This window comes from Zalophus californianus, chromosome 17, assembly GCF_009762305.2.
Source record: "Zalophus californianus isolate mZalCal1 chromosome 17, mZalCal1.pri.v2, whole genome shotgun sequence".
Lineage (NCBI taxonomy): Eukaryota > Metazoa > Chordata > Mammalia > Carnivora > Otariidae > Zalophus > Zalophus californianus.
Window position 1 is genome coordinate 7,349,862 of NC_045611.1, and position 288,358 is coordinate 7,638,219.

The 288,358-nt window shown below is 42.4% G+C and overlaps 2 protein-coding genes and 1 pseudogene across 2 annotated transcripts; 1 reads left to right on the plus strand and 2 right to left on the minus strand.

The window, feature by feature from the left end:
• The first annotated feature begins 53,774 nt into the window (after positions 1 to 53,774).
• Positions 53,775 to 207,759, plus strand: CDYL2 (chromodomain Y like 2). Its single transcript, XM_027618671.2, has 7 exons — positions 53,775 to 54,076; positions 158,217 to 158,805; positions 180,066 to 180,283; positions 187,671 to 187,843; positions 194,093 to 194,303; positions 198,831 to 198,974; positions 201,634 to 207,759. The coding sequence occupies exons 1-7, from the start codon at positions 54,053 to 54,055 to the stop codon at positions 201,790 to 201,792; spliced, it is 1,518 nt and encodes a 505-aa protein (XP_027474472.1). The 5' UTR covers positions 53,775 to 54,052; the 3' UTR covers positions 201,793 to 207,759.
• LOC113936227 lies at positions 92,197 to 92,786 on the minus strand (annotated as a pseudogene).
• Positions 207,760 to 245,262: 37,503 nt separating the features above from the next.
• DYNLRB2 (dynein light chain roadblock-type 2) lies at positions 245,263 to 254,396 on the minus strand. The gene is made up of 4 exons (XM_027618993.2): positions 254,312 to 254,396; positions 252,024 to 252,099; positions 246,380 to 246,547; positions 245,263 to 245,510 (listed from the first exon to the last, which is right to left on the minus strand). Exons 1-4 carry the CDS (start codon positions 254,312 to 254,314, stop codon positions 245,467 to 245,469), a joined length of 291 nt encoding a protein of 96 aa, XP_027474794.1. The 5' UTR covers positions 254,315 to 254,396; the 3' UTR covers positions 245,263 to 245,466.
• Between the last annotated feature and the right edge of the window lie 33,962 nt (positions 254,397 to 288,358).

Sequence of the window (288,358 nt, forward strand, 5' to 3'; positions counted from 1 at the left end):
TGCCGGCATTGGGCATTGTCAGTGTTTCAGATTTTGGCCATTCTAATAGGTATGTAGTGGTATTTCATTGTTGTTTTAATTTGCATTTTCCTGATGACATATGATGAGGAGCATATTTTCATGTGCTTATTTACCATCTGTATATATTCTTTGGTGAGATGTCTGTTAAGCATTTTGGCCTATTTTTAAATTGGGTTGTTTATTTTCTGGCTAGAATTTAACCTAGCTATGGAGGAAAGAGAAGCTTCCCTGAGAAAGCCATAAGCCAAAAGAAGAAACTTGAATGATGAATCAGAGTTGCATAGGTCAAGAGATAAAAAGTGGGAAGGAAGGAGAAATATATAGACAAAAGGAAAGAACTCCAATACAAGGAGTTAAGAAACAGGTGCCTCATTTAAAGAAGACTGGAGGATAATCAAGTAAAGAGAAGAATGATGCCTAAAGTATACAGGATCTAGAATTGTCTAAGATTATTTGAGATTTGAGATATTTTCCTAAAAAAAGAACCGAATTTAAAAGTTTTAAATAGCTCTAAGTGGTTGGTAGGTAGGTAACATGAAAGATTTCTCTGGTTGCATAATAGTGAATGGATTTAGGTGTGGGACACAAGATTGGTTGCTAGGAATCCAGATTTGAGGCTATTATAAGAGCCTAGTTAAGAGATAATTGTGCCTTCAAGAAGGGTGGGAGTGGTGGAGGTGGAGAGAGATATATAGACATGAAAAATTCTCAACATGTTGAATCAACAGGACTAGGTGTTTGAGTGTATATAAGAGAGAGAGAGAAGAGTAACAGATCACTTTGAGATTTCTAGCATGAGAAGCAGAATAGATTATGGTGCCAGTTTACTGAGTTAGGGAATAATGGCACTGGAACATGACTGGGAGTGGAAGGGAGAGAAATTGTGAAGGCAGGCTGGGCCATATTCAGGAGATAAAATATGTGGATCTGGAGCTCGTGGGAAAAGAGATGTGAAGATATGGATTTGGGAGTTGTTGTCATTTCCATGGTAATGGAAGCTGTGTAGATGGCATCAAGAAGAAAGACTGAGCCTAGAAGATTGCCCAACTTTAAGGATGGATAAAAGGTGGAACACGAAAAGGAGAATGAGTACAAATATTTCAAATGGTGGGGAAGGAAACTAGGAAAGTTTGACACCTTTGAAACCAAGGAAAGGGCTATTTCTCAAAAAGAGTAGACAGTCAATGTTGCAGGCAAGTCAAACAATATGAGAGCTGAAAAGTGTCCTTTGGATTCAGTTACAAGAAAGCATCAGTTTTTCTTGGTGAGAAGCAATTTCCAGGTGATGAATTGGAACAGGTGGAAGTCAAAATGAGTTGGTTGAGGACTATGTTGGAGGTAAAGAAAAGAAGGTCATAAGAATAGACTGCTCTTTCAGGAAGTTTGACTATTACCCTGATTTCTGGGTTGCCTAATCCAAAGGCCACTTTCCAGTTCTTTATTTTTCCTTGAAAACTTGGCCATTATGTGTCTTGGGAAGGATGTTTATTTGTCATTTTTGTCTGAAATATAGTTGGTTATCTCATTCTCAAAAGTTAAAAATGCTTAGTTTGTACAAATTTTCTCTTAACCATGCTTTTGAATATTGCTTCAATATACTTGCTCTTTCTCTGCCCAAACATCCCCTCTTTAATGGACTCCTTGTAATCTATCCAGTTTATCTGCCAACTTTGCTAATATTTTCATTTTCATTCAATATTGCTTTAATGATTGATCTTTTAAAATGCTGTGTTTCTCCAATTTATCTTCTGCATCATTTAATCAAGCTTTGGTAACACTAAGTCCTTTTTATATTTCATACAACTGTTTTTTTAAATCACAGTCTTTTAAATTGGTTGTCAGTTTATGTCAGATGGTTATTTCATAGAAAATGTATCACTTCTATCTTACCAAAATAAGAGGTGGATCTTCTTTGAACTCTTATTTCATGAAGTTTAGTATAAGATCATTTATCCAGGAGTCCAAGCATAAGAGTATATGATGGATAAAGGGCTGGTATCCAAGATCAATAAAGAACTTCTCAAACTCAACACCCAAGAAACAAATAAATCAAAAAATGGGCAGGGACAAAGGCAAGATGGCGGAGGAGTAGGAGACCTAGGTTTCGTCTGGTCTCAGGAATTCAGCTGAATAGGGATCAAACCATTCTGAACACCTACGAACTCAACAGGAGATCAAAGAGGAGAGTAGCAACAACTATCTGAACAGAGAAGCGACCACGTACTGGAAGGTAGGACGTGCGGAGAAGTGAATCCTAGGCGATATTCGGGAGGATAGACGGCGGGGGAGGGGCCTCCGCCGGCCGCTTCTGGCAAGTGCTAGAGCCGCGGAGCACAAAATCGGACCTTTTAGAAGTCAGCTCTGCTGAGGGACGTCGCTCCAGTGGCTAAGCGGGGGTGGAACCCTCGCGGGACAGTGGGGTCTCAGGACCCTCGGGGTCACAGAAAGACCAGGGGAGCCTGAGTGCGCCAGAGCTCCCAGGTATTGGAGCGGGGAAGCCGGCTGCAGAGACGGAGCTGAGGCGCGGGCTCTCAGCTCGGGGTTGCCATAAACCGTCATCCGCGGCCCAGTCGGTCCACTGCTCCTGCAGCAGGGACCCAACGGGCGGCAGATCCGGGGAGACTCCCCTTCCTTCCCAGGGAGGAGCGGCGTGGGAACGCACCGCAGGGATCTGCTGGGTTTGGAGACTCCACACGGGGTCGGGTGCCAGAGATACAAACGCTCGGTCACAGGCCGGGTGAGCACGGAGTGCGGCCGGAGACCAGGGACAAGGGAGTGACTGCTTTTCTCTGGGGGCGCACTGAGGAGCGGGGCCCTGAGTTCTCAGCTCCTCCGGGTGGAGATTGGGAGGCCACCATTTTTGCCCTGGTCCTCCAAGGCTGTACGGAGAGCTTGCAGGGAACAAAAGCTCCTGAGATCAAACCTGAGCAGCTTGCTTAGCCCGGACTGACAAGGGCGGGGCAATTCAGCCTCCGGCAAAGACATTTGGAAACCACAGCAACAGGCCCCTCCCCCAGAAGATCAGCACGAACAGTCAGCAAGCCAAGACCAAGTTTACCAATCAAGGAGAACGGGAGAACTCCAGCGCTAGGGGAATAGTGCACATAGAATTCATGGCTTTTTTTTTTACCATGATTCATTAGTTCATCAAAGTTAATTTTTGTTAACTGTTTTTTTTTTCTTTTTCTTTTTCCCTTTTTCAACCAACATCTTATCAATCTCTTTTTAAAAAAAAAAACTTTTTATTTTTCATTTTTAGAGTCATATTTTATCCCTTCATAGTAGTTACCCTTATTTTTGGCATATATATATAAGTTGTTCTCTCTTTAAAATTTTGAGATACAGTTTCTTCTAACAGATAAAAATATACCCTAAATCACTAGTGTATGGTTCTGTTCTAGTCTCCTACCTGATCACATTCTCTCCCTTTTTTCTTTTTTTTTTTTAAATCTTCTTTCTTTTTTCAAACAACTTCTTATCTTATCAAGTCCTTTTATAAAATCTTTTATAATTTTCATCTTTACAGTCATCTTCTATCCCTTCATTGTATCAACCTTTATTTTGTGCATATATGTCTTTCTTCCTTTAAAATTTTAGGAGGCACTTTTTTCTAACAGACCAAAATACGCCCAAAATCTAGTGTGTGGCACTGATCTATGCACTAGCCTGATCATATTTGATCACATTCTGCTTTTTATGTATTGTTCTGTTTTTGTTTTTATCTTTTTTTTTTTTGTCTCTTTCTTTTTTCTTTCTTTCCCTTTCTTTTCCCCTGGTTTCAGGTCTTTCCTGATTTGTATAGAGTATATTGGCTGGGGACATTGTAAACCTGTTAGCATTTTGTTCTCTCATTCATCTATTCTCCTCTGGACAAAATGACAAGACGAAAAACATCACCTCAACAAAAAGAACAAGAGGTAGTACCGTAAGCCAGGGACCTACTCAATGTGGACATTAGTACGATGTCTGACCTAGAGTTCAGAATCATGACTTTAAAGATACTAGCTGGGCTTGAAAAAAGCATGGAAGTTATTAGAGAAACGCTTTCTGGAGAAATAAAAGAACTAAAATCTAACCAAGTTGAAATCAAAAAGGCTATTAATGAGGTGCAATCAAAAATGGGGGCACTAACTGCTAGGATAAATGAGGCAGAAGAGAGAATCAGTGATATAGAAGATCAAATGATGGAAAATAAGGAGGCTGAGAAAAAGAGGGAGAAACAACTACAGGATCACGAGGGCAGAATTCGAGAGATAAGTGATTCGATAAGACGAAACAACATTAGAATAATTGGGATCCCAGAAGAAGAAGAAAGAGAGAGAGGGGCAGAAGGTATATTGGAGCAAATAATAGCAGAGAACTTCCCTAATGTGAGGAAGGAAACAGGCATCAAAATCCAGGAGGCACAGAGAACCCCTCTCAAAATCAATAAAAATAGGTCAACACCCCGACATCTAATAGTAAAACTTAGGAGTCTCAGAGACAAAGAGAAAATCCTGAAAGCAGCTCTGGAGAAGAGATCTGTAACCTACAATGGTAAAAATATTAGATTGGCAACAGACCTATCCACAGAGACCTGGCAGGCCAGAAAGGACTGGCAAGATATCTTCAGAGCACTAAACGAGAAAAATATGCAGCCAAGAATACTATATCCAGCTAGGCTGTCATTGAAAATAGAAGGAAAGATAAAAAGCTTCCAGAACAAACAAAAACTAAAGGAATTTGCAAACACGAAAGCAGCACTCCAAGAAATATTGAAAGGGGTCCTCTAAGCAAAGAGAGAGCCTAAAAGCAGCAAAGATCAGAAAGGAACACAGACAACATACAGTAACAGTCACCTTACAGGCAATACAATGGCACTAAATTCATACCTTTCAATAGTTACCCTGAATATAAATGGGCTCAATGCCCCAATCAAAAGACACAGGCTATCAGATTCGATTAAAAAACAAGACCCATCGATATGCTGTCTGCAAGAGACTCATTTTAGACCCAAAGACACCCCCAGATTGAAAGTGAGGGGGTGGAAAACCATTTACCATGCTAATGGACACCAAAAGAAAGCTGGGGTGGCAATCCTTATATCAGACAAACTAGATTTTAAAACAAAGACTGTAATAAGAGATGAGGAAGGACACTATATCCTACTTAAAGGGTCTATCCAACAAGAAGATCTAACAATTGTAAATATCTATGCCCCGAACATGGGAGCAGCCAATTATATAAGGCAATTAATAACAAAAGCAAAGAAACACATTGACAACAATACAATAATAGTAGGGGACTTTAACACCCCCCTGACTGAAATGGACAGATCATCTAAGCAAAAGATCAACAAGGAAATAAAGACTTTAAATGACACACTGGACCAAATGGACTTCACAGACATATTCAGAACATTCCATCCCAAAGCAACGGAATACACATTCTTCTCTAGTGCCCATGGAACATTCTCCAGAACTGATCACATCCTAGGTCACAAATCAGGTCTCAACCGGTACCAAAAGATTGGGATCATTCCCTGCGTATTTTCAGACCACAATGCTTTGAAACTAGAACTCAATCACAAGAGGAAAGTCAGAAAGAACTCAAAGACATGGAGGCTAAAGAGCATCCTACTAAAGAATGAATGGGTCAACCAGGAAATTAAAGAAGAATTAAAAAAATTCATGGAAACCAATGAAAATGAAAACACAACTGTCCAAAATCTTTGGGATATAGCAAAGGCAGTCCTGAGAGGAAAGTATATAGCAATACAAGCCTTTCTCAAGAAACAAGAAAGGTCTCAAATACACAATCTAACCCTACACCTAAAGGAGCTGGAGAAAGAACAGCAAATAAAGCCTAAACCCAGCAGGAGAAGGAGAAGAGAAATAATAAAGATCAGAGCAGAAATCAATGAAATAGAAACCAAAAGAACAGTAGAACAGATCAACGAAACTAGGAGCTGATTCTTTGAAAGAATTAACAAGATTGATAAACCCCTGGCCAGACTGATCAAAAAGAAAAGAGAAAGGACCCAAATCAACAAAATCATGAATGAAAGAGGAGAGATCACAACCAACACCAAAGAAATACAAACAATTATAAGAACATATTATGAGCAACTCTATGCCAGCAAATTAGATAACCTGGAAGAAATGGGTGCATTCCTAGAGATGTATCAACTACCAAAACTGAACCAGGAAGAAATAGAAAACCTGAACAGACCTATAACCACTAAGGAAATTGAAGCAGTCATCAAAAATCTCCCAAGAAACAAAAGCCCAGGGCCAGATGGCTTCCCAGGGGAATTCTATCAGACATTTAAAGAAGAATTAATACCTATTCTCCTGAAACTGTTCCAAAAAATAGAAATGGAAGGAAAACTTCCAAATTCATTTTATGAGGCCACCATTACCTCGATCCCAAAACCAGACAAAGACCCCATCAAAAAGGAGAATTACAGATCAATATCCTTGATGAACATGGATGCAAAAATACTCACCAAAATACTAGCCAATAGGATCCAACAGTACATTAAAAGGATTATTCACCACGACCAAGTGGGATTTATCCCTGGGCTGCAAGGCTGGTTCAACATCTGCAAATCAATCAACGTGATACAATACATTAACAAAAGAAAGAGCAAGAATCATATGATCCTCTCAATAGATGCAGAAAAAGCATTTGACAAAGTACAGCATCCTTTCTTGATCAAAACTCTTCAGAGTATAGGGATAGAGGGTACATACCTCAATATCATAAAAGCCATCTATGAAAAACCTACAGCAAATATCATTCTCAATGGGGAAAAGCTGAGAGCTTTTCCCCTAAGGTCAGGAACGCGGCAGGGATGTCCACTCTCACCACTGCTATTCAACATAGTATTAGAAGTCCTAGCCACAGCAATCAGACAACAAAAAGAAATCAAAGGCATCCAAATCGGCAAAGAGGAAGTCAAACTTTCACTCTTTGCAGATGATATGATACTTTATGTGGAAGACCCAAAAGACTCCACCCGAAAACTGCTAGAACTCATACAGGAATTCAGTCAAGTAGCAGGCTATAAAATCAATGCACAGAAATCAGTGGCATTCCTATACACCAACAACAAGACAGAAGAGAGACAAATCAAGGAGTCGATCCCATTCACGATTGCACCCAAAACCATAAGATACCTAGGAATAAATTTAACCAAAGAGGCAAAGGATCTGTACTCAGAAAACTATAAAATACTCAGGAAAGAAATTGAAGAAGACACAAAGAAATGGAAAAACGTTCCATGCTCATGGATTGGGAGAACCAACATTGTGAAGATGTCAATGCTACCTAGAGCAATCTACACATTCAATGCAATCCCCATCAAAATACCATCCACTTTTTTCAAAGAAATGGAACAAATAATCCTAAAATTTGTATGGAACCAGAAGAGACCCCGAATAGCCAGAGGAATCTTGAAAAAGAAAAGCAAAGCTGGCGGCATCACAATTCCGGACTTCCAGCTCTATTACAAAGCTGTCATCATCAAGACAGTATGGTACTGGCACAATAACAGACACATTGATCAATGGAACAGAATCGAGAGCCCAGAAATGGACCCTCAACTCTATGGTCAACTTATCTTTGACAAAGCAGGAAAGAATGTCCAGTGGAAAAAAGACAGTCTCTTCAACAAATGGTGTTGGGAAAATTGGACAGCCACATGCAGAAGAATGAAACTGGACCATTTCCTTACACCACACACAAAAATAGACTCCAAATGGTTGAAAGACCTAAACGTGAGACAGGAGTCCATCCAAATCCTAAAGGAGAACACAGGTAGCAACCTCTTCGACCTCAGCCGCAGCAACTTCTTCCTAGAGACATCACCAAAGGCACAGGAAGCCAGGGCAAAAATGAACTATTGGGATTTCATCAAGATAAAAAGCTTTTGCACAGCCAAAGAAACAGTCCACAAAACCAAAAGACAACCGACAGAATGGGAGAAAATATTTGCAAATGACATATCAGATAAAGGGCTAGGATCCAAAATCTATAAAGAACTTATCAAACTCAACACCCAAAGAACAAATAATCCAATCAAGAAATGGGCAGAAGACATGAACAGACATTTTTCTCAAGAAGACATCCAAATGGCCAACAGGTACATGAAAAAGTGCTCAACATCGCTCGGCATCAGGGAAATCCAAATCAAAACCTCAATGAGATACCACCTCACACCCGTCAGAATGGCTAAAATTAACAAGTCAGGGAACGACAGATGTTGGCGGGGATGTGGAGAAAGGGGAACCCTCCTACACTGTTGGTGGGAATGCAAGCTGGTGCAACCCCTCTGGAAAACAGTATGGAGGTTCCTCAAACAGTTGAAATTAGAGCTACCATTCGATCCAGCAATTGCACTACTGGGTATTTACCCCAAAGATACAAATGTAGGGACCCGAAGGGGTACGTGCACCCCGATGTTTATAGCAGCAATGTCCACAATAGCCAAACTGTGGAAAGAGCCAAGATGTCCATCGACAGATGAATGGATAAAGAAGAGGTGGTATATATACACAATGGAATATTATGCAGCCATCAAAAGGAATGCGATCTTGCCATTTGCAAAGACGTGGATGGAACTGGAGGGTATTATGCTGAGTGAAATAAGTCAATCAGAGAAAGACATGTATCGTATGACCTCAGTGATATGGGGAATTCTTAATCTCAGGAACAAACTGAGGGTTGCTGGAGTGGTCGGGGGTGGGAGGGATGGGGTGGCTGAGTGATAGACATTGGGGAAGATATGTGCTATGGTGAGTGCTGTGAATTGTGTAAGACTGTTGAATCACAGATCTGTACTTCTGAAACAAATAACGCAACATATTTTAAGAAAAAAGAAAAAGAAGAAGATAGCAGGAGAGGAAGAATGAAGGGGAGTAAGTCAGAGGGGGAGACGAACCAGGAGAGATGATGGAATCTGAAAAACAAACTGAGGTTTCTAGAGGGGAGGAGGGTAGGGGGATGGGTTAGCCTGGTGATGGGTATTGAGGAGGGCACATTCTGCATGGAGCACTGGGTGTTATGAACAAACAATGAATCATGGAACACTACACCAAAACAAATTATGTAATATATGGTGATTAACATAACAATAAAAAAATAAAAAAAACGGGCAGAAGATATGAAAAGACACTTCTCTGAAGAAGACGTACAAATGGCTAAGAGACACATGAAAAAATGTTCATCATCATTAGCCATCAGGGAAATTCAAATCAAAACGACATTGAGATACCCCCTTACACCAGTTAGAATGGCAAAAATGGACAGGGAAAGAAACAACAAATGTTGGAGAGGTTGTGGAGAAAGGGGAACCCTCTTACACTGTTGGTGGGAATGCAAGTTGGTACAGCCTCTTTGGAAAACAGTGTGGAGGTTCCTCAAAAATTTAAAAATAGAGCTACCCTCTGACCCAGCAATTGCACTCCTGGGTATTTACCCCAAAGACACAGATGTAGTGAAAAGAAGGGCCATATGCACCCCAATGTTCATAGCAGCAATGTCCGCAATAGCCAAACTGTGGAAAGAGCCGAGATGCCCTTCAACAGAGGAATGGATAAAGAAGATGTGGTCCATATATACAATGGAATATTACTCAGCCATCAGAAAGGATGAATACCCAACTTTTACATCAACATGGATGGGACTGGAGGAGATTATGCTAAGTGAAATAAGTCAAGCAGAGAAAGTCAATTATCATATGGTTTCACTTATTTGTAGAACGTAAGGAATAGTATGGAGGACATTAGGAGAAGGAAGGGAAAAATCGGGGGGGGGGAATTGGAGGGAGAGATGAACCATAAGGGACTATGGACTCTGAGAAACAAACAGGGTTTTAGAGGGGAGGGGGACTGGTTAGCCCGGTGATGGGTATTAAGGAGGGCACATACTGCATGGAGCACTGGGTGTTATATGAAGACGGTGGATCGTGGATCACCACATCAAAAACTAATGATGTATTGTATGGTGACTAACATAACATAATAAAATTAAAAAAAGTATATGATGGAATTATTATATGTTTGCTATTTCCTTGTATTTTTAAAAGTAAAACCATTGTCTGCTTTTAAAGATCATTTATTATAGGGGTGCCTGGGTGGCTCAGTCGTTAAGGTCTGCCTTCGGCTCAGGTCATGATCCAAGGGTCCTGGGATTGAGCCCCGCATCAGGCTCCCTGCTCCATAGGAGGCCTGCTTCTCCCTCTCCCACTCCCCCTGCTTGTGTTCCCTCTCTTGCTGTCTCTCTCTCTCTGTCAAATAAATTAATAAAATCTTTAAAAAAATCACTTATTATAATAACTGAAGAATGATTTCCTGATGATGGTGAGCTCCACTGAGCTGGGTCTGTGATGGTAAGAGTGGTATTGGATGGATGAAGAATACCTTTATCTGATGCTGTTTTATACTGTGAAAAGCTCATAAATTTCATGGGACCAGTGTCATTTATTACTGAGCAGGAGATGGCTCACATGTAGAGGCTGAAAGAGAAACCCGAAAAAGAAAAGCAGATGAAGGAAAAGCAGATGATGGATCTTTTCATCAATGCTGTACCACAATTCCATTCTTCAGCTTCTGTGCTGCTGTGACATCAAATCCTGCTGATAAGGGACTCTTGTACGTCCCTCTCTTCAGATCAACAAGGATTTCCTGGAAAATAAAAACTTCATTAAAAGAAGGAATTTATCATTTTTACATATGTGTCATTTTTTAAGGAAATGAGTGCAAAGCTAATTCTGTGTATGACAATTGATCAGTAAAATGTATTTGCTGTGTTTCCATTTTTAGATATTTAGATCTATGTTATTTTTTCCATCTGCATGGTGCAGAAGTTTATCTAGATATTTTTCATGGGTGCAAAATGGTGACTTGTGTTTAACACATTCTTCAGTTACTTTACATGAAACATTTATATTAGATAACACTCTTCTAGGATACATGTATCTTTAAAACTAATCTATTTTTTTCTATTCCATAAGTCTCACATAATATTCTAAAATGCCTTTTAAAAAAATCATTGTGCTTGCTTGAAGCTAAGATATCTAAATCTGGAAATATCACTTTATTCTGTAACAGGTTAGATCATGGACATGATGGCCAAATGATCTTCCTTTGTAAAACTATTTTACAGAAAAATCTTCTTTGAACCTTGCTTGAACTTGACTCCTTTCTCTTGGACTTCAGAATATTTTATGATCCCTCTTGACTTCTATCATCTCCAGGTGGCCTGTGCTAATTTTGATGTGGCAAGGGACAGGAAGAGCAATTGATTGGTGCTATAATAGATGGCATCACCAGTCAACATTCAGAAATTTTCAGACAAGTAATTTAATCATCTTATTACCCATTTTTTTTTTTCACACAGCACAGCTTTTAAGCAAGAGAGGTGAGTCAACATAGCTGGTTTCATGCTTGCAATGTTGCATGCATAAAGATGGAGAAGGATGGCAGGATGATTCCATACTAAGGTGCTCTCAAGCATATAGGCTCAATATATCTGTTTTACTTATCCAGAAAGGAGCTTATTATCTGTCAGCTGCAAACACGCCTCTCCAACTACATCACACTTCTTTCCACCTCTCTCTATCATTTACATTTATATTCTTCATCAGGTGCACAGGCTCAGTGTTTCTCAGAGGCATGATATTTTTTTTAAACAGATGCATGTTTAATTCTGATTCAGTAATTCTTGTTCAGTTATTACAACATTACATGCTATGTAATCACATGCATTTATCACCACGTACAGGACCTCATACCATGACCACTCCCTAGATGTGATATTTAACCAGACACAGATGTCTTCGTTTTTAATGTACTGCTTTTCAGTCTTGATTCTTATGACCCACCAGACTCTACATTGATTTCTATTTTCTGTCTGTTCCTTGAATGTATGGTAACATTTCAATATCCAGCATTGAAGAATAATTAGTATTGTTCTCAATCCTCTCAATCTTAAAGGATATGGATGTTGGTTGGTACTCTCGCCTGTACCTGAGGTTGACAGTGGTTTTTGTGTAGTGTGTCCTGTTACCGGTGCATAGTATAAGTTTAATAAAATTTCCCAAATATCCAAACAATCTAGGCGAGATTAAAGACCTTTCTAAAAAGTAGAGTTGTGTTTTAGGAAAAGGAAGAACTGTGAGACAAATGGTTTTTGAAAACTGATTGTGAGATTATTGAGACCCTAGATCAAAGAAGGTGGAAGGAAATATCAGAAGAGAGAATTTTCCTCCTTTGCTTGTTTAATTGCCAAATACAGACATGGCCATGGCTATTTTTGCTGCTGTCAAAGATGGTGGAATGACTAGATTCATTATTTTGCGGACATTGTAGAATGTGTTTTATGTGCTAGTTCCTGTATACAGCAGGAGTGACCCCCACATGCACACTGCCCAGGGGAATTTTACTGCCTGGTGAGGGAGTGGGGAATGGGGCAAAGAATAGACATGCCAACAAGTGATTATGGCACAGAATAGTAAGAGCTGTCGTCTAGGTTTTTATAAAATGCTATGGGATATGCAAATGTTCCTGTAGCATTATTCATGATAGCCAAAAAGTGGAAATAACCTAAATGTCCATCAACTGATGAATGGAACAAAATGGAGATTATTTGGCAATGAAAAACAACTAAGTACTAATCCATGCTACAACATGGATGAACCTTGAAAACATTATGCTAAGTAAAAGAAGTCAGACACAAAGGACCACATATTGTATGACTCCATTTATGTGAAATGTTTAGTTGGTAAATTTAGAGAGGCAGAAAGCAAATTAGTGATTGCCTCGTGCTGAGGTGGGGAAGGATGGAGGAATGATGGCTAAGGGGAGCAGGTTTCTTTTTTTAAAAATATTTTATTTATTTATTTGTCAGAGAGAGTAGAGAGTGAGCACAACAGGGGAAGTAGAAGGCAGAGGGAGAAGCAGGCTCCCTGCTGAGCAAGGAGCCCAATGTGGGGCTCAATCCCAGGACCCTGGGATCGTGACCTGAGCCGAAGGCAGACGCTTAACCAACTGAGCCACCCAGGTGTCCCTCTTTAATCCTCATTTTATTTATTTATTTATTTATTTATTTATTTATTTATTTATTTATTTATTTATTGTTATGTTAGTCACCATACAGTAGTACATCATTAGTTTTTGATGTAGTGTTCCATGATTCATTGTTTGCATATAACACCCAGTGCTCCATGCAATACTTGTAATCTTCGTCTTCTATTTTACCCATTTCCCTACCTCCCCTCTGGTAGCCATCAGTTTGTTCTCTAAAGTTAAGAGTCTGTTTCTTGGTTTGCGTCTTTCTCACATTTTTTTTTTCCTTTGCTCATTTGTTCTGCTTCTTAAATTCCACATATGAGTGAAATCATATGGTATTTATCTTTCCCTGACTGACTTATTTCACTTAGCATAATACTCTAGCTCCATCCATGTCGTTGCATCTTGCAAGATTTCATTCTTTTTTATGGATGAATAATATTCCATTGTATATATACAACATCTTCTTTATCCATTCATCTACTGATGGACACTTGGGCTGCTTCTTTATCTTGGCTATTGTAAATAATGTTGCAATAAACATAGAGGCATATATATCTTTTATTACACACTTTAAAATTATTGGCTTTTGTTCTTGGAATTCATATTATTGATTATACTGTGTCTCCTAGACCCAGCTCCACATCTCACGTTTTCTTTCATTTGCCCACCTCTTTGCTTGCTCTGTGCAGTCAGAGTTTTTTCCATGTGTTTTCCAGTCACCAGTTCATATCAATTCGATGACTAACCTCTTTTCAGTTCGTCCACTGAGTTGTTCAGTGATAGGGCTGCCAGATAAAATACAGAACAGCTAGTCAATTTGATTTCAGAATGAATACTTTTTTAATATAGCATAGGAAGAATATACTAAAATTATTTACTGTTTATGTGAAATTCTGATTTATTGGAACCTCCTGAAGTTTTTCTTGTATATGCCAAATCTAGAAACCCTATTCAGTGGAGAAGTCATTTTTTTCTGAGGTCTAGGCATTCTTTTTGTATGCTGCATTTGAATCTCCTAACTCCCCTTGTTATTTGTCTAGGTTGCCCTCTTTTGTTTCTAGAAGCTTCATTTCACTGGCCAAATGTTTTGTTTGCTCAAATTAGTCTTCCCTTCTCTAGCTGCTGAGTTTCCTTTAATGCATTATTTTAAAAACAGTCATAGATCTGCTTGTTACAGCTCTCCAAATAGAGGCTGATCTCCAACTGTGGGAAGATAAAGGGATTTCTACTGCAGTGTGGGGATGCTATGTGTGCCAGAAGATGGGCAGTAGTCCCTTGCTGGGGGCCTGGGAAGGAGTATCTCAGTGTCTAGGTTTTTGTACTCTTCTAGCTTCAAAGATACAGAGGATTAAGCCTACCTGTTCAGTATCCCTATGGACTTTTAGGGGCCATGGATACCAGATATAGTCATATAGGATTGATGCTGTCTCTCACCTCAAGAGTCATTGTATCCCCACGGACCATACTCTTTCTGGGATCTGTCATTTATAATACCTGCCTCAGGGTTCTCAGATGCTGGCCTCATGGCTCTTGCTCTGCTCAGAATAAGGGAACCCTACAGAACCTTTGCCCACTGGAACCCATTCCCTCCCCCCTAAGTCTGTACACACAAGAAACTGACCATCTCAAGAGAGGAACCAGATGGGAGTGGAAAGGGTAGATGGGTGCTGAATGCATCAAAAGACTTAAAAGATGCAAATTGCTACAGAAAATAACTCTTAGACTGGGCGTGGGTAAAAGACCAATAATTTTTTTTAAATATTAAAATTTAAAAGGATTCCGTTCTTAGAATGCGTCACAATTGTCCTTAACTTTTCAGTCCATTTTAAAGAAACCCAGACTGAAAATCAGAGAGGAGGCATAGGGGTGTGGTTTTGCAGGAAATATAACAGAGGACTCATCCTGTGCTGTCTAGTACAGCCACACCTGTAGCTGGAGCCACCGGTGGCTAGTGACGACTGCATTGGAACAGGTAGAAAGCATTTCTGTGATCTCAGAGAGTTCTGGTTTTGCACACTGGTGTATCCGTAGTACCTAGAACATAACAGGACATCTATAAATATTAGCCCAATGGAGGATTAAATCAACAAAAAGTTAAGAGCCTGATATCACAGGTGTGCATCAAATGGGTTTTATTCCTTCAAGGAAGGAGAGATTGTCCCCCAGAGACAAGAGCATATTTCATTCACGTTTATGCATTTGATCCCAAAAATGTCACCAGATTTTACAACTCATTTACAGTGGTGTTTGGGAAAGACTACAGACTCATAAATAACCGGCCAGCTAAGGCTAAAGAAGAAAACAGTCGAAGAATCTGTTACTTGTTTTAAAAACTCATTTCATGATGCATTTCTTTTTTTTATCAAAGAGGAGTGAATCTCAATATCTATAAATCTTTAAGGTAAGTATCCCCCTTCAAAATGAGGACAAGCTCTTAAACCTCTCTGTTAACCAATCTCTTCATGAAATTTTGTGATATATTGGGAATAGCATGTGCCAATTTAAGTGGGATGCACAGGGAAGGAAGAGCACCGTGGAAAGAAAAAACAAACCTCAATTTTATTTTATCTCAAATAGTAACCAATAATTACACAAGAAATATTAAGGATCTTCAAAAATATAAGCAGTCTTTTACGTTTCCATTGACAGCTTAAATGTGTCCCCTAGCAATCAGAAAAAGGTATAAAGTTGATTTTGAAGGACTTGAAATAAAAAGGCAAAGAGCAAAGCATATGCCAAGATAGGCAGCTGTGAATAACACCTTATCCCGGGACTCTCGATGCCTTTGTGAAGTAAATATCAATAAGGAAACTTCTTCTTACATAAATAAACTGAAGGAAATATCTTGATTTGTATAGAACTGATGGGATTTCAAAACAGGAAAAACCCCAAAGCAGATGCAATTAGAACACAAATACTTTTTCCCAAGGCAACATTTATTCTCTAGAAATAAGTGAGCAGTCTCTTTGTTGACCTTTCCCCTTGTTCTGAAAGCTTTAATGGTGACTTGGGTGCCATTTTTTTTTCATCCTGTTCTTGAGTAAATGTGCCCTGAATGTCAGTCCCTAAATAAAACTATATTCTTTACAAATTCTCCATCTCAAGAATGAAATATGCATCTAAATTACAATAAGAAATGGGTATGACAGCTTTGCATTCTAATTTGTGGAGATAAAGGAATCTTTATAATACCAACTATAGGTTTCCTCTATAAAACCCTTGTAATTCCTCTATTATATACTGTCTCCTTTCCAGAATCTTAGGGCATCTGAACGACTCAAAGCTATGTAAATGGAACATATTAGTTGTTGGAAACAAGAGTGGCTCCTTGCCTTCTTTCCCTTGTCTTCTCACTGTTGGGTTGAGAGTATTTGTAAACTTGGCCACCTTAAAACAGATGTGGAGTGTAAACAATTAGAGTGCAGCAGTTAAGCCTTCCAGCTTTGTGCAGGACCACATTCTCCTGTTGCCACTTTTCTTGACCTTCTTAGCTTTGACTTGTTTTCCTTTGACACGGATGATGGGCAACTTAATCCCTCTTCCTGATGTAGAAGACCCTGTGCGGGAGTGTTGGAGGTGCTTCCAATGGTCATCCTTTTGCGTCCTCAAGTAGAATCACTTTGAGACTGTGATGCAGGGGCAACATTCTTGAGGGGAGGAGTGATTGATTATACAGTGACCCTCGCAATGCAGGTTGCTTTATCTAGGAAGGTTTCCTTCTTCTTCCTCTTTTGTAGTATGGTTAACCATTGTCTTTTGTGTGGCATCGCTGTACAACATGAGATTTCTGCACTAGCACCCAACACTTAGCTGTAGTTAACTGTTTTCCTGATCTCCCCTCTCCTGACACATACTTAGTTGATTTTGAGCTTCCTGAGAATAGTGATAAGAAATATCATTCTTATCACCATCAGCATCTCTAACATTTACAGATTACTATGTGCCAAGGCCTGTGATAAGTGTATTTTATCATTGTCTTGTTTAAATTTTATACTTTTACAGAAGAGTAAACTGAGGCCCAGGAAGGGTAAATGACTTGTGCATGGGGGTAAGTGGTAGAGCCAGGGTTAGAACCCAGATATATCCAATTCTGTGACCTGAGTTCAGCATGATGTTCTGCTTCGTCAAGGCTTGTTCATGCTTGGACCTCCAGTCACTGATAGAGGTCATAGCCCGAAGCAGTTCTTGGCCAATGTTTATTGAATGGATGAATGAATGAGAGTGTGGCAAATTAGAAGAAGCAGCCCAGGCAACAGAATAAACAGAAACAGGGCTGCTCTTGGCCAAGCATGGAAGGAGGCCAATGTTTTCCTTGCCCCCCCCACCCCCTGCCTTAAAGGATGTCTCCTATTCTTCTAGTGGATTACCATAGTCTTTCCATTTTCCTTTCTAGCCAAGCTTATTTTTATAGAGGATGGGATCAATTTTTCGATGTGGTCAAGATCCAGGAGTAATGGCATTATAATGGGATATCAAATTTAAAGGAGACCTGAGAATAAAAACCTAGATTGTGCAGCCCTGTTAGACTCATATAGACTCATGGGGTTTTACGACCTGCAAAGCTACTCAATATAGATGGTAAAGAGCATAGTTTCTCCTAATTGTGCTTCTCTTCAACTGTGTCCTCTTGGTACTACTGGTTTGCTGGTGAATGGGCTGGGTGCAAGCACCCAAATATGAGTGAAAGATGAAAAATTCATCCAATCATGGGGACTTGCTAGCATACTAAAATTGGCTAAATTAATGTTCATCCAGATGCTTTGGCTTTGGCCAGCCAGACAATGCCAATTGCTGTATTTGAAGTATTTAGGAATCTTCATGGAGTCCTCAGGGAGTGCGTCATGGGCAGGTTTGTCTTCTCCCAGCTTCATCACAGGAGACCAAAGATGCAGCCAATATCCCATTCTTCCTGGTTCCTTTTGGAGGTCTGAGGCTGTTGTGAGGTGGTGTTACGTAGCACCCAGGAGCTAAGGGGACCAAATGACAAGTGAAAATCATGTTCAGTAGACAGTGGTTGTCAAGTGAGGGCCATTTGGCCTCAGGGGATATTTGCAATGTTGAAAGATAGTTTTGTTTGTTACAACCAGGGAGAGGTACTACTGGCATCTAGTGGGAAGAGGCCAGGGATGCTCCTAAACATCCTACAATGCCCAAGACAGCCCCTCATAACAAATAATTATCTAGACCCAGTGTCAGTATGGCTAAGGTTGAGAAGCCACACAGTAGGGAAGTCTAAACCAGGAAGCAAAAATCTGCCAGTGATGAAAAGCGATGAGTAAGGAGGCTTAGAGTAAGAAGCAAAGCCAGAAAGTCAGAACCCAGGTAGGTTCTGAAGTATTGGAAATGAGAATCAAAAAGCAGGAGCAAAGTGAGAGAAGGCAAGATGATTGCAATGAGCTATTTTGCAATGGCTGACGTTCCTTGACCTTGTGCAGTGTGGGAGTGGGCTTGCCTGATTTCTAGGCATGGGGTTGGAGCACATGCCCCAGTGTTAGGAGATGAGCAGTGCTCCCAGAATGTGGTTGACCACTGGATGGGCGCTAGCTAGCCTAGTGGTCTGGAAGGATTTACATAAGGCATGAGTCACAACAGTCATTAATTGACCATAAAACTGAGTCTAGGACATCACCATATGTTGACACCACATGGTTTCACCAATTCAAAACATTTGAATGACCTGATTTAATTTTGGGGTGGTTTTTTTTTTTCTTCTTCTTTAAAGCATGATTTCAATGTACCGTAGAGGAAAGTGAATTCATTGATGGTGTTTGTCTTGATATATCTTTTTTTAAAAAAAGATTTTATTTATTTATTTGAGAGAGAGAATGAGAGAGAGAGAGCATGAGGGGGGGGGGGTCAGAGAGAGAAGCAGACTTCCTGCCAAGCAGGGAGCCTGATGTGGGACTCGATCTTGGGACTCCAGGATCATGACCTGAGTCGAAGGCAGTTGCTTAACTAACTGAGCCGCCCAGGTGTCCTGTCTTGATATATCTTGATAGGATCATGATGCAGTATGGCAGAAAGAAAAAAAATTCTATCAGAAAGTTATAGGGGTGCCTGGGTGGCTCAGTCAGTTAAGTGTCTGCCTTCAGCTCCAGTCATGATCTCAGTGTCCTGGAATTGAGCCCCACATCAGGCTCTCTGCTCAGCGGGGAGTCTGCTTCTCCCTCTCACTCTCCCTCTGTACTCTCTCTCTCATATAAATAAATAAAAACTTTTTAAAAATATATACGTGTCAAGTTTCTGCCTTTGGTGGGGAAGAACAGTATGAATATCAGAGGTGAATGGCTCTCTGATGGACTAAAATACTTTGATGGGACTGTGTGGTTCATAAAGATGAACCTCTATCTTGCTCTTTTGCCAAATTCCACGCAAAGCCTAGACTTAAGGGTGAGTAGAAGGAACTTAACTGCTCCCACTAAGGAAGTAAGGATTTTAGTGTTGGTGGGCAACCCAAGAAAGAGGGCTCCAGGGGCCCAGCATGTGAGCGGAGGGTCCCAGTAATATGACGGGAGGCAGCACCTCAGGTAAAATGGTGTCAGGGAGAAACTGCCTGTGGAGGAATAATTATGGGGAACTATGCAAACAAAAATGGTGCAGTTTTCGCTTAGGTGCTGTTGTGAAGAAGTGGTTTTCAAGAAACCACTTCTGTCATCCCTAAAAGCCCCAGTAAAAGTTAGCCACACACAATAGCCTTGGATAGTGTTTGGAGGGAAGAGGAAGGAAGGAAGATTGTTGTCAGAGGAAGGGAGATGACCAGTAGAAATACAAGCCTTACTCCATTTACTCCTCCTCCCCATTCCCTCTTTCTCAGACACAAGAAGAGTCCTAGGACTTCTGTTAGTTATGACATGGTTGCTTGAGCCATGTTATTTGGGTAATGAAAGAAAATGTGCCCTCAGCAAGCCAGAGTACCGGGAACATCTGGTTTACAGAGCTGAGTCAATGACAATTGTCAAGCAGAAATGACGAAGTGAGTCCTGCCTTTTCATGAGTCTCCTTTGGCAACTGTTTCCTGCACAGATACCTAAAAGCTTTCTCATGGCTTTCTCAAGGTCTTTTGGTGACATGTGCAGCCTGAAGCTTTTTCCAGGAGCTGGAGTATAATCCTTTCTTGCCTAATCTGTCTACATGAAATAGAGGAAGGGAGATGTGATAGAACAATTCTCTGAGGTGGGATGCCCTGGGGTTGCATAGGTTGGAGCCCACACTCTCTGCTGGTATTGCTTTCTTCAGAAGATGGATGAATTCCATGTCATCTTCTAGAACCTGTCCCCTGGAGATCTCTTGGTTTTGTTGCATTTCAAGGATCATATCTGCTGTGCCTCCTTGCAGTTCTGGGAGTGCCCAGCTGCCAAACCCAGTGCAAGGGACTGTTTAAGAGGCTGTTTGCCAAAGATGAAGAGTTGGAGATGCCAAGGCATTTACTGCAGTCACTTTTCTTGCCCAGTCTTTGTCATCTTCCATTAGTCAGGAGTGCTAACGAACCGTCACGGAGTGTCCAAATGACAGTGATTCACTTTTCCCCAATCTTACCAACGCTGTTTAAATGTAGCTGTAGAAATCATAATGTTTGTGCATTATTGCTGTGCTCTAGGTCCCATAAACTTCTCTTACTCCTGGGTTTTTGCTCCCTCAGTTAAATCTAACACTTTCATCTCCTCTCTCTCCCTCCCTTCTACTTTCTGTCTTGTCTTTCCACTGGACCTTGCCCCCAGATCCTCACTCATTTCATTCCTCCTTATTGCTCATGTCTTCGTTCAAATGTTACCTCTTTGGAGATACCTTCACCGACTTCCCGGTGTAGAGTATTGCTCCCCCATCTCCCTCCCATTCTCTAGTCATTTTAAAAATAATACTTATCACTATCTTCATTGGCTTGTTTAATCCCTTCTTGGTTATTGCCTTTCTCCTTCTACTGGAATATAAGCTTAGTGAAGACCAAGAGCTCATCTAACACATTCACCCTCTATCCCCCACTATCTCCCACTGTGCCCTATGTGTCATGGGTTCTCAATAACTATCCATTTTGTAAATGAACGAAAGAATGAATGAGTGAAACTACTCTATGTAATGAGTAACTTTATGGTCTTTTCTTAGAGCTCATGCTTTTTAGTGTCCCTGTTGGCTTCCCACCACATTTAGAATGACTGTTTATATTTCCATGCATACAAAGCCCTATTTAATTAGGGGCTAGTCTACTTTTCTGTCTCCTGCCACTCTGCCTTGCTCCAGTTGCAGTTTTATTCCTGTTATTTGAACAGGAAAATTCTTGATGGTCAAGAGCACAGACTCTGGACTTGGCTAAATCTGGGTTTGACCACAGCTCTGTTTGTTGCTAGCCTTGTGGTACTGAGCAAATTCTCTACCTTCTTTAACCCTCATTTCCCTCAACTGTAAAATGGAAGTAATGATTGCCCCTACCTCATAGGTGGTAAGCACATGGGGCCACATACTCGGAGAATTAAGGAAGTCTCTGTGAATGTTAACTCTTATGAACACAGCATGGTTGGGTCAGGATTATGGATTTCAGTTTGCAACTCTTTTTTAGGGAAATAAAAAGTCAGTCATGGGTATGGCTGTGTTCTCTAGTAGGACAAGGGTGGAGCAAGGATGTGAATGGTCAAAGATTGAGCTGTGTGTTGTGTCCATAGCAAAATGGAAGAGCCTTGGAGAGAAGGCATCTGGAGAGGATAAGAAGCAGACCAGGTAGTGGTGTGAGGAGCTGGGAGCAGCCTAGGTAGCTTGAGTGTGGCTGCAGAAGATGAGGTCAGAAATATGGGATGGTGGCAGTCTCAAGGCCCTGGAATGTCATCCAGGACATCCTGCAGTATCATCCCAGGAGCTTGGGATATCATTTGTTCTTAACTATTTAGGGTCATGGATCCCTAGTGGGTTGAATAGTGCCCCCCGCAAATTAATGTTCACTCCAAACTTCTGTGACTTTGTATGGAAATAGAGTCTTTGCGGATGCAATTAAGGTCAGGATCAAGATGAGAACATGCTGGATTGGGGCCCTAAATCCAATGAATGTCTCTATAAGAGACAGAAAAGGACACAGTGATACAGGGAAGAAGGCCTTATGAGGACAGAGGTCTGAATGATGTGACCACCAGCAAAGGAGCACCAGGAGCCCCACTAGGAGTTGGAAAAGACAAGGAGGGATCCTCGCCTAGAGCCTTTGGAGAGAAAGTGGTCCTGTGAACCTCTTGATATTGGACTTCTGGCCTCCAGAACTGTGTGGGAATGAATTTCTATTGTTTTAAGCCACCAAGTTTTAAGTAATTTGTTATGGCCGCTTTAGGAAACTAATCCAATCTCTTAGGGAATTTGATGAAATCTATGGATCCCCTCTCCAGAAAAAGACAGGCATGTATGCACACAGACGTACAATTTTGCTTTCAATTTAATGGATGTTCTGAAGCTCATCCATGGGGCCCAAGGGTAAGCACTCTTCCTCTCGATAATGGGGCATCGTTAAGCCAATTGGGTCTGAATTTCAGAACAGTAATCATGGAAGCCACATAGAGATGAATAGGAACTAAGAGATTTTAAATACTGAGAATTAGTGCAATCACTTCCCCTTTCACACTTTTGCAAAATACTGCATTTTTTGCCTGGAAATATTTAAATACAAAAGAAAATTAATAAGGTTGCTTATCATGTGTCCCAAGGCAGGATTTTTAATAAAACAAAAAGGAACAATGATTTTAATTTCTGCAGTGTGCTTGAAAATGATGGTACTGCTGCAAAGAGGAAAAACATCCAGGAGTAAATACTGTCTTGTCTCGATTCTCTGGAATTAGATGAAGAGTTGAGGGAAAAGTGGGGGTGGGAGTGTTGAATTTTGTGACTTCTGGGGCTAGAGATGAGGCTGCTACTGAAATTTCAATACCTGGGGCAAGGCAGGTGCCTGATGAAGTTGGTGGCCATGACTGAGCAGCTCTGGGTGGAGGCAGGAAGAGCCTTGTTAGCCCTGAGCCATGGAGAAGGGACAGTGCATCGAGTGGGGCTTTCACCTCTTGGGATCCCACCTTCCCTCACAGCTCTGTGGCAGGGGCTACTCTGCCTTTACAAATTGGGGCAAAGGTAAAGATACTGCTTCTTGGAAGATTCCTATATATTTAGGAAATAGCTGTACTGGGATGCTGGAATATATTTTCTAAACATAAGTGGTATATTTTTGCTACCATTGCATGGCCATAGAGAGAGAAAGAGCAATAGGTTCAAATCCAAATTTAGCCTTGTGTGCCTTTGGATAAGTCACATGTGTGAACCTCAGTTTCCCTACTAGAGTGAAAAAAAGTTGTTAGTGTAAAATGGTGGACATTGTAGCTGACTTTTACCCCACCCATACATTTTTTTTTTTTTTTTTTGGCTAAAAGCATCCCAATTTATTCAAGGATAACAGAATCTGTCTCAGCCTGGTGGCCTATGTCCTAGATCTGGAAAAGGAGATGAAAGGGGAAGTTTGCCAAAGAAGGCTAGTCTTCCAAATAAAAAGACAAAGTCTCACAGGAATATAGCCTTTGGCCCTTCTTCATTCTGCTTTGAATGTTTGATGTGATGTCTGGGGCTGCAGCAGCCATCTTATAACCACAAGGATATATGCAGTTTGCTAGCGATGGCAGAGCAGTAAGAGAAAGAGCCCAGGTTCTGACAATATCACTGAGAAGTTGAACCAAAGGCAGCAATCACTAACTTCTAGGATTTTTGTTATGTAGTTAAATAAACTTCTGTTTTCTGTTGCAGACAAATGCAATCCTAACTGTGAATCCTAAATGTGAAACCATATGTACTCATCCCAGTACTTGGTAATAGTGAGAGTCAATGAATGCCAGGACTTTCCCTTACTGCCTTTCTTCTGGTTTGGTTTATGTTTTGCTTTTTCCGTGTTATTTCCCAAGGACCTGTTTCTTTGTTTTGTGCATACCTTCATTACACATTTAATTTTATTCAATAGCATCTTATTTGACCAACTGTCTACCAACCAAACTTACCTTTCTTCAACATAGCTGAGAATCCAGGAAAAGAAAAAAAAAAAAACAATTAGGGGCAGTTGTGCAGAAAATGAGATGCAAAAACCTTCATACTCTACAAGTACTCTGAATCTAAAAGTAGCTAGAACCTAAGCAGAGAACCTCAGTTCTTACCGAGAGCTTATATATTCTTACTTTAGATACATTTTTAATCAGAACTTGGCTAAATGATTGGAAGGATGCTCAAAGCATGGAAGTTATGACAACATAGAAAGGAACTAAAAAACCTATAAAAAGCAAAAATGTGAAGTGAGCATTATAGTAGCTCTGTCATTTAGTGTAGCTGCAGGCACCCTCTACACTTGAAAATTCCTAAGGGGATCCCTATATCACAGTACAGTTGAAAGTTGACATTCCTGATTATCCAGAGACATATAGAAATGGTTAATCTATGCTCCATATATTCTGCCTAAGGCAGGGAAATGTTTTAGCTTCTTTTGAATCATTTCTATGTTTTTAAGCTTTTGGTTGAAAACAGGAAACGTCTCCTGTCTGTAACATTTCACTTCAAATATTTGGATAAACATTTTATCTTGGTTGCCTGGATATCTCTCATGTTTAGAGATTATCATCCTCAATTCTTAACCTATATATCTCTGCTAATACCTGCTATGGAGCTAAACGATTATGGACCTATTGATTTGACTTACCTTTACTTGCACAGGCTATTGGGCATTATAACTTCATTCATTTAATCTTTCTGCTTCTACTTTCAAGAGTTTGTGTCACACTTAGAAGATTCTAAGTGGCAGCAGTGGTTCTGGTTGGGTGGGTGATCTCAGGATCTCAGGAGTCTTTGGAATGCTTTGTCTACAAGGGAAATATGTATATTTTCAGAGTCCTGTGTTAGAAAATGTGAACTGGCTAGGTAATGATCCTCAGGGCTAATGCTGCTTCCCCTCCAACATGGAAGGAGGTAAATGGTTCTTTAGTCTGGACCTCAGCCAGCAGTGCCCTTCAGATAGTGGGGAGGAACACAGACCCTCCTTCACTTCACTATTAGGGAATAAGATGCTAAGAGAACAGAACAAGGTGAAGTGGACACAGATGCAGGACAACATTCTGGTGAGATAGCTGGAGCATCACTCAGCCTGGATAAAGTAGATAGAAATCCCAGCATGGCACATATGGAGCCTCAAACTTGGGAATAAGGTCAGACCAGACCAGAGCAGAACATGTTTCTCCATTTCTCTTGGCCGTCATGCATTCCTTCAGAAGCACAGGCAGTCGGATCAGAGATCCTGTATATATACTTCCTGGTATATAATGTTTCTAATGATGGAGGACAAATGATGCAGTCCTCATGACAGCCTTGGAATCATTCATTCTCAAAACATGCTTTGTCAACTTAAAAAAACAGTAACTGAAACAAACCTCCAGTCTTTTTTTTTTTTTAATTTTTTTATTGTTATGTTAATCACCATATATTACATCATTAGTTTTTGGTGCAGTGTTCCATGATTCATTGTTTGTTCATAACACCCAGTGCTCCATGCAGAACGTGCCCTCCTCAATACCCATCACCAGGCTAACCCATCCGCCTACCCCCCTCCCCTCTAGAACCCTCAGTTTGTTTTTCAGAGTCCATCATCTCTCATGGTTTGTCTCCCCCTCTGACATACTCCCCTTTTCTTCCTCTCCTGTTATCTTCTTCTTTTTCTTTTTTCTTAAAATATGTTGCGTTATTTGTTTCAGAAGTACAGATCTGTGATTCAACAGTCTTGCACAATTCACAGCGCTCACCGTAGCACATACCCTCCCCAATGTCTATCACCCAGCCACCCCATCCCTCCCACCCCCAACCACTCCAGTAACACTCAGTTTGTTCCTGAGATTAAGAATTCCTCATATCAGTGAGGTCATGTGATACATGTCTTTCTCTGATTGACTTATTTCACTCAGCATAACACCCTCCAGTTCCATCCACGTCGTTGCAAATGGCAGGATCTCATTCCTTTTGATGGCTGCATAATATTCCATTGTGTATATATACCACATCTTCTTTATCCATTCATCTGTCGATGGGCATCTTGGCTCTTTCCACAGTTTGGCTATTGTGGACATTGCTGCTATAAACATTGGGGTACACGTACCCCTTCGGGTCCCTACATTTGGATCTTTGGGGTAAATACCCAGTAGTGCAATTGCTGGATCGAATGGTAGCTCTAATTTCAACTGTTTGAGGAACCTCCATACTGTTTTCCAGAGGGGTTGCACCAGCTTGCATTCCCACCAACAGTGTAGGAGGGTTCCCCTTTCTCCACATCCCTGCCAACATCTGTCATTCCCTGACCTGTTAATTTTAGCCATTCTGACGGGTGTGAGGTGGTATCTCATTGAGGTTTTGATTTGGATTTCCCTGATGCCGAGCGATGTTGAGCACTTTTTCATGTACCTGTTGGCCATTTGGATGTCTTCTTTGGAGAAATGTCTGTTCATGTCTTCTGCCCATTTCTTGATTGGATTATTTGTTCTTTGGGTGTTGAGTTTGATAAGTTCTTTATAGATTTTGGATACTAGCCCTTTATCTGATATGTCATTTGCAAATATTTTCTCCATTCTGTCGGTTGTCTTTTGGTTTTGTGGACTGTTTCTTTTGCTGTGCAAAAGCTTTTTATCTTGATGAAATCCCAATAGTTCATTTTTACCCTTGCTTCCCTTGCCTTTGGTGATGTTTCTAGGAAGAAGTTGCTGCGGCTAAGGTCGAAAAGGTTGCTACCTGTGTTCTCCTTTAGGATTTTGATGGACTCCTGTCTCACGTTTAGGTCTTTCAACCATTTGGAGTCTATTTTTGTGTGTGGTGTAAGGAAATGGTCCAGTTTCATTCTTCTGCATGTGGCTGTCCAATTTTCCCAACACCATTTGTTGAAGAGACTGTCTTTTTGCCATTGGACATTCTTTCCTGCTTTGTCAAAGATAAGTTGACCATAGAGTTGAGGGTCCATTTCTGGGCTCTCGATTCTGTTCCATTGATCTATGGGTCTGTTTTTGTGCCAGTACCATACTGTCTTGATGATGACAGCTTTGTAATAGAGCTGGAAGTCCGGAATTGTGATGCTGCCAGCTTTGCTTTTCTTTTTCAGTATTCCTCTGGCTATTCTGGGTCTCTTCTGGTTCCATACAAATTTTAGGATTATTTGTTCCATTTCTTTGAAAAAGGTGGATGGTATTTTGATGGGGATTGCATTGAATGTGTAGATTGCTCTAGGTAGCATTGACATCTTCACAATGTTGATTCTCCCAATCCATGAGCATGGAACGTTTTTCCATTTCTTTGTGTCTTCCTCAATTTCTTTCATGAGTATTTTATAGTTTTCTGAGTACAGATCCTTTGCCTCTTTGGTTAGATTTATTCCTAGGTATCTAATGGTTTTGGGTGCAATTGTAAATGGGATCGACTCCTTGATTTGTCTCTCTTCTGTCTTGTTGTTGGTGTATAGGAATGCCACTGATTTCTGTGCATTGATTTTATATCCTGCTACTTTACTGAATTCCTGTATGAGTTCTAGCAGTTTTGGGGTGGAGTCTTTTGGGTTTTCCACATACAGTATCATATCATCTGCAAAGAGTGAGAGTTTGACTTCCTCTTTGCCGATTTGGATGCCTTTGATTTCTTTTTGTTGTCTGATTGCTGTGGCTAGGACTTCTAATACTATGTTGAATAGCATTGGTGAGAGTGGACATCCCTGCCGCGTTCCTGACCTTAGGGGAAAAGCTCTCAGCCTTTCCCCATTGAGAATGATATTCGCTGTAGGTTTTTCATAGATGGCTTTTATGATATTGAGGTATGTACCCTCTATACCTATACTCTGAAGAGTTTTGATCAAGAAAGGATGTTGTACTTTGTCAAATGCTTTTTCTGCATCTATTGAGAGGATCATATGATTCTTGCTCTTTCTTTTGTTAATGTATTGTATCACGTTGATTGATTTGCGGATGTTGAACCAGCCTTGCAGCCCAGGAATAAATCCCACTTGGTCATGGTGAATAATCCTTTTAATGTACTGTTGGATCCTATTGGCTAGTATTTTGGTGAGAATTTTTGCATCGATGTTCATCAAGGATATTGGTCTGTAATTCTCTTTTTTGATGGGGTCTTTGTCTGGTTTTGGGATCAAGGTAATGCTGGCCTCATAAAATGAGTTTGGAAGTTTCCCTTCCATTTCTATTTTTTGGAACAGTTTCAGGAGAATAGGTATTAATTCTCTTGAAATGTCTGATAGAATTCCCCTGGGAAGCCATCTGGCCCTGGGCTTTTGTTTGTTGGGAGATTTTTGATGACTGTTTCAATTTCTTTAGTGGTTATAGGTCTGTTCAGGTTTTCTATTTCTTCCTGGTTCAATTTTGGTAGTTGATACATCTCTAGGAATGCACCCATTTCTTCCAGGTTATCTAATTTGCTGGCATAGAGTTGCTCATAATATGTTCTTATAATTGTTTGTATTTCTTTGGTGTTGGTTGTGATCTCTCCTCTTTCATTCATGATTTTGTTGATTTGGGTCATTTCTCTTTTCTTTTTGATCAGTCTGGCCAGGGGTTTATCAATCTTGTTAATTCTTTCAAAGAACCAGCTCCTAGTTTCGTTGATCTGTTCTACTGTTCTTTTGGTTTCTAGTTCATTGATTTCTGCTCTGATCTTTATGATTTCTCTTCTCCTGCTGGGTTTAGGCTTTATTTGCTGTTCTTTCTCCAGCTCCTTTAGGTGTAGGGTTAGGTTGTGTATTTGAGACCTTTCTTGTTTCTTGAGAAAGGCTTGTATTGCTATATACTTTCCTCTCAGGACTGCCTTTGCTGTATCCCAAAGATTTTGAACAGTTGTGTTTTCATTTTCATTGGTTTCCATGAATTTTTTTAATTCTTCTTTAATTTCTTGGTTGACCCATTCATTCTTTAGTAGGATGCTCTTTAGCCTCCATGTATTTGAGTTCTTTCCGACTTTCCTCTTGTGGTTGAGTTCTAGTTTCAAAGCATTGTGGTCTGAAAATATGCAGGGAATGATCCCAATCTTTTGGTACCGATTGAGACCTGATTTGTGACCTAGGATGTGATCAATTCTGGAGAATGTTCCATGGGCACTAGAGAAGAATGTGTATTCCTTTGCTTTGGGATGGAATGTTCTGAATATGTCTGTGAAGTCCATTTGGTCCAGTGTGTCATTTAAAGTCTTTATTTCCTTGTTGATCTTTTGCTTAGATGATCTGTCCATTTCAGTCAGGGGGGTGTTAAAGTCCCCCACTATTATTGTATTGTTGTCAATGTGTTTCTTTGCTTTTGTTATTAATTGCCTTATATAATTGGCTGCTCCCATGTTCGGGGCATAGATATTTACAATTGTTAGATCTTCTTGTTGGATAGACCCTTTAAGTAGGATATAGTGTCCTTCCTCATCTCTTATTAGAGTCTTTGTTTTAAAATCTAATTTGTCTGATATAAGGATTGCCACCCCAGCTTTCTTTTGGTGTCCATTAGCATGGTAAATGGTTTTCCACCCCCTCACTTTCAATCTGGGGGTGTCTTTGGGTCTAAAATGAGTCTCTTGCAGACAGCATATTGATGGGTCTTGTTTTTTAATCCAATCTGATAGCCTGCGTCTTTTGATTGGGGCATTTAGCCCATTTACATTCAGGGTAACTATTGAAAGGTATGAATTTAGTGCCATTGTATTACCTGTAAGGTCACTGTTAACGGTCTGTTGTCTGTGTTCGTTTCTGCTCTTTGCTGCTTTTAGGTTCTCTCTTTGCTTAGAGGACCCCTCTCAATATTTCTTGGAGGGCTGGTTTCGTGTTTGCAAATTCCTTTAGTTTTTGTTTGTTCTGGAAGCTTTTTATCTCTCCTTCTATTTTCAATGATAGCCTAGCTGGATATAGTATTCTTGGCTGCATATTTTTCTCATTTAGTGCTCTGAAGATATCTTGCCAGTCCTTTCTGGCCTGCCAGGTCTCTGTGGATAGGTCTGTGGCCAATCTAATGTTTCTACCATTGTAGGTTACATATCTCTTCTCCCGAGCTGCTTTCAGGATTTTCTCTTTGTCTCTGAGACTCGTAAGTTTTACTATTAGATGTCGGGGTGTTGACCTATTATTATTGATTTTGAGAGGGGTTCTCTGTGCCTCCTGGATTTTAATGCCTGTTTCCTTCCTCACATTAGGGAAGTTCTCTGCTATAATTTGCTCCAATATACCTTCTGCCCCTCTCTCTCTCTCTTCTTCTTCTGGGATCCCAATTATTCTAATGTTGTTTCGTCTTATCATATCACTTATCTCTCGAATTCTGCCCTTGTGATCCTGTAGTTGTTTCTCTCTCTTTTTCTCAGCCTCTTTATTTTCCATCATTTGGTCTTCTATATCGCTGATTCTCTCTCCCTCATTTATCCTAGCATTTAGTGCCCCCATTTTTGATTGCACCTCATCAATAGCCTTTTTGATTTCGACTTGGTTAGATTTTAGTTCTTTTATTTCTCCAGAAAGGGTTTCTCTAATAACTTCCACACTTTTTTCAAGCCCAGCTAGTATCTTTAAAGTCATGATTCTGAACTCTAGGTCTGACATCGTACTAATGTCCGTATTGAGTAGGTCCCTGGCTGACGGTACTACCTCTTGTTCTTTTTGCTGAGGTGATTTCTTTCGTCTTGTCATTTTGTCCAGAGGAGAATAGATGAATGAGAGAACAAAATGCTAACAGGTTTACAACGTCCCCAGCAAATATACTGTATACAAATCAGAAAAGACCTGAAACCAGGGGAAAAGAAAGGGAAAGAAAGAAAAAAGAAAGAGAAAAAGAAAAAAAAAAAGAAAAAAAAAGATAAAAACAAAAACAAAACAATACAAAAAAGGCAGAATATGATCAAAATGATCAGGCTAGTGCATAGATCAGTGCCACACACTAGATTTTGGGCGTATTTTGGTCTGTTAGAAAAAAGTGCCTCCTAAAATTTTAAAGGAAGAAAGACATATATGTACAAAATAAGGGTTGATACAATGAAGGGATGGAAGATGACTGTAAAGATGAAAATTATAAAAGATCTTATAAAAGGACTTGGTAAGATAAGTTGTTTGAAAAAAGAAAGAAGATTTAAGAAAAAAAAAAAAGGAAAAAGGGAGAGAATGTGATCAGGCAGGAGACTAGAACAAAGCCATACACTAGTGATTTAGGGTATATTTTGATCTGTTAGAAGAAACTGTACCTCAAAATTTTAAAGAGAGAACAACATATATATATGCCAAAAATAAGGGTAACTACTATGAAGGGATAAAATATGACTCTAAAAATGAAAAATAAAAAATGTTTTGTTTTTTTTTTTAAAAAGGGGTTTATAAGATGTTGGTTGAAAAAGGGAAAAATAAAAATAAAAAAAACAGTCAACAAAAATTAACTTTGATGAAATAATGAATCATGGTAAACAAAACAAAACAAAACAAAAAAAAACCATGAATCTATGTGCAGTATTCCCCTAGCGCTGGAGTTCTCCTATTCTCCTTGATCGATCAACTTGGTCTTGGCTTGCTGGCTGTTTGTGCTGATCTTCTGGGGGAGGGGCCTGTTGCTGTGGTTTCCAAATGTCTTTGCCGGAGGCAGAATTGCCCCGCCCTTGTCGGTCCGGGCTAAGGAAGCTGCTCCGGTTTGCTCTCAGGAGCTTTTGTTCCCTGCAAGCTCTCGGTACAGCTTTGGAGGACCAGGGCAGAAATGGTGGCCTCCCAATCTCCATTCGGAGGAGCTGAGAACTCGGGGCCCCGCTCCTCAGTGTGCCCCCAGAGAAAAGCAGTCACTTCCGTGTCCCCGGTCTCCGGCCGCACTCCGTGCTCACCCGGCCTGTGATCGAGCGTTGCTATCTCTGGCACCCGACCCCGCGCGGAGTCTCCAAACCCAGCAGATCCCTGTAGTGCGTTCCCGCACCGCTCCTCCCTGGGAAGGAAGGGGAGTCTCCCCGGATCTGCTGCTTGTTGGGTCCCTGCTGGGGGAGCCGTGCCCCGACTGCGCCGCAGATCACAGTTTATGGCAACCCCGAGCTGAGAGCCCGCGCCTCGGCTCCGTCTCTGCAGCCGGCTTCCCCGCTCCGATACCTCAGGCACCCCCGGTCTCTCTGTGACCCCAAGGGTCCTGAGACCACACTGTCCCGCGAGGGTTCCACCCCCCGCTTAGCCACTGCAGCGACGTCCCTCCGCCGAGCCAACTTCTAAAAGTTCTGATTTTGTGCTCCGCGGCTCTAGCACTTGCCAGAAGCGGCCGGCGGAGGCCCCTCCCCCTCCGTCTATCCTCCCGAATATCGCCTCGGATTCACTTCTCCGCACGCCCTACCTTCCAGTAAGTGGTCGCTTCTCTGTTCAGAGAGTTGTTGCTACTCTCCTGTTCGATCTCCTGTTGAGTTCGTAGGTGTTCAGAATGGTTTGATCCCTATTCAGCTGGATTCCTGAGACCAGACGAAATCTAGGTCTCCTACTCCTCCGCCATCTTGCTCCGCCTCCCCTCCAGTCTTGTTCATTATAGATATTTGGGCTGAGTGGACCCAAGGTTATGACGTCCAGAGTAGACAAATCAGGTGTACAATACTTCTATGTCAAGGGCTCTGTATTTAGATGTCCATGGATTTATATTCAAGAGCAGTAAGTCACTGGAAATCCATACAAAATTCTCTGTCTAGCTGTACGTGTGCATTTCCAAGGCCAATCAATAACTTTCAATATAGTCTTAGAGCTCTGTGACCTTAATGGGACTGAAGAAACATAGCCCTTTAGGATCCTCTCTTAAAAATGTATTATTTTGGGGCGCCTGGGTGGCTCAGTCGTTAAGATCATGCCTTTGGCTCAGGTCATGATCCCAGGGTCCTGGGATCTGGCCCCGCATCAGGCTCCCTGCTCAGCGGAAAGCCTGCTTCTCCCTCTCCCACTCCCCCTGCTGTGTTCCCTCTCTTGCTTGTGTCTCTCTCTGTCAAATAAATGAATAAAATCTTTAAAAAATGAATTTTTTAAAAATACATAGATACTACCTTGTTGTAGTTTAAAAAATGCATATGACCTGGGTGTTATATGCAAACAATGAATCATGGAACACTACATCAAAAACTAATGATGTAATGTATGGTGATTAACATAATAAAATAGAACAAAATTATTTTAAAAAAATTAAAAATAAAAGTTGCCAACTCTGTAAATAACATTCATTGAATTGTACACTTAAAATAAGTGAATTTTATGGTATCCAAACCATCTCAATAAAACTATTTTAAAAAAATACATATGAACAAAAAGAAAAAATACACCAAAGACTATTTGCCATGTCTCCAGCCTTAGATATTAAAAAATTTTGTATATATATAAATATGCACACACAGCAAAATATACATATGTATATATTACCTATACAATATGTATTAAGAATGAAATAATCAGATATAACCAAATACTTTAACATTGTTTTTTTCTTTTTAAATCATGTATGTCTTTCCTTGTAAATATGTACTTATATAATCATCTGTACTTGCTGCATAATATTCCATTGTATAACTGTATCATAATTTACTTAACCATTTAAAACTTTTAATATTTCCCTATCATAAATGACACTGGGATATATATACATTTTTGCCCATTTGTCCAGTTATTTTTAAGGATAAATTCCAGGAAGTAGATTTTCTGAGTCACTTTTTAAGTCTTCTTAAATTTGCCAAATCGCTTTCCAAAAAAAAAAAAAAAAAAAATTACACTCTTAAAAGAAGTATGGATAGTGGCACTTTCTGTATTCCTTTGTCTACATCAGACATGATCATACTTTTTATCTGTTAATAAGATACTCAAAAAAGAAATCTCAGTATTTATTAGCATTTATTTGGTGATTATTGAGGTTAAATGTATTTTAACAATTTCTATGGTTAGTCTTGTCCTTTCTTTTGAGAATTAACTTTTATTAATGTCCCTGGCCCCTTAGAACATTAATCTTTTTTTTTCCATGAACTTTTTACATATAAACCCTTCGGCATATACGTTGCATATAAAATTTCTCAGTTTGTTGACTGAATATTTTGTAGAAAAGAAATTTTGCCCTTTGACGTAGCCAAAGCTTTTGTTTCATTTAAATGTTGTTCCCCTGCATTATATTTAAATAGATACAAGATTATATAAACATTTATCAATAGCTTACTCTAGAGACTTCATAGGTTCTTTTTTATACGTTGTCTTTCAACGTTTTATACGTTTTCTTTCTTTCTTTCTTTTTTTTTTTAAGATTTACTCGTTTTAGAGGGAGAAAGAGCATGTGGTTGGGGTGGTTGGGGAGGGACAGAGGGAGGGGGAAAATCCCCAGCTGACTCCTCACTGAACGCAGAGCGCAAGGCAGGGCTCCGTATTACGACCCTGAGATCATGATCTGAGCAGAAATGAGGAGTGGGATGCTTAAGCAGCTGAGCCACCCAGGTGCCCCTCCTCTTTCTATTTCTGTTATCACTTAACTTTTCTTGAGCTTGTTCATGGTAATAAACGATCCCCAAATTTCAATGACTTGTAATATTACCTATTTATTTCTCACTCACTTTACATATTGGCTGCAGGCAAGCTTTGGAGCTTTTCCAGGTGTGCCTTTTTAGGGGGCCCACCCTAAAGAAGCAGCTTCTATCTGTTTCTCCTGCCCAAGGGACAAAGGGTGATGGTGGAACCAGTGAATGGCACCATGAACTTGTACGAAGATGTGCCGTGTCTCTTTTGCTGTCATATTTCATTGGCAAAATCAAGCCACATGGCTAAGTCTATGTCAATGGGGCATGGAAGTATAGTCTCATAGGAAGGGCAGTAGACAGTTTAAGAACTAAGTACAATCTATCATATGTATATGTGGAATAGGGTTTTACTTTATATTTTTCCAAGTGCTTATCTAATTGTTTCAGTACAATTTATTAATAATGTTATTTTCCACGATGCTCTGTGATGCTACTTTTATCACATGCTGCTTTCTTACAGATCCTTCTTTTAGTTCTGGACATTGGGTTGGGTTTTATTGATTTATTTTTCTAGTCCTGCTCCTCTGGTAACCATCGGCTTATTCTTCATAGTTAAGAGTCTGTTTCTTGCTTTGTCTCTCTCTTTTTTTCCCTTTGCTTGTTTACTTATTTGTTTTTAGTTGATTCTTTTGATTTTTGAAAACAAATAGTTATATAGAGTATTGTAATTTACATTTTATCTCTTTTTCTGATTGATTGCAGTGGCCAAAAATTCCAAGACAATATTGGATAACAGTGGTCATTTTGGGCATTGTTTTTTTACTCTTGATTTCAGGAGAGGAAATCTTATTGATATTTATGAACTGTTCTTCTCACCCTAATGTAGTAGCATTGTTTAACCAGGCATGCGTTGAATGCTATCAAAGCGTTTTCTTTTTATCCTTCAAGATCTTCACAGGTCTTTTCTGTTTGGATCTATTACCATGGTGAATCAGATTGATGATTTCATAATATTGAACTATCCTTGCACATCTGGAATTAATGCTCATTGGACACAGTGTATTATTCTTTGAATATATGGTTTTATTTAACTTGCTATAATTTTTTTAATGACTTTTGCTTCCATATTTGATATTGTAATTTATCTTCAAATTTCCTTTTTTGGGGGGTATTTTTTCAGATTTTTTCATGGTATCAGAATTATACTAAATTTATGAAATTAATCAGAGGGTCTCCCTCTTTTTCTACGTTTTGGAACAGTTTCAAGAGTATAGGAATTAATCCCTTTCTTAAAAGTACTCACCTGTCTGGTTCTAACAAAAATTGTTTTGACTTCTTACATTGGCATTTGTGTTTCTGACTTTTCTACCTCCTCTTAAGTCAATTTTAACTATTTATAATCTCTAGCACCTTTTCAATTTCATCAAGATTCTAAAATCAACGTAGCATCTAAAGTATCTTGGACCATTTAAAATATTCAGAAGCTATAAATTTAGAACCATTTTGAAAATTCAGTTTACAAGATTCTTAGATGTGAACAGAGCCAGAGCAAAAGCGTCAACTTTATCTGCCACCAACAGATGGCGATAACAGTCACTATATATTGTTAATTTCAATTTAAGAAAAAATGGACTTTGAGTCGTCCCAAACCTGATCACTTTAGAACTGAGGACCTTTTCACCATACTTAGCATTATATAACCGTGCCCTGTGCATTCCCTTCCCTTCCTGCTTCCTTCAATTCTTTATTTTTTTTCTCATTTCTTTCGTTCCCCCCTTCCCCCTTTTTTCTCTCTGTCCCTTCTTTCTCTTGCCTAGTCCTGGAATGTGTTGATCTTTTCAAAGAATCAGAGCTTAGATTTATTCTTCAACTGCCATTTATATCTTTGTTAATTCCTTGTTTTTAAATTTCGTATCTTTTTCCAGTTTTTATAAAATTAAGTGCTTAGTTTATTTTCAGTGTTATTTAATAATGAAAGCATTTAACTCCATAAATTCGCCCCACTGGTAACACCTTGACTGTATTCTAGCAGTTCTATATCACCCGTTGTTGTTGTGATTAACTTCTAAATAATCTGTCATTGCAATTTTGGTATCTTCTTAGACAAAATTAAGTAGGACAGAATTTATTTTACATTCCATGAAGGGGAGACTTCAGTATCTAACTCCTTACAATTATGAAGTTGTATAGGGGAGCAAAACTGTCATAAACGTGAAATGTTCATGGACAAATTAATCACTTATGAAATTGGTCTTATCCTAAAGGTCTCTTCACTAGTGAGACCAGGGTCTTTACCTGTCTAACTGGTTAGATCTCTTTGTCCAGTCACCTCTAGCTGATTTGATTGTAGGATGTTTTCCTGATAAAACAAAGCAAACACATTATTTTTGATTAAAAACAGAGCCTGTAGAATTTTGTAAGAATTTTGGAGAACTGCTGGATTTACCCAAATTTCTTTGACAACTGAGGATGCGGTGGAAGGCAAGAGACAGAAGAGGAAACTCTACAAGGTGATGAATATATAAATAGAAAAGCATTGAATGGACCCTTGGAAGACTGATAAAGTTTTGATCTTTCTTTTCAGAAAAACCACTCTTTATATTGTTCAAACTGAAGGGTGTTATGTCATGAGATCCCAAATTTTGTCAGAACAAATATGTCAAAATCAATATTTTCGTTCTTCAATTTGATTAAATGTGCAATAAAATAAACTTACCTTGGCAATTTTGTTTTATTTTTCAAGATAAAGTTCCACTCCAACTTTTCTTCAGTGCTCGTTGTGAAATTTCGAACTTCCTTTTAAAGGGATTTACTTTAAAAGGATTATTCTCAGGATGAATTATCTTCAGTAATGCCTGTTATTAACATGTATTTTGCATTTTATTTTTATGTGTTCTATATTTATCAATTTTCTAATTGCCAGGAAAATGTACTCTTTCCTCACCCCGTTTTAAAAATTAAACTTACTGATTTTATGATTTAGATTCTTTATACTTTATTTTTTGTCTGATTTATCCTCTGGTAACAATAATGGTGTGTTGACATTTCACAAAATCACAGTATTTATGTTAGTTTTTCTTTATATTTCTGACAGGTTTTTCTTTATATATTTAAAAGAAATATTGTAAGGAACAGAGCAACTCAAAAAAAGTGATATGTATTATTTTAAATATTAGTAGTATTGGGCATTCAATGTTTCACATGCATTCTTTTTTTAAATTCCTGAACAGTTGTGGGAATTGATAAGTACTTGCTGACTATTGCACCATATCTTCTTCATTTGGAATGATGTCCATTACTATGATAAAGTGTCCCCCCCTTTGTCCCATTTAGTTTTCTTGTCTAGATTTCTTTCCCTTCTAGTATTCATTTTACATTTTTACCATGCCTTCTTGTATTCTCTTACTTTAAAAACATGTTATATCATATATATATATATATATATATATATATATATACATATATATATATATTTACACACACACGCACACACACACATTTCATGAAAAACGTGGTTTTTGGCTTAACATGTTTTGGGGGCCTGATTTAAGAGTCTTTACTACTCTTACAAGCATTAATCCCCTTTTCTTTGGTTATTATAATAATGTTACTGTTGAAACCTTAACTCATGTGTTTTGTCTTTTGCACTTCCTTGGTATCTCCTTTATTTTCTGTCTTATGTTGTGTGGATTATATTGACTTTGCTTTCTGTGTTTTAGATGATAATAGATCATGTGACTTCTAGTAGTGGTTATCTTCAGTGTTTCAAATTTATTATCTAATTGCAGGGTCGGGAGCAAAGGAGGATCTTTGGGCTTCCCAACCCTCCAGCTCCCATTTGAGACAAAGTATTTAGTACAATTTACTTCCCCTTTCTTCACAGGTTTTAGTACAAGATATTATTACATTGTGACTTTTACATTCACTTTCAGTTTTAAAACTAGATTTAAAACAGCTACTTAGACTTAACTATGTTGAACTATTTTAGTGTTTATTGCTGGTCTCTTTATGGTTGTTCTATTCCTGAGGCTTTTACTTTATTTTGTATATAATTAGGTAATTTTTTCAACAAAGGTATATTTTCTGAGTTCTTGTTTATATGAGAATGTCATTGTGTTACCTTTACATGTAAATGACTACTTTCTTTGTATACAATGGTTAACATGTTAGATGTCTATTAAATGGTAAGTCTTAAGCTCACCACTGTTTTCTTCTATTTTATCTCCAGATTTTCCTTCTGTTCTAGTTTTTCATTTCTTCAGTTGCACTTTTTAAACATCATCTCTGTTCTCCATTCTCCCTTGGTTATCATATTTTCTCTTTTCATTTTAATCCTTTGTCCTTTTATTTTAGATTCTGAGAAGTATTCTTAAGTTTCCTGTATTGTCTGTATTTTTTTTGTCTGTCCTTTATTGTCTGTAATGTTGATTCTCATTCTGCTACATTTTAAGTTTCTTTCAAATCTTCTGTATCAGTTATCTCCCTTTTTATCTTTTTCCTTTGCCTATTCATCTTGATCTTTTCTTATGACATGCTGATCATTATTTCTAGAACCTATTATTTTTTTGTCCTATTTTTGAGAATCCCAACCAGGTTCTTAAACTTTTCTTCTGGATTTTGGAGTAGTTTATCTTCAGAGGCAGGTTCTTCCCTAGATTCCTCCTTTTAAAATATTTTACTTGGTGATAAAGAAGAGTGAAATCACTGCCTTACGGACATCTGTATGTTCAGAAAAATGTAATATTTCACTCTTCCTTAATGAAGAGAAAAATATTCCTCATCTTAGTGTGTATTTTAAGCTATGTATTAATTGAAATTAATACAATATTTTTCTACAGAAAAAAACTTGGCTTTAATGGCCTCCTCCCTATCCTGCAGAGATAATTTCTAAAAATGCATTTATTGTATTTTGTTACAGAACCATGCTTTAAAAAAACAACAACCTTGCTTTATTTCTTAGGATAGTTTTACATTTACAGAAAAATTATAAAGATAGTACAGAGAGTTTCCATATATTTCTCATGGAGGTCCCCCATTATTAACACCTTACATTAGTATGGTGCATTTATCACAATTAGTGATCAGCACTGATACATTATTATTAACTAAAGGCCATATTTCCTTTACATTACTTTAATTTATACCTAATATTATTTCTCCCATTCCAAGACCCCATCCAGGATACTGCATTACATTTAGTCATTAAGTCTTCTTAGATTCCTCTTGGCTGTGACATTTTTTTTCAGACTTTTCTTATTTTTGATGAGTTTTTGAGGAGTAGTGGTGGAATATTTTGTAGAATGTTCCTCAGGTGGGATTTGTAGACTTGGTTCTTCCCGAGATTCTTTTGAGTAGACTGGCATCATGGGATTTTGACAAGTCACAAGGCTAACATACCATTTTCACCACATCATATCAAGGGTGCATACTGTCAGGATGACTTTTCACTGTTGATCTTTGTCTTGATTACCTGGCTGAGGTTGTGTTTGTCAGGTTTCTCCACTATAAAATTACTCTCCCCTCCTGTTTTTCACACTGTGCTCTTTGGAAGCAACTCACTGTGTGTAGCCCATAGCTAAGGAGTGGGGAGTAATGTTTCACCTCCTTGAGCATGGCATATCTACATAAATTATTTGGAATACTTTTGCAAAGGAAATTTGTCTCTTCTCACCCATTTATTTATACAATAATTCATTTATACCAGTACTGATGCAAGACTATTTATTTTATACTTTGGATATAATCCAATACCACTTCATTTATTTCATTGCTCAGATTGTCCAGCTTCAGCCTTTGGGAACTTTTTCTGTTGGCTGCTTTGACATGCCCTCATTATTATGGGCTTATTTTTTCATTTTGAGCACTTCCTTATTTACTGGTACTATAAGATATTCCAGGCTCATTTTGTATATTTCCTGCCTTAGTCCTAGAATCAGCAATTCCTCTAAAGGGCCCTATTCTTTTATTGGGGAATGGTATTAGAAACCAAGATCTGGGCATTAGGTGTGCTCAATGCTACTGAGGTGTCATTACTTCTAGGCCTTCTCAGCTGACAGAGCAAGGAGATATATGTGTGTATACTAACCTGTATATACATACATCTGTAAATATCTCTTTATGAAGCTACTTGTATCTATATCAAGCTAAACATGAGTTCATAGTGATGTCTCCAACTCCAGCTCATTACTATATGAATCATTCTAGCCTCCCCCTATTGCTGCTTTGTAAACTCCCACTCCAGAACCTTGCTTTACTTTTAAAATAACCTTTTCTTTAAAAAAAGTTCTGGTTCTATAAATATGCCTGTTTATGTGTGTACATATGACATACTCATTGTAGAATATTTAGAAAATTCAACAATGTCTATGGAAGAAAGCCCAAATCTCCTATATTCAATCACTGTTAACAATCCCCCCCAATTTTATGAACAAAACTGTAATCACACTAGATATACTATTTTGTGATCTGTGTTTTCCACTCAACCATGTATAATGAGCTTTTCCTCCATGTCATAACTATTCTTAAAGGTCATGATTTTCATTACCTATAGAATATTAGCCTTTTGGACTTTTACATTTTAATAACTTTTTGGTGTTACAAATAATGGTAATAAATACTCCTAAAGATAAGGAGTCATTAAGTACATACCTGATTTTTATTTAGAATATTTTATGGAAATAAAATTACTGGGCCCGAGGGTATGACCATTTTAAGGAGAATGATAAACAATGAAAAATTTTCTTCCAGAAAAGATAGCAGCAATTTAGCTTCCTGTCGTCATTGTATATGAGCCATTTTCTCTACATCCTTAGCAATACGAGATGTTGGAATAATTTTTAAAAATCATCAATCAATTAATTAAAATGGCATCTTGCTGGTTTTTTTTACATTGATTTTCTTTTATTACCAGTGTGTTTGGATAGTCCTTTCCTAAATTAGTTGCACATTATATTTGTTTGTTTCTCTATTACCTATTAATACCCTTGCCTATTTGTTTTGTTAGGTATTTTTACTTTTTTATTGTTTCAAAATAATATTATAATTTGAAAACAAATGTGTATTCAATATAGAAAACTTTAAAAACAAAGAAAAATACAAAGAAAAAATTACCCATGATCTCATCACTCATTCTGATTTCATTGCTATTATTTTCATTTTAATGTGTCTATTTACACACCAGAAATCAATATTTTACATTTTATATATGGCTAATTAGAAAAATGATACACTGACTCCTTCTTTTGTAGCCTGATTATTCATCACTTAGGGTTATATCATTAATATCTCCTCAACCAACTCACAATGTCCTTTTCTACTTAAAAGCAAAGACCTCTTGGGAATGAGCGTCCATGCATCTATATGTCTTTTCTGCAGTCTTCCTTCATCAAGCAGTCTGACTCCATTCAACAGGTTGATAAACACCCAACTCTGGACCATCTCCTATTTCCATGGCTCTATTCTCCATGCCACACGATTTCTACAGGATTAGTACTCACCCTACTTCCTGGAATTGTGAGCCACTGTGTTCCCTGGCACTGCTGCTGCTGCTGCTGCTCTCTTAGCCTTGGGGCAGGGAATAGGAGGGATGGCTACTTTCTGCTTTATCACTACATTCCAATCATATATACAGGCTTGTCTCTGAATTTTCCATAGCACGACTAAGATATTGCTCTAACATTTCACAAAGACTGGGTAAAGACCTTACAATGAAAGAAGGTAAATTGAACAAAGAGAAAGTTAAAATCAATTAGTGGATTATTCCCTGAGACCACGTATCCAAGTTCCTTCATCTGAGTCCCCAGCTGGCACTACCAGGGCCACTTCCAAGACTGGGTAATTCTGGTAGTGGTTCACCTCATTTGCCTCCATTCTCAAAGGCTTCCGGTAATGCCTTTCTCTTTCTTGGAGCCTCAAGTTCCCTCCCCACTGAAAGTACTCATTTGTCATCTCTAGATGGGTTCCCTGCCATGCTGATTGACAGTTGCAGCAGCCACTCCTCTCAGAAATAGAAATAAACCTAGTGTTCTGCCCACAGTGGTGGGGCTTGTTTTTGGACACCCTCTCTCCCAACATAATCATGATGATTCGTACTTTTTTTGAAGTCAGATTATTAAGTATAAAATTCAAATCTCCTTACAGGCTAGCAGAAAATTGAAAAGATACAGGCATAAAGCTAATCATTGCTGTACAATTTATAACTGCAAAAGGCTGTCCATCAACAGGATGAACAACTATGATACTGACACATCATGAAGCATTATGCAACTATAAAAAGAAGAATTCCAAATAATGCTAAAGAATGATATTCAAGATACAATGCTTAGTGAGAAAAGCAAGGTAGAGAAAAATGTGCGTAGTATACTAACATTTGTCTAGGAAATGAGGATACATGAATGTATGTGCATATTTGATTATATTAAAAATTTAATTATAAACCATGAAGTAAAATTGTTATCTACAAGGGGAGGGAGGGAACAGAGTGGAGAAAAAAATGGTAGAAGCTAGACTTCCCTAAATATACCTTGTTTGTAGATTTAATTTTGGAACCGTGTAAATATTTACATAATTAAAAATTAAGTAAAAATAAAAATATTATCCCTAAAAATTAATATCAAAATAGAGACAAATAAATTTAAATATGTAGTGAGTTGGTGACTTAACCAAGCATGGAGAAGTTATTTGAAGAGGCTATAAACCAAAGTAAGGTGACTGGACATCCCTTGTGGCATATATCCTAAGGGCTAAAAGACCTAGGAAAAATTTCTAGCTTTGTCCATTGAAAAAGCTTGAAAGCAATGACCAATCTATAGCCACAAGCTGGTGTTCACTTTATGGTGTCTTAATGCTATTTCTCAGTAAAAAGAACCAGGAATCGTTGGTGAAATGGTGGATTCCAGGTCTGGTACAAGAAGTGGTTCAGATGTCTGAGCATCTTTTCAAACCAGAAAGCTAGGATGTGTTTAAAGTCTCAAGAACCAACTGGAAGTGGCTCCTCCTGACCAAAACAGGAGCAATTTGAACAATAAGAAGAGGAACAATGGCAACGGGTGAAATATATTAAACGTGTTAAAATTCATGCGTTCATAATGACAGTTAAATAAATACATCATGATCCTTTGGAGATGTTAGAGAACCAACTCATGATTTGGAAAACTGATAAGTGAAAGGAAAGAATGAAACATTTAGCCAGCCTTTCCTGTACAAATGCATCTTAGGACAGCCAAAGTGTTGATCAGGAGAGACTTCCTAGAACTATCCAGCTGATAAATAAAGAAGAAATGATAGATAATCGCCATTTTGCAACCCCAGTGAAATGAATCTAGTCAAGGATCATCAGTGGCTGCTAAAATCACAAAAGGAAAGATAAGCAGACTATGTGCCTTATGGTGGGCATGCACAACACCAGCTATGAAGCACTCTTGCCCCCAGAACAAACTCAAACCAGATCTAGTTACCCACATTTAGAAAATACTGGGGACAGAAGCACATGCTAAGTGACACTGCTAACAAATGATCTAGTTTCTCTAACAACAACAACAAAAAGGCAAGAAAAAAAAAAGGAAGGAGATACCTAAAGGTTAATAAAAATTTAAGAGTCATAGCAAGCAAATGCACATATGGATGTTTAGATCCTGATTTAAACAAACTAATTGTCAAAAAGTATTTATGAGACAACTGGGGAAATTTGTACATCAACTGAATATTTGATGATATCAAGGAATTAGTGTTAATTTAGGTGTGGTGGTGGTATTGTGGTTACATTTAAGAAAACAGTCCTTATCTTTTAGAGATACACATTGACACATTTTCAGAAGAAATTATATGGTTGCTTCAAAATAATCTAGCATGTGGGGTGAGGAAATGGGGTGATAGAGATGGCCTTGGACTGTTTTTTTTTTTTAAAGCTTTGTTTATTTATTTGAGAGAGAGAGAGATAGCATGGGGGGAAGGGGCAGAGGAAGGAAAGAGTGCATCTCAAACAGACTCCCTGCTGAGCGCAGAGCCCAATGGGTGTGGCTCAATCCCATGGCCCTGAAATCATGACCCTAAGATCATGACGTGAGCCCAAACCAAGAGTCAGTTGTTCAACTGATTGACCACCCAAGTGCCCCTTGGACTGTTGTTTTTGTACCTGGATAACAAGTACATGGGGGCTCACATCATTATTTCTCTTTTGCATATATTTGGAATTTTCATGATATAAAAAGGTAAAAAAAAAAAAGAAAAGGAAGAAGGAGAAGAAGAAGAAGGGAAATAGGAGAAGGAGGAGAAATGGGAGGAAAAATCTTCCTGTAGGGTTTTACCAGTACATTTAGTGGTGTTTTCTTCAGAAGCTTGTGGTGAAGAAGGGCATACCCAAGTCCTATGCAGGGGCCTCTGGGCTTCTATTCTGGGATTCTTTGGGGGAACTTTGTGAATGAGAACATGCACACTCACCTCCCAAGATGTAAGAACAATGCAGCCTAAGTCTATTTAGTGAAAAAAAAATTCCATATAATCTTCAAAGATGCAACTTTACCTATAACAAAGATAGGCTTTTGCAGGATTCTGTAGAACTAGAATTCTCAAAGTGTGGTCCAGGCAATCTCAGGGCCCCTGAAACCACTTCAGGAATCCATATGGTCAAAACTATTTTTATAATAATACTAAGATATATTTGCCTTTTTCACTCAGTCTTTCACAGGGTACTGGAGACTTTTCTAGAAGGTACATGATTCTAGATATCTTGATTGCTCTGGCAGCTAACAGAGTGTGAGCTTGTGTGTTATTTTTATGTGGTTGAGTTCCTGTGTTTTAAAATTTTTTCAATGTAACAACTCCAAATTCCTTCTTCTTGCAAAACACCGACACACAGACACACAGACACACACACACACACAGACACACACACACACACACACACAAATTGATATTATTTGCTTCCCAGAATCCACTCACCTCCTACCCCAAGATTTCAAAGTCATAGGACAAATACTTACTTAAGGCTCAAGGCCAAACACTTGGGTTTTCTTTCTCCCCTGATGGTCTCTGCAAAAAGTAACTTTTCCTCAAACACATAGCCCACAGGGAGTCTGGGCTACTTTAGGCCACAGAAGCTCTACCTGCCCCTTCCAGAGCATATCCTTGGGTCATGGCCCTTTCTTTTTGCATCTATAAAATAGCGGACAGTGAATGGTTCTTACCTTCTTGAAATGATGAAATAATACAACATGCATATAATAACTGGGTTCTGCCTACAGTGACTGTAAGGAATGGCCGGTTCACTCCATTATCCGAAATCACTGGAGATCATGATGGCTCAACACATTACTTTTCCCTTCCTTAAGGTCATTCAAAGAATATCTTGGTTGGGTTTCTGGAAGGTCTTTTTTTTTTTTTTTTTGGCTCCCCTTCCTTCATTCCTGAGCCCCTCTCCCAATCTCAATATCTTTAGTCTTTTTCACCCCTCAGTCCTCACCCCAGATTCACCCTCTATTCTAATGTCTTCAAGGTTCTGAACATTGATCCTGTTGCCATGCTGGGACAGCAGCAGTTCCTTACAGTGTAAGGAGGAGAAGCTAGAAAGAGGTGAAGGAAACAGGATGGTCATGTAGCCCACGGTAGTTGCTCATGAGTGGTTAGCCTTTCTTACTGACTGGCCCATTAGAGAGTCCTTACTCCATCAATTTTTGTTCCAATCCATTGACCAACACCTTTGTTTTTATCACCTCCAACCCAGCCCTCCTGTTATCACACCCATCATTCTGTCATTATGATCTCTTCCTTACATATACTCTTAACTCCCTTTCCCCTCTCTCCTTCCATTGAACACACATGGCTAATCCCACTAATTCCAGCCTTGGTTAAACCCAACACCCAACTTGCCCCTGAACAACTGAATGTGACTGGAGAAATCACTACCATGCTTACTGGTCTGATTAACTTACAAATACAAATATCCAGTGGGCCTTCATTACCTCCCAGGATTGCCACTGTATTTTCCCAGTCACTCCACTCTTCTCTCTGACTTGACTTCTCATATTTTCAAATCTGTCCTCAAACATCAAACACTAAAAAACCATACATTTATTGTCTAAATCCGGGTACCCTTGGGAGTAAAAAGGGGTCCTATTAATAGATTTGGGAGACAACAGACTAAAGCAGTGTTGTTCCAGGCAAATCACATTCTCCTATCTGATACTTTCCTTTCTCCTCACTTTCATCTGGCGATTTCATGGCTTATCTCATGGAGAATAGAGAAATAATAGAAATGAGGTCCAAATCTGACAACAACTTCATCTGCAGCTGTGTTCTTGGCCTTCCTTGTTCTTCCAGTGGACGGTGTATTAGTTTCCTGTGGCTTCCATACTAACTTACTATAAACTTGGTGGCTAAAAATGACAAAAATGTGTTCTCTCACAGTTCTGGAGGCTAGAAGTCTGAAATCAAGGTGTTGGCAAGGCCACACTCCCTCTAATGGCTTTGGGGAAGAATTCTTTCTTCCCAGTTTCTGATGGTTGCTGGCAATCCTTGGCATTCCTTAGCTATAGACACATTGCTCCCATCTCTGTTCTCATTGTCACATGGCATTCTTCTGATGTGTCCACCAGTTATTGGATTAGGGACAAACTTTATCCTGTATGATCTCATCTTAACTAACTACATCTACAAGTAAGGTCACATTCGCGGGTTCCAGGGGAACAGGAATTTTAGGGGGACCCTATTCAACCCAGTACAGATGGACTCCCAAATCCAACCCCTCCACTTTGGCTGTCTGCATCCCCTTCCCACTGGCCTTTTCAAAAACTCTGTTCCTGCAGTTCTCTCTTCTCTCTGTTGCATGACCATTTCCTCCTCTTTAGTGTGTCATTCCTATCGTGGCACAGACATGCTGTCATATTATCTATATTAAAAACCCTTCCCACATGCAGGGCTCCCCTCCATCTACTGACCCACTTCTCTGCTCTTTATAGCAAAAGGCCTTGAATGAGTCACCTGTGCTCACCATCTGCACTTCCTCTCTGCCCAAATTCTCTTTAACTCACTTTGGTCTAGGTTTCAACTTCACTGCTCCAATACAACTAGTCCTGTCAGGGTCACCAGAGATTTCCATCTTGCCAAATCCTTCCCAGTGATATTTAATGATCAGTCCTGTCTCTCACTTGGATTTTGGACACAATGCTTTCTTGGTTCCTCCTATTTCAAGCCTCCCATTCTCAGACTCCTTTGCTGGCTCCTCACCTTCTTCTTCCTGACCTCTAAATGCCAAATGTCTCTAGGCCCTCTTCTCTTTCAGGTCTGTGCCCACTCCACCAGTGACCATCACTAGTCCCTTTGCTTGCCATTGGTATGCTGATCACTCCTGCCACATGTCCAGTCCCAGTTCTTTACTCACCTCTTGAATACCCCTCTATCTTTACTTGCATACACGTCTTAAAATTAGCATGTCCTAGAACTGAACCATCGATTTCCCTCCACCCAGCATTTATGCCACCTACAAAATACATCATCCCTCATTCCCCCCGCTCAGTAAATGGAACCTCCCTCCTTCCAGACTCTCAGACCAAAAATTTAGTGTTCTTCTGCTTCTACACATATCTTCCTGTGTTCCCCCAGTCCCAATCACTCCCCTTCATCTTGATGCAGTCCTTCTTAGGCCACAACACTAGGATCTTTTACCTGGATTTCTGTAATGGCGTCCAGCATCCCTCTTGTCCCTCTCCATTCCATTCTCTACCCAGGAGCCAATCCAATCATGTCATTCTCTTGTTTAAAGCTTCCCCACTGACCTTTCATCTCGTATCACTTAGAGTGGAATCCAAATTCTTTGCCTACCTACAAGTCCCAACATATACCTGGACGTTGGTTAGCTCTATGACTTCCTCTTCCTATGCTCCCTCAGCTTCACCAGTTCTATGAAGAACTCATACCAAGTTCTTCAACCTCAGGGCTTTGCCGTTGCTGTTTTCTCCCGCTGACATTCTCTGCCCTCTGATTTGATTTGTTCTCTCATTTTGTTCAGGTTTTAGCTCAAATGTCACTGCCTTAGTGAGGTCTTGCCTACCCACCTTATCTAAACCAATTTCCCCTCCTGGCCCCTAGTATACACCCAACTCACTTTCGCGCTGTCTTTTTACCTAGCTTCATTTTTCTTCATACTTGTTATCAATACCTGATATGATACTATATATGCATTTTGTTTTCTTGTCCCTTTCCTCCACTATACTGTAAACTTCGTGAGGGCAAGGCTTTATTTGTTGTGTTCAGTGAGAATAATACCTAGCATGTTGTACTGAATAAGTATGACTTTACTTCAATTATTATTATTATTACTAAAGCAAAGTATTTTTAAATTAATGCTAAAAATAAAGTTTAATTAATAACAAGAGTTTTTGTATGGCTTGAGAAAAATATTCATTTTGAAGGTTTTATTTGATTTAATGGCTTTCTATAGGAATCCTGAACATTCAAGGATATTAGTGATACATATCAAGTTTGAAGCTGGTTTTAGTAGTTTTAATAGTAATTATAACAAATACCATTATTCAGCCCTTATTACAGTGACAGATGCTTTGTATGGATTATCTTATCTAATTCCTAAAACAACTCTACGGGGTATTTATCACCTCAATTTACAGATGTGGTGTGGTAGTTTAAAATATGTCCACAAATTTTTTGATAGCCCTCCCTTTAAAAGGTGGGAGCTAATTTGCCTCCTCTTGGCGGGGGGGCTAGGCTTAGTGGCTCAGTTCTAAAGAATAGAAGTTGGTTGAAGTGACAATGCTTGGTTTCTAAGATTAGATGGTCAAAGCTGTTGTGACTTCCTCCTTGTTCTTTCTCTTGGATCACCCAACCTAGGTCTTAGTTTTCTCATCTTTGACGCAAAAGGCATGGGCCTGACATCCCCAGTCACACAGTCTGACGTGTTGTAAATTGCCTCTGCATCAAATAGCTTTAGCATGGACCAACACATCAGATTAATTGGGGACTCTATTCTAGAAAGAGCTGAAGCTTTGACAGTTTTGCTCTATTTTTTAAAATTTTTATTGTTATGTTAATCACCACACATTACATCATTAGTTTTTGATGTATTGTTCCATGATTCAATTTTTGCGTATAACACCCAGTGCTCCATGCAGAACGTGCCCTCTTTAATACCCATCACCCAGGCTAACCCATCCTCCCACCCCCCACAGTTTTGCTCTATTTTGGGGGACTAGATGAGAATGGCATGAGGTCACTCAGGCAAACCTATGAAGAGATCTGCATGGCTAGGAGCTGAAGCCTCCTGCCAATCAGCCATGTGTGGGCACCATCTTGGAGGTAGAACCTTCAGACTCAGTGAAACCTTCAAATAACTGCCATCCTAGCCAACATTTTGACTGCAATCCCATAAGAGACTATTAAGTCAGAACCACCCAGCTAAGCTGCTCCTAAATCTCCAACACAGAGATACTATGAGAGAAGAAGTAACTTTTGTTTTAAGCCACTAAGTTTTGGGGATAGTTGATTGTGTGGCCAAAAATAACAAATACATTTGTAAATGGAAGGACGGCATGGTTAAGTCAAGAAGCTCACAGCATATAGCTAGTAGTTATGATGCAAGAATTGGAATCCAGGCATTCTGCTTCTATAGTCTACAGGTTCAACCACTATACTATGTAGGAGGTCAAGCTCATGTCTCAAGTAATTGCCACATTCTAATCCACTGTCAGGATAGTGAATACAATCTGTTCTTGGCTATTAAACTGGCTGGTCTTGCTCCATCACAAAGTCATGTTCTAAGCAGCCACTGCCCTTGCTTCTAAGTCCTCATTCTGCCCCAGGTTTGTTCCACCATATAGTGGATATCTCTCTCACCAGTACGCCTTTTCCCATTCCTTTGGGCTTCTGCTCATTCCCACTTCCAATCATGTAATTCTGGTAAAGCTGCCAAATATTGTACTCTTCTTGCCCCATACGTGGGTATGTGACTTAAGGTGGCCAATCATAGAGGACTCTCAGTGATTGACTACAGTAATTGGGCCACAATAAGAGCATATGATCTACAATCAGCCAAGCAGAGCCTTTCCATGCGATTTGTATTATATTATATATTATATTATATTTTATATGTCCTTTGAGAGCTTGAATCCAGCCAACCCTGAGAGCAATTCCATCCTTTTCTAATCTATGTGAGTCAACAAATTCTTTGTTTTAAATCAGTTTGAGTTGAGTTTTATCACTTGCCCTTAAGTTATGACTAGTACGAAGAGTCTATCCTAGTTTTTGGAATATGATAGGTATCTCCCATTCTCCATAAGCAACAATGGTTCTATGTCATTTGAAGAATCTGGAACAGAACTGTGCATTGGTTGGGTCACCCTTCCCACAGAGGATAAAGAACCTTCCCTTCATCCTTCAGGAAGCATCTGGATTTTCTGGAAGCCAGTGATGGTCTGGAGGCAAGCTCAAAATAGAACAATGTTATGACGGATGGGTAGTTCAGTCACTCAGTTTAAAACCTTAGTCATCTCTGTATCCTTTCTTTCCTTAGTTGCTCACCCCTCCCCCAACTCTCAACACACACACACACACACACACACACACACACACACACACATCCTGTTAGTCATCAAGTCTTGTTGATTTGGATCAAATGCTTTATGGAAGTAAATGGAGTGACCATAATGAACGTTGGTGGCTGGTGGGGTTCTTCCTTGCAAAATCCAGTTTTTCTTTTTCATTTCCACTGCTACCTCTATGGACCCCTGCAATTGGTCTCCCTATCTCTAACCTCAACCCCTGAAGTCCATTTCTCCTATTTCTTCTAGAATTTGTTTTCTAAAGCACACTTTTGATTGATACATGCTCTTGATGATTTAAAAGTCTTCTCCAGTTTTTCACTGCTGACTTGTTACATTGCAAACCATTCAAGACTCTCCATGAACTGATCCACATTTGCTATCCAATGTCCTATGACCTCGATGGATCAGTCTTCTCGTCTTCCAGCACCCCTCCCATTGCAGCACCACCTACCATTTACTCTTACCTCTTTCCCTAAATAAAATACTGTCCTTCCTTTCCATTAAGTCTTCAAGATACATTTCAATTTACCTCCTCCGTAAGATATTCCCTGAGCATGCCAATCCACAGTGAATATCCTCTTCTGTGAACTCTGTTAACAATTTTTGTCTAGACAAGGTTTTTTCAAAGTGTGCTCACACTCCCAAAGAGAATTTGGCCAGTACAAGTCAAGTTTTTGGTGTTTTTATAAAACTACTGATTATATATTCAAATTTGTCTGAGCAGATTATTTCCAAACCAAGTTTCTTTCTTGTCTTCTACTTCCAAATTACATCCTCATGCTATGATGGCGCATTTATTCCCAAGTACAAATTAAGGATCATTAAGATTTGTTTTGTGACCTACAGATTGAATACTGTTTATCATTAATGTTGTTATTTAAAACCATAACCATTGGGAAAATAGTACGAAAAGGGGAGAGGACTGCTATAACAATTTCTTCAGTTTTTAAACCAAATACAGTTTATTTCTACACACTCACCCTTCCCCCCTCATTGTTTTAATATGGGATTTTAACTAGAAATTGGTATAAAATCTGTTGTATTGGCATAGCCTGACAAACATTCATTGTGTACTCACTCTCTGCCAGGAATAGTGATAGATGCTTGTGATACAAAGATAAACAAGCCCCTGTGGGAAGAAGAAGAGTTTTCCAGATGGATTCCATGTGGAAGGACATTCTAGACAGAGGGAACAGCATATGCAAACTCGTGTGTCCTGGAATGAGCCAGACCTGAAAACTCTGTGGTTCAGATTCTAAGCAATTTTTTTTTTATTAAAAAATTTGGTGACTTTTAAACGTTTGACAGCCTCTAGATGAAACCCTTTCTCTTTGTCATACACTCTCCTCCACCATCTCTCTTTCCACAAGGGCAGTTCAGGGTCCTGATTCAGAAACAAATAACCTTTATTGGGTTCCACTGCTATAGGCCACATCATATATATACACATAGATCTCTATTTAATTCTCACTTCATTTTAGGTGTTTATCACCATTCCCAATTTAGAGATGAGTAAAGTGACTTGTCTAAAGTCTCACAAATAGGAAATGAAGGAGGAAGGATGTGAGTTATGTCCACTTCTCATCGGGAGAAAATGACCAACTGGGCATTTTTGGTGATGGGATGAGAAAGACCTTCCTTCCAAGTTCAGAACAGCCTGTCTTTCCAGATTCTGAATTAACCGTTATCACTTATAGAGAGAAGCCTTTAAACAGAAGGGTGAACATTAATCCAGGATCTTGGTAGGGAGAGACTTTAAGGAGTTTGTATTTGAGAGTGCCTCTCCAGTTCTTTGAGCTCTGGAGTTTGGCACGTAGTGGGAACTCCTTTTTGTTAAACGACTGAATCCTGTTCACATGCCTGTGGCTAGTCTCTCTTCTTGGATTCAAAGCCCCTCGAGGGCAGGGTCCGTTATGCCTATCTAGGGACACTGTGTAGTTGGGTAGGCTGTGGAAAATGTTTGAGTAGTGGATGAGCGAATGAATGGGGGACGGAGGGCAGCTGTTGATGGGAGGCCATACCTGGATCTAAAGACTTTCCAGGGTTTAATGGGGTGCCGTGTTGGGGCCTCTGCTTGGGCCACGTCTTTCCTCCTCCCCGGGGCCTCCACGTCTTACAAACCAGACTGGAGGGAGGGGCTATGCAGCCAGGGAGGGGCTGCGCAGCCCCGAGGGGCCAGGTCTCCTAGTACAGCGCCCACTCCCTCCCTGGGTTGGGTGGGGGTAGGGGGTGGAAGAGGCGAGGCCCCGGGCTGGCTGAGCCCAGCTGGGGCCCCTTCCCTGGGACCTGCCACGGCAGCTTTCTACCTGCCTCCCCGGCCGCCCCTTCGCTGCCCCGGGCCGGGTGCGCCCGGCGGGCACCTGGCCCGCCACCCCGGGGGGGCCCCGCCGCCGCCTCCGGAGCCGGCCCGGGGCGGCGGGGCGGGCCCGAGCGCTCCACGGCTCCAGGACCGGTCCCCCGGGGCGCGGCCGGGCAGCCGCCCCCGCCCCCCCTCCCCGGGGGCCGGGCCGGGCTCCCGGGGGGCGGGGACTCGCCCAGTGGCAGCAGCGTCCGGGCCGGCGGCGGGCGCGGGGCGGCTTCCTGCAGGCGGCGCCGGGGCGAGCCGTTGCCCGCTGCAGCCACCGCCGCCGGGTCGCCGGGTCGCGGGGGCCGCAGCGCTCGGGCCTCGTCGGTGCCTCCCGGGCGCGCTGCGCGGCCGTCGCTGCTGCCCGCGCTCGTGCCGCCGCCGCCGCCGCCGCCGCCGCTGCCGGTTACGCCAGCCCCGCCGCCGCCCGCTCTGATTCTGCGCATAGGCAGCCCCCAAGCCTGTCATTCTGCAAAAACACAGTTTACTCAACACACCACACACACACTCACACACACACGCGCACACACACACGCGCACACTGGCCCCCTCGCGCACACGCACGGAGGGCGCGAGCGAGCAGACGCGCACACCCGGCGAGCCAAGTTCCGCAGCCTGGCATGGCTTCTGGGGACCTTTACGAGGTACGGGGACGCGGGGGCGCGGCCGGCCCCGGCCCGCGGGCGGCGGGCAGCGGCGGGCGGCGGGCGGCCGGGACCGGGCCGGGGCCGGGGCCGGGCGCGAGCCGGAGTTGCCGAGCCCGCGGCGGCGGCGGCGGCGGCCGGAGGGCGGCGGGGGCCGGGCGCGCCTCCCGCCCGCCCGCCCTCCCGCGGCGCCCGCGCCCGCTCCCTCTTTCTCTTTCTCTCGCACACACACTCTCTTACTCCATCTACTTTGCGGCCTTGGAGGGGAAGGAGGAAGCCGGGCGGAGCCGGGGCGGGGGAGGTAGCGGTCCCGGGGAGGTGTTTCTCGCCCGACGAGCCGCCTCGAGTGCAGAAAGTACAGGTAAAAGTCGGCGCCGGACGTGCCGGGAACGCGGGGGGCCGCGCGGCGACCGGCGAGGGTGCGGGGCGGGGGGTGCGCGGCCCGGGCTGGGCCGGGGGCGCGGGAGAGGAGGGGGGCGGGCGTGGGAGCGGAGCCCAGCCCCGGCGAGGCGGGGTCCGGGGGGGGGATGGAGGGAGACTGCGAGGAGGGCATTCGGGTTGGGGTTCGGGAGACACCCGCCAAACCGATCCCCGGGGCCACCGGGCCGCCGCCTCCCTCCCCCCACCTGCTGCCCCCGCCACCGGCTCGGAAGCCCTCCAGGCCGGGGCGGGGGGGCGGTCCTTGCGGGTGTCGTGCTCGCTGGGGGCGAAAGGGGGCGCTGCAGAGGGCCCGGTGTGGAAGGGAGGAGAACATGGAAGTCGGAGGTGGGTGGTAACATGTTGCTGGAGGACCTGGGATGTCAGCCCTGCTCCCGACACTCTGCGTCACCCTCAATGGATACCTGTCTCCAGGTCCACCCAGGTCCACCCAGGTAGCGGCCAGCCTCGGAGACTTTGAAAGCGTCTTAAAAGTGGTCAAGGAAGATGTTAGTCTGGCATCTGTGAAACAATGGAGGAATAGCCTTGGCCTCCCGGAGCTAGGTTGTAGCTAACTCTGGACACAACTGTTCCAGCTTTTGGGTTCCCGACAAGTGGACAAAACGAGAAACAAGCCCCACTCCTTGGGACGAATGCCTCCAAAACGGTGTTGGCCCCAAGGTGAGGGTCAGAGTACGGAAGCTAAGAGACCAGCCATCTTCAACCAGAAGGCCCACTGATCCTCCAAGAAACCAGTATCAGCGCTCGGCCTGGACCTGCTCTCCCTAAATAAATAAGTCCGCGAACACTAGTCCTGCTTCTCAAGGCTCCTGACTAAATTGAGATGAGCACCCTGAAGGGGTGGAATTATCCTAATAGGTTAGAAACTGCAGGGGTGATTCACCCACAAGAGACTGTAGGGGTGATTCACCTACCCTGAGGTTTTTCCTGTGGGCCCTCTGGGCGGCTGAAGCTTTTCAGATGATAGATTTGCTGGCTGTGGTGAGAGAAGAATGGAAAACAGGCAAGTTAGCGTCTTGGCGTCCTGTGTGACTGCGGTCTTTCAAATGATGCTGGACTTGGTGAGGCCCAGTCATGGACACTACTAACCAGTGGGCTCAGATAGGACAGATAGGTGTGATCTTAGCACTGCTTGAAAGAATGCTGCAAATTGACCTCAACCCTACTGCCTTCCTCATCCTTATGCTAATAAGGAAGGTGAAGTTCGGTAGAAATCTGATGAAGAACTTTGACAGATCATGGCCAATGTGTCATGCAAGCACTTAGGTCTGTTTCAAGATGGCGGACAATGTCTGAAACCAAAAGTTGAAGCACAGTAAAATGGGAGGTCTGATTGAGCTTTTCCAAGTATAACCAGCACTGTTAGGACATTGGTCAAGAGTAGACATTCTTCAGGGGCAAAACTCATCTCCTGAGCAGTGTGGATTTTTCTGCCCGTTGATACTGAGTCAACCTAGAGCTGCTCACGTTGCCTGGGTGCATTGTGAAGGTATTAAAAGGCTGTATCAGGAGCTGTCAGTATTTCTGCCTTTGAAGTTTGGAACTTATGAACCTTCTGGGGATAATTTCTTTTTTAATGTTCACCTGAAACTATCCTCCTTAACATTGGTAATCTTAGTATGTTAAGGGGAATTTTCACACTGGCCATGGAACTATCTTAGCACCTCAAGAGTTCTTACTAGAGTTCGATAAACAGGACAATAATAATAATTACTTATGTGATAGTAGGTAATTGTACTAGATGTAAAATAGTTTTCCCATAGCTGATTATTTGCATCGTCATTACTAAAAGAGCTAACTTGCATTATGAGACTATAACCAATGTTAACATTTTTATGGGCTGTGTCTACATTATATAACGTATACTGAAGAATTTAATTTGTTGTCCAAATTTAGCTTTAAAAACAATTAAGTGCTGAGAAATGTACATTAGCATATATATTTCTAACTGTAAAATTATGTGTGTAAAAAATAGGATGTTGATTTAAGGACAGATCTTGGAATGTCTAGTATATTGACCTTGAAAGACAAAAAAGAAGAAAACTGATCTTACTCTTAATTATGGTATTACATTGATTAAATATTATATTCAAGTATATAAAGATGGCTTCTTATAACCTCTAACCAAGAAACCATACCTTGAAGTGGGCTAAGAACAATGATATTTGTAATTGGTGTATTTTACCTGTGTGTCTACTGACACTATCCTTGACCCTTTATAGTGAAGATACGATTTGGGTTATAGAGATTCTTCATATTCCCATTGGTGCTTTAGATAACTGTAAAGAGTAAACCTTCCTCAGATAGCTTTTTTTTTTTTTTAAGGAATAGATATGATTTAGAAAATGTCAGAAAGTAAAAACTTTCTGTAATGGCACTCTTCAGTCACAATGAGGAAATACAGAATCAAGCTCCCTTTCCAAAATTTTGGATCTTGATAAGGTGGTTCTTTGTTTCCCCTATAGAAGAGTTCTTATCCTCTTGTGGTGTATTATAGTCATCACTTACAGAAAGGTCATCTTAAATATTGGCTGATCTTAGAGTCAGGCATCTGGATACCAAATGAAATTCTCATTCAGATGCTCTGGTCTACATTCTGCTAGATATAAGTGTCATAAAGTGGCAGTCTGTGAGCAGGTCTGGGCTCTCTGTGTATTTTGCTTTGCCTTCCATGGTAGAGAAGAAGAATGGATTTGAGTATCTTTAGATGGTACTTGTCGTCTCTATTTCGTCCTTGTCTCAATTGCTCCCTATTACCACGTACCCATCCTTACATTACTTACGTGGCTCCCGCAAGCCTTAGCGTTGGCAACCCCAGGAATATAGCCGATCATTCACTAAGATGTTTGGGTATCAGGAAGACATAATCAGAGAATAAGGAGCCCAGTTCTCTTGTCTAGTCCCTCTCTGTGTCCCTAGCTCCTTGCACGTTCAAATACTCATTGACAGAATCAGGGAACAGAAGACCGAATTAAGGGTTTATAAAGTTCGCTGGCTGGCCTTTGTTATCCTTGTATTGAGTGTTTACCTTCTGTACTCTTTTCCTCCCCAGCTTGTGATCACTCAGTGGTGGTAACACCATGTGTCTGGGTGGTTCTCAGTTCTCTCTGGAAGGAAGTGTGGCTGAGTCCCTTTCCAGAGACTCAGACTGTTACTCATTAGAAGGATTGAATGCAACTAAGCTTCAACCATGTGGCTTTCCATGTGACTGTTGGGTGGTGTTTAACACCCCTCTCCCTTGTGATGAGCTGACAATTGTGGAGGAGGTCTCTCTCTCCTTCTTTGGCAAAATTGTTCAAAGAGAATGCTGTATATCTGTAGACAAAGTCAGTCTAAATCTGTCAGCTACAGTCAAAATCTGTAGCTAAGATGGACTTGACAGGGATAGTTCCTTGTGTGTTTGTCAACAGTTTACTTATACACCCCAGAGTTCTTTCTTAAAAGAATGAAATGTGCCATATGTCTTTTTTTGGGGGAGGAATGACAAACATGCATGCATCCATCCATCTCTAATATATATATGTGTGTGTGATTATGTGTATGTTTGTGTGTGTGCGTATGAAAATACTGCCTTCCTTTCATTCCCAATAAGATAAATAACAATAATAATAGGGTAATTTTAGTTTTGTTGAAAGAAGTTTACTTTCGTTAAAAATCGACTCTGCTACAATGATGAACGTGGGCATCCTGCCTTTGTATTCTGCAAAATCCCACTCTAAAAATATGGGAAAATATGGGTTAATGGGAAAAATGGGATTGAGGCAGACTGTTGAAAACTTACGGAATTTTGTAAGAGGGAATTTTGGGCTCATGCCTCCTCTCTGTAGATCGCAGGGGGCATTTGTTTCTAATAGACACCATTTTCATCAAAATTACATCTGGCCTAGGGCATAGGCCTCTTCATTCTTCTTTATTGGGAGAAATGTTTTCATAGCTTCTTCATCTGCAACTTGCAACTTCACCAGGCAGGTTAACCTAGTGGAAAGCATAGTGGTTCTGGAAGCCATAATCTGCTACCACTCGTGTTAAAGGAAGGCACCGGAGTGCATTTTCAGCTTTGTTCCAAGGTCTTCATGTATCATTAAGTCTTTCTGTTTCTTTGTGAGTGTGCATTGCTAGATTGCTTCAGAATATTAACAAGCTAGGAAACAACATAAGAATCAATACAACTTACTTGTTATACTGACATCATTTCCCTATTTGCCAGTTATACCCGAGGTAATTCCTGTCAAACGTGTAGTAGCCGAGTAGACGCTCAGTGATATATCTTCTCTGTACCAGTATTTGAAGAAACAGATATCTTCAAAGAGAATATATTGGTTGAGTTGGATTGATTCCTTGGCACGTAGTAGGCACCTGGTGAGTGTTGAATGGAACTATGATTCTCCTGTCTTTTGAAAGTTATTTTAAATTATCCCCTGTGGGTAGATATCAGCTTATTTTCAGATAGACTTTTATGTCAACTTATTCTTCATTGCGAAGATCATTTCTTCAGGGGCTTAAACTGTCCTTGAAAGGGGTTTATACAGTTCCTTGCAATCTGACCAATTGCTAAGGAATGGTTCAGACATGGTAATTATCTAAGATCTTAAGTATTAGAGACACACATTTAGATTCCAAAGTTACAGGTCTTTCTGTGTCTCTTGGATGGTGAAGAAAGGTATAGATATGGCTGAATTCATAGCACCATCTTTGATTTGTTCATTATATATTACTAGAACCCAAATATATGCCAGTCACTAGGGAAAAGATGAGATTGTATTTTCCATAAGTCCATAGTCTAGTAGAGATATAGTTAAGAAAATATGCAGTTTGGGCACCTGGGTGGCTCAGTTGGTTAAACATCTGCCTTCAGCTCAGGTCATGATCCCAGGGTCCTGGGATCGAGTCCCACATTGGGACTGTGGGACTGCTTCTCCCTCTCCCACAGTGATCTCTCTCACTTTCACTGTCTCTCAAATAAATAAATAAAATCTAAAAAAAAAAAATATGCAGTTTATAGTGCAATGGGAAAAGTGTTAATACAGGGGAAGATGGGGTTCTCTGGGATGATGGGGGGGAATCCAGCCTTGGGGGGAGTGGAAGGCTTCTTAGGAGAGGTGCTGGCCATGGAGGAGTGTAAGAAAATGAGCTGTACCCACCCCTCATCCCCTCAAATTGAGAGAAGGGCAGGAGTTGAGGGATAATAGGCAGGATAAAGGCAGGAGTTGAGGAGTTGATTTTTGTTTTGGTCCATTAGGTGGCTAGTGGAGCCAGTCATGGAGATGGAGAGCCCAGGAAGAAGAATTAATTGAAAGCAGTGGGGTGGTGGAAAGGACAGTGAGTTCAGAGTGTTTGTAGAACATCCGGGTATAGAGGTCCACAGCAGTAGCCATGTGAGCCTGAAGCTCAGAAGGAGCACCTGGCACGGGCGATTGGGAATCATTAGTGTATAGATCATAATTAAAGCTGAAGGACCAGGTGTAAACATGAGGAGGGTCCAGTGATGGAATAATGGAGAAAGCAGACATTTAAAGGATGGAAGAAAAGAAAGAAGTGATATCAGATTTCTAAGGAATAGGAAGACAGAAGGAAAAACAAGAGGCTCTGCTGTTATGGAAGGCGTGGGAAACAGTATTTCAAGAAAGAAGGTGTAGTCTACAGTGTCCTTTGGATTTAATAACCAGGAAGTCATTGGTAACCTTAGGGAGCATCTGTTCCATAGTGTGTTGGTGGGTAAGGGAGGGCCTGATTGCAGTATGATGATGAGCAAGGGGGTGTGGGGAATGTGGATGCAGAGACATCATCTGTGGGCAGCACTTTTAAGAATCTTGGGCGTGATTGTGTAGAGAGAGTGAATGTGATATCCAGGGGCGAAGTGGGAGAATGGATCAGCCATCTCCATTCCCTTGGTTCTGCACATGGCTCTGCTACTTTGGATGACTTGATAACAACTGTCATGTAGACAGCGGGTTGTGGGACTTGCATTTGTGAAGAAGGGATTTTCCGTAAACCCTACAAACCCCTCTCCTGCTGACCTATGACAGTGGGGTCTGGCATCTTCAGTAATTTTAGCTGGAGAAAAAAGTAGAACATATATAATGTGGTGATACAGAACGTCTCTAAAGATCTTGGTCAAGGAAAAGATCTTGCTAAATTGAGGACAAGGAGATAAACTTCTTCATTAAGGGTTTGTCATACCAGCATTTTTCTGGGAGGAGAGGGATGGTGGACAAATCACCATGGGGCTATAGATAAAAGGGCATGAGAGTGTTTTAGGTGTCAACTTAGCTGTTCTGTCAAACGCCAATGTAGGTCTTGTTGTGAGGCTGTTTTGTAGATGTGATTAAAGTCCATAATCAGTTGAATTTAAGGGAGATAGTCTAGATAATCTTGGTGGGCCTGATTCAGTCAGAACTGAGGCTTACCTGAAGAAGAAAAAATTCCACCTGTGGATAGCAGGTGCTGTTGGGAAGAGTTCCAGCTTGCTCTCCCTAATGACCTGCGCTGTGGACTTTGGACTGGCCTAGCCACCCCCCCTTCACCCCCCACATAAGCGAATTCCTTACAGTCTATCTCTTAATGTATATATCCTAGTGGTTCTGCTTCCTTGACTGAATCCTGACCGTTACAGCCAGGTTTCTGGTCCACCCTCTACCACTTGAAAACAGCATGCTCCTAGATGTGTCCTTTAGGTTTTTTGAACCTGGATGGCCTGTGCTGTACAGGGAGATCTCTTCTGTTTTTGAAATCTCTCCCTCTGATTGTGCGATTGTGCCTGTTACTTCTTCAAATAAACCTCACTTAGTAGGGAGTGTCATCATCTTGTTTGTCTGCATGTGTGAAGAGCTTCAGGAACCCTGCCAGGCCTTAGTGTTCTGGCCCACAGGGCTTGCTCCTGAGCATGGCACACACTGCCATGCTAGGAATTTCCCGACCAAGGGGCCACCACCCTATTCTCAGTTTCTTGACCAGGGAGTTTTCCTCTCTGATTTTCATTTCCTTGTCTTCTAGTCCAGTGTTTTAAAAATTACGTTTCAGCGGGCCTTACTAACAAGCCATGGAACTTATACAAAGTCTGGGTTTGAATTTTCTTTAAAAAAATAGTCATTTGTTTAATAATCCATCAATCAAGGATTTATTATTTGTCAATGTTGTGCCTAGAACCATACCAGATGCTGAGGCTGCAGCCACAAATGTCTTCTAAGCTGTTGTTCAGAATGTGACAAAGGCCTAACACCCACATATGGTTATATACCACACTTTTAACACATTGGAGTGTTCAGTACATTAAAAGGAACAGCCAGGTCAACTATTTTTTGTGAGTAGACCTCAGAATAGAGCTTTTCTTGCCATCTCTGGACATATATTTGAACTTCTGGGAAATGCACTGTTTTAGCAACGTTGTAGGTCTGCAATGTTCTTAAAAAAATTCGGACCTGTTTATAGCTCCTCACGTACAATTATATAGGCAAATATGCTTTACAGCACAGTGCACCCCACTTAATTAAAAACTACTCAAGGTTCAGATGATGGTGGTTAGTGAATGTTCTAGACATGGTGTAATAATCATTGTGTGATAACTGACCATCTAATGCTTTGCCTCCTTATATTATGTAAAAGAGAGTGTGGGTGGTTTATTGAGAGTTCTAGGTCATTCTGCCCTTTTTTAATTTGAGAGAAGGAATATCAGTAGTTGTTATGTGTTAGAGGGTCAGCCACAAAACAAACATTTCCTTCGTTTCTTCTTTCAGACTTCAGGATCTGTTAGAATGCAGAATACCCTGAGATTACAATACAAGATCATAAAAACAAAGCAAGCCAAACCTGATACCAATTACAACCACTTTTCTTAGCAAATTAAAGATTGTTTTCTTATTTACAAGCAAACCAAATGCAGAAATAAATTGTTGAGGCTGTAGCAGGAAGACAGCTAACAGTCTTGGACCTCACTGAAAAATTTCATTATTAATCAAAATAGGCATTATTGCTCTCATGAATTAGCTCAGTGCTAAAAAAGTGGCGTAAGTTAAACTTATAAAAGACATCTACACTAAGAAATTATTGCACGTATTTGAGTTTATGTGTTAGGTTTCCCAGAACCATTTTTGATTAGGAAAAGGGTTCCATAGCTAAGTTCCAGCATTTTCTGCAAGGCCCTAAACTCTACGAGGGCAGGACCATGTCTGTATTAGTCATGATGGCATTCCTAACTCGTGACCCTCTACTGGGTACATGGTAGCTTTTCATTAAATATTTGTTGAATGAGTGAGTGAAAATGTTTGAAACCTCTTCTCTTAGGCCACCTTGCCTTTCTCGTGAGTGAGCTTCCTTTACTACTTCCTGTAGGGTTTTACTCTAAGATGATTCCTTCAGATTGTCCTTGACATTCAAGATTCCATTTTGCCTTCCACCAGATCTTGTATAAATTTATTAGGTAATGAAAGTCCCTTAAAGCAAGTTCAAACATTTAAGGCATTGTCCCTCATGATGAGTGATGACTGGATTGAGAGTGACCGTTCTCTGAATCTGGCATGTGACAGAGCCCCTTTCACACCAACACACACAAAACTGTGCTTCACAGCTGCCTCTGCCCCTTGCAGTTCTGCCTCATAGCTCTGCTCTAGCCTTAGTGACTTGGTCTAGTTTGATATACACCATCCATTTTAGGTTGAGCTGCCTGGACCCAAACTCGGAAATGGAGAATTCTTTTTTTTGCTATTTTTTGCTTTTATTTTTATTTATTTATTTATTTATATTTATTTATTATGTTAATCACCATACATTACATCATTAGTTTTTGATGTAGTGTTCCATGAGTCATTGTTTGTGCATAACACCCAGTGCTCCACGCAGAACGTGCCCTCCTCAATACCCATCACCAGGCTAACCCATCCCCCCACCCTCCTCCCCTCTAGAACCCTCAGTTTGTTTTTCAGAGTCCATCGTCTCTCATGGTTCGTCTCCCCCTCCAACTTACTCCCCTTCATTCTTCCCCTCCTGCTATCTTCTTCTTTTTCTTTTTTCTTAACATATGTGACATTATTTGTTTCAGAAGTACAGATCTGTGATTCAACAGTCCTGCACAATTCACAGCGCTCACCATAGCACATACCCTCCCCAATGTCTATCACCCAGCCACCCCATCCCTCCCACCCCCCACCACTCCAGCAACCCTCAGTTTGTTTCCTAGATTAAGAATTCCTCATATCAGTGAGCTCATATGATACATGTCTTTCTCTGACTGACTTATTTCACTCAGCGTAACACCCTCCAGTTCCATCCACGTCGTTGCAAATGGCAAGATCTCATTCCTTTTGATGGCTGCATAATATTCCATTGTGTATATACCACATCTTCTTTATCCATCCATCTGTCGATGGACATCTTGGCTCTTTCCACAGTTTGGCTATTGTGGACATTGCTGCTATAAACATCGGGGTGCACGTACCCCTTCGGATCCCTACATTTGTATCTTTGGGGTAAATACCCAGTAGTGCAATTGCTGGATCGTACGGTAGCTCTATTTTCAACTGCGTGAGGAACCTCCATACTGTTTTCCAGAGTGGCTGCACCAGCTTGCATTCCCACCGACAGTGTAGGAGGGTTCCCCTTTCTCCGCATCCCCGCCAACATCTGTCATTTCCTGACTTCTTAATTTTAGCCATTCTGACTGGTGTGAGGTGGTATCTCATTGAGGTTTTAATTTGGAGGAAATGGAGAGTTCTATCTAGAGGGTATACTGAAGGCTCTCTGGAGAAACATGTGTAAGGAAGTGAGGAAGGCAAGGTGGGACAGATGGAGAAGCTGACCTGCAGTGAGGTCACAACTGAGGTCTCACCTGATGCTATGGAAGGCTCTGGATCTGGGATAGCACTTCAGAAATGTCCTACATTGAGGGCAGGGAACTGGGTCCTCATCTGCCTATATCATCCAGTCACTGCTAGCAGGCTGTCCCACAGTGGGGTGGGGAGAGGTGGGGAGTGTATTCTTGGGCAGGGCAGTTCCCTTCGAGGGCCACATCTTTGAACCTTCTGCGGCAGAGATATTCCCAGAAGCTGAGGGGATGGGCACATAGACCCTGACAAGGGAACCTGAGTGTAGTACATATGATCCACTGCACCATCCATTCTTGCCATTTTGATTGGTGAGCTGATTTCACTGATTGGTGAGTCCTGCTCTGAGTCCTCCAGCATACACATCTGTCACCTTGCTTGTATTTTAGGTTTTTGGTGCCTCGCTTGAAGACATCATTTGTCACTTGCCAGCTCCTTGGGGCAGCCTGGGTCTTGAGTACTGACAGACCGGCCATGTGTTAGGATTGTGCTTGTGACTCCTTTGTTTTTCCATTTGGCATGTAGCACAGCATTGCATGCAGGGAAGTAGTTCACATGCTGTCATTTCTGCTGGGTCTCCATCCCTTACTCTTGAAACATTTTCCTTGACTGATTCTCCCACTCCTGAGTTGCCTCTGTATCCTCACTTTCTGCTGCCTGTTTCTTAAACTTTGGAGATTCTTAGAGTTTTGACCCAAGGTTCTTCTCTCTCATTGTGATGAGTGACTGGATGGATGATTTCCAAGTCTCTGACACTTGCCTGGGTTTTCCCTCTCAACTCCAGGGCTACCCCTCTTACTCCACGCGGACTCTTTACACTCAGAATATCCAAAGTGGAGCTCCTATGTAAATCTCACTTCTTCTCCTTCTGAGTTCCTGGCCTCAGTAGTACCTCTGTCCATCAGTCCCACAGCTAGAAATACGGCCTCCTTTGTGCTGCCCAGACACCATGTATGTTCTGTTGGATCAGCATCCTGCGTATTTCCCAAATCTGACCTTTTCCCTTCATATTCTCTCTCCCCACTTGAATTCAGGAGGCAACTCCCACAACTTGGGTCACTCCAGAACCTCTCAGCTGATACCTGTGCATCTAGTCCAGTTTTTCTCCATACTGTACTCGTGAGGAACTCTCTAAAATACCAGGGTTGCCATATCTCACCTCCTGCTGGTTCTCTGCTTACCGCTGTATGCTGTCCAGAGATTTGCTCTTGGTTCCCGGAATGTTCCACACACTCTCTTTTATTTGTACCTTTCCAAATGACTGGGGCACTCTCTGTTACCAACCCTGCCACCTTTTTGCTTCCTTAAACCCTGCTCATCCTTTCTGTCTCAGTTTAGATATTACTCTTGGCAAACCTTCCCTGGCTCATCAAGGGTTTTCTTTGGGCTCCTGGAGGACCCCATTCTTCCCTCATTATAGTACTCACTTCAGTATGTTGTAATTTATCATCTTATTTTCTAAGTCTCCTACCAGGTTGTAAGTTTTTTTGGGGGGAGGGCAGGTATTCTCTCTGTCTTGTTCCAGCTTTAGCACCCAGCCCAGTGCAGGACGCAAAAAGCAATCTGTAATGAAGGAATGAATATATTCAGAACTTCCATTTACGTAAAAATTGACACTGATCTTGACAGTCTGTTTTGCATGAAGTTTGGACTGTCGGTCTTTCAGTTTTCCTAAGGGCATATAACTCTCAAGTCTTTTTTCTATGTCTTTCATTGATCAGTTGATCAGTGGACTTTGGTTTCTTATAAGCAAAACTCATGGACAGTGTTTGGCTTTGTATTATCAGTAAAGCTAATGCAGTCTTGTAGTCAAAGGATTGCTAAGTCTTGGGGTTGGGGGGAAGTTTTTAAGTCATCTGCTTAGTCTTTCACCAACATCTCCGAGAAGGGATCAAAAGCGAGGACCTCTTTTACTCTATTGAAGGAGAAAACCTAGCTAAAACTGGCTATTTGCCTTCACTAAAATCTGAGTGTATCACACATGAGACAGACAGTATTTTGCTGGACTCTTCCGGAGAGTTGCCTTGAAAATCTTGACGTCATTATTGCTTTCTTATGCAAGGCTTAGTAAGGGAGGCCAGCGAGGCTCAACACAGCCTTGAGTCTTGTTTAATTCTCTTGTTGATGAAGAATGGGGTCAGGACCCACTTCACCAGCTGATACCACAGGCCTTGACATTATGGGAAACACTTGATGTCTAAACTTTTCCTGGAATCCCAAACTTATTTGTGAACTTCTACTGGTTAAAAGGTGAATGGATAAGATTTTAGTGTCTTGATGTTTATGTTGCTGTACTTGCTTGTCCGTGTTGCCACCTAAAACCACATTCACTCTGAAGACTATGGTACACCTGGAGATCTGTGAAACAGACTTTGGTAAGGGTCTTGTAGTTACTAGGAAGAGGAAGAGAACCACACAGTGGCTGCCTTGGGGATGCAAACACATATGGACCTTCTTCAAATGATAGAGCTAATTTTCTCTCTGAATTGATGTGTATTTTGGTACTATGTAGGAAGTCATAGATTGTTTTCTTGCCTCGGTTATCACACATGGAAGAGATGGCAAAGCCTTTGATATCATGAGGCATTTCTGTTTTATTACCCCCGACCCTTCCGCTCTTGTATGACCATGTCTATGATATTATGGTATTTCGGGGAAGCTCGTGTAATCCCATTTGCTTGACGTCATGAATCGGCATGTCTTTTGAAGAAATCTAATCTCTGATCCTGGCTGATGCATAAAGAGGTTATTGAAGTGCACCTTCCTGTGATGCTTGCATAAAATGATCTTAAGAGTAAAAACAGTAATAGTGGCATTCAGTGAGTTTTTACTATATGCCAGACACTGTCTAAATTCTTGGCATTATCTCCTTTAGTACTTCTTATGGGATGGGGTACTAGTTTCATTATCCCCATTAATGATTCAGAAACTGAGACTCACAGCTACCAGATGGTAGAACCAAGATTTAAACTAGGTCTTCTGGGAGGACCACTACTTCTCTCTTGTTAAATTATAAAATGCCCATGGTTTCCCTTCCAAAATCTCTCCTTTTGTTACTTGGGGGCACTGCTGCCCTAGCTTGTCAGGTACTGTGCTTGGCACAGAATCCCAGGCATGGGTAGGTTCTTAATGCATTGAGAACAAAAGGAACCAGAAAATATTCCTGCTTGTTGTGGTTCCATGTTGGTGTTGCTAGATCATTGCTGTACTTAAATGTAGACCTATCTACAACTGACTTCAAAAAAAAACAAAACAAAACAGTTTTAGGATTTTTACCAAGAATTCACAGAAAGCTCTTAAGTTAGAAGTTTGTAGAACAGGAAAATCAGGGTATGTGTTTCTTTTATGCATGCAATTCTTATTTTTCAGTATTAAAAAAAATTGCCAGTCATACTTCTACAACTTTCTTTGGAAGATTTTCAGGTCCTTGGATTATAATAAGTTTGGGTCTGGAGGTTTGAAATCAGCTACAGTAAAGACATATAGTCTTTTTCTCAACTATCTTAACTCCGTTCCTTCTCCTCGTTATATGTTTTTTTAATACATTAAAAAATAAGATTATAAAGCAAATACGTACTCACTGTCAAAAAGTTTTAAAAAATAGAAAAAGCAGGGTGCCTGGGTGGCTCAATTGGTTAAGCGACTGCCTTTGACTCAGGTCATGTTCCCGGAGTCTCGGGATTGAGTCCCGCATCATGCTCCCTGCTCAGCGGGGAGTCTGCTTCTCCCTCTGACCTTATCCCCTCTTGTGTTCTCTCTCTCAAATAAATAAAATAAAATCTTTAAAAAAATAGAAAAAGCAAAAAAGAAAAAATAGCTCACAATTCTTTTATTTAGCAGTCTACTGTTAACATAGATGGATAGCCTTCTGATTTTTTCTACTTACATAAGAAATATCAAAATTCCTTATCATATATCCAATATATGATAACTACAAAATATAAAATTATGGCCATACTCTACAAAGCATTATGCAACTCTTTTAGACAATGTATTTCTTTTATTTAGTAGTATCCTATAACATAATATCAGTATGCTATACCATGTAATTGGTTACCTTGTAGTCTATTAGATTCTACACATGCTTTGTTTTTAAATTTTCAGTATTTTAAGTCAAAATCTTTGTATTTGTTGCTGATACTTCCTTATGATAAATTCCTAGATGGGGAAGTTCAGTGAGTATGCCTTTTATAAAGACTTCTGCTAATACTGCCAGTTGCTCTCCAGAAAGGACGTGCTTGCCATCCAGAAAAGATATTTCCAGCAGTAACTGGGCATGTTTATTTTAGTGGGCTCTTAGCATTACTGGTATTATTGTTAAAAAATGCAATTTGAGAGGTGTTTTTCATTTCTTCTTGATTTATAAAGATTTAAAAACAATTTAATCATTGTCTATAACATACATTAACCAAAAATATTTTTTTTTCTTTCTGGTTAGTTGTTATTTTTGCCTGTTGTGATTTTTTTTTTTTATAAGGAGAGTAACTTAAATGCTCCTACTAGATGAAATATGTATGTATTTAAGATTCCTTCTTGTCTCTATCCTTCCAACTTCCGTCCTTCCTTCTTTACTTCCTCCTTTCCTTCCTTGAAGTAGGGAAAAGGTCTTCCTTGTGCTGAAGCATGTAGCCGTTGATCTGTAGTCCCTTCTGTTTCTTTTATGAGATACTTTTTGTACACTAACTTATTTTGCTGTGTGGCGTGAAGTAGGGATATGGTCAATGCCATGGCTAATCTGTTGTTTGTTTGTTTGTTTGTTTTTTAAAGATTTTATTTCTTTGACAGAGAGAGACACAGAGAGAGAGGGAACACAAGCAGGGGGAGTGGGAGAGGGAGAAGCAGGCTCTCCACTGAGCAGGGAGCCCGATGGCAGGGCTCGATCCCAGGACCCTGGGACCATGACCTGAGCCGAAGGCAGATGCTTAATGACTGAGCCACCCAGGCGCCCCTAATCTGTTGTTTCAACACTATTTATGGGACAATTCATTGTTCTCCCTCTGATTTGAAATGCCAGGTTTATCTTTTATGAAATTATTGCAGATAGTAAGTAAATAGGAATATATTTACAGGCATTCTCTTGCATACAGTTTTAGTTATTGTGCATTTAGAAACCATTTTATTGTTTGGTAATAGGAGTCCACTTTCATTATTCTTTTCTCAAAATGTTTTTGATAATTTCAATTGATAAAGTTCCCAAATAAAATCCAGATGAGCTTCTTCCTTTAATTGCACTAGATTTATGGATCACTTTGGGGAGAGTTGTCATCTTTGTGAGTTTGAGTCTTCTCGTTTAAGAACCAATTTCTCTCCATTTATTAAACCTCTTTTTTTAGCAAAGCTTTCTAGTTTTCTTGATACAGATCCTAAATGTATTATTAGGTAGTTGAAATTGTTGTTGCTTTTGTGAATAGGGTTTTATATATAATTTATTATTGTTTATATATTAGAAGCATAATTTTTTAGGATATTTGTTTTTAACTATTTACCTTCTGAATTCTTATCAATCTAATATATTTCATTCAGTTCTTCCTGGAATTCTGGTCACATAATCCCCAAATTATCTTACCTGTTCTTTTTTTTTTTAAGATTTTATTCATTTATTTGAGAGAGAGAGAGCAAGCATGAGCGAGGTTGGGGGGGAGGAGCAGAGGGAGAGGGAGAAGCAGACTCCCCATTGAGCAGGGAGCCTGACGGCTCCGTCCCGTGATCCCCAGATCACAACCTCAGCCGAAGGCAGATGCTTACCCAACTCAGCCACCCAGGCGCCCCTCTTAACCTGTTCTTTCTGTTAGACAGACCCTTTATGTATTTTTCTACTCTTACTTTGTTAGCCAGAATTTTCAGAAAGCACTATATAATGGTTCAATAGTTAGGATTTGTGTCTTGTTTCTTCCTTCTGATTTAATAAAACTACCCTTTGTTTCACCATTAATTAAGGCAGTGCCTGTTGATAAAAGGTAGATAGTATGTTTGCTGTTAATTAAAGTTCCTATACCTCGTTAACTGTTTTCTTTTTAACAATGAAGGGGTGTTATACTTTATTAGGTGATTTTTTCATGCTTACTGAGGTGATCATATAATCTTTCTATCATAAACTTGCTGTAATTTAGTAATTGCAATTTCTTGAGGCTAACTTTCCGTATTTTGAAAGAAACACCCTTGGTGCCAGTGCTTTTTTAAATTTTAATATTTTGCAAAGTTTGGCCAGTTGCTATGTGTGTTTAGAATTTTAGCATTAATATTCAGAAATGTGGTTGGTCTTTGGTTTCTTTTTGTGTGTGTACCAATTTAGTCAAATTTTAATGTCAGGATAATGCTGGTAAATGCAAGTAATTAATTAACCTTTTATTTTTTCCTCTGTTTTCAAGAATAGTTTATACAACATGCCAATTAAGCTTTCTCTTGAGTGTTTTTTGAAAAAACTAACTTGGTTACGGTATTTTCTGTGTCTGGAATATTTTTGGAGACAATTTTTGATAGTATTTTCCATTGTTGATATTTTTTCATATGTCCTCTTCTTGAGTAATTTTTGGTAATTTATATTTAGTAAGAATACCATTCATTATTGTCTCTATTTTAACATTTATTTGAAGAGGTGTAAATAGCTTTATGTTTTCGAAATATCTCTTTCATATACTTGGTGATGCTCTTCTCTGCCTAAGGTTGTAGCTTCGTGCTTTCCTGCTTTTTCCTGTTTTTGAGGTTACCAGCAGTTTGTCTCTTACATTGAATTTTTTCCATAAAATCAACCCTTAATTAAGCTTTATTTTTCCCATTTTACTATTTTCTGCTTTACATTAGTCAGTTTCTGATTTATCATTATTTATTCCTTCATCTATTTACCTTTTCTACTTTTATTTATGAACTATAATATGCCAACAAAAATGTACATAGTGTATATGTATAATTTAATAATATTAATCATGAGTGTACTAACCACATACTTCTAAAAATAGGATATATTTTCAGCCCTCTTGGTGCTCCTTTCTCAGTGTATGCCCATCCCTCTCTCCCAAGAGGCAACTATTCTGAATTTGTGATTATTTCCTTTATTTTCTGTACAGTTTTACAACAATTTTGCATCCCTAAAATTTACGTGGCTTGAATTTCCCTGGTTTTGAATCTTATAGAATTGGAATCAAATTGTATGAATTCTTGTGTATCTTGCTTTTTGCTCAGTATTACGCTTTTGAGATTTATCCATGTTAGTGTATTTCATTTTTTACTGGAGTATAATGTTTCTCTGTAAGAACTTACGAGTATATATATTTACAGATATAAATGCAGAAATCTATTAAAATACAATACTTAGTATGTAATATACAAATATAAGATAAACAAATGTATGGAATTCTTTTATCTATTCTATTATGGATGGACATTTGGACTTACTTCAGTTTCTTGTTTTATTTTCATGCTTTGCTATTACAAAGAGTGTTGCTGTGAATATTTTTGGTAGCTGTCTCCTGGTGCATCCACACCAGAGATTATCCATGGTAAATACTTTGATGCAGAATTCCTGAGTCCTAGTGTACTCAAATATTCACCTTTACTAGATCATACGAAAATATTTATGTTTTCTTTAGGCTTCATTTGTTTCTAATTTTCTAGCTACTTGAGTTGAATATTTAACTTACTTATTTTCACATTTGATAATCGAAAATAAGAAACGAAAACATTTATAGCTATGAATTTTTTCCAGAGTCCGGTCTTAACTACAGAAGTCTTATGATGTCTTCTAATTGATTTTTTTTTTCCCTAAGTACAATGTATTTTCAGTTGCTATTTGCTCTTTTACCCAAGAGTTATTTAGGAGAGTGTTTTATAATTTCCATATGGTCAAATTAATATTATCCTTTTGATTCTCTTTTTTTGTTTTTAACTTCAAGTTTTTATGCATTATGGTTGGAGGTTAAGATGTATATTTCACTTCTTTTTGCAGTGTTACTGAATTTTTTGTGACTTAATATGAGATCAGTATTTTATTGATATTGGAAAAATGTGTAGTTTTTAGAGAGCACAAAATTTGGGATCGATATTATATAAATAAATATGTATTGATAATTAAGATATATACATAGTAAATAAAGCTGATTAATTATAGCAGGTAAGTTGCTTAGAACCTTATTGATTTTGTCATGAGATGCAGCTTGGAACTCTCAAGGTCTCCTTGCAGATGTATTGGATAGGTTTCCATGTCAATGCATATGGGTAATATTTATTGTGAATACTGATACATTTGAAAAAATTTGACATCATACTTCTGTTTATCATGCTTTTTTGTTTTCTTTTTCTTGGGATTGATTATTTTGTGACATTTCTTTTTTTTAAAAGATTTATTTTTTATTATTTTAGAGAGAAAGAGCAAGTGCAAGTGGGGGGAGGTGCAGAGGGAGAGGACCTCAGGCAAACTCCCATGCTGAGGCCAGAGCCTGTCCCAGGGCTTGATCTCAGGACCTTGAGGTATGATTTGAACTGAAATCAAGAGTTGGTTGCTTAACTGACTGAACTACCCAGGTGCCCCATCTTTTTTTTTTTTTTTAGTGTTCTGGTGGTTATATATATGCCTCTTACCTTTGTAATGATTGTCTTTAAATTCTTAACAAACATATTTGAAACTACTTTTTCTAGTAGTGTCTAGGAGTAAACAATTGTTATAATCTCCCTCGAGCGAGGTAAGCAACTTAGTCACTCTTTGTTATCCTTCTACTCAACCCCTCTACTGTCTTTTAATTTAATTATTTTATTTTAATTTTATATACAGACTGTTGTTACTATTGTGTTATACTGTACCTACTTTCTTAGTATTACATTTTTAACATTTCCTTAAGTATAATAGTTAAATTATCAGCAACTCTTTAGATTTAAATATAAATTTACTTATCTTCTCACTTATTACTCTTTTATATATTTCGAATTTTCTTTTTTCTTGGACTTGTGTTTCATGATGTTGGAGTATTTTCTCAAGTGGCTCTTTCAGATGGGAAGAATGCATGGAAAAGCCTTTTTTTAAATTTATTTGACAGAGAGAGAGAGAGAGAGCATACAAGCAGGGGGAGAGGTGGATGGAGAGGTTGAGAAGTGGGCTCCTCAATGAGCAGGGACCCTGATGTGGGGCTCCATCCCAGGACCATGGGATCATGACCTGAGCCAAAGGCAGATGCCCAACCAACTGAGCCACCCAGGTGCCCCTGGAAAAGTCTTCTGAATCCTTGAACATATTATAATTTTCTATTATAGAAAAGTTTTCTTTCTGTTTAATTAAATCTTCCTCTTTTGAGTACTTGATATAATTTACAACAAATTTCCTTTTTTTAAAAAAAATAGACTTTATTTATTTATTTGAGAGAGAGAGAGAGCAGGAGAGAGAAAGAGAGAGAGTGCGAGCACAAGCAAGGGGAGGGGCAGAGGGAGAAGCAGACTCCCCACTGAGCAGGGAGCCCGACATGGGACTGGATCCCAGGATCCTGGGATCATGACCTGAGCAGACGCTTAACCGACTGAGCCACCCAGGTGCCCCAATTTACAACAAATTTCTTAATGCTAACCCTTTTTATCTTAGAATAAGTTCTACTTGGTGGTGATTTTTTTTGCTTGTTTGTTTAATGTTCTGATAAATCCAGCTGTTGTGCTTCCTATCCTTACTATTGTGGCCTCTGCCAGTATCTTATTAATCTTACCTTTGGCTTTTGTGCTTTGTCCTTTCTGACCTTCCTACTGACCTTGCTTGTATCATGTTTCATCTTATGAACTGTTCAAAATACTCTTCAGTCTTTGCCTGGAATGTTCTCGTCCTACTACACGTGTTAATTTATATTCATTTTTTGACTTTTATTTCAGATGTCTCTTTCTATAGGAAATCTTCCTTCATATCTAAGGCCAGATTAGGTTTTCTTGTATATATTCTAGTATCTTCTCTTTATTTTTTTCATAGGACTTATTATGTTTGGAATTTATTTGCGTGACTGTTGGTTTTTTCTGTCTCCTCGAAAGTTCATGAGGGAAAGAAGTTTGTCTCACTGTTGTATGATCCTGTCACCTAGTCCAGTGAGTGATACATAGGAACATGCATTAAGTATCTGTTGAATTAGTTCTGCTTTGTCTTGGTCTCTTTTGATTTCTTTCTGTTTTCATTTTTTTTGGTCTATTTTATCCATTTATTTAAATATTTATTTATTAATTGCCAAAGTTATAGATATGTGCCTTAGTGTATTATAAGGTGAATACCTGTCTCATTGTCATCAGGTTTTCATCTTATACAATGCTGTCAGCCCCTGGAAGTCCCATGTGCATAAAATTCATTCTTAATATTCTTTTACTTTTTTAAGCTGTATAGTGATTTTCCCTTTTTCATTCCTGAGACTGCTTATATTTATCCCTTTTCTCCTTTTTTTCCTGATTATTCTTGTCAGTGGTTTAATTTTTTTTTTTTAACATTTTGGCTCACTGTTAGCTTTGTGGATTTTTCTACTTTATGTTTTCTATTTTATTTATTTTTGCTTTTATCTTTATTTTCTCCCTTCTACTTTTTCTTTGTTTTTCTTTTTTGTTAAAACAAATTTTTTTTGTTAAAAAAATGCTTAACATGGTTGTTAGTTCATTAAATTTCAGCCTACCTTTCCCCCTAAGTATATCAATTTTATTTAAGGATTAGTGTAGCCATAGCCCATATGTTTTAGTATGTAATATTTTCATATTCATGTTCAAAACATGAAATGTTTTGTTTGAACATAAAATGTTCAAAACATTTTATAATTTCCCTTTTGATTTAGAAGTATATTTCTTAATTTCCAAACATGATGATTTTTTAGTTCTCTTTATTGAGCTTTGGATTAATTGTACTGTTAGAGAACATATTTTGATATTCACACTTTTTTTCTTATTAAGTTTTTTATTTTAATTTCAGTATTGTTAGCATACAATATTACATAAATTTCAGGTGTACAATATAATGATTCAACACTAACATACATACCGGGTGCTCATCACAACCAGTGTACTCCTTGATCTCCATCAGCCATCCCCCCACTAACCTCCCCTCTGGTAACCATCAATTCTTTATAGTTAAGAGTCTGTTTCAGGCGCCTGGGTGGCTCAGTTGGTTAAGTGACTGCCTTCAGCTCAGGTCACGATCCTGGAGTCCCAGGATCGAGTCCTGCATCAGGCTCCCTGCTCAGCAGGGAGTTGGCTTCTCCCTCTGACCCTCCCCCTTCTCATGCTCTCTCTCTCTCAAATAAATAAACAAAATTAAAAAACAAGAGTCTGTTTCTTGGTTTGCCTCTCTCTTTTTCCTTTGTTCATTTGTTTTGTTTCTTAAATTCCACATATAAGTGGAATCATATGATATTTGTCTTTCTCTTATTTTGCTTAGCATTATACTCTCTAGATCCATCCATGTTGTTGCAAATGGCAAGATTTCATTCTTTTTTATGGCTGGGCAATATTCTATTATATATATATATATATATATACACACACACACACACACACACACACACACACACACACACATATATATATACCATATCTTTTCAATCCATCCATCAGTTGATGGACACTCAAGTGGTTTCCATAATTTGGCTATTGTAGGTAATGCTGCTATAAACATTGGAATGCATGTATCCCTTTGAATTAGTAATTTTGTATTCTTTGGGTAAATACCCAGTAGTGTGATTACTGGATCATAAGGTGGTTCTATTTTTAACTTTTTGAGGAACCACTGTACTGTTTTCCAGAGTGGCTGCATCAGTTTGCATTTCCACTAACAGTATACAAGGGTTCTTTTTTTCTCCACATCCCCATCAACACTTGTTTGTTTCTTGTGTTTTGGATTTTAGACATTTTAACAGGTACAAGGTGATATCTTATTGTAGTTTTGATTTGCATTTCCCTGATGGGTGATGTTGAGCATCTTTTCATGTATCTGTTGGCCATTTGTATGTCTTCTTGGGAGAAATGTCTGTTCTTCTGCCCATTTGTAATAGGATTATTTGTGTTTTGGGGTGTTGAGTTGTATAAGTTCTTTATGTTTTGGATACTAACCCTTTATCAGATACGTCATTTGCAAATATCTTCTCCCATTCAGTAGGTTGTCTTTTAGTTTTGTTGATTGTTTCTCATCGAATGATATTGTCATGTTTTAATGTTGACCCTTGCCTTACTCACTTATTTTGTGGCTACTCTTTCTGTTTCGTATGTGTTAAAGCAGTCATATTCTGCAATTTTTGGGGTACAGCATTCTATGTATGTCCTTTGTGTCGAGATTATTAATTGTATTTTCAAATATTTAGCCTTGTTGAATTTTTGGTCTGCTTGTTCTATCAGTTATTGAGAGGAGTGTATGAAAATTTCTATTCTGATTGTGGATATGTCTATTTCTCCTTGTAATTTTATCACATTTGTATTTTGATATGGATTTGTCAATTTTTACAGTATATATTTTGAGTTTATAAAACCAGGTGCATACAGATTTATACTTTTTATATAGTACTAGGAAACTGATCTTTTTACCGTTATAAAGGAATCCCCCTTAACTCTAGCAAAGCTTTCTGTTTTAAAGAATACCTTGTCTGATATTAGTAGAAACACAGCATATTCTTTCAATAATGTTGGCATGGCATTTCTTTATCCATCATTTTACTTGTAGCTTTTCTGTATTCAAATGTTTTAGATGTGTCTTTGTATATGGCATGTAGTTAGTATGAAAAATACCCCAATCAGATAAACTTTATGGGAATATTTAAACCATTTATATTTAATACAATTATGCATATATTTAGGCTTAAAACTACCATTTCCTGGGCTTGTTCTTTGTCCTATTTACATTCCTTTTTATTTTCCTTCTTGTCTTTTTATTGATTAAGAAAATTTTATTATTCCATTTCCCCCCATTATTTTTCCTTTTCTTTAAGTAGTTACTTTAGAGATTACAACATACACATTTGACTTAAATTCTAATGTTAATTGGCAGTTACACTCTCCTCAGATAATGCAGAGGTCTTAGAAATCTTTATGTTCCAATATGTGCTCTTATGTCTTAGATGCTGTTGTGTTCCCAGCCTGACTTGTTTAGGGAGGGCTAAGACCAATCCAAAGAAAGCTTGTGGGCCTTAAGAGAGATTAGTTTAGTTTTTTTGAGAACAAATGGAACAAAAGGAAGTCCTTATACCACTTTCTGGCAGTTCAAAGTCATCTTCATCACAGCTGATGCCTGTCTTCCATCTCCAATCTTGAGGAAGTAAAATCATTCCATGCCTCAGTTTAATTCTGCAAACATTTTTTTTCCAAATACAATTCCAAGAACACAATCAAAGATAAACAGACACAAGGGGAGAGAAGACAACATTTGTGAGAACTGGAAGAAATACCAGACAGTACAAGCAGAATTACAGGGGCTCAAGATGTTGAAATGTCAGACAAAGACTTTAAAATAACTATGCTTAGTATGTTCAAGGAGCTAAAAGAGAACACTGAAAATTTCCACAAAGAAATGGAAACTGAAAAACAGCTTTCTAGAACTAAAAAATACAGTACCCAAAATTAAGTCCTCAGTGGAAGAATTTTAAGACAAATTAGACACAGATGATTAAATAATTAGTGGATTGGAAGGTGACTTTGGAATATAACAAAAACGAAATGGAAAACAATGATTAAAAGACAAAGAAGTTGCAGTGAAAAGGTTTAATATGATTTCAAATGGAATGCTAGAAGGAAGATGAAGAGCAGGGAGGGAGAGAGGAGGGTTGGGCATTCCCCTAAATTGATGAAAAATATCAACTCCATAAATTCAAGTATCCCAATAAGCGCCATGCCATCCAGAAGACAATGGAATGGCATCTTTAATCTGTTAAAAGAAATCACTGCAACCTGATAATTCTCCACTCAATAGAAAAAATCCTGCAAGAATCAATGTGAAATAAAGATTTTTCAGATGAACAAAAATAAGGATAATTTGTTATCAGCTTCTTCCTGAAGGAAATAATAAAGAGTGTTCTTCAGGAAATAATTTCAGATGAAATGTTGGAGATGCCCAGATTCTTAGACTTCCTTCTAAGTATTTTTTATACATTCATTTATTTAGTTATTTGAAAATTTTATTCATTTTTAGTTAAGGTAAAACACACTCATGGCACAAAATTCAAAAGGAGCAAAATTACAAATAGGGAAAGTAGTTTTAAATTATTTTGTTCTTCTGTTTTGTCAAGAATGAAACAATTTAAAAAAAGTTTTAAAGATTTTATTTATTTATTTATTTATTTATTTATTTATTTATTTATTTATTTAGAGAGCATGCGAGCAAGGGAAGGGGCAGAGGGAGAGGGAGAGAGAGAATCTTAAGCAGGCTCCATGCCAGGCAGGCCCCAAGCACGGAGCCTGATGCAGGACTTGATCCCATGACCCTGAGATCATGACCTGAGCCGAAATCAAGAGTCAGATGCTTAGCTGACTGAGCCACCCACGCTCCCCATGAAACAGAATTTGTAGTGGTTGTCTGGTGTGTAAACTTTTAACCAGTTTTTGTTGGAATAACCAAGGGTTTTATATTTGTTTTTATAGATTTTTAAATATTGTGTCTTATTTAAGGAACTCTTATTAGCTTTTATTGATAATTGATAAGAATTAGACATTATTAGATATTTTATCTTTGTGCCTATCATGAATTATTTCATGGCATCTCAGTCTCATTTTTTAATTTGTTTTGATTCATTTTTTGGTCAACATATATACATACATATATTTTCCTCAGGAAGAACATCTGTATGGGTAGCGTACTTTCTGCGTGCTTACAGATCTGAAAATAGAAAATGTGTTTGTCCATCCACGTGAACAATATTTAGTTTGGCTGGTTATGAAGATTTTGTTGCATGTTTGTTTCTTTGAAAACCGTGGTGTGGAGGAGAAGTCTGATGCTAACATGATTGAATAATCAATAACCTTTCTTTCTGATTCTTAAAATACTTGTTCTTTCATCTTTCAAATTAATAAATTTCAGAAGTATATATCTAATATGTTGTTTTCATTAATATAGGTTATTACCTAGTCTTTTGATCTGTAGTGAAGTCCTTCAGAATTATGTCATTGGATATTACTTTCTTCCCTAAATCATACTACAATGATTAATATACAGTAGTTTTCCTGGATATAGTCTCAATATCTTTTTTTTTTTTTTAACATTTTGCTCATCGTTTTTTTTCCTCTTTAATTTTCAGAGAATTTTTTAGCTGGTCTTTTAATTCAATCGTTTGATTTTTTGCAGTGACCATTGCTAACTGGCTCCATTTGTTTTATAAAATTGTTTTCATAAAACCTAGTACTTTATACTATAAGCAATGTAGAAACATCCACTTTATTTAATACTTCTGTAGTTACTTTATTCTCAGACCCTTCTTTCCTTGTCATGGGTATTGTATTTTCAACATCATTGAGAATGCACAATGTATAATGAATTTTCTTAAGAATTTTGTAGAGTCTTAAGAATTTTCTCATTACTGTTGGACTCGGAAATGAGCAACCTGACTCTTCTGTTGTCTTCCTAATTTCATCTATGCAAATTTGTCTGATTTTTTTTTCTGTGTCTTTATCTCTGTTTATTTGTCGAGTGTTAGGAGTTTAGCTGAGATCCTACCAGTAAAAGTAGTGGTCTCTGTTCAGAATTTTCAGGCTGAGATGCAGGGAACGAGGAGAAGTTTATACTTCCTGCAAGAAGGAACTGTAGCCAGAGTGTTTATGTGACCAGAAGCTTCCAATCTCTGCTGAAGGATTCCTTCTTATGTTCATGGTGACAGCTTCATTATCAGCAGGCACCGGGTCCCTTCTCTAACCAGTGAAGCTCTCCTCATTAGCTGCAGCCACAGAGTGACTCTTCTTTTACTTAGCATGCCAAGACCAAGGAAAAAGAATGGCATCTACCTTTTAGAGTAAAAGAATTAGTTGAGACAGTGCTTGTTCAGCTTCTGTACCGTTACTTGCACCTAGTAAATGCTGGCCTCCACCATCACCTCCCTCAGCTCATGCTTGGGCTACTGTTCTAGTCCTATAGCTTTTTGGCCCATCATCTCAATCACATGATGACTTAATACATTACAACTGATTATGCCCGAATACACATGACTTTTGGCACCTGAAACACTTCCATTTCTTCCATTTACTCATGAAGTGTGGAGCCATTGGCTCTGGGCATGACTGAAGTACCTGGGTTAGAGTTGTGGGAGATGATATGGGTGTTGGTGCCTGCTTCATGTTGGCTTTCAAATGTCATGCTGAGAAGTTTGGACTTTATTCATAGGTATTAGGGAGCCCTTGAAGGTTTTTAAGTAGGGGGCTGGTGATTAGAACTATGCTTTTGATGGTACAGGCTTTCTGAGTAATAGAATCACATTAGTAATAACAGCTAGCGTGTATGAATACTTCTATGGCATTTGCTCATCTAAAGTGCTTTATCTGCATCATGTTGTTTAATCTTCAAGCGCCTTTTTTTTTTATAGACATGAAACCTGAGGCACCCAGAGGCCATAAATCTAAGTTACAAAGCTAGTAGATGGAGGAGGCAGGGTTTTGACCTGAGCTGTTGTGCTGCCTCTCAAGCAGGAGCCCTAGAGGTGTGGACAGCAGTTTGGGCAGGCGAGAGATGCTTGCAGCATTGATATCAGGGTTGGTAACAAGAGCAGGGAGCAGAGGGCCGACCAGTGACATTCCACAGGCAATATGGTACCATTCGGTGACAACTTTAACTGTAGCTCCTTTCCTGCATTTTAAGAAAGCTCGAGATCTACCAGTGCCTGACATAGAGTAGGTATTCAGTAAATAATTGGTAGATTGAATTCTTTGGCACCAGTCAGCATCTCCCTCTGGTGTCCTGTGACTGCATAGATATGAGCTTTTACAGAGTGAATGAGAGTAGCTTTGGCCACTTCCACTCATGCCTCATCTACCATGTTCATTATTTGGAAAGTCTTTGGGGATGTCTTGGTCAAGAAAGAAATGATTAGAAATGAAATTATTTTCCATGAGGTGTTCAGATCTTAGGACCTTCTGATGGTTTTTCATTTAGATGTTTCATTTTCTATAAATGCGGTTGAATAGTGGCATCTGAGCGCATTGGAACCCCTATGCCAACCCCATGCCAGAATAAAGGGCCAGAGGTTTTCCCTGTTGCATTAAATACCTGTTAAAAGTAACAAATGAAGCTCCCCTTCCCTGAGAAATGCAGCATGGAATATTTAGTTTCTCCAAAGTAGAATATGCTCAGAGAGTTCTTTGAAAAGTGCTATGCAAAAAAGTACTTGGGGGTGTTTCTCAATATAGTTTGGCAATTGGGGAATGTAGTTGTTATAAAGTCGAGTGAAAGTTATTTCATTTTGAAGGCTAATTGTCTTCTATTTCTCTGCCTTTTGGGAGAGTGTAAGAGGTAGTGTGGTAGGCGGGGATGTAGGGGTTCTGGGGCCACATGGGTAGGTTCAGAACTCAGCCCTGCCACTAAGTAGCAGTGTAACCACTGGAAAATTTTCTAAACCACTTTGTGCCATAGTTTACTCATCTGCAAAATAGGAGTAATAATAGGCTTCATAGGGTGGTCGTAAGGTGTTGAGTGAGCTCATATATATATTAAAAAAAAAAACAGTGCCCCCTTAGTGTATACTAAGCACTTAGTACATTTCACTGTGATTTACACCTGCAAAGACTGCATGACTGTTACTTCTTCCTTTTTTCCCCACTGAGGTTTTAAACATGGATCTCTGTTTTGTGGTGGTGCTGTTTATACTTCTGTTTGGAGAGGCAGTTTTGCCTTGTGTTCTAGAGCTCAGAATCTGTGGTCAGATATATGATACACACAGAGTCAGCTCCATGAATTACTGGTTGTGTCATCTTCGACAATTTCTGCACCTCTTTGAACCCCAATTTTCCCATATGTATAACAGCTTAAATAAGAGGAGTACCTACCTTGGTGGGTTGTGTTAAGATTGGGTTATTTATTAAAGCTTTGATACTTATTACTTTATTTTTTTTCTAGAAAGCTTATACCAGTTTTAATTTTCATTACCAATTAGAGAATGCTGTTTTCATTAAACAGTAGCCAACACTATTACTATTAAAAAGCCATCAGTAAATTTATAGTTGAAAAATGGAATTTCACTTCATATTCATTCTTCTTTGATAGTAGAGGTTATACTTTCCCCTCTGTGTTTTGTTGGCTATTTGCATGTCCTCCTTTGCAAATTTCCTCTCCTTGTCTTTTGCCAGCAACAGTTGTATTAGGAGATGATTCACATAATGTACAATTCACTCCTTTAAAATATGCTATTTAATGGTTTTTAGCATATTTACAGAGTTGTGCAACCATCACCCCTCCAAAAAACCCTGCATCTGTTCGTTGTCACTGTCTATATGACCCCCGTCCCCCAACCTTCAGCAGTGGTTTTACCAACTACTATGGATCTGCCTATTCTGGACATTTCCTATTAATGGAATCATGCACTCTGTGGTCCTTATGCCTGGCTTTTTTAATTTAGCAGTGTTTTCAAGGTTTATGTTGCATAATTATCAGTCCTTCATTCCTTTTGGTTGCTGATTAATGTTCCACTGCATGTGGACACATCATTTGGCTTATCCATTCACCTGGTGGTAGACATCTGGATGGTTTCCACTTTTTGCCCATCATCCATGTGTACACATCTTTATGTGGAGGTAGATTTTCATTTCCCTTGGATATTAGTGGGTCATATGGTAAGTCTATGTTTAGCTTTTTCAGGAACTGCCAGACTGTTTTCCCCAGCATCCCTATTATTTTTTCTTCAAGTTATTACTTAAATTCCATTTAGTTAACATATAACATAATATTAGTTTCAGGTGTGCCATATAGTGATTCAGCCAAGTGTACTCCTTAGCCCCGTCCCCTATTTCCCCATTCCATGCTACCCGTCCCTCCTCCGGGAACCATCAGTTTGTTTTCTAGAGTTAAGAGTCTGTTTCTTGGTTTGCCTCTCTCTCTCTTTTCTTCACGTTGCTCATTTGTTTTGTTTCTTAAATTCCACATATGAGTGAAATCATATGGTGTTTGTCTTTCTCTGATTAATTTTGCTTAGCATAATATTCTCTAGCTCTATCCATGTCATTGCAAATGGTAAGATTTCATTCTTTTTGAGGGTTGAGTAATATTCCATTGTGTGTGTATGTATGTAGTTATATATCTCTATATAGATATCCATTATCATTTATCAGTCGATGGACACTCATGCTGTTTCCATAATTTGGCTATTGTAGATAATGCTGCCCTAAACATCGGGGTGCAGGTATCCCTTTAAATTAGCATTTTTGTGTTTTTTGGGTAAATACTTAGTAGTGTGATTGCTGGGTTGTTGGGTAGTTCTATTTTTAACTTTCTGAAGAACCTCCGTACTGTTTTCCAGAATGGCTGTACCAGTTTGCATTCCCACCAACAGTGCATGAGGGCTCCCCTTTCTCCACATCCTTGACAATGCCTGTTGTTTCTTGTGTTGTTGATTTTAGCCATTCTGACTAAATGTGTGTGAGGTCATATGTCTTTGTAGTTTTGATTTGCATTTCCCCGACCTATTATTTTTTTATTCAGGTAGAAGTGCTTTTCTTATAGGGAGTTTGTTTTGTTCTGTTTGTTTGTTTTTATTGGTTTATTTGTTTTTTTTGTTTTTATGTTCAGGATTTCAGATCTTTGTCAGATTTGTTGAAAACATTTAATCTGTTTTTTAATATATATATATTTTTTATAATTTTTGTGTAGTTAAATTTGCTACTTGTGTCTTTTGTCATTTCTTCCATCACTTTTAAACTTAGAAACCTTCTGCCACCAGGGATTAGATGGATGTTAGATGAATGAGTAGCAGGATGGATATGGGCCAGTCTGTCCAGACTTCACCTGCCCCACCTTGCAGAGAGCTTTTGCACTGAAGACCCTTGACACCAGACCTGTACAAAGGCAGAAAGGCCTATTTATTGGGCTCTATATAAAGATGTACAAGGCAGAGGTGGCAACCCCTGTCCACTCCCCACTCCATTCCCCTACCTCAGTACCAAGCCAGTATCTCCCAGGCCAGGTGCTCTCAGGATGGAAGTGGTTCGGGGAGGACGTTTCCCTTGGGTCCTCTTTCCAGTTGCTTTTTTGTTTTCATGAGAGAAGTCATCAGAGTTAAGTCGGTTCCCAGAGCATTCTTGAAATAACAAGGTGGGTGCTAAGACCACCTCAGTTCTTGGCAGGGCCTCTATTTTCTTTTTTAAAGATTTTTATTTATTTGTTTATTTGACAGAGAAAGAGCGAGAGAGAACATGAGCAGGGGGAGTGGGAGAGGGAGAAGCAGACTCTCCTGCTGAGCAGGGAGTCTGATGTGGGACTTGATCCCAGGACCCTGGGATCATGACCGGAGCTGAAGGCAGACGCTTAACCGACGGAGCCAGCCAGGTGCCCTAGGGCCTCTGTTTTCTTAAGAGTCCCCACCCCCCCATGCTTGTCCCCACCCGCATGTGTCTTTCCACCAAAAATCAGCTGGCATCTGCCCAGCCTTTCCTCTCTGAATCAGCCTGGCTCCTCATCGCCTCACTTCTCAAAACCCCCTTTAGACAGTCCAGGTCTATGTATGATGTTGGTACCGCTACTTTGTTTTACTCAGGGGGAATCAGAATAGTCTGACCATGGCAAAATGAACTCTGCTTTATTGCACATTTAAGCAAAAATGTCCTGTCAGACCCTAAAAGTAGACAGCATTCTTCGGGTTTTTTTGTCTTTAATTCTTGTATTTCCGAAGGGAAACCATGATAACAGTAGTTTGTGCACCGTTCTCTGTTGCCAGACTGACACTGCCTTTTTTGCTCATCCACTACATTGAGATAAAAAACGGGGGAACTTTAAGAATTCATTTATGCAATATTAATTTAGCTTTCCTTGGCCTATAATCAGTATGGAATGAATTCAGGCATATTCTATGAGGAGTGGAATTCATCCCGTTCTGTGTTTCTAACCAGTGGACACAGCTCCGTCTTTTTGCCACGTGTCTTTCTCCACTGACCAAGATGACTCCCTCGGTATGTATCAAAGGCCGCGCGAGCTGGTATCTTACTACAGCACATAAATGTACACCACCGAGTTTTTGATCTCTCCGTGGATCTGTTTTTGTCTCAGCAACATACCCTTTTACTCATTATAAATATTTTAGTATTGATACTGCTTGTCTCTTTTAATTACTCACAGTAAAAGATTTTATTTCCTGTTCTCCCACTGGGATAGGGATTGGAATTGATCCAGTCTTAAAATTTAATTTGGGGAGATTTCGATACATTACTCTCTTCGGTCTTCCTCTCTGGAATAAGACACCTAGCTCCATTGTTCCAAATCTCTTTTTATATCCCGCAGAAAAATTTTGCAGTTGTCTTTATATAGGTCATGTATATTTCTTAAGGCCGTTCTTAGGTATTATATAGCTTTTGAGGCTGCCCCATAAAGAATGTTTAAAATCATGTTTTATAATAGCTGTTGCTGGAATGTATGACAGCAAGTGATTTTTATTCATTCATCTTACACCTACCCACTTTATTAGATGCTTATTTTTATCAAATGCCTATATTTCATGTTATTCTTTCTTTCTTTTTAAAATTTTAAATAGATTTTTTAAACTTTAAATTTTAAATTTTTAAATTTTAAATAGATTTTGTCTATTTAGAGAGCGGGAGCCCATGAGTGGGGGGAGGGGCAGAGGGGGAGAGAGAATCTCAAGCTGCTGAGCACAGAGCCTGATGCGGGGCTCGATCTCACAACTCTCAGATCATGACCTGAGCCACCAAAATTGGATGCTCAACTGACTGAGCCACCCAGGCTCCCCCACATTATTGTTTTTCAAATCATATTAGATCATACCATATTTAAATCCTTTTTTTTTTTGGTCTCGTCCTTTTCAATATTTGTAACTCTCATTTCTCCACCGCTTTTCCTGGCTACCCTGTTCTCTTTTCAATACCCCTCTCTCTTACCTTATAGCCCCTTCCCTATTTTGTCTTTTCCCCAGTTCTGAACAGTCCTTGGTGGAAATGTATATTTCCATTAAAAAAAAATTATCATCTCCCAGTGGAGTGTAAGCTCCTTCACGGTAGGGTTTTTGGTTCATCTTCACCATTGTATCTCTTAAGACACAGTACCCAGTAAATACCTGTTGAATGAATGAATGAACCTTTAAGGTGGCTTGGTGTTCCCTTGTCTCTTACCCTTTGTTTTGCCTTTTCTGACCAGAAGGTCCTGTTCTCTGTTGGATGTGGTAGAAGCAAACCAGGTTTTGAGTAGCTACAGTTGGTTCTCACTGCTTCTTTCAGTGCTTGCTTGTTCTAGCAGTTATGTTCTTGATGAAGTCGCCCTGGTGCTGAACTATTCCCTTAGAGGAAGCAGAGGGTTTTGTTCTTTCCAGCCTCTGTTCACATTTCTGTCAACCTATCGATATATATCCTTGTTTTGTGTGTGTTTCCGTTCAAAGACCCCTTATTTAATACACACTGTTGATTCATTACGAACACTGAACTCACCACAGCCAGCAGCACCATAACTCAGGCCTGAAGGAAGCTCATCTAACACATGTGTCTTCTTCATAGGGACCATCCCAGCCTTGTCACGCTTACAGACACCAGACAGCACTTCAGCACTGTTCTTGGGGCTATTTTAAACAGCAAAATCAGCCAAAAGCACAAAAATGCAAAATGTGACACGAATAGACCCCCACAGAGAACACCTGTCTACAGTATGAGCTGAAACAAAAAGGCAGAGCATCACCTTGTCCCATCTCAGCTGGGAACGTGCTAGTAGGATGAGTCCCATTTTGCGAATTTGCAAATGGGGAATCTGCAAATAATGAGGATGGAGCGTAGTTTCATCTGGTATGATTGGAGCATCTTTTCCCCAGTGGTGGAGCGGCCTTCCTTGCATGGCCTTTCTGTCTGAAATGACTTGATTCTGACAGCTTGGCAGCCCTGGGTTCCCTCTGGGTCTCAGCGTTGTGCACCGTTCTGTTCTGCTCCCCACCCCCCCGCTCCGTTGGTTCATGTCCCTTTGCAGCCAAACTCACCTCACATTCTCTCTCAGATACTTGCTTTTTTCTCTTTCCTGGGATTGTCCCCCACCTCCATGGTCAGAATTTCTTCCGGGGGGGTGGGCTCTTGTGGAGTTCATTTGAACCATCTTTTTTCTTAGCATCCCTGGATAATAGACATAGCCTTTGAATCTCAACATGTTTTGAGTTGACTTTTCTGAGTTCTGGTTCTCACATGAAGGTGCACAGCTAAACCTCCTGCAGGGTTTTATGAACTTCCGTTGTCCTGGCGTCACCCCAAACCTCCTGAGTCAACAGTGGCAAAGGGTGTGGCCCGTGTATAGACTTGTTGAGAAAGTTCCACGGGTGACTCTGGAGCGAAGCTTGAGAGGCAATTCTCTTGAGAGCTGGGATGAAGACGACAATAATTAGAAACCATACAGAACCACGACCACCAGCATTTATAATGATACCTTCAGTAGGTGTCAAGCAATATATGTGTCTCAGTCTTACAACTGTTTGCCACGGATACCCTAACCCAGATTTACAGATGAGGATACAGATGTTCACAGTGCCTTAGTACCTTTTCCAAAGTCACTTAGCTTCTAGGCAAAGGATTGGAACCCAGATGGCTACTCAACTGCCAGTGGTTCAACCTGAGCTTCCACTGGCCAGAATGCCCTGGAGGGCTTGTTTAAAGCACATTACTGGCCCTACCACCTGAGCGTCTGATTCATTAGGTCTGGAGTGGGGCCTGAGAGTTTGCATTTCTAATAGGCTCCTTGGCTTAAGTCCCTTACCGTCTTTCCTTTTGCTGGAGTGAGTTTGTAGCTTTTCATTAATGGGCAACTCCGTTCTAAAGTTGACATGGTGTGGTCCACAGGGTCTGAAGTTGACACAGAGTATGGTTCCTGTTGGCCCAGTTAACTCACATTGTCACCCTTGTGCATTAAATCCACAGAAGCACTTGTCCTCAGTGATTCTTTTAACCTTTGAGAGAGAACTTGTTATCAGGGTGAGTCCAACCCTAAGTTTCTATGATTTTGAGAATATAGCCCTGGATAACTGGTCACCACTGAATCTTCTTGCTCTCATTTCATTTCCTCCTACATTCTAGATGAACTGCCCAGTGTTGTAGTTAGTGATCTATTCAGCTTATAAGATTTCTGTCCTCCTGCCAATAATAGAAGTCTAGGTGAGATGATGCAAGGAATACAACCATTATGGAACTTTTTTACATTTTTTTAAAGATTTTATTTATTTATTTGAAAGAGAGAGACACAGCAAGAGGGGGAACGCAAGCAGGGGGAGTGGGAGAGGGAGAAGCAGGCTTCCCGTGGAGCAGGGAGCCTGATGCAGGGCTCGATCCCAATCATGACCTGAGCCGAAGGCAGACGCTTAATGACTGAGCCACCCAGGCACCCCTACATTTTTTTTTTTTTTTTAGCATACCAGAGACAGTGCACGTTCTCAGAAATATAGCAGGATGCTTCCTTAGGGGTAATTTCTATTGACATTAAGTTCTTGCCTAGCTTAGGTGTGCCTTGCCTGTACAGTAGGTGGATGCATTCCCAAGTTGGATGATATTGTAATTGCATGAGGGCAACCTGCTTTTTTCTGGGGGGCAACCTGCTATTTTTAAAGGAGTCCTATAGCAAACCATCCTTGTAAAGTGCATGGTGACACCCAATTTAAAAATCTAGGTTTTCACCTTTTCCTTAAAATGAAATATGCCTTGCAGGTTGGAGCACTGACCTGCGAACATAGTCTTTGTGTTTCTGCAGTTAATTTACCTGAAGACAGTAATTTCTAGGAATTCCAGTAACTCTAGTAATTTCAAAATTGTCTGAGTCAATTCGCATAGAATTTAGGACAGGACCTCAAAGGAAAAAAAGTACACTTCAAGATTTTTCCACATATTTCAGGGAATCGTAGAATTCCCCTGATAGTTTCCTGGTCTTAGGGAAACTTTTGCAAGTATGGTTACACTTGAAGTGGTTTGGGCAATCCCCGGACTTGTTAGTATTATAGGTTTGTGTGTTTATTTTTCTCAGCGCAGTTCCTTCAACACAACTGCATCTTTGTAGTTATGTGTTTGCTTCTAGGTACTGTCTCGTGCCCCTGAGTGTGGTCTGCTTTGTTACCTTCAAGCAGCAAACACTATCCGCAACCAAAAAGAATAATTTGATTGCTGGGCTCATAGCCATCAGCACAAAAGTACTCCAATATTTATAGTGATTATGATTTATTATTTTTTCCTGGCCATTCTTTCAGCACGTTGCTTTAAAATGAGATAGTATTCAATTGGCATATGGGTCACAACCCTTATCAGTAGTTAAAATAATTCAGTTACCCCAGGGTACACATGTGAGGCTGGTTCATGTTGAAGGGCTTGCTAAAAAACCACACTGCTTAGGACTAAACTTTGTTGTGTATTTAACAATTGTCAATACCTATTACATAATTATGTCTTACTGTATTACATAATACCTTTATTTTTATGTTTGAAACTTTTTTTGTTGACACTAGCCCAGTTATCTTCCTATCGATTTATGGAATCAATTTTCAAGTAAAAAAAATTAAAATCTTGGAAGCTGGGGATCAGAATGGTACTTTATTTATTAAACTTGGGATGAATTGGCTTATTTATAATAGATCAGTTGGCTTATCCCAGGACTCATTTATACCCCTCAGTGATTTTTGTTTGTTTGCTTTCTTCATGTGAATTTTACATATTTCTGGTTATACTTTTTTGTATGTATTCTGATTTGTTTTTGTTGTTACTGAGAAATACATCTTTCTCTATTATATTTCTTATTTACTAATTTTATAGGGTAAATTATTGTTTCTTGAATATTTATTTTATAACATGCTCTTTTCCACTTTTTTTTAAGATTTATTTATTTATTTTAGAGAGAGAGAGAGTGCATGAGCAGGAGGGGCAGAGAGAGAGAGGGAGAGAGAATCTCAAGCAGACTCCACACTGAGCGCAGAGCCTGATGTGGGGTTCGATCTCATGACCCTGAGATCATGACCTGAGCTGAAACCAAGAGTCAGACACTTAACCGACTGCGCCATCCAGGCGCCCCTGTTTTCAACTTTCTTATTAGTTATTATGGTTTTCTTTTTTTTGTATATTTTTAAAGTTCAATTTTATCTTAAGCAAATCACTGTCAATTTCTCTGTCCTTCCCATTAATGGAAGCTCTAATTTCTTTTACTTGCTTTGTTTACCAGTGTTGAATACTTCTAGGTTTCTTTACCAGGATGAATTACTAGTTGTGATAGGCACCTTACCTGGGATTTTAATGAGAATGCCTGTATTGTAGCATCTGAAGTTCGATGTTGGCTGGTGGTTTAAGACTAAGAATGTTCTTCTGGTTCTACTTTCCTATTTTTTTAAAAATAGGTAACAACTTATCAGATGCCTTTTAAAAATTGTTGAGATCATGCGATTCTTTTTCACTAATTAATGTGATGATTCTGTTAGTTTATTAATTTTTTTTTTCTGGGACAAATCCTTGCTGATAGAGTTGTATTTTCTTTACTAGCCTGGTGAATTTTGGAAAATATTTTATTTAGAATTGTTTTTTATATATCTTTAAATAACACCAGGCTGTAGTGTGTGTGTGTGTGTGTGTGAGAGAGAGAGAGAGAGAGAGAGAGCTTTTTCTGTCAAGGTCACTAAAGGTCATAAAATGAGAGGGGAACCATTCCTTTTTTTACTGCATCTGGAATATTTTATAAAGCTTCAGAGATATTTTTTAGCAACCGTTTCGTATTCGTCTAAAGCTTTTGGTTATTTTGATGTTCTTAAATTCTTATTAAGTCAATTGTGTTCATTTGTATTTATTCAGAAAATTCTCTATTTCATTGAGAATTTTCAAATTTCCTAAGTTTTAAATAATTTCCCCTCATTTTTGAATCCCTGCCACATTTTCCTTTCTCATTCTTTATTGTTTCTGTGTTTTCTCATTTTCTTTAATTATACTAGATAGAGGTTTGTCTATTGGTTGTAGTTTTTATTTCTAGTAGTGCTTTTCAGAGAACCAGCTCTTGAATTCTACTGCTGATTTTTAATGAAGTCATTCCTGCTTTTAACCTTATTAATGCCTTGATTCTGGTTTTCTTAGGTTTTCTTTTATTCTCTATCTTCTTGCATTGGATTATTGGCACATTACACTTTCATATTCAATAATAAAACCATTTAATAATTCCTTATGATTACAGCTTTGGCCATATCTCTATTCTGGAGTATTCTATATGGTCTGATCATTACGGCTGTTTTCTGACTAATTTGTGATTTCATTTCTTTCCCCGTTGACCCAATAATCATTTAAGAGAGTCTTTCCTAAATGGCCGAGGGTTTTGTTTATGTTTGTAATTTTTTTTACAACCTCCTAATGAATATTTTGCATTTTTTTATATCTAAAATTATTCTTTTAGGATAGGTTTCCAGAAGCAGGATTAACAGGTCAGAGGGAAGAGTATTTCTGGGTCTTTGATGGATTTCCCCAAGCCAGGAAGGTCAAAGACACATCTAAGGCAGCCCTGATTCCAGCCTGGCCTGAGGCCAGGAATACTGGGCTTCCCAGGGGTGGTTGTGGTCCAGGCCCTGGCTGACTTACAGGCACTTCCCCAACCCCCCAGCCCCCTCCCCCCAAGTCTGGCAAGGTGAAGGGGACCCCCCAGAGCTGGGTCCTATCAGCCTCTCCGAACAAAAAAATGTCTCCAGCAGCATCCACTGGGGGCTGGTGGCAGGGGTGGAGCCTTCTCCCTGGACATCCACCTGTTCCCTCTCCCACCTTGTCCAAGTGTGTGGCCCCCAGAGCAGGACAGAGCCCTGGAGAACAGGTCTGGCTGGGAAGATGGGTAAGGGAGAGATGGGGAAGCTGGTCACTTTGGCATCTCCAAGGCTGACACTTGAGGCTTCACCTTGAAGTACTGGTGGAATCGGATCACTGCGTACCTGAGGAAATCGAAGTTGATGGTGGAGAACTGGTTCTGGATGAGGGCCCAGAGTGCCCAGAAGAAGTGAGATGCCAGGGCAAACTTGTTGACTTGCACATAGAGCCTCTCTACCTCCCTAGGGGTCACGGCCATGCCCTTCTGTGCCTGCAGGTAATAGCGCAGCCACTGAAGCTGTACCCCAGCCAGGGTACCAGCAGTAATCCACCTCGTTCACACCCAGTGTGTGGAGCTGGGGGCTCTGCTTTCCGTGGGCTGGAGGAAAGCACAGAGGCAGACTGTTTGTAGGGCGAGGCATGGTCTTGGGTGTGACAGGGACCCCTGCAAACTCATTGAAATGGTTGCCAATGTCAAAGGGTTGGTAGTTGTAGCCAGCGTACTCATAGTCAATGAACCTTACATGACCTTTGGTGCTGTCGTATTCTTTATTGGCCGTGTCGGCTGTCAAAGACATCTATGCTTCTTCTTGGTTGTAGGTATTAAGAGTCATTCCCCACAGCTGTCAGGTCTCTGTAGACAGTGACGTGCCGAGTGTGTGCTCTGCTTCCCCACTGTTTTCTTCTCTTTCCGGCATGGACTCTGGGGTGAGGGGTCAGGAAGTCCTTCCTATTCATCCTGACTTACACCAAGATGCCCAGACTCCTTGGTAGAGTAAGGGGTAAGAATTCACAGTTTTCTCCACTCTGCAAATGCGAGCAGCCTCCCAGCCTCCCTGCCTCCCTGCTGACACATGGAAGTTGCCGACACTTGCTGAGCAACCGGGAAATGTACAGCATTTTGCATGCTTTGCCATCTTAAAATACCTCTATGCATGAACTAGCATGTGGGTGAGGAACCAAAGACTCTGAGGAGGGGAAGTGAGAGCTGATGCCTGAAGTTGGTTGGAGCCCCTTACCAGCCTCAGCTCCTTCCACTCACTGAAAGGGTGGGTTGTGTAGGTGGGCCATTGCCCAAGTTCAGGAGTGCAATTCTGAGGATACTTCTGGGAAGTCACGTGGCATCTCACCCACCTAGCAGTGTCCCCCTTCCCATCTGAGACCCTGCTTTTCCCTGCTGCAAAAGGATCCCCTGTTAGCCCATTGCTTCCCTAGTTCTTTAATATTTGGGAAGAAAGAGAGCCAAACCCCGTCATGCTCCCAAATGAACTTTAAAAAACTGTAACACAGTAATATATTGAGCTCATACTCTTTGCCGGGTTCCTCCGTGAATTCCCCTGCCAAGTCCTCCCAGATAGAGGGCTGTTGCTACCTCCATTGTGCAGATAAGGGAAGTAAGGCTTAGAATGGCCAAGTGACTTGTCTAGAGTCACACCACTGACAAGCTGTGGAGCCTTGTGGACTGACTCTGGACTGTCCTCCATGGTATTACTCCTGGCCACATGAAGCCACACTTTATGGATCATGATAGATGTGACAGTTCTCAGATTCTGGCATATTTTCCAAACTATATAAAGATTCTCTGCAAAAAAACCTCTTCTCTAATGGCAATGCCCCCTAACTTCTGATATTGGGGAGGACTTGACTCTTGGCTTAATCTCCATTTGTCCTGAATCCCAAACTCTTGTCCAGGTAGCCCTCAGAAAGCCATATAGTCTAAATATTTCACCTTGGGCTTTGACCCTGTGTTGGTTGACCTCAGGTAGACCTGTGATATATTCACCTCCTTGCTAATGCATCACAGATGGGCAATGATTGATTATAGCTTATGTCTAACCAAATAGCTCAGTTCCCTTTTCCATGCATGGTGGTGGCACTTGAGTGTGTGTTGGAGACTAGGATTGTGCCAAACCTGTAAAATGGGGCTAAAAATTGAAGTTTGCCTCAGAGGATTTTGGTGGGGATTAAATAAGATCGTGCGTAAGGCATGCTTACATCATCACTATCCCACGGTAACCCACACTCCTGGGGTCTCCTTCATCTGTTCTTCCTAGAAACCTAGGTATTTACCCTGGCTTTTGACAAAATGGAGTCTATATTTTGGAAACAAATCCTTTGTCAGGAATGTGTATTTTTCATATCTTCTCATCGTCTGTGGATTACCTTGTTATTCTCTTGTGTCTTTTGATAAGCAGAAGTTATTCATTTTAAATAAAGTCCAGTTTATCAGTCTCCTTTTTGTTGCTCTTTCATGCTTTTTGGGTCCAGTTTAAGATGATCATGAAGATAGTCTCCTGTGTTAGCTTCTAGAAGAGTCACATTGTTTTACCTATTGTGTTTAGATAGGTGGGGGATCTGGAATTGATTTTTTTGTATATGATGTGAGGTAGGGGTCAATATTCTTTTTTTTTTTTTAATGTTGGGAATCCACTATTTATTGAAAAGGCCATTCTTTCCCTATTGCAGTGCTCCCTTTATAATAAATTGATTGGCCATATATGTGTGGTTCTGTCTCTTTGACTTATTAAAGGCTAATATAAATGAGGCCTTAGAAAACATTGACTTGGGGCGCCTGGGTGGTTCAGTCCGTTAAATGTCTGCCTTTGGCTCAGGTCATGATCGCAGGGTCCTGGGATCGAGCCCCACCTCCAGCTCGCTGCTCAATGGGAGCCTGTTTCTCCCTCTCCTCCCTGCTTGTGCTCACTCTTGCTATCTCTGTCACTATCTGTCTTTCTCTCTCAAATAAATAAAATCTTAAAAAAAAAACATTGACTTGATTTATACCATGTCTTGTTTTGTTAATCTTCTCTCATTTTAATTCTGTTTTTGATACCACAAGCCATGTTTTCTACCATGAATATTCACTTATATTTACTCACATATTTATTCTTTCTGTTGATTTCCACTCTTTCTTGCATTTCCAAATTTCAGTATGGGAGAAATTTTCTTCTTCCTAAAGAGTTCTTTTTTCTCGTTCTGTTGGTGACAGTAGTGTGCTCCTGAGGAACTGATTGGGTGCATCTCTTTCTGACTCTCCATTCAGTGATACCACATTGGTAGCTTAAACTCAGCTGTGGTGGCAATACATAGATCCAAGAAATCAGCAACTACAAATCAGAGCTTTTTTTTTTTTTAAGCCAGTTTTTAAATATTTACTAGCCCATCACTGCTTGGTGGCACATTCTCTCAGTTGTTGTGCATCTCAAAGTATCTTTATTTTACTTCACTTTAGAAGGATATTTCCATAGAATAAAACATTCTAAATGGCATTTATTTTCTCTCAGCTCTTCTGTTGTTTTTATTGAGACCTCAGCTGTTGGTTTTATTGTTGCTTTTTTTTTTTTTGCAGATAATATGGCTTTTTTTCTCATCTGACTGCTTTTGAGAATTTCTCTTTGTCTTTGGTTTTCTGAAGTTTTTTTTAAGATTTTTATTTTATTTATTTATTATTATTATTTTTAAAGATTTTATTTATTTGAGAGAGAGCATGAGCAGGGGGAGGGGCAAAGGGAGTGGGAGAAACAGACTCCCCACTGAGCAGGGAGCCTCATGGGCTCAATCCCAGGACACTGGGATCATGACCTGAGCTGAAGGCAGACACTTAACTGACTGAGCCCCCCAGGCACCCTAAATTCATTTTTAAAGATTTTATTTGCTTATTTATTTAGAAAGAGGGCATGCACCAGTGGGGGGAGGGGCAGAGGGAGAAGGAGAGAGAGAATCCCAAGCAGATTCCATGTGGAGTGCAGGCTCAATCCCACCACCCTGCTGAACTGAAATTAAGAATTGGATGCTCAACCAAATGAGCCAGCCAGGCGTCCCTAAAATTTTATTTTTTTAAGTAATCTCTACACCCAGTGAAGGGCTGGAATTTACAACCCTGAGATCAAGAGTTGCATGCTCTACCTACTGAGCCAGCCAGGTGCTCCTGGTTTTCTGAAGTTTAACTGTGGTGTTTCTAGGTATATTTTTTCTTTTTATACATTCTGCTTTGGATCTTTGTGACTTGATGTTCTCTTTATTTTTAGAAGATTCTTGGTAATTATCTTTTCACATAATGCTTCTACACTATTCTTTCTCTTTTCCTCTTCTTGGATTCTTGTCACACCTATTTAGACTTAGCCTACTTTTTAAAAAAATTTCTTTCTGTTTTTGTTCTCCATTTCTACCTGAGTATCATCATCTAATCTGTCACTTTACTGATTCTGTGTTTTATATGCTATTAAACTCATGTATTGAATTCTTGATTTCGGCTATTCTGTTTTTCAGTTTTAGATGATTTTAGTTAAATTCTCTCTATGGTTATCTTTGTCTCAGTTATTTTGAAGGCTGTGTTTGATAACGCAACTATTTCTATTGCCCATGTGTCTAATGTTTAATTTGACTCTTGGTCCTGTTCTTGTGTGCCTGGTAATTTTTGATCGAATGCTGGACATTCATGTGTTGGATGATGTGCCCTTCTTGCAAAGAAGATCCACCCAGCCTGTCTCCTTAGAGGATTTATCTGTGTTCCACTAGGCAGAGGCAGATCATCTTATTGTGATCAGACACTGAGGCTGGTTTGCAGACTTTGTGAGGCTGGGTTACTTCTGAGAACCTTGTGTGCTTATTTTTGCCTTGTTCAATCCTGACCTCAAAAAATCATTTCCCAGAACCACAAATGTCCTCAAAATTAAGTTCAGATAGTCTCTGAGTCACTTTAGTCTTTCACCCTTTTGTGATAAGAATCATCATATTCTTTGAAGAGAAAGCTTGTGCAGAGTGCAAGCATACCTTTCTCTGTCTGCCTTCTCTCCCAGCTTTTGGACCTCAAGTCTTGGTTGGACCCGTAATCCCTTGCTAGATGCTAGCCCCAGTATTCGTCTTCCCAGCCCTGAAAGACTGTATAAAGCTCTCCTTAGCTTCCTTGTACTTCTTTGCTTTCTGTCTGTATTTCTGCCAACCCTTTCAGCATCTAACCCACACCATTTAAGTGCTGGTGAATAACCCGAGGGGAGGACCAGGATGCAGAAGGTCAGGCACACCTCCATGAATTCCTTTCTCTGGGATTTTGGTGCTTTAGATCCTGGCTGCCTAGGCAGTTCTTGAGTGTCTCAGAACAGGTAATATATCTTAGCAGCTTTCCTAGTTGTTCTTGGCAGGAATATTGGTTTCCTAAAAGTTGCTCAGTCTTGGCTGGAATAGAAGTCTGAAGTTTCTTGTTTTTGTTTTTCCTGATTATTGGTGTTCATTTTGGAATCAGAGTTATGCCAGCTACAGAATAGACTGGGAGATTCCCATATTTTTCTATAATCTAAAGTCTGTTGATTAGTTTTTACATTATCCTTTGAAAGTTTGAAGAACTTATTAATGAAACCATTTGGGCGTGGCACATCCTCCCCCCACCCCCTGCTTGTTCGTTGGCAGCTTTTCCTAATTTCTTTCCTGGTTATTAGTTTTGTCAGGTCTTCTGATAACTGATTTTTTGGGTATTGTTTTAATACAATCATTAATTTCTTCTGCATTTTCCAGTTTATTGGCGGCAGAGGAAATATAATAGTTTAAGATCTCTGTTTTATAGCCTTTTTCTCATATGTTTCAGGTTTTGTGTGCTGTCTCTCTCTCTTTCTCACTCTGGTTTGGTTTGCTGGAGGTTTGTCTTTTTTTTTAAACCATTCCTTTTATAAAGAACCAATTATTAGTTTTTTCTGACCCAATCTGCCCTTTCTATTTTTTATTTTTCTTAATTATTTTGTGCTTAAAAATTAATCCCTTTCTCTTTCTTTGATTAGGATCATTTTGTTGGGTTTTTTTTCAGCTTTTTATACTAAGTACTTAACATATTTTAATTCTTTCATTTTGAAAGTTTTATATAAGGTTAATTTTTTTTTTTTTTTACTCTGAGCTCAGGTTTGGCTCAATCCTATACATTTTGATATGTGTTGGAGCTGTTAATCATTATTTTACAGTATCCCATGATTTATTTGGCTTACCTTCCTTAGCCAAGACTTAACTCTTGATTGGACACTTTTTAGGTTTTGTTTATTTTTTAGCGGTTGATTTTGCTTTTTATTGTTTTGCAGACAGAAAAATAGCTGGTCAGTTTCTGGGTTTTGATTTTTATTGAGCATTTCTGGTGGATGAATACTTGCTCAATTTTTTTGTAAATGTTCCAGGGACATTTAAAAAAGACTGTATTTTGTTTTTATTATTGTGAAAAACCTAAGACTACTATAGGAAAATCACCAATTGCTTTATATATTTTCAGTAATTTATTTAGATTTTAAGCAATCACTTAATTGATTACTTACACTAAATATGACACTGCTAGGCACTCAGTAGAGTTTTAATTTTTTAAATCATAAAATAAAATGTGATTACTGGAGAAAATTTGGAAAATGAAAGTATAAGTAATAAACATGGGTGACCCCTAATCATTATCTTAACATTTTGGTCATTTCTTTGAAACTAGTTTGTTATGTATATTTTATTTAGACACAAAATAGAACCACATTGTACATACAGTTTTTTTAAGATTTTATTTATTAATTCTACAGAGAGAGAGAAATAGATCAGGAACATAAGTGGGGGGAGAGGGAGAGGGAGAAACAGGCTTCCCGCCAAGCAGGGAGCTTGATTGCAGGACCCTGGTATCATGACCTGAGCTGAAGGCAGACGCTTAACGCCACCCAGGTGCCCCTGTACATACAGTTTTATATCCACTTTGTATTTCAAGCCTTACTCTTATATCTTGATTATATTTTTCTATTTTAAATGTTCTTTATGGCAGTATTCAAGCATGTACGGAAAGATATACAATTAGCTTCATTTTTTTTTAATATAGCATTATATTAGTTTCAGGTGTACATCATATTTCAACAATTCTATACATTACACAGTGCTCATCATGATTAATGTATTCTCTTTTTAACATCAACAGAATTTTAATAATTCTCTCTATATAATGATTACGTATATATAAATATAGTGGTTTAGGCCCAAATATCCCTTACTGGAAATGGGTGTTTTTTTGTTTTGTTTTTAAGTTTTTATTTTAATATCAGTTAGTTAATACACAGTGTTATATTAGTTTTAGACATATAATACAGTGATTCAAGAACGAAAAGTGTACTGTTAATCCCTTTTATGACCTCCATTCCTCACCCATTCCCCTCTGGCAACCACCAGCTTGTTCTCTGTATTTAAGAGTCTGGTTTTTGTTTGTCTCTTTTTTGTTTATTTGTTTTTTATGTTTTTCTCTTTTATTTTAGAGAGAGAGAGAAAGAGTGAGAGAGAGTGTGAGAGGGCAGGGCAGATGGGGGCAGAGGGAGAGAGAGAGAATCCCATGTAGGCTCCAAACCCAATGCAGGGCTCAGTCTCACAACTCTGAGATCACTACCTGGGCCAAAATCAAGAGAGGGATGATCACCAACTGAGCCACTCAGGCACCCCTGTTTTTTTAAGATTCCACATATGAGTGAGATCATATGGTATTTGTTTTTCCCTGTCTGAGTTATTTCTTTCTTTTTTTTTTTTAATGTTGGCCTTTTATTTTTTATTTTTTTTAAAGATTTTTATTTATTTATTGAGAGAGAGAGAATGGTAGAGAGAGAGCATGAGAGGGAAGAAGGTCAGAGGGAGAAGCAGACCCCCTGCTGAGCAGGGAGCCCGATGCTGGACTCGATCCCGGGACTCCAGGATCATGACCTGAGCCGAAGGCAGTCGCTTAACCGACTGAGCCACCCAGGTGCCCCTGTCTGAGTTATTTCACTTAGCATTATAACCTCTAGGTTGCATATTGTTGCAAATGGAGAGATTTCATTCTTTTTTTATGGCTGAGTAATATTCTGTGTGTGTGTGTGTGTGTGTGTGTGTGTATGTGTGTGTGTAACCACATCTTTTTTTTTAAAAGATTTTATTTATTTATTTGAGAGAGAGAATGAGATAGAGAGAGCATGAGAGGGGGAGGGTCTGAGGGAGAAGCAGACTCCCTGCTCAGCAGGGAGCCCGACGCGGGACTCGATCCCGGGACTCCAGGATCATGACCTGAGCCGAAGGCAGTCGTTTAACCAACTGAGCCGCCCAGATCTACTGATGAATGGCTATTATAATAATGCTGCAATAAACATAGGGGTGCATATATCTTTTTGAATTATTGTTTTCATTTTCTTTGGGTAAATACCCAGTAGTGGAATTACTGGATCATATGGTAATTCTATTTTTACATTTTTAAGGAATCTCCATACTGTTTTCCATAGTGGCTTTGCCAGTTTGCATATCCCACCAACCGTGCACAGGGGAATCCTTTTTCTCCACATCCTTGCCAACAGTTGTTACTTCCTGTCTTTTTTTTCTCCCGTACCTCCTCTCTTGTCTCTTTTTATTTTTTAAGTAGGCTCAATGCCCAGCACAGAGCCCAGTACAGGGCTTGAACTCAAGACCCTGAGATTGATACCTGAGCTGAGGCCAAACCTCTGACCAGATGTTTAACTCACTGAGCCACCCAGGTATCCTTGTCTTTTGATTTTTGCCATTCTGACAGGTGTAAAGTGACATCTCACTGTGGTTTTGATGTGTATTTCCCAGATGGTCAGTGATGTTGAGCATCTTTTCACGTGTCTGTTGGCCATCTGTATGTCTTCTTTAGAAAAATGTATTTTCCACTTAGTTTCCTTCTTTGACATTCCCCTCTGCTGGATTTCTTTGTGCAGGTGAGCTGACTTGGAGCCTGTGGCCATACTGGATCCCTTAGAGCTCTCAGCATAGAGCTGGAAGTCAAGAGAGTTAGAGGGCACAGTTCAAGTTTAGGGCTCCCAAGTTAAGTTGGGAATAGGAGAGGAGGAGTTGTTTTTGGTAGTAGTGTGGTATTGGGTCTGATGATGGTTCGGGAGTGCCAATAATAATTTACTGTGCTGTTTTGCTGATATTTATTTTTCACAGTGTTCCTCCGTGGTGTGTTTTGTTAACTCAGTCTTCCATTTGCACAAACCCAGGCTCTGAGGATTAAGCAGACTAGCTCAGGATCTCCCAGCTGAATTTTAAATGGCAGAGCAGGATACAAACCTGTGATCTTCCCTTTATTTACCCTGCTGTTTTCTGAGACTCACCTACCGGCACGACTCGGCTCCATGGTTGGTCTTGTGTGCTCTGCTTTTGAAGGGCTCTTACCCTAGTGGGGAAGACGAACAAGCATAGAACAGGATTCAGGGTCCAGGAATCTCACCCAAGAATTCAGGAAAGGCTTCTTGGTGCCCCTGTCTGATCAGAATCTTCAAATGCCACTAAGGACCTGCTAGGGAGACAGAGGTGGGGAAGGGTGCTCTGTTCAGAGGGAAAGGCAGAAGCCAGATAAACAGGCACGCATGCAGGACACAGAAAGGAGATGTGGCAGGGGTGTATGAGGCCGTGAGGCCAAGAAACTAGGGTGCATGTTCGGTGGTTCTAGAGGAATCTGTAAGGACAGCTTTTGGCCGTGGCCATGCCTCTTCTGGGTGTCCTGTGCTTCTCTGGCCTCAGAAGTTAGGAGGGAAACAAAGTGCATTCTTGATTCCAGAAGGGGCTCTGGATGGCAAGCTCCTGTCTTGTGTCCACCAGCTATCTCTGCCATGGCCACTCCTGACAGCGTGGGTAACAGTGGCTGCTAACCTTTACCGAACACTTACTGGGTCCCAGGTCCTGTGCCTAGTGCTCTGGATACAGTATTTTTTAAAGTCTTTTCCTGAGCCCTGTGATGCCGGTTCCTTTAATGATGAGGAGGCTAAGGCTCAGAGAGGGTAGGGACGTACCTGTGGCCCCATAAGCTAAGACATTGCCAAGCTGGGACTGGAACGCAGACACCTCTGACCCCAGATGCTATGCTCTTGGCCTGGCGTCCAGGCTGGTAACGCAGATGAGGAAACTGGTATGTGCTGGACCTTTTCCCGTTTTTCTGGAAACACGTGGCCTTTCTGGCTACCTTTTGTTTTACTTGTATTTTTTTGACGCTTTTGAATACAAAGAGATATTTCCATGCCCTAAGAAAATCGACGGCACACGTATGGTGGTGAACGGCGACTGGCCCTGAGCTTTGGGGACACGGCGGGAATAGTGGGAATTGTGGGAAGCAAATCCAGGAGGGGTAATCAGTTTTTTAAAATCCAGCCAGTAGTTGGAATGTAGACCCAAGGCTGCCAATTCTCCCCTTGTCTTAATCTTTTTTTTTTTTAAAGAAACTGGGAATCTGGATTTTAAGTAAAGTCTACCAGTTTTTAAGTCAGCTCAGTTTTTAAATGACCCTGAGCCAACAATAATAGGGGTGGGAGGAGAGCACAGTCTCCTAGTGAGTGGCCTTTATGCTGTGCTGTTCTGCCCGAGGCCCTCCTGCAACCTTATGGGCTCCCTCCCACCCCGGGAAGGGGCCTTGCTGACCTACATCATATAGTTCTTTCCTGGCATGGCTGGTGGCCAAGCGAAGATCCTGCCCGGGCTGTCTGAGCCAGGAATTGTTCTCAGTGTGTCCTGGGCACTTGACTTCCTGTGCCTTACATTCTTGGGGTTACTTTCCTTGTCCTCAACACCCGATTCAGAATGGGCAGAAGATTCCAGAACACTTGAGAGGATGCAAGGAAAATTGCTCAGAATCTGCACTTTAAAAATCTGGCTGCAAGAAGAAAATAAGAGGTGACTACTGGGGTCAGGGACAAATGGAACATTTCGAGCACATTTAAAGAAGCCCTTTTCTTCCCCGTGGCACAATTCACTCCTGGATTCATAGCGCTGGGGATTAGCGAGTCACGTTTTCCCCGGTCAGCGGGGTAGGATAATTTTGTGTCAGTTTATTATACACTCAGCCCATGCTTCTGCTCAGCTTCCCACCATGTGCAGATCTTAATGCGGATGGGAGGATGATCGCCCTTACTTTCACCCTGGCATGGGACCCGGTAAAGAGGCGCCTCGTCCCAGAGCCAAGGGGCAAAGGAAGGTCTTGAGAACAGGAGTAGTCTTGTTCCCTTCCCTTTCCATGCCACTCTTCAAATTCCAAGGGATCGGGTGTGGGTCATGCTGAGTCGGCTCAGCGGTGGGCTTGGTGATGGATGGTAGGAAGTGGTGGCCTACCAGCCACAGGGCTGTTTCTGCGGGGGGTGGCAACGTGCTACCTGCTCTGAGTAAACCGGTGGTGTCGCCGGTCCTCTGGGGCAAGGGCGGCAGCATGAAGGGAAGGTGAGCATAGAAACCTTTTCAAGTGAAGAAGGACACCTCGGTGTTTGGTGTGAAAGCTGTAGTCATGGGTAGAGTCGATCTCAAATTCCCCACAGGCATCAGGGAGTGATGTTACAGTTGTGCCGTTTTGTTGCTGAACGCCGAATCTAGGGGCCACATCACCTCCTGTTACACGCTGCTGACTTGTGCACTGTCATTCTTTTTGTAGTCACAGTCACACTGGTAATGCTGGTGAACATGATGGGTGCCTATAGTAACAGACGTCGTCTGAAGTGTTTTACAGGTATTAGCTCGCCTTATCTTCATACCAGCCCTGATTGGTGGCTGCTCTTATCATCTTCCTCGGCTGAGAAGTTTAAAGCCCAGAGAGGTGAGGCGGCTTTCCCAAGGTCACACAGCTAGTAAGTGTTTGAGCTGGGATTATGTAGCCCAGGTGCTCTTGATTCCACTCTGCTGACTACAATTTGCCTTGGAGGTTTTGAGTATTTGTCGACAAGGTTTCATTTGTCTCTCCTGGTTTCAGGGTCACAAATGTCATAGGGAGTGGACATCTGACTTTCCAGATGCTCAGTTCGTGGAAAAGAGGTTGCTCGGTGTCATGCACAGACCCTGGGATTTGGAATCAGAGGGTTTTTAGTTAAAAATCCCACACCCCTGGGGCACCTGGGTGACTTAGTTGGTTAAACGTTGGGCTCTTGATTTCAGCTCAGCTCGTGATCTCAAGGTCATGAGATCAGATCCAGCGTTGGGCTCCATGCTCAGTGCAGAGTCTGCTTGAGATTCTCTGCTTCTCCTTCTGCCCCTCCCCCTGCTCACACACACACACACACACACACACACACACACACACACTCTCTCTCTCTCTCTCTCTCTCTCTCTCTCTCTAAATAAAACAGATATTAAAAAAACAATCCCACACCCCTACATTCTACCTGCAGGACCCCCAGGCAGGTTGCTGGAACATCTTATATTGATTGTCTTGTTTAATGGGGGCAGGATGCTAACAATGCCTGGCTCTTGATGGTGCTTGTGCAGGTGAGGGAGACCAGTGTTGTAGAAGCACCTCATTAGCTGGGGGGACTCTAGCAATGGTGCATGTCTGTCACTCATCCCTAGGTCATGGATTTTGCATGTTTGTGGCACCAGAAGGGCCCCGGGGTGCCTGTCTGTAGAGCTTTCCCAAGGGGAGAGGAGACAGGTGGCTCAGGGCTGCAGGTCTCTTCTGCTTGTACAACTGATAATTGGGGGGGGGTGGTCCAAGATTGTCACCTTTCTGGTCATGAATAAGTGTGCTGCCTCTTGTCACAGGGACAGAGTTACTGCCTTGCTACCCTGTCAGCTGGGAAGAGAGCCTGTCAGAGCTCACTTACCTAGAAAGTCCTTTTGCTGTGTAGACACATGTGGTCAGAATCTTCGTCTGGGCGAGGCCCCCACGTGGCCTTTTCTCTGTGGGTCTTGGTGAGCTGGTGTGACAACTATTGCTTAAGCAGTTTGCTTAACCTCCCAGAGACTCAGTTTCTTCACCTGTAAGTTGGGGACAGTGACATTTTCTTGGAAGATTGTTGAAAGGATGAAATAAAATGACGGATGGGAATTACCTAGCATGGAGTGCTCCCGCATGTCGATTTCATTTTCCTTTCCAGAGGTCAGGACTTCTGAGTCAAGACTTGTTGCCTTCTGAGGTCAGGACTCCAGAGTCAGGCTTCTTGCAGGAAGGAGATCTTCATGGTGTCTGCTGTGAAGCGGGTGTTAAAGGATTCAATGTGTGAAATGGAAGAATCCCCAGCAGCTTTCTGGAGCTCTTCTATGGCTTCTAGAGTTGCCTTGGGAATGTGGGGGAAATCAAGGCAGGAAAGGAAAAGCATGGGGACCTGGGTAGCTTCTTCCACATGTGCTCGTCCCTTCCCAGAGTGAGTTCCTAGGGACACATGCCTTTTCTGCATCTCTAGACCTAGAATGACACTGATTTGATTTGATTTGGCTTGCATCTCTTGCTGCTTTCATCATGTGGCTTTGATGAGTTGCTTTAACTCCTCTGTGCCTCGGTTTCTTTATTTTCTTTCTTTATTTTTTTAAAAGATTTTATTTATTTATTTGACAGAGAGAGACACAGCGAGCGAGGGAACACAAGCAGGGGGAGTGGAAGAGGGAGAAGCAGGCTTCCCGCTGAGCAGAGAGCCCGATGTGGGGCCCGATCCCAGGACCCCGGGATCATGACCTGCGCCGAAGGCAGACGGCTAATGACTGAGCCACCCAGGCGCCCTGGTTTCTCTATTTTTTAAATGGGAATGATGATACCTAACTCCCAGGGGTTTGCAAGTATTAAATGAGTGAATAAATGTGTCAGTGGGTGTCAAGTTTCCCTATGACACCGTCAAAGAGTAGAACGTTCCCTTTCCACTTATGAGTATCAGCAGAGTAAGCAGGAGCAGTATAATCCCACCACCACCTAACCACTGTGATTTCTCGAGCACTTAGAAGGTGCCACTTCTGTGTTAGGGCACTTTATTTTTCTTTCGGTTTCCTGGTCACCAGGATGTTGCCTTTAGTTGTTAGATGTTTTTATCCCTAATCGTATTTGAAGGGGTTACATGTTTTAAAAAATGAATATAAAAAATTAAAGTAATATAATGTTTATCATAGAAAACAATCTTACTTGGATGAAGATAACAAATAACGAACGGAGAGCTCACAATGCCCTGTGGTTTTGGGGGTTAATGCCAGTCCCTCCTCACCTGGGAAGTAGATGAGATCCATTTCCTACACCAGGATGTAGGGAGCATCTCTCCTGACTTGTTCTGAATTCTCTTATCTTGTCCTTATTTTTATCTTCTCCTTGGCAGATCTTCTGTATCCCGTAACTCCAGTCCACGGTGGCACGCTGACTCCTTCTCTCCGAGCTACTGTATCAATGCAGACAGTTATCAGGCTTGTTGTCTGTTGGTGTTTGAGACCTAGACTTTAAAGGTTTCACACTTTGTGACTTCTTTTGAACTCTACTTTAGGAAACAAAGAGGTTTTGAGAACTTTGGAAAGAGAACACCTTCTGGTTTGAGGGCTACCCCATGATGTCTGTGTTCACCATTTCTTCCTGGGAGCAGAAGCCTTGGGTTTTGCTGTTTAATTTTTTCCCACCTGTTTTGGTAAGGGCTAAATGGCACCTGAAAATTTGCCGGCCATGAAGTTAATGTTTAATGCATGTGAGTGGAAAGAAATATGAGGACGGATTCCCAAATGAATGTTTTGTGAATTGAGCCATCAGTCCTCCCACCCATTCCCCCATCCACCCTCCCATCATCCATCCATCTGTTCACCCATCCATCCATCTGTCCATCCATCCTCCAACCCGTCCATCCTCCAACCCATCCATCCTCCAGCACATCCATCCATCCATCCATCCATCCACCCACCCATCTATCCATCATCTGTAAACCTATCCACCCGTCTGTATCCATCATGTGTCCATCCATCCGTCCAGCCATTAATTCTGTTACGTGTATATGCCAGGGTGTATGTAATCAATCCCTTGTTGTTGGATATTAGGTAGTGTTAAAACTTTGCTGTTGGTATTGAAGCTTCTCTCTTGGCATCTTCCTATTAAGAGTCCAGGCCTAGGCAGTTCCCCCCTCCCCTCCCCTCCACCCAGCTATGAATTCTGGCTCCACCACATATTAGTTGTGGGACCTTGGATGATTTTCTTGATTTTTCTGTGCATTAGTGTGCTCATCTGTAGAAATGGGGATCATATCAGGATCTAAGTATTAGTTTTTAAAGGATTAAATTACAGAGTCAATTGAAAGTATAGAATTGTGCCTAATATGTAAGTGCACATGGTGCCCATGACATGTGATGATGATGTTGAAACTTTGCACATAGTTCTGGTTATTTCCTTAGGCTATTTTCTAAAAGTGGAACCACTGATCAAAAGATGTGACTATTTCAAAAGGTTTTTCATGGGCATTGCCAAATTGCCCTTCAGGAATGTTGTAAATTAGTCCAGCATTTACAACTCCCCAGCAGTATATTTACCTGAACATTTGCCAACACTAGGCAATTATTTTAACTTTTGCCAATTTTGTGAAAAATGTCCATTCATTGTTTTATTTTTCAAACTTTTATTACTGGTGAGTTTAAGTGTCTTTTATTTGTTTCCCTGTCATTTCATGTTTCTTTTTTACCTCCTACACTTCTTTTCCTTATCTTTTTCATTGATGTGTTCATCTATTTCTTACCAAATCATAAGATTCATTTCAATATTGAAAATGTTTATCTACCATTTATGAGTCTTTCCCTCATAATGTTTTTTTCAAATTTAGATTATGACATTCTTTGATATACAGAAATTTAAAATATTTATGTAAAAAAGCTTTAAAATTTTCCTGTAAGCTTAGAAAGAACTCTAACCCTAAATCACATGTTAATTTATTTATTTTACATTGAATTCTTGAATTAAGCTGTATTCATGTTGATTTTTGATACGATGTAGGCACCTCACAATTTTCTTTTATACAGTTAACCAGTTATTCAAACCCACTTTCTTTACTGAATCCAGAATCTAACATGCCATTTTTATTAATATACAAAGTTATACACACACACACACACACACACACACACACACACACACACACACACACAGATCTGTTTCTGGGCTTTTTATACAATTTCATCTTTGTGCTTATACCAGTTACTACTTTATTGTAGTTTTATGTTTGAATAAATGGTAGTACAAGTCCTGAATTTATTTTTCTCTTTGTTTTTATTTTTTAAGATTTTATTTATTTGAGAGAGAGGGAAAGAGCCCAAGTGGGAGGAGGGGCAGAGGGAGAGAGAGAAGCAGACTTCCCACTGAGCGGGGAGCCTGACGTGGGGCTCAATCCCAGGACCTTGGGATCATGACCTGAGCCGAAGGCAGGCACTTAACCGACTGAGCCACCCAGGTGCCCCATATTTTTGTCTATGTTTAAAAAACTTCTGGGATATTCCTGCTTTTTATTTACTTAAAATTGTTTACTTAAAAATCCAGATGAGATTTTGATTGAAATTGCTTTAAATTTAAAGTTAATTTTGAGAAAATTAACATGTTTATAGTAATAGAAGTGTTTCCATTTGGTAAAATTATTTCTTTAATGTATCACAGTTGTTTTGTGGATTTCTTCATTTAATCCTGCACATTTTGTTTGTTAAATTTATTTCTAGACATTTTATATTTTTGTTGCTGCCGTAAATAGGACAATTTTCCTATTGTATTTTTTAACCAGTTGTTGCTGAATGTTGATTAGATCTTTATTTTGAAACCAGACATCTTTCTGAATTTTCTTAGTCATTTTAAATTCTTTCAATTACTTCTCTTGAGCTATTTATTTATTTATTTAGATGAATGATCATTTATTCAAATAATATTTTTTTAGACTCTTTCCTATAGATTACATCCATATTTTTGTTTCCTGCCTTATTGCATTGGCTAGAAGTTCTAAAACAATATTTAAAATAATGGTTTTGGACATCAGGGCTGCATTTTTAATGGTGGAATTCTATGCATTATAGAACTTGAAATGGTGGGTAGCATAGTTGTACCTCTGGGTTAGGCCTTCCAACTACTTTGCAGATTTGTATGTCTATGCTTACGTCTGGCGGTTTCTGTATTTCCTCCACCCCTCCCCCAACCTCTGTTGCTTTGGAAGTAAATAAAGAATGAGAATATATCTGTAGGATCTTGGGCCTTTAAATGATGGGGGCTGCAGTAGGGGACAAGCAGTAGATTTTAGGCATCTTGGTTTTTGCTGCATCTTCTGGGATATGCTACTTCCACATGCTGCATCAGGTTTAACGAGGGACACTAAAAGGACAAACATCCTGTGGGTGTTAACCCTACATAATTTAGTCTCTCTTTTTTTTTTTCTGAGTTAGAGACCTATAAGCAGCTCTCCTGTCTTCTGTAATTTCTCCTTAGCCCCCTGTCCTACCTCCTGCACTAACCCCCTGCACAGCCACACTGGGGAAAACCCAACATACAAGGGGAACTGTGAGATTAACCCAAAGTCTGATGTTCCCACACATCAGTGTGATTCATCTTTACTCTTGGCCCACTTGGGCTGTTCCATTGGGCATTTCTGGGGAATTGGGCTGTAAGGCCTGTGCGTGGATGGGAGGTCCCAGGTGTGAAGCTTCTGTTCTGGGGAGTTCCCTCGGCTGGCAGGGAGTGAGTCTGTCTGTCTGAAAGCAGAGCTCCCATGACTCACGCTTGATCCCACACCCCCAAGCTCTGAGCTGGCACATCGTGCTCCGTGGGCCGGTGCTGGGTGGCGGAGCGGATGGTGGAGCGGCAGGAAGCCAGAGCACTTCTGGAAGGCAGTGCCCAGGTCTGTCCTGGGACTGTTGGCGCGCAGTTGCTCCATGTGTCTGCACTGCTGAGGCTTTAGCCCCGGGCCTGTGAGTCCTTCCCCAAATTTCTCCCTCCTTCCCACAGCATTCCTTTCTCCAGCTCTTCTATCTTAAGTGTTTCTATCTTCTATTTTAAGTAATTTTTTTGTTGCATTAAAATACACATAACATAAAATTTGGTGTCTTAACCATTTGTAAGCATGCAGTTCTGTGGAAGGAGGTATATTCGCGTGGTTGGGCGACCATTCCTGCTGTCCATCTCCAGAGCTCTTCGTCTTGCAAAACTGAGTTGGGTTCTCCTTAAACACTGACTTCCCCTCCCCTCAGCCCCTGGCAACCACATTCTACTTTCTCGCTCTATGGATTTGACTGCTTGAAGCACCTCTTAGGAGCGGACTCATACAGAATTCGTCTTTTTGTGACTGGCCTGCTTCGCTCAGTGTAATGTCCTCCGGGTTCATCCACGTTGCAGCATATGACAGGATTGCCTTCCTTGTTAGGCCTGAATAATATTCCATTGTGTGTATGTACAGCTCATTTTGTTTTCTACTCTTCCCTCGATGGGCACTTGAGTTGTCACCACCTCTTGCCTATTATGAACGACCCCCCTCTGTTGCAGCGGATAGCGATAGTGGGCAGAGCATTGAGTGCTTTTTACAAAGTTATCCCTCTGATTTTCCACAGTCATTTTATTTCATTTATTCCTTGTTTTTAGAGAAAGAGAGAGAAAGAGTGTGTGTGTACATGAGAGCAGGTGGGAGGGGCAGAGGGAGAGGGAGAGAGAAAATCCCAAGCAGGGTTCGATCCCATGACCCTGAGATCATGACCTGAGCCAGAATCAGGAGTCAGTTGATCAACTGAGTGAGCCACCCAGGCGCCTCTTCCACCATCGTTTTAAATTTGCCACTGTCATCATCTTCATTTTATAGATGAAGAAACTGAGGCTTGGAGGAGTTTTTGTCCAGAGTTACTTTATTTTAAAAACAGCATTCCTGAGCTAAAATTCACCCACTTAAAGGGTGACGGGTCAGTAGTTTTTAGTGTGTTCACACATGTGTGCCACCATGAGCACGTCAACTTTGGGACATTTTTATCACCTCACAAGGCAACCCATACCCATCGGCAGCCCTCCTCTCCCTTCCCCTCTCCTCTCCAGCCCTTGGCAACCACAAATCTACTTTTGGTCTCTGTAGATTTGCCTATTCCGGACCTTTCTTATAGGTGAGATCATACACTGTGTGGCCTTTTGTGACTGGCTTCTTTTACCTGGCATCGTGTTTTCAGGGTTCATTCAGTTGTAGCATGTATTTATTCCTTCTCGGGACCCAGAGGTACTTTCTAAACCCGGAGTCCCATCCTTCAACCACAGTGCTGTCCTGCCTTCCCTTCACTCGTAGACAAAGTCATGTTTGCTGGCTGTATCTTCCCAGCTCTTCCTCGGATCACGGCGCAGGGATCCAGCTTTGTACTTCTGTTGCCCACTGCTTTTGTGGCACCTAGTAAGCGCTTAGTAAATTAAAAATTAGTGAGTGAAAAATAAGTGTTTCACTTGTCGAATGCTGTGTGAACCTTTTTTTTTTTTTTTTTTTTTTTTAGGTGTTGAACCATTTTGTAAACTAAACACATGTAAGGGGGCATTCGCATTAGTATTCCTGTGCATGGCAGTTATGTGCCATGCTTTGCCATTCGAAATGAGAACAGACAGATGAGAAAATGTTCATTAAAAGCTCTGAAACACTGTGGATCATAAATGTATTGACGGCAAGGATGTGTGACTGTTTGCGATTAGATTCAGGAGCAGACAAATGCCTGCAAGAAGTTTTGTATTCGTTGCCCCTGGGCCTGTGGCCAGTGTGACAGCTGGGTGTCCCATGGTTTCAAGGTCACTGGCCTACACCCTAAAGGCTGGTGACTTAGGGCAAGCTGGGCAGGTGACCCTTAGTCCAGAGGCCTGAGCTGACCGAGGTTGGGAGTGGTTGTTGAGCTGCTCAAGGCCTCTGAGCTAGTAAGTGCAGCCCTGGGGCCTGTGTGCTTCCAGAGTCCCTTCTGTGGCCTTTGTCGTGGCCCTGCCCTGTTGGAGACTGGTGAGGGACAGATATCTTGTCCAAAAGTAGGAGCTGTCTGAAGCTCCCTGACTGACTTAGGTTTCTTTTGGAGACGCTGTGCTAATGGAAGGTGTGGGCTGAAAGCAGTACTGTGGCTTGCAGAGCACTCTCTAGGGAGTCCAGCTATTATTTCTGTAAGGTCCCTTGGGAAAAAATTGTCTGTGAGCAAAACTTCCAGGGTGCTCTTCTCGACGAAATCCTCAGAGCTGTAGTTGGAATCTGGAGCAGTCCTCTGGGGGGGGTACATGCTGTCTCTGAGAATTCCCTTCTCATGCCCAGCCAGGCCACTGGAGCCTCATAACATCAGGCATGGTGATGATGGGGATCACTCCCATTCAGGGAGTGCCAATGTTGCACCAACCATGGAGCAAAGTGCTTCTAGGAATTATGTCATTTATTTCTGACAATGAGATGGTCATTACTAATCCTATTTTACAGATGAGGAAACTGAGGCACAAAGTGGGGGGGAAGCTTGCTAAAGTTTGTATGGATGTGTTGGGACTGCATTTCATTTTGTACTGCTCTATGCAGCACTGTTTTGTCTCAGATATGTTTATGATCTATGTACAGACCCATTATAATACGGAGGAGTACAGCTAATGTAAATTTTCTTCATGGCTTACTGGCAAGTTCAGTAGCTTGGGCACCATTTGTCTTCTTGGCTGTTGGGTTCTAGCATGTCGCTTGCTTTTGAGTTACATCACAGTCCATTTACTTCATTGGGGCCTGTCTTTCTGCTGTCATTTCATGCTCTTTTGAAGAGTTCCTAAGACTTGATGGTGGAGAGAAGATGAGCAAGTGGCATGGCTAGAAGAACCAACCAAGTACCAGGAAAGAGGATTGAGCTGGGCGAGCAGTGCAGTTTGTGCTGACTTGAGGCAGGTGCACCTTTGTAGGATGGGTGAGGGAGACAGTATGAAGCTCAGTGCTCAGTGATATCTGGGCAGTCTTTGACTGGAGGGGCCTCAGCAATATCACCTTAGGCTGGGGTGTCTGATGATTGTTGAAAGTTGGAACATACTGTCATGGGAGATCCATCATGACCTCCTGTGCCTTAAGTTAAAGAAATGGTAGTGACAGTTTACAAAATTGGGGACCAGCTCTTGTGGGAATGTGCACATGCAGGGTGTCATCCAATGCTTCCATTTCCTGGGATACATCCTGAAACTTAAGGGAGTATGCCTATATCCCCAAGACTCAATAGAGTGTCTTTTACATAGTAGGTGCAAATGCAGTAAGCCTTGTTGAATGAATGAGTCCAAATCCCTTGCCGCTAATTGCCAGATAGATTGACCTCCTGTGAGAAGAGCTTTCTCTTATCTCCTTTCTCAAACCTACTTCCCTTTGCTGAGTTTTTGTCCAGTTGCTTTTTACCTGGACATCTTTTCTGCCCAGCTATTTCAGGAGCACAGTGTGTCTGATTTCCAGCTCTGCCGTCACCCTTGTGCACCCCGAGCACTCCCTTGTCCCCATGGCCCAGGTAAAATGCCCCTCAAAAACTCCACAATACTGACACACAGGTGGTCATGAGCCCAACGTTCTACTCCATGTAGCCTGGCTACCATGGTTGTAACTTGAAAGCTTTATTTTTCCCCAGGAGATTCAACAAGACTTATACATTGGCCAGATAAAGTCTCCACATAACACTACCAAAATACCAAACTTTGGGTGATGGCAATTTTAATATAGTCTATGAGAAGATAACCACTGTGAAATGTCCATCCAGGTGATAAAATGAAGTATGGCAGTTTGGTATCATTAGGTCCATTGAATATAGCTTTTTTTCTTTTTTTTTTTTTTGGCATATACTAATTTATCTGTTACCTCTACCTGGCAATAAATAGTTAGCAAAGCCAGTTTCTCATTCGGAATAATTCTGGGAGACGTAGTATGTCTTGCCACCAGGAAGGGACTTAATCCCATTGGTGAGCTATTGCAGAGTTTTAAGAGGAGGATAAGACCCTAAGTTTGTATTTTAGAAAGCTCAGCCTGCTTCTAAGCAGAGACAAGATTGGAGGAAGAAGACGGAGGGTAGAAGATCAGTTAGGAGCCGCCACATTAGTTCTGCATGATGATGACAACAATCATTGTGTACGTGACCCGCTAGGAGAGCATCTCAAGCCCTCGACAATCTCAGTGCTGCATTACTTATCTTCAGAGCACCCAGGGTAGTTTCTTTTTTGGCAAAAATTGCTTCGCTTGAGTTTATTGACACTGCACTGGGGAAGAGGCACATCCAAGATGCTCCACTTCCTCTTGCTCAGACGGGCATTTCTCCATCTTGGCGTAGCGGCAATACACCTCAGGGGGACAGGGGTTTAGAAACTGCCATGCCATACTGGATATCAAGAGAGGCCATAATTGCCTTCCAGGAAGCTTCCATAAACCTGTCCAGGGGGCCTTGGAAAATGTCCAGAATTTTAAAAATTTCTGAAACGTTGGAATAGGCTAGGACATCATGTAGCTGAGGTGGCTTTGTGAAACTATTCCAAGTGCTTTCAACAGATACAGAAATTGGTTTCATCCCTCACCACTCTGCAACCAAGCCTGCAGTATGGCCTCCCTACGGGCTTCAGGGTGTCTTAAAATATGTATAGCCGAGATTCTGGAATAATGTTAGGAACTTTTTTTTTTTTGACAGCTGATTTTATGAATCCATTTCCTCAGTTTCCTCCTGACTTCATACTCCTTCTGGTAAACTGTCTTGGTCCTGTCCACCAGGGCCACCAGGGTATGAGGGTTGGTGGAATTAGTTGTGGGAAGAATATCACCCTAAAGATATGTCAGCTTTTTGCTACAACCTTTACCCTTTCCTGCTGGTGTCTTTGGGTCTCTTTTGGTCAATGGACTTTTCATGTCTTTTGATAGACTGAGTAGATTATGACAACTTGAGGCAGGCAACAAAATTAAAAAGTGTGTGTGTGTGTGTGTGTGTTTTCTCCATTCCTTGGTATTCCCAACCTGACTCTTGTTTAAGGAGGATTGTCACCAATCCAAAGAACCTTAAGAGAGGTTAGTTTACTTTTTTGAGAACAAATGGAACAGAAGGAAGTCCTTATACCACCGTCTGGCAATTCAAAGTCATCTTCATCACAGCTGATTGCCCGTGTTCTTAGACTTCTTCTATATACTTTGTGTGTATGCATTTACTTAGGTATTTAAAGATCTTATTCATTTTTATGATAAGTAAAAAGCATGCTTATGATATCAAATTCAAAAGGAGCAAAATGGCGAATAGGGAAAGCAGTTTTCCTCAAACATCTCCCAGGTAAGACTGGGATGAGTTACGAGCTTCCTATAAGGAATTCTGTGCACATTTAAGTATGTTTAGAGAGGAGACTTGATTGGGCAGATTGGTGTTTTGCTCTGTATTGCAGCCGATGGAGAGCAGAAGGCTCTTGCCAAGACCATGATTAGAAGGGCCTCCAGAGTTAAGTGTAGCTACTCATGTAGGGAACATACCCTATTTCACTGAATCTAAAATGCTGTCAATGATAAGATATGCCACGAAGACAGACCCAATAGGCAGCCAAATATGATGCTCCCTCAGTTGTAATATATATTCTGATTTTGGAGAATGTTGAAATGTGAAAAAAGGGGCCTCAGCATCAGTGAATATAGTGCTCTATGTCCTTGTCATCTAGTCCCATCCCTACCCTGTCATCATTATGGAGGTCATCAACAGAAATGATGATTCCAGTGACTTACATTATGTCCCTTTATTTTGGAGAGAAAGTGGCTCTGAGCACAGAGCCTCGCACTGTCGTAGGCACAAAAAGAAGAAAGAAAAGGTCTCACCTCCAGTCTGGACTGCATTCCCTTAAGGTCTGTCTAGTGCACAGCTGTCCCCTGGAGCCCCTTCACTATCAGCATGGGGAGTTCCTGCCTTTTCAACTGTGCTGCATCTTTAATGTAGTCTCGTTCTTCATTTACATACATCCTGATGGTGGAGCACAATCTCAAGTAGATTCTTTTTTTTTTTATTTTTATTATGTTAATCACCATACATTACATCATTAGTTTTTGATGTAGTGTTCCATGATTCATTGTTTGCATATAACACCCAGTGCTCCACGCAGAACATGCCCTCTTTAATACCCATCACCAGGCTAACCCCTTCCCCCACCCCCTCCCCTCTAGAACCCTCAGTTTGTTTTTCAGAGTCCATCGTCTCTCATGGTTCGTCTCCCCGATTCTTAAGAAAGGTTGATGGGAAGTTAAGTTTTTTGAGATTGTACATTTCTAAAAATGACTTTATTCTGCTCCTCCACTTGGTTGCTGATTTGGCTAAGTATAGAATTCTAGAATCCTAAATTCTTTAGGATTTTGAAGGTACTGCTCTCCTGCTTGCAGTATTCAGTGTTGCCCTTTGAGAAAGCAGCAGCCGTTCTGATTCCTGGGTCTTTGGATATAAGACTTCCTTTTTCCTTTCTGACAGATTTTAGAATCTTAACTTTGAAATCCAGGTCTAAATTTCAATAGGGATGTGTTTTTGGTTAGACCATTTTTGGTTATTGTATGAGATACCTGGTGGGGCTCTGTGAATCTAGAAGCTCATATTATTTGTTGTGGGAATTTTCCAGAATTTTTTTTAAGTCAGTTTCTTCCCTTTTAAATTTCTCTTGTTTTCACCTCCTAAAACCGTTATTCAGATGTTGGAGTTAGGTTTTTTTTCGGTTAACTCTCCTGTGTTCCTTCTGATTGTCTTATTGTCTTATATTCTGTGTCTCCTCATCTTCATCTTCCAACCCTTCTGTTTCTGTCCGCCTGTTTTTATTTTTCAAGAACTTTATTTTTTGAGTCTTTGAACATTCCATTTTAATAGAATCCTGTTCTTATTTTGCATACGAGTGATCTTATATTTTCTTATTTCTTGGAGGGTATTTATCTAACAGCTTTACAGAGATGCAACTGACACAATCAATCATACATATTTAAAGTTTAAAATTTAATGTTTTGACATATGTAGACCTATGAAACCATCACTTCAGTCAATCTAATGAACATATCCATTACTTCCAGATGTTTCTGCTTGCCTTGCTGTAATCCCTCCTACCCCTCCCACTGCTTCCCCCCCACCCCAGTCAACTACTGATCTATTTTCTGTTAGTTTGCATTTCCATAGTTTTATATAAATAGAATCAGGCAGTGTGTGCTCTCTTTCATCTGGATTCTCTCACTCAGTATAATTGTTTTGAGATTTGTCCATGTTCTTGTGTGTATCAATAGTTAGTTCATTTTTTATTTCTAAGTGATATCCCATTGTGTAGATACACTGCAGTTTATCCACTCACGTAGTATTGGGCATGGGGGCTGATTCCAGTTTTTGGCTATTACAAATAAAACCACTGTGAACATTCATGTACAGATCTTTATAAGAATGTATGCTTTTGCCATGTACAAAAGACTCACAGTTAATATAATCCTCAAAGGGGAAAAGCTGAGAGCTTTTCCTCTACGGTCAGGAACAGGACAGAGATGTCCACTCTCACCATTGTTATTTAACATAGTACTGGAAGTCCTAGCCTCAGCAATTGGACAACAAAAAGAAATAAAAGGCATCCAAATAGGCAAGGAAGAAGTCAGACTTCAACTATTTGCAGACAACATGATGCTATATGTAGAAAATGGAAAGACTCCACCACAAACTAGAACTGACACACGAATTAAGTTGCAGGATACAAAATCAACGTACAGAAATCTGTTGCATTTCTGTACATCAGTGATGAAGCAGCAGAAAGAGAAATCAAGGAATCAATCTCGTTTACAACTGCATCAAAAACTATAAGATACTTTAGGAATAAACCTAACTAAAGAGGTAAAAAGATCTGTACTCTGAAAATTACAGAAGCCTTACGAAAGAAATTGAAGATGACATAAAAAAAATGGAAAAACATTCCATGCCCATGGATTGGAAGAACAAATATTGTTAAAATGTCTATACACCCAAAGCAGTCTACACATTTAATGCAATCCCTATCAAAATACCACCTGCATTTTTGACAGAGCTAGAACAAACAGTCCTAAAATTTGTGTGGAGCCAGAAAAGACCCCGAATAACCAAAGCCATTTTGAAAAAGAAAAGCAGAGCTGGAGACATCACAATTCTGGACTTCAAGCTGTATTACCAAGCTGTAGTCATCAAGACAGTATGGTACTGGCACAAAAACAAGACACATAGATCAATGGAACAGAATAGAAGACCCAGAAATGGACCCACAACTATATAGTCAACTAACCTTCAACAGCAGGAAAAAAAAAAGTCTCTTCAACAAATAGTGTTGGGAAAACTGAACAGCAACATTCAGAAGAATGAAACTGTACCACTTTCTTACACCAGACACAAAAATAAATTCAAAATGGATGAAAGACCTAAATGTGAGACAGGAAGCCATCAAAATCTTAGAGGAGGATACGGGCAGCAACCTCTTTGATATCAACTGTAGCAACTTCTTTATAGACATGTCTCTGGAGGCAAGGGAAACAAAAGCAAACATGAATTATTGGGCTGTCAACAAGATAAAAAGCTTCTGCACAGCAAAGGAAATAGTCAACAAAAAGGCAACCTTCGGAATGGGAGAAGGTATTGGCAAATGACAAATCTGATAAATCTGATAAAGGGTTAGTATCCAAAACAGATAAGGAATAAGTTCAGATAAGTTCCTTATCTGAACATCCAAAACCCAAATAATCCGATTAAAAGTGGGCAGAAGACATGAATAGACAGTTTTTCAAAGAAGACATACAGATGGCCAACAGACAATGAAAAGATGCTCAACATAACTTATCGTCAGGGAAATATAAATCAAAACTACAATGAAATGTCACCTAACACCTGTCAGAATGGCTAAAATTAACTCAGAAAACAACGGATTTTGGCAAGGATGGGGAGAAAGGGGAACCCTCTTACACTGTTGGTGGGCAAGCAAACTGGTGCAGCCACTGTGGAAAAAACTATGGAGGTTCCTCAAAAAGTTAAAAATAGAACTGCCCTATGCCCTATGACCCAGCAGCTGTACTATTAGGTATTTACCCAAAAGATACAAAAATACTAAATCAAACGGATACATGCACTCAGATGTTTATAGCAGCATTATCAACAATAGCCAGATTATGAAAAGAGCCCAAATGTCCAGTGACTGATGAATGGATAAAGAAGTTGTGATACACACACACACACACACACACACACACACACACACACACACACACACACACACACACACAAATGGAATATTACTCAGCCATCAAAAAGAATGAAATCTTTGGCATTTGCAACGACATGGATTGAGCTAGAGTGTATTATGCTAAGTGAAGTAAGTCAGAGAAAGACAAATACTGCATGATTTCACTCATATGTGGAATTTAAGAAACAAAACAGATGGAAATAGGGGAAGGGAAGAAAAAAGAGGGAAGCAAACCATAAGAAACTCTTAAGTATAGAGGACAACCTGAATATTGATGGGGAGGAAGTGGGTGGGGAATGGGTTAAATGGGTGATGGGAGGGCACTTGTGATGAGCACTGGGTGTTACATGTAAGTGATTCATCATTTACATCACTAAATTCTCCTGAAACTAATATTACACTAAATGTTAACTAACTAGAATTTAATAAACATTTTAAAATAAAATAAATACATAGGAGTGGAATGCAGGAATCATACAGTAGATGTGTGTTTTAAATTTTTAAGAAACTGCCAAACTTTTTCAAAGTGGTTGTATCATTTTACATTCTTCTCAGAAGTATAGGAGAGTTCTATTTTCTCTACATGTAACATTTGGTATGACCAGTATTAATAATTTTAGCCATTTTTATAGATGTATAGTGGCGTCTCACTATGATTTTAATTTGCATTTCCTTAATGACTAATGATGTTGAGAATCTTTTCATGTGCTTATTTGACATCCTTATGCCACCTTTGGTGAAGTGCTCTGCTCAAATCTTTTGCTCATTTAAGAAAAATGTTTTATTATTATTATTATTGAGTTTTATGAGTTCTTTATTCTGGATACAAATCTTTTATCAAATACATATTTGAAATATTTTCTTTTGGTCATGGTTTGCCTTTTCATTCTCTTAATGGTTTCTTTCAAACAGCAGAAGTTTTAACTTTGTTGAAGTACAGTTTTTCAATTATTTTCTTTTATGCGTTGTGCTTTTGCTGTCATATCTAAGAAATCTTTGTGTAACCCAATATCACAAAGATATTCTCCTATATTTTCTTTTTGAAGTTTCGTATTTTTAGGTTTTATATTTACATCTATGATCCATTTTGAATTAATTTCTGTATAAGGTGTGAGGTATGGATTAAAGTTCTTTTTTGCATATGGATATTCAATTGTTTCAGCACCATTTGTTGAAAAGACTATATTTTCTCTACTCAGTGGCTTCTGCTCCTTTGTCAACTATCAGTTGTCTATATATGTGTTTAGGTTGACCTCAGGGATCCTATTCTGTCCCACTGGTCTGTTTATCTTTACACCAATATCACACTGTTTTGAATATGGTATCTTTATAATAAGTCTGGAAATTAGATAGTGTTAGCAACTCAACTTTGTTCTTTTTCAAAGTTGTTTTGGTGACTGAGGTTCTTTTCCATATAAATTTTAAAGTCAGCTTTTTATTTTTACAAAAAAGCCTATTGGAATTTTTATTGGAATTGTGTTGATAGAATAGACCAGTGGAGAATTGACATCAGGGCATATTGAGTTTTTGACCTATGAATATGATGTTCTTATTTATTTATTTAGGTCTTTTAAAACATTTCTTGACAGTGTTCTGTAGTTTTCAATCTATAAGTCTTTCACATCTTTTTATTGTTTTGTTAATGTGAATTTTTTTGAATGTTAAACCAATCTTGCATTCTGGGGATGAAATTCCACCTGATTATGTTGTATAATCTTTTTTTATGTATTGTTGGATTGTATTTCCAAAAATTATAGAGGTTTTGAATTTATGTGTATGATAGATACTGGTTTGTAGTTAGTTTCCTTTTCTTGTAATATCTTTATGTGGTTTTGGTGGCAAGTTAATGTTGCCTTGATAGAATGAGTTGAGAAGTATTATCTTCTCTTAGGTTATCTGGAAGAATTTGTGTTGGATTGATATTATTATTATTATTATTATTATTACTAGCAGTGGTAGTAGTAGTAGCAGTAAATGTTTGGTAGAAGTGGAGTTTTCTTGTGAAAAGATTTTAAACTATAAACTTATTTCAGTAGATATAGGGCTATTCAGGTTATCTACTTCTTCTTGAATTCAAGAGAATTGTCTTTGTATCCCTCCAGGAATTTGTTCATTTCATGTAACTTGTCAAATTTATTGGAATAAAGCTAAAAAGATAATATTTCCTGATGTTTGTTTGAATATTTGTGAAATCTATAGTGATTTCACCTCCCTCTTCTCTGTTATTATTAATCTGTATCTTCTCCCTTTTTCCCTCATCAGTCTTGGTAGAGGCTTATCAATTTTATTGATTTTTCTCATTGAATTAGCTTTTGGTTTCATTGATTTTTCTCTCATTTTTCTGCTTTCCATTTTTTAATTTTGCTCTAATATTACTTATTTCCTTTCTTTTGCTTCTTTGGGTTTAATTTGTTTCTCTCTCTCTCTCTCTAGTTTATAAAGGTAGAATCTGAGTTAATAGATTAGAGGCCTTACTTCTTTAGTAATACAGGGTCTTGTGGCATACCATAAATTTGATATGTTGTGTTTTCATTTTCATTCAGTTTAAAATACTTTCTAATTTCCTTTTGATTTTTTCTTTGACCTATGGATTACTTAGAAGTATTTTCCTTAATTTCAAAATAGAGATTTCCCAGAGATCCTTCTGTTATTAATTTCTAATTTAATTCCACTTTGGTCAGAGAACAGACTGTGTATAACTTCACTTCTCTTAATTTTATTGAGACTTGTTTTATAGCCCAGCCTATGGGCTATACTGATAGATATTTTCTATGCATTTGGCAAGAATGTTAATATTACTGTCATTGGGCATAATGTTCTAGTCAACGGGTCAGTAGTAGTGGTGGATTGCTAACTAGGTCAAGTTGGTTGATAGTACTGTTCAGGTTTTTCTGTATTGTGCTTTTATATATGTGCTGATTTTTTGTGTACTTGTTTTATTGAATTTTTGAGAGAGGCATATTTAAGCCTTTGATAGTAATTGTGGATCTGTCTTCTTCCGTTTCTATCAGTTTTTGCTTTTTGTATTTTGAAGCTCTATTATTAGGTGCATAGATGTTAAGTTTATGTCCTCTTGATGAATTGACCCTTTCAACATTAGGAAATGACTTTCCTTTTCCCTGGTGATATACCTTGCTGTGTAATCTAGTTTGACATTAAAGTGGCCAGTCCAGCTTTCTTTTGAATGTTAACATGACGTATCTTTTCCCATCCTTTTACATTTAACCAATTTGTGTCTCTATATTTCAAGTATGTTTTATGTAGCCATTATTTTGGCTTTTACTTTTTAAATCCAATTTGGCAATCCCTTTTAATTGGGGTGCTTAGGCCATTTTAATATAATGTTGTTATTGATATGTCTAGGCTTAATTCTGTCGTCATAATGTTTGTTTTCTATTTGTCCTATCTGTACATTGTTCCTTTCCCCCACTTTTCTACCTTCTTCTGTAGTAATTGAATAACTAAAAAAATTTTAAATCTCCTTTGTTGGAGTATCAGCTGTATATCTTTGTTTTGTCATTTAAGTGGCTGCTTTACAAAACATAATTTGTTTTTGTTTATCTTGAGATATCTTTACCCTCCTTTCATTATTGAAAGTTATCTTTGCTAGATATGGGATGCTTAGTTGACAGTTTTTCTTTCAATACTTTGAATATGTTGCTCCACTGCCCTCTGGTTTCATTGTTTCCGATCAGAATTCAGTTATTAATCTTCTTATAGTTCCTTTGTATGTGATGAGTCAGTTTTCTCTTACTGCTTTAAAGATTTTCTCCTTATTTTTGGCTTTCATCATTGAACCGTGGTATGTCTACATGTGATATCATTGTGTTTATTCTACTTAGGGTTTGTTGAACTTCTTGGGCTGGTAGATTATTGTTTCTCATCAAATTTGAGATGGATTCAGACATTATTTCTTTTAATATTTTCTCTTCCCCTTTCTCTTCTTTCCTTCTGGTATTTCCATTATGTATATTGGTGTGCTTAATGGTGTTCCACATTTCTCTAAGGTTCAGTTCATTTTTCTTCATTCTTTTTTCTTTTCAGACTGAATAATGTCTACTGATTTATCTTTAAGTTTGCTGATTCTTTCTTCTACTAACTCAAATCTGCTATTGAGCCTTGCTAATAATATGTTCATTTTGGTTATTGTACTTAACTCCAAGATTTCTATGTGGTTCTTTCTTTAAAAACATAATTTCTGTCTCTTTATTGATATTTTCTATTTGGTATGTCAGAGTCAACATACTTTCCTTTAATTCTTTAAGCATGGTTTCCTTTGGTTCTCTGAACATATTTATAACAGCTGTTTTGAAGTCTTTGTCTTGTATATCCAACACCTGGGACCCCTCAAAGACAGTTTCTATTGCCTGCTTCCCCCCCCCCCCCGCCTTGTATTCATTACACCTTCATGGTTTTTTGCATGTCTCATAATTTTTGGTTGAAAACTGGACATTTTAGATAATATATTGTGGCAAACCTGGATACTGATTTTCCTAATTCAGCCCCCACTAGGGCTTGTTGTTGTTTATGTTTGGCCATTTATTTATGTGTTTATTAGCTCGGCTGAACTAATTCTGTAAAGTCTATTTTCCTTGCAGTGTGCAGCTTCTGATGTCTCTGCTCAGCTTTTCCCTCTTATTTTTATCTTTTAGCCTGGTTCCTTGATGATTCCTCCTGGGTTAATATAAGATACTTAATGGCCAAAAGTGGTGCTTATGTGCTTTCAACCACTCTTTAACACTGGATTTTTGTGTGGCTTAGAGACTACTTACACTATTTAGAGGGTTTATGATTTTGCTCTATGCTGGGGACTGGTATCTGGGGTGTTCCCTCTCTGGTCACTTCTGAAAGGGTACAGCTTGGGCATATGCATGGTCTTCCATACCACCAGGGATGAGTGGGTTTTAAACCTAGCTTCCTAGGGGTATTGTAGTTTATTGTTCAATCAATGTTTGATCAGAGGTTATACTTAATACCCCTTGAATCAGTAAGGCTCCTGCCCCTTGCTAATGGGTCCATGTGGGAAATGCTTTCAAGTTTAATCTATATCCAGCTCTGAATGCTGCTGAATGGGTATAGCCTAACACATGTGCCCAGGCTTCTGGATTTCCAGTGATGAGTATGATCCTGGAAGGTCCCTTCTTGATTTTCCCTTTCCCTGCTTCTTTCTTTTAAACTTAGGACTTGTCTGTCATTTTGTTTGTTGTTACTAGTTTCATGGAGCTATTTGTTCCCTCTTAATTGCTTGCCATGAAAGTTTCCATTGTTTTCCACAATGTCCCTAGGCATGATCTTCTCCATGCTGTGTTTCAAATAATGTCAGTTTCCCCAGGCCAGTCCTGATGGCCTCTCTCCAGTTGGGCAGAACCTCTATACCACTGCACCAAGGCTGGGGCTAGGGACTGAAGCTCATGTCTCCTGGAATGATACTTACTCTCTATGCATGGACTGGAGAAAGAATGATAGCCCCTGATCTTTTCATTTGTCACAACTGAGGATCTGGTATTGGTAGATAACTATTATTAAACTTTACCTTTCATTTGGACTTCATTGGATTTTCTCTAACATCCTTTTTTCTTCTTTTGTTCCCAAATCAAGGGGTTTGGGGCTGGTCAGGGAAAAAGATATGACAGTGAAGGTGGCAGCAGCATACACAAGCTTTATTTGGGTGATGCTTTGACAGTTTTGCATGTGACTGGACACCATGAGACTGTCCAGAGGCTATGGTACACAGGGGTCACTACTCAGAAGGGGGAGGGCAGAGAACTCCCGGAGAAAGGGCAGGTGACATGGCTCTGTGTTGAGGTGGTATTGTTCCCAGCCCAATGGAGAGTCTCTGGGTCAGAGAGCTCCAAAGGGCAATAGGATCCTGTAGTCTTTATAGTTACAGTTTATCTTACCTATCACTAGCAAATAATGGGCACAGTTTTATAGAGTATGCAAAACAAGCAGACTGTACATGGCTAAAAACTGCTCATTTGGGCTATACTTAAAACAATTAGATGTGTAAAATTTTGAGTTTTGCACTAGCAAGCTTCACAACCTGCTTTGAAGAAGTAAACAACCTAGAGGTCAGTTGACAGAGGCCATCTCTGGCTCATTTGTGGAACCTAGGATCCCATCCAGGATAGCACATTACATTTAGTTGGCATGTCTTCTTGGCCTCCTCTAATCTATGAGTTTCTCAGATTCTCCTCATTTCTGGTGTCCTTGACAGTTTTGAGGAATACCAGGCAGGTATTTTGCAGAATGTCCTTCAATTTGGGTTTGTCTGAGGTTTTCCTCATGATGATATTGGGTTATGAGTTTTTACAGGGAAGACCCCAGAGGGAAAGTGCCCTTCTCATCACATCATATCAAGGGTGCATGTTGTCAACATGACTTGTCATTATTAGTGTTGACCTTGATCACTTAGCTGAGGTTGTGTCTGTCTGGTTTCTCCACTGTGATGGTTCTCTTTTCATATGAAGCTCAAACCACACTCAAGGACAGGGAGCTAAGCATCCCCTTCTTGAGGGGCAAAAAGCTACATAAATTATTTGGAATTCTTCTCTATGGGAGATTTGTCTCTTTTCCCTAATTTATCTAATTTTTTAATCACTAATTTATATGATTAGACACATGGTTATTTTATAATTTGGGTTATGAGCCACCAATACATTATTTGTTTTGTTTGCCCAAGTTGTTCCAGTTTTGGCTACTGGATGCTCTTTCAGGTCGGCTCCTTTGTCTTTTTGATATGCTTCCACCCCACCTGCCTGCCCCCCATCCCTAATTTTGTGGTCACTTTTTTAACTTTTTGGCACTATAACGTGCTCCAGGTTCATTTTGTATATACCCTGCCTCAACTCTAGAATCAACCATTTCTCTAAGGAGTCCTTGTTCCTTTTATTGGAGAGTATCTGAACTGGGATCTGAACCCTAGGCACTATTAATCTGCTTTTTCATTTTGCTTAAGTTAAAAGTAGTTTCATTTTTTTAAGATGCTTCAGCTTGTCTTCATTCAGTAAATATGTATTAAATGCCAAGCTCTGTACTTGGGGTTGTGTTTTTAGTTATTTAAAAGTTGCTCTAAATAGAGTTTTACTTTTTTACATATAGTAATTAGAAATTCATTCATAGTTTAATGTAAAGGATTATAATTAAATTAGAGATAGGGTTGTACAGTTATTGTTTGTTGTACTAAAATCAATCTCTTTATTTTACACACTCTTTCATTTCATTGTGAATTTTAAAAGAAAATTATTATTGGGAGCAAACATATGGATGAATATTGATTAGAGCCACTAAATGCTCATCAAATAATTTTTCAGTGTTCACGTGGAAAATATCAAATATACACAAAAATAGAATATTATATTGAACTTCTAAGGACTATTAGCCAGCCTCCATAATTTGAACTCATGGCCAGTCTTAATTCATCTGAACTTGGTATTTTTTGGTGAATTAGCAAATCATTTTCGAACTTGAAGTAGATGTCACTGCTTTTTTTTGTGACTCAGACACACATAATGGAAGAAGCTTAAATATGTGCTAAGGGACCTTCCCAGTTGCCCTTTTTAAGAGCCAATCAGTGACTAATTGTCATCTGAAAGATTGATGTTCCAGCACATTGGAAGCTTGTGGATGGAATGACACCAAGAATGTTTGGGGCAAGTGAGAACTTGAAAAAAATGGGGGTTCACTTACCTGGACCATAGAACTCTGATCTTCATGCCTCTTGAATAGCGGGGCATGTGCTTGTCACAGAAACATCCTGCTCACATGGGGCTGGTAGGCTTTTAGGAGAAGAATATGCCAAGTATTTTCCAATTCTGCCTAGGTTCAGGTTTCTTAGTTTGGTCAAACACACCCATTCCTATAATTTCTTGTGCACTGCTGGAACTTCAGATATAGTTTAGGGTACAGTGACTGAGTATAGAGTTCCTAAATGCAAAAATGAGAATTTGACATTTGTGACTGGAGATTTGTAGAGAGTAGGATGAGATTTGTTGACTCAGTCATTCAATAAGTGTTTCTTAGGCATCTACTGTGGGCCAGGGGTTATGCTGGGGACACAGTGGTGAACAGGACACACTTAGACTTTTCTACAAGGGGCATGCTGTCTAGGACTGAAAGGGGACAGTCATCAGAAATCATCCATCACCAGTTACAATCGTGGTAAGTGTTGTAAGGGATATAAAAGAGAGCTAAAAATACAGGGTCCCTGATACAAGGTGTCAGGGAAGGTATTATGAGGAAGTGACATTAAAGTAGGAACAAAAGGATGAATAGGAGTTGGTGAGACATGTGCAAGTGTGTGTGTATGGGAATTGAGAATATTCAAGCCCCCTATATCCCTGACATAGTAAGTTAATGTATTTACCTAACTTATTGAAGCCCAATTCAACCTGTATCCAAAGGGAGAATGCACACCCATAAAGCCTCTACAGTGGCCAAGAGCTGAACATGTCCAGAGAACTGCTAGAACAGCACAGCTGGGGTTGTGGGGCAGAGTGGGGCAGGCAGGCGGGATCCAGACTATGACTAATGCTATGGGCTGTGATAAGAAACCTGGGTTTAATTCCTAAGGCAGTGGGAAACCACCCAGGTGTTTTAGGACAGGGCCTTTCAGAGTTGGCCATTGTGTGCCAAAGGCAGTGGGAGGGGTCAAGGCTGGAAGCAGGAAGCCCATGTGGGAGGCTGCAGCAAAGGTCTAGGTGAGAGGTTTTGTGACTTGGTGATGCAGAGAAGTGGGCATATTTGAGATCTAATTCATAGAGGGTTTTTTTAGTGTAGTAGCTTTCAGACTTTTTGACTGTGACCTACAAAAGCAATTTGTACCATGAGCTCAGTGCACAGATGTGTATGTGTGCATATGTATGTGAAACAAAAGCGTCATAAAACAATGCTCTTTACTCTATGCAGGGCACACATATGTTTCATGCCCTGTGTGTGTCATGTGTTTGAGGTGGACAGAAGGTCTTATGGGATTTTATGAACCTTACTAATGAATCAGGATCTTCGTCTTAAATGAAGAGGGATGTCTCCAGAGGTTTAAGACAGATATGTTCTCTGAGAGAAGGAACCCTAATAGCGTGGATAAAAGAGCCCTGTGACAGAAACACTAAGACATAGGAATTTCTCTGAGTCCCCTCATCCTCCTTTTCTTTGTTTCTGGCAGGGGTCAGCATACGTGTTATGTAAAAGACCAGAGAGTAAATATTTTTAACTTTACAGGCTAGTCATTCTTTGTCTGCTTCTTAGATCTGCCCTCGTGATGACAAAGTACTTACATATAGACAATATGTAAAAAAAAAATTGGCGTAACTGTGTTATGAATAAAACTTTATTTACAAAAACAAGCAGTCGGCCAGATTTGTAGGCTGTAGTTTGCCGATGCCTGCACTGAGGAACAGAGGGGGAATAACTTGTAGGATCAAGTAGAAAAGAGGAGGACTTGTGTAGATAAAATCAGGGTGCCCGTGGAGGAGGGCTGTTTGTCCCACCTGGTCCTCTGAGGAGATCACAGCATCTGGAGGGCAGTGGCTCCTCCCAAGAGAGCCCTAGTGGGGTCAGGGTGCATTCTGACATTTGAGGTTAGCATTTGGTGAGCCTGGGGTTCAGGAGCAGTTGGACTTAAGGTCCTTACTTAGAGACATCCCATCTCCCACCCTCAGATTCAGCCACAAACAGGATACAAACTGTAAATTGGATGTTTGGCTCAGTTTCTGAGGGCCGTGAGGCCAAAGCTGGGCTTGATACCAGGCCAGGGATTAATTAATACAACCCTTCTGGGCAAAGCTCCCTGTTGTTGGGACCGTGCACCAGGAATGTAGCCTTGTGCAGGGAGAAGCAGCTCCTAAGAGCAGACAGCTTGAGGTGGCTCGAGGCTGCTCTTCTCCTGTCCAGGAATTCCCAGACCTACGCTGTGCACCTAAATGCACCCAGAGGCAAACAATAAGCCTGAGCAGGTGCTGGAAACAAGTACCATGACACATGGGGCTGTAGAGGGTAGGTATACAGCCCTCCTACTGACCTTGGTAGGGGAGAGGCCTTTGCCCTGCAGCAGGAGGGGGTCATGGCAGTCTGAGCCCCTCAGTGCCTTTACCCTCTCCCTCTGCTGTGCTTGTAGAAACCCTACTGACCTTCCAAGGGCCAAGTCCAAATTGCTCCTCTCTATGGAAACTGACTCTTCTGGTCACAAATAAATTTTCCTCTGGTGGATTTCCTCAGCCCTTAGTATGCTGGAAAGCTCTGGGTGGCCTGGATGATGATGACTAGGGGAGCAGTCTGCTTGCTGGAGTGGATCATAAATTCTTGGAGTGCCTGGTCTGTGTCCCATCTATCCTTGTATTCTGTCTCCTAGCCCTGTATGTAGAAGGAACATGATATGTTAGAGAGCCAGTATCATGTTTTGGAAAGGGCATAGATTTTGGGGGGGGGCATGGGGGAGGATCTGCCAGTGACTTCCTCTATATCCTTGAGGAAGCAATTGGACTTCTTTGAATTTCAGTTTCCTAATATGCAAAATGAGCCTAATAAAACCAGTATTAGGTATGTTCTGAGGATGACAGACACTTTGATGTATGAAGCCTGCATACACATTCTATTGTTGACAGCTATGCTGTTGTTGACCCGATGCAGTTTCTCAGCAAAAGGAGCTGGAGTGTTTGGGAGATCTGGCTGAGTTCCTTGGGTAAACCCTGAGCGTCCAGCACTACTTTTGCTTTCACTGATTCTGAGACACCATCGATCAGAAGGTGCTCCATTATTTTACGTACCTCTAAACGTTAGAATCACTTGGGGAGCTTTCACATCTTGATGCCCAGGCCATACCCCAAACCAGTTACCTCAGTGCTTTGGGGTTTGGGCATTGGTTTTCACTCATTCCTCCATTTAGTCCTTCATGTCTTTCCTTATTTGTTTATATTTTATTGGTATTTTTAAAAACTCCCCAGGTGATGCCAATGTGCAGCCAAGAACCTCTGCACTAAAAAAGAATACTGCTGTCCACCGTATGAGGACTCAGTGCTTCCTTATCACCGGGCACTTTGGTTTTGATTTGTTTAGAGAGCTCTTTTAGAAGTTCCCTCAGCTCTTGAGGCGTTCTCATCCACCTGTTCCTCAAGGAGGGTCTCTATGGGGACATTGGCACAGCTGGTAGATGCCAGAACTGGGCAATGACTGGAATCTCTCCCATGCCTTTCCTGGTGCCTGGTCCCCAAGGGTCCAGTGGGCTGGGGGCGGGGATTGCTGCTGGACTTGGGTTCTGTGTGAGGTAGAAAGGTGGACAGAGCCAGTTCTTCCAAGAGTGCCAATGGGGGGACTTCCCTGCGGGGCAGCCTTTCTCTGTTCAGGCCTGCTCATGACTCAAGAAAGAGCTCAGGCTTCAGAGTCAGCTATGGGTTTGAATCCAGCCTCCAGGATGTGATTTTAGGCAGACCTCTTAATCTTCCTGAGCCTCAGTTTGCTCACCTGTCTTAGGGGAGCAAGAGCAGTGGTTGAGCCAGAGGATTGCTGTGAGGAGTCCCTGAGTTCCTGCACGTGAAGCCTTTCCCAGGACCCTGCCCACGGGGACGGCCAGCGAACAGGAGTGATTGCTTTCCTAGGGGGCTCTTGTCCCGTGGGCGCTGTTCTCATCGTGTTCGATTGTACTCCTTGCTTTGGCACGGCACTGGGGACACTGAAGGGGATGCCTCTAAGTGCCTGGAAGCAGGTGGCGTTTTTCTGGGGTCTCAGCGGAAATGTGTGTACTATGTTTAGAGTCTCTTCAGTGTGAGCACATCATTTTCTCTCTGTAGCCACTTCCTTATGACGATACGATGTGGGTTCTCTCCTGTTATTTTCAGTCTGTTCTCTTATTTAAGATATGTTACCCCAGTGGTGACTCTAAAGAAAGCCTTTAAGCAACCACACATGCTCAATTTCTGAAGTGGTTGGGTTCTCAGGGTCTAATTTTAAACCAGAAACAGTATTGCAGGTACTGCAAGCCCCACCGAAATGGTCACTCACTGATGCGTGCGTAGCTGCAGCCAACACTCATTTGTACGTCGGATCAGGAGGAAAATGCATCTTGGGTCCCTGGTTGAAATGCTAGGGACAGGTATTCCAGGCAACAGCTAGTCTTTCAGAAGCCACACTGAGGGCACGAGCGGATAGTTCCTGGCACAGTGCCCTCAATGTTGAAAGACTGTCAGCAGAGCCCCGCATTCCTTGCTCTTTAGAAGAGCACGCACTCATCGCCAGAGTATTTCCTGTTGGGATCAAATGAAAATGACAACAAGGTTCGTTGGAGGTGTTTCTGTGTGGAGGATGTTTTTGCTTCGCCTGGTCATTGGGCCCTGAGTGGTGACTGTTCACCAACACAGCAGGAATTAGCATCAAATCCTCACAGGCAAGCCTGGTCCCTGTTTTTTGTCTCTTTGCTTCATGGGTTTCCTGGCATTTAGGGTTCTGGAGATGTCCACGGTCTCTGGGATCCAGCATGGATCAGGGGTCCACGGGGAGGGAAGTGGTAAGGGGAAGTAGAGGTGTGCTCCCTGAAACAGCTGAGTGGGCTCATCTCCTTAGTCTGCAGGCATATCTGGTCTAGTTCGAGGGCCCCAAGAAGCCCGAATTTCCTCTCTTCCCACTCTCCTTCCTGACCTGCCTGTTTCTGCGTAAATGTTGTTTTGCTCTGTAATTAAAGACTGGTAGCTTTAGAATATTGAGGCATGGGAGAAGGGAACACTGTTGGGAAACAATCCAGCACAGGGAATGTTGATGATGCTTTTGAAGCCCCCCTGAATTAATGGGACTTGAGATGCAGAAATGCCAGAGGAGGGTCGGGGTGGGAAAGAAGGTGAGCAAGGCAGACCTCGGTTTCCCCTTGGACTGATTCTGTTGTCATAATCTCTGCCCAGACAGACACAAGCTATGAGCAAGGTGCTTCCTGTCCTCCATGGCTGCACAGTGTGAAGCTTGTTGGGGACGTCCTCCTTGTTTCCTGTCACTGGGTCTAGCCTCCTAGGAGAGACGGAGGTTCAGAATTTGGATCCCAGGTGACCTTGTTTTCTGCCAGGCAGCTTGGGGTACAGATCACTTGTTTGTCTCAATTTTAAGCTGCCACTGGCTGGTCCCCATGTTGGAAAAGCAGGAACTGTCCCCAGAGTTAAAAACAACGCAGTGATTCTCAAAATTTAGTGCATGGCAGTGACTAGTGAGTGGTCTTGTTAAAATGAAGACTCATAGACCCTATTCCTAGATGATGATGCATAAAATTAAAATGATTATCATGATGATCTTGGCTTGTGTTGAATCCGTTATGTGCTGAGTACAATCATTTCATACAGCAGCCCATGAGCCAGTCCTGTTCCTGGTCCCATTTATAGATGACTTGTTGAAGGCCAACACAGGCACCCACTCCTAGCCTTCTTCAGCAGGTCTGGGACAGGACCTGGGAATCTGCATATTTACAGTCACCCCCAGTGGGTCCCCAGACTCTGGCTTGAGAGACATTACCCTGAACTTCAAGCTCACGGGGTTGCAAGGACTGTGTCTGTCTAGCCTGGCCAATTCTACTCCAGCCTGCCTTGCCTCAGAGTATACGTCAGCTCTGTTTATGATGGTCAGGTGATACGCATCTTTTTTTTTTTTTATTAAGATTTTATTTATTTTTTAGAGATCGAGCGAGGGAGAAACAGCATGAGAGGGGAGAGAGTCAGAGGGAGAAGCAGGCTCCCCACTGAGCTGGGAGCCCGATGTGGGACTCGATCCCAGGACTCTGGGATCATACCTGAGCCGAAGGCAGTTGCTTAACCAACTGAGCCACCCAGGTGCCCTGTCATCCTGCTTTTTATCCATCCACCTGTTCATCCATGCATCCACCCCCTCTTGCACACATCCACCTAGCACTTAATAAGTGCTTACTTTGTGCCAGACACCGCATGGGACATTACAAGCAGGAGGAGGTAGAGAAGACAGAGCTCAGAAGGGCTTAGGCCATATCCTCCAGACCACACCCGCACTGTCTTAGAGAGATATTCTTGTTCAAGTAGGTGGGGCTGCCGGAGGCCATGGAGAGGCACTTGTGTGCCGCTACATGCTTTATGAATGAAGCCACGTCCTGGACTCGGTGTCGTTGTCTTCCAATATCTGTGTGGCCTCCTCCTCCCGGCCCTGTCTTGGTAATGGCAGAAAGTTCACCTTTGCTACCAAGGATGTCAGGGCCCTTTTAGGCTGGACATTATTGAGCTGGCGATACCCAATGGGTATCAAATTGATGAGCCAGCTGAGCATCCTACATAAAATCAGAACGGGGGGGCGGAATAGATGTATGTGTCCGGTGGCAATTGCATTTTCTTTTAGCCACTCATTTTCTTCTCCTCTCAGAGCTGTGCCCTGCAGGTCAGGGCTCCTTTACCATATGCACCTTTCAGGGTGGGGACATTAAGATTTTCCTTCCCAAGCACCCTGCTCAGGCCTACAGAGTCCTTGCCTCCTTCTGGCTACCTGCCTTCCCCCACGTGGAGGGAAGTGCCCGTGACCCCGTGTTGCTGCCCAGGATGGGATCCTGCCTGCAAGTGATCAATTTCTTGCTGCTGTGGCCAGGCAACTGGGAGGCATGAGGGGCTAGCTGATGTGTAGAGAAGTCAGCAACCAGCCTCCTCATAATGCTGACGAATGAATCAGAGAGAAGTATGAGGGCAAATGAAGGGCACCAGGCAGCAATAATTTGCACCAGCAATTTCACGCACAGACTCCAGGTGACCAGGTGGTTGTTTTTGAGGGACTTTTTAGACATTGCTTTAAAACAGACACAAACTTAATCGCATTCAGTTGAATCACAACAATCAGCGGTTGGATTTTTCTTTCTTTCTTTTTTTTTTTTTTTTTTAAGTGAGGAGAACATTTCTTAACACTCTCTCCCTTTGGCCTCCCAATCTCACCATCTCCCGCACATAGGGGTGAAGCTGGTTGGCCTAATCCAGTGTTGGTTGGATAATGGATAATTCAGAATCCTGTTGGGGTCTCTGTCCCTCAGTGCTGTTCAAGTGTGTTCACCATGGGCACTGTGTTCTTCTGGGGGACATCAGACATGGGGTAGAGTTTGGGAGTAGAAGCAGTACCGAGTGTCTCTTGAAAAATGGAACTTCAGATGTAATGAGTATTTATTAAGCCCCTCTTAGGACCCGGTGTGTTGCTTCTAAAAACATCTGTTCCACAGAACAACCATGTGAGAGATACTGTTACACCTGCATTTCTGAGGAGGAAAGGGAAGCTCAGAGAGGTAAAGTAATTTGCTCAGGGCACACAGCACGTATCTTAACATTAAACCCCATAGCTGTTAGGATCCAAAGCTTGAGGGCTCTGTTCTACAGTACATCCCAGGTGTTTAGAGGAGGAGAGAGCTTTTTGACATGGGCAGGCTGACTCATGAAATGTTAATAAACACAGGACTTTCTGTTAGGCATTCAAAGCAATCCCATCTTTTGCCCTTCTCAGGTGTGCACACTGGCTTGTCTGCCCACCCCCGGCCCCCACGTGCTGTCAACGTCTGGTTCCCTGCATGAGACATTGGGCTGATAAAGAGATTTTGACACCGATGGTTCAAGATACGGGCTTCATGTTTTTCCAGTGGGTGATTCCTCCTGTGCTAACCACGAAAATGCCCCACTTCCTGTTGGCCGTCTGTTTTGTCCAGAAAGTTGTCTTCTTGGTAATAGCCCTGCTTGACTCAAACCCTCCCACCCGTTTCTCTCCCATTAACACAGTCAACGTGCAAGCGTTGTGCAATTTGCCCAGGCTTTGAACAAAACCCTTACTTTCTGTTGGTGTGTTTTGCCCTGTGTGTCTGCATGTTGCAAAAGGACTATTGTTTCCATATTTACAGCAAACAGCAGGGCTGCAAATTGGTTTTAGTGACATACTGAAGATAACCAGCTGTAGTTCAGGATTCAGATTTGTACTGTTATAAAAATATGTATTCGTGAAACTAAAATTTCAAATCACTTCCTTCACATCTTGAAATAAATAGTGCGTTGGGTATGTGATATGCAGCGAAGAACTATTTCTGATTTTTAGCAAAACTGAAAATTAGCATATTCAAAACGCTTCTTGGTGACTTAGCTTTCTAAAAATTTAAAACACAGCTCTGCTCGCGTGCGTGTGTGTGCGCGCACATGTGAGCAAAATCATTGTCTTCCCAGTCTTTGTTTTCATACTATTAATCAGTTTACATACTTCTTTTCCCTCTTCGCTTAACAAACAGTATGTTATGATCATTTACTGTTTGGTTGCGTTGCTTTTGTAGTAACAGTGTTTGGTGGCTTTATGCACACATGCACACACACCTACACACACATACACACACACACCAGTGTCACAATGAACATCTTAATGCACACATCTCGTTTCCTTTTTCCTGTTGAATTATTGAATTATGACTGTAATCCTCATTGAATTATATTGTATGTGTCAAAAGATACGGGATTCCTTGGTCAAAAGACATGGGCATCACTTGGTAAATATTGCCAGATGATTGCTGGAAGGGTTGTACCAATTTATAATGCCATGTATTTCCTTTGGAAATTAAATCAACCGTGGAAGAACATTCTTCCACGTACAGTAAATTGTGCTGTCCTGTGACTAAAAGTGGGGTTTAGGGCACAGAACTCAAAACTTTTGTCGGTGACACAGTAAAAAAAGAAGGGGGGCGCACAGTTTTGCATGTGTGAACTGCAGAAGGTGGGTGTGGGAAGGCCAGCAGCTCGTGAGTGACAGTGAGGAGGGGCGAGGAGAGTTGTCTGACCTGCTGACCGAGTGGACAGCACACACAGGGAGCTGTGTGAGTGTGCATTTGGCGCACCCTCGGGGGCTCTGGTCAGCTGGCTGAGGGTTTCTACATTGCCCTAGTGTTTCTCGTGGACGAAAATCTGCACAAGCACACGCAGGATTCACATTATGCTCAAATTGTCCCCTCATATGAATTGCGTTGGAACAAATTTGTGTTTTCAAAACGAGTTATAGCAGAACTCACTGTACCTTTTCTATTTGTTTTTCCTCTTGTTTGGCGACTTACGCTGCTCTTCAATTTGCAAACAGGAGCTGTGTTGCCAGAAGAGCATTTTTATCTTTAGATTTAACACTCAGAATGTAGGAAGGAAATTGCCTCATTTTGCTTTATAATAAATAAAGATTGCACCAATTTTACTTTATAATAAAGAGTCCATCATTACCTGATGCGTGTCTGGTCTGCCTTTGTACTTTGGGACGGAGAACAATTTAAACTACAAAATGAGCTTCTAGTACTTTCCATTTATAAGTTAAAAAACAGCATGCCCTTTATTTATTTATTTATTTATTTATTTATTTATTTATTCATTCATTCATTCATTCATTCAGTTTTCAAGGGAAAACTGTGTGACTATCAGCTCATATTTATCATTTGCCTCTTGGGTACAGTGATGACCTTTACTGTCAAGGGGCAGTTTGAGTTTTCTCCTGGATGGAAATCCTCTCTGAGTCTCATCCTCAAAATGGGTTGGTGTTGTCACCCTTAGGGCAGAGTGGTGAGGCTGTCCCCTGATAAGGATGTGACTTCCTCAGTTCCTCTTGGGCGAGTGAGAGTTTCCTTTTATGTGTCTGTCCCATTCTGGTTTTTTCATTGACCCAACATTCTCCTCAGCCTTCCCACGGGGTACAGAGGAGGGAAGGCCACTGTCTTTGCCTCAGCATTGAGGATATGGTCGTCTGAGCCCTTCTGCTGCAAGAGGCACCATCTCTCTTGCTTTCTGGGTAACTGTAAGGTCATGTAGCCTTCCTCAGGGCCCTGACACTTTTCTGGGGAGAAAAACTCATGGTCCAAGAGACATCAACAATCTTTTGCTGGAATGTTCCCAGTGAAAGGTGAGGAAACAATGTGCCTTTTATTATAACCCCCTTCAAGTACCAATACCTGACCTGTGCCAGGGTTCCCATAAACTGTATTGCCCTCACCGTATGGGGCTATGTCTGTGGAGTGCTGGACTTGGTCATTCTGTTACAAGCAAGGATTTTTTTTTTTTTTTTGTACAAACATGAATTCTGTTAAAAAATTAGGAAAGGATTATGACTTCAGTGTTGGGTCTGGACATCAGAATGATGCCAGTACAATGTTTGGAGTTTGGAGAAGCTAACCCGAGGAGGCCTCTTTGAGCTGCTTCCCTACTAGGGACATTTAAAATCACAGAACTCGAGAGGGTAGCCCTGACTGTCTAGAGTGTTCTACTGAAAAAATAATTTACTGAGTGCTTTTGTGTACTACATCCTGTGCCGAGCATCTTGGGTGGGTCACGGTGATTGGGGTGGGGACTGTGATTGATTAGCAATATCTGGCAGGGGTGAGGGGAGGGTAAGAAAGGAAAGGAGGGAGTTAGTTGGTGAGTATCCAAAGAGCACTGCCTGATGTATTTGGTAGGAAACAAACATTTTGCTCACCTCAGATATTTGAGTTTTTACTAGTCACCTTCATGTCCGATCCCCCCTGACCACATGCACACATCCACCACCTTCTGCAGCTCAAAGGGTCGTCCCATGTGAGCTTTGGGGTTGAGTACAAGGTGCTGTGAGGGGCACACACAGTGCCATGCAGCTAGGAGAGGGGGTGGGGGGGCCCTACCCTTACTTGGCTGCAAGGTTTGACTCCAGTATGTTGGTTCCACAGGGTGAGGTTGCTATCCAAGGGTGGGCAAGGCTACGTGTGGTTCTGGAAACAGAGGTCTGGGACGGGGTGGGAGGTCAGGGAGGCAGGTCTCCAGGGAGCCCGTACCTAGGAGCCAGGCATGGAACAGACTCTGGCCCCCATGTTCCAGTTCTGGAAGAAGGGCTGGTCACTCGTCTCTCTCCTTGAGTCAGAGGATAATGCAGGTAGCCAGAATGGTCCCTAGGGGACCCCACAGGAAGGCTGTATGATCTGAGCACAGGCTGACCAGGAGGCCTGCTGTTGGGCAGCTTGGGTGGGTGGTCATTGACCCGTGGGCGCTGGTCTGCGCCAGTGAACATTAGAGGCAATCCAGGAAACCGTGAGGACTCCAGCAGCTGCGGCCCAATCCTGAATCTGGGAAGGTAACAAGCCTAAGGCTCCCCATGTTCTTTCATTTATCAAACATTTTTTGGCCATCTACTGTGTGACCAGCCTTTGGGTCCAAAGACATAGCCTCTACCAGCAAGGAATTCACAGTGTAGTTGGGGAGATGATAAATTAATTTTTAAAACATAACGCTATATACGTACATTTTCTATGAATAAAATGACCCTTTGTAAATATAAAAGAAAAGAATATAAAGAAGATAGTTAACTTCCTCCCTTTTTGCCCAGGTATGTGTGTTCGTGGGTATTGTATTCTCCATGTTTGAGATAATTCTATAAATAAGGTTTTGTATTCCTGTTCACATTTTCTTCTTTTTGTCGAGGGATGTGTGTGTGATACGCTACATGACCGAGCTAACTCTTCAATAAAATTTTGTATCCTGGTGTATCATTTGTAGACTGGGTGGCTGAAATAAGTTTATCATGTCTCCTGATTCAGTGGGTAGGCTGGGCCATGCCTGTGTTGTGCCCTCTGGGCTTACTCACGTAGCTGGGATGGAGGGTCCCAGGGAGCCACACCCACCCTTCTGGTATGCAGTGACGGCAGGTGCCTGGGCACCTGGTGTCCTCTCATTCTTTAGTAGGCTCAGTCAGCTTCTCCACATAGTGGTCTCAGAGCAGTGAACCACGGAGGCAAAAGGAGAAGCCACAGAATGTCCTCAGGCTTATTTAGCATCTGGAGTTGAATGGAGTTACGTCTACCACGTTCCCATTGGCGAAAGCAAGTCACAAGGTAGTCCAGACTCAAGGGTTGGGAACTGAGCTCCACCCTTGATGGGAAGAGAGGCAAAGTCACATTGCAAAGGGGGCACAGACACAGAAAGATTGATTTCATTGCGAGTGATTCCTGGAACGACCTAGAATTCCCTGCAATTATGAAAAATCATGGTTTTTCATTTCATGTTTCATCACTTTCCCATAATTATCTCTATCTGTAGAGATAATTCTCAGGGCATGCATGTTTCCTTCTAACATGTTCGTTAGAGAGTTAGGTTTTAGTGCATTTCCGTGTAGTGCATTTCCGTGTAATGTAAAACATGCATGATGCTTTGCCAAGTTTTTGGAGTCCTTGAGGAGACCTTGCTAGGTCAAAGCATAGGGATCATTTAAGGCTCTTACTACATACCATAAAATTCCCTTCTGAAAGTTGTCCACTTCACAACAGGACACTAGGAGCGCCCAGCTCACCTTCACCTTGTCAGCATTATGCATTATTAATTTTCAGAGAAATCATTGTTAATTTGATGGCTTAAACACCAGAACCCCGTTCTTGTTTTTGCTTATATTTCTTTGTTCCTTTGAGATAAAATGTTTTTACATATTTAGTAACCATTGGTTTATTATGTCTGTGAATAGTTTCTTCCTGTCCTTTGCTCGTGCATGTACTTCTCTTAATGATATTCCTGGGATCCTCATACGGTGATTGATTAAGCTTTGTCTGACATTTGTCCTGATTTTTTCCATTTTACTGTGTGCCGTTTAATTTTGTTTCTGCTTATATACAATTTTTTTTTCTGAGTGATGTAGGTTATCTTTCAGCTAAAAATCCGATGGCTATTTACCTGTTTGCTTTCTTCCTCCCTCCACCCCCTTGGATTTCATGGTTTTGTGTGTGGTGGTGTGTGTGCGTGAGTTTCAACTTGCTGACTCTTGAAACCACCTGGAATTAATTTTTAAACAAACCCCGCACTCTGATCCCTCTATTGTGAAGATGTGTTTTCCACCCTATCCCTATTTAATTGTTCCAGTGCCACTTACTCAAGAATTCTTCCATTTGGCGCTGATTTTTGATGCTACCATTTTTTTTAATAATTCTGTTTACTAAGGGCTTTCTTCTGGACTTTCTCTCTTGTTCAGCTAATTCTTTTCCCCCTACCCCAATGTGACACTGACAATGATCGCAGCTTTGTATCGTTTTATTATGGAGCTGTGGCATTGCCTCCTCATTACCCTTCTTTCTCAAAACTTCTCAACTATTTTTCTTTAATTCTCCCAGAGGCACTTGAGAATCATTTTGTGCAGTTCTGAAAATGGGACCCATTGGGATTTTGATTGTAACTGCATTATATTTATCGATCAGTTTGTTGCAATCTGACACCTTTAATATTTGAAGATTTTCCAATCCAAACACATTGTGTGTACTGCTCCATTCATCTGAGCCTTTTAAAATATCGCTGCCGGATTTTGTGGCTTTTCTTCTTCTATATCTCAATATTTCTTGTTCAAGTTAGGCTTCGCTATTTTCATCTTTTTGGTTGCTTTTTTGGGAATGTGTTCACGCTTTCCCTCATGTCTTCTCACTGGTCATTTAAGTTGTACGGGAAATGCATTCATTTAAAAAATATTTTTATTGATTTAAATATGGCACCGATGCTTTATAAATAGCTTGCAATTGAGAAAAGATAAACAATACAGAAGAATATTGAATAAAAATGAAAGACCCCCTTAGTGCCTCTTCCATATCCCACCCGCTGCCTGAGAGCCAGACCTTGTTAATAATTAGGCAATAATTACAACAGTGGGTTATTCTAGACCTTTATCATTTGCATGTGCATATTTTGACATAAGTGGGATCCTACTATTAGTCAAAGCATATAGGTCTATTTTAATTTCTTTAACCGTTCTCCTTTGATAGATGGTTACCTATAGTTCACATCTCTTTCTTTTCCCAGAATTGGATACCCAGAATGCAAATTGCTGGGTCGAGGGTTTGTGCAGATTTTTATTCCCAGTGGCTTATTACGACAAAGGTTTATTTCTCATTCCTGCTGCACATGCAGGGAAGGTTGGTGGGGCATTCAGCTCCACCCAGTCCCTCAGGGGCCCGGGCCTATCTTGGTGGCTGAACTGTCCCTTAGCTGCAACCAAAAGCAACTCATGGCTTCCTTGGTTGCTGGCCCGGAAGGGAGGGAGCAGGAAGTGAAATGTTTCTGTTCGGGGAGGTCCCACATTTCTTCTGCTCAGGGTCCCTTGGCCTGAACTAGTGTGACGTGACTATATACTGTGTGTGTGGTGTGTTGGGGGAAGGGAGGGCATTTAAAATTTTTTAAGATGTCTGTTAAATATGCATTTAAAATTTTTTGTATATTTATTAAATGACCCTCCCGAAAGGGGGTACCAGTTTATACTCTGACCAAGGGCACTGGTGGCTTTCTTTTCCCCCACACCCTTCCCAACGTATATTATCAACCTTACTTCTGCCTTTCTCATTGTTTTGTTTTCACTTTTCCTGGTTAGGAATGAGATCGACCCTGCCTTTGAATAAATTGTGTCTGTTTTTAATTCTTTGAATTTTTTATGTTTTTTTCCCATTTTTTATTGGTTTTTCATTGTTTTATTGATTTACAAGGTATTTTATGTTGTGATGAGCACTGGGTTTTATAGGCAACTAATGAATCAAAAACTAATGATGTATATATGTTGGCTAATTGAATATAATAATAAAAAATTAAAAAATAAAAGGTGTTTCTTTTTAACAGTCTAGACACCAACCCTTTGTGCAAATATCAGTATTTCATGATCTGTCATTTGTCTTTTTTTTTAATTGATGATTATCACTCAAAGTCTATAATTTACATCAGGGCCATTCTTGGCATCATACATGCTGTGGGTTTGGACAGAGGTATAATGACATGTGTCCATCATTATAATACAGAGTAGTTTCACTGCCGTAAATATCCTCTGTGTTCCACATATTCATCTCTCTCTCCCCAACCCCATGAGAACCATGGATCATAGACCTACATGTATATCTGTGGATCTCTGTGGGTGTCCTTCACTCTTTCATTCCCATTATAGGTAATTTGTATTTTCATTTTTTAAAAAAAATTGTGCTAAGTCTGGCTAGAAGTTTAACAGTTTTATAATGCTTTCAAAGTACCAGATTTTGATTTCATTGATATTCTGTATAATTTTGTTTTTAATTTCATTTCATTCCTATCTTTATTACTTTCTTCTTTCTGCTACGTTTGGTTTAATTCACTCTTCCTTGTAGGGTTTTTTTTTTTTTTAAGGTGGAAGCTTAGACCTTCCTTCTTTTCTTAGATAAGCATAGAATGCGATAAATTTCCCTCTGACCACTGTTTTACCTGCCTCCTGCAAACTTTGATATGATGCATTCATTTCATTATCATTTAGTTTAAAATATTTTTAAATTTTCCTGGAGACTTCTTTGACCCAATTTAGAAGTGTGTGGTTTAATTTCCAAATATTAAGGGTAAGATTTCCAGATATATTTTTGTTAATATGTAGTTTAATTTTGTTATGGTCAGAGAACACAGTTTTGATGATTTCTATTCTCTTGAACTTTTTATGGTTTGTTTTATGGCCCCAAGTGTGGTAAGTGTTCCATGTGCCCTTACAAGGAATGTGTATTCTGCTCTTTCTATGTAAGATATTTTTTAAATGTCCTTTAGGTCAAATTGGCTCATCATGTTTTTTAGGTATTTTGTATCCTTACTGATTTTATATTTTATTATTCTGTTCATTAGTGAGAGTAATGCTGAAGTCTCCAACCATAATTATGTATTTTGTCTAATTCTCCCTCCAGTTTGGGCAGTTTTTGCTTCATATATTTGTAACTTGGCTAAGTGCATAAACATTTTGGACTGGTATATATTCTTAGAGAACTGACTCTCATTGTTATGTTCCTGTTTTTCTTTAGTAGTATTCTTTGTTCTGAACTCTACTTTGTCTGATATTAATATAACTATTCGAGCTTTCTTTTCATTATTGGCTATGTCTTTATATTGAAAGTAGATGACTTAAAACAACATATACTGGAGTCTTGCTCTTTCATCCAGTTTGACCACATGAGTCTTTTAATTTGATGTTTATGCCATTTACATGAATGTGCTTATTTATGTAATTGTATTACAGTTTTTCATCTTGCTAGCTGTTTTTTATTTGCCCCATCCGTTCCTTGTTTCATTTTTTTCTGCACAATTGTGAGTTAAAAATTTTTTTTAAAGTTTAGCATTTCTCATGATGCTTTTTAATCTTCACAATTATTTATACCTCCTGTTTATTTTTTTTAAAGTAATTGCCCTCAAGCTTACATGATACATCTTTACCCAGTTTACCTACGTGTAACTTACACTGCTTCACATGTCGTTTGAGGATCTTGTGATAATATCTTCCCATTTCCCTCCTTCTTCTTATTGTCATCTAACCCATTACTTTAACATTTGCCATGAACACACAGTACATTGCTGCTCTTTTACTTAAGACACTCATTTAACTTTAGAGCAATTCAAGGTAATGAAAGAATTTTTATTTTTACCTTCATTTATTCCACTCTCAGTGTTATTTCTTTGTGTAGATCCAAGTTTCTGTCTGGTGTCCTATTTCTTCATCTGAAGAACTTCCTTCAACATTCTATGTAGAGTAGGTGTGCTGGTGATGAAGTCCCTTAGTTTCTGTCTGAGAAATCTTTCTTTTTCACTTACGGAAGATATTTTTGCTGGATACCAAGTTGATTAACAATCTTTTTTTTATCACTCCGAAGATACTATTTCTCTGTGTTCTGTCATGCATGGTTTTTGATGAGAAGTCTGATGTATTCTTATTTTCATTTTTTTGCTATGAAATGTGTCCTTTTTTCTCTCTGTATTTTGTTTTCTGCAATTTCAATATCATATGACTTGGTATATTGTATTATATTATGATCTTTTGTGGGGGCAGCATTTACCTGCTCTGTGTTTTCTGAACTCTGGATTAGTGGTTTGGTACTATCATTAATTTTGAACATTTTTGGCTATTCATATTTTAAATATTTCTTCTGCCCATTCCCCCTTTCTTCTCCCCCTAGAATTCCAATGATATGTGTGTTAAGAGTATTTGGTTTCATTCTACAGATCTTATATGTCCTTTTTTCTCCCTACTTTTTAAATTTATGTTTCAATTTGGCTAATTTCTACTGATCTATCTTCAAATTTTTTTATTTTTTCCCTTAGCTATGTTGAGTCTACCAATCATTCTATCAACTGCAATCCTCATCTCTTTTATTATGATCTTGTTTTCTTGCGTTTTTATTTGACTATTGTTTGTAGTTTCTTTAACTCCACTGAATTTTCCCATCTGATCTTGCATTTTTCACCTTCTCCATTAGAGCTGGTGTCCAGGAGCACCTACTCAAGGTATCATTTTCAGTCTCTTTCTGCCAGCATCTGAGATTTTGAGCTAGTTGTTTTTTCTTTTCAGTATCTGCTCTCTGATGAGTTCTAGACAAGTCAGGAACATAGGTTCGTCTGGATCTTTGTTGTGAAGTAGGGAGAAGTGCCTTTTTCCAACTCCACATTTTGATTAGAAACTAGAAGCTAGTCCATAGATTTTTCTTCTGTCATTTTTTTTGTTGCTGATTCAGAGTTTTATTAGAACAAATTAAAAATTATGGACTGTGTGATTTCTGTTCTGTTTTTCTAGTGTATTGAGATTTTCCTTGCAGTATAATATATACTTGTTTTGTGAGTAATTAATGAATATTTGAAGAGAATGTGTAGTTTCATTCTGGAACAAAGTTGATAGTGAATTATTCATATTTTATACGTAATCATTTGCTAAACTTTTTAAGTTCTGGTCAAGTCAAATTTTTTCTACTATCATGTTTTCTAGGCATAGAAGATGTATAATCATATTGTCTACAAATAATGATAATTTTGACCCTTTTGTCATATATTCATGTCTCCTTTTCCTATTTAATATTTTCTTGTGCTGTTCTTTTCACCCAAAATAGCTTAATAATGAAATCATTGTATATATCTTTGTTTTGATCTTGACTTCAGTGGGAGTGCCTATTAGATTTTACTGTTAGCATTGATGCAAACTGCTAATTTAATATAGCTTTTCTTTGTCATATATATTTTTAGTCCTTTTTTTTTTTGCAGGAGAAGATGGTCTGGAATGAATTTAAAATTTGGGTAGTTCAGTTGATGCATCTATTAAGAACATGTCATTTTTCCTTCTTTTACCAATTAATATGAAACTTACCTTAGTGCTTTTAAAATTTAACCATCTGTAACTTAAAGATACTTTATTCTTTAAATATATTATTTCTTTCTGTTTTCTAGTTCCATTTAAGACATTTGTTATTGTTCGGTGGAATTTTTATATAGATTTTTATTGTTATGCTGTCTTTGTCAAGATTTTTCACGAAAGCAACACTAAATTTGTTCAGTGGATTTGGAAGCTTTCCATTTTTTTCTCTATGCACTAAAATAATATCTGTACTATTGGAACTACCTATATCTTAAATATCTGAAAGATTCTTGGGTAGACTAATTTATGTTAGAACCTTTTCTTAGGAAATTGTTTAGTAACTACTCATTTTTTCCTGTAGTTATCATTCTGTTCAGATATTTAATTTTAGTAACTGTTATCTGTTTCTTTCCAATTTCAGCTGCTTCTGAGTCATTTTTGCTAATGCATATATTATTTTATAATATGCATTTCACCCAGTATTCCAAACTTTTCAGCGTGTTAGAATGCATGGTATTGCATGCATTTAATTTACATCTGTTATATTGTTATTGCATTTCTGATTCATTTTATTTGTATTTGCTCTAATTTTTTCCTCAGTGGGATTAATCAGTAATTCTTCTATTTTATTCCCTTGTCTCAAGGTTCAATTGTTGTAATATATGTTTTTAATTGCCTTGTCATTTCCTTGACTGCACATTTTTAAGATACTTTCTTAGCGGTACTATGGGCTTTACCATTAACATCCTAAGTTTCAATATCAGTGTAGCTTCAATATCATAGAAAAACTCTGCTTATATACAGCTCCCTCCCACTGTTTTTATTGTCACTAATTGTATCTTTATATAGTATACCCATTAACATATATATATAATTATTTCTTAATGCATTTATCTTAAGCCATATAGGAAACAAAAAGTTGTAAATGAAAAATACAGTAATACTGTCTTTTATATTTACTTATTGGTTATCTTTTCTGGAGTTTGGTATTTCTTCATATGGCTTCAATTTAATATCTGTTATCTTTTAATTTTAGCCTAAGGGACTCCCATTAGCATATCTTTTAGGGCAAGTCTACTAGTGATATTATTACCTTAGTTTTTGTTTATCTGGAAATATCATTTTTCTTTCATTTTTGGAGGGTAGGTTTTTCAGATGTAAAATTTTTGGTTGACAGTTTTTTCTTTCAGCATTTTAATGTGATTCTACTGCCCTCTGGCCTCCATCGTTCCTGATGAGAAATGAGGAGCTCTTGTATGTGAGGTGTTTCTCACTTGCTGCTTTTAAGATTCTCTCTTTGGATTTGTATTTGAATGATCTGATTATAATGTGTCTCTTGTAGATCTCTTTGAGATGATCCTACTTGGGATTTGTTGAGCTTCTTGAATGTATAGACTTACATATTTCATAAAATTTGGAAATTTTTGGCTCCTATTTCTTCAAATATTCTTTCTGCCCCCTTCTTTTCCTCCTCTCTTTCTAGAACACCCATTGTGTGTGTGTTGTTACCCTTGGTGGAGTCTTACAGATCTCTTGGGTTGTGTTTATTTATTTATTTTTTCATTTTTTTTTTTTTTCTTTCTGCTCAGACTGGATAATTTCAATTGAGCTGTCTGCAAGTTTGCTGATTCTTCCTTCTGCCTGCATAAATCTTCTACTGAAACTTTCTGGTGGAATTTGCATTTAAGTTATCGTACTTTTCAGCTCTCAAATTTCTGTTTGGCTCCTTTTTTGATTTTTAAAATCTCTATTGATGTTTTCTGTTTGTTGAGACATTGTTACCCTGGCTTCACCTCTTTGTTCATGGTTTCCTCTACTTCCTTGAGCAAATTTAAGACAGTTGATTTGAAGCCTTTGTCAACCAAGTCCAATGTCTGTCCTTCCTCAGGGATAGCCTGTTAATTTCTTCTCTTAATGGGTCATATTTCCTGTTTATTTTTATTTTTTTAAAAGATTTTATTTATTTGAGAGAGCAGAGCAAGAGAGAGAGAGCACACGATGTGAGGAGGGGCAGAGGGAGAGGGAGAAGCGGACTCCCTACTAATAAGGGAGCCCAATGCAGGACTCAATCCTAGGACCCTGGAATCATGACCTGAGCTGAAGGCAGACACTTAACTGAATGAGCCACCCAGGTGCCCCTTTTCTCTTTATTTTAATGTTTCATAGCTTTTTGTTGGAAACTGGGTAGCTAGAATGTATATGGTAACTCTGAAAATCAGATTCCTCCCCCTTCTCAGGGTTTGTTTTTGTTTCTTCTTGTGGGCTGTTGCTGTTTGTTTAGAGAATTCTCTGAGCCCGTTTTGTAAAATCTGTATTCTTAGTCATGTGTGGTGTCTGAAGTCTCTGTTCCTTTAGCTTGTGTTAAGCTAGTTGTGACAGATTTCCTTGTATTCCAGGAGAAATAAATATAGAAATCAGGAATAGAAAGAGAGAGAGAGAAACAAAGAAATAGAGAAAGAAAGAGAGCAAGAAAGAGAAAGAATGAAGGAGAGAAAGACTGATTCTCCTAGACTGACTCTGTTGGGACATTCCTTCACTGCTTAGCCAGGCCATTTACAACTGCCTTAGTTGTCACTTGTCCTTGAAATAAGCCTAGAGATCAGCCAGAAGTGAAAAGTGTAGGGCTGTCTCAAGTCTTTTCTGAGCGTGCATTCTGCCCTGGGCAAGTGCTCAACTTTCTAAATTTCCAGTATACATGGACATTTTTGAATGTTTTAATTTTCTGAAGAAACTCTCTAGCTTTTCCTTCCAGGCTTTCTGTGCATCTATTGTTTTTCTCAACAGCACTCTTTTGCCCCACTTGGCAGCAGATTGTTCGTTTGCCTTACATTGTTTTGAAAGAATGACTCTCCATAGCCATTTTTCCAACCTGAGTAAGTTTCAGGAATAAAAAAAAAAACAAAAGCAAGTGCTTGTGTCTGTCTCTCAGGTAGCCCATAGACCAGTTAGAACAAACACAATTCTCTGAGGATAAGGTCTGCTCTGTGCTCTCCAGAACCAAGGACCATGTTCTTATACTGGGAATGTGGGCTGCCATATTCAAGACTGCTGATGAGCTGGGGAGTGGGAGGGTCAAGGGCAAGCAAAAGTGATGCAGAGTTTTCCTTCTGTTTTTAAGTTGTGTTTTTCTTTTTCTTTCTTTCTTTTTTTTAATTGTGTTTTTCTTGATTCAGTGTTTGTGTGGTTGCTATAAACTTTGTTTTCCAGAATTCCTAAAGAGTTGATTCTGACTTTTTGTTTGAGTTTTTCAACATTTCTGTGGAGGGACAGGCTTTTGGAGCTGCCTACTCTGCCATTTTGCCCTTTATTTTAGTTTTTGAATGTCAGTACTTTCAGCTTATATGTGTTTTCTAGTTTGTTAATTTCTACTTTGATATTTATTCTTTCCTCTTACTTCCCAAGAGCAATTTTTTTCTTTTACTGATTAGTCAGAGTCGATATTGAATTCCTCCCTTCCTCCCTCCCTCCCTCCCTCCCTCCCTTCCTTCCTTCCTCCCTCCCTCCCTCCCTCCCTCCCTCCCTTCCTTCCTTCCTTCCTTCATTTCCTTCTGCATCCCAACTACTTTCATAATATGTGTGTCCTTAGTTTTTACTTCTCAAAAAATCATTATTATAAATTTCCTTAGATCTTTATCTGACGGTCCTGAGGGTTATTTTTTTCATTTGTAAAAATGGTTGGGATTTATTTTTAAATTGTGCTTTCATCTAGTATTATAGCATGGTAGTATACCATGTAGAACGCAGTCTACACAATATTTTCTTTTTGGCATTTATTAGTTTTTCTCTGATATTTTAGTACATAATCAATTTTTATAAGTGTTCCAAAAGTGGTTTTCTTTAAGTTTTGTAGATTTTATTTTCTTTACAAATTATAAAATTAAAAGTTTCTGTTTATACAAATACCTGCAATTTAATGGAATGACCATCATATTTATATTATTCAGGTTTCTTATATCCCAATTTTCCATTTGCTTTATCGTTCCATACCTGAAAGTATTGAGTTTAAGTCTTCAGTTCAAATTGCTTCGATCAATTTCTGTTGAATTGTTTAATAATTTTTTGATCTGTTATTTGCTGCAGAAAAGTTCATGCCTATTATATATTTAGTATTTTTAATGAAGAAAATCTTCCTTTTCTATCTAATGCATTTTGCTCCTCAATTTTACTTTGATACTCTGTACAAAATTTGGTACTGCCTGATATATCTTAGCTTATTCTTTTTTTTTAGATTCATCCACTTATTTTTTATTTTTTTATTTTTTTAAAGATTTTATTTATTTGAGAGAGAGAGAGAGAGCACAAGCAGGGGGAGCAGCAGGCAGGGGAGAAGCAGGCTCCCCGCTGAACAAGGAGCCCGATGTGGGGCTTGATCCCAGGACCCTGGGATCATGACCTGAGCCACAGGCAGCTGCTTAACTGACTGAGCCACCCATGCACCCCTTATCCATTCATTTTAGAAGAGAGAGAGCAAGCACGAGTTGGGGGATGGGAGAGACAGAAGCCCTAGCAGATCCCAGCTGCCTAGAGCCTGACTGAGCCACCCAGGTGCCCATATCCTTGCTTATCCTTCTAATTTCTATCACTAAGTAAATAAGTATATGGTGAGTGCTTAAAATTGTTAGGTTTTATGATTGTTGTTAATATTCAGATGCTTTTTTTTTTAGTTTTAGTATACAATTGTGTATACTAAATGCTATGCTTGGACTTTTAAAAAAACATTTGGAGGGGTGCCTGGGTGGCTCAGTCAGTTAAGCATCTGCTTTCAGCTCAGGTCGTGATCTCAGGGTCCTGGAGATTGAGCCCGCAGTGGGCTCCCTGCTCAGTGAGGAGTCTGCTTCTCCCTCTCCCTCTGCTTCTCCTCCCAGCTTGTGTTCTCTCTCTCTTTCTCTCAAATAAATAAATAAAATCTAAAAAAAAAAACCCTATTTGGAATAATTATAGATTTTTCGAAGAATTATGGAGATAGTACACAGAGCTCCCATATACCCCTTAACCAGTTTTCACAGTTACTTACATTTTACACCATGTACATCTGTCAAAACTAAGAAATTAACATTGGTGTTGCATTATGAACTAAACTGTGGACTTCATCAGAATTTCACCAGTATTTCGTGAATTTCCTTTCCAGGATCCAGTCCAGGATACCACATTGAATCTGGTCATTACCTTCTCAGTGCCCCTCTGATCCCAGACAGGATCCCCATATTTCCTTGCATTACATGACCTTAACACTTTTCAAAAATATCGGTCAGGTGTTTTGTAGATTGTTTCTCAATCTGTTTGTCTGACGTTTCCTCAAGAGGTAATGGCTTTGAAGAGTTATACTGCAGAGGGAAACACCCTTCTAAGTGAATCGTGTCAGAGTATGCATGGCATCGACATGATTTACTGTGGGTGATACGGCCTTGAGCACTGGTGTTTGCCAGGTCTCTCCACTGTACCGTTACTGTTTTTCCCTTCACATACTCTTCTCATTAGAAAGAAGTTATTGAGTCCTGTCACTCAAGGGGAGAAGAATTAAGCTCCACCTCCTAAAGGAGGGGTATCAATTGATGGGCATCTGTTAAAACTACCATGGTAGTTAACAGGTATGTTGGGGAGATACTTTGATGCTATGCAAATATCTGATTTCTCTTTAAAGTTTTACCCACTAATTTTAGCATCTGTCTGTCTATAGCAATTATTTTTGTGGTATTCCAGTAGTGATTTTTTCTGTGTGCCTTATTCTTCTTACATTTATTATTTGGAATTCTTCTGTAAGGAATCTTGGTCTTTTCTTCCCCCATTTGTTTATTTATTCCAGAGTCAGCAAACTTTTTCTGTAATAAGCCAGATAGCAGACATTTTAGACCTACGGGTCATGCAGTCTCTGTTAGTTTTGTGGTTTGGAACACCCATAGATAATACATAAATGAATGGGCATGAGTATGTTCTGATAAATCTTTATTTTTAAAACAGGCCTGGGCCAGATTTGGCCTGTAGGCAACTTCTGATAAGTAATTCATTTATTTATATCAAATGAACTCATGGATATTTATTTTACTCTTTGGGTTATAAATGTAGTACTCTCACTATTTATTTTCTTATTCAAATTGTTCTAGCTTTGGCCACTGGGAGCTCTTTCAGTTGGTTCCTTTTGGCATTCTCCCATCATTCGGAGCTTATTTATTTAATTTTTAAATACTTTCTTATTTTCTGGCACTGCAGGATCCTCAAGGTCATTTTTCAAATGGGTAGTTGTATATATTTTGTTCCTTAGCACATGAGATGTCTTCCTCCTTCCTTTTCATCTGAAGGCCCACTTCAATGGTTTTAGAATTCTTAAGTTTACAATATTTATTTTTTTCAGTGTTTATTCTGGTATTTTAATGTTCTCTGAAGTCTGCATGATTTTTTCCCTATCATTTTGGATAAGGGAGAGTTGGGGTGTGAGGGTGAGGAGTTTAATTTTTTGAAATTAAGTTTTGTGTGGCGTCTGGGTGGTTCAGTTGGTTAAGTGTCTGCCTTCAGCTCAGGTCATGATCTCAGGGTCCTGGGATGGAGCCCCGTGTTGGGCTCCCTGCTCAGCGGGGAGCTTGCTTCTCTCTCTGCCCCTCCCCCCCCACTCATGCTCTCTCTCTCAAATAAATAAAATCTTAAAAAAAAGTAGTTTTGCAAGAATAGGAATAAAGAAATAAAGTCAATTTATTCTCAACCTCTGCCTTCCCCATCACGGAGATCTTTCCTTGACCTACAGACTCAAGAGACAGAGATTTCCTCTGGTAGGCTTTAGTTCTTGTCCCATTTTGGTTTTTTCCCCCTCCCAGACTTACCTTGGTTGGATCTCTGTTGACCCTCCTGGATGTTTGTTTCTCATGTGCCTTAAGGTTTTCTTTAAAAACTGCTGTGTCCTTGGAAAGCTTTTCAAGAACCTTGTCTCTCTCAAAGATTTGATTTTCTGCCTGTTGATTCTGTCCTTTCCTGGTTCTGATGGGAATTTTATTTCTTTGCTTGTGTTTTTCTTTTGGTTTCCTTGCATCCTTTCTTATGTAAATGAGTCTTTCATTTCAGTCTCCTGCTCAACCGGTTGGTTTCATTTCATCATTTACCTTTCTTTCTCTCTCTTCTAAAAACAGAGTTCATATTTTCTGCCATCTTTGAAAACACGACACAAACCCTATGTAAAAATGTGCAGTAGTGCTTTTCCTAGTTACGATTTTCCGAGAACCTTTAGTGATGATCGTGTTCTGATACATTTTAGAAGTTCTTGCAGATGTGTCTGCGACGGATGTTGTTGCCAGGTTTTGCCGGCGTGTTCTTGATCAAAGAGAGATCTCTCTGGGTCAGTGTTTTCCAATTGAGGACTTCCCACTTGGTGGGAATTCCTCTTGGTCTCTCATCACTTGGATGCTACTGAGTTCCCTGCTCAGACCCTCACCTGGTGGCTAACTTAAATCACATGGCTCTGAGCCGAATTTCTTGGTCCAGCAGCTATTTCTCTAGTGTAGGTTTGCTGAACTGAGTGGGAAACGCTGCCTAAATTTACTGCCTTCTCTGATGAGATAATCTGAAACAATCAGTGTTCCTGACCTGAAACAGTCCATACCTAGTTGCTTCCCGGACCTGTCCTATCTTTATCCTTGCTGAGGACCTCGTACCCCAAGTTGTAATGACGAAGTCCCCGTGCCTTTCTACCCCCAAAGAAGTTGTCCCAGGATATTGAAAGGATACAGAGAGGTCCTTGCAGGTGTGGGGCTTGAGGTCCAGAATCTGGGGATGTGTAGGGATGGCTGCTCTGGTGAATGTGTGGGCACACAGCAGGTGTGGGCCTTTTCCTTTATTCTTTCTTGCTCTTGCTATTGGCATTCACAGGGCAATCATGTCTTAGTAACACAAAGTTTATCAATCCAGTCCCATCTGGTGCGGGAGGCATTCCTTCAAGAGTCTGGAAAATCTTTGGTCACCCCAGGTTTCTGAGTTACTGTAATTTCACATGCTGTTTTTGTTTGGTGGGAAGCTGGGATAGGAATATGATTGATGATTAGTCTGTTTCCATTTGAACCAATGGAGAATTGGAGCAGAAGAGGAGGGAGGCCCCCCCATGGCAAGTTAGGAGAGTCAGGCCCAGGAGGCTACTCCTAAGGCACGTAAAGGTGCTTTAGGTCTTCTGTGACCTTGGCAGCGCTGAAGGCAAGCATCTGAAGCTGTAGATACACTTTCAGCTTGGGTCCTCAGCCAGGTTGGGCCCACTGGACAAAAGCGGGTGGTGGGTATAGTGCACTCACTGAAAGCATGGGGTCTGGAGCCAAGACGCTTTGGGCCAAGTCTTAGCTCTCTGCTGATTGTCGGAGGTGGGGCCTTGGCCAAGGGCCTTAACCTCTGGGTGCCTCAGTTTTAACCTCTCTTAAAAAAAGGAGAGAATAAAATGACCTGCCTCCTTGGGTTACTGTGAAGATTGAGTTCGTGTGTATAATATATAGTCAGTCTGTAGGTATCACATACAGCAGCGGCTGACACTTCATAAATGCTGGATGCGTGTGAGGTGGTCGTATTATTTGGACTGGCCTGCTAGTGGAAGGTTGAAGAGGAAGGTGGGGAGCGACCTCTCTCTGCTCGGAAAGGCCTCTCCCTGGTTCAAATTTTTTCCACCTCCGAAGGCCCTGTTCGGTGTTTGCTTAACTTGATCTTTCTCACGGGAGCCTTTCCTGCCCGTCCGATCCAAGTGGCCCCATTCCCTCCGTCACTGTTTCCTGTCTTACCTTCTCTTCACTGTCATTTGTCACCACATGTTACTTCATGCTGGCTTATTTAAGGGCTGTGTCCCCCACCAGCCCGATGGCTTCCCACTGGTGAGGCGTGGCCCCGGGGGACTGAGGACTCCAGCTGAGGAGTCTGACGAGCGAGGGGTCCCATCTTGACTCACCACCTACTGACTCTGTGATCCAGAGAAAGTTACCTACCTTCTGTGAGCCTCAGCTTTCTCACCTGTCCAGTGGTGAGAGTCATGCCCAGCTGCTGGCCTGGGTATGAAGGTGAAGTCTAAAACCTCATGAGTGCTCAGCACAGTTCCTGGAACAGCATGTACCAATAAAGGTGATGATCATCATTACTTTTCCTAATGAGAAAGCCATCCGCTCATCATTGCGGTGGTGGTCATAATTGCATTGGAAGCTCCCTGCCCTCTTCTGCCCTAGGAGACTGTCTCATGCTGGCTGGGATCACAGGGAGTAAATGTTAATTAATGATTTGGTTGAACTCTGAGAAACAGTTCAAGGTCTCAGACTGCTTTATCTTTGAAAGAAAGGAGCTGGTGGGTGTGTGTGAACACACAAATTTTTAATATCATTCATGTGTTTGTCAGTAATTACAAGAGGAAGGAATTGATGGCTGTTTCCATTTGGAGGGACTGGACTTTAGGGAGTGCGGGAGGCCTTGCGCTGGTGAGGTGGGAGGGTGGACCTGGAGGCCCAGGTCTGTGTTTTCAACAGGTGTGAGGTGTCAGAGGACAGTGGAAGAGGCTGGGAGACCTTAAGGGGAAGAAAGGAGTCCCCAGACAGCGAGTGCTGCAATCTTAGCAAGATCATGTCCTAAATCATGTGGGCTTTTGTTATCACCAGCACAAATTAGAATTCTGCTTCTGTTTGAGAATCTCCTGAGAAGAAGAAGTAAAGAGGGTCAGAAAACCTATACAGGGATGTAAAGAAGGCAATAAGGTCCCTGGAGATTACAGATTCCAAATATGATGGGAAATTCGGAGGCAGCTTTCTTCTAAGCTCCTTGTGAACATTTTGGTCTTTCAGTAAAAGCAGTTCATGTTGTGAACCTGAGAGAAATAGGCTTTGTGAACCTATTTTACAGATGGGGAGACTGAGGCCCGGAGAAGTTGGGCAACTTGCCCAGGGTCATGTGGATAGAAAGTGGCAGAGCCCACAGTTTCCCCGCACAATCAGGCTATTAGGGATGGTCTTGTTAATACCGTCTGTTGTTGGGGGCGCCTGGGTGGCTTAGTAGGTTAAGCATTCAGCTCTTGGTTTTGGCTCAGGTCATGATCTCAGGATGGTGAGATCGAGCCCCTCATTGGGCTCCATGGTCAGTGTGGAGTCTGCTTGAAATTCTCTCCTTCTCCCTGTGCCCTTCCCCCTGCTTACCTGTGCACACACACACACCCTCTCTCTCTAAATAAATAAATAAAATCTTTAAAGAAGTACTATTTGTTGTTGGTATTGGGTTAATTTAGGTAGAAATGGCTGTCAAGCCACCCAGTGGCTTTGTGGATGGGAGCAGAGGTGGCGGCAGTAACCTTTCTGTTTCCATTTGTGACTGTGACTCAATTCTCCAGTAGCTAGGAGGGAAGAAACTAAGCCCCCCAGCCGCAGTGTGGCCCTCGGTAGCTGTGCGGACACTGCGCCCTTGCTGACTCCCCGGTCTTCTTGAGTAAGGCTGCTCGGCATAGCTGTCTCCCGTACTCAGAAGGACTTATGTAAGCAGGTTGACTCTCCTTCCCAGGGAGGAATTGATATCCTTAGGGGGTCATATGCTGCAGGGTGGAGAAACATTCTGTCTTTAGATACCACCAAGGTTTGTATTCTCAGGAGGATATGCAAGATTAAGTGACCTTTACCAAGGAATGAAAAACTGCTTATTTGTATATTCTCCACAACCACCCTGTGAGGTAGGTGCTGTTATTTCCCCCTTGCTTGATGAGTCATATGAGGCCTAAAGAGGTTTAACTTGCTTAAGAACACATAATAAAAGGCTTACAGGAGATTGAAACCAGATAGTCTTGTTCCATAGCCTTATACTAGGTTTGTTTTGATGAGTGAGTGCCATCCATCCATCCGCCCATCCGTTTCTGCACCAACCTCTTTACCCTCCCTTTCACCCATGAATCCAGTCATCTGCCCATTTACCCATCCTTCCATTCACCCACAGCCCCACTCTCCACCCAGGTGTCCATCCATCCACCAGCCATCCATTTTTCTATCCATCCATCCATCCCACAATCCACCCATCTGTTCATTCATCCACCTACCCACCCATCCATTGTGTTGGCTGTTTGTCTAACGTGGTTTTCTGCTTCATCCTGGGGAATAAGTTTCTCTTAGGGAAAAAGTTTCTTCATATGCTTTCTGAAGCTGGAGACCTCCGTGCCAATACAAATCCCTTAGCTCCTGAAAAATATCTGGGCTTCCTTCTGATACTCCTAGGTTGGTGTTCTTGAGAATGCTGCTATTTCAGGTAGGGCCAGGGTGCTGTTCACCTTCCTCCCTCTATAAACCTGCAGCGCATTTTCCCCTTCAAAGACCTCCAGATGTGCAAGGCTTCAGACTCTTCCAGAAACACTCTTGACTTTCTGAAGCATCATCACAAATGAAAACTCATCTTGCCCCATTCCTTGATCCAGAGATTGGGAAGTTGGATTAGTTTGGCATGGTTTTACTTTTTAAAACTGTTATAGAGTTTGTGTGATACATCTAAAAATTATGTAATAAATCTAAAACAGATGTTCATGGAGCATTTTGTAAGGAAAAGAACTTAATAGAAATAGGCCAATTTGATTGTAGATAAATCAATTAAGGAAACCATTTAAATTGTCTCTGAAGAAGCAGTGTTACGAAGAGGCAGTATGGCCTTGCCATTTGCATATTTATTAAGTGCAAAGCAGTGAAAATCATTTAATTATTTTGCATAGCCTCTTTTGTACTTCAGCCATTGGGAGGCAATCTCACTTTTCAACGTTTTTTTACTTTTTATTGTGGAAAATTTTTTAAACATAAAAATTCAGACATGTACACATAAACAGTCATATAATTAACCCTCATGCGCTTGGTACCCATCTTGAAAAATGATCAACTATACCTGTATTCACTTCTCCCTTCTGACCTTGTTTTTCTGTTCATGAGTTTCAAGGGTATATTCCTCACTCATTAATTTCACTGGGTCAGAATTCCATTATGTTGACGTTGAAGTGTAATGAACTTTTGAATGTAGTTGTTTCACTTTTTCATTGAAATTTAGCTTTTGGGGTGTAGAGTATTGGGAATTTTCTGTCTTTTTTTTTTTAATTTAAAGAATTTCACATCTAGGGCAAAGTTGAAAAAATAATAAATGAACCGTCGTGTATTCTTCCCCTCAACTGAGCAGTTATTAGCATCAGGACTGGCTTTTTTCTAAGTGTGTTCTTCCATGAGAATCCTTGAAGACAGGGCAGATTTTCGTACTTTTGAAGGTACATAGACAGTAGCACATGGCTTTAGACCCAGACAGATAGAGGTTCAGGTCTCACCTCTTAGCCCTGCATTGTAGGCTGGTGGGGGAGCTTACTGTGGGAGGGGTCAGGGAGGGGTATTGGGCTTTGTCAATTCAAATCAGTTTGGGTCAGTGTGGAAGATTTTTGTAGCTTGTGATTAAGGAAATAAGTTGGAGGTGAGAGTGGTTCAAATCCCAGCTCTGCCCTTACCAGCTTGGGACTTGGTTGAGTGACCTGACCTCCCTCATTTCCACAGTATAGACCGGGGGTAGAAAGAATACCTATTGCACTGGGTTATCATCAGGGGAAAATGCAATGGGACCCTCCCTCCATGGCCGGCATTTAGTGCCTGGCCAATGAGTGTGACTAAGCATTCGTATTATTATAAATAAGGATACATTTAGCATAGTGCCTACCATGTAAGTGCTCCATAAATGTTACTTACCATAAGTAAGGGTGAAAAAGTCACACCAAATTGGTCTTTAAATGTCTGATTTTACTTTGGTGCCATGAAAAGAATAAAGACCTTTAGTGAAAACTCGCACTGTGATTTCAAGCAAGAGGAAGCCTCGGATGGACGGGCAGATGCCACCAGCCAGGCATGGCATCACATGGTTGTCATGGGGGGACGGCCGAGGGCCTCTGGTTCCATTCAGTGGTGTCCTAAAATAAGCCATCTTTCTTGGACACTCCTGGAAGTGTCAGCTTCCAGCATTGAATGGCTCGCCCAGGGCTGGGCAGGTGCTTTTGTCCTGGCTGTGGGCTTTGTGCTGTTGTTGCCTGGGACTGATTTCTTCCCTCTGTCCTTTTTTTTTTTTTCTCTCTCTCTCTCTTTTCTGGCTCTCTCCTCTTGTGTCCCAGGTCGAAAGGATTGTAGACAAGAGGAAGAACAAGAAAGGGAAATGGGAGTATCTTATCCGATGGAAAGGTTACGGAAGCACGGAGGACACGTGGGAGCCAGAGCACCACCTGCTGCACTGTGAGGAGTTTATCGACGAATTCAACGGGCTGCACGTGTCCAAGGACAAAAGGACCAAGTCAGGGAAGCAGGCCAGTGCCTCCAAGCTCCTGCGTGACGGCCGAGGCCCGTCGGTTGAGAAACCCCCCCTCAGACCTTCAGAATCTGGAAAGAGCAAAGGGACTTCCCATAAAAGGAAGCGAATCAACCCTTCCCTGTCCAAGCCAAAAAAAGGCTATTCAGCCAAGCCCCCTGCGGGAGGCGACAGGGCCGCCAAGACGGTGTCTTACAGGACTACCCCCAGCGGGTTGCAGATAATGCCGCTGAAGAAGGCTCAGAACGGGATGGAGAATGGGGACGCCGGCTCCGAGAAGGATGAGAGGCACTTTGGAAATGGGTCCCACCAGCCTGGCCTGGATTTGAACGATGTAGGAGAGCAAGAACTGGCCGAATGTGCTGTCAACCATGGGGCACTGGCAGAGAACGGGCTCGGTACGTGGCTTGTCTTTCCCTCCTGGGTCTGGGGCTTTTCATGCAGCGTAGGAAGCTACATAAGATTCCCCACCCCACCCCCCACCCCAACAACCCTGACTCTTAGCCAGGTAGTAATTCTCCTTCCGTCTCTCTCACCGAGGGCTGTGTGGCCTTGGTCATAGGCCCACACTGGTTACAGACACCTGTGCATGGGGGGAGGCCAAGCTACTGGTGCTCCAGTCAAGGCCTGTAATTGGGCTGAAAATTCCTGACTACTTGAACATACCCAGGGCCATGGTAACTGCTCTCGAGCCTCTGTTTTGAGGGCAGCTCCCACGTCCTCACCTGCCGGGACCTGAGACTCATGTCCCCAGAGGGCCAGTGTCTCTCTGGGGTCGCATGCACTTCCCAGGGAAGAGCATGCTTTCAATCTCATTGAGCCTTCCGCAGTGTAGCCCAGAAAGGTGGGGGTCTGCCCCCCTTCTCAGACCCAGTTTGGACTGAAATTCTCCAAACCCGTTCTTAAGCTGGAGCCTCTTGCTCCTCATCTGTTGCTGGCCCGGGGGATCTGGCCCCATGTCTGTAGAGGTCCTGGATGCTTCCCCGACCACATCCTCTGCTAATTCTTTGGGTTTGCACCTTCTCCTTCCACCCTGGAAGCAACCCAGCAAAGGTTACGGAATTCCTCCGTTTTACCAGGTGCCCACAGGCAAAGTTAAGAGGAGGCAATGACCCAGGTAATTAAAGCTCCCAAACCTGACATTTCCTTAATAGTGAAATTACTTCTTGACTAAGCCTTAGCGGATCTTCCAGGTTAGCCATCTGTAGGCGTTCCCTACACTCGCTCATTTCTCAGACACTTGTGTGTCTAGGTGGTGGCATTTTTCTCTTTAGCTGTCAGAACCTAAGCCTCAGGATGAGCGTGGACAACCCGGGCCCAACAGGGAAGGGACATCTGATGCCCTGGGTGGAACCAGAGTGTATGTGGGCATAGAGGTGTGGGACGCAGGTGGGACGGGCTCACAGAACTCCCAGGAGGGGGCAAATGCACAGGAGAGCGATGGTGACTTTAGAGTGCCAAGTGCTCAGGGCATGCCCCACTGCCAGAGCGGGGGCGCCTTTAGGGAATCTTGCCAGGGAATCTGAGCGATCTGCTTTGAGGTTCCTCTTTCTCCAGAGAGAGGAATTTCACCCAAACAAGATTTATTTAGCAGTGTCTGCCCCAGATTGACTCACGTTTCCGTCTGGGGATCCCTGATGCTGACATGACTCTGCCTGCTAGCATATGTAAAAACTGTTTGTTTTAAAAATTCATCTCTCGGGGAGGAGTGGGCTTGTGTCAATGAGGCCTGGCATAAACATCCGTGTTTGACGTTCCCCTGACAGCTGCCTACGGGAGAGGGATTCCCTGTCTCGGGGAGGACGGCTGGTGAGGGGAACTTCTGAGGTTTCTTGGGTGTGGATGCAAGGAACCTGCGCATGATGCCCCGCACCCTGGCTGGTAGCAGTCCCCTGCCCGGCTCAGAGTGTGGCTGCTGCAAGAGTGCGAGGAGAAGCGGGGGTCGGGGGGGCGGCTTGCTGACTGTAGCCACCAGCCTGCAGGGTGGAGCAGAGAAGCCAGGCTTGTAGAGAAGTCTAGACGGAGGTACACCTCTCATTCCACATGACTTTCCAAAGTGGGGCAGAGCTCCTTGCCGTCTGCTCTCCATTTGGGGCCTCGTCGATGCCCCCTGGTTCATGATCTGCCGATGGGGCATGGTACCCCACAACCGGGGGGGAGGGTGAGGACGCGCCTGCTGGGATCCGAGGTGGCCTTGTTAAACCCCGTTCTTAACTCCAGAATGCTTCTCTAGACCTGTCTTGTCTCTGGTCTCTTGTTGGCCTCATTTTTCTCACCGCTGTTGAATGCTCTCTACTTGGGCCTGTACCTGGACAGAGAGGAAGAAAATACCTACTTCTATTTTGTTCTGTTTTGGGCATGCTCAAAGGGCTCTTTGGCTTAATTACATTCCATGGTATTGGTGTCCTTGAGATTCCCCTGTAAGGTCAAAGCTGCCGTTCTCACATTTTATGTGTGTAAGATCACCTAGCACCTTGTTTAAAATGACGGTCCCAATAGAGTCTGACTTAGTAAGTCTGGGGTGGAGCCCAGAACATGGGTTTTTAGCAAGCACCCCAGGTGACTCTAATGCATTTTGAAACGTGCTCTGTGGCAAAATGGGGGTGGCAATTAAGGCTCACATTAGATGTCAATTTAAGTCAATTCAATGCTTTTTTTTTTTTTTTTTTTTAAAGCTCCTCCTAAGGGTTAGTCACCATGCTAGGTGCTTGGAGCGATAAAAAGATAGGTAAAGACTTCTCCCAGTAAGATGAGAGTGGATGGCTCCAGGTCAGTGTTGAGAGGTTCCTGAGAGGTTCAGTGGAAGAGGTGACGTGTATATTACATACATGGTATAGCTTTGCCATGCCCACATTCACATCCTCTGTGGTCACTGGGCTGATAAATTCTCCAAGCACTATCAGCCTTTAACATTCTAGTTAGAACTAGCTTACTATCTTAGGTCTTAGGATAACTGGGGAAAAGGAAAGACTGGGAATCCTTAACCAAAGAGAGAAAGCGATTCGGGGTTCTTAGCTAAGACTCAAAACAGAGGGGTTTTGTGGTTCCAGAACTTGCCAGCAAGGGGTCAGAGGCGTAGTCAAGTAAAACATGGCTCCACTTACGTTTTCAACCGGAGGAAAGTCTCGATGCAGCCAGTGTCCATGCCCACGTGGAAACTTGACTGTTGTCTTCCTCCCCATTTCCCTCACTCCACTTTTCCCCACCTCCACCAAAGGATCTGGTGCCTAGTGGCACAAGGTGAGCCAGTCGGGTTTGCAGCACAGAGAAGGGACTATCCTTGGCTCCCAGAAGGGGCTGGGGAGATCCTGGCTTCGCCTTCCCAGCATTTGTTTTGGGGGTGGGCTGTTGCTTTTTATATGATTTTAACTTCTCGTTGGTGAATTAAGGTTCTGCATACAGAAAAGCAACTTATGTAACACGTTACTCATTTACTGCTGACTTCCCTGATCTGTGCTGTGGGAACAAATGCTAAATTGGGGCTCTGGCGGGTGGTGTTTTGGTTTCAGCCTGCATTTTCCCCAGCGATGTTTGTGAAATGTGTGCAGCGACTGAATACTGCTCTCGATTCTGACTCCTCTGGTAATGACAAATGGCTCTGTGGTCCGGAACCATCTGCCTCAGTATCCCTTGGGGAGCTTGTTAAAAATGGGCTCCACCCCAATCGAATGAATCCAGATCTCAGGGGCAGGGTGTGGGTTATGCATTTTAAATGCTGAATTTTAACTATACAGTCATTGCAGAGGAAGTATTTGGTTTCTCAGCAGTGGTTCATGGATCCATTTGCTGGTAGAGCCAAAGTTACACGTTAGATGCTAAGCTTATGGAAGTGGGAATGTGATTTGGTCCTCCAAAGGTTTAAAACTTGACATCACTTCTTGCTGATGCACTTTTCCACCAGGCATCTCTCTCTGTCTTACACTCTCTCTCCCTCTCTCTTTTTCTCTAAAATAGACCGGTTTCATCTGTACGGAAAAGCTGTTGAGTTGGCTGGCTTCTCTCCTGGCCTGGTCCAGGAGAACTGGCTCGCTCACTCTTGTCTGATACGGGCCAAAGCATCAGTACTTTTTAAGATTCGGATGAGCCTCTAACCTGTGGCAACATCCCTAACTGCGAGCCAGCATTCCACCCTGAGCGCGAGCACAACCCACAGGTGCCCAGCTTTCTCCCGAATGTCCGTGAAGCCATTGAGCTTCCAGTGTTGATGCCAAGCCTGTGGCCCCACGTTCGCTTTTCTTGGAATTCTAGAGAATCCTTTCCTTGCGTCCTGATAACTGTTGCCTGTCATGCAGGGACTGCAGCTCGGATGCTGCTTGATTCAGTGTTTTCAGAATGGTTCCTATCACTGAATGAGTCACCCCACACAAACAGGCAACATTTGCCATTTCTCTCCATTGATCTTTTAAAATGATCTCAGCTTTCACTTCTATAATGTTTGTTTATCTCTTCCCACTCCTTTTCCTGCGTGATTATCATTTTGCCCTTCACTGATCATTGGGGAATAAGCATGTTTTAAAAGCACCTCAGGACTCAGCAGGAGCGTGGGTAGTGCCCTGTGGCTTTTAAGAACTTAGGGCTCTCACACATGGAGCCGGCATCAGAATCCCCTGAAGGGTATGTCAAAACACAAGGTTGTTAGGCCAACCTGCCAAGTGTCTGATTCAGTAGATGTGGAGTAGAGCCCGAGAGTCTGCATTTCTAGAAAGTTCCCAGATGCTGCTGCCGGTCCGGGGACACCACTTGCAGATCTACTGCTCTAGACTAAAGAGCACCAAGAGGGTTGAGACGAAAATGACAGATGGTAGTTGTGAATACCAGTTGGTGGTACTGGACAGAGCGGGAGTGCTTTTGCTCTGGACCTTGAGTTGGCATTCACAAGAATCCTAAGTTCAAAGTTTGTGAAATGAAAAGTTAAGTTCAAAGTTTTAGAGGATGAGAACTCCCCTACGATGAGGCCTTGGGGTTTACGAAGTACTTTTTATGATCCTCATATGGTCCTGAGAGCTAGCTTTGGTGGTTCTACCCATTTTACAGAGGAGGAAACTAAGGGTATGTGTGCCCAGGTCGGAACTAGGAGAGAAATCCAGGCAATTCGACTCCGGAGCTGGCCTCTCCACCACTGCCCCTCTAGCTCACGAGCAGTATAAGACAGTTCCTAAAACCCTGATCCCTGACAAACACATGCCCTGATTTGGGAGGGTGGGGGTGCTGATGGGGCACTTGGACTTACCCTTGTTGCTCATTACTGGAAGGATAGACTCCTAAGCCTGAGACAGTGTGACTAACTCTGTGCCATTAAGTTTGAAACTGTGGACAAGATGGCCATTCCCTAAAAAAAAATACAACTTAAGGAAATGAACTCAAGGACGACCAGAAAACCTGAATAGACCCATAACTATTAAAGAAATTATTAACTCCATCATTACGAAGCTCTCAAAAATAGCAGGAAGAAGGCAAACAAGGCCCAGATGGTTTTATAGGCGAGTCTACCAAATACTTTAGAACAGATAATCCCTGTCTTATCCAAATGATTGCGGAGAAGAGAAAAAAAAGGAGGCACTCCAACTCCTTTGACGAGGTGAGTGTAACCTGGATTTCCAAACCAGACAAGGAAGGGAAGAGCAAGGAAAATCATAGGTCAGTTCTACTTAAGGATATAGTGCTCACAGTCCCGGATACTTCCTCAAAATCGTGACCTCCAGAAACTTCTCACTCCATGTCCTGAAAATGACCCCAGTTCATGACCTTTAGAATCACCACTGCTTCTTGAGGTGCTCAGCCTGCCTCCGGAAGAGGCCTAGGGGCTGCTGGCTCCGAGTGTCACGGTCAGCAGCTCCCAGCCATGGAGTGAACCACATCAGCGGCCTCTTACGAACGCAGGTATCTGTTTTCCCTGGTACAGGTCCTCTTGGGACACACTTTAGACACCCACTCCCAGGCCCAGACTCTGACCAGTCCTGCTGTGATTCAGAAGTGGGTCATTTTCCAAACCAGTAACAGCAACAACTGCAGCCTAGGGGGTTGGTCCGGTTTGTCTTTCAAAGTGTGGCAAGTAAGTGGTGGGTGCTAATGAATGAACTTAAAACTCTCTTACGGGGTAATGTGAAGACCTTCCAACTTGGCCGCTGCCTCGGAGCGAAAGCACCAGACGGGGATGGAAAATCGGACTGTCACCTGACCCATGGGAAGTCCAAGGGGGAAATCAACATTGGGGTCAGTTCCCCACTCCTGGATTTGATTTTTGGCATCCAGAGAAGCTGATGTCAGGATTCGGAAATCGACTCATCACTTTCCTTGTCAGCTCAGATATTCTCTTCCCCTCTCGACTACCTCAGAACAAGTCTTAGGAACTGTTCCCAAGCCGCCATTCATCAGTGGTGAACCCAAGCAAGTGGGTGAGCAGTGGAAGCGACCTCTACCCTGTCCCCCCCGGAGGGTACGAGCAGTAAGGGGGTGCACTGTCTACAGAGGGTCTCAGAACAGAAATGAAAATCAGCCTGCCAACTTTGGTGAAAAGCTCCTCCTCCCCGTCGGGATGGACCCCCAGGCCCATGGCTTATCCCCACACCCCCAGCACTCGGACAAAAGGCCAGTCTTCTTTGATGATTATGATATTGGTGGTGCTGAGCTCCTCCTCTGTGTCCGGCATACGGAATAGCATTCATTCCCCTCAGCGTTTCTCTGAGTTAGCAGCGGAACAACGTAGCCACACAACAAGGTTTGCCATGATTGGCCTTGCCTCTAGATGGGGAAACTGAGGCTCAGTCAAAGAGGTTGAGACACAGGGAGTCAAGGGGAGGACTTGGGGCGTGGTGCCAGGCCCAGCGATGCTAACACTCTCAGAGGTCTGTGAACAGTTTTAAGAAGGAAAAAAAGGCACTGCAGCGATTTAAGTTCAAACCAGCACATGTTTCCCTGTGTCCTGGGGCATGATTCTGGTCAGCGCCCCTGGGGCCTGCCTCTGAGACATCTGTAGTGGTTCCAAAGATGCTGACTTGGCGTTCCAGGAATGGCTTGTAGTGAGCGATTCCCCTGTGGGCCTCAGATTAAAAGGAACACACACCACACACACACAACAAGAATCTGAGGCCTTGGTGAGAAGGTGACATCCAAGTAAAGACTGGAAATGATGAGAACATCTTGATTTAACTTAAAAACCCATTTGTGTCAGGCATGTGGATCTGCTTCCCCTTTTGAGCTGCCCGGAGTTTTCCAGTGTCCAGACTGTCCTCTCTCTGATAGACATTTTAAGCTGCCTCCAAAGACACCCTCTTGCCAACCCTAGCTCTTGCCAAGTCTTCGTCATGCTTTTCCAAGCTCTGTCGTTGTGATTTCAGTTTACAAATGAGCCTGAGCCTCTTCTTGTTTTCCTGCCGGGGGTGTTTCTCTCCCTGCTAGTGGCCCGAACCTCGTCTGGCCACCAACGCTCAGTGTGGTGGGTAGACCAAGGCATTCGTTTGCATCGCCTCTGGCAAGTGGCTCAGCCTCTCTGGGCCAAGTTCCTCATTCATAAACTGCAGATACAGTCCTGTCTCATGGGACTAGGGTACAGAATAAGTGAACTCCTTCACAGAAAGCCCTAAGAATATTACCTGCCCTAGGGTAGACATTTGATAAATACTAGCTCCTATTATTTCAAACCTCTCCCGGTTTTCTAGCTGGATCTTTGTATTTTCCTACTTGCGTTTTAGAGCACTTAACAGATTGTGGGTATCACTCCTTTCTAATAGATGTTAACTCAACCAGTCCTCGTCGAGTGACTGTGATATGCCAGGCACTATTTAGACAAATAACTCTAGTTCCCAGTACCACGGAGAGATAAGCAGATGATCTTGAAGTAACTATAGGCAGGGATGCCTAAGCCATCTTGGGCAGGGAGTTAGAGAGGGCTTCTTTTTTTATTTTATTTTATTTTATTATGTTATGTTAGTCACCATACAATACATCATTCGTTTTTGATGTAGCGATCCATGATCCATTGTTTTCATATAACATTGTTTTCGTGCTCCACGCAGTACGTGCCCTCCTTAACACCCATCCCCGGGCTAACCCATCCCCTCCCACCCCCCTCCCCTCTGAAACCCTCAGTTTGTTTCTCAGAGTCCAGAGTCTCTCATGGTTCGTCTCCCCCTCCGATCCCCCCCTTCATTTTTCCCTTCCTTCTCCTAATGTCCTCCATACTATTCCTTATGTTCCACACATAAGTGAAACCAGATGATAACTGACTTTCTCTGCTTGACTTATTTCACTTAGCATCATCTCCTCCGGTCCCATCCATGTTCATCCTTTCTGATGGCTGAGTAATATTCCATTGTCTATAAGGACCACATCTTCTTTATCCGTTCGCCTGTTGAAGGGCATCTCGGCTCTTTCCACAGTGTGGCTATTGCGGACATTGCTGCTATGAACTTTGGGGTGCATACGGCCCTTCTTTTCACTACATCTGTGTCTTTGGGGTAAATACCCAGGAGTGCAATTGCTGGGTCATAGGGTAGCTCTATTTTTAATTCTCTGAGGCACCTCCACACTGTTTTCCAAAGAGAGGGCTTCTTGGAGGAGGTGAGGCACAAGTTGAAATCTGATAGAAGGAGCCAGAATGAGTCAGGAAGAAGGCAGGGATGGTAGGGCTGGTGACGGAAGGCACGGGGCTACAGAGCCAAGGATCCACATGTGGGTGCCTGGAGCCATATCACAAGGAATGTGGCAGTCCAGCCAATTGTAGTCTACCCTGCAGGGGAGGCTGAAGCTCCAGGGAGTTCCCTGTGCAGTCAGGGTTGGCTGGAGAACCAGACAGGTGGAGCCTGCAGTAGGAGGGTGTTTTTGGATTCTTTCTGGAAGAGGCTGAGGAAGTCCTTCATAGAACCCAGACTCTGCAAGGCCTCCAGAGCCTACCCGATCCAGCCTGCCTGGCGCCCTGTCCACACCTGTCTCCCTGTGCTCTGTGTGTGTGTTCCCCTCCCACCAGCCCTCATGTGGGCGATTGAGCTCTCCTCCTCCTTCATGGCTCACCCAAAGAGCGATTCCCCGTGTCAGTCGGAGTCCAGTTTGTTTGCACACATAGAGCAGTATTTCTTCATGGACAGCACGTACCTCAGTGTGTAAGGGTCACAACCTGATCATGTAGTGCTCTCCGCTTCCCTCACTCCATGCGATCCTGAGCTCCATGAAGGCGGGCGTGGTCTCTGTTCTGTTCACAGCTGTGTTTCCAGCACCTCGCAGTGCTGGGCCTTTTATAGGTGCTTAAGAAACACCTGCCAAATGAGGGAGTGGATGCATGAACGGACAAAAGGGAGAAAGTGAGAATCCCTTGCTGCTGTAAGATGTGGGTCCTGTGCCAGGTTCACCCCGCCGCCCCCGTTCACTATGTCACTGTCATCCCCCCCCCCCCCCCACCTTGGGCTGTCCCGCGTTCTCACATTGCACTCCCTGCTCCTGGGGACATGACATGGAGAGCTAATGTTTTGTCAGGTTCTTTGCAGCAGCAACCCCCTTTCCCTTGTCTTTCTGACAGTTGCTTTCACCATCCGCCGTGAGGGCCCTCCTTGCTACGCTTCTTCTCCCTTAATATTCTGGGGTCTCGCAGGCTCTTAATTAAACGCCTGAGCTCCCCCCTCCACCGCCCCTGGCCCTGCCCCTCCTGGCCCTGCCCCCCGTCAAGAGTACCGCGGGTCCATTTCTCAGAGTGCATTTCATTTGGGTTGCATTTCTGTGTTTTGTGTAGTCCTTTGCTATGGAAGAGAATACGCAGTGGACTCCTTAATAGAAATCCCAGTTGCAGAAAGGATTAGATTTCTCGTTTAAACTTGCTGTCAACTCTGGAGGTAGCTGGGCAAGGATGGCCTTGCAGACAGAAGGTCTGTGAGTCAAGGACAAACTCTGCCTCTTGTGGAGGCTCTATCCCTCCCAGCAATTCTAAGTAATGTTGGAACCTCAACTTCCCTAAAATTCATGACATGTCAAGAGGCATCATTATAACATGCCAGATGATGGCTAACATGACTAAGTATGATTTTTAAAAATTCATCAATTTGGACTTTGCTTTTGAATTCAGGGATTCTGTACTTGGGGACTGGGGCTGGGACCGTGACCAGCTTGAAATAACACACACATATTGAGTTCAGGGGCAGGTTGGGTACTTTGAACTCTTCGTGACACTAGTGGGTGCAGTGACAGAGGGTGTTTTCAACTTCAGGTCCCCCCCTCGTCCCCTCTGAAGATCCTGACTGCCCAGCCATGCTTCTGTTGAAAGACACCGCTGTCCCCAACTGCTGGGTCTGATTCCTTCCGATGCGCTGGCCGTGTAAACCTTGCACCCCCACTCCCACCCCCGCCTTCCCCTCTCGGGGTGCTGTCAGAACCGTCCACAACGCTTTAGGGATCTTGGGTGAGTCAACCACAGACCAGGAAATGGCTCTCATGCACAAGAACTATCACTTTCTCTTCTAAGAACTGCAGCTGGAAAACCCTAACCCTACAGTCAACAAAGTGATGGTTTCGCTCAACTGTGGAACTGATGAGTCTTCTCTTTTGTTTACTTTAAGCCTTCTTACCACCCACCCCTCTGCCATAGTTTGTAGCTGAAGGTGCTCCAGTGTGACTTACCCTTAAGGTGGTCCCAGCCGTCCCACCTCTCTGTGAATCTGTCTGCTTCCCGAGGCACTGATCATGACTGGAGTAGTAGGGAGAATGGGCAGGACGGGTGATGCCTGGGCTTGCATCTTTCCATGGGGCCAGTAGCAGACCCCTATCCTGCTCTCCGGCCTCTTGTTCTCACTCCCTCTCCTTGGGTTGGGAGATGGAAACTTCTGCAGATCCTCTATTATATGTCTAGGACTTATTCCTTAATCCACTCATTGATTGGGTTCAGCAATGCCTGAACCATGTCTGTGTGCTGGGCTGCACTGGTCCTGGAGATTTAAGAATGACCAACATGGCCTTTGTCTTTATGACTCTGTCTGAGGGTGGGGTGGGAGTCAGACAGTCCAGAAGAGGTATGTCAGGATTTACAAGGTATGCAAGATAATTATCCTGCAGCATGATGACCTGCACTGTCCAGTATGGTGGCTACCAGTCACATGTGGTGAGATTTCAGTTAATGAAAATTAAACATAAATTTTAAAATTTCAATAGCTGTGTGCAACTGTTGGCTGCTGTATTGGGCAGTGCAGGCATAGAACATTTCCATCATGGTGGGACGTTCTGTTGAAAAGCAGGATCCCTGTCTGTTTCTGCCCATCACCGTGTCCCAGGTGCCAGACATCTCTTAGGCACTCACTAATTATGTGCTGAGTGGATGGTGGAAGGGAGAGTAAAGGCTGTAAAAGAAGAAGGATGTACAAACAGCCACAAGGAGAGGGATGAGCTGCTCTGGAAGACTTCCCAAGCAGGTAACAGCAGAGCAGCCTTGAGAGGAGTGAGGCCTTTAGCGCATGGGTATTCCAGAACAGAGAAGGGCTCCGGTTTCTTGACCTCTTCCTTCTGTGTTCTGATGGCTCAGACCATGAATGGTATTACTAGTTTCTGTGCAAGGGAAGGAAAATTCATAGCACTGACATTGTGTTGTTTCCCTGGGTGTCTCTGAAAGGTGAGATCTCGCTCAGCTGCCATGAGGCAGAAGGGCCAGGTGTGATATGAGTCATCTAGGTGTAAGATCAATCTGATTTCAAAAAAACAAATGTTTTCACGCACGGGACTAGTACAAAGGTGTTGAAGTGTGACCAGTACATTGAGAAATGAATATGGAATGCATCCCAACGTCAGGAGTGTTAATTACGAAGTTGGCACGTGGTACAATGGAGTTGCTCCATTTGTTTTTCACTCATTCATTTCCCTGATGAGCACTTCGTAGAGCAATTGCTATTTACCAGGCACTGTGCTCAGTCCTGCAGGTGCAGAAGTGAGTAACTCTCAGGCTTGTCCCCAGAGAGTTCAGTGGGGGCATCAAGCAGGTGTACAGATGATGATAACACAGCAAAATGAGGTCGGCTTGGTAATAGCATCACATGACACCTGTCCAGGTGTAATGTCCAAATTTTCCTTCCTGCACTGTTCAGTAAAGACTGGGCTCTTAAAGAAAAGCAGAACCAACACCAGTGGGATGGCCCAGGACTAGTGTTAGATTTGAGCCCTGGTGCTTGAATTAAGCATCAGGTTTGACATCAAGATGCTGGAGGTTAAACCCTATCCTGGCACTGTCTGATTGGCATGATGACCTTGGCTTTTGGTTTACTCTTCTGTAAAGTGGGGATAAAATTGTGTCTTATGGGGTTAGTGTTAGAGTTAGATGAGGTAAGCTATGTGAATTGCGTACTAAGTACCCAACAACATATAGGTATTGCATATAGTGAGCCATCGAGAGAAAGGACTTTGGAGATGAGGCTGTACTGACCCTGAAGTCTCCATTTTGGATAGTTCTGGGCAGGTGTAGAGATCTCTCCTAGCCCCGCTGCCTGTGATAATCAAAGAGGTGCCTGAGTTCCTGAAAGAGACCATGTAAGTGTGGAAGTAGCATGGATAGTGCATCCCTCAGTTGGGATCCTCTGGTGATCTGTTTGAACTTTCCCTCCCTTCCTCCCTGTGCCCTTCTGCACCTGAGGTTTGACGTGGTCTTGGTGGGGAAAATGGGCAGAGACCCCGAACCCTGCCTGGACTGCACGTGTTTCCTGAAACCTGATACTGTGTGGTAGAAGTCTCCTGTGGTCCACCACTCGTCTACGCCGTCCTCTGTGGCCCCCTCCAGCCCTTTACCTCTGCCCTCCCCCATCCCAAGGCAGCTTCCCTTGTTTTCCTATTTCTCTTTGTGGATCTTACAAACTGCAGTGCATTTCCTGACACACCTTTCCTTCTTGTGATTGATAGCTGCACGCCATTTCTTGATAGTTTTGGAGCCGTCCCTCCATTTCTCAGTTGATTGGCCCAGTTTCCTCTTCCCTATAGCTGAGCTGAGATGACTTTTTCTGTCTTTAAAGGTCTCTCCTTAGGGAATCCTTCACCCACCTGGATTCTTTCATCTTTTGTTCAATCTGATCATCTCTATCTTTTAATATATTAACCTAATCTTCTCACAGATTAGTGCAATTATTAATATATTTGGATTTTTTTTCTATTTTGCATTCTGTTTCTCTGCTCCTTCTCCCATCCCCATTCCCTGACATTTTGAAGCTTTTTTATTGAACTGCACATTTTATAGGTTCCCTCGCACTAGGCTGACTTGGAAGTCAGCCACATACTGTATTTGTATTCTTAAATTTTAGCATTCATACTCAACTGTGAATTTTTTTCAAACAAATAGGATGTCCTCCTATTGGATATAGCAAGGAGGATACTACTTGGCTTTAAATTCTCATTGGACACCTTGTTTTTGTTTTGTACACCCAATGTTGTTAAACACCAAAGATTGTGCTTATTATTTTCAATACAAGTGATTACATTTATGAATTTTTTTTCACATATTGAAAATTTTTAAGACCAGTTTTGTTTCTTGAGTCCTGTGTCTTCCTCTGAATTAACTGTTTTACATGGTGAAGTTTCTCTTTGTAATTCCTTTAGACTCTGGTAGATAAATGCTGTTGGCATTGGGGTATCTGAAAAATGCCCACTTACGCAGGCCTTTAAATGCTGTTTTAGCTGGGTATAAAAGTCTTGGTTGGTACTGGTTTTCTCAGCAGAAGAAGATGCTGGCAGAAGTTCCTTTTTTTTCCCAGGCCAGTGTTGTCACTGTTGCTATCAGTCTGTAAACCCTTCCTGATAATGTGATTTTTTTTTTTCCCTCTCCAGGCTACATTTTAAGATCTTCTCTTTACCCATGACATTCTGCAGTTTCATTATCATTTGTGTCTTCATCTTGCTTAGTAACCAGAGTGCTCTTTCAAACTAAGAACTTGCCCTTTTTTTTAAGTTCTAGAAAATACTCAGCTATTACCTCTTCATATATTCTTTTCTTAGAGTTATCCCATGAATGGAATTTTAGTTTGATTCTTATTTTGCAGGATATTTGTTTAAAAGTGTGTTTGACTTTTTGCTTTGAAGTAATTTTAAAACTTACAGAAAACATCGTAAAGAGGCTCTTTTCACATTCATTGGGTTTTTTTAAACATTTTAATCATGTTTGCCCTCTCTTTCTCCATATGTTTATGTATATGTATGTGTATATATGTTTAGATATAGACTTACATACATACACACTCAGAAGTTACTATAATTGATAAGTTACTATAAATTATATACAGATTATTATTCTTTTTCTGAACCATTTGAGTATGGATTGCATGCATCATGCCTCTTTATCCCTTAATATTCAGTATGGGTATTTTCTAAGAAAAAGGATACTCTCTTAAGCCACTACAGTACAGTTACAAATTTCAGAAACTTAACATTGGTACAATAATTTAATCTATGATCCATTTTCCAATTTTTTCTATTATGGTCCAAATTTCTTCCATTCCAATCCCACTGATTTCTTCCTCACCATTCCCAATCCGTATTTGTTTGACCCTTCTTCCATTGAGTGAACCCTGTCTCTCCACAACATCACACATTTACTCATTTGCTCAACCCTATACTGCCTATAAAATAATTCTGGAATTGTTCCACCCTAAGCTCTGTGAAAACAAACCCACTAGGGGGAGAGTTCAAGGGTGTATAAGTCATAATTTTGTATTCAAAAGTTACTTATATTGGTTCTCTACCCTCCCCCAGTGTGCTTATGTTATTCATTTGAGAGAGGATTAGATTCCTCTCTTTCTGTTTGCATTCAGTTATTCTTCATCCTCCCTGATTTTATTTTCTTGACATGCTTTAATATACTTACAGGACTTAAAACAGAAAAAATGTACTCAGAACAATGTCATCTCTCCCCTCCCCCTTCTCCTCTATTCTCCCTGCCAAACGGCTTGTGCCCACTTATATTTTCATCATCTTCTGGTATATTCCACCTGTGTTTCTTTCTAAAAAAAAAAATCAGATTTATCTCTTTCCCTTTTTTTCTTACACTAAATGTGAAGTACTTTTGCACCTGGTCTCTCTCCACTTGAAGATATATTTTGGAAACCACTCCCTATTAGTGCATAGAGAGAGTGTTCATTCTTTTTTACAGCTGCGTAGTATTCCATCGTGTGGATGCACCCTAGTTTCTGTCCCCAACCCATGCTTCAATATTTAAATAGTTTCCAATATTTTGCAATTGCAAAGAGTGCTGTAAGGAGTCATCGTAGGCACATTTATTTTTGTACTGTTAGAGATTTATGTTGATGTCATGTTTCCAGAATTGGATTGCTGGCTTGAGAGTAAGTGCATAAACAGCTTTGTCACATGTTGCCAAATTCCCTGCCATTGCTTTTATGCCATTTTGCCTTCCACCCACAATTAAGAGAATGCCCGACTCCCCACATCCTCTGTAGCAGAGCAGAGTGTCAGGATTTTGAACTTCCACCAAGTGGGTGGGTGAGAAATGGTGTCTCAGTGTAGTTTTAATTCTTACTCCATTATTTTGGGATTTTAATTTGCATTATCAAAGAAAATTGAGGTTTTATGTTTAAGGGCTATTTTCATGTAATATTTGTAGGTGCCTGCCCCTATCTTCTGTCCACTCTTTGTTAAAGGAGGAATTTGGGGCCTTCTGTCTCGTCTTTAAAACTTCTTACAATCTGGGGGTCTTAGTCTTTTATCCATGATATGCAAATATTTTTCTCCCATTTGCCATTTTTCTTCTCATTTGTTCTTTACCTTACTACCACCCTTTTTTTTTTCTTCTGTTTTTGTTTGAGAATTTCTTGTTTATTTTCAATGAATCTATTTTTTTTTCCCCTTTCATCTGTCACTTTGAGCATTCAAAACATTCCTGTTTTAAAGTCCTTGTCAGATTGTTCCATGATACTCATTTTATCTTCTTTGGAGTAACTCATGTCATAAGTGTTGATTTTGTTGGCTTGGTTTCTAAGCGTTAGATGTCTGCAGGTTTTGGAATTTTGGTGTACAGGCTCGTGTTAAGAGGGAAAGTTGTGTTTTGATTTTCTTTGCTTTCTCTCTTCCCCCCCTCCCTCTCTGATAGTTTGTGTTTGCCTCCACCTGGCCCGGAGCTCCCAACAAAGCTGTGGCTGTGGGCAGCAGGTGGTTTTCTTATTGTTGGCCTGCCTTCATGGAGGGGGCCTCGGGCCATCCCCTGGGGTCAAGCCCTGGGCCTGGGTCCCCTCTTCCGTCTTGTGTGGGACACTGGTTCCTGCCGCCCTGGAGTGTGCTTCCTGCCCAGCACTCCCAGCCCCCAGCGCCATGTAGTGCTTTGTGTCGACATTCTGCGTCTCACGCACAGAGATGATTATCTTATTTGCGAGCCCAGTATTTATCTGCCACTTCCGCGTGTTTGGAGCAGAGGGGCTGTGTCAGAGCGTGATTTTATGGAACCTTCTTAACGTCAAAAACTCCTTTGTACTTACCCTGAAGGAAGGAATGTGGGAAGGTTTGAGGGGAAAAGAAGGAAGGAAACTGTCCTGTGTCCCAGGAATGCAGCTGCCGTCACTTCCTTTACTTGGCAACAATCCTGTGAGGCAGGAATGTTTTTTTCCCAATCCACACATGGGTAATGGGGGCACAGAGTGTGGATGAGTGAGCCGCCCAGCCTTGCGGCTCATGAGAAGGCATGTGAGGGGCTGAAGGCTGGCCTATTGTTGGGTTTCCCCCTGATTTTTGGACTCACAGGGCGGTCAGCTCTCTGTGTCTGGAACACCGCATCCTGGCCTGGGTCTGTGCCTCAGCCTTAGAGGCTGGGAGGAGGAGCGCTCAGCAGTTAATTCTTCTTTTTTGGAATGACTTGGGGTCCTTCAGCCAACGTTTGTGAAGTACCTAGGATGACTAGGCACTTGCTAATCCCCTATTGGCTCTGTAACTGAACTCAAAACAACCCTGAAAAGCAGGCCCTGTTAGCCCCATCTTCTCATCAAGGAGGCCAATGCTCAAGAGCTCATGTGGCCTCCCAGCTTCCCCCAGTTAGCAAATACGGGGCTGGAATTTCCATGCTGTCTGGCTGCAGAGCCCTCAGCTTCCATGCTTCCAGCATGTTCTGTTTCCCGTGGTGTCTTTCCGGTCAGCCCGCCACAGTCTCAGGAAGCATGATGCCACAGAGGGGGAGAGGCTTTGAGGGCAGCTCGGTGTGAGGCCAGCACCTGAGGGTCTCTGGAGGGCAGCTTTGCTCGGAATCTCCTAAAATGCAGGGCCCATGTTAGCCGCTTAGGTTCAGATGTGAATTCAGGCTCTCAAGGAGGCTCTTTTTGGCCCAGAGATGGTACATCCTTCAAGTCACCATCAGAAGTGGGAGCCCAGTGGCCTGATAGAGAATAAAGAGGTCTGTTTTCCTCAGGTAGTTTTGTGGTTTATTTGGTCAGATGGTCCTTTCGGGGCTGCTTTATCCTGTGCTCTTGCAGAAAGACCACAGGCTTTGAACTCAGAGACCCCCCCCCCCCCCGCCCCCATTATTCTCTGTCACGTCACTTGATATTTTCTCATGTGTCCCAATTTTAGGTAATAGTTTCCTTGTTGACTTTTCATCTCCCCGACCCGAAGCAAACTCTGTGAGGGCAGGGACCTTAGCTCTCTGATTTTTGTTGGATCTCCATCATCTAGCCTCTAGCCGGTCCATAGGAGGTGATAAATAATCAGATTTCAAATGAACAAATAAAATGAGGGAGAGCTGACTCCAGCCCTGGCTCCACCACTTAAAATCTTTGTGACTTCCAGCCAGTTACTCACTTTTCGTCACCTGCAAAATAGACAAAGACAGGCAGTTTCATAGGCCTGTTGAGAAATTTGTAGACAACCTAGACAACTGCTCACAAAAGGTAAGCCTCCCGTCCTCCTCTCTCATACAATTGTTAATTAGTGCCTTGACTTGATTGGGGGAGGGGGCGGACCTTCCAGACTTGGAAGGCACTGACCTGCACAAGCCCCGAGCTTCTGACTTCTCACAGGCGGGAGCCAGTGCCCTCCAAGAGCAGCTCCTGTGATATGCTAACCTCTTCCAGCAAGGCCATGGCACGGATCTGCCCGGGCCGCTGCAGAAACCCTGGCCAGCTCCAATTAGGGAGCTCTTCCGAGGAGCCGAAGGTTTTGAGGTTAACCCTGAAGAAACAGCTCCCTGTACACCAGCCTTTTAATTAAATGCTTGCGTTTACTTTCCGGAGTTCATTGAATCATTTTACCCGCATAGTGGGGCTTGACAAAGCCCAGTTGCTTTGAGTAATGGAACAGTACAAAAGGAGGAGGCTTCAAGGAAGCTGCCCAACAACACAGGCCCCGCTGCTTCTCTGCCACTTTGTGGCTGGGCGCCCACCTGGGTGGGGACCCGGTGTGTAGGAGGAGGGGTCCGTCCGGGGAATCATTTCCTGCTCCCTGCCTTGGACTTGGTTCTTGAGATTCTGAGGCCCACGAGGCTAAGTAAGGATCTGAGTCCACCCCCAGGGTGACTCAAGGCTCCAGGGGCCACGGAATAATTCCCGTGGATTTCTTGGTGCACAGGTATTATGCTGGGCTGTGTTGTGTGTGACAGTGATCCTGCCCTTAAGATGCTTACAGTGTTGTTGGGGAGACAGGGTTCATGCAGAAAATATTGCTGGATTACTTTTGTGCTGAGCCAGGCAATAATGATTATAAAGCAAGTAAGAGCCACCATTCATACATTGCTTACTATGTCCTAGGTCTTTTAAATATGTTCTCTTTCTTGATACTCCTAAGCTGCTCTCAGAGGATCAGCCACCAGGGCATGTTCACTCTGTCCACGCAGTAATTTTCCCAAGTACGGGGCAGGCTGGGCTTTGGGGGGCCAGCTTCTGATTGGGTTCCAGCATCCCTGCCAAAAACTAAATGGAAGGCTCCAACAAGTAGTAAGTCCCTCTCTGTGTTTCCTCGTACCCCCTCCTCCTACCTCCCTGCAGTGCCCAACTCACCGATTGCGTGGGGCAGTCACCCACCACCCCCAGCAGCAATGGGGACACTCAACAAGATCTTCAGACTTTCACCAGTGTTCAAGCAGAGGGCTCACCTGAGCATCAGGGAGGTGCCTAGTGACGGATGACCCCCTGATTTGTCTGGACCCTGGTTCTCAGAGCCTGGTTGCTGAAGCAGTGGCAGCAGTGGTTGGGGTGGGGCCCAGCAGGTGGAATTTTAACAGTCCTCCAGGTGATCCTGATGCACGTTCAAGTGTAAGAACCGCTGGTCAGGTTCTCAAACCTGCCTGCATGTCAGAATTGCCTGAGAACTGTTTTGTTCGGTCTTTAAAAAATTATTATTATTAACTTAATTTTAAAATAAAGTAAACTTCACTTTTTAAAACAGTTTTAGACTTAACGGAAATATTGGGAGGGTAATACAGAGTTTCTCTATATGCCACACTCAGCTCCCTCCCGTTATTAACATCTTACCTTAGAGTGGTGCATTTGCTACAGTTGATGAACCAGTCATGATACGTTGTCATTAACCAAAGTCCTTACTTTATTCAGGTTTCCTTAGTTTTTGCTTAACGTCTGTTCCAGAATCCCATGTAGGATCTCACATTACAGTAAGTTGTCATGTCTCCTCAGGCTCCTCTGGGCTGTGATGGTTTCTCCGACTTTCCTGGTGTTTGATGACCTTGACTGTTTCGAAATGTACTGATGGAAGTATTCCATAGAGTGCCCTTCGATTTGAATTTGTTCGATCTTTTTCTCATGCCTAGAAATGGGGGAATGTAGGGTTTTTTTTGGGGGGGGGAAGACCACACGTTGTGTTGAGGGCACACGCCATCACCGTGACTCATCACTGCTGTTGTTGGTCTCCGTCACCTGGCTGAGGGGCTTTGGCTTCTCCATCTGCCCCAGTCAGGTTTCTCCACTGTCTAGTTACGACCCCCGTCCCCCAACTTTCCATGCTGTGCGATGCGGAAGAAAGTCACCGGCTCAGCCCACACTTAACAACTGGGGACTTAGGCTCCACCTCTCTGCAGGCAGAGAATCTACAGAAACTGTTTGGACTTCCTCTGCATGGGAGATTTGTCTCTTCTCCCCCCATTTATTTATGAATTTGATTATTTACTGGCATCAGTATGGACTCACGGGTATTGATTTTATACTTTCAGTTATAATGCAATTCTAGTCTATTGTGTTGCTCACGTTGTTGCACATTTGGCCATTGGGAGCTCTTTCAGTTGGCGCCTCTGTCCTTTTGACATGTCTCTTCACTGCAGAGATTATTATTTTTTATTTTTTTACTACTTCCTTCCTTCCCACCACTACAAGCTTATCTTCTGTGTTTCCTGCCCCAGGCCTGGAATCTGCCATTTCTTCAGGGAGTCCTGGTTCCTTTTACTGGGAATCGTATCAGAAACCAACATTTGGGCCCTTGGTATGCTCGCTGCTATTGGGGTGTCGATGGTTCTGGGCCCTCTCAGCTGACAGTTGGAGGAAATACACATGTGTATAGTGCCCTGCGTACGCACACGTACCTGTAACTGTGTCCACATGTAACTATCTGTATCTGTGTTAAGCTAAACATGAGTTCATCCTGATGTCTTCCACTCTGAACCCACAGCCACATGGATCCTTCTAGCCCTCTCCCCTTGCTGATCTGTAAACTCCCACTCCAGCTGTGAGAAGCGTTGCTCCTACCATCTGCCATCCATTCATTTAACCATTCAGTCCCAGGACACATGGATAATGGTATCAGAATCTGAACTCTCATCCACCTCCACGGGAATGGGCTTCACCAGCTGGAGGACAAGCTTTCTCTATGGGCTATCTTGCCTTTAGTTTTACAGACTCCAGTCATTCCTAGGGTTTCTGAGGTGCCGAGGGCCTCCCGCCCCCGTTGGGTGAGGTGGTTCACACGTTGGTCATACGGTTCGATTCTTTGATCACATGCTGCATGCCATCCTTGGATTTCCCCAGTCTTCTAAATTTATTTTTTTTAATTTGCATCCTTTAAGCTTCACTGTCTGTGCGGCAAAGTTCTTTGGGTTTTCACAAAGGTTTAATGTCCCACATTCATCATTGTCGTTTCACCGCCCTCAGAATACCCCATGTTTTCCCTGTTCCATCTTCTCTTCTTCTGCCTGATCCCTGGAAACCACTGATCGTTTGGCTGATTCTGTGTAATGGGAATTGTGCCAGGCCTAGCCCTTCACACTGGCCTCTTTCACTTAGAAATAGCATCCAGGATTCATTTGTGTACGTTCACAGCTTGCTAACAAATTTCTTTTTATGGCTGAATAATATTCCACACTACGAATGTACCAGTTTGTTTATTCATTCACCTAGTGAAAGACATATTGGTTGCTTCCAGTTTGTGGTGATTATGAATAAAGCTGCAGTGTTTTGGTTGGTCTGTTTGTTTTGTTTTGTGGCTATCAGTTTTCAAAGTAGTGGGTTCCTTGCTACTGAAGGCGCATGAGCAGAGGCGGAGGCTCATGGTAGATGTGTGGGAGGGGGATCAAGGGTCATCCCTTGGGGCCCTCCACAGAGAGCGCTCTCTGTCCTGGTTCACATTTGGAGATGAAGCAGTTAAGCCCTGGTTCCTTCTCCACCCAAGAACAGAGGGTGCATGGAGGTCCCAGCCACATCCAGCCTGAACGTTTTGTGATCACCCTCTCGTGTGCTTGTTCCTATGTCAGTTTCTCACTTTGGTTATCTGATTTTGGAAGGCTCTGCTCTGACCAACGGGGGATTAAACCTGCACAGCCCCGTGAAGAGGAAGCTGGAAGCAGAGAAGGACTATGTCTTTGACAAGAGGCTCAGGTACAGCGTCCGCCAGAACGAAAGCAACTGTAGGTTTCGGGACATTGTCGTGCGGAAGGAAGAGGGGTTCACACACATCCTGCTGTCCAGCCAGACCTCGGACAACAACGCACTGACCCCTGAGGTGAGAGACAGGGGACCTGAGGGGAGGGTCAGGCTGGAGAGGGCTTCTCATTCAGAATGGGGCACTGGCTCTCTCTTTGTTCCATCAGGGAGCCAGTGACTATAGCCAACACACATGCAAACTTGACTGTGGGACACCATGTGCTAATCACTTTGCATACATTATCCATTTGATCTATATGACCAAGTAATGATACTATCCCATTTTACAGATGAAGACCCCAGTAAGTGGAGAGTTTCAGAAAACCAATCTGGGTCCCAGCTTTAGTCAGAGGGCAGCCCCAGACTCTAAACACCATATCTTGGGCTTTTTCAAGTGTGTCAAATTTCCTTGCTTTGGAAGGAATCCTATTCACTCAGCTCACTTATTTTTTTTTCAATTGAGATAGAATTCACATACCATGAATTTCACCCTTTTAACATGTACACTTTTTAAGTATATTCTCAAGGTCATGTAACCATCACCACGATCTAGTTCCAGCACATTTCCATCACCCCCAAAGGAAACCCCATGCCCACTGCCATCCCCTCCCCATTTTCCCTCACATGGTCCCCGGCAACCACGGATCTACTTTCTGTCTCTACAGATTTGCCTATTCTGGACATTTCATGTAAATGGAAGTGTATTATATGTGATTTGTGACCGGCTCCTTGCACCGAGCATAGTGTTTTCAAGGTTCATCCATGGGGTAGTGCACGTCTGTGCTTCCTTCCTTCCCTTGTATGGATATGCCACATTTTGTCCATCGACTGATGGACAGTGATGGGCATTTGTATTGGTTCCATTTTTGACTACTGTGTTATGATGAGTATCGCTGCAAACGTTTGTGTACGAGTTTGCGTGTGAACGTGTTTTCAGTGCTCTTGGCTATATTCCTCTGTGCGGAACTGCTGGGTCATATGGTAACTCCGTATTTAACTTTTTGAGGAACTGCCGGCCTGTTTTTCACGGTGGCTGTGCCATTTTCCATTCCCACTGGCCAAGAGCTCTGGTGTCTCCGCATCCTTGTTGACACTTGTTATTATCTGTTCTTGTTATTTGGCTGTTGGAGTGGGTGTGAGGTGGCATCTCACTGAGGTCTTGATGTGCATTTTCCTGATGACTAATGATATTGGGCATCTTTTCGTGAGCTTATTGGCTGTCTGTCTGTCTGTCTTCTTTGGAGAAATGTCTATTCACATCTTTTGCCTGTTCCTTAAATTGTTTTTGACTGTTGAGTTTTAAGACTTCTTTGTCAGACGTATGATCTGAAAATACGCTGTCATTCTGGGACTTGTTACTTTCTCGATGGCGTCCTTGGATGTACGATGTTTAAAATTTTGATGAAGTCCCTTTTACCTGTTTCTTCCACCTTACCTTTTTAATGCTAACCATGCTTATATTTTAGGTGAACAGAATGGGGAGACAGTGGATATTTAATGCCGTTACATAGATAGCACCGTTTAAGATCTGGGGTACTGAGTGGGAGCAATGAAGAAATGATTAATGTTTTTTAAGAGATTCTTGATGGTGCAAATGTGGGAAAAGACTCATCCAAGAAGCCCTCCCCAACTAGACCAAACTGCCACAAGGCGGCAGAGGGGTCAATGACAAAAACCTTGACCACACCAGCTACCAGCGGCTCTTTGTCTTTTGAATTTGCCGCTTATCCCATTTCCTTCTCCCAGGACCCTTCTGATGTACGGTTCTCCTGATCCACCTCTTACAGATGAGACAATGCAGGTTTAGAGAACTTAGGCCTAGGGTCCCGTCAGCTTAAGGGGGCAGGACCCTTGCCACCCGTGCCCACCATATTGTTTCTCACACTCAGCCCAGCACCTGGCCCATGGAAGACAGCAAAGTCCCCACCTCCCTTTCCCTGTCCTGTGATATCCTGTACTGATTCCACAGTAGTAGTGAAGACACAGAGGCTAAACCACAGAGGTGTGTTAACCACAGGGACACAGTCAAGGAGTGGCCATCTGCCCAGACTGGGCTCGGCAGGGTGGTCTGGCATTGCCCAGTGTATCCGGTACACTTGGGGAGGCCCAGCAAGTGGGGTGGGGTGGGAGGTGCTGTGTCCTTGAACTTGTAATCACATGTCTTATCATTATGATTTACGTAAACTATAGTTCCTTCAAGGGACTGTGTGTGTGATAGTCAGGACTATGATTGCCTTAAGGCAAGAGATGTAGCTAAAACCTTTGCAGTTTGTGGGGCTGCTGGTCACTTGCTGCCCCTCCTCTAAGCATGGTCTTTTGGGGTCTCTCTCTTACACCCTCAGAAAGTGGTGTAAACCATCAAGGTTTACCCCAGAGGCTGCCCTTCACACGTTTATACACCTGGAAGCCTTGTTATTTTAAGTTCAGTGTGAAACATCTGTACGAGACCAACTCTTCTCGGAGTTTTTTCTCCTTCACTACTTTTTGAAAGCATGCTTTTAAAAGGCACAGCATTTTCCTTCGATAAATTGAATCAATATGGGGTCTCCCAGTTCATCCTATCTCTTTGGAGTAGCTTTATGCGTTAACCATTGCCTACTCACCACGGAACATGTGTGGCTTCCAATTCCTGAGATGGAGGTTTGGTGATTTAGGGGTTCCTTTCCTAATTGGTGTCTGTCAGTAACAGAATGGGAGGAAAATGGAGAAAAAAAACTGATCTGGTGTTTTCAGCCATCTCGACAACCAAAGTGGATTGACTCTGTAGATAAGCTGGCCAGCTGGGCAAAGTAGCCCTGAAAGAAAGATCTCAGTGAAAAGAAGAGGTGGTGTTAGCAGAGGAATATAGATTTTGGAGTCTGGTGGACTAGGTTCCAATCCTGCCTCCACCAGCTTGCCTTGGGGAGTCACCTTGCCTCTTTGAGCTTCCTCATTTGTAGAAGTTATAGTGTATCTTGCTTGTGGGATTAGAGATAATGTCTGCAGAGAGGCTCACAGAATGCCTGGCACATAGGAAGTGTTCAGTAAGTGTTCCCATCATTATTAAGATGAAGCAGAGGTGATTTAACAGCCTCCAGCAGGCCCAGCCTTACTTACTCATGGAGCAACTGGGACGAGGCCACCCTGCATGTCATAATTGAATTTCTTTTTCTAGTTGTATATGGGACATTGGTTGGATTGGCCTCATGGGCAGAAATTCATACATTACTGAGTGTGTTAACTAGATTCTGAGGCCAGTGGGTATGTGGTAATATTGCTCCTGTCTGGAATATAGCACAGAACCAGGAAAATAATGAAAATGCCCCTTTAGGAAAGAACCAGCAAAATAGATTGCCCAAAGTGTTGGTGATTAAAAGCCCATCCACTTCCCCATTGAAGACGCCAAGCCCTCTCTCAACTCCCGGTTTTCTGCAGTGCTCCCAGCCTCAGCGAACTGTACCACCCCTGTCCGAGGGAGCACACCAGACATGTGGGAGTCACACCTCCTACCATCTTGATCTACCCACCACATCCACACACCCCTGAGGCCTATTAACTTTCATCTTTGAATAGCCCACTAATAGGCTTTCTTCTCTCTATTTCCATCAGGACCATTATGTTCTGTCCGGATTGTTGTAATAACCTGCTAACAAGCACGCTCTTTCATCTTTCCTACCCTATAATCCATTCCCCTCAATGTGGGCACAGTGGTCTGCCAGGAATGCAAATCTGATCAAGTCACCCCTTCTACACACACACACACGCACCTGCACGCACGCACATGTGTGTGCACATACTTCAAACACCTCAGTGATTCCTAGTTGCTCTGATTAAGAATCACAGCTGTTCATGTGGCCTGCGAGGCTGGTATGTTCTGACCTGCCCACCTGTGCTAGCTTCCTTGCCTCGTACCACACATCCCCCTTCTCTTCTCCTGCACTCCAGTCAGCCTGGCTTTCTTTCATGCTCACACCTGCCCCCAGGGCCTTTGCATATACCTGTACTTCTGACTGAAACATCCTTGCCTAGTGGCCTTGCACTTCATTCAGGTTTCAGCTCAACCACTACTTCCATGGGATCCGTCCCCAGCCCCCAGATCCCTGCCCAGGTGACATGCCCCTCTCAGGAGCTTTCCCAGCACTAGGCGCCCCTCCCTTCTGGAACTTGTTACTGTTGTTAATGTACATGCATTTGTGTGATAATTTGTTAAATATCAGGTTCCACCCCCATTACACTGTAAGCTTCTTGAAGAGGTAAATATTATGCCACTCATTCAAATCAATAAACATTTATTAAATTTTTTTATGTGTGAGGTTCTGGACTAGGTGTTACAAGGGTTATACAGGTAAGTAGAAGTCTCATCTGTTTTAGCTTTTAAGGAATTGTATTAGTTATGTATCCCTGCATAACAAATTGCCCTAAACTTAGCATCTTAAAACAATGAACATTATCTCAGTTTCTCTGGGTCAGGAATCCTGGCATGGCTTAGTTGGATGCTTCTGTCTCGGGGTCTCTCAAAGCCTGGAGTCAAGGCATGTTGCCTGGGGCTGTGGTCTCTGCTGAAGGCGTGGAAAAGGATCCAATTCCAAGCTCACCCAAGTGGCTGCTGGCAGGTCCATGCTGGCCAGAGCCATCAGTCTCCCCTTTATGGCTACTCCATATGGGCTCCTCATGGCATGGTCTGCTTCCCCAGACTGAGAGCTCCAAGGAGGAGGGAGAGCAAAAGAGGACAGCCAAGACAAGCTGTGTCTTCTTGTATCCCAGTCTCCTCTTGAACGGGACATCCTGTCATTCTTGTACCTTGTGGTTAGGCATGAGCCGTTAGATCCGGTCTACACCCACGGGGAGGGCATTCCACAAGGGTATGACTCCCATGGAGGGGATCATCGTCAAGCAGGAGGTAGGGTGAGGCAAGGACGCTCACATTCTACAAGGGGGCTTGTCACAAGGGTCACAGAGGGACACGTGGCGTGTTGGGAGAAGGAAGAGTTTGCGTTTAGTCAGGGATATTTGGGAAAGCGTTCAGGAAGGTGGTCACAGGTGAGATGGGCCCTGGGTGGCTGATTTCAGCAAGTAAAGATGAAGTAGAAAGAGGGACTGTGGTCTACTCCCCCTTTCAACCTACTTCTAATGAATTTGGTTATCCGGTTCCAACCCATGGCAGATCAGAAGGTAGAAGTAGCAGGGGCGTGTGCTTTCTCTGGCAGATGCTGACATCTGGAGTAAGTTACAGCTAGCAAGGGTCTAACAAGGGCAATAAATCTCAAGAACATATTTAGGGCTTCAAAATGCATAGCAGTCTTGGACCATTTGTTACAGAGGCATTCCCCAGGAGCCTCTGAGGGCACTGGTCGGTTATAGCCTAGCAAGTGACCATGTGGGTGCAGCAGAGGAATTTAAGGAAGCAAGGGAGTAATCATTTTAGAATGTTTTACTTTGAACAAACCAGGTACGTTATACAATTTGGGGTCCTTCAAGGAGGTGGAACCTCAGCCATCAGTCCAAATTGGGTTATCGACACGAGAAAGGCAAAAGAAAGCTATGCTAACTAGATATAACGTTCTTTAAATTAAAAAAATACATATAGTTTGTACTTTTATCACATGAATGAAACACAAATTTACTTTCCATTTAACTCATAAAGGAGGTGGCTGTTTTGTTTGATTTTGTCTTTACTAATTGACAAGTAAATGTGGCCTCAGAGAGAGAGGCTGCTCTCTGAGTCGTGTGCGGAATGGCAGCTCACGTCTTTACAGCGGGGTTTTCTTTTATTTGCCTCTCAGAGAAATAGAGTTCGTGGATTGTTCAGAGTGTGTCTATTTCTGGAGGCAGATGGATTAAAGGACCCACAAGATAGTGGCCTCTTCGCTTTTTTGATGTTCAAAATGAATCTGTGGCTCATACCCTGTTAGAATGGAAAGTGCCTCTCCCATCCTCACAGAACACAGGCTGAGAGATTCTCCATTCGCACTGACATCCAGCCCTATTTTTTTTCACCCATTTTTTTTTAACTCATCCTACAATATGGAGTGGTAGAAAGAGAAGGGATTTGGGGGTGAGATTCGTATCATGGTTCTGCCTCTTGCTGCTGACCTCGGGCAGCTTCACACCACTACTCTGAGTCTCCCTTGCTTTACCTGCAAGATGGGGATACCATTCCCTCCTAGATGGGATTTTCATTCAGAGTAAAATACGTGGAAATTACCTGTTGCAATCCCTGGCACCTCCAAGTGCTTAATAAATGGGTTCTTTAAAAAGTATAATTTTAAAAACACAGCTCCCATAGTAGTTTCCCATTGTACCCTATGATTATGCCTATTGAAAAACTAATAACGATCCCTTAAAAGCCTATTCACTTATTGTCTCCCCAGTTGGACTCTCAGCTCCACCCAGGCAAGTGCATGCCTTGTTTTCTCTTACCATGCCTTTTTTGCACTTACTCACTTATTTTTCCATCCTCCTGTCACTTCAGTTGGACTGATTGAGCTTTCTTTATTTTAACCCCCTCCCCATTCATTGTAATCCATGTACTTTTAAGAAGTTATCCTTAAGTTCTGTACACATAGTGAAGCCTAAACATCACCCTCACCTCTCCACCATGCCCAGACCTAGGACCCCGGCATGTGGTCATCATTCCTTCTCTCATCTGATGTGCTATTACCACCTGGACCCCAGTTCTACCTTTGTGCAAACCCTTAGCCTCAGTTGGTCAATATCTGTCTGATGATTTTATAGTCATTCTTATATTGATTTATCAGCACATTCACCGCGTTTATTTGTTGGCTGTTATTCCTTGCATGTCTGTTTTTCTGAATATAGTTTTCTTCTTTCTGAAGTGCATCCTTTTTAAATTCTCTCAGCGAGGGTCTAAGAGTGGTAAACATTCTTTTGCTGAAAATGCCTCATTTTTACCCTTGCCCTTGCTTTTGGATGATAGTTTAGCTGGATACAGAATCGGTGTCTGATGGTTGTCTTCCGTGGCACCTTGAAAATTTTATGAGTTCTGATGCCAAAGCCCACTTCCCACGTGCTACCTACGAACCAATCAAAAGTCTTAGTTGAATTAAGGATGAGCAAGAGTATAATTAAACCTAGCCTTCTAGAAAAGGCTAACATACCTCACCTGGGCTGTGCATAGGAATTTTTTTTCCCACACCTTGAAAAGGGCTAATGCTGCGAGAAGATTTGCAGGGATTTACCAGGGATTACACGGCTCCAAGCCAGACTTCCGAGTCTGAGGCCAGTGACCCCACTGCCACCTTCTTAGCACTTTGCCTGCTTTGGGGATGCTGCAGAGGAGCTCTGGTTTTGGTGTTTCTTTGCTTAGTCTGGATGTGGCTTGAATTCGGGAGAGTCTTCCTGCACAGGAAGAGAAGATGTACTCACCTCTGCCCTCAAGGGTGAGGCCTCTGGCAGGCTTGAGGTCTGAAAGCCACTGGCGTATAGGCAGACACTTAACATCCCTGCCAATCCATCTCTGCCCGCAGATTATGAAGGAGGTCCGGCGAGCGCTGTGCAACGCGGCCACAGATGACAGCAAACTGCTACTTCTCAGTGCAGTGGGCAGCGTATTCTGCAGCGGCCTAGATTACTCCTACCTAATTGGCCGGTTGTCCAGTGACCGGAGAAAGGAGAGTACCCGGATTGCAGAAGCCATCAGGTGAGCTCTGCTCATGTTTGGACACTCTGGGACCTGCCTTGTTCTTGTCACATGTAGCACATAAAAATGCAGCCTGCTCCCCTTAAATTTGAATTTCAAACAACATTTTTTTAATCATAAGTCTATCCCATGCAATATTTGGGATATACTTACACTAAAAAAATTATTTGTTGTTTATCTGAAATTGGGATTTTAATTGGGCATCCTGTATTTTTCTGCCAAAATTAGGGGTGCCTTTTTTCTCTAGCTTATTTTTTTTAATCTGAAATTGGGATTTTAATTGGGCATCCTGTATTTTTCTGCCAAAATTAGGGGTGCCTTTGTTCTCTAGCTTATTTTTTTCATCTGAAATTGGATTTTAATTGGGCATCCTGTATTTTTCTGCCAAAATTAGGGGTGCCTTTGTTCTCTAGGTTATTTTTTTTTTTTATCAAAAAGAGATTTTATTTCTTTATATTAAGCCCAGCATCTGATAATGCCCAGGTGTTATCCATGCTACTCCCGCCCTCTGCCCAATGGTGAAATCGTCAATTTTCTGGGTGTTCCTGTGTCCCGAAGCTGACATGGCCCAGCACTGGGGAGAGGATGGAAGGGGTACCCCGGGCAGCTGTGCATTTGCAGACCCGGTGGGGTGAGGAGTGCTTCCCCCTCTCTTGTTGCCTTTGGGACAAAAGTTGGGATCCTGGGGCTGACATCCCAACAATACCGACAACTGGTATCTTTTTCAGGACCCTGAAGGGTAGTTATTTCCCCATTACTCCTAGATTTATCAAAAGCAAGTAAGTATTATTTCCAACAAGGGCTGTCACTCAGCCTCCACCCTGGGAAGGGCTCAGGCTTGCTGCTGCACCTTGCCCCAAGCTCTGACAAGAGTCACATTGTGGTAATGCCACTTGGTCTCTGGGAAAGGAACACTTCTCCCTGTGGGGTCATGGAGCCTCAGGCCTCATGGGAGGGGTTTGCTGGGCCTCCAATCTCACTGTGCCTGGCAGCGTCACGTGATGCTGATTGTCATGTGGCTGTGGGAGCCTTCCATGGGATGCGGTCTCCAAGAGATGACGTAGGGATGCTGTCACAGGTGGGGTTCCAAGCCCCCTCTTCAGGATGAAGCATCCAGTGAAGTATGCTCCAAAACACATGCATGCTTCCCATTGCAGAATTCTTGCCCAAAGAGACACAAAAAGGCTGAATGCTGTTACTGGAAAGGGCATCGTGGTTGCACACTGCTCCCAAGCTTCCTGGCTACAGACAGCCCTGGCTGTATCCTCAGCGGTTTGCTCTCTCCTCGGACTCAGCCGTCCCTTTTAATAGCTGCCTCGTCACATGGCGAGGGGGGCAACAGGGTCCCCCCCGTAAGCTTCCTTCATTTGTGGGACCATCAGAGATGGGGTGCTCATCTCTGGGGCCTGAGGAAAGCCTTGGCCATCGCCGTCATGTGGTTTACGAACTTCAGCGGAGGCATTAGCTGGATTTCCAGGAGTCCCAGATTTGAGGAGATGCTGAATGCATTAGCTTATGTCTTGAGAAACACGGTCAGTGGGATTTAAGACATTTGCTATCACATCAGGAAGGTGAGTTTTTCTTAGGCAGAGTAGAGGGGGTTGTAGCTGAGGGAATTCTTCCCAGTGCTCAAAGGAAGTGGAAGTTCCTAATTTGTGAGCCTGCAGCAACACCAGGAGAGGGAATGGGGGATGCCCCCAGACCAGCGGTTCACAGCCCAAACAGCACAGAGAATCCACAGGGAGCTTTTCTAAAACCCAGCTGCTTGACAACCCCAGAAGACACCGAATCAGGGAGTGTGGGGTGTGACCAGCTCATCTTTGGTTTTGAAAGGACCAAGGGTGGATGAGCAGCTTCACAAGGATGGATGGGGTTGTGTACAGTATGGCCCTCAAAGCGAAGAGTGCCCACGGGGTCAGAAAACACACCTTGCCCATCATCACCAAGTCCTAGGGGAGGCTCCCGCTCCACCAAATTTGGAGTGCTTCCCCCGGCAGCCATGCTCCAGAGTTTGGGACGCAAGGTGGCAGAGAAGCATTTCCCAGAGAATGTTCTGCAGATTTCCAGAGAAGTGTCATGAGTGAAGGGCACTGTCCATAAATTACTTTGGGCTATGCTGCAAGTTCTGTCCCTGCTTCTGTGGATTTTCCAGGCATAGGAACATATTTGCAGTCTGAGAATTCTCTTGTGAAAGAACTTTGTTCAAAGTCTATGAACTTTGTTCAAAGTCTATGGCTGAAACATACTTTGGCCACAGAACCTTATAACCTACAGAGAGTCCTTGCAGTTCTCTGGGGACATGCATGCTCTTGGCTGGGCTGACCTTCAGGATCCGGGCACGCTGCACGGCGGCAGCACCCCCAGCACTGCTCCTGCCCCAACCTCATCATATCCTAGAGAAAACATGCGCAGACGTGACCCAGTATGCCGTGTTCACTCTGCAGATGTTTGTTGAATGAACTAGCAGATGTGAGAAGAGCTCAGATGATTCATTCAGCACAGGCTTCTGTCCAGGACCCAAACAGAGCTGTCAGCCCCATCCTGAAAGAGAGGCTGCCCTCACCTGAACTCCTCACAGGTGATGGCATGGTCTGCCGATGAAGATTAATCAGATAACCCGTGTGAAAAACTTGGGTTGACCCAGCACATAGTTAGTCCTCAGGACAGGGGTAAGGAATTATTTTCATTGCTAGTACTGTTATGTCCGGCCACAAGCTCTAGCTAAGCCTGCTCTGACCATGGAGTGGGCTTCAAGAGCCCCTGTCTGATGGCTCCAGGATGACTATCACCATGTGTATCTGGTGCTCAGAGGTCTCGTACTGGCTGACTTGGCTCTGAACTTTGGCAGTGGGAGAGCTACACCCCGGTGCTCTGGTTAAAGGGAATAGATAGCCAGGTCACACAGGAAAGGCCAGTGGCCCCAGGTGGCATTTGTATGCAGGTCATTGCTTCAGAGTGTCCCCTGGGCCTGGAGGGCGGATCACCAGCCACTGAGAATGGAGAGAGCAGCCGCCCCCCCCAGCCCCACCCAGCAGGTGCACTGACTATAATACTATAAGCAGCCGTGGCCCAGGTCTCCTGTGGGCCAGGCACTGTCTCCTTCAATTCCCATACAGCCCTACAGGGACAAACCGTTGGCTTTCCCATTTGACAGGGAGGAAAATGGGATTCCAGAGAGTGAGTAACTTGTCCAAGATCTCAGTACTAGTTAGGGACGACAGAGTGGAGACTTGACCCCAAAGTTCTTGCTCCTTCTGCCACATTGGAGCAGCCCAACACTCAGGCAGGCAGAGAGCACAGGGCTAGGCTGAGTGGAGGAAGCTGTGGGGGCTGGAGTCAGCATGACTGATGGACTTTGATGCTGAAGAAGATGGCAAGCCATCTCCCCCGCACCATCCCGCTGCCCGAGTCAGGATCAGATAGCTGAGCGGCAGCATCTGTAATGCAATATCCTGTTTGCTGTTGGGCTTCTGTGTCCACTGGGCCCTTGTGATAGAGATCTTCTGCTTGAGAGGAAGAGGATGGGGAGAGTGGTCTGTGCATTGCATTTTCGTGTCCAGGACATGAGCCCACAGGACAGCATGGACTGAAACAGGATGGCGTGGGGGTGCAGGGGCATAGCTGGGCACACTCGGTCCCCTTAGCCCTCCTCGGGATGTGTGATCCCTCTGCACAGGGCTCAGGTTGGAGACCGAAGAGGGAAGGCTCTGGGCTCTGGAACGGTATGCTCCCATAAGGTCATGAGGGTGGAGGTGAATTCCTCAAGTGCTGCTGTGCGGAGGTTGGAGCAGAGTGGGAGTGTCAGAGAGGCCCTCATGAGGTCCACAGTGGGGAGGCGTCTTGATAGGAAGGACCCTCTTTACTGAAAGTATTCCACAATGGCTGGATAATGGCGTATCCTTACGATGCTAGGGAGGGAATCCGGCACTGAGTGGAAGATTTGGCTTAATGGCTCCTGAATTCCTTTCCAACTTGGAGATTCAAGGTCCTGGAATTGTATGAAGGGGTTTAGATGTGGAATGTTGGTCCCAAATCAGACCCTGTGGTTCCAAGGATCCTGCCAAGAAGCCCCACATATGGTGCAGGCTCCAAATTGCATTTGGTTAAAAAGCACATGTTAAAGCCAGTGACTGAGGCCATGAAGTTAGGAAGTCAGACCAGGAAATGGGCCACTGGAAAACCAGGAATCAGAGGGCTGTGGTGCCAGAGTGCAGCAGTGTCCTTTTCGGGGGTCAGCAGTGGCTGAGAGAGCTCTGCCTTCTACTCACAAACCACTGCACGGGAGTCAGGAGACGGGCTGTGTCGAGCCTGGGCAAGCGTGCATACTTACATGACAACATTCAGGTCGTGAGACACCCCCCACCCCAGGCTTCTCACAGTGGAATCCGATCCCAGTGTATCACCGTGATGCCCACATGTTTTGGTAAGGATTGCAGGGAAATGGTAGCAGCCGTGAAGGCATAAATCAGCTGGACATTTGTATTAGTGAAGTACTAGCTGCTGTAATGAATGAACCCTGAATATGTGTAATGGCTCAGTTATGATAGAAATTTACTTCTTATATTTGGGAACCTAAAACGGATGCTATTGATCAGCCCGTGGCTGTCCTCCAAGTGTGACTCAAGAACCCTGACTCCTTCCATCTTGTGGCTCAGCACACACGCCCTCCAAGACGGCCATGCTTGTCAAGGTGAAAGCGTTTGCAGGCTGCACGGTGGGAGGCTTCCGTGCTCGGGCCTGGAAGTGGGTTTAGGTTTCCACTCATTCCATCAGCCAGCGTTTGGTTACTTGGCCACAGCCAACTGTGAAGGAGACGGGGAAATGTGCTCCAACAGCAGACTCAGGAAGAGGAGTGAAGGGAAAGTGGGTGTGGCAAGCGGCGAGTGCATTCCTGCCGCACATCTGCAGTTTTCACTCTCGTCCTGGAAGACTCCTTTATCTATCTGGCAGTTACTGAGGGTGAACTGCAGTAGGTATGGACACCAAGCCATGCATGAGGCAGACCTGCAGGTTTCCACAAGGAGCTGAAGAGGGAGGAAAATCCAAAAACAAGTAAGCAAGCAAATAATTAGGATAATTGCACATTGTGATACTGGTGTTTTCTGAGAACTCTCAGAAGGCCTGTGCAGCTCATGCATTGTGAGCAGGCTTGAGGGAGACAAGAGATGAGCCTGGGGGAGTAAGCAGAAGCAGACCAAGGTCACGGTCGGGAGTATGGATTTTATTCTTGTGAGTTCTTCGTAGTTTCCAGTCTTCCATCTGAGAATAATGAAGGATGCAGGCTTTACTAGACATCTTGGATCTTTCCTCCATGTCCAGATGAGTATTAACATTTTATGGATCTTAGATAGCAGCTATGGGAGAGGCGAAAAGCATTCTAGGGCAAAGAAAGTAGAGTTGACTCTGCTTAATAGGTACAGGTGCACTCTGAACTTTGGTTGATGAGGAAGGGGAGGGGGATAAAATGTCTACTAATTGCAGAGCCATGACCCTAGATGCCTCACGCCTCCAGGGGAGCTCAGTGTCCTTCCCCAGTTTTGGTCAAAACCACCACAATATATGGATCCTTGTCAGCATTCTAGAACCACCCTTGACTAGTCTGGTGTCCCTTTGGGTGATTCAGAACCAAACAGTCGTATGATTAAAAAAGGTTAAATATCACCTGTGCCCACCATCTGAAGCTTGAATTCCCTCTACAGCATCGCCCAAAGTGGTCATCCAGCCAAAATTGGAATACCTCCAGTAATGAGATGTTCATACCTCCAAATGCCAGCCATTCCACCTTCAGCCAGTGCTGTTAGAACATTCTTTCTCTCCTTGCATTCAAATATACCTCCTTGTAATGCCCTCCTTTTGGTTCTCTTTCTGGTTCTAGACCTTGATGTTCAGGTTGTCTTCCTTAGGATATTTAAAATTTGTCAATATCCAGGGAGTACTAACTGGGTGCAGTGCTGGGACAATGGGCATGACTCTGGACCCTCTGGGAAAAGTGGGACATGCGGTCACTCCACACATCTCTTTTGGAAAGTATGCCACTGACCACCGAGTGTGCCAGGTCTGTGGCTGCAGCTCAGTGGGCTCGGTGTTCAGGAGAATGAGATGCTTGCCTGGCATCCGGTTCCCTCTGACCATCTGAGGGTGCTTCATAGCACCAGGAAAACTTATTTCAGCCTTGGCAGGTTAAAGGGTGTCGAATAGGTCTCGGCAGGCCTACCCACCTGTTAAAGAGGGTCTTCTCTTTTCTCCCAGGGACTTTGTGAAGGCCTTTATCCAGTTTAAGAAGCCTATCGTGGTTGCGATCAATGGGCCTGCCCTGGGCCTGGGTGCCTCCATCTTGCCCCTCTGCGACATTGTGTGGGCCAGCGAGAAGGCCTGGTTTCAGACCCCCTATGCCACCATCCGCCTCACACCTGCTGGCTGCTCCTCATATACCTTCCCCCAGATCCTGGGCGTCGCACTGGTAAGCCCCCTCGTTCCTCGGGCAGGATCTCTCTCTGGGATAAGTGGCTTTGGGTCCCAACAAGACCCCTTCTCTGTCCTGGATTTAGGATATGGCCCTTCAGATGAGTAAGGAGCCCAGGGGTGCACCCGCTCTGTGGAATCTGCTGAGTATCTCTGCTTCCTCTGCCTTCCGCAGGGGAGCTGGGTTGAGGTCAGGCTGATCTTGGAGCCTTGAACCACTGGTGCCAGATGCCAGTGGCAGGTGTGGCCAAGGGTCGAGAGGTCGATGGGGACGTTCATTTATCAAAGGTGTACTTTGTTCACCTAAGTTAACTTAATTCAGTTAGTTCACTTACTTAAGCACTTAACTAGTTAAAGCACATAATAGTTTAAGCTAACTAAACTAAGTTCAGTTTGCTTACCTTAGCACTTTGCCTACATTATCTCATTTATTCTTCACAACAACCTGATAAGACCATGTATTAGAAGGGACTGTGTGCTGTAACAATCCCACAATTCTAGGGTCCAAACAGCAAAAATTTCTCATTCTTGCCACAGTCCAGTGTAGATGTAGCTGTCAACACTGACTAGGGGCCCAGGCATCTTCTGTCTGGTAGACCTACCTTCACTTTCATCTGGTGGACATGAAGAGAGAGCCTGGAGGTTTTCCTGGGCCAGGCCTGCAAGGGGCTTCTTCACTTCCACTCACATTTCATGGGCCAGGATTCGGTGGTATGGCCACACCTACCTGCAAGGGAGGCTGGGAAATGTAGTCTTGCCACATGTCCCAGAAGCAGGAAGGGATTTGATAATCACAGGCAGTCCCACCTGGAGAACCTGCGTTATGGTCTCCATCACACAGTGGGCAAACTTAACTGGAGAAGGTAAGGAACTCACCGTGTCACGTGTCACCGTCAGAGTGGTGTTGAACGAGTGGTGGAGTCCACCGTGGGCTGCAGTCAATCCTGCACCAGCAGCCAGAGGCAAGTGTGGTCAGGGCCACTTAGAAAGCACACACCGTGGCCGGCGCTTGAGAGCTGCTAACTCAGTGCATCCTCCTACAACCCGGTAAGGGAGGACGGTCGTTATCCCCGCTTGACAGATTGGAGACTGGGGCTCAGAGAGGGTGAGTTGTCCAGGGTTACACAGTGGGAGTGGCAGTTGTGGGATCGGAACACAGATTATGGGGTTTCAAAGTCTGTGCTCTTAACCAGCAGATCATAAAGTAGGACCCACATCCAAGGAATGGATTTGAAATTGGGGGTCTCTGAAACACAGTACTCTCTGAAATCAATTTGCATCTCCTTGTAACAGTTTGTCCCTCTAGAATGGGAGTAAGCAGATCTGGTGTGTCCTCCAGACTAGCTCTAGAAAGTCCCAGCACCCGCATGTGTGGGTACAGTCATTCTAATATTGAAGAAGAAACCTGCCACATTCCATTGCAAGGGACACCTCTGACCTCCTGTTTGTTGAACCCAGTGGGCCCGTGGTCAGCTCTAACACTGTTTGCTCGCTCTGCTGTAACAGATGCTCCTGGAAACACTTTCCTCCATCCTCGCCATTCCTGACTTCTCCTTGGTCCTCCAATAATTTATCTGTTTGTCTCTTACAAAGCCTTTGATGGGTCTTCTGGTTTGAGTTTGAGGTCTTTGGCAAAGCTCAGAGTGTTTTAATGACCCCAGCCCTTCTTGTTCCATTTCCTGTTTGGTCTCTGGCCTTGACGTTCACATACCCCAACTCCAAAAGGTAACTCCCAGGTGACTGCAAAGGCCTGTGGGCTCAGCATACTCACCACCTGCTTCCCTGACCCAGCGGACTGAGTTTAGTGTCTCTTCCACCCTTAGGATTCCTGAGATTCTCCCTCTCCGCACCCCAGGCTGAGGTGTGTGGGTGAAACCCTCAGGTGTCAGCTTCACCCGGGGCTTTGTGGGTCCTCACTGAAGTGTTACTGGTACTGGGATTCTGCACGGGGATGCCCGATCATTTTGATGCTCCCTGCTGTCTCTTTGAGATTTCCATTCTGAAAAATATGTCCCCTGTGTTGCTTTACACACTAAAACCACATGGGCATTCTGATGACCAAGGACTGAGCAGGTTGTCCCAGCGAGATTCTCTAAGCTTGCACTAATCACCTCCTACTTGCCGGCCACTTTACTGGGCTCTTCCCACGGGATGGTCTCGTTCACTTTTCTGAGCACCTGCAAAGGTAGGTCCTACTGCTCTCCATTTTACAGATAAACTGAGGCATGGAGAGTTGAGGTGAAATTCTGGCAGGTGTTGCTCCTTCTTTGAGCCCACAAACCTCAGTAAGCTTCCAGTAGGCACCAGGCATTGCCTTACCTGCTTAGAAGTACAAAGATGAGTAACAGGGGGGCTCCATCCCTGACAGTCCGGTCTGTGGGTACGGATGCATGGCTGGTGTGGTGTTGCCCTGCTCTTTCATTATCTCATTGGATCCTCCCAAGTGGTAACTGGTACCCACTTTAGAGATGAATAAATAGGCTCAGAGAGGCAAAGAGATTTGCATAGGGTCCCAGAGCAAAGCAGAAGGCAGAGCAAGGGTGTCTGATCCTGCAGCCTGTGCCTTCTTCCGCCCTGGTCCTGAAACCTTGGCCTTCCTACCTGGGGAGGCGGGGAAATTACACCAGCGGCCGTACTGCTGGACTGTGATAAGGTTCAGGGGTGCTTAGAGAAACCTCCCGGCGGGGGCACCTCCCAAGTGAGTCTGGGAGGATGGGAAACCCCACTCTACCCCTTGAGTGTAGGCTTGTCCCTCTTTGATGGTAGCATGAAACAGGAAGAAAATACGAGATCGGTGGAGACCACCAGCAGCCCCACACCCACCAGCACCACCTTGTCTACGCAGCTGGGCCAGTGGGTGGGATCGGGGAGGCCATTCGGATACAGGGACTTGGGGTTGGGGCTGCTTGAGGCCACTCACAGTCTCACCAATGGCAGAAAAATGAGGCGGGTGGGGAGCCTGGGAAGCAAACACTTCCCCTTTTGATCTCGGCCACCGTGCTCTACCCAAAGTCAGGGCCACTCCCGCTCCTCCCTGTCCTTTGTGGTTGCGAAAATGTGAACATTGTGCGTCTTATCTCTTTCTGTCTCTCTTTTATTTCAATCATTTCTGAAACTCCAAGAATGTTGCTGACTGAGACATGTTCTTGCCGACCGTGTCCTGTTTGGCTGCTTCTGTAGTGTTCCTTCCTTTCATTTCTCCTTCCCGAGACAGAGGTGTTTCTAAATAAGTATAATGACAGATTTGTCTTCAAACCTCTAACCAAATGCCTGCTGTTGGCTCATTACTAGCCTGATAAATTTCTCTGCTCTGGCATGAAAGGTTGTCCTTTGGGTCATCATGACCCATCAGTTACAACGAGAACAAAGGGGAAAACACACGCAGAGACCCAGCAGCCGAGAGAGCCTGGCGATTCCACATTGATCCAAGAGCGGCTCTGCGTATAGGGGCAGGCAGATGGATGGCAGGTCAGGGAAGGGGTTGTCTGCTGCGTGAAGGATGTGGGGGTTTATCCTGAAGGAGATAGGGACCCCATCACATGGTGGTGACCATTATACCCTAATTATCAGCCAGAGAGTCACTTGGTAAGTTTTAGTGGTGACTGCCTTGCGCTGTCTGTGCCTAGGACTTTATCCATCAGCCTCCTCCCAGAACACGTATAACAGCTGTGAACTACAAAGCAAAAGGAAATTCTTTGGGGAGTAGGGTGTGGAGGAAACCACAGAAGGCAGGGAGGGCGGTGGTCAGGTGGGGAAGGGTGCTTTTTGCCCTTTCCAACTGGGCAGAGGTATGCACAGCCCTGGGTCACCAGGAGAGATGTGTGCCCCTGCGTTGGTATGATGGTATTATTTAGGACCTTTCTGGCTGCCGGTGATGTAGACACTTTTAACTGGCTTAAAACAGGAAGAAAAGAATGCAGTGATTGCCATAACTTGCATATGCAGAAGTGGAGCCTTCTTTGGGGTTGCTGGGATCCAGGAATCCCAGCTCAGTTAGGACTCTTGTTCTCTAGCCCTCCTTTCTTTGTGGTCTCACCTCTCCAAAGAGTGGGGACACAGCAGTGGGTGGCCATGGGCTCCTTGACTTTCATGCAATCCCATCGTCTCTAGCTGGGAAGCCTCGCGGAGAGCTTTATTACACAGGGCACATATCTGTTCCTCTGTGGACCAGTCGTCATGGCTGGGGTGTCAGCACTGAAATGTACCCAGCCTGAGATGCTTGCTCACTCCTGTGGGCCTGCTGCCAGATGTGGGGAGGGGTGTCGGGCAGACGAAACCACAGTCGGTATGTGGCTTCCTTTGGGAATTGGAGGAAAGCTGTGGACCCTCTGCTCAGAAAGATGCACACAGACACAGATGTTTGCAGGTAGTTCCCAAAGCTTATCTGACCCCCCCCCCCCCCGCCCCCAGTTTATAGTCATGTCTTAGAGAACCAGGACAGTGGTACAAGTCAAGCCCAGGCCTCGCTAATAGATGCGGGAGGCACTCTGGGCCCTCAGCCTTCCCCTGCCTTTGCTTTTTTCAGGCCAACGAGATGCTGTTCTGTGGGCGGAAGCTCACTGCCCAGGAGGCGTGCAGCAGGGGACTTGTGTCCCAGGTCTTCTGGCCAACCACCTTCAGCCAGGAGGTCATGCTGCGGGTCAAGGAGATGGCCTCCTGCAGCGCAGTGGTGAGTTCCTGTGTCTCTGTGTGCTTGTCTGTGCAACAGACCCATTTTACAGATGAGGGTCATGAGGCTGAGAGGGACTAACTGACTTGCCAAAGGTCATGCAGGGTGTGTGTGTAAAGCCGTCAGTGCCTCTTCTCGGGGTCGAGAGCTTACATCCGGAGACAGACAGTCGGTGTTCTTAGAGATTCTCCGCCATGTCCAGCCTGAAAACCTCACAGAAGAGATTTATACCCTGGGGTAGAGTGCATTGCCTTAAAAGAAAGTCCTAGACACACACGGAAGCACAAAACATCTGTAGTTTTAAAAGAATATGAGAAACAAAGTCACATAAGGACAAAGGGTGTGAAACCATCCTGGAGATGAGAGAAGCCAGCATATGCCGTCCCCGTATTTCATTTCTTCTACCCACCGAGTGCGTGGCATGTTTAACCGTCGCCATTTGACTCTGAGGACACATCGAGAAACAGATAAATAAATAACACCTCTGCAGAGGCGCCGGATTTTAATTAAGTGTCGATTTTATCTCATAAAAGTCACTTGGAGCGCAGTATGGAAATATCCTGTTGAAAGGTGGAGTAAAGCCTGCTCCTGGAGCCACGGGGCCAGTCTAGGAAATGAGAAAGGTGATTTGGGAGAATAAGGTTGGGGTCAGGGGGCTTCTGTCTGTGCTTCGGAGTCAGGGAGGTGCTGGGGTGGATTTATGGCATCAGACCCGTGAGTGTCCCTTCCTTCTCTCCGTCTGCACCCCGCCCCCAAGGTTCCGGCCGCCATGCCTCTCCCCCTCCCCCCTGCCCCAGCCGCCGTGCCTCTCCCAATTTGCCTCATCAGCCTTGACTGGGCACCTACTGTGTGTAAGCTCTGCTCCCAGGAAACCTGACAGTGCCAGTGATGGTGAGGGAGAGGTCCGCCTCATTGGTGAACACGCATTATGAGCTATGCCCTCTGCTAATCTCTTTATGCGGATTGTCTTTTAATCTTCCTGATAACTGCTGTGACCCACTCGTCCCACTTTGCTTGGAACTCTCCTGGTTTTAGCACTGGAAATCCCATGTCTCAGGAATCCCCGTGTCCTGGGCACACAGGGACGGTTGATGAGCCTAGGATCAGCTGTAGGGAGAAGCATGCAGACATTCTAAGCAGAGGAAGCAGTGTGAGGGCACACACGTGCGAAAAGCCCCGTGGAGTTCACGCAGTGGTGGAAGCAGGTTCACGGGGTGAGTGAGGGACAATAAAGTTGAAAAGGAAGGTGGGAGAAAGGCCTCAAAGTTCCATCGAGGAGTCTGGTCTTTGGGCAGTAGAGGTACGGAGGCGAGTGAGCTGCTGAAGAAATACTGCAGGGAAATCTCTCCTGTCCCCGGTTGTGAATTCAGGAGCTTTGGGGGTGAGTTGCTCGAGAACGGACTCTGCTCTGGGACCTGGGAGCCGGGGTTCTTCCGGGGAGCTCTTGTGAGCCGGGAGGCGGCCTTGGTCCACCGGCCCCTTCTCACTCCCCTTAGCCTCCAGCCCGGCGCCGAGGAGGAAGATCCCAGCTTCCTTCCAGCCTGTTTGAGCAAGGGAGCCCTTGTCCTGCTTTTTCTCTTTGAAAGCACTTTGGGAAAGTGTGAAGCGAAGCCTTGACGTCAGCAGAGGAGGGTGGAGGCCAGTGGAAGGACGAAGGATGCTCGGGTGCCTCAGTCCCCCGCGGTGTCTGCGCTTGGCCCGCCCTGGTCGGCGGGCGTCTGCAGGCCCCGTGCGCTGCACAGCTCGGGCACCTTTACTCCGCTGAGCTCAGGTCCTTCGTCATAATGTGGAGGTAAAATCACTACCTCTTTCTGCAGCTAGCATGAGGACGAAATGAAAGAAAGCAGGGAGAGTACTTCTCATATATACTTCTAATAGCATTGCTCTTATTACTGTGATCAGCACATTTGCTGTCGCTCATGACTGTGATGATTTTCGCTGTCACCACCATTATCGCTGCCGTAGTCCTGATGTCACTGCTGTCGTTGCGTTGCTGCATCAGCACGGCCACGGCCGTCCCCACGGTGGCATTACTAACTCCTCCCGCTGTTGCTGCTCCAATACCGTAGGGTTATTACTGTTGTCCTCGCTGTTACTAGGCATCACTGCAGTTACCGCACTTGGTATTACTCATTACTACAACGGTTGCTAGTTCTCTTGCCGCTGCTCTTCCTACTAAGCCTCAACAAGAGACACTCCTGCTGGGGTGAGTCCTCCGCATCCTCAGATAGCCCTCAGCTAGTTCTCTTACTCAGTGATGCCAACCATCCTTACGGTAGGCGCTGTTGTCACGCGGGTGCACATAATCAGAGCGAAACATGGCAGGTGAGAGCGGTGTTTCCCAAACTTTTTCATGACACCCATAGAAAATGATACTGAGCTTATGTCACCCTAGGGTCAAGGACAAAGCTCTCGCGGTCAGGGGGTCACACAGGCCCCACTGCGCCATCCCAGGGACCGAGGGCTCAACACCTTGGCGTGCCCGGAGCCCATTCCTGGCATTGCCGGGGACACGGGGCCTGGGAAGTTCTGGACGACAGCAGGCAGTCTCCTCTGGCTTTGGACATCGGAAGGTTAACTGGTGCCTCCTAGGCCAAGTACGTTCTTCTGGAGCAGAGTCCCTGGGGCCGGCTAACGAGGCTTATGCGTTTCCCTTCAGGTGTTGGAAGAGTCGAAATGCCTCGTTCGGAGCTTCCTGAAGTCCGTGCTTGAAGATGTGAATGAGAAAGAATGCCTCATGCTCAAGCAGCTCTGGAGCTCCTCCAAGGGCCTGGATTCCCTGTTCAGCTACCTGCAGGACAAAATTTACGAAGTCTGAAGAGCCCCAGCCCACCTGCCCCAGCGCTCGAGGGCACCTGACTTCCAGCTTTGCCCTGTGCTTCAGAAATCCGAGCACGGTGTGCGCCGGCTAAGGTGTTTGTCAAGGTGTCTCTCTTGTGTCCATTTCCTCCTGTCCTTTGGTTGCTCCGCATTGGTTTGATTTTGTATAACAGATGGGAAACGCAGCATACTCGGCTTCCCCCCGGGTGCCCCCACCCCCACCCCCGTCCCTCCACTGGCCAGAGAGCTATCGAGGGCTATATCTTCCCAGGCCTCTGCCAGATACTCTCCCAGGTCCTCTCCGCACTCGCTGAAATGCACCATCCCAGTCCGGGAAGGGGAAGGCCAGTTTTCCCCCATCCTTCTGACTCAGGCTGTGTCTACACAGTGCCTCTGCTTTGGAGATGTGGCTGTATGGCTCTCTCCGGTTAAGTGCAGATCCGGTGACAGGGGACAATCAATCTTAGGGAATTTCCAGACCACTGAGCAAAATGGTTGTGTGGAGCCAGCCTCAGTCTTCTCTCTGATGCAAATCTGTGTGACTTTTAGGGCTTGGTCTTAAAACCCAATTGAGTGATTTGCAAACCCAGATATTGTACGTTTAGGAATGTTTTGTTAAATATATATTTTTAAAACAATAAGTGGAAATTCTGATAATTTATGTGTATTATATGTAAAGCTAGTTTTACAAAAACATGAACTACTAGGAGATTTTTTTTCTTTAATCAAACTTATTTAATTTATTTATTTTTGTTTATATATTATGATATCTGTCATTGACACAGATATTATTTTCATACTGCCCTGGACCAAATCCCGTACAAGGTTCATGCTGTTTGGTGCGTTCTAGCAATGAACCACGCAGAAATAAAATTCGGAGAGATGTAAATGGAAGGATCCCCGTGGATAAAAGGCTCTGCACCAGATCCTCTTCATGTAAAACAGTTCTCAGCTGTAATAATTGAGTACCTGCTCTTAGGAGAGATTACAGGAGAGTTTTCTCTTCACTCTGCTGCCTTGAAGGAGATAAAGGGGCCTCCAGCCTGAATGGTACTGAGACATACCCACTCCCTGACTCGTGATGTCAGGAAGAGCTAATAGTCCCTGCCTAGAGATTGCATATTGTCTAGAGTGAGCCCTTTGTTTTTGGGGCAAATGACTGAACTTGGATTTCAGAGTCAATTTCTTCCATGTGGACAGCGTTGTCTGGTTTTGGCCTTCCGGGGAGGTGGGCAAAGAGCTCCCACTCCGTTGAGCGGTCAGTTGGTCTGAATCATTTCGTGTCTGGAAGCGCAGACGATCTTGTTGCTAGTTGTTTACTTACATCAGGGCGAAATAACCAGGGATGAGGCCTCCTGGGCCAGGGTCCCTGGGCTGCCTGCCAACATCTGCATTTAGACCATCACCCCAACGTCCATGGATCAGCTGAGGAGAAGGGGCGGGACTTGGTTTGGGTTTGGGTTGATGAAGAGAAAGGTGGACCTGGGGTTTGGAGCAGTGAAGCGGCAGGAGCGTGTTCTGCCTGAGGCGTCACCCTTCTGTGGGCCAGTTAGATTCTCGGAGTGCTGGGGTTGTTCCATGTCCGTCACAGCCCCTGAGTATGTTCTCAGAGGCCGCCTTGCCTCCCTGCTCTTCTCTTTCCCTCTGTGGTCGCCAGCCTGTCTTGGCCCTTGTTGGAGACAAGTGAGCGGAGCAGGGAGCGCTGGGCATGGTGGGGGGAGGGGAGGCTGGCTGGGAACAGGGAGGCTGTTGCCACAGTTTTCTGTCTGCCTTGTGTTTTAAAAGCGGGTTGAGTGTCTACACTAAGCCTCGAGACATGGTCCTGTAGACAGTGAATATGAAGTTCATCTGGATGCCATCCCCAAGGTGGCCTTGTGTCTCTCTATGGAAAGCCCCTCTCCTTACTATCCTTCCCCGTTGGAAGGATCTCTGATGATAGGGTAAGAATGTGAAACCGTTACTTGGGTAGAATTTCTGCTGTTAATTTGTAGGTTCTGGGTATAACAGGAGGTGTTTTGAAAGACGGTCTGTGTTTTGGTTGTTTCTACACAGTCAGTTCAAGGAGGATGTTCCACAAATTGGGCCAAAGTAGGTTAAATCTGCTTGCTGCAGGGTAGACTGCATCACTGAATTCTCCACTTTCTGGATAGTTGTTTTGATGATATGGAGATGAAATCCAGGTAACTTTTAGCAAACTGACCTGGGATGGAAAATGCCAGATCTGTGCATGTGTCTGGGTTTACCCTAAGAGCTTTCTCAAGACAGGGGGCTCAGGTTTTCACTTTTTTATCTTTGGTCACAGCGCCTTCTCTCCACCCATAGGATTGCTTCCCCCTCTCTTCACCCTGCTTTGCCTCCACCCCCACATTCTGTCCCTTCCCAGAGCCTGGGCAGGTCTTTGAGGAGCTTCCTGGTCTTGGCAGCCCAAGCCCAGAATTCACCTTGGGGTTGGAAGAACCGCCATGGGTGGCAAGTGAGGGTACTTCTTCAGATGAGGAACCTTGTAGGTAACCCACTTACTTTGCCGTCCCGCCAGCCCCACATTAGACTTCCCCTCCCCGCCCCACTCCAGCCCCAGGTGATTAGCACCCAGCGTCCTGTAATGGGACCACTGGAGTTAGCAGCCCCATTCCAAGAGGACTCTGTGCAAACTTGGCCAAGGTGGTCAGAGCTGCTCACTATTTGGAAACCACACGAACGCTGATGTACCCATGTGTCCCTTCCTGCTTTTAAATAATGTCTGTGGGCAAAAACCATCAAGAATTACCCTCTAAGAATGGAATCGGCTAGCTCTGAGAAGGTAGTAGAGAATTGATTTAAAATGTTATACTTGTTCGGTATAGATTAAACTAGGAAATGTTCTCTCTGAAGCATGATAATATGTTTCTTCCATATGAAGTTTAGTATAAGGATGGAAAAATAATGATCAAAATGGACTCTGATCAATGCAATTGTAGCTCCAAGTATCCACATTTAAAAAAAAGCCTTGACTGAATGCTGAATTGCATTTCCCATTAATTGTTGGTTTAAAAGATTTTGTAAACTTTTTTTAATTTGAAATTGAGTCACATTCATGCAATTTTCCAATCTAGTTTCTGTGGAAATTTTTTTAAGAGAAACAAGTAGAAACATCTTCAAATCTTCCTAAGTGAATATTTAAAATGCAGAATTGCTTCTCTTCTGTGTTTCTGTATTCAGACACTTAGATCTGTTGTACATATTAGTTTAGACACTCTCACTAATATACACAGTATTTAAGACTCTAAATGAGATTTCATAAGTATTTTATTTTATTCTCTGTAAATGGTTTTGTATAATCTTTAAAAATCTACACTTTGCCTTTGTAGATATTTAAGGGAAACCATTTGGGGGTTGTCTTGCATGTATATTTTTGTTGTAGATAAGTGTTGCTCAGTTATTTCTGCAAATTTTGGTTGAAATGCTTACAGACTTTAATACAGTATATATTTTCAGAATATAAACTTTTATATTTCTGTGGTAAGTTAGGATATGCGTTTTAGGCAATCTTTTCCATTAACATCACTTGTTCTTTCAAAAAATAGCATACTGGTTTGGTGCCAATGGTTTTATTTTTTTCATTAGAATCTACTGCTCTTTTATTGTTGGAGAGCAGGTTAATTTTCTTTTTCTCAGAGTAATTGAGTTTGAAGTATAATTTGAAAATGTACTGAATTTGTGGATAAGCCTTACCATTAGGATCAGTAAATTTTGCAGCCTTTGCAACCACATATGTAGTTTAGGACCTCCCCGTAAGGTCTCACTGTGTGGCAGTTGATGGTGTCTGTGAACAGAGCCTTAAGCTTGTTGCAAAAAAAAAAAAAAAAAAAGAAAAAAAAAAAAAAAGGGTAATACGGGTTGTTGTTTCTTCCAAGCAACATAAGCCATGTTGATGGACTCAACACAGTCCGTAAGTCATGGCTAATGTGAAGAGTTTGGTTGAGCTGATGGCAGCAGGAGCCAGAAAGGCAGCTTGGTGATTGCCTTTGGCCATATGAATGGACCAAGGATAGGTTTTCTGGAGCCCCCTTCGCACTATTCACATGGTTTAGACATGGTCACAGGGAGGGCTGCTGGTCCATCATTTGTTCTGAACAAATGGCATTTCCTACTCCTGACCTTGGCGGTTGACCCCAGGTCCCTCGTGGATGATCTGGCACCATCCAGCCTGGCTGAGGTCAGCACTCCTTGAGAGGTGTTAACAAAGTTTACATGTGAGTCTTACTGTGTAGACAATCTGAAGTCAATTTCAGTTACGTAATCAGCATTCCCATGTGTCCTGAGTGTCTTATCAATGAACTATGTGTGTGAAGCCATACTTAAACCTGAGTTTAGCAGGGCAAAGGCAAACTAGATTAAGAGCATCACATCAGCTGAGGCCAGTCACCCAGGGCTGTTTTAGTGGAGTCTAAGTCATGGAGCTCATTGGTGGTGCATCCACTGTGTCTGGGGTCTAATAAAACCATCTAGAGTTTGGACTTAAATTTTTTCTAAAGATTACGATTCCTTTCGGTTGGCCACACTTCCCTAGCCACCAACTGATTCTCCTTACTAAGGCTTTAAAGATGACTGGAGACCAGGGCTCTCGTATGGCTAAACGTCAGGTTATTGAGTGCATCTCCAATAAGCGTTCATAAAGTCTGTCATCAAGATGGAGATTTGCTTTCCGTGTTTGCAGTGTGTGTGCAGTCCAGAGAACAGAATGTTGGATCTGAAGCCTCAGCTGGTGTCTATCCGGGTTGACCGTGCCTCATTGGCCCAGCACCTGACCTGATGCTGGAGCTCGCTCATTCAGGGGACTCCGGGAAGTTTGGAGGGTGTAGAGTGTTCCATCTGGTATTAAATTTGTCCCTGTGCCATTAGTCCCAGCTGGAAGTCATTTGCTGATGTCCACATTGACAGGATTGTGAAAATATTGCCTTTCATAAAACCAAGGACCAAAGAATTCCATTAATCCAACAAAGCACGTGTTTCATAGACTGTGTGGGCACATCCAGACAGAGGTGTGCACGCTTTATGGCACAGAGAAGCTGCTCACTTCCACCAACCTGGCTGGCCATGCAGAGGGATTTGTTATCACCTTGAGAAGGCTCTGAAAGATGAGTTTCTCAGATTGAAACTCGCTATCTCAGGTGGTGTTTCTGCTGTGCAGTCCCAGCCCTTATCCATATCATAAAAGGTGGAGGTCTGGCATTCTTCTAGATGATCTCACCAGTGTAGACTGTTCCATCTGAGTAGGAACTTCCATCGTGAGTTTTTAAAAATGTGTCTACACTGAGCAGCACCCTGCAGTTGCTAAATTTCCACCTCCTTTTGTTCTTCATTGACCCATTCCAATTCCTGTTTGGCATGAGAAGAATTTCCCTCGATTCTCACACCAAGGGATGCTCCATTTTTAATTCATGATGAAGTCACCAATCCATTAACTGGTTGAGAAATGATTGATGCTGAAGAAGTGGCATTCTAGTGGTAAGGCTTATTACCAAACTTCTGATAATGAAGCAGGCTACCAAAAACTTATCCAGCCCACCCTAGGAGTGTGTGGATTTGATCGTGGGTGTCACACACACACACACCAAAATCCAAGGAGACCTTTGCAAATTAGGCTACTTGTTTTATTTTGCCAGGTTATCATGGGAGAGTCTTTAACTAGTTCTGAATATTTGTAAGTATGAGTACTTCATAGAATTATAAAAGCAGCTACAGCTGGCCCTTTCTCACTGCGTTGTAAATATTTCCCGAGACTGGGTGCAGGACTGAGGGATAATAATCTTCTGACTTATCAAATGCTGACTGTCTAGAGCAACTTGTACACTCTCTTTGTGAATGGTCCTGTAACGTGTATGAACACATTTCTGGGTGCCTTAGAAGTTGTATTTTTCATGTGTGCTAATATGCAGTATTTATACATTGTGAGAAGCTGCTTTGAATAAAAAGGTTGAAACTTCGTCTGCATTTGCTTCTGTACATGAGACTCACAAACCTGTGGTTTCTGAATAGAGAAGCTTCTGGACCCCCAGGGGGTTGAAACACCTGATGCCTCTAGGTAGTGTCTGGGTTCCTGACTTGAGGCTTCAGTGATTCAGGCTGGTAGCCACTGGGCAACAGCAGCATGACCCCAGAGGACCGTAGAATGGGGGGACCCAGGGATTATTTTTCAGGGGGGTTGATATAAGCATTTGTTCCTCCCCTGGTACAGGTGGAAGTTTACTTGCACAGGGCTCACTCCTCACCAAAGATAAACCCCCATAGAGCTTGACCTTGCATGACCCCAGCTGCCATACGTGGCTAACCACAATATTTGTCACTGTGGAATTGTGTAAAATCCTTTCACACACACAATCTTGTTGCTTCGATCATCACAACACGGCTCTTAGGAGAGGGACCCTTAGGGGGTGACCCCTGGCCTCCAAGGCCTGGCTCCGGCAACATCGCAGGGAAGGAGCTTTTTCGGAGTTCATGGCAACAGAATCCTGGGAAAGGGATTTGCACGAGGTCAACGTCTAACTGTCCATCCAGCAGCAGGATCGAGCCTCCTGTTCTGTCGCAGGACCTGCTAAAAGACGGAGCTTACTCAGACAGTCCCTGTCGCCAAGGGGCTCAGGGTCTAGGAATGTGGGAAAGGTGGGTAATACTGCCATGCTTCTCAAACTGTCCACAATGCAGTACTGGAGAGAACACCTTCCTGCCCGATTGTGAACACCCTCAGAGTGGAGAAGGGGGTGCACTAGTGATTGCTCGTTTTCCCTTGGGTCACCTTTCAGTCCCTGTGGGCCAGCCAGCCTCGGCTGGAGCCCAGGATCTTCCCTCTGCTGGCCTTCCTGCCCTTTTTCTTTCTGTTGTTTCTGGTGTCATCATTGTCCCCGTTGTTGCTTTGTGAGCCTCTTTGGCCTTTCTGCAAGGTCCTGACGCCATTCTAAGTGGTCAAGGTCACACCTGAAAAGTCCTTTACTTCTAACTGCCTCTGGTTCTTCCAGTAGCCTAGGAGGCCTTTCGGATATTCCAAATGTGACGTCTATGAGCCAAACCTTGTTCCTTTGACTGCCTCTCGCAGGCTAACTTTGATGGGACATTCTGCTCAAGAGTCCCTTCACCAACAATGAGAGGAAATAAACAGAGATGGGGTTGGGACTTGCATCTGGTCCAACATCAAGAGCAACAATTAAATGATTCACCAGTGTAGTAAATAAGCAGGAGCAGAGTGTAATCCCAAAAGGAACTTTATTTTTTTCTCACTGTCCCTTTAAGTCTGGTTAATGGGATAGTCCTAATCTGAGATGAAAACACAAGTAGGATGCAGGAACTTTCTGGTAAATGTTCCTTAAAGTCACAAACACGGGGGCGCCTGGGTGGCTCAGTCAGTTAAGCGTCTGCCTTCGGCTCAGGTCATGATCCCGGGGATCGAGCCCCGCATCGGGCTCCCTGCTCGGCGGGAAGCCTGCTTCTCCCTCTCCCACTCCCCCTGCTTGTGTTCCCGCTCTCGCTGTGTCTCTCTCTGTCAAATAAATAAATAAAATCTTAAAAAAACTAAAGTCACAAACAGTCTCAACTCAATAATTATGGGGGTGGGGGATGGGCAAAATAGGGGAGGGAGATTAAGAGGTAAAAACTTACAATTATAAAATAAATAAATTAGGGCGCCTGGGTGGCTCTGTTGGTTAAGCGTCCAACTCTTGATTTTGGCTCAAGTCATGATCTCAGGGTCATGAGTTCGAGCACCACATCGGGCTCCATGGTGGGCGTGGAGCCTGCTTAGGATTCTCTATCTCCCTCTCCATCTGCCTCTCCCCCCATGCTCATGCGTGTTCTCTCTCTAAAAAAATTAAAAAAAAAATCATGGATGAAAAGTACAGCACAGGGCATGTAGTCGATGGTATTGTAATAACTGCGGTGGTAGATGATAACTAGACTTGTCATGGTGAGCAATGTGTAATGTACATAACTGTGGAATCATGATGTTATACCTGAAACTAATACGATACTGTACATCAACTATACTTGAATTTAAAAAGATCATTTAAAAAATGGCCATGTCCCAGTTAAGAATCAATGTTTTTGCCTTCATTCAAGGTTTAGGTTCCACTTACTCTTGCCGAACCTCGCTGTCTTTTCTGGTTGTATTGGTGGGGAGCAGGAAAGTTGTACAAGGACCAAGTGGTGCTGTTGCCTGAGGGGTTTTCATTCTCTGGGCCTCACAGATATTTACAGCCGACTATCTCCCACAGGGGACTTGTATGGGTTTCTTGATACCCTCCTTCAGTTGATGATGGCCTGTCTCTTATAATTGCTAAATGAACCCTGTATCATCAGCCTGTTGATCCCTCTTCAGCCCCTAGGGGTCTGATTCCACTACCAGTTCCTCCAGATGAAGTCTGTTGGCCCCTTTAGGGCAGGCCAGTCCCCAGCCTGCTCTTTGCCATGCCTGGACCACATGTGGCTCACTGGGGCACCTTCTACCCAAGCAGATACAGGGGTGCACGCTAATTCCTGAACATCGGCGACTGCCTCACTGGTGGAGTAGCCAGTCAGCCTAGGTCTCTTGTCCACAGAATTTCTCAGGCATGAGTCAGATGCCAATCCACTGTGTCCCTTATGTTTTTTGGGGTCCACTGAAGCCCCATTTGATTTCAGATGAAAGGGGAGTCCTCCTCACTTACTTGCCCAGTATGTGTGTGTCGCAGTGAGTAGAATTCCAAAGAAGCTCTTACAAACCCTTCTTAATAAATGTTAGATGCATTATCCCTAGAAACTATTCAGGCTCTTGTAAGTGGTGATTTCAACATGATGGGGAGTCCTTGTATGGAAGGCATATGCTGTAGGGCCTTTTGAGTTGTGATAGGGGCTCAAGGTTTCCCTGTAAGTGAAATGAGAGCCCCTGGAGGATCTGGAAAGGAGTGACCTGGACTGACTTGTGCATTAACGGATTTGCTCTGTGACAGTAGGCAAAAGTGGGGTGAGGAGTAGGAGACATGCAATTGTTCATCTTCCCTTAATGAAGGCTTGAACCAGAAGTGGGGCAGTTGAGGTGGTGAAAGAGTGAAGGAGTGATGTCCTGAGCTGCTTTCGAAGGCAGACCAAGATTTACTGGTTGTTGGTTGTGAAGTCAGAGAGAGAGCAGGGTCAGGGGAAAGCCTGGGATTGGGGGGCATGAATGGCTGAAAACTGGAGTTGCCCCTGACTGAGGCAGGTAGAGCTTTGGGCTTCAGGAGAGCAGGTCTGAGTGGGGGTCCCAAGAGCTCTGCTGAGACCTGGTATCATGTGCACAGATATTTGACCTTGCTCAGTCTTTGAGGATTACAGTTGTGCCTGTCTTGTAGGGTTTTTTTAAATGATTAAATGACATTTACACACACATACACACACACACACATATATCTTTGACTGTATTATATATGAGATTTTATATCTATGACATTTATTTATATAAATGACATTCACATATAAAATTAGATTGTATATATAATATTTAACACAGTTGTTGGCATATATCTTTTTTAATGATTACATGAGATTTGCATAATGAGATTTATATATAAGTGAAATTATATATATAGTATTTAAAACATTTGCTAACATATAGTCACTAATGATTAAATGAGATTCTTATATATAAGCAAGGTTTTATATATATAAGATTTATATAAATGAAATATATAATTTTTAGGACAGTTGGCAGATAGACAAATGATTTAATGTGATCTACATATATGTGTAATGTTTTATATATATAAAAGTTATACAAATATATGAAAAATATAAATGAGATTATGTACATATATAAATGAGATTTTATCTAAATATAAAATGTTCTGAAAAGTTGGTACATAGTCACTCTGTAGTGAGGAAATGAGCTTTACATATATGCATGAGATTATATTTGTGTTAGATTTATTTGAGGTTAGATGAGTAGATACCCGCATACATACATTCCCCCCCACCCCGGGCCCAGGAGAAAGTCGGGCAGGATGGGTCAAGTCCCTCTGGTCTCTCAGATGAGAACTTGTCTCTGCTGGTAGCCAAATGGAGTGTTGTACCCAGAAAACCTCCCTGGTGGTGACACCTGGCACGTCCTCCTGCTTGCTGGCCCTGTGTCCTAGTCTCTCTCAGGGTCGTGAGGATGAAATGCGAGCCGGTGTGAGACCCGGTGCACCTTCCCTCTGGGATTCCACAGAGCGACCCCGTCAGAAGCTCTTGGATTCTGAGGTTTCCAGGGAGGTCTGTAGTTCTCCATCCTGCAGATTCCTTCCTGGAAATGCAGATGTGGTGGCATTGGACCAGAGATGGACTGGGAACCTTCCTAAGCTGGGGTGAGAATGAGAGCCCTTTGGGCACAGAGCCAGGTGGAGATGTCAGCATCAGGGAGGGGACAAGGCTGATCGGGGCACCAAGCTGGCCTAGAGCCAGCACCCAGGGACAGAATTGGCAAATAAGGACATGAGCCACCGTGGGAGATCCAGGAGGGAGGGCAGGGGGGAGGCTGTGCACTTTCCTAGGACAACTGCCTTCTTGCCCAAGGATGGGGAGGGGGCCATCCAGGGCACCAGGTGGGCGGAAAGTGGCAGTGTGTGCATGAATCAACAATTCCTCCTTTAGGACTGTCAATTTGTAAGAAATGTGGGGAGATTGCACTGAGAAGCAACTGCAGAGATCAAAGGCAAGAATGGTAGAGACTCTAAGGCCGTGGCAGAAAGCGTGATTTGAAGTCAGACAACCTTGAGATTGAAATGTCTCATGTAGTTTCAATGAATGACAAGTCTTGATTCCCTAATCTGTACGGTGGACACAGTAACTCCTACCACAGGTTATGCTGAGGCCTATGTGAGCTAAACGCAGAAGGCGCCTGGAAGAGGGGAGCAGGTGCATCCCCTAAATGTTGATTCCCTGATGTCTACCTTCTCACCTTTCCCATAAAAGCAATGGAAACCTGGTTAGGAATGGGGGCCAACTGGGAGGCAGACACGGGGTCCCTTCGACTCATCAGAGACTGACATCCAAGCTGTGTCATTTGAGAAGTGCCAGGAGACCCCACCCACATGGGAAATCCCCTAGCCAGATGGTGACTTGGGGGTTGTAACTTAATAACCTCCTGGATTAAGGGCCTTAGAAATGATCTGCGGCTGTAGGATGGTCGGAATCCATAGGTTCAGCCCCCATGTGCAGACGAACACACACGCAGTGCTACTCCAGCACTTGGGGCCATGCCCGTTGGGTGAGCGGGGGGAGGCTGGTCCTTGCGATTTTCCACCTATTGTCAGATATAGAGCCCTAGGCTTTGCCAGGACAGATGGCAAATGAGCTATCTCCAGGTGACAGGGGACCTGGTGGGTCCTAGCCTCGTGGCACACTCGGTGTCCCAGGGTGCCACCTGCTCACACACACTTGTTCACACTCATCTCCAAAGAGAGGCATGTGAGCTGCTCTCCTAGCCCCTTGGATAGTAATAAGCAGTGACTGAGAAAGTGGAGAAAATTCAGATGTTGTGGGCCAGTTCCTGGAGGAATAGATCTGTGCCTGATGATTTTTTTGTTTAGAAGTCCTGCGGTTGTGTCTTTAAGACGGTGTCTACCCTTGGCCACATTTCCTGTTTTTTGGTGGAGTCTCTCTCCCCTTCTCCTCCTCCAAGAGCCGTAAACTGTGCATTGTTCATCACAGCAACAGCCCCGGGGTGGCAGGAATAGCATGCCATTTGGAATCACATAGAGCCAGGTTCAAATTCTCCCTCCATCACCATCTGACATCGCGTGATGACCCAGCTCCTCTTGGCTTCGGTACTTCTAGATTTTGTTTTGTTTTGTTAAGGATTCAGAAATAGCATCCTGACCTGCTGTTGAATAATGGGCACTCAGGTTAGGCTAGTTCCTTATTTATAAGGTATTTTCATGTCCGATCTCTTTTAATGCCTCCATGTAATAGGAGAGAAAACTGGGGCTCAGAGAGGCAAAGCGACTTGCCCAGGGACACACAGTGGTAAGCAATGAGCAGGAATTCCAACTTACTTGTTTGTCTTTTCATTCTGAAATAATTCCAGACTTAACACAAATGTTGCAAAAATGGTACCCTCCAATATCTCCCCTACCCATCACCTAGATTCCCCCCAAGGATAACATCTTATATAAGCACGGCACAATTATAAAAATCAGGATATTAACTTTAATAACAATATTATGATCCAATGATTTAGAATTTACCAGTTGTCCCATGAATATCCTTTTTCTGGTCCAGAATCTAGTCCGGGATCACACATTGTATTTACTTTCCCTTCGTCTCCTTTTAATCTGGAACCATTCCTTCTCCTGTCTGAGATTTTCTTGACCTTGACAATTTGAAAAGTGTATAACCAGCTTGTTATATTTTGTAGAATGCTCCTAGATTTGGGTTTGTCTCATCTTGCCCTATTATTAAATTCAGGCTATGCATGTTTTGTAAGAACAATCACAGAAGTGATGTTCTGTCTTTCCCAGTGCCTCATATCCAGAGGCACATCATGTGCACCTGTTCCCTCGCTGGGGATGTTAACTCGATCCATTTGAGTTTAGATTTCAAGGCTTCTGTTCTTTCTGTTGCACCATGCGGCCCACATTCTGATGTCTGTGTACCGTACTCAAGCTGTCAGACTTGATACTGCTGTTAAAGTATTGGAAAATCATATTAAAGGATATTGTGACTCAAAATGTTGCTTTCACACTGGGAGTTTCCTTGCGGGCAAACACCAATTTTGAATTTCTGGGGCTTTTGTGCCTCACACAGAGAAAAAGCCAAGATGATGTTCACTGAATGAATAAATGAATAAAATAATGGACACATGAATGAATGAGATTCTCTGTTCGGTTTCCTCCCTGAGGGCAGGAAAATATACTGTATGGATCCCTTTATTTTCTGCAAACAGTAAGTACTCAATTAAATTTGAGTAAATAAAACTAAATCCTCCGGTGGATGTTTCTTTACTTATAGGAGGAAGAAAAGAATGGCTGTTTTATCTAAAAAAAAATTTTTTTTTTTTTTTTTTTTTTTTGCAGCTCTTTCTCTTTTCTAAATAAAGGCATTCCTGCTTTGATCCTGGGTGTGTTAAAATAAATAGTTTTTCATCTTTGGTTGTTCTTGGTGTTTTGGGCAGATGGAGACCAAAGCTGTTTAGTTTAAGACCGCTGCTTAATGATTTGGGGCCATGGTTTCTGAGATGGCCTCAAAGTTCCCACCCCTTGATGGTCATGCCCTGCCCTTCAGTGTGGGTGGGCCTGCCCTAATCAGGTGAACCTTTATGGGACTAGAGGTCAGAGATGGAAAAAGTGGGAGATTCAAAGCACATTTTCTCCTGTTGGCCTAAAAGGACCAAATGGAAAGCATCCCATGTCAGGAAGGTCTCTAGGAGCTGATATCAGCCGCCAGTCAACAGCTCTCAGTAGGAAAACAGGGACCTTACCCGCAAAAGGCCCTGAGTTCTGCCAACACCCTGAGTGAGGATGGAAGAGGACTCAGGCCTCAGATGAGACCCGAGCCCCAAGGGACACCTTGATTTCAGTCTTGTGAGACCTTGAGCCGAGAGCACAGCTATGCTGGGCCCAAACTCCTGACTCATAGAAACAGTAACATGATAAATTTGTGTCCCTGAGTTTGTGGTAACTTGTTAGACAGAAATAGCTGTGCCTTTTCCAGAGTGTCATGGAGTTAGAATCCTACAGTTTGTAGCCTTTCCAAATGGCCTTGTTTCACTCAGCAACATACATTTCTTTGTGAGTTGGTAGCTGATTTCTTTCTATTGCTGAATAATATTCCCTTGTCTGGATTTACCACAGTTTGCTTATCCATTCACCTACTGAGGGACATCTGGGTTGCCTCCAAGTCTTGGCAATTTTGAATAAAGCTGCTATAAATATAAACATTCATGCACAGGTTTTTGTGTAGACACAAGTTTTCAACTCACTTGAGTAAAGGTAGGAGTGCAGTTGCTGAATGGTATAGTAGGACTATGTTTGGTTTCATAAGAAACTGTCAAGGGTCTTCCAAAGCAGTGATATCATTTTGCATTCCCACCGCTATGAACGGGAGTTCCTTCGCTCCACATGCTTTGCCAGCATTTGATGTTGTCATTTGGGGGATTTTAGCCACAGAAGGCACTTCTGGATTTCTGTTACTGCAAGGGAAGCCCTCTTTCCCCCTTCCCATATTCCTACTTCTGCCTGTATTAGAAGAAATCCCACCAGTGGCTCCAGGGTGCTGTGGCAACAGCTCCCACTGCTTTCTACCCCTTGTTTAAATGTCTCAATGGGTGAGGAAGGTTCCCCCTGATCAGTGAAAGCCCAACATCTACTGGGCCTTGTTTTCCAAGGAAAGACTGGGTTTCAGAGACAAAATACGCATCTGTCCCCCAGGGTTGGGTATGCCCCCTTGGGCAGAGAGCTGCCATTCTTTCAGCGGAAAAGGAGTAGGTTTACTTGGGGTGGCAGGTAGGTAGGGGATCCTGTGGCAGCTGCTAGTCATGTTTTATCAGGGAGTTCAACTTGGAGAGTCATATCCCATTAATCAATCCTGACAGGCCACTTTTTTTTTTTTTTTTTTTACCCTTTGTGTTTCTCAGTTAAGAAACTGAGAGATGTTAGGCTTCCCCAAATCCTCAGTAATATCCACACCACCACCACCACCTAGAGCAACAACAATTATTCCTCATACAGTTATTATTCACAGTATGCAAACAACCACTACCATTATTGACTGTCTGTAGTGTGTCAGGCCCCATAGCCAGTGTACTGTCTATGCTATATCATTAATCCTCACAATGAACCCAAAAGTTGTGTATTATTGCCCCCAAGCAACTTGAGGCTCTCAGAAGCCACACAGCTGGGAAATGGTGAACCTTGAACCTTGTTCTAGTTGTCAAAGCCCACACTAGTTCTGGAGGTCACAGCATGGTGGAGGAGGGGGAAGGAGGTGAGGGGGTGCAGTTCTTTGTCTTTCTCTCTTCCGTCTACCATAGATCCTTTGCCTTGGGCCTCACTCAGAATGGTTTTCCCTATCAGCTTCTAGATTATATTGTTATCAAGGCGGGGAGAACATTATTACCTTCCATGCGTTGGATGCCACACACTGGTTTTTATTTATCGCCCAACCCAATTGGTTGGGTAATATTATTCTCTTCTTTATACAGATGAGGAAATTGAGGCTCAAAGAGTTTAAGTAACTTTTCCAAGTCTAGCACTAAGTCCCAGCTAGTAAATAGCATGCTGAATTTGGAGCATGGGGTGGTCTCATCTTAAACCCTGGGGACCTTTACTCCATAATGGTGGTCCTTATACTTTGTTTGTCTCAGGCCCCTTTTATGCTCTTAATAGGGATTGAGCTGCAACCCTTAATGAATTGTTAGATTTAGATAATCACCATTCCTTGTAACTTCACCAAAAGGGAGACAACGAGATGATATTTCCCTCCTCATGGCAGAACACAATACCACCTGCCTCTAAATTGAACTTCCAATGTCCAAGAAATACAGGGGAAAGAAATATTGTGAACAAAACTCCATCAGTGTAATTAATCAAATCTAGAATGTGGAAAACCACACAACAAAGCGTTGCAGCATTTGATTCCTTTACCAAGTGAATTTCAAAGAAAAATATATAAATGAGAGGAGGAAACTATGGAGACATTATCTACCAATCGCCATGTATAGACTACTTCAGATCGTGATTTGAACAAAAAACAGTGTGTGTGTGTGTGTGTGTGTGTGTGTGTGTGTGTGTGTGTGTGCGCGTGAGAGAGAGATTATGAATATTATGAAATTATTGGTAATTTTTTGATGGGATGATACTGTGGTTATGCTTTTTTAAAATGTCCTTATGTGTTAGAAATATGTAATTAAGCATTTAATTAAATTTCTATGTGCTTTATGTCTCATACCATTTCCCCCATTTTTTTTAGATGAAATGAGAAAAACCCAGAGAAGTGATTTGCCAAGTTCACACCTGGTACATGGCAGAGTTGGGTCTGAAGGCCGGCAGGGGCGGGGGGAGGGTTGGAAGGAAATTGCTCTGCCTAGTTATAGATTGGCACCCTACCTTTACTGTCTCTGGCCAGTCTTTGGCAGCTACACCAGAACCTGAGCATCGAACCATGAGACAAATGTGCAAGTCATGGGATTTTCAGCTGTGGCTTTAGCAGGACTCAGTTTAGGGGTTTTACTATGGAATTCCCTATATACACGTTTGAAAAAAATACCCAGAAACAGCTCGATGCCAGGAAGGGAAATGCCAAAAGCAGCCTGATTAAGACTGAAACTGCAGATGTCGCCGAATTTCAAGACACGTGCAATTTCGCGGTGAGTAACAAGCAGTAGCCAGGGCTGCTGACTCACAGGCTGGGAGCCAAGGGGCCTGGGTTATTTTCTGCAAGAACATTTCATCAGCCGGTTGCCATCTTGGTATGGCTGTGTTGGCTGGTCTCAGAGGTCAGGCTGTTTTCACAGGTTTTGATGACTGGTCCACACCAAGTGACATTTCTTCATTCCAAACATGTGCAGAACTCTAGCACATCTTGCTTTGGAGTTCCTGGTTGATATTTGAGAACCTCACCTTCCTTCCAGTTAGCCCGTGGAGTTGGGACATGGAACTGAAGAGGTGAAGGCATGAGTCTGACCTCACATGAACCCTTTACCTTCCTGATGGATGCATGATGCATGACGGAAATGCTGTCTCAATCATCGAGCCCTTATCAAACAATCATCATGAGCACAGAAGCATTCCTAATGCTAACCAGTTGCCTCAACAATGCACAGTTCCCGACAATAGCAGAGAGAAGCTGTGGATGAGTCATTGTGAAACCAACCAGGTACTAAGAAGATAACTGAAAGATCTGAACTTCTGTGTGGACGGCCGGTAGCTCCATCTTCTGAGTGGAAGTCCCAGCCAGGAGGACAAACTGTTGTCGGGAATCAAATGTTGGGGCAAGTCGAGAGGATGAAGTGGTGACCTCATGGGGTGATTTGCTAGAGGCCTCTGAGAAAAGCCATTCTGAGGGAAGACTGAATCTAGACCAAGGAACTTGGTCTGAGAACAGAGGCCCGTGTGTAAGGAACACACTTTCCTGCTGAACTCCCAAGGGCAAGGCAGCTGCAATAAAACCTGAGCACAAAATTAGAGAGTTGCTACACGTCAACACTTGGTGAGGCACTGAGAGCCCATGGCTGCAGTATTTTGTAACGAGGGAAACAGGATGTAGACAAATGAGGACAGGTACTTTCCCAGTCGGGGTGGCTGTTGAAGCACAGAATGACGTCACACTAGAGGGCATGCTGCAGGGCAGTGGGATTTGGGGCACTACGGTGACCCTCTCATAGATGAAGCTAGAACTGGCCAGGAAGGATATGGCGGACTCCATGGAATATCCAAGAGGGACACGTTCATGCACAATTCCCCCTATGGGCCCAGCTAGGGTGTTGAGTAGCGTATCAGAGGGCTGATGTGAGGATTAAATGAGAGAATAAGAGCTCTGGTACCAGTATTGCTGTTTTATATTTTTTATTGTGTCAAATGAATCCTGGTTCTTTATATATTAGCTGTTAATAATTGAATTAAATTATATAAGATCATTTATGTAAAGCCCTCAACTCCATGTCTATACATAGTAAGTGCTCAATAGCTGTTAGGTATTATTATCATTATGAATTATTGTTATTACAATTATTAATGGAGATAGTGGTACTAGAAGAGCAGCAGACATTTAAAAATAGACCAGATACTACTCAGTTGTAGACGGGGTCCAGGATAGGGAAATCCTTTTTGGTTATAATTACCACTACCCCTGTTTTTATCTCCAGACTAAAAATAGAGCCTGGAACACACAGGTCATATTTGAATAAATGTGTTGTTGAACTCAGTAAAAGGGACTTTACGGTTCCACTTTCCCATTTTGGTTCAGCCACATGGATTGAGTGCACCCCGTGTTAAGTACTCTCTCCTTCCCATCAATTTAATCCTTGCAGGATTCTTCTGAGGGGTGGTTTCCCCCTGTGAAAGGTAGAGAATCTGAAGCTCAGGGACCGGGAGATCTCCTGGGAGTCCCATTGTGCCTTCAGAAGAGATGGTGACATGAAGGCTCACGCATGTAAACTCGCTTGCCTGAGGGCTTGTTCACACAGAGAGGCAGTGATGGAGATGGAGGAGGCCCCAGAGGCTTGCTGAAGATTGTAGGCCGCTTAGAGTCAGCCACGAGTGCCGCCTTCTGAACTCTGGCCTCTGCCTTCAAATCCCTTCCTGCCGGAAGGTGCTGTCCCAGGTGGGAGAAAGGCCCCAGAGGTCCCGGCGCTCAGCGTGATGGGACCTTTTTAAAATGGAGACAAAGTGGGCTGGGATCTGGGCTCCCATCTGTGTCCCTGGCTCTCAGAAGAAAGTCCTAGTCCAGCCAAAGGGAGAGATGCTGGGTGAGCTGGAGAACGGGTTTGGCTGAATGTTCTAAATTTAGAAGAGGACTTGGATGTGCCCTCCGCGGCTTTTGACTAGAGGCCAAACTCAGAGCGTGTTGGTGTTTTTCCTCTTTGGTTTCCCTGTGGGGCGGGGAAGCTGCTCCCCTCTCAGGTTCCTGAGGGCTCAGACAGCGCTAGGTTTATAAATACCCTCTCTGCTCCCTGGCAGTTCTGACCCCAGCTGATTGTCAGTAATTTCAGGGTTTCTCATGGAGCCTCTGCACTCTGACTCCCCGGGGTGATAATCTAGGGTGGCGGGTCACCCCCAACCTCAGGGAGGTCCCTGCGGCAGAGGCATGGCGTGACCAGACAGGGTGCTTTCCTCCTCACCATGGCCTCGCCAGGCAGTCAGAAGTCATATGGGGAGTAACACTTTCCTTGGGCCCTCTCAGATGGTGGGGTTTGGAGGTTAGTGCTGTTGGTCTTTGAAGGGGCTGGGGGCGTGGAGGAAAGGTCCCGGGGGGAGCATCCATACAGAGTGCTCTGTGCCAGGCTTGTGCTAAATGATTTAATGCTGGTTAATACTGGGAGCTGCTAGTGCGTGTCCCGTGTGTCCCAGCTCCATGCCACGCTTGTTACATGGACTGTCATTCTTACCCATGTGATTCCATATAATCTGTACCAGATCCAGGGACTGAAATTGTCCTGTTTCACCGGGAAAGCACCTGAGGATCTGAGAAATGACTGGTCCAAGTTGCACAGCTGGTGCACCAAAATACTTCCTCTTTCCGCATGTCATGTTGAGAGCTGCTATCATCTCTAATTTGTAGCAATTAAGCAACTTTAAAAATTTTGAAGTCATGTAAACTGGGGCTCAAATCACAGCACTGCCACCTGCTCTAAGAATCTGAGCAAATCCTCTAAACTTACCTGAGTCTCAGTTTTCTTACCTGTCAAGTGGGAATGAGAGCAGAGTTCGTGTGAAGGCCTCGATTGTATAAGACACTAACTTGGGAAATGGTATATCCCAAATAAATGTTAGTGAATTATAGTAAAAGCTAATGTTTATTCCGTCCTTCCTATGTCAGTCTATGCTATGCACAGTACGTATTTTATTTAATGATCTCAGCCACTTTAGGGAGACATGCTTTTATTGACCTTATTTTTCAAAAGAGAGAGCTGAGGGTAAAAGGAGGGAAATGACCTGCCCATGGTCTCGTAAATGGCAGAATGTTGGTTTGAATCCAGAGAGTGACTCCAAGTCCATATTCTCCCCTCATGTCTATTGCTTTTGTCATCATCATCATTATCACCTTTGCCATCATCATTTTCGTCACCTTAGTCATCATCACTGTCATTGCCTTCATCGCCACCATCATGCTCACCATGATCACCACCATCGTCATCACCATTATGATCACCATCATCATCACCACCATCCCCACCGCCACCATCGCCACCACCACATCATCATCATCATCATCACCACCACCACCATCATCATCATCATCCAATCATCACCATCATCATCACCACCACCACCATCACCACCACCACCACCATCATCATCATCATCCAATCATCACCATCATCATCACCACCACCACCATCACCACCACCACCACCATCATCATCATCATCCAATCATCACCATCATCATCACCACCACCACCATCACCATCATCATCCAATCATCACCATCATCATCACCACCACCACCATCACCACCACCACCATCATCATCATCATCCAATCATCACCATCATCATCACCAGCACCACCATCACCACCACCACCATCATCATCATCATCCAGTCATCACCATCATCATCACCACCATCATCACCTTTGTCATGATCACTGCCCTCATCATCATCACTATCATTCTATCATGATTATTGTTGTTCTGTAACTGCTCCTCTTAGCCCTGGGCTCCTCCAGGGTAGAGCCAGGTCAGGCCTGGACACAGGAGGGTCTCAGCCTGTGTATGCGAATTGGCTGAATGACCTATGACTGACTTGAAACACGAATAGGGCAATCCTCTATGAACTCAACTCATCCAAGAGACTTTCTTACTCCTGCACCCAGAGAAATTGAGGGCTGTGGATCTTAAACCTGAAATCTCTGTAGACAGGAGCTCTGAGAAGCACATGGTTAGCAAAAAGTCCAGAGACTAAGAGTTCTACATTTTCTCTGCACTGTCCAATATGGAAGCCACTGTGACTATTTAAACTTAAAAATTCAATTATTTAAAATGAAATAAAATGGAAAACTCAGTTCCATAGTCACACATTTCAAATGCACCATCGCCTGTGGCTAGTGGCTACCATATTGGATGGTGTACATCTAGAACATTAGTATCATTGTAGGAAGTGTTTTTCCTGCTGTTCTGGAAGGTCCTGATTTTCAGTCCCCTCTGGGTACACTAATCTTTCCAGGCCAGGAAGCTGATCTGGGGCTTGGGAAATGTGCTCATTGTGGCCCACATACCAGTGGGACAAAGAGAGGAGCCAGAGAGAAGCTTCTAGGGCACCCATCAGTCTTATTGGCATCTCCTATAAGCACATTGGGCTTGAGGGGAAGTGGTTAAAGTCGCCTGGCATTGGAGTCAGGGCTCACATCTCCATTTCCCAGCTGTGCAACTATAGGCAAATTAATACACCTCCCCAGGCCTCAGTTTCCCCAGTTGTGAAACAGGTATGCTATGCCTCTGCCAACTTCACAGGGACTTCTGGGAAAACTGGATGAGCTGTGTCAAAAGCACTCGCACAGAGCAGGCTGTGAAGAAGTGTTCATTCTCTTGCCCTCCACCCGAGAAAAGGCTGGGGTGGGGCGGGGATCAGAGCGGGGTGGCCCAGCAAGCCACCCAGATGCTCCACCACACACACTTCAGCCTGCCTCTCTAGACCTGGTTAGTCCTGTTCATATTGTTAGAACTTTATTTTTATAGGTTTGGGTATTTGGTGAGTCAGAGAATCAATGGTACCTTCACCAGTAAACAAAATACAACACTTTCCCCAAAGGAAGGGGTGCAGAGGAGAGTTGGGGGCAAGAGTCCTGGGAGTTACAGCAACAGACTCCCTCCACCCCCTTAGACTTCTTCCTTTCTACCCTCCACCCTCACCCTCTGATGAAAATCGGCACCTCTGTGGCTCTTAATCCCAAAACCATTAGTGGCGATCGTAATCATAGCTACTGTTTGTTGAGGTCCTTGCCGAACTGGGCACTGCTCGAAGATGATTACATACAATATTGTAAAAACCCTCTGGTGAGCCACATTCTCAGCTCATTTTACAGATGAGGAAACTGAGGCCCAGAAAGATGAACTAACACGCCCAAGGGTGCATGGCAGGTGAAATGGCAGAGCAGGGGAGTGAATTCTGGTGTACAGCAAGCCGAAGGTCCTGCTTTTCCCACCACGCCACACTTCCTTCGGGGCTCAGAGGATGCTCATGTGAGCGTGACTAGTACAGGGTAGGGGTTGTTTGGCTGTGATGACAGTCCAGCTTGGAGGCGAAAGCTCAAGGATTTGAGGTATCAGTTCAACTTTGAGGTCGGGGTCTGTGCTGACCAGCAAGGAGATCTTGGGCAAGTTGCTTAAAAACATATACAAACCACTTTAAGTTTCAGTTTTTCTACCTGTAAAATGAGGATGGTAATCAAACCTCATAATGATGTTTTTAGAGTTCGATGATTGAGGTCTGTGTTTGACAAAGTGTTTGTGGCCCACAGCGGGTGTCTGGGCACATCAGAAATTTCTGCCCTTGTAGGTTTCCCATTGCCCCAGCCCAAAGTCTCTCCGCCTCGGCACTGCTGACCTTCTGAGCTGACAGTCTGTGGCAGGGGCTGTCCTGTGCATCTCAGGATGTTTAGCAGCATCCTTGGCTTCTCCTAAGTCCAGGTTGGAACAACCAAAAATGTCTTCAGACTTTGCTAACTGAGAACCCCTGCCTGAGCCGTACTCATTCCGATTCACTGCAAATGGCACATGCCGTTCAGGCCGGAACGCTGTCTGTGCCCCTTGCCCGTGCGGCAGACCCAGGCAGGGATCCCAGCGTGAGGCCGGGCAGGGGGCCACGATCAGATCAGCCTGGGGTGGCCTGCGCCGGCGCCTTTTGACGACTGACACCCGGCTCACTGTTTCAGTTGGCAATTATCTGAACAGAAGTGCTCTAATTGCCTGAGGATCAGGTTTCCTCTGGGGGTCATTTCTTTCAAGGCTCCTGTTGCTGTTTATTTATACTCATCCCCCAAAAAAGCATGTGCTCAGCTGCATGGGGTATTAATGATAGGAGGGTCGCTCCAGACGGCGCCCCGGGAGGCGCCTGCAAATCCACCTTGCAGAGGTTCCTCATTTGCTGGATCTGCCTGGCAGGGCCCTGGTGGGGCTGGAGTGTGTGTGTGTCCGTGTGTCCGTGTGTCCGTGTCCCCACATGCTGAGACTGGGCATTTGTTGCCTCTCTGATTTAGCGCTTGTGATAACACGAGTGTCTCCCCCAAGGAAGTTGCTGCCCTCACATCTGGCCACCAGACTTGGTCCCTGCTGGCCCAGACTTCCTGCACCCCATCACAGGCCCCTGTGGCTTCCAACTAGACTCTTGGGGGTTGCAGAAACTCAAAGCTACCCCAGCTAGCTATCCCCCTAGAGGGGGCTAATGAAGTTAATGACGATGCCACCCATGTGTGCAGGGCTCCCTTATTAGCAACAAGCTTTCTGCTGGTGATCATCATGATAAGGATAATATTAAATAAACCTGTATTGAGCACCGCCTCTGTGCCAAGCACCTTGCTGTTTGGTCGTTCATTCCCTCATTCATTCATTCATTCATTCAGACATGAGACCAGACAGATGTTGAGTACTGCTCTACCCCAGCCGTCATTATAGAGCAGTGAGAAGCAATTAGACAATTAGTAGCTCCCGGGGAGCTGACAATTTTGGGGATGTAGAGGGAAGACCAAAATACAAGTCCCTTCCTACGACCCCACAATTGTAGGCCAAAAAAAAAAAAAAAAATGAATGGACAAGATAATTTCAGTTCCTGGTAAATGCTGGGAGGAAAATAAAATGGGGGAATATGACCAAGATCTGCTAAGGTGAGAAGGCCTTCTTTCTTCAACATGAGGGTGTCATCAGAGAAGACCCTGGGACAAGCCCTTAATGACAAAATGACAAAAGTATTCTTGGAGAAGAAGCAGCAGAGCAAATGCCTGGAGGTGGCAACAAGTTTGAATTACTCAAGGAACAGAAAGGTGTTCGGGGCAAAGTAGAACCTGGAGGAGTCGGGCGGGGGGGGTGTCCCAGGAAGGAGGAGGTGGCCAGAGAGACTAGCAGGGGCCAGGAATTGAAGGGCTTCTTGGCCTACGGTAAAGAGGTAAAATTCTAAGTACAGCGGGCACCACTGGGGCATGACGTCCCAGATGGTGCAATGTGCTGCATGCACGTCACAGCCCAGGCTAGCTGCCCAGTAGAGAGTGGACGGAAGGGAGCAGAGAAACCTGGGACACCTGTTAGCAGGGGGCAGTAAGGAGGTGGGTGAGGGTCCTCTTGCTGCTGTAACAAACACCACAAATTTATTATCCCGCTGTCTGGAGGTCAGAAGTCCCAAATGTGTCTTGCTGGGTAAAATCAAGGTGAAGGCAGGGCTGGTTCCTCTGGAGGCTTTCGAGGAGAACCTGTCCCTTGCCTTTCTTTCCCAGCTTCTGGAAACCACCCACATTTGCTGGCTTGGGGCCCCTTTGGTGTCTTGGAAGCTAGCACTGTAGCATCTTCAGTCTCTCCCCGGACATTTCCCTTTTTGACTCTGACCCTCCCTCGTGCCTCCCTCTTGTAAGGACCCTCCTGATTACATGGGACCCACCCAAACAATCCAGGGCCATGTCCCCCCTTCCCAGGATCCCTAACTGCATCACATCTGCAGAGTCCCTTTGGCCATGTCAGGTGACACATCCACAGGCTCCAGGGATTTGGATGTGGGCATCTCTGGAGGCCATTACCCTGCTGACCACAGGAAGTGAGCCACGATGGAGGCCAGGATGGTGCCAGTGGGGTGAGGAGAAGTGAGCAGATTGGCGGTCTTTCTGAGGCAGAACCAATAGGGCTTGTTGATGGATGGGCTGTGGGCTGCAAAGAAAAGCAAGGAATCAAGGAGGTCCTTCTACACCATACTACAAGCCTGGGGAGGACAAGGTCTGTTATGTCAAGGACTGTTGTGCTCTCTCCCCCAGCACCCCTCACTGAGGGACTGGCTCTGTCCCTACCCGGCAGTTCTCCTGGCCAGGACCCGACACAGAGTCAGGTCAGAGGGCACAGAGGCGACATCCCATCCTCTCCTCCAGCTGCTCCAAGCTCTGTACCCTCCCCCACCCCCCCTCAACCTGCACTGTCCAACCACCTGTGGGGGCACCCTCTCTGCTTTGGGGGAGGCTGCAGGGCTGGTGAACTGGGACATCAAGAGCACAGGTCCTCATGGTGTTAGCCCTCTCTGTTCCTCAACAGGCCCTTAGAATCTTCCAGGGGCTGGTACTGAGAGCAAAGCCACCGCTTCTTTGCGTTGGAACTCGCACACTTCCTTCCCCTCTCTTTTCTCCTCTCCCTCCTTTCCTTCCACAAACACAGAAGCAGAGGGAGGCACTGGGGCATACAGAGGGGTGAAAAGCTGACCTTGTCCCTGCCATCATGCAGTTGAAGGTCAAGCCCAGTGGTTGTCTTTGCTGGTAGAAAGTGCAGATGTCCAGTCATGTCCCAGAGCGACCGAGTTGGAATGGGGTGGGGGTTGCTGTTATGATAGCGTTGGGGGAGGCAGGCCTCTGTACTGTTTGAAATGGCTGTGGTTGATTCTAATGACCAGTGGGACTGAGGAGGGGTCTGGGGGTCCAATGGGGGTCAAATGGGTTAACCGAATGACTCTCTAAATAGTGTAAAACTGCAACCTTGATAACCACTCTGGGGGTGGGGAGTAGCATCCAGAAGGGATATCTGGGGGGTTTGACTTAGTTTAGGAAGCCAGGGAAGGCTTCTCAGAGAAAGTGACTTTGAGTTGAGATCTGAAGGACAGATAGGTAGGAGTGAACCCGGTAAAGAGGAGGAAAAAGCACACGCAAAGGCCCTGTGGCAAGAGACAGCATAGTGAGGACATTGACAAGGCCCTCAGGAGGAATCGGGTTAGCTGGAGCCAGGGAATGGGTTGGAAGGGGATGTGAGAAAGGGGAGGGAGAGTAGGGTAGGGTGTGCCTAAGGTGGGGAGGGGTGGGGGATGGAACAGGTGGGCAGGAGCCAAACCGCTCAGGCTTTGTTGGCTTGTCAGCCAAGGTAGGAGCTTTGTCTTTACTGAGAGATCAAAGGGAAAGCATGGAGGCATTGAGTAAGGGCCGGCAAGCCCGCACTTAGAAATATGCCGCAGGCTACACGTGGAATGTGTGAGGAGGGGGTTTCAGGATGCATTTTAAGGAGACCCATCAGGAAGCCATGCTGTGGTCCAGAAAGAAGGCCAGGAACTTGGATCCTGGTGTTAGCGGTTAAGAAAAGTGGCCGGATGCCAGAGGCTATGTCACTTGGCTGGATTCACACGCCAGCAAGTTCAAACCCAGTTCAGTTGTCTTGCGAAGCCCTTGTACTAAGGCACCGAAATCCTAACTGCTGGTTTCCCCCCCATGGATTCTTGACATCATTTCTGTGGGTCAGAACCAACATTTGCAAAAAAAAAAAAAAAAAAAAAAAAAAATAAGGAACTAAAGAAAGGAAAAACCAGGATATAATAAAATAAGTCACAAGGTATTGCACGTAGTAAAGGTAACGAGGCTTCCTGCAGATTTGTTTCCATTTTGTATGCATATCCATAGGTGGGTGTGCCAGGCTGCGATGTAAAATGTCCTTCTGGTGGCTGGTCACACAGAGCCCAGACAAGGTTGGAAAGGCTGCCCTTGTGTTCACCTCCACCCCCTCTCCTGCTGACGCCGGGTCCGGGAATGAGTCACAGGAGAGGCAATCCCCCACTCTCTGAGTGCCGTCCACTGTCTCATAAAGCAGTATTGTGAACCCTGCCTGAGCCACCACGGCAGGGCCGAGGGGGAGGCCCCGAGAGTCCTCCGTACCTCTGGCTCCGGCCCGGTCCGGACCGTGCTCCTTGAGAGCTCGGGCTGCCCCCGTGGAATTTGCAGCAGCGGTCCATGCTGTCAGCCCCCGGTGTTGAGTCAGAGTTCCAGTGGCCCCAGCAGCATCCCTCCATCTCTGGCTGCAAGGCATGAGCGGGGTGCAGAGCTGAGAGACCTTGAACTTATTTGATGTAAGATTTCTCCTCCAGACGGTGCACGATGCCAGCAAGGCCTGGCTTGGCTTGGCCCCTGAGAAAGCGCATGCACGGATCTCACAGGACAGAGCCTGGAGGACAAGCCAACAAGGGAACGAGGGCCTCCTTATGTCTCCCTCCCAGGCCACCCTCTCCCAGGGCCCTGAGAATCCCATGGGCCTGGCCTGGGGAGGGGAGAGAAAGACAGGGAGCTTCTAAATGCCCTGGAGTTGGTTTTGAGCCCCCGCTGTGCACCTTCAAGCAACTTCATCTGTCCAGGCCACGATCTCCTTGTGTGCAGGCCTCTGCCATTCTCTTTCGTGGCAATTATCACTCTCGGAGTGATGTGAACAGTGCTCAAATTCCAAGTAGATTCCCAGTTCAGTTGGAAAGAATGAGAAGGGAGTCACCTCCCCCTGCCCCATAACCCGCCGAAACTGTATCTGGCTCTCATCATCTATTTATTTAACTCACTTCTATTTAAATTCCCAGCACCTCTTGTAGGCAGTTCTGGCAAGTGAAATGTAGACAGGAGTTCCTGGAAAAAGCTTCCCATCTCAACTAGAGCCTGGCTCAGGGAAAACAACTGATCACTCCCCTGTTCTTCCTCTGGACGAGGTCATGATGTCTGGAGGCACAGCAGCCACCTTGCGACCATGAAGGTGTATGATAAAGGTGCAAGAACAGAATAGCAGAAGCACATTTGTGGCATCGTGACATTAGAGTGCATCTGCTCACCTTCAGACTTCCTACCCATTTAAACAGTGAAATCAACTTCTTTTGCTTGTAGGCAAATGTAGTTTCTGACTTATATAGTGATCTGTTCACATGAGGCCTTATCCCCAAACGTATTAATTCCACAAACTTTTATTGAGTCCCTACCACGTGCTAGACAGCGGCACTACAAAGTCAATTCAGATTTTGATCTTACCTTGAAAGGGCTCAGAGTCTAATATGAGAGTTAAGAAGTGTGAAATCTTCATACCAAATGGGGCTCCCTGTCCCCTAAGATCTGGTTATAGTCAGCTGCAATGCCTGTTAGTTCCAAGGCAGTTTTCCAACCTCAAGTTCAAATTTCGATCAGATTTCTGGCTTCTGTTGGGAAGGGAAGTCCCCATCTCTAAATCTTATCTCTGTTGCTTTATTTCTGCCAGCATGGATCCAAATGGAAAACATCTTCTTTAATCAATCAGTCAACCAGTCCCTGCCAAAAAAAAAAAAAAAAAAAAAAAAAAAAAGTCCATGCTCACCCACGACCTTTGTACAGCCAATTTCGCTAAAGGTTTGGGGAGGCACAGCCCATAAAGTAAAATGTTGAAAATTAAACACTCCTGTTCTTAAAAGTCATTTGCTGTCTCCTGTAGCTACTCTTGTGCCCCCTTTTCTTGGTGCCTTGCCTGCCCCCAACCTCAGCTACCCTCATGGAAGTTTATATCCTTGTCTAAATATACTCAAGAAAGCCATGCTGGTGAAGGAAGCAGGGCTTTAAACCGAGATACCAATCATCTAGTTTGTCTGCGGCTCACTTTTTTGCATCTGCAAAAGGGAGATAATAACCCCCCACCCCTTGCAAAACTGGGGAGAGGATTCAGTGGGGTGACCTTGCCCACGGTCTAGGCCATTTATGGTATAATCCATATTCTAGTAGCGTATGACCTACCCTTGACTGCTCTCAAATGAGTTCGTTAGAGAAAAAGTTTCCATCTCAAATAGAAAACCATCACCACTGGGCTTTATATTTCTGTAATCCTGAGCAGAAATAGCAGGAATGTGTGTCTTCATGGTGAGCCAATGAGCGGAGAGGTGGAATATTTTCCAAGAAGAAAATGGGATGTTTGGGACCGCTGACATATTTGGTCCGCTCTGCCCCGTTCCCCCAGACCAACACCTGTCTATCAGATTGTGTTACCATCATGGGAAAATTTGAGGGAATGCACCTCTCCCCATATACACATGCCTCAATGCCCATCCCACTATTTTTCTATGACCAGGAGACCTCTTCCTCCTGCAAATTTGAAGGGCCTGGATCGCTCTCTGAGACTCCTTTTTTTTTTTTTTTTTAATGGAGATATAATTCACATAACATAAAATACACTAAAGTATAATACATTAAAGTATACAGTTTGGTTGTGTGATGATCACCACTAATTCCAGAACATTTTCCTCACCTGAAAAAGAAACCCTGTGCCCATGAGCAGCCACTCCCCATCCCCCGTCTGCAGCCCGTGGCAATCGCGATTCTACTTTCTGTGTCTATGGCCCCTCAGAAGCTTCTGGCACCAGTATCTCAAGTCTGTGAGCCATGAGCTCCATTTCTAACCGCTTTGGCCCTGCCATCCTCATTCTTTCTTTTGCTTTCTCAAGAAGCAGTTTTCATCTTACCTAAGAGCTACATTCCATTGTTTGCCCACCATTTGAACCTCCTTCTCGTATTTGTGGAATTCCTTGGTATATGGCTTGTCGTAGGAGGGAGAGGCCATCTCTCTCTTTTAAAACTAAAGAAAAAAAAAAAAAGCAAAAAACTAGAAACGTGCTTTCCCAGAGTCCCTTGCAGCTAGACCTCAGATGTGTGAGCTAGCTCAACCAATGACTTTAAATCTGGAGCTAGTGGCCCCCCAGAAGCAAAGACAGTGGAGAATCTTGGCCGGTAGCTGTGGGGGCCTCAGCAGTGATGTCCCAGGCCTTTGGCGGTGGGTCCGTTCAGTGGAGCCATGCTCAGTGGCACCCGTGTCCTCACTGGGCTGGCTCTGATTCTGAATGCAGTCCTGGCTACCTCGTAGACTCCCTCGTTCCTGACCCCGGTTTCCGCCGGGTCCTCCCGCCTTCCCAGCTGTCGTGTGAGCCAGACCCTATCCTGAAAATAGATCCCCTCTTAGCTAAAATCATCCAGAGTTTGTTTCTATGCTTGCAGCTGAGAAGCCTTGTCTCCGTTTAAGGCAAAGCGTTCCATAAGAGTAGAGTCTTAGTCAGGGCAGGTTCATAGAGGTCTTGCCTGAGAGAGAGCGCCGCGTTTTAGAGATCCACCCCCCTCCCCCATGTTCTTACTCCTTCCTGCTGCAGTGCAGTGGTGAGCTCATCTTTTCCTCTGGGGCCATCTCTTAGTAGCAGGGGGACCGAATGGAGCTGTTGACTCAAGGTCAAAGGCACTGAGTGTCCATCCTGGGGTCCCTGGGTGCAGGAGAAGGCCAAGCCTCTCCTCACTCTGTCAGAATCTCCTCATTTAGAAACTGAGTTTCTGCCTGCTTGTCCTCTGCTGTGTGTTGAATTGTGTCCCCCCAAGAGACGCAGTGGAATACTAACCCTTAGGACCTAAGAATGTGACCTTCTTTGGACAAAGGTTCATTGCAGATGTAATTAGCTAGGATGAGGGCATACTGGTGTGGCGTGCGCCCTCCGTCTGGTATGACAGATGTCCTTTAAAGAAGCGTGGTATATGGCTTGTCGTCGGAGGGAGAGAAGAAGGCAGAGACAGAGTCACACACAGGGAAGAAGGCCACATGATGGCAGAGGCAGAGATTGCAGTGACATAGCTACAAACTCAGGAACGCCCCAGAGTGCCAGCCACCGCCAGAAGCTGGGAGGACACAGAGGAGGGCTTTAGCCTGCAGAGCTGCAAGAGAATAAATTCGGTTGTCTTAAGCCACCCAGTGTGTGGTGTTTGTTACAACAGCCCTAGGAAACTAAAACGTCCTTTGTGCCTAAGCCCCTGCCAGTAGCTTTGCTGGAAAACCCAGCCTTGGAGGCTCTTTAGCTCTATCACCACCGGCTATGGGGGTCGGGATAGGCCATTTCCCTTTTTGGGGTCTCTGTTTCCTCATCTGTAAATCCAAGGTGAACATACCTCCTTCAAAGACCATTAAACAGAGGATGCGGAGAAAGGGGAACCCGCCTACACTGCTGGTGGGAATGCAAGCTGGTGCAGCCACTCTGGGAAACAGTGTGGAGGTTCCTCAAACAGTTGAAAATAGAGCTACCCTACGACCCAGCAATTGCACTACTGGGTATTTACCCCAAAGATACAAATGTAGAGATTCGAAGGGGCACGTGCACCCCAATGCTTATAGGAGTAATGTCCACAATAGCCAAACTGTGGAAAAAGCCTAGATGTGCATCAACAGCTGAATGGATAAAGAAGATGTGGTCTATATAGACAATGGAATATTATGCAGCCATCAAAAAAAAGAAATCTTACACGAAGTGGATGGAACTAGAAGTTATTATGCTAAGCGAAATAAGTCAATCAGAGAAAGACAAGTATCATATGATCTCACTGATATGTGGAATTTGAGAAACAAGACAGGATCATAGGGGAAGAGAGGGAAAAATGAGACAAGATGAAACCAGAGAGGGAGACAAACCATAAGAGACTCTTAATCTCAGGAAACAAACTGAGGGTTGTTGGAGTGGGGGGGGCTGGGTAATGGACATTGGGGAGGGTATGTGCTATGGTGAGCGCTGTGAATTGTGTAAGACTAATGAACCACAGACCCGTACCCTTGAAACAAATAATACGTTATATGTTAAAAAACAAAACAAAACACAGTTAAACATTTAAAGGAGTGCCTGGCACAGAAACGGCCACTGTTGACATGAAACACCTACCCCTTGTCAGTTTCTGGCTCCCATGATCCCATCCTGTTGTGGGGGGTTGGGCGGTGACTCTAAAATAGTCCCCAAATAGAGATCAATGCCATAGATTATTCAAAAGCAATGCATTTTCTTTTCGAAAGAGAGGATAATTCCATGCATGCCATGTTTTCTCTTTCTCTTTTTGATATCCTTTGCACTTCTTAGCTTATGGTACAGGAAGACCCCCTTCTTGAGAGGAGTGAATGCTAACACACAGGGCTGCCTACCACTGCCCAAGGACAGAGCCGCCTTCCCTGCCAGAACGCGTAGGGTCAAGGGGGTGCAGATGCTGTGGAACAGTTGGTGGGGAATCTAGCCTCCGATCTGGGGACGCTCAGCTGCCGGGGGCTTTAATATCCGCTCTCCACAGCTTTATCTCCACTCAAGATGGCCATGCTGATTGTAGCACAATAAAGCTGGCGTTATGGAGGGGGGTGGTTCTGCTGTCCCTGGTTATTGCATTTAGAGGCTACTGTAATACTCTTCAGGGAGAGATGGCAGTGATTCAAGGTAATTCAAGACTCTAGGAGTCCTGGATGTTTATGGTTCCTTCTAACCCCAGGGATTTTAGGATTCAAGGTGTGCGGCCACACAGCCAGGCCAGCCAGCAGCTGACATGAGGAAGAGATTTAACAGGTGCCAGTAACTCTCATGGGCCAGGCGCTTCACACACAATTATCCACGTAGACCTCACAACATCCCTTGGCGTGTCTGAAGGCAGGTGCCCTAGAAGTGGGCCTTCTGCAAGGATTCCTGTGCATGTGATGAATTCAGGAGGCGCTCACGGGAAACCAGCCAAGGAGAGAGGGAGTTGGATGGGAAGGAGAAGTTGCCCAGCAAAGGTGGGATTTCAGGCCAAGACCCTTTGGCGGGGGGCTGCAGTCTGCTGCAGGGGCCTCTGAAGGGCGAAGTGCACCTCCCCTGGGTGCACAGGGGCTGAACTTGCACACCCCTGCACCCAGCACTCCCTGGCTGAGGGCCTCGAGGGTCAGCATGAGCAAACGCCCAGACACTGAGGGTTCTCTCTCTGTGCTTACAAAGTGGCTTTGGGTACCCCAGGGCAGGCGGGAGCAAACCCCACCTCGCAGGCCAGCAGAAAAGTACATAGAAATGATAATAAAGTATTTAAGGGGATCTGGGTGGGAGCCAACAGTATCTTCTACAGGGAACAATTAAGATCTCCCATTGTACAGATGACTAAACTGAGGCTCAGAGCGTGAACTGGCACTCCCTGGAGAGGTTAGTGGCTGGGTCAGGATTTGAACCTAGGCTTTCAACTCGGATGTTCTTTCCATGGCACGGTGATACCTGCTGGTACCTGGGGATCCATGGCTGCAAGGGTTGACTTTTCTTGCTTCTTTTTACCATCGCTCTGAGATACTCCTGCCCTGGTTTCCCAGACCTACTTCCTGCAAGGAAGAGAGAACTGGCTCCACCCTTCTGACTCCCTCCTGCCACCAAAGGAAAAAACAATTTAAGTAATTTTTTCTATGCTCGAGAAAAGCAACAAGCGATGTTAATGAGTGATTTACCACTCACACACGGCACAGGTGAGTCTCACCATGGATGGCCGGGAGAAGCTGGACACAAAAGAGTCAGATTCCATGTATATAAAGTACACAAAGAGATAAAACTGACCTTTGGTGACAAAAGCCAGGCTCTTAGTGCTCCTTGGGTGCATTAGAGACCTGAAGGAAGGGATGGTTGCATTTAGTTTATTTTGGGGGGGGGTGCTCGTTACATGTGTGTGTTCAGTTTGTGAAAATTCATCAAACTAGTTCCTTATGATATGTGTGCTTTTTATATGCATATCATGCGTGCTTCAGTAAAAATTGAAGTTGAAGAAAAAAGTGAAAGAAACAGAAGATAAAGAAGGGCAAAAGGGAGACAATAGAATAAAACATAATCCTGCCCACTGAGAAATCATCCTTGTTAATGCCTGGTGTGTATTTCTCAAGATCTTTCCACGTGTGTGTGCACACATACACAAACACATGCGACAGAATTTCTGGCTGTGTTGGAGCCGATTATCCTCATCTTGAGAGTAGAACAGCCTGTTTTCGGTACTGACAGCAACAGAAATAATAATTGCAACCCCAAGTCGGGAATCGATATTCAGGCAAGTGCTGGGAAGGAAGAGGTCTGAGAGAGACTGTAAGTGTTCCATGCATCTGGGAGGTGGAGGGTCCAGTGATAAATCTGCCCTTATGGATTTAAAGTGCGTGCCCCCATGTGCCCCTCCTAACCGACAGCATGGATTACACCACACACAATCCATGTATTCTCCATCTAGGCTTTCTAAGCCACGTATAGACTAAATGCTGACTCTGACTCATGCCCGGGCTTGTGGTGATAAATTACCCTTGGGTTCTGACCTCACGGGGCTTTGAGTTGAGTAGTGTGACTCTGGGCATGATACTGCCTTCACGGGAGCCTCATTTTTCTTATCGGGAAAATGGGGATAGTAAAATCTGCCAGGGGAGACTCACATCTCTGGGTGGAAGAACCGTCTGATTATTGAATGGGGTCTGGACCCAGGTAAGGTCTTTGTCTGTAAAAACGGAAAGGGTGACTTCACCCGAAGCCCAAGCAGAAGGACTCCAGAATGAGGAGTGAGGCATTTCCTTCCGCTACTTCTGAGTAGACCTCGCGGGTGGGGCATTATGCCTGGCATGGGAGGAGATGGTGGTGGCTGGTGAGGGGGTAGTGCCCACCAGGGTGGTAGTTCCCAGAGGTATCAGTGGTTCCCGCAGGAGCCCCATTGTCCTGTGGACATAGCAGTGCCAAGGGAAGAAGTTTGTAGCAGTGAAGGTAATGATCAGGAGATGCCACATGGAAACTAGCTGGACTGGCTTATTGGAAGGCCAAGGTACCCTGGGGATCCCCAAATGCTTGGAGGGGGAAACCGGACTGGGGAATCAGCTTTGGTTGGATTTTCCAGAGCATCTCCTGTTTCTTTCTTTTAGTCAGGATTGGGGTGACACCATTGTACTTCTTCCCCTAGTTGTCCTTAGCGGTGGCTTTGAGTGGCTTGGGCTTGGCAATGGAGGAAAAACCTCAAGAAGAGAGAGATAGTAGAGCGGGAGTTTTCCTAAGCCTGCCCAGTCAGAGCCCCTCTCCCCGGGGGTACTTGTTGGGGGAAACAGATTTCTGCATCCTGGAGCAGGCACTTCTCAAACTTTAATGAGGACAGGAGTCTGCTGGGAATCTTCCTAAATGCAGATCCCGATTCAGCAGCAGGTCGGGGCTCAGCCCCCTAAGGAGCATGGTGCGGAAATGTGGGGTGGTGAAGGGCACGAGAAGAGGGTGGAATGGAAGGGGTCCCGCCGTGCTTTATGGGGAGGGGACAGCTTTGCTCACCTCTGATTCAGGTTGTGTGGGAACGAAGATTGCTATTCCTAAAGCAAGGTTTGAAAACTGCTGGCCTAGAATAAGCCTCGCTCCGCAGTTCTCTCTGCCCAGATCACTCCCGCCCTCTTCTTAACATTATAAGCTCCTATTCTGCCTTTAGCACCCAGCTCAGGTATGTGTGCCTGAACGCAGCCTTCCTTAAACACCAAGCTGTTATCAGCCCCTTACCTGTACTGTGTTATCACCGTCCCTTACACATGCTACGCTGATTCCTACTATCTCACTGTATTGAAAATGTATTCTGCACTCATATCTCCATTATAGACCAGGAGCTTTTGGGGAGCAGGATGACATCACCCATGTCTGCTTCTGGGCACAGAGTGTGCCTAGCATAAAGTAATTCCTGGTTCAATGCTTGCAAAATGGGCACTACCTGGTTAATGCTTCCCTGAATAAGAAGCACACCTTCTTTAAATTCTCAAAAGGAGCCTGTATTTTTATTAATTTGAGATTTCATAAAAGGTTATTAATCTCTGCTTGCATCTCCCGGAAATTGCTGGGCTTGGCAAGGGCAGGTAAACATGTTCAAATGATATCCTCTTTCCCAGCCTCCTGGCATCACTGATGGTGTTGTGCTTTTTTTTTCTCTCTCTCTTAGAGATATTGGACATTCACTTTCTCCCCACTTCCCTGAGATGTAATCAAATGCCCACTGAAAGGTTCAGAGTTTGTGAACAACTTGAAGGCCATGTTGGATAAAGGAGCTGGCTGACAGCACCCTTTGGGCCATTGTAATGTGTTGACGCTGGCGCCAGCCCATTCCCCAGAGGTGTGGGACTTGCCCATACAGGCCTCCCATTCCTGCCCCACGGAGGGTGCAGCTGTGAGTGCTGGAACATATTGTGAGGAGCCAGGCCTTCTGCTCCCCTGGCATTGATGGGGAGGCCCCAGACAGCTCCTTGGGGCTAGTCAGGAAGCAGGAGGTTGTCCAGGACCAGATGCAGAAGGAGGCCCACGAGATTCAGTGACCTGCCTTAATTCATTTTGCGATCTGAATTGAGAAGTTCTAAAACTTCTACTTGGTCAGAATCCCATCTTGGGTATTCTTGGGGGATGTAGCTAATTATATCTACTTCAAAGGTGCTCATTAACTTGGTGAACCCCTTTGCAACCAGTCCCGTGATCCAGGGAACAGTGTTTCTAAGATAGGGTTGGGTAGGGATGGATATTGACTATTTACCCCACAGACCCTGTGTCAGGTTTTCTGCCAGGCACTGAGATCAGAGGCTGGGGGAGTGTAAGAATAAGACGGAGCTCATGTTCTTAAGCCCCACAGACTGTCAAATGCACAGCTTCTCTTGAGTGGATTGTTGAGTGAATGCAGCCGGTGAATACTTCCCAGAAAATCAATCTTATGGATTGAATTGACTTATCAATCCAGGCTAAATAGAAAAGCTGGTTATATGTGTAGGCAGAGTGGGGAGGGGGAAGGAAGGAATGGTTCAAACTGGTTACACGTGTAGACAAAATGTGGGGGGCAGATAAAGCATAGGTTTGCTGAACACACACAACAGAAGATGCACTATTGATGGGGACATTAGTCCCCTGAGCTGTTCTGGATCTGATGACATTCCATGAAGGGGAGGGTGGTCTGACATCCTCTAGACCCAGACAGATGGTTGATCGCTGGGGATTTGAGGGGACTGATGAAAGAATTAGGAGCAACTACTCTATCTGAGGACCTCCATGGAATACTGTCAAATGTCCACATTGTGACATCGATTATACTTATAATGATAACATAACAGCTGTGGTGGGCATCTCCCAGCACTCAGTGCTTCTCCGGGTAGTACGGATAAGGGTGATTATGATGATGTAGTATTGATGAGGGGGATGGTGACAATTGCCACGACCCTTTGTTGAACATCTACTCAGTGTCAGGTGCTCTATATTATTTTTTTTTCTTTATGGTCCATACTATACACATAAGGATTCTAAGGCTCGGCAATTTTAATTTCCTTGGCACAGGTCTGGTGAGTCAGCGATGGAAGGGAGTGGTTAGGAGTGGGTGCCTGAGTCAAGTTTTGGGTTTGCAGCGCCTCCTCTGCTGCCTAAAAGCTTGACTGACCTTGGGCCAGCTGTGAGACCTCTCTCAGCCTTGCTGTTCCTGTCTGTTGTGCCGATCCGACACGCCCGTTACACAGGAAGTGAGGAACACAGCTTGGCCTCTGCGCTCTTGTCCTTTTACTTTTATCTTTTCTTTTCCTCCCCCTCCCCTCCCTTCTCCTCTTTTTCTTCTTCCAAAAATAATAACAACTTCTTCTTGTGAATATGAATATGAATATGAATATGAATATTATTTATGGCAGGGCTGGGAGTGAAAGACAGACCTGTCTGGCTACAAAGCAATGTCCTTTCCTCGACTCCACACTGAGTTCTGGGTCCAAGGGGATAGTTGGTTGTCAGGGGGGTCTGGGCTGTATTTCTTTATCCCTTCTGTCTCCCGTACGGCTCTCCGCTATCCCAGACGCCCGGGGCCACCCGGAGTGGTGCTTGGAGAATGCATCTGCCCGGAATCCAGGTGGCCGTGTCTCTTTGCAGCCAACCTCAGAGGCAGAGGCCACTCACCAGGTGGAAATGAGGTAGAGACTCTGCACCTCATGAGAGGGATGTCTCAGTACCTCTTTCCTGCCACAGCTCTGCCTCCTGAGGAGACCAGCAATGGCTTCTCCTCCTGTCTAGCCAAAGCCATGGGCTGTGTGTTGAAGCAAGGGAGTGGGTGACCACAATCCATCTGGTCAAGGCCTCTGATGAATATACACTTCCTAGGGAGCCACTGGGCTCCTGGACTGAGTCTGATGAAAGCGGCCAGGGGTGAGCCAGATATAGTTTAGTGGTTAGGTAAGGATGCTTTGGTTTCAGGCAACAGACGAAACCCCCTCTGGTAGTGTACACAACAGAGGGAGACTTACTAGCAGGCTTTGGAGGTGCTTCATAAACTCCAAGGTGAAACTGTAGTTGAGGACCTGGAACATTTGCAGGGAATCTGTGTTATAAAGCGTGGCAAATGCATTCCTCGCTCCTGAGACCTGGCTCTCTCTGCTACTCTCTGCTGAAAATAGGGGCACCCCCAACACCTGTGCATCAGTCCAACCACATGGGGACTTCCTCTCTGACTCTCTTCCAAATCTAAATACCAAGGAAGTGTCTCTCACTGGCCTCCTCTGGGTCAGGTCACCACTGACAAACTTGATAGAATTGCATAGAGATATTAAGAAAAACCCAGTACGTAGGAATGTGGAAATCCTTATTAAATGATAAAGGAATTTGACAGAATTGTGTCCCTAACAGCATTACAACTCTTTAAATCTATTTATGCATGTGGTTAAATATTAGAAGAGGCCACAGTGAGATGTATTAAATGGCTCGTATTCTGGTAAAGTTGGCTTATTTTCTGATATTGCTATTATTCATAATAATGATTGGCATCTATGCTGTGTTGTAGTTTGGAGTGCTAGGCCACAGCAGGTGGGCACATTTCTGGGCCAGTAAACTCAGGTCCAGAGAGGTGTGGATCCTGCTAACCAGTAAGTAGTAAAGTCAGACTCTAGGCTCATGCTCTTTCAGCTGCACCGTGTTGCACCTCAAGTTGTAAGGTTGACCAAAGAAGGAGAATTTTATTTTATTTTATTATGTTATGTTAATCACCATACATTACATCACTAGTTTTTGATGTAGTGTTCCATGATTCATTGTTTGCGTATAACACCCAGTGCTCCATTCAGTACGTGCCCTCTTTAATAGCCCATCACTAGGCTAACCCATCCCCCCACCCCCTCCCCTCTAGAACCCTCAGTTTGTTTCTCAGAGTCCATAGTCTCTCATGGTTCATCTCCCCCTCCGATACCCCCCCTTCATTTTTCCCTTCCTATTATCTTCTTCTTTTTTTTTTTTTTTTAACATATAGTGTATTATTTGTTTTAGAGGTACAGGTCTGTGATTCAACAGTCTCACACAATTCACGGCGCTCGCCATAGCACATAACTTCCCCAGTGTCTATCACCCAGCCACCCCATCCCTCCCACCCCCCACCACTCCAGCAACCCTCAGTTTGTTTCCTGAGATTAAGACTTCCTCATATCAGTGAGGTCATATGATACATGTCTTTCTCTGATTGACTTATTTCACTCAGCATAATAACCCTCCAGTTCCATCCACGTCATTGCAAATGGCAAACTTTCATTCCTTTTGATGGCTGCCTAATATTCCATTGTATACATATACCATATAAGAAGAAGAATTTTAAAATCATTTCTGTATGCAACAGGAATGTTTAAGGTTGGTGACCTCCAGAGAGCGAGTCCTGAGGTCATATGGTGAAGGGAAACAAGGCGTGGAGGTTTCCCAGATAAAGAACCCAGTAGAAAGGAAGGGGTTCAGTCTTCTTTTCTCTGTGTTCAAGGAATGGTTGGGTACATGGCTAACTCAACCTTCTATATACCAAGTTTTCATAAGAAATATACATTAATGTGTTACTAACCTTAAATATTCAAGATGTTAAGAATATTCCAAACTGCCATGCCGATGCCTGAGTTTCCATTAGTAGAGATGATTTCCTACTGTGGGAGCACTTTTAGCCCCATGATTCCCAGGATTTCAGGTACCAGTTTATCATTTGTAAGGCTTCTGATTGGAGTTGTTAGCACCATTCTGAAAGCTCAGTTTTGGCCCCAAACATGATCTATTTTTTTTTTTTTTAAAGAAATGGAGTATAAGACCAAATACTGGTTGATTGAATATCTTTGGCCATTTCACCTAAACATGCTATAGTGTCCTATATAAGGGCAGTACATTCTTTTCTAATGTCAGAAAAGTAAGAATATTTTGCCCCATGTCAAAGACATACTAGGGATAATTGTAATCTGTCGAAGACTAAGAAAGGGGGAGGAAATCCAAGTCTTAGTCTATGGTAATTTTTGATTTTGAGGATGATAGGCAATCTAGCTCAAAAGCCAGAATGTACCCTGCAAAAGGAACTGTGAGAGGCAGTACCTGCTGGAGCTTTGGACAGGCTCCTACCCATTCTCTGCGGGGATGGTCCTGTTCTTCAGTGATGAAGATTTGGGAGTTTGTAACGTTAATGATGTGTAAATGCATTTTCAGCTATTTTATTAAGCTGGCCTTTCCAGGTTCATTATCATTAATATTTATGGCTGCGATATGTTCCTCCAGTGAGTCTGCAAATAGCTCTCCTATTGTTCGGGTAAAATTTATAGCAAGTTGGTCTAAGGGGAGGCCCCAATGTGTCCAGGCTTGTACTTCTCATAGGAAATGAAGGCTTTGGCAATGGTTTTGTATGGCTGTGGATCTTTAGTCTATCGGTTCAGGCGTCTTTTCCATAGGGCTAATTAACTATGCTGTTATGAATCCAAGGGGGGAATGTGAATGTCTGTGTGCTGGAAGGCAGAGAGGGGTGGTACAAGTTCCCAAAGATCATATCCTCCTTTGTTGCAATTGGTGTTGGCCAGTTCTACTTTTTTTGCCATGGTCTCTGTCTCCAACAAAGGGTTACGGTGTCCTTTGGATGCAGAAGTGCAGCCAGAGTTCCCTGCCCAGTAGGACGGAAGAGTCTTCTTCCCAGGAAGAGCCCACACAGAGCCCTGGCACTTGTAATGGTGTCATCTGCACCTGCCAGAGATTTCCCACTGCTACATCTCAAATGGGGCTTGAAATTTCTGGCTGGGCCAGAAGGAAGGAAGTGGCTTTACCACTCAGCCATGCACCTGCTGATGAGCTCTGGGTGGGCTGGGAAGCTATGGGGAGATGACAGATTTAGGTATTGGAATCAAATGTTACCTCTGGCACATTTTATAACAATGAGCTAATTTTTACTTCCTAAAGACACTTTTTTGGGGGGAAATGTGGAGCAAGTCTCACAAGAGCAAAAGCCCTCTGAAGAGATTATAAGCACCAATTCCATAGACAAGATCAGTCCGATATGAGCCCATATACCCAATTCCTGGAAGACACCTGACTGTTGTTTCAGGTGAAATCCTCACCTGTAAAATTGAGGGATAGATCATCTCTGTGATCCTTTCCCTCAATAAAGCATTTTCTTGCCATTTGGATTCTAACAAGGCCTTGTTTATGTCTGGAACTGCCAGCGGATGCTGAAGCTGTCCCTGCGTGAGTGAGTTATGGTACCCACACCTCACTGGGCTGAAGGATGAGGTTGGGTCCAAGGTGGTGTATCTGGTCTCCAAGTCATGGCATGGAAGGAAGGGAAAGCCTGTGACTGAGACATTCTCTTGGGCTGAATTTCCTCTACTTACAGGCTGTGTCTGGGTCCAATTGGGGGGGGGGGCTACAGAGTGGGGAGCAGGTGGCACTGGGGACTCTGCGGAGAGGAAATACAAATTTGATCCCACCTAGAGGTGGAAAAAAGAGAACAGGGTTCTAAAAACAGCTAAAAAATTAAGAGACACAGCAACCAAATGCAGGATGTGACCCTTGATAGAATCCTGGATTTCAAGACACATCCCAAACGCAAGGGAAACAAAAGCAAAAATGAACTTTTGGAACTTCATCAAGATAAAAACTTCTGCACAGCAAAGGAAACAGTCAACAAAACAAAGGGGCAACCCAGGGAATGGGAGAAGATTTTTGTAAATGACACTACAGACAAAGGGCTGATATCCAAGATCTATAAAGAACTTCTCAAACTCAACACCCAAAAAACAAATAATCAAGTCAATAAATGGGCAGAAGACATGAACAGACACTTCTCCAAAGAAGACATACAAATGGCTAACAGACACATGAGAAAATGTTCATCATCATTAGCCATCAGGGAAATTCAAATGAAAACCACTTTGAGATAGCACCTTACACCAGTTAGAATGGCTAAAATTGATAAGGCAAGGAACAACAAATGTTGGAGAGGTTGTGGAGAAAGAGGAACCCTTTTATACTATTGGTGGGAATGCAAGTTGGTACAGTCACCTTGGAAAACAGTGTGGAGGTGCCTCAAAAAATTAAAAATAGAGCTACCCTATGACCCAGCCATTGCACTACTGGGTATTTACCCCAAAGACACGGATGTAGTGAAAAGAAGGGCCATATGCACCCCAATGTTCATAGCAGCAATGTCCGCAATAGCCAAACTGTGAAAAGAGCCGAGATGCCCTTCAACAGACGAACGGATAAAGAAGATGTGGTCCTTATAGACAATGGAATATTACTCAGCCATCAGAAAGGATGAACATGGTTGGGACTGGAGGAGATGATGCTAAGTGAAATAAGTCAAGCAGAGAAAGTCAATTATCATCTGGTTTCACTTATGGGTGGAACATAAGGAATAATATGGAGGACATTAGGAGAAGGAAGGGAAAAATGAAGGGGGGGAATTGGAGGAGGAGATGAACCATGAGAGACGATGGACTCTGAGAAACAAACTGAGGGTTTTAGAGGGGAGTGGGGTGGGGGACGGTTTAGCCCGGTGATGGGTATTAAGGAGGGCACGTACTGCATGGAGCACTGGGGGTTATACACAAACAATGAATCATGGAACACTACATCAAAAACTAATGATGTACTGTATGGTGACTAACATAATAAAAAAAAAGTAAAAAAAAAAAGAATCCTGGATTTAAAAGAAAAAGATATAAAGGACATTATTGGGACCATTGGGGAAATATGAATATATGACTGTGTATTAGATGATATTATATCAATGTTAACTGTCTTAAATGTGAAACTGGGGTTCTGGTTATGTATATAACTAATAGATACACTATCTAGAGAAAGAGATGAAACAAATGTAGAATATTAAGAGTTGGTGAATGTGAGTGAAGCTTATGTGGGAGTTGACTGTACTATACTTTCCACACTTCTGCAAGTTTGAAGTCTTTTACAATAAAAAGTGTGGAAAAATGACTTGAAAGTCAGATACGTGCTATAGTTTAGGGAACCGCGTAAAGGGTACACAGGATCTCTGTGTTATTACTTACAATTTCATGTGACTCCCCAGTTATCTCAAAAATAAAAGTCTTGATTGAGAAAAGAGAGGATAGAAGGCAAATATAGCAAAATATTAACATGTTCTAATGGGGCTTGGAAATCTGTTATATTTGTTCTGTTATTTTTTAATTATTATTTTTTAAAGATTTTATTTATTTATTTGAGACAGAGAGAATGAGAGAGAGAGAGAGAGAGCACATGAGAGGGGGGAGGGTCAGAGGGAGAAGCCGACTCCCTGCCGAGCAGGGAGCCCGATGCGGGACTCGATCCAGGGACTCCAGGATTATGACCTGAGCCGAAGGCAGTCGCTCAACCAACTGAGCCACCCAGGCGCCCTATTATTAGCTTCATTATTTTCTGAATCTTTGAAATGCCTAGTAAAAATACACCCTCTGGAGTTTTCTGGTCAGCCCTCCAAGCGTGCACCTGGCCCCAGACCCTCTGCTGGTCCCGCAGGCTGTGCTCTGAGGAGTCTGCTGCGCAGGTGGGAGGAGGCGCTCAGCCTTGGAGCTGACCCTGCCCAGAACCACGCCTCCAACTTTTTACTTCCCTTGTTTAACCTGGGAAAGCATGTAGCGCCCCCAGAGGGTCAGGACTTCCTACTTCCCTTGTCGCTCCTGCTGTGCTCCACCAGATCTCCCCACATGCTAAGGAAATGGGCAAAAGGACACAGCCCCGCTGCTTCTTGGTGTATCTCTAGACTTCAAAGACTGTCGCAAGGAAGACTGTCTTCTCATGAGAATCCTTCAGTTGTGTGTTGTAGAAAAAAAGAGAGACCCACATACCAGAATTCATTTATTACATAGCTAAATCACAACTTTACAATACATTCAAAAGGGACTAAATGAGACGTGCACAGTAGTTTAAATGTAAAAATAGAAAACAATGTCCAAAAGGTCAGTTCGATTGGAATATAATTTTAGTAATAAAGAGTAAAGCGTTTTCAGCCAGGAGTCACAGGACAAGCTGGGCCGTAGCAAGGCTATTCGCATGGATTCTGAATGACAATCAAAAGATATTCCTTATCTGTGGAGAGAGGTGGACAAAATTAACCCACCTGAAAAATTAAACTTAATAAATGAATACTTCAGCTAACCTGCTTTTCTCTTCAAAACATCACTTGGACTTTCTGTAGACCAATGGTTTCCCATCCTCATGGCACTTTGGAATCACCTGTCCAGCTTTCAAAAGCTACCATGACCTGGGGCCCAGTTCCAGAGGTCCTGATTTCATTGGCCCGGGGTGAGGCCTCAGGTGTCAGTAATTGTTTTTGTAAAGCTCTCCAAGTGCTTTTAATGTGTAGCCAGGGTGAGAACACAGGTGGAGAAAAAGCTTCAGTTTGTGGGTCATTCTGATTTTATAGATGGTTCTATAGAGAAGTTTGTTCTAGACTAGACTTTGGAGCATGAGTCCTGTTTTATACAGACATTGGCTGATATTGTGCATGTAATTCCTTCAGGGAAAGAAGTATTTTTATGGCTGCTGTCTGTCCGTAGACCAAGTGAATGGGTTCTCTCCCAGGGAAGGTATAAGACCCTACAGGCCTTTGATCCACTCCCTACTTTATCCCTTGGACAGGAGACATTTCTCCACTCTCCTGAAAGTCTCAATGTCCTAAGTTCACCTAATGTGGGACCTACATCTCCTAAAAATTTTGATTACTGATAATAAATACAAATGGGCAAAAATTTAAACTTCTTCAAAGGTTACATTTGTCACTAATTTCACAAAATTTCCAGGTTGGATTTTTCAGATTCAAACATCTTCATTTTGTAATTGAAGAACATTATGAGCCATGTTGCATGTTAAAATCTATACTTCCAGTTCTTTGAAACAAAGCTTCTATCCAGTAAAGCAGAAAGATGTTTTAAATATGAAACAAAATGCCACATTACCTGGGGCTACCATGATTTCATGTTTCTTTGATCTGATCCTAAGAAAAGTGAGGTCGTTTTGAGGATCAATGTCACGGACCGTGCTCCTGGCTTTCATCGTCAGCTGGTGAAGAAGACCTGCATATTGAACCGTTGTTGAGTTGTCCAACGTTGTTCGGATAGGAATGCCTGTTACGAGATTCACTTTGGGTTCACATTTTTTGATTATCAAAAGAATATGCACACGGTGGAAACACTGGAAAATACTGGTGATTGTAAAGTGGAAGAAAATGTTATGGCTGAGATTACTCATTGGTAACAATTTTAGCTTATTCCTTGCCAATCTTTTTGTCTTTACATGGGTTTTAAAATATACTTGCTCAAACTATCATAACAAAATTGACTCTTGCTTTTTTTCTTCATTTAAATGATAGCATATACAAGCTGTTCTTGTCAGTGATAATGTCATCAAATTGTTTTTAATGGCTGTCCACTTTTATAAACATAATATAACCAATCCCCCATTGTTAGATTGTTAGGAACGGTTTTTGTTGTTACTGTTGTTGTCGTAGCTAATGGTGTGATGAACGTTTTTGTGCATACGTTTTTTGGAAGCTGTGAATTGATTACTTCAGAACTAAGGTAACATATTACTCTACAAAATGTACCTCCAAGCGGCCAGTCTACAACCATTGTGCTTCGAAATGCTTGGTCTGTGACCTGGTGCTAGTTTCCTCCCCTAAGGCCAGAAATAGAAAGGGATATCACAGCCCATGTTGAAGAGTATATCAAAAAGGGATTTTAAACAACATTTCTTTGTATCTCCTCATACAGTATCTTGCATATCTTAAATTTTATAGTAGGGGACACAGCAGCGAAGGCACTCTGGTTTTGCTGGGCATCCCTTGGTTTGCACTCATTCTTGGCTTAAGCATTATTAAATTTGGTTGCTTGTGTGCTCTATTGTTCCATTATGTGCATTTAAATCTGAACCTATTAATTTAACTGGGAAAATCTAGCCAGACAAATATGCAAGTATAATTCAATTCAGTTCAAATCAATCTAGCTCAATTCAGGTCGCTTGGTGCTTGGGGCTTATTTTTGAACAGGTGCTGTGCTAGGGACTTTACATATGTTGTGTTGAATCTGAGAGGGCCTTCCGATGATTTTGAGAACTACCGGATAGCCAGGGAATTGCAAGGATTTGTTTTGCCAACTTGCCCTTAATTTAGGGGGACATATGAAGGTGAGTTTGGGGTTGCTCAGATTCTACAAGTACCTGAATTAAGGCCACGCAGTGAAAGAGGCAAACATAGCTCTGGGCTTTCCCTCAGAGAATGCAATTCCAAAAACTGTTACACAAGAGAGGACTTCAGGTGTGGAACAGTAATTACAAACTAAGGATTTTCCCAGTTTTTCATATTCTTTGAGAACATCCATTCTGACCATGAAACAGACTACTTGCTTTTCTCTTTTAAGAAAACCATTACCTCTGGAATGGGTCTTGCCAAACAAGACAAGGACAATATTTACAGGAAAATCTGTTCAATAAATGAGATTTTGTATCAAATGTGTTCATTTCTGTATAATCATTTGTTGGCCACTGTACCCCGAAGTCAGTTCTATCATTCACAGCTGATGAAACATGGCAAGGCCTGTGTCTTTAACGAGCAGCAGGCTGAAATGTAGCAAGCACTCCACCTTTTGAGAGCACCTCCCGTGGACTAGTTTTATTTTGCATCCTGAAGAGTGACTACCTACAAAGTCTGCACTGCTCAGTGTCAAAACAAGAAATACAACCAGAATAAATTATTTAAAATATAGATGACAAGATTATGAATCCAGTGTTCAGGCCTATTTAGTTAGTCTATTCATGATCCAAGTCAGTAAATAAAACAGCTAGCCTTTCTGAATAATAAGTGCACGCCGGGGAAACTCTTGGAGTTGTTCATATCCACTACAGACCACTTGAAAAAAATCAATCAACAAATACTTATTGAGCTCTTTCTTGGTACCATGTGAGGTAATTAAAAATTTATTAAGAAAGCAATTTTAGCCCATGGTAGAAAATTCACCTACGTCTCCTTCTGAGACATAGCCATTGCTACCAGTTTCTTTGGTAACCTTGCAGAGACATTCTAAGTGTGTTCAAGTATGTTTGTGTTTGCATTCTTCATTCCTTAATTGTATTGTTCTCTATTCTGTACTTTTATTTTCATTCCAAGACTTGGAAAATTATTCCATTCAGTACACATAAGGCTGGGCCACTCAGGTTTGTGACTGCATAACATGATTGTTGAATGGATGCCTTATGAACATGTAACTAATAAATCCTCCTGACGGGCATTTAGGCTGTTCCCAATCTTTGACTTTTGTAAGCAAGGCTACAGAATATGTCTGTGTGCATGCCATTTCACATTTGTGTCTAGGGGTAGGATAAATCCCTACGACGGAACTTCCAGAACAAAGAATATGAATTTGATATTGCTGAATTTATGGTAGTACTTTAAAATAGGACTCTCTATGATCCCAGTAAGCTGGTAGTCTTCGACTGTACATTTGTATTTTGGTTGATTGTATTTCAAAAGTATAAGGAATTGGCTGGATGGCTGATAAAATTTAGTGAAATTCAAATGATGGATTGTTAGAGATGTCAGGAATACTTAAAATTAAGAGCGAACAGAAATCAGGCTTATATATACATAAGAATATATAATAGTTATGACTGCCTGGGAAACAAATATGTATATTCACCAGTATCTAATTCAACAGTCAGTGCTGCAATATTGTAAACAATGAATGGTTTTATAAATGAGAAACCAACATTAACAAAGAATCTATTCTAATAAAAACCTGTACCACTCAGCAGTGGGCGAAACCCATAAGTCTACCTTATTGTCATGGATAGGAGGCTTATGTTTCAGTAACGGTGAAACCAAAGGACTCTGGTTAACACATCATATGAGGAGATCTAAATGTATAAATGTGGTAGAAGGCCTACCTCGTCAGGAATAAAACCTGAAAATATGTTAAAATGATTTGCTGAAAATGACACTAAAACCACTAGTAGTAAACAAGAACACATGAACACCATCTTAGTTAAATATTTTCAGTATAAGGATCATGGGTCTTCTGAAAGCGGCAAAGCTGCGCTATAGTAAATGGTACTTTCATCTAAAATCCAGTAGGCTGCTGAAATGGAATATCTTATGAATTCTGGTCACACAACTTATACCATATGCTGTTAATAAACATGCTTGTTATACACTCTGGTTATTAATAATGTGACCACAAAAATAAACCTTTCGTTTATATTTTTGGGAAAAAAGTTAATTTGGCTTTCAGACGAGTGCCCTGAATCCTAATATAATCTTATCCTAGTAGGGGTTAATTAGATGAAGTTAATTGATATTAAAAATGATATTTTGTTGCCTTTGGATAAGAAAAATATTGAGAAACTTCAGGAAAGTAAAGCAAAAGTCAATTGTAATTCCAACACTCAGAGATGATCACCATAACACCTCCCTGCCTTTTCTTCCATATGTATTTTAAGTGTGTATGTGTGATTGGATATATTTATGATTAGAAAGTATTGGCTTACCGCTTTGTTCCCTGCTTTTTTTCATCTAATATTTAGTTTCCCGTGACTCTAAATATTCCTTAACGTTTTAAACAGAGTAATGGTTCATCCAGTAAATATTACATAATTAATTTAAAATTTTCTCTGCTGCTTAGAATTATTTGTCTGTTTATTTACTGCTATTATATATGATGCCTCAGTGAGTATCCTTTATACTTAAATCTTTTCTTCCTCGCTCCTTAGGATAAATTCCTAGGAGTGACACTACAAATTGCAGGGTATGGGTGCTTTCAGACATATGATGCATATTGCTAGGATTATGTACTTTTGACTAAGATCTTCCAACATAACTCATTAGATGAGTTGTCCTGGGTAGAACAGTGTCCCCTCCCCCCCCAAATTCAAGTCTACCCTAAACTTCAGAATGTGAAATAGGGTCTCCACAGATGTCATTAGTTAAGATGAGGTCACACTAGATCAGGGTGGGCCTGAATCCAATTGCTGGGGTCCTTCTAAGGAGAGAAAACAGACACAGAGAGGAGGATGCCACGTGGGGCTGGAGGCAGAGAATGAACTACTGATGCATCTACAAGCCAAGGAATGCCAAGGACCAGAATCCAGAAACCACCAGAAGCTGAGAGAGCAGCGAGGAAGCATTCTCTAGAGACTTCAAAGAACAGTCTGTCTTTGCTGACACCCTTGTTTCACCTCCTAGCCTCCAGAACTGATAACAACTTTCTAAAGTTTTAAGCCACAAAGTGTGTGGTACCTTGTTATGGCAGCTGAGGGAAACGGATACATTACCTTTCTGAAGCCACACAGATAGCCAGTCTTAGGGGGTGTGCAGAGTTTATGAACATCCTAGGAACTAAAATCATTTCAACCAGAACAATGTCCTAGGGTTGCACCACTTCCTGAAATATTAGGCATAACTCTTTCTTACCTATAAGGCTGATCTTAAATCCTTTCCCTCCTGATCACTCAAGGTGGGTGAGTTTATTATATTCATTTGGTGTTATTTTTCATTTTATTTTATTATTTGCAAAACACATCCAATGTTTTATCTATACATTGAATGTTTTATCTGTCCAAATCAATTAAAAACTTCCACATTCTCAGAACTATTTGATTATAATTCCATTAAGTGTTGGGTATTGTGCCAGGCACTTGACTATTATTATTTCATTTAATGATCACAACCATCAGTAAGGTAGGTTATATTCTATTTTTAATTGATAGGGGATCGAAGTCCGAATTTGACTGTGGTTTGCAGTTGCTCAATAAACATTTGATAGATTTGTGCCAAAATAATGAATAGGTGTGAGATTCTGATGCAAGTACTGTGCTATGGCAATGTGCCAGTTTCATGGTTGCATGATGAATTGCGTGAAGTAGCTATTCTTATTTCAACAAATGCTCTGAGATTTGTGGTACTTCTTGCCCTTGCAAATGCCTGAATTAGCAATGAAACTAGCAGGAGCCTTTGAGAGGTTGCCACCATACCTGAGTGGGTAGTGATGTGCCAGAGAAAATGCTCTGTGGATTGTTAACAGTGATTGTGGAATGAGAGCAAGTTTCTGATGGAAGTCTACAGATTTCATAGGTGGAAATGCTATATTCACAAAGACTATACCATATGTGATTAAAATTGATTCTCAAAGATTTTATTAAGTATGGTAAAGGAACAATTTCACTTAAAATGAAGACTGAAACTCCGTATATTTTATAATGTTAAAATAAAAAGTAACTACCAACAATGATATTCTCCCTATTTTCAATACGATAATTAAATTGGTACTTCTGAAATATTAGGAGAGTTACCAAAGCTTTACAAATTAGACAATGTATAGTGTTTCTTAGGAATATATAGATATTTCTAGACATGTCTTATTCGTATCTTTAATTCTCAGCAGAGCGCTTGGTATGTAACAGAGACTCAGTAGTTGTTTGAGAAGTAAATGTTATAGCTAAAACACGGAAAATATACTTATTTCAAATTCTAAGATGTCTGTCCTAGGCTTGGCACAACAAACAGGTTCTTGGTTGGCTTATGCATGTCAAAAAGGCATCCTGTTATATATTTACCTTCTGCATTTACGACCATAGTTCCAATAACCCCTTTATGGCTCTGGATCCTCTTTAGGGTTTCCTCCACCTCCGCCTGAAGAGATCAGGAAGGCAATTAACCAAAGGGGGCTTTTATGGTAACCCCAATCCTGAAGTGAATAAAGTTTAGAGAGACACCTACCTCCCAATCTCCTTAACATAAAGAACTGGATACTATAATCTCAGACCTCTGGAAGAGAGTTTTGAAGTGGTCAGGTCCTGTATCCAAGCCTATATAAGACTCCTACATAAAACCCTGACACATCTCTTGGCCTGAACTCTTCTAGGGGTGGAAAGCTCACTGCCTCACAAGAGTTCATGCAACTTTTAATGTCTCTATTTGCTGGAAAAGCATTCTCTAAATTGGACAGAAATCTTCTCCTACTCATGCTTTGCTCATTGATCTTTCTGTATTCATATGAAAAATTCCTTCTCTGTATTATAGTCCTTCAAATAGTTAGAGATATATGGTTACCTCCCTCTGTCTAAAAGTATCCCTTCACGAGATATCTGATTTTTAGTCCTAAATGTTACCTACTTGGGAGTTCAGATTATTAAATTCAGGATATTCTGTAAACACAACACATTCCAGGATTCTCTTGGTAACGAGAGCCTGGGTCTCAGTGCAAGCTGGATGTTCAACCATGAATGATTATGTTGGAACTCCTTTAATTAACTCAGCTTTCTGAATTAATCTTATGCACAGACTATATTGTACCAGTTTTATTCCCCTCTACCAATGCTAAAATCACAAATAATCTTTTTCAAACTTGCACATGATTCCCGAGTGATCACTGGATTTTCTGAATTCAAACAGTATCCTGCAGTTTCTTGATGAGGGTTTGTGATTTATTTTTTCCTTCCAGTATCACAGAGGTGAACATTATGCTACTTTAGTAAAAAAGATAGTTTTCCTTTGCACTTGATGTGGGCAGGGACACTTATGTCCTCTTTTCCACCACTACAGCAGGAACTTCTGCATTTCAGGCATTTGTGTGCTGGACTCTCACTTTTTGCCATTATGAATATCATCTCTATTATTTACCTAGCATGCTCTTTAAATTATCTCACTACTAAAAGCTTAAACACATTTTACAGGGAAACTATACATCACTACCACTACTGAATGGAAATCTGCTACTATTTGTCATAAACAGAAATAACCATAAAAGCAAACAAAATGAAGAGAGAGCATATGATTAAATTCTACCCCAAAGAAAGGTCTGAGCCTGAACTCTGATATTCAGGTGAAAAATGGAAATTACCAAATTACAGTGGTATTAAGGACCTAACAGTGCCGGGGGCTTTCTCCTGGATATAGTTCTACAGGCTGGGGGGAGAAAGAAAGAGGAATAACTTTTCAGATGTGATTTGCTGTGTTATTTGTTATTTCCGAGCTATCTTACATAGCAACTAGAGTTTGCATATCACTTTGGGAAACACTGCACTAAAGCGAAATAGTTATACAGGGGATCCAAAATGTATTACATTTTTGCCGTCTTTAAGGACAATGTCCACAGCTCCTTACAACCACTCACACCCGTTTATCTTTTTTTTTTTTTACTTCTCTCCCAAATGCCTCTCTGCTGTCAGCCTTTCCCTCTCCTCTTCCAGTTGTTTTTTCGTGATTTCTGCGCCCCCCAATACAATCTCTTAATCCCCATCTCCAATCTCCTTTTCATTCCTCTTAAAATTCTTTCACCTTTCTCCTTTTCAAATTATCCCCAGTCTCCCCTTTCCTTTCCTTCTCCTTCTTTTTCATTTTTTCTCTCTCCTCCTTTTCCTCTTTATTTTCCTTTCTTCTTTCTCAGTGTCGCCTCCGTCTCCCCTCTCCCCATTCCCCTGCTTTCCCTGTCGCATCTTTCTTCCTTCCCAGGATCTGACTTCCCTCCTCTCCATCTCGTCTTTTCCTTTTCAAACTTTTCCTCGCTGTCGACGTCTCTCACCCCCTCAACATCTTTCATTCCCCCCCAATCTCTCTCTTTCTCGATATCTACACCCCGCAAATTCCAGCCCCCGGAATCAACTCCATAGGTATCTATCCCTCAAGATAGTTTCCCCCATCTAGGTATCTTCTCCCCTCCAAGGTCGCCCTCTCCTTCCTCCAGGGTCTCCCCGTCGCCCCTCCAAGAAGCTTCTGGAGCCCCCAGCCCTCGCCGCGACCCCGGGACGGGCGGGCCAGGGTCGGCCTCGGGGGCCGGCCAGGGAAGGCCCCCGACGTCGGCGCCCCTGGAGCGACGGGTCGCAGACGGAGGCTCCAGATTTACCATCGTACGGACGGCGAGACTCGACTCAGTCCGGCTCCACCGTAGCCCAGGACGTCAGCAACGCTTCCAGCCGTTGCTAGGAGACGGGGGAGGATGTGACCTCCCGGAAGTGTCGGTGCCCGCGCCTGCGCGTATGCAGGTCCGGCGGCAGCCGGGGGCGGCTCTTCCGCCCTGAAGTGGTCTTGACACCTTTCGGCCGCCGTAGGCGGAGATTGAGGCGGGTGGCTCCCGGTCGTTTACCTGGGTACACCAAGGCCCGCGTGGTCGTGGGCCTGAGGAGCCGAGCGGGCATAGGCCTGGTCATTCGTTCGTCCATTCAGTCATTCATTCCTTGAGGTACGCTTTAATGTAACAGCCACTTCCTCATTCAAGAACGTTTTCTTGAGGCCCTGCCACGTGCCGGGCGCTCTGGGCCTGAGTACACTGCAGCAGAGGAGACAGACCAAATGCGACACACGAAGCAACACTGTCCCAGTGTGACATGTGCTCTGGAGCCACTGAGCAGGGGATGGGTCCGTCTGACTCTGGGCTTGGGCCGCTTTAGAGATTTGGTGACAGACTCAGCGGCCTTGCCGACGCTCAGGGTACTTCCGTTCGCACTGTCCTCTTTGTTTCCCGGCCCCCCACCGATAGTTTTTTTTTTTTTCCTTAAAATTTATCGCAGCGTTGAATAGTATATATATATATATAATAAGTATATATACTTATTATATATATATATATATTTGTTGATTTATATCTCCTTACCCCCCAGACAGTAGGGTAAGCTACATCTTCCACTCTCTTCAAGTGGTAGTGTCCCTTTTACTGCTCTTCAGTCAGTTGGAGAGTTTCTACTCACCAGTGTATTTGTTTAATCCATTAGGGTTTTGTTTTGTTTTATTTTTGGTTTTTTTTTTTTTTTGGTCATTATCTGTCAGCAGTTCTGAGTTGCTGAGAAATTGCAGGTGGTAGTGTTGGAGGCTCAACAAATTGCCATAGAAGAGCATTTCACTAGCTATTTAAGGAGCTGATGGAGGAAACGAAAAGGTCAGTTAGGGATGGTCAGAAGTCACTTGACCTTTTGAAGGGCATTGGTAATGTCTCTGTGGCCTGGGAGGCAGAGACTAACCATTGTGAGAAGTGCAGCAGGAACGTGTGGTGGCTGGAGTCATGATGTCTTGGGGTTTGAAGAGGGCAAACACTGATTGCTAGATACAAGTTACAGGTTGGGAATTCATCCCCACTGGACCGGGCTGTAGGGACTTCCTGTGCTACTGATGGGGTTTGTGGTTCCATTTCCCAAGAGCAGCCTACAGCCAAACAAGTCAGACTTACTGTTAAGAATGTCAACCAGAATCTGAATTCACCCCTGTCAGGGACGCTCTGAAACAATTTTGAAGCTGGTCCATTTCAGCTTAGAGTCTATCATTTCGTGACATTATGACAATACCGTGAGGAGCTCTAGTTCTGCTTTCTTGTTTTGGTGCTGGGGGAGGAGATAATGGTCACTGTCATTCTGTCCTTTTTCCTCCAAGAAACTTAATGCCTCCCAAAAACCCAGATCACAATAGCTAAGTAATCCTCCTTTTGACCAACACCTGGATCTCCAACCAGGATTATTTGGAGTGGACAGCTAAGGTTGTAGGGGAGGAGTCGTGTGTGTGTACAGATCTGGCTCTTGACTGATGGCCTCTATCTAGCATTTTAAGTAGTAAAAGTGTAGGTATTTTCAGTAATAAAAATGGTTGAATTTTATAAAGACTGGTTCTAAGGCTCTCTGGGTGTTTCTGATCAAGGATATTCCTACTTGATTGTGTAGCCATTTGTTTTGCTTATAAAAATCGGTGGCTCTTCACCATATCTGTTCTGTCACTCAGCTTTAATGAAGGAATCAACTGCATATGCATAGAGTGTGAATCCCCTCGTTTGCGGAGTCAGGGTGTCAAACTCGCTCAATAGCTGACAGCTGTGATTAGAGCAAAGCAAGACTCCGGCGTGAAAGGCACTGACAGGAGTACCCAACTGCTGAAAAAGTAATAAGAAGTAGCCAAACTGACTTCTAACCAACAGTCAAGTTTGACTCACTGTGCACAGGAAATCAATGAAGAGAATATGAGCCATTTTCTCCTTATTGATTTTCACTTCTAATTATTCCTTGGAGGTAGCTTGGTTTAGTTTTTATGCCTTTTTGTGAATTATCCTTTCCCTTCTCCTCCTCCTGCCATCCCGTTACGCCTCCTTTTAACCTACAGTAAGTGCTAAATAACTTTGAACTTAAGTGAAAGAATTAATGCATATTTTTTTTCAAGTATTCTGAAGTGACCCCCAAATTTGTGGTACATACAAAGTCCATTATTCTTCACATAATTTTGTCAAATAATTTTGTCAAAATGAGGTGATTTTTTTCTGAGGTCTCTCTTTCCCACTGGTAGTTTGCTAGTGCTCTTTGCTTAGCCTGAAGAAATCCAGGTAATTTGACAATCTTGAGTCCTCTCTTGGAATTTTCTATACCACCCCATACATCTATCTATCTTTGGCATTCGTGTTTAGTTGGTAAATACTATCAACTGGGCCATGGAATATATTTGGTGCCCATTTTCTCATAAGATAAGGCATTCTTTGTCAACTTAAACAGAACTTCTAGTACTTATTTCACTTCAGAAAGTGAAATGTTAGACTCTTTCATTAGACTCTTTGAAAATGCCCCTTAGTAGTAAGGCAGAATTAGAGGATGTCATTGATCTCAATAAGTATTCCACATAATATGGCCTGTTGCCATAGATTTGCAGAATTATAGGTTTAAGGTTTCAGAAGGTCAACTATTTTCTACTTATTAGGACAAGGACACCCTCTAGGGTAATTCTTTCTGGGAGTCAAGTGTCACATAAACATTTACTTGCCATAAAGGAATTCTCTCTGTTGGAATTAAATGGTTTCCTTGAGTGCAGAATTTGGAGTTGCATGCAGCTGGGGTGATGTTCCTAGGTGTGTTTCCCTGAGTAAAATAAATTCTCAGAGCTTTCATTTCCTCATTTATAAAAGAGGAAAGATAGTATCTACCTTAGGAAGTTGATTGAGATTTAAATCCTACGGGTAAATGCCTGGCTTGTACCAGATGCCCAATATGGGTCATTTTGCCACGTTTCTTTCTTGTGTCTTTTCCTTTCTTTAGTCCATCCTTCCTTTTATCTTTCATTCCTTTTCTCTTCTCTCTCCCTCCATCTCATCTCTTTCTCCAGCCTCTTCCTCTCTACTTCTGTCCCCTGTTTCTTTTCTCTCTTCTTAACCACCTTCTCTTCAACCTCCTTTTCCTTCATGCCCTCCCTAGGAAAAAATATCCAGAATTCATATTATTGACTTTCTCACTAAAGGACATCTTTCCCTTTCTTCTCTTATTCCCTTTCTCCTGCTTTTCATATTGAATATATTCTTCATTGACCTCTAATCTCATTTTCCCACAAGCTCCATTTTTATTTTTATTTATTTATTTAAGTAATCTCTGTGCCCAGTGTGGGACTCGAACTCACAACCCCAAGATCAAGAGTTGCATGCTTTACCAACTGGGCCAGCCAGGTGCCCCCATAAGTCCTATTTTTCAACTTCTAGCACCAGTAAGCAGTTCCCAACTCAGTGAATTGCACTTAGTAGAGATTCTCAGTATCTCAGAGTTGAGGGCAAACTAAGTATTTTCTCATCTGTTAATTTTGTTCAAAGAAGGAAGGGCTGAAGGGAGCAGTAAATCCCACATACCTTATGTACCCCTTCTTTTTTCTGATAATCCATTCCCAAAGTCTTTCATCTATTTTTTTCAAGCTCTCTGATCTATTTAGCTTCAAAATTAGGTTAAATTTGGTAGGTATGACACAAAAAAAGTTAGATGCATAAAATTTAGGGTGGTGAGCTACTAAAAAATGAACTCTTGTGTAACTCTCAACTAGGTGAAGAAATAGAACACTATCTGTATTCCACAAGCATCCACATGGCCAATTCCAATCATTACATCCATAGTGTATGGCCTCAGAAGCCTAAAATATTTATCTGTCTCTTTACTGAAAAAATTTGCCAGTCTCTGTAATAGTCTGTTCCTTCTCTCTTTAGTTTTCAAAATATGTTTGATGGTTGAAAACAAAAAAATTATAACATTGTTCAGAGTTTTCAGAATATATACATATAGTATGTAAAATAATTACAGTAGAAAGTCGGGGAGGGAAAGTGATTTATCTAAGAGTAAGGATCTTACATTCCACTTGAGGAATTTAAGTAGTGATTCTAAGTAGACTGAAAAATGAGGTATATAGCTCCTAGAGCAACCAGTAAAAAAGCATACAGATGTAGCAAAACATCATAATAGGTAAGTTAAAATGAAATACTAAAAATTGTTCAAATAATCTAAAAGGGAAAAGGGCAAACAGTGGAATGGAAAACAAGTGGAACAATTAGAAAGCAAATATTATAATTGTAGAATTAAATCTTGATATATCAGTGATTGCATTAAATGTAAATAGTCTAAGCACATCAAGTAAACGGTTGTTAGAATTAATTTTAAAAAATGGTCAGTGATTTGTGTTTCTGGAAATTTGGAGTAGATGTGCTTTTCCCTCTTCTTCCTACTATATAGAACTAAAATGCCTGGAAATTATACAAACACAAGAAGACTCTGGAATATGGAAAGAATTAGATTGCCAAGGGAATTTGGGACCCAAGGAATGACACGATCATAAGTTACCTGGGTTTTCTTTTTGCTGTGTATATTCTGGACTTGGAGCTGAAGAAGCTGGTAACCCAAAAATCTGACAGACATGGACATTTTAAAAAGCTTTTTAAATTAATTTTAAATTAAAAATTAAAAAAAAAAGTTTATTCTCTAGCCAAGGGACCAGGAAAGGACCAGCCAGCAAGATGGAAAGTCATAGAAAATAACCATTCTTCTCCAGCCAAACACCACAGAAAAAGACTAGAAAGGCCAGGTGGAGAGTATAGACTTCCACTCTCACTTCACTATAACTCCCCCCATCCTGCACCAGACAGTATCAGAGAAGGCTTAGTAAGAAGTCAATTCTTTCATCCTTCTTGGTATTAACTAATTAGGCACCTCCCCATGCCTTGCAGCAGTTTCAGTGAAGTCCATTTGGGAGCCTGGACTGCCACCTCCTCTGTAGCATATGATAATCACATTAAATATAAACAATCAAAATATACTAACAAAAAGGTGTAGATCATCAGAGTGGATTAAAAAACATGACCTAACTATATGCTGTCTACCAGTAATTGACTTCAAATATAATAATATAGGCATATAGGAAATAAAAGGATGGAAAAAGATATGTCATGTAAACAATCCAATGAAAGCATGAGTAGTTATACTAATATCAGATAAATAGACTTTAAACCAAAGAAATTTACCAGGTACAGAGAGGACCAATAATGATAACATGGTCACTTCAAGAAGACATAGCAAATCTAAAATGTATGCACCAAACAGCTGAGCTGCAAACTGTATAAAGCAAAAGGTGACAGAATTGAAAGGAGAAGTTGGCATATCTTCAGTGATATTTGAAGATTATAACACCTCTTTCTCAAAATTGATTGATATAAGAATCAGACAGAAAATCACCAGGGATAGAAAAGTCAACATCATCAACAAGTAAGATCAAGTTGACATTTATAGAACAATCAACATCAGTAGAATCCATATTCTTTTCAAGTGCCTACAAAACATATACCAAGATAGACCATATCCTGGGCTATAAGACACATCTGAACAAATTTAAGAGAATTGAGCTCATACAGGGTATGTTCTCCAACTACAGTGGAGTCAGGCTAGAAATCAATAACAGAAAGATATTAGGAAAATATCCAAATACTTGGGAAATAAACAATACTTTCTAAATAATCCATGAGTCACAGAGGAGATCTTAATGAGAAATAAACAAATGATGAACTAGATGAAAATAAAAATACAGGATATCAAAATTGTGGGATACAGCTAAAGCAATGTTGAGAGGGAAGGTTATAGCACTAAATGCTTACACTAGGAAAGATGAAACAAATTAATGTGAGCTCTCACATGAAGGGCTTAGAAAAGAGCAAAATCAAAGTAAGCAGAAGAGTGTAAATCATAGAAATAAGAGCAGAAATCAATGAAATTTAAAACAAAAACAATAGAGAAAATTAAAGAGTTTCTTTTTTGAAAAGATCAATAGACAAACTGCTAACAAGATGGTCAAAGATAAGAATGGGAGAAAACAGATGAGCAAGAATGAAACGTGGGATGCCACTACATACTCTGAAGATATAAAAACGAGGGAATGCTGTAAACAGCTCCACATGCATACAGTTGATGACTTAGATGAAGTGGACCAGTTCCTTAACACCACCTACCACAAAAATTCACCCAGTATGAAATAGGTAATTTGAGTAGCCCCATACTATTAAAGACATTGAATTCATATTTGAAAATTCCCCAAAAGAAATCTTCACTGGAGATTCACTAGACAATTCTCTGAAATGTTTGAAGAATAATTAACATGATATATACACAACATCTTTCAGAAAATAGAAGGGGGAAAACTTCCCAGTTCCTTTTATGAGGTTTGCATTACCCTGATCCTAAAACCAGACAGAACAGTATACAAAAATTAATAAGTAAATGGAAAGAAAGAAAATTATGCACAAATATCTTCCATGAATGTACATGCGAAATCCTTCACAAAATATTAGCTAATAGCATTAGCAATGTATAAAAAAATTATACACCATTACCAACTGGAGTTTATCCCAGGGATGCAAGGCGGACTCAACATTCAAAACTCAGTCAACGTAATCCACTATGCTTATAGGCTAAAGAAGAAAAGAAAACACATGATTTTGTTAGTTGAAGAATTTGACAAAATTTAACCCTCATGATTTTTAAAAAACAGCAAACTAGAAATAAAAGAGGACATCTATAACTTTATAAAGGGCATCCACAAAAAAGCTACAGATGATATACCTAATGTTGAAGGACTGAATGCTTTCCTCCTAAATCGGGAACAAGTCTTCTTTCACTACTCTTGTTTAATACAGGGCTGAAACTTTTAGCCAGTTCAATAAGGCAAGAAAAGGAAATAAAAGGCAACATAGAAATGAAGAAATAAAACTGTGTCCCCGTTTGGAGATGTCATGAAACGACTACATAGAAAATGCCAAGGAACTTAGAAAAACAACTAGAAATGAAACTCGCATGTATAAAGCTAACAAAACATGAGTAAGACTTGTATGCTTAACACTACAAACTTCCGATTAAAGAAAGTGAAGGTCAAAATAAATGGGGGAGGGTGTCTGTTCTCTCCAAATTGATATATAGGCTTAACACCGTTTCTGCCAAAATCCCAGCAAGATATTTTACAGATATAGAGAAAATCATTCTAATATTTATATTGAAAGGCACAGAAAATATAATGGGAGAAACAATTTTTGAAAAAGAAAAAGTTGGAGGAATCCCGGTACCCAATTTCAAGATCTGTTATGTAGTTACAGTAATCAAGAGTGTGTGGCATTGGTGGAGGGATAAACAAGCAGGTCAGAACAACAGGATAGAGAGCTCTGAATTAGTCTCACACAAATGCACCCAACTGATTTTTTGACAGGGGTGCAAAAGCATTCAGTGGAGGAAAGATAGGTTTTTCAGTAAATGGTGCTGGAGAAATCAACATCTATAAACAAAACAAGCAACCAAATCAAACCAAAACAAAGTCCTTGACTTAAGGCTCACACCTTACATACAGATTCACTCAAAATGGATCACAGACTTAAATATAAAGCTGTAAAGCTTTCAGAAAAAAAAAAATGAGAAAATCTTAATACTTCAGAGTTAGGCAAAGAGCTTGTGGACTTAACACCAAAAGTGCAATATATAGAAGGAAAAACTGATGGATTTAATCAAAGTAAGTATGGGAAGACCCTGTTAAGAGAATGAAAGACCAGCTACAGACTGGGAGCAAATGTTTGTACACCATGTATCTGATAATTAGTGTCTAAAATAATTAATGAAGAATGAAGAATTAATGAACTCTCAAAACTCAGCAGTAAAAAAGCAGACGATCCAGTTAGAATGTGGGCAAAAGACATTTCAGTGAAGAGGATGTAAAGATGACAACTAAGTACGTAAGAAGATGTTCAACATCGTTAGCCATTAGGGAAATGCAAATTAAAACCACAATGAGATAGCACTACACATCTATGAGAATGGCTTAAACACAAAATAGAGACGACACCAAATGTCAGTGAGGATGTTGAGAAACGGGATCACTCATACACTGAAGTTTCATTTTGTGTGGTTTTCTTTGTATTTATCCCACTAGGGGTTCATTTTGAGTCTTGAAACTGGCTTAATAACTTGTCTGTTTTGGAAAATTCTCATCCTGTGTTTTGCTAGTTTCCAGTAATTTAAAAAACTTTTTTTTTGAATGACTAAAGACTATGAGCTTTATCTAAGGGAATTGGCTGAAAAATGTTTACTTCTGGTACTCAGCATGTATATTCCTGTCTACACAATTATAAGTATGGAGGTAAACAAAACAACACAACTATATATACTTTTCCCCCTTTAGTACAACCTAAATGATCTCTCAGGATCTACTGATTATCATTTCATATATCTTAGGATAATTTGGCTGTAAGTTTTATTTTCCAATTAAACCTAAGTCAAGATGTTAGCAGTGAAATATTCTCTGCAGACCTTTAAAAACTGAGGATAATGGCTATAGGATGATTGGGGCAGTCTGTGGTCTTTCTATTAACAATAATCTCTCACTTTTTGTTGGCTGGGTATAGTTTTCCAAACACTTTGATATGCCCTGACTAAGTTGCCCTCACAGTGACCCATTGAGCTTGGCAGGTTTACTTCCTGAGTAGACTCTGAGGCAAAAAAGTCAACTGACAGAATAAGGTCCAGAATTGTAAATCTTATTTAATACCAGTGTAGAGCTTCCCGGGATGGCTCTGACTCTGTATTTGGGTCCCTACTATGTACTCTTCAAGTTACCTGGGTGACTCTATGCTCTTCTAGTTCTAAAATATAGTCCTTCCATGGACACAGTAAGTAGCTGAGCCGGAAACAAAGTTGAACTCCCTTGTTTTCCTTCTCTGCTATTATGTCAACTGCATAGAATGGAGGATAGGACTTTGTTAGCTGCTTGGAAAGAGGAGGGGATCTTGTCTCCCTCCCAATTGACTCACCAGGCACCGGAGAAAGATCCCTACTGTAAATATCTTGGTTGACCACTTCTCTTGCAGCTAACTCAGGAATTCAGATGGGTTGTCTGTGGATCCTAGAATAAGTTCTGGAGATGGTGAAGAGATGGCCAAGCAGAATTGCCATAATCCCTGATAGCAAGAGGCAGTTTACCTTGTGGAATCTTGGGCCTTTTTTCTGACCACTGTAGGCATCAAGAGAACAAGGTAAGTGAGGAAGCAAAACAGTGGGTATTGAGGCACACGTTTGGAAGGTAAAGAAATGGAGGCTCTGGACAGAATATCAGAGTCCTCCCCAAAATAAATCATACTTCTATAGAGCAATCATTCCTTCAATAATATTGATGGAGGGTTTGAGCCATATTCCCGTTGGGATGCAGGGAATATAACTGTGAATAAGATAGAAATATCCCCAGCTTTAATGGCACCTATGGCCTAATGGGGGACATAGTTAGTATATAGGTAATTATATCAATCTTCCTTATGGGAGACGTATAGGTTGCAATTGAGGCACATCGGAGGTCATCTTGAACCAATGTAAAGGAATCCTGGAAGGGTTGCTGGAGTTAATGGTATCTAAGCTGAGTCATAAAGGAGAACCAGACACTTGTGAGGTGATAGGTGTGGAGGTAGAATAGAGGGTAAAACATGTACAAGAAAAGAAATTTGAAAGAACTAAAATTACTGCAGCTTAGTATGACTTTTAGCGATGGCTTTAGCATACAGAATGGGGAAAAGATTTCTCTAGGCAAAAGCTCATATTCCTTTGGTAAACTGGGCCCAAGTGCATGTACCTGAAATTTAGAGAATCACCATGAATGAGCCACTGTCCCATCTGCCCTTTACTAGTGTGCTCATTTCAGAATCCTGACTTCAGAGTGCAGGTTAAGTCAGATTTCTGTCTACTATTTGCCTGGCAAACTGTGAATTAGTCCCCTCTGACTGAGGTGGACAGTGCCCTCCAGTGGAAATGAAGTGCTCCTCCCATGCCTCCCTGGCACCAGCCACACTGCGTGTGCATTTTCACCATTCCCCTGTGAGGCTGCAGTCAGCTGAGGGTCTGCGAAGTTGGCTGAGGTTCTGAAACCAAATAACGTAAGGAGAGTGCCAGTTCCTATGAATAGCAGACATATTTTATTATCTCAGTTGTAGGCCTTTTAACAGGACTCCAAAGTAGCTCTCTGGTTCAGAAAAATTACAAAAATAATAGGAGAATGAGAACTATTAAAAAAAAAAAAAAGGAGATGTTTTGTTATTTTTCTGTCAATCCACCCCAGAACATTGATTCAGCTTTGGCCAGTAGAAGGGAATCAGTAAGTGGATGTGCTAGTATAAACAGTTTTAACAATAGAAAGTTAATTTTTTCTTACCTCCTCTAAATAAATACTGGTCGGTAGCTCAGGAATATGATTTTGAAATGTTACCAAATGTCCAATCTTTGACGCAGATGTGTCTGGGATCAAAATAGAATAAGGAGGTGTGTGTGTTGGAGGGAGTGGAGAGCCATGGACTCAGGTCACGTTCCATGGCGTTCCTGGCCCCAGATGCTCCAGCGCACATCCCGTACCGCCTCCCCCAGAGGACATTTGGGATCCTTTGTCTAATTGCACTGTAATTTTGAGAACATTCAATTTCATTTAGCTATTGCATAAAAATTTCAAGATTTAAGAAGATGCTAAATGATGTGGATAGATTTGAAATGCTTTAAATGACATAAAATGATGAAAGTCAGTAGCTACCTTTCTTTTCACCTAAATAGGAAGAATGGCAAGTTGGGGGATTGACCCTGTGTTACTTTTCAGATTCCTCTAGGTGGTGCTGCTGTGATAGCTATTGGCCAGACATTTTTTTTCAGCCCTTAACTATCAAACCAAATATTTAACTTATTAAATGTCTTTTACTGATGGTTAATTGCTAATATGATACTATTGATAATTTATGCCATCACATTTACATTATATTCTCTTAAGAATGAGTCTGTACACATGAATTACATAGAGTAATTTCAAGAATTGAAATACACATTCTTCTCTGGTTATTATTCAATAAAATTGAAGACTTGCATGTGTTGATGGATTTTTCCACACACATTAAAACTAGCCATATGATTAGCTCTTGGTTACCTCTACTTGTGTTGGACAGTGTAGGATAGTGGCTTGTACGTAGTAGTTGCTAAATTAATGTTTATCAAAGGAATTGGCTGTAGTTTGTTTTTTCCCTTCCACTCCCGACTGGAGATGAGATGACTAGCTGGATTCAGCTTTTTAGAACCCTAGTCAGATATTGCTGCTTATCTTTGCTAATGAAAAGAGTGGGAGGCCATTTCTTCCTTTATTTCTGAAAATGGCCTGAAGGGTGTGTGTGTGTGTATGTATATAAAATCACTTCTTTATTTTAAAAGCAAATTGGTTTTCAGGTTGACTCCACTGAAATGCAGGAATGGTATGAAAATTGTGTTTGATAATTGCTCGAGTCTTAATCAAGATTTTATTAAAATCAATATTTGATATGCTGCTCAATTTAATTAAATTAAACCATAGAGAAACGAGTAATAAATGAGTTTGAAAATCAATCACGGATAAGGTATGTTTCTATTAATTAGTTTAACACAGAAAATGTTGGGTTAAAGCAACTACTGACCACAGAAGAACAACAACAGAATCACCACGTTGGTTTGTACAATATGAACAACTAATATTAATGAGCACATATTCTGTGCTAGGCACTGTGCTAAACATTGTCTATTAAGTTCTTCATTTATTTTGGGACAAAATTCTATGAAGCCGGTCTCCTCAGTTGATGATTCAGACCTGGGTTTGAGTTAGCGTGAGTGTCCCTGTCCATTTAGCCAGGAAATGGCAGAGGTAGATTTTAACACCACGATCAAGCTTTTCCCACTACCTGGAATCACTCAGAAATAGGAAAAAAAAGTGTACTTTTATTATGATGAATTTTAGAGAAGTGCATTGGTAGTAGTTTTCTTCCTAAAAGAAGTGTGGCTTTTATAGACTAGTGATAGATGAGAAGCAGGGTGAAATCCCAAATCAGAAAGCATGAATGTTGACTTAGCAACTCAGTCTCATGAACTGCCAAAAAAAAGTAAGAAAGGGAGTTTATTTTTCTGGAGAGACACAGAATACGGTTATTTACTATATAATTTATGCTTATTGGGAATGGCAGAGATTTATGGCTTTAGTAAAAAAGCACTCTAATTGGGATTAGCTAATGAAAAAATGGTAGAACTGGAGAGGGAGAAAGGGGGAAAAAGTGATTTCAGTTGAGGTGTTTCTTCTGTCCTGGGATGCTAACCAAAGGGCTCGCATTACACACGGGGACAAGAATCACACTTGTAATTAGGCCTTCGGAGTTTGTGCCTGTGTTTTTGGTTCTCGGTATTCTTAGTCATCCAAGGAATCGGCTCTCGGGAAACTAATGATATTCTTGTTAAGTACCCTCGGCAATGAGAACAAAACTGCAGCTTCCTGAACAATCTCCCGCATTTTTATTCAGTGGTTGCTCAATGGATGAAAGTAAAAATCAACAACAAATCACAACCACACAATTGTGCAGCTTCTCTGCCGTAGGCTGAGAAGGATTTTTCTCTCCGGGCACTACTTGCTCAACTTCTGTCATTCATGTAGCACACTGACAAATTTTGCCATCCCCCTGCACCTCTTGTGTTACTTAATGTTTTCCTTTAAAATGGCTCATTTTAAAACGTTAAAATTAAATACAGTTATTTTAGAAGGAGGCTTTGTTTCAAAGTCGTAAATGGGAAATCAGAGTTGCTTTCTCTTAGAAGGACAGGAGTGAAAAGAAATACAGTCAAATCAAAACACATTATCAAATTTTAACTCCAGGAAAGTGTCCAGAGGTCATAAAGACATACTTGTGCCAAACTCAGACTTCCCCTTTGATTATAGCTGAGCAATAAAAAAAGATTGGAAAAGGGAATTTTTCTCATTATGTGAATCAATTTTCTCCAGCAGTTTTTTATCACCTAAAATCATGTTTCCCAGCCCAGGTGCATCCTTTAGCTTTTGTGATCAGCAGCCCATGTATCTTTGTCTGTTGCTCATGTGACATTTTGCCCCCTTTCTTTACTCTCCTGATTCCCCCCAATCACATTTGAACCTTGGTCTCTACCCATCTAATTCCTCTGACCTTATTTCTAAATGTTTAGAGAATTCTATTAAGCCAGCACATGGGATGGAGGGCAGATAAAGTGAATTGTTTCTCTTGTTGGTTAATACTACTTTTCTCCATATACTGTTTGAAATCATTTTTCTCTAATCAGATGTGGCAAATTTCCAAAAATAGTAAAGTAGGTGTAATGAGTGACCTGTCTCTTCAGCCTTCCTGACCTTCATGCACCCAGTTCCCCTCCAGAGGCAACCACTGTCATCATGTTTTGTGTATTTTTCTGGAGACAGTTTGTGTATGGGGAAGTTTACTTGAACCTGTGTGTCTCTACTTAAATTTCACCCAGATGGAAGTACACTCTACATGTCGTTCTGCATTTTACTTTTTTTTTTTTTACCAAACAATATTTTCTGGATGTAGTTGCACATTACGGTATGTAGCTGTCATCCATTTGTTTGAATACTGTATAGAGTGCCTCATTCACGTAACTCATCTCCTTTTCTTGGGTACTTAGATTATTACTTTTTCTTCTACAAATAGTGCTGTAATGTCCCAGTGTAATTCTCTTTGGGTCCATGATGACCAGTAAGTAAATCTCCTGCTGGACAGTACTCACTCAAATGGCTGGAGTTCTAATTACAATAATTAGAGAGGGCAAATGTGGTCATATTTCTTTCATGAGGATGCCATGCTCATTCTTTTTCCTCACCCATACATACATTTGTATTTGTCACGGTGCCCTGCACAGCATGAAGTGTCCTGATTTGCACATGAAGTTATGGGTTCTAAGTTACATTTGTCACATGTGTCTGATCCTACTTAATCCTCCCTTGTTTCAACCACATTTGAAATTAGTTGTGTGGTTTTGTGCCTGTCTCTGAGTGGATGACAAGCTCCATGAGGCCAGGGAGGGACTCGATGTTATGGAAAAATCTTAAACTTCCCTGGCCTTAGGGAAAATGACTGCCATATTATTTTAATAGCAAATGGATGCACATTCCTAATGGAGCTTGAATGGGGAATATGAAGAAAAAAGAAGAAAAGGAAAACAACCCATGGGAGTTGGGGTTGCTATTTTTGACCAAGTCAGAATTGGGAAATACCAGGAGTCTCATAGGACATATTATCTCACTGGAAGACGATCCTGCTCTGTTGGCCAAAGAATAGGTCTGTAGTTAGTTCTGTGCATATAAAACTTGCAGACCCAGACAGAGGGCCAGTCTACCTTCTGGCTTAGCCTGCCATTTATTATCATTCACAAGGTGGTGTAAGATGCTCAGCTTTTAAAAGAACTGGCTTTTCAGCAGTATTTTTACCCTTGGGAGTATATATAGAGAGCTCTGTGTTGTATATTAATCAGAGCTTTCACTACTCGCTTTGAATGGTATTCGAAATGTGTCTGGGAGTGTGGTGAATGAACTGTGCCCAACGTGTGCTCTATTATTTATTACTCAGGAGTCTTTCCATCTGAGACATAGGCTGAAATTAAAGGAACCTAATACCTATCTTTAGTAACTCAATGTTTTTTCCACTTTCTGCTCCTTATACGCTCCTGCCCCCAAAAGGTTTCTAGGATTTGATACCTCATAAGAGTCAGTTTGTATCTAAAATTGTACTAAAATTTGTATTTTTGAGTTCCCCACTCTTTCTGTGGATGTGTAGATCTCAGAGCATACCATGCTGTACAAACATTTAGCAAACATGCCTGGAAGCTGTTCCTTCTAGAACCACTTCCCTCCCTTTTCCCAGATGGCAAGTCTTACTCATCTTACAAAACCTAGTTCAAATGTCATTTCCTCTTCTGCCCTCCCTGACTGTCCCAGGCAGTGAGTCACCCCCCTCTCTGTGCTCCTATCATCCTCTCTCTATACCTTGATTGCATGCATTTTCAGCGGCCGGGTTGGGGCAGTAGTGTCCCCAAGGGGGCAAAGATTCTTTCTTGGGGGACAAAAAATAGTATTCTGTTTATGCATAGAACACACATATACATACAGCATGCAAACAGATCAACAGTTTATAAATTTCCACGCTGGTGCAGAGATTAGGAAAAAAGGTACCTAAATTTGCTTATAGAAAACATATAACTTCCATATGAGCACAGCCCAAACATCAGCCAGCTGCCTCATTTCACCAGTGTGGTGAGCTACACTCATCCACGGCTGGTGGACACCTTTCCCTCTGATTCAGACAGCCCTGCTTCCCCTCCTCACCCGTCCCAACAACCCACAAGCCACAACCCTTCCATTGCTCATACTTCTACAAGCAAACCTCAGGCCTTTTTCAAGGTCAGGTGTCACGTTCTAGGTAGTACTTGTGTATTTCTTAACCATTTAACATGCAACTACTTTTATTACATTCTTTCTTTATGTCACTATCAAAGTTCCTGAGTGTTGTGCCCCTTGTTCCAACTTCCCCATAGACCCTGTGGTTTGGGTTGTGTGATTTGTGGAGTGAGCTGGCATTTTAGGAATGCATATATTGTGTTATGTCAGAACTGACTGTACTTAGATGCTTGCCTCTGATCTAATGAGTTAGTTGGGATTTAAGAGAAGTAAGACAATTTTCAACTGAATAGGATTGATTTTTTTTCCTCTGTGGGACATTTTGAAATAAAGGTGAACTAACTACATTAATACATATGCACAGAATTGCCTTACTGTAGCAGCTCAGATGTGGACCTGTGCAGCTGAGCTGTGCTAGTGACTCAGACACCATTGATGGCATTGTTATAAACGATGTGATTTTCTAAAATGGTGAATAACTTCTAAAGTTCTGAACAAAACAAAGTAGACCTCTGTCTTGATTTACACAGTAGTTGTTTTCCTGGAAAATTCATTTAAATTAACCCCATGCAAACTCCCCTTTCCCCATATTTATAACTAAAATGCAATTTGATTCTGGCCAGTTATATATGAACACATTTTTCATCATGGCATGGGGAAAATGGACAGTTGTCTTATCTGCTAAGAGACATGCAAGCCCCTGCCCACTAAATAATAGTAGCACTGCTCCCCATATGTGACAACCCAAGCTGGCCCCCACAAATTTCCAGCATGCCTTCTGGTGAACCATTGGGCTATTGCAACACACTTCAGATAAGCTGTAAGTAGGATCAATGTAAGTTCCTCACTTGGGCCAAGAAAATAACTATACAGAGGAAAGAATGGAGAAAAATGATTTAGCATACAGAAGGGTAGGAAAAGTTCAGACATTTTTTCTGACAGTAAATGAAATATGAGTAAATAGTATTGTATGATCTAATATCTTTAGGCTGATTGGAGGAAATACAACAACTGGATCAGCACTGTCCGATGGAAATACAAGATGAGAACAGACGTAATTTCAAATTTTCTGGTAGCCACATTTAAAAAAAGGCAAAAAGAAACAAATACAATTAACTTTATGATTAAAAGTGTTCAACCCAACCTACCCAAAGTAATATTTTTTCAAGATGTAAACAATATAAAGTCTGTTAATCAGATAGTTGACATGTACTTTTTGTACTAAGTTTTTCTGAGTTTGTACTTAGAGCACATCTCACTTTTCAAGTGTTTAAGAGTTCTGTACTGCTCCCAGCCAAGGAACTCCCAATCCTATTGGGTTATCACAGTACTTAAAAGTTAAAATATTAGTTCTGTATTTTCTAGGACACTATTAAGGGCAAGTTGAGAAACCTCGACTCTCACCACCTTAAACAGTAGGAACATTTATTCTCTTAAGTCAAGAGGTAGGCTGTGCTCTCTCTAGGGTCTGTTGTTCAGCAATTCATGCCTTCATCAGGGACACCGGTTCTTTCCATCCTGACTTTTTCCATGTGGGCAGCTTCTCTCACAGTTTTAAGATGGCAGCCAGGAGCAAGATGACTCACATTTCCTTGTCTGTGGCTAATGTTTCCTTGTTTGTGTCTGAAAGAGGGATGAAGACACCTGTCCTGCAAACTTGAAATATCCCTTCTTTCCTTCAGTCTTACTGGGCCCAAATGCTTTGTCCCAATTGGCTTTCACAATCACCTGGGTGAGACTATTGGATATTCTTGTGGTGGATGCAGGAATGCCTTTGGCCGGGCACTTTTGTTTGCTCACAGACGAGACACCATTGCTCATCTTATTCTTTTTTTTTTTTTTTTTAAGATTTTATTTATTTATTTGAGAGAAAGAGAACACGAGCAGGGGCAGAGGCAGAGGAAGAAGCAGACTCCCCTGCTGAGCAGGGAGCCCGATGCGGGGCTCAATCCCAGGACCCTGAGATCATGACCCGAGCCGAAGGCAGACGCTTAACCAACTGAGCCACCCAGGTGCTCTCTTGTCTTATTCTTGCTTTCTTCAGTCATTTACTCTATCTCACTGCCTCTGAAAGTGTTTGCATTTGTGACCTCATAAAACCTGGACTCGAATGAGTTTTGGTTAAGCCACACATGCAACATTGCATTTAATTTTGATTTAAGGAGGTATGAAAAATGGAGAATGGAGTAGATTTAAAAGAGAGAGTTAGGTGACAAAGAGAACTGAAATCATATGGTTTGGGGGATGTTGAAGGGAATGGAGGTGCAGACCCATGAGAAGCAGAGGCTGGAAGTATGGATAGGCATCTTACTTCAGATGGTTTGCCTGCTCTTAGCACTACTCTACTCCCATCGGTGTAGCTGCCTCGAATTGGTTCTGGAACTGGAAGCCAGATAATTAAGCCTGTTAGAATAACACATACAATAAGAACAAATTAGCTGTGACTGAGGCTGAGGTGGTTGTCTGAGAATAAAGTATTTAAGCATCAGTCTATGAACCTGGTTACCCCTCTTCCATCTCTCACCTCATTCCTCTGTATATGGTTTGAGGCCCTGTGCTTAGTTCTGGATATGTAGTATGGTTTTTATCATTTTTTAGAATATGAGAAGAAATTTATGAATGACCATTAGTAAATGGTAATATTTGTATGAATTAATACTAATATTTATTGATGCTCTAAGTACTATTTTGTCTGTCATCTTAAATTCTCACTAAACCCTAAGAAGCAGGTGCTATTTATATCTCTATTGTACAGAGGGACAACCGAGGCTTATGGAGATAAGTGAACTTGCCTAAGGAGCTGGGATCCATGCCAGGACTGACCAGCCCAGAGCCTAGGATCTTAAATAGCCCAGGGGATACTGGGGGACTGTCTGTCCCCTCAATGTGCATGATGTTAGAAAGAGCAAGTCCTCTTACCAATTCCTGTGATGCCACTGGGGCATGTGGCTGAAACGGAGGGGTCATCACTTGGATGTGATGTGGCTTGTTTTTCTTTTTCACTTTCTGAGTGGCCTGTTCTCAGGGATGTGTGGGATTATTATACCAGGGATAAGATTTTTAGTTCATTTTGTGGGCTCACATCTGTCTCCACTCTTGCCTGATTCTGCTTCTCTCTGAGCACTGTGTGCCCTCACAGAGTAGTGCATACCATGGAAGCTAGTCCATATTTGTGAAATCAGGCTTTATTTTAGGGCAGTGGAATGCCATTAGCGCAGTTTTGAAGAAGGGGAGCACTTTATGATCTGTAAGCATTGTGCTGACCTGTTTTGGGGAGATGAGGGGTAAGAGGGACCAAGGCTGATGGAGTTCAAGAGAACCTATTCCTTGGGGACTAGCTCTCCGTCATCTCTGAATTTCAGCCCTGTTCCATACAACACTGAAGTCACTTGCATCATATGTGAGGGAGATGAAGAGAATGTGTTCAGAAAAGAGGGAATAAATCAGCCTGCGCAAGCTTACTCTTTGAACTGGGAGATGTGTGTTCATTGCCCTAAGGCACTCTTTACCTCTTGTGTCTCTGACCATAAGCCGTGAAGGACCCAGATTTTAATAGCTGTTTTGGCAATTCATTACCAACTGAATACCCAGTGAATAACTAGGGGGGAAATTAGAAATTAGAAATCCTATGAATTAGAAATCCTTCCATGAACAAAGAGAGAATAGGCCATTACTATTTTATGGAAAGAAATTCAAGATAGAAGGATGAAATATGACTCAACTCCTGAGCAGTTATAACAGCTAACATTGACTGTGCACTTACTATGGGCCATGTGTTGTGCAGATCTTGTCACACACATTATTTTACTTAATTCCCTCCACAAACATCTGAGGGAGCATTCTTATTCCCATTCTACAGTTGAGTACATTGAGGCCTTGAGAAGTCGAGTGATGTTCTGAAGGTTACATGCTAGTAAATGGCAAGAGTATAATTCAAACCCAAGCTGTATGACTCCAGAGCTAACACTTTACACCCTAATGACTCTGGACTCGCTGATGTTCAGTTTATGAATATTGAGTTTGTCTCTCTCCACAAAACAATTGATGCCATGCTATGAAATGCGTAGCGAGGTTGAGACTCCTGCATAACTAGCACTGGCCAAGTGTCACACCATCTAAATCACATACAACATCGACATACATGTAAGAACATACTCTGAGCATTCCAATGTGAGGTGTGCCATCAGGCAGTACACAATCAATTGTCAAGCAAATGGCTTAGCAATTGAGCGTTAAAGCATCTCTACAAGGTATAAATAAATAATAATATGGAAAGAAAGACATTTGCTAGATGCAAGATGCCAGCTGTAATTTCAAGAAAATGTTGATTGCATGCTTTAGGAAATACTTCACAAAGCCTTGCTCCAGTACAGATTTTCCTTGTAAGGTAGCATGAAAAAAAGATTTTTATTTTTACTTGGAGTTTATTGTTCCTTTGTCAGCAGCTGTGCCGATGTGGTGTTGATTATGCAGAGAAGAATTATTTTGATTATTGACAGTTGGCATTCTTCTCATAATTTGGAGTTCTTCATCTCCGAATTGTTTCCTCACCTCCTCTCCTGTCTGCACATGAATAAAAATCTAAAAGCACTTGCCAGGATCCTTATCCCAGGCAGCTGTTAGGAGGAATGTAGTTTAAGTTCAGATGCAATTTGACGTGAGACTCTCCCTGCTGGTTGTTCCTTTCTCTGAGCATCACTGCAGAGCAAGGGAGCTTGTGAGGTTCATCATGAGGGTCTGAAAGGCCTTTCTGCGAGGCAGCCCCGCTCTCTTGTGGATCACCTTTGCCCTGCGTTTTTGTTTGCTGCCCGGGCACCCCATCTCCCCTAGCCATGTCCATTCAGAACTGTGTGCCCACACCTTACCACTCAGGGTTGGCTCAGATGAATAGTCTGTGCTACTTCCTGTATTTTTCCTTAGAAAAAAGCAACAAAATGAACTAAACAACAAAAAATGATCTAAACAAAACAAAAAAGATCCCCCTTTGCGGTAATCTTCACATGGTGCCTGTAACAGATTCCTTTGGTATCCTGTGTCACATCCCCTTGCCTACCTGTATGTCAGCCTCAGATGAGACACACCTCAAGTGGCAGATCCCACCTCAAGCTTTCTCTCCAGGCCCGGAGGTAACACCCTTGGGGACCGTCCTCCACGAATTGGGGCAGAAGCCAGTGGAAAATGACCCAGCTTCTCCTCCTCCTGGCAGAATCTATCTGTGTTGTCTGCAGCAGTGACCCCAACATACCTCCTTATCTTGGCTTTTCCTATTTCCCTGGATCACCTCACAAACAAGTGATGTGTACCCAAGTCCTTGTCTCAGGCTCTTCTGTTTGGGGAAATGCAGACGAAATCAGTAAAAAGGAAACTATTATTCCTCAGTGAATTTATTTCTCTTTTTCCCTTTCCCAGATGTTACTCATTTTATTGTTAGGGAGTAAATACTAAAATTTTTTTTTAAATTATGTTATGTTAGCCACCATACAGTACATCATTAGTTTTTGATGTAGTGATCCATGATTCATTATTTACATATAACACCCAGTGCTCCATGCAATACGTGTCCTCCTTAATACCCATCACTGGGCTAACCAATCCCCCCACCCCCTCCCCTCTTAAACCCTCAGTTTGTTTCCCAGAGTCCATAGTCTCTCATGGTTCATCTCCCCCACTGATTTCCCCCCTTCATTTTTCCCTTCCTTCTCCTAATGTCCTCCATGGTATTCTTAAAAAAATGTAGGAGTAATATAGGTACATTGAAAAAAAATATTTTCTGTATCTATACACATATGTATATGTATGTTTTTATTATAATATGTATATATCTATATACATATATGTATATATCTTATATATGTTTACATATACATGTATGTGTGTGTTTTATACATATATGTATATATGTTTATATGCATGTATAGGTATATAGATATTATTTATATTAAAATCATCTCTTTGTGGAAAAAGTACATCATGGACAGAACACAGTTTTGGATCAGACAGACCTGGGATTGAATTGTGGCTCTGCAGCATTCAAGTCTTACATATTTGGGATAGTTATTTACCCTCCCAATGCCTTCGTTTGAGTTCCTGCAAAATAGAGTGAGCATTTTTGCAGGGTTGTTATGTGTATTAATTGGCATTGTATATGTAGCACACTAGCATGTTTCTGAACATTTAGAATGCACTTAGTGTATTTCAGTGATTATTATAAAAAGCAAAACAAAACAAACTTCTCCACTAAACTGTAATACTCCCCCTACTCCCTGAGGGGTTAGGGGAGGGAGGGGGAGGAAACCACTGTATCTGTGTGTATCTTTCCAGAATTTTTCCCATGTTTATACAAACTTTCTAAAAATGTGTATATACACACACATACACATATATGAATTAATAGGTGGAACATTAATACATTATATATTAATAGGGGAAAGGCCAAAGCAATGGTGTATTAGTCAAGCTTCTCCAGGGAAACAGAACTGATACATACACACCTGTATGAGGGGAGCTGGTGAGATGTCTGTGGTCATGTCATGGAGACTCTTTGACTCTCTTAATTTACCAGAGACTTTGTCATTCCCACCAGCACCTTTAAATAGATTAGCTTTCTTGGGCTCAGTCTTCCTTCTTGATATCCAGGCTCACAGCCTACTGTTTAAGGACATGATCTCCAAGGATGCCTTGGTGATGCAGGATAGAGCCCTTCTTGGGAGAATACCGGTCCTGGGACCAAAGCTGACCCAGGGGAGCTGTTAAAATAATGTTCTTTGGACATGCTTCTGCCTCCTCTGAGGGTATTAGACAACTAAGAGCCAGACACATTTGCATAACCTCTTAGCAAATATGTATGTCCTTCAACATAGGATTTCTGAAAGCTATAGACAAACTACCCAAAGCCAAAACTCTTTATATGTGATTTTACCACAAAATCTGTTTGTTCTGGATGTGTCTCATGCCCAGCATCAGCAAGGACCCTGAACGTGGAAGCTATTGACCTCCAGGGAAGACAGAGCTTAAAAGGGAACTAGGTTTAATTTAGGATTTCCCAATTCCTCTCCTACCTGGAAGTAAAAGAAGATTCTTGGTGTTGGATGCTCTGAACAGAGGGTTTGAGGCAGAGGGGAGACTCCTTCACTGTTGAGTAGCCCTATTTGGATCTACAGTCCAGCATGAGCTGCTGTGGCTCTCAGGGACCAGCTATTGAGTCAAGCCCTCCTTCTGGATTCTGCAAGTATATGGAAATGCTAATATACCCAAACAATCTGATGTCAGGCATCAGTTTTCTTTCCTTCTCCTCTCTTCCTTTGTTTTCCATTCCAGTCTATTCTGTTGTATTTAATTACTAGACATTCTAGCCTATGCTGTTTCATTTCATTTGACCTGATGACTTTTTATTCTATATTATTCTACTCTATTACTTTCTTTCTCGTTCCATTCTGTTCTACAGCCATGTATTGAGTTCTGGCTTGATGCAAGGGTTTACCAAAAAAGCTCTTGTGTGTGTGTGTGTATGTGTGTGTTTGTGGGGGGGTAATACACACACACATGTGCTTTGAGGAATAGTTTCAGAATATCATTATACTTGACAGACATTCCATATTTCCTGCACCCCTCTGTAGGAATACTCAGGAGGAAGTCTCAGATTAATCTGAACTATTACAGAATAAAGATTTACCTGGAAAGCATTGATACTAGCAGTGAATTAAGGAGAATTAAAGGTTTTAAGCCCTTTGTGTTTCTCTGCTAGTGATTTTTCAGAGACCATATTTACTAACAGTGCAAATCCTATAGTAAATTGAGATAAATTGAAGTCTTTTTTGAAATTTGGGAGCTATCATGTAACAAAAAAAGACTATAAGGTAAATAAAGACAACATCTGCTTTCAGATTTATTTCTCAACCATCCTCCTTCAGTGTTTGCTGTGATGTGTACCTTAATATCTTTTTGTTTGTTTTCCCCCTGATAGTCAGTTATTCTGGGAATAGTGTGTTCTTGAGAGCCAATTTAGTGTCATGGTTAAGGTCACGGGCTTTCTAAAGAGCTGAGTTAGAATGTCAGTTCCACCACCTCCAGCCATATGAACTAGGGCATGTTCCTTAAGCACTTGGATCGTAGTAGTATCTCCTTCATGATGTTCTTGAAAGAATTAAATGAGATAATTCATGTAAAGTGCTTAAGATCATACTTGCCAATATTAAGTGGTCAATAAATATTAGTTGTTAGTTGGGAAATAGGGACAATATAATACTCTTAGGGGAATTTTTTTTTTTAAAGATTTTATTTATTTATTTGAGAGAGAGAGAGAGAGAGAGAGAGAGAGAGAGAGAGCACATGAGAGGGGGGAGGGTCAGAGGGAGAAGCAGACTCCCTGCTGAGCAGGGAGCCCGATGCAGGACTCGATCTGGGACTCCAGGATCATGACCTGAGCCGAAGGCAGTCGCTTAACCAAGTGAGCCCCCCAGGCGCCCCTCTTAGGGGAATTTTGAATATTAGCTGAGATGCTTGTAAAGCATTTAGGTTACTACCTGACACATGGTAAGCACTCAATAAATGTTCATCATTGATATCATTGCTTTTGTTATTACGTGTTATTTGTAAAATGTGGATAATGTAATTAACTTAGTATAGTTATAAATACGAATTGAGATAATGTGAGTGAAGTATTTAGCACTGTGCCTGGCACAGAGTGAGAACCAAATAATGTTAAAGTCCTGAAGGACAGGAACTGTGTTATTTACTCTGTTTTACCCCCAGCACCCTGGCCAATGCTTGGCACATCGAAGGTATCCAATAAATATTTTGTAAATAAATAAGTGAATAATTGTATTATTAATTAGGTTCTACTCTATCCCAAATATAAAAGGAACTCTTGGAAAAAAGTTCTGGTCTCCTTTAGAATCTGATGACCCCTGAAAAATGGGGAATAAAATAAACCCGAGGAGACAGGATGTTCCCAAACTCTGAGATCATCGTCATAATCCCCTACATTAGAAAGGTCTTTATGGTTCACAAAGAACTTTCACATCCATTATGTCATTGAACATAAAAAAAAAAACACCAAAAAACAACAACAACAACAAAAAAAAAAACAGGCAAGAAATGTCCTTAGGGTCGGCGTGGACAAGGAACTCAATCTCTTACAAATGATTTAAAACCCACTTCATCTTGCTACAGATATTGCTTACAGAAAACTTCAGGCACAGCAATGCTACCCAGCTTGATTTAGCTTAAAGAAACCTTTTGTGACCTTATAAACAAACACAGCCCAGTGGGAACCCAAGTGGAATTTCAGAATTTTGAAGATGAGCTGAGAGAATTTGCTCAGGAATGGGACATATTAAAACAATCTCTACCAAAGGAGTGAAACAATAAAGAGATTGACTCAGAAGAGAACAAAAAGGCCAGTGCCACTTATTGGTGAGCAGTGAGCTCCTGACTCATTATAACTGTTGACTGCGTAGCAATAATGTTTGGGAACATTGCAATCTTGATAGCGGGCTTATAATGATGTTCATCTGCTCATATGGATGGACGGCCTGACATAAACTCTGATTGCTCATGGAAAGAGCAGCTTCTCCTTAAAGTAGATTACAGAATTGGAGTGAGCAAGGCTGATAAAAAGATATTTTTATGAATGTGAATGTCAGGCTTTAAGTGTCTCTTCTCTGATAAAATGTTGTGTGTTCATGCATGTGTTGGGTGAATGTGTTTTGACCTTATGTCCTGAGTGGGTTAGGCTAGTTGATTAACTAAGTGAGTTATTGAAATATAGACAAGGGGTGTATTGATCAGGGTCTCAGCAAGATACATGGTTCAAGATACATGGTTCAGAAGGGTCAGTGGTGGGACTTTATTGACCAAGATATGGGCAGGGTGGCTCCCAGATGATTCAAATGGAGGGACAAAAGGACTGAGGTATGGGTAGGGTTACAGAAATGGATGAGGGATGGTGAGTGAGTTCCCTACTGACTAGCAGTAATAAGAAGATCACTTAACCCCTAGGATGTACATAAAATTATGGGAAGCTGATGAGAACTGGCAGTGTAGCAATGTAGAGGGGGAGCCATCTGGAAGGAACTGTGTTCATGGAAAGACACAGATACCATTGTGGACTTGCAAAGCAGGGAAGAAATACTCTGGCCTCTCTCTCCTTTTACCCTCTGATTTCCTGCAGGTACCTCCCATTGAGCAAACCCACCTGGATGCTAGCAGGCAAGGGACTCTGGGAGATGCGGTCTGCGGGGGCTCCTAGGCACAGATTAGGACAGAAAAGAATGGATCTGGGTATAGGCCATATCATCTTTGTTGCAAATATTCACCTCTGCCATTGTAGAGTAAAAGCATTCATAGATAGTAAGTAAATGAATAGGTGTGGTTGTGTGCCAATAAAGCTTTATTTACAAAACAGGTAGTGGGACAAATACACAATCATAGTTTACTGATCCTTGGTCTCAGAAAATCATTTGTATGTTGAGTCCCACATAAACACAGTCAGTTTCTGGGTAGCAGCAGGCAACAACAGGCTTGTCCTTACATGTTTTTGGTAGGGGCCTACCTTCACTTGGTTTCTGCCCTGTGGGTCACATTAAGTGAAGCAAATGCCCCAATATAGGCTTCACACTCACCAGGGTAAATTTGGGTGGAAGCCTTCGACATGCTTGAAATGAGGACATAAGTAATTCAGTTGAATACATAAATGATTCAAGCCAATTCCAGTAGTGTGTGTGCACATGCACAAGTTGTATGTGTTATGTTGTATGTCACGAATGAAAGGACAACCTAAAAATTATGTGTGGATTGACTACCAAAGGCAAGTAATCTATCTCCTAGGTAAACCAGTGGACTTTGAATGGATCTGGGTCCATGTCAAAATTTAGGCAGTTTCAGATGGCTGTGGAATTAAAACAATGACCGTCCAAATGAGAACAAGCAGAAACCCAAATTGGTGATAGGCAGAGGTTCCCAAGCAGGCACGGGAGAAGGACAGTGGTATAGTGAAAACAAGGGAGGGTTCTACGTATGCCTTTATTGGAGGATGTTCCCACAGGGAAGCTGGAAGTGGGCTAAAAGCAGGGCAGCCTATGTGATTGGTTTCCAGAGCATATTTGGCTTTCTCTGGTTGGTCCTGAGTCAACTAGGAGACAAGAATTAGGGAAGCTGGATGTTATTGATCAAGCCCTGTATGTTTTGGATTGAGAGCTGCAGTTTGTGGTTTGGCTTCCTGGGCTGACTGCTGCAGAGCTTGTGGGTGGGAGTTCTACTGTGAATAGTCCAGCTATAGGTCATTTGTATATTCAGTCTCAACAGGTTACTGTTGATTCTCTGTCCTAGCTCAGCCACATCCTGGATGATGCTCTGCTTCGCTCTGACCACCACACACAGGCTGCCATGACAGAGAGCATTTCCCTTTCTATGTGTGCAGGCATGCAGTGGCTCAAAATGGATCTATAGTACCTGATTATCACAACACTGACTCCGTCACTGTTGCCAGGAGAAGCCACAGCCCAGGTCTCTGAATGCCTTATAAAACTCAGCCCTAAGTCAACCCTCCTGCATATATCTCAAATTCTTCTCTTAATGACCTCATTCTTGGCAGCATAATTCCCTGTTCTTCCTTCCCAGATCTCCCCATGAGGTAGACCCAACCAGGTCATGTGTGGATTCTTCTCCCATGGTTCCTTACCTCATTTGCATCAGTTTTTCTCATTATACTTTCATCACCGTAAGAGGCATCCTTGAGCCAGGATGACCCAGAGTGGAGAGTACCTGGGGAAATCTCTATTCAGGCCCAAACAGATGTGCCCGGGCTCCTCTGAGCCCCAGGCTTCTCTCTTCTGTGTGGTTAAAAGATTGCAAATCCTTTTACAGGCCTACTTTTTCTTTATACTTTAGTTCTTCCTTCCTAGGGGTTTATCTTTCTCCCAACATTCGACCAAACTGTACAGTTTGTCATGAATTTGCTAAACTACTGGAAGCCTTTCTCTCCTTCTAAAATAAAATGTATGACCTTCTGAATTTTGTTTCTGATCAGTGCTTCTCTCTCAACAGAAACTACCCTCTCTGCTCTGAAGCAGGCAAGCCCTGTAAGCAGTTCATTTTTGTGCATGTTCATTTGCTCACCTGGGTCAAGTGATAAAATTCTTTTTCATAGACTTGCAAATCCCTGGAGCAGGAAGGGATCTCAGGGGTCAGGGAGGCTAATATTCTCCAAATGTGATGCATAATCCCCTGGGGTATGTAGGATGATGTTAGCTAAATATTTTAAGTAATTTTAGTTGTTATATGTTTACTTTAATTCTGTTGGAAAAAAATGCAGAAATGGTACATGAAACTGCATGAGTTCATAAATATTACTGTTCAGGATGAGGCTGAAGCAGATGGTACCTTGGAAACTTACTGTACTCAGTATATATGAATTGCAGGTGTTAACAGGTAATACCTGGATATGACAAAGATCATGAAAGTAGCATCTTTGAAAGCACCAATCTGCTCTGATCTCCTCCAGCAAAAGGAGATGGAAGCTCTGGAAAGGGAGGAAGTTTGTACAAGGAAACTCAGCTTGTAGAAACAGGACTAGGGTCAGGTCATGATTGCCCGGGTTCCCCATATTCTTTCATTCGGTTCCCAAGGACCCCTTCTTGGCCACTGAAAATTCACCTCAAGATTGGATACCATGATCAAGTCCTTAGAAGGTGCCTTGGGGATGAATTTTCAAAAGCACAAGAAACTGGACAAAAGCCCATTCGAACCACATGGTGAATTGCCTGAACGAATCTAAGAGCCTCATTTTCAGAGGCAAAAATTGGTCGTTTATTGGATCTAGAACAACTGAAACTTTGCTGGATAACAAGGTAAATGAATGCATTGCACCATTCACCAAAGTGGAGGCCCTCACACTGCTGGTTGTTCTGCGTAATGGGAGATTCGGAATGCAGTTAATGGGTTAGTGTAGTTTTTATTGTAAAAGCAAACTAAATTAAACTGATAGTTTTAATTAAATTTGAATTGGCTGTGATTTTACTCAGTTTTACAGGCCACTTGAGACACTAGTGTTGCACTTAAAATCTAGTGTTGTAATTAGTGACATCTACATTTATTATAATGGTTACTGCACTTTATTGAATTTATTCAGGAGTAAACAAAAGCTCAGCATCTAAAGAGCTTGTATTCAAGGCTAGGTTGACTGGGGGAGCCTGTTTTGTTTCTGCTAGAATGTCAGGTATTGGTGCTGATCTTGAGAAGGGAAGTTTGTGATTTAGCCTTCCAGCCACAAGGTGAGGACCTTGGGTCACCTGGAGTTAGAACTATCTCAGAACATTAATAGTTATGCTTTTGCTATATTCCTTATCTGGAAAATCCAAATCAGGTACATGTTTGAGCATCCCTCATTCCCCCAATACCTTTAGAGTTCAAGGTCCGCTCGTCTAGATCTTGTGATACTGCCAAGCAATAATTAATTTGATCAGTGCTTCAGAGCGTCTGAAGCTCCAGCACGTATCTACCAGGGAGGCTGCTCTCCTCCTGAGGAGGGCAGTGCCTTGCTGGTGCAGTATTGGCAGTTGTCTCAGACGGAACTGGGCCCTGATGTAATCGTTTGCATAACTTTGGTGTGCACAGAATCACCTGAGGGGCTTGTTAAAATGCAGTCTCCAGGGCCTCATCTTTAGGAATTCTGGTATGGTAAGTGTATTCGCAAAACCAGTTTCGAGGGGTGCTTACATGGCTCAGTCGGTTGAGCATCTGCTTTCATCTCAGATCATGATCCTGGGGTCCTGGGATCAAGCCCCACATCTGGCTCCCTGCTCAGCAGGGAGTCTGCTTCTCCCACCCTTTCTTTCTCTTTCAAATAAATACATAAAATCTTTAAAAAAAACCCAACAAACCTATTTCAAGAAGCTCTGCTCTGACGCATTAATTCAGTCTAATAGAGTCCTCAGAAAGACCAGCTGATAAACAGAAATAGGAGTCTATTCTATAGGGTCACCATATTCTATGCTTTGTTAAGAGGTCTATGTGGCAACGCGCTCTTAAAAGTTGTTTGATGAGGGTGAATTAATGCAAGGATTATATTTTTAATTCAAATTAATAAATGCTTATAAAATAGTACAGAAGTGTATAACATAAAAGATGAAGTACCCTTATCTGAAACTAATGTAACATTGTGTGTCAACTATAATTTTTTTTAAAATGGAGCCAACTCTATTTGACAAGTTTCAATCCCTGATTTGCTTCTTAACCCAGCAAATCCCAGTCAACCTAGTCTCAATCCCTGTTTTGCATGGAGGACCTAAGTGAGAACCACTCTCGTGACCTTTCACCTTCACGTCTCTGCTCCCTCTTTGTCTTCCTTGGAAGACAGTTCAGGTTTCTACCTGAATCTGTGTCTCCCAAATTGCAATTCTAATTGCCCAAATAAAGGCCTGTTTACTTGAAAAAAAAAAAAAAAAAGATGAAATACCCTTAGGTAATTCATTCAGTCCCTCTCTCCAGAGACACATAGTTCACTCTCGGGTGTTTTATCTTTCAAGATATTTGCCTCTTTACTTTTAAGCATAGATACCAGTAGATGCTTCTCCAGTAGATTTTCTCTACTTGTTACTTTGTTTTGAGGGATTTCCTCTACTCTGTCTTTTTATGTTTTCTTGGGATATTCCTTTTGTGGAACATCCCATTCTTGTTTTATGGATATACATGTTTTCCCAATGTCTTTGAAGATAGTGTTCAGGGTTTTTCTTTGGGGGTATCTATCTCTGTTTTCTCTGTTACCACATTTATTTGTCTTGATCTTTTTCAGGCGAGCTGTAGGCATAGTGGTTCTCGTTCATTCATATGTAAGAATGAGGCTGCAGGAAGACTGAGTGGGATCTGTTGGATGAGTGGGATGGTTGACTGTGAGGTTTTTCTTTTGAGACAGAGGGCAAGAATCTGGACATACTGCTTTGTACCTCCGAATGCTTGTGGAGTGCTGTCCACAGCCACACTCATTCTAGCTGCCCTGGGTTTTCTCTGTTTATGCAGTATTTTTAGAGGAAAAGTCCTTGTGGCTATTATTGCTTGTGTGTGTGTGTGTGTGTGTGTGTGTGTGTGTGTGTGTGTGTGTGTGTGTGTGTGTGTGTGTGTGTCTGTTTTCATTGCAGGTAAACACTTACCTTTGGGATGTTCTGAACATGAGGGAGGGGAGTTGACTATTCCATGTGTAGAACTTCAATTAATCCTGCTTTATTCCTTCCTATCCTCATTATGGCCTGATGTTTATGCGTTCCAAACCTCACTGGATTTCTCTTCTTCTGAGATAGTCTGGTTCAAACTCAGAATTTTTCAAGAGATACTCACATGCTTACTAACTGATCTAAAATTCAAACAAGTTGGTTAACACAACAAATACTGGAAGACAAATGTGGGTATTTTAATAGTAACCAAGAGTTGGGTCACCCTCACATTATTCACATGAACTTTAGGTTTGAATCTGTAGGAACTGTGTCTATAAAGAACAGTGAATTTTGATCAAAGATGAAACAAATCTGAATCATTTGCATCTGATTCCTTCAATTCAAACTCACTGCCTTGGAATCTATAGAACCTAAGAGTGCTTAATAATCATCAATTAAATAATCAAATGAACAGCAAAGAAAAATCCCAAGCTCAGTGAACATGGATGTGTTGGGAAAAAAATTATGTGTAATTTCTTTTTAATCAATATAAATCCAATTACTCTTATATCTAATGTCATTGTAAAGCTCTGACACATTGAACACCATTTTCAGAATTCCAGATTTGTTCAGAAAAACTATAATAGTTAACAAAATATTTTAGATTTTGATAGGGCCTTATAGATCAATTGAAACAAACTCCTAATTATCTAGATAAAGAAATGAAGGAAACCATAGTGGGAAGAATTTAAAAATTTGGGCTTTGAATTTATATAGGCCTGGCTTCTCCTCTGCCTTGGTCTGGAAGTTGGTACTGTTGCCTCTACTCATGGTCTGCTGGGCAGAAATAATTACATGGCCGTATCCTAACTGCAGGAGAGTTTGGGAAATATGGCGTCACCCATGGTGGTCTCCTTTTGCCAATATCATCATCATCACCTAATCCAAAGAGGTGAATACCTTTTGTTTAGGTTTACAGAATGAGTTATTGGCAGAATTAGGACTAGAAGCAAGGTAGGAGTTTTGTGCCATAGTGGAGGATTCTGTCCACAAATGTCTTTTATTTTACATATAGTTCTACTTAGGTCCCCAGAGTCTGCACGAACTTCCTAAGATGGAGCAGAACTGAATTTCATTCTTTCTACTTTACCATGCTGCCTCTCTTCTGGAGACTTCTGTAGTACCTTTTCACAATTATTTCTGTGACGTTTTCCCTCCAAATTACTGAATTGTTTATTATCACCTAGAAAGAATAAGTCTTTCAGTGAAATGTATGAGCATGTAAATTTTATGATAATGAGAAACATTTCCTTCTAAAAGTAGGATAGAGCATCTGGAAACATAAAACACACATTAAAATGACTGAAGATCTCCCCCTTCCTCTCAATCAAAGTAATTAAAGTTTGGTTCCAAAGATTTGTGTTAAGATCAGAAAATACACCCTTAAATTTTAGAGTGCTCCTGTCCTGTTCTAGTGATGACATTGTCTGGAACTGTGGGGGCATCTGCCTAAGAATGAAACAAGAGAACTGAGGAAAGCAGGCCCCGGAGAAGGAGGGAATGACAAAGCCTAATACCATCCAAACTCCTGGATCCAACCATGCCTGAAGCTAGGCATTAGGCCTGTCCATCTTGTTATATAAGCCAATGAATTGCTTCCCTCCTCCACCTTTTTCCCCTTAAGTTAGTTTAAGATAGATTTCTATTGTCTGCAAGTACAAAGGCTTTCTAGAATATATAATGCCTGAGCTGAGTCATATGGATGAATAGGAATTGATCAGGTAAAATGGGGATGGCAGCTGAGGTGGGTAAGATTTTCCAGGCAGAAGGAATATATAAACAAAGGCTTGTGGAGACAATTTCTAAGGAAACTACCTCTGCAAAGTAACTATACAGTGGGCATTGTGATTGGCCCAGGCTCTTCTATTGGAAAAATACTGCCCTGGAGTGGACAAAATTAATTTGGAAACAGTACCCACAAGACTGTGGCTGAGTAAAATCCACAAAGCAAAAATTACTGGAAAAATTCTAGCTCATAAGAATCACTTAACAGCCTTCTGGGATGAAGTTATAAGTGTGATAGACACAGAAGAAGTGACGGAAGAAAATACCCCTAATCAGAAGTTCAATTTAATCTATTAGCGCACACTCACAGAAGTTGGGGGAAATCAATCACATTTACTGTATGCTTTTCTTCATTTTGAATGGCTGAAAAATAAGATGTTTCTCTGTAATTGCTTTTGAGTAACAGAATTGTTTTCACCTGAATTCTGCCATTTTACAAAATTACCAGACTTAATACAGTTAATAATTAAAATGAGTCCTCTACATGGCTTGCTCAGTGAGAGTAAAGCCATAAGCAGTTTGAGCATATCGTTCTGTCGCTTGAAATGAGTTTTTGTCTCCTCCTCCTTTCCTCTACTACCTAGATTAAGCTATCCTTTAATACTTAATTTCAAATTCTATTTCCTTCAAGTAGTTGTTTCTGAATACTACAACAGAATCAAGCCCATACTCTTCTGAATACATGTCTAAGTTTACCACTTGGTCTACATACTAATTGTCTCTTTATGAGATTAACTTGAATTACAACTTGACTTTGGGTTATAGGTCTACTTGAATAGAGTATCTGGGGCTAAGGAGCTTAATACCCATTCCGGATTTTTTTTTTTTTTTTTTTTTTGGTTTACAAAGTAGATTCTGTATATAACTCTCTAGGAATTCCACCACCAACATACCTCTGCCTTTTATGAAAGATGTCTCCAGGAATTGTAGTTTTATGGGATACTAATAAGTGTTATGAAATATGTCTCTATGACAAAACATATTTGGTTATTTCATGCATTAGATGAAATACTCTAAATTCAGTAAGTATAGTGCAGGACTTATCAGAGCCTTTAATACACTTCTATTATTCTTCCAAGGGAGGATATAGTATATAGCTTCATATATTATCTTGTTTAACCTGTTTTCCATAGACTTTATTCAGGAATACTGGACTCCTTGGTTTTCTAGAGGAAGATGTGTTACTCTTCCGTTGTTGCTTGATAAATGACTTCTAGAAACATCTTTTCTTTCCAGATATCTGTTTCACTTGGGAGGCAGAATATCTCAAGCTTCTCATTTTACAATAAGAGACAATCTTGGTTTGTCCCAGACACAATAAGGTGTGTGCTATGGTCTTCCAGTTCTTATTTCTCATTTAGGATGAGTCAGCAATTAACATTGAAAGAACTTATTTCACTAAATGCTGAATTTTA

Excerpts from the sequence above, each read along its gene's own strand:
- CDYL2 (XM_027618671.2), top strand. The coding sequence starts at position 54,053 with ATGGCTTCTGGGGACCTTTACGAG. Across the intron at positions 54,077-158,216 it reads CTTCTGGGGACCTTTACGAG|GTCGAAAGGATTGTAGACAA; the intron begins GTACGGGGACGC and ends CTTGTGTCCCAG. Across the intron at positions 180,284-187,670 it reads ACAACGCACTGACCCCTGAG|ATTATGAAGGAGGTCCGGCG; the intron begins GTGAGAGACAGG and ends CTCTGCCCGCAG.
- DYNLRB2 (XM_027618993.2), bottom strand. Across the intron at positions 246,548-252,023 it reads TATGGTCGTAAATGCAGAAG|GCATTCCTATCCGAACAACG; the intron begins GTAAATATATAA and ends ATCTCGTAACAG. Across the intron at positions 245,511-246,379 it reads TGAAATCATGGTAGCCCCAG|ATAAGGAATATCTTTTGATT; the intron begins GTAATGTGGCAT and ends CTCTCTCCACAG.